Below are 288,358 nucleotides of genomic sequence, written 5' to 3'. Positions count from 1 at the left end.
ATCACAAGTATCACTAAAGGAAACAGAGCTGTTCCCTGAGAATAGAATGAAATACAGAGGATGGAAAAGCTGCAGCTGGATGGACAGGTAGAGATGCTTCCAGTCATCCCACTCCCATGCTCTTGATACACCGTTCAAGTTCTCCATCCCAGAACAGAGCCACAGGATTGAAGCGAACACCTCAGTGCCTCCTCGAACCCCAGCACTGGGACAAGGATCACTGTTTTCCCTTTGTAATATTTTTCCCATTGGAGAGGACTGATTTATGTTTGCAGGCTTTCATGCAGAATCAGTTTAGCTTTAATCTTAGCTTTTTGTCACCTGTGTGTGTCCCTTCTCCCCTCCTGGCATCCTCCCTGCTCTGCTCTGGTTTCCCGCTCTGGGTGCTTGCACTGGCAGTGGAGCAGGATCCTGGAGGTCCTGTTGCCTGACAGCACGCGGGGAGCTAAATGTTGCTTCAGCTTGTCAGCAGATCCTGCAATGTGCCTGGGGAGAAGCGGTTTGCTTGGCACAGCCTCAGTGCTGGGTCCCTGGCAGGCTACGAGCGTGTGGGTGGGCAGCAGGAGGCAGAGACGCAGTCTGGAGGAGAGCAGGGCTGCAGCTAACAGCTACCATAGCATGCTGTTGCTTAGTGCCAGTGCTCATGGTTTTCAGAGGAAGCCTGTTATAGTCTTCCTGGCAAGTGCAGGAAAAACTCTTTGATGAGTCCTGGATTCCTTGTTCAGGACCTGAAATGTTTGGTAAAGCTGAAAAAGCCAGTGTGCACATGATACAGTACCACATCAGATATGCTGCTCTTCCTATGAATATAACAAGAAATGCCTCTGTGTTTCAGGGTAGATTTTAATATGGAATATTACGAGCAAGCCAAACAGATTACTATGGTTCACAGACAGAGCTATGACATTATGCAACTTAATATGTCACATATGGTTACAACATGCAAAATACACACCAGGACTGTGTAAGGAAGTGTTTTGTTTAGTAGTTGAGATTGCTAGTAATGTGTGAGTACTGCTGATGTATATTTAATCAGAGCAGTTGAGTGCTGGAGACTGTATTTCAGATCTGAAAGCTTGAGCTGATTTGCTATTCTGTACTGTTTGAGCAAGAAAGCTACAAGATCAACACAATTATTTTGTAAGCAAGAGCTGCAGATCTGTCCTATAGAAAAGCAAGTTTCATTAGCATTTTCATTGTCTTCCCCTTTGCACATTTAGGTAAGGAGTGGTAGAAGGTAAGAAGGTGCTTTTAAATGACATGGCAGATGCTTTTCCTGGAGGAGAGGTGAGTTCGCCTGAGTCCTGGCGATTTCCCAAAGCTTCTAAAGACAGAGATGACTCTCCAGAGCTGTACGTCCTGCTGTGCCTTTCATCTGCCTTCTGCACCTTGGGGTGAGAGCAGGACATGGTGGAGAGTCCTCAGCAAAGCTCTGGCTTCATTGTCTTCATCAATTCAGGACTGCAACCTACACCAGCCCAGATGCCTTTTATAAGGGCTAAGTTCAAAGCTCTGCTGCCCTCAGGTTAAGACCTTATTGCTTAAGCTTAAGGTATATAAAGGAGTTCTTAATGCAGCAAGACTTGGAAGCCAGGGTTCATTTTACATGTTTAAAATTATGCATAATTCAGTTGCAAGTCAGAGATGCATAAGCCTGAGGGCTCCTTCCAGTGTTTAATGCAATAGCTGACTCAGGCAAACTGTAGGGTTTGAGGAGATTTGTTGAGAGGGTTGCTGCATTTTCCTGTAGACTGCCCAGGGATCTAGCCAGTTCTTGAGAGGGACAACGTCTATGTTTTGTTTCAGGGCTGAAGCTTTGCTTGCTTGTTTTGTTTCTTTGCCAAATGTGAAGTGAGATGTCTAGGAGCAGGGTACATGGTATATACTTCATATACTTCAGCTTCCATACCAAGGTGAAGGAGCTCAGCTTTTGATTGAACAGGAGCAGGCCGATAAGACACAGTCCATATTTTTATCCTGACTGTCCACATGTATGAAACATTTTCATTATTTTCTATATAAGCACAGGACACCATCTTGCTTCTATACAAAATGCAAGGTTGTCGCTTGCTCTACAGTGTTACCTTTGCAGAACAAGTTTAAAATTCTGTGTATTCCTAACAACAAATCAAAACAGTAGAAATTTTAAATTACAAAATAAAATCTCCTGAGAAGCTGCAGCTATGAATATCCAGAGGACATTCCCCCCAGGCTATGATGGTAGGAAGGGCAGCCCACCTATGCCTGAGCCTGCCACCAGCTGGCTTACAAAACCCTGGAGTAGAGGACAGAAGAGATCCTGCATAACTTGTCACTGTTTGCTAGATCAGCCAGTTCTGTCTGAAGAGGTGAAGGATCAAGAAGGAAGAAGACTAATGATTTTTCTGGGGGAGAAGGGGAGCGGGGAAGGAAAGGGCAGAAAAGAGCGGTTGGACAGTGAGAGAGGGCACTGGCAAGGTCGCTGCTAAAGCCAGCAGTGCATTTGCATCTGCTCATCCTCTGCGGCAAAGCGTCGGTGAACATGGGCTAACCGGACGCTTTGGGGGGTGTTGGCAAATCCTGTGTGAGACAATGTTTGTGAAAATTTGCACATTGTAGACATCAAAAATCCCCTAGACAAGGGCTCTGGCGTCCTAACACACTGTGAGCTCATGGCACGTCAATACCCACCACGGTTCAGGGCTTAACACTGTATTTATTGTGGTGTTGCGTATACTTAGAGGAAAGGCTGCTGCAAACAGCACCATAAAATTAAAGACAGAAAATAGCAATATTGAGTTTTTAATGGCAGTTGTGGTGTGCTGCAGCTCTAATGAATGGTTTAGTTTTGTAGTGTGATTAATTTGCTGGCACAGAGGAGGTTTTTTTTAATCTTAGAGGACATAGAATTGGAAGGGGGGAGGGAGTGGAAAACAGGCATTTTAAGCCTAGAAATTTAATTGCAAGATGGTGCCTGAATTATAAATTGATAAATAGAACTGCTTTGCGAGATAAGCATTACAAATGACGTTGGTTTCTGGCAGACAGGATCATCATGCTATTGTGAAAAAGATACTGCTGTGGGCTTTACTTTGTAATTTATATCGACATGAATTTATTTCACATAACTCCTTTGGCTACTTCTTGTCCTGTAACATGGCTGAAACCTTGCTATGGGCACATGACTTTGTGGAAAGGATGGAAATGCCCAGACTCTCCCTGAAATACACTGTTGTGAGAGTCAGGTTTATGATGATTTTTCTCCAGTTGCCTTAAACCAAGTATTGAATTCATGCTCCTGCACTCTGTCTGTTCTCTATAGTCTAGCACAAGTCCTTGCAGGGTTTAGGCAGGCTTATGTCCTGCTAGAATAAGGCAAGGCAATTCCCGTTTATCAGGATGTAGCTGAATTAGCTCATAATAATTAAAATCATAAATGGCAGCACTCATCTAATTTCTTTATTGCTCTTCAGTGTTTGATTTTCCAAGCACCTGGGGTTTTTTTGGCTGGTCTTTTCTGCTCTCTCAGATGTTCAGTAATTAGCCAGAGAGACATATAAAACATTTTCACATCACAGAACAAGGCAGAGTTTACAAGTACCACTAAAAGACTAAGAAAGGATTCCCACAGTGATAATGGATGAAATGTTTGTAGGAGCCATTTATCCACTGAAGTTGACCTTTTCTCTGTTTGAAGATTTTAAGTGATTTTTTTTATCACAACTTCTGAATCATGTTTAAAGTGGACAGATTTTAACTCACAGCTGTGCTACTCTTCCTGCTCTCTTGCAGTAGTCCTGTTGGTCCCTGGTAAGGCAGGTAACTTCCATGTGCAGGGTCTTTGGGGTTTTCTGCTCTTGTGTAGACATCCCTCAGGCTGCTTCATCCCCCCATGGTAATGTCACACAGTGCAACACCAAACCATGCAGAGGTACCAGCTCTGGCACAGAAGCCATGTAGCTGTACTCATGGGATGCTGTAACTCCATGGCAAGTCTGTGCAACATTGCACAAGCATAGCTGAATTGCTTTCAGGCTTGGTTCATGCAAAGCCCACATGGTGCCACCTTGTACAGTGATGTGATTTTGACTTGGGGGTCCCCCAGGGCCTTTTTGCTGTCATCCCACCCCTGAGGTTGGTGTGCCCTTATGGGTGGAATAGCTCCACAGACGTGAGCGCTGCACCCCATGCAACTGAATGTATGATTCTTAGGGACCAAAAAGGGGATTATTGCATGTGCAGGCCTAAGACAAATGCTGATTGGTCCTTGCTAACTTTGGCAGACCAGGCACACTCAAACATAGAAACTTAGAATCAAGACTGCATCAACTTTCTGGTACCACCTGGATTTAATCCACTTCTGAAATCTTGTTTTCTATTTTAAATGTTATTTTCAATGGAAAATTACAGCAATATCCTCAGGGGCTTGCACCTACCATATAAATCCCATATTGTATATATTTGTAATCTATTGTAAACAGGAATTGTGTGTTAAAGAAAACAGATACAACTACAAGCCAACAGAGACAAAACAGTTGGATTTCTAGCTTTGTCTCCTTGGATTACCAGGGATGCCTGAATCTGCCTGTAATTCCTTGTCATGACAACACCAAAACCACAGTACCACTAAAAATACTCTGCTCTAAATCAGAGCAGTCCTGATGCGGGTTGCAAGACTGCAGGAGGAGCAGAGACCAGGGAACAGAACTGCTTGCCCTCTTACTAGATGTATTTCCTTAAGGAAAGGGTAGGTAGTTGACCTGGGTACTAGAGGCATTTTTGCATCAAAGACTTTGGATTGCAACACATGTGAACAAAGCATATTGTCTGATTCACGATACATAATCTTAATCCCACCTTTAGGAGGCAGCAAGAGGAAAAGGTGTTTGATCTGAGATCAAAGCAGAGAAGCGCAAGAGGGGTTCACATGAACTACCCCAATTTCTGCCCAACCTGAGACAAAATTTTAGCTGAGGCCCGATCAGATTGAGTTGATTTCTCTTTCTGTCCTGCTTAGTTACAGCCTGGTATGTATATATATGTATTTCACCACTGAAAAGTGAATAATGAAACTAAGGTAATGATAATAATGTTCCACTCGTATATAAAAACTTGTGCAAAAAGACTTGAAAATATCTTGTAAGTAAACTCAGGTGTAATCTTCCTATTGTAATCACAGTCCTTTTTCTATCCTGCATCTCCAGCAGATTATGTAAAATTATCGTAGGGGACATAATTTATTGCAATATTCAGTAATCAGATAAGTGGTGTATTCACAGGAAGGAAGACATTATAGCATTCAGCCCTCTGTTTAGCTCAAAAATAGCTCAGATGTTACCAAAAAAAAAAAAAAAAAGAAAAAAAAAACAACCTGATTGCAGGCACTTACTGATGGTGGGTTCCGGAGCCTTTTTCAGTGATATGCAGTGCACTGCTAGACGATATAAAAGCCATTTGATACTTAACAAAAGAAAACCGCAATGGCTCAAACAGGCCAAATACACCCAAGTGACCACAGCACAGAGCTGGATCAATGACTCATAGGCAATTATAGCTGGCATTAATTTCAGTTGGCAAGAAACTAAACTAGGAATTTCAGTTCTTGAGAGAAAACCTTCCCAAGGTTTGTCAGCCTACCCATGAGTCAGACATTTCCGTATTGTTCCCTTAAACGAATTTTTAGCTGATGTCCTTTTTAACTGGCTTAGAGACTCATGAAGGGGAAAGCATGCCTGTGCACTTACTGTAGTTCAGAAGTGTGGGCATTAGTGTAAGGCAGAGGACAGGTGAAGCATGTACAGGGCAAACACTGGTCAGATCTTGCTGGGTATAGCAGGGGCAGCATGCCAAGATGGTGAAGGAAAATGCTGATACTGCTGCCTCCCAAAGTGCCTGCCCAGCAGCCCTGCATGAAAACCCTTAAAGCTCGCAGCCCAAGCCTTTACCCAGCCACAGGCATAATCCTCACCTTCCTTCAGACCTAGCTCACCTTTGTTATAGCCTTCGCTGATTCCAAACCTGAGGTTTAGCGCAGGAGCACCTCCTGATCCCACACTAATGCCTAGTTCCAACAAAAACGGGATCTTTAAAACCAGTGTTACCATTAAATCTAGGTTTGTAAACTGGTTTTAAGTTCTAGTGACAGAGGCGTTTGAGATTAAGCATTGGACCAGGAGCAAAGGGGAACTAGATTTGGTGCTGGTGCCTCTAAAGGCTTTCTCCTTAAAGTTTGGCTTGACTGAAAATGATATTGGGGTTCAGGCTGGAATCCATGCCAGAAAGATGGGAGAAGAGTGGTATAATTGGACTTGGTACATTAGTGATCATCTTTTTAGGTTTAATGTGGGAATGGCACAATAAAAGAAGGGTTAAGTGTGGGGCTCTGACTAGAAGGGGCAGATGTATGTGGTACAGTGATGGCTGGGTTTAAAGCTGACTCCAGTAAGCACCTATGAGTTCATAGGATGGAGACAACACAGGTCCAAAGGGATAGAGCTGATGTTAGACTTCCTCGCCTCATCTTTAACCCCCAGCTGCAACTGGAATTTTGCTCTAAATCCAGAAATGCATACTAGCACTAGATCTAAAAATAGAGAGTAACTTCATTTTGGCCTGAATGATAAACGTCATCTGGCAGCTTTTTTGGACTCCAATGAAATCCTAACTCATCAGCTCGTGATTGCATTAAAAATATTTCCATGAATTCTGCAATCCAGCAGTATTTCCATAGGACAGGCTGCATAAGTGAATGTTTTCACATTGCTTAAGTCTTTACAAATTAGTTCCTTGAAGGAAGGGACCAGGTGTCTTAAGACTCTCCTGCACTGGATGAATCAGTCATTTAAACACTTCAATTTTGGTTGTACTATTGCTGCTGTAGCTTTCTTTATTCCCTGTCCCATTAATGACTTATCCATGACCTGAAATTGGGCATAAAAATATAATAATCTTATTACTGAATGTATGGTTTCAGCTTGTTCTTTGTTCAAGGAGTACTTAAAAGTAATAAATGAGAGTAAAGGTGCAAGGAGACACTAGATTTTCTGCAGAGCAAAACATTCTAGAAAAGATTTTTGGAAACATGTTTAGTCAAGAGTTTTTGCATCTCTGGTGATTGCCAAAACCCAGGACCTAGGCATGGCCATACCAAGTCCATATTAAAGATTCAACCTGTGATCTGCTGATATATAGGCAAAAAGTTTACAAAAGAGGAAGCATACAGAAAAACTGCCACTTTCTGTTCTGTTATGTGGGTTGTTTCTTACACTGGTGCCCTCCATCTGGCCTAAACATGCTTTGGGGGACCTGGAAAACTAGCAGTTGGGTTTTTTCCTACAGGAATTGCAATAACCAGTCACTATGCAGCCTTCCTAAACCCAGGTCTTGTATATTTGAAACTATTGCACTTTGGCAAAAAACGATCTTAGAACAAATTGTGCAGTGCCTCTGCTCCACTCGGTTCACCAAGAGAGCAAAACTGAGGCTACATGGCCTCCCTCCGCTCCCTGTATCCCTCACGGAGCAATGCAGTTAGAATTGAAGGAGACAATTATATTTAAATGGGATGGATTTTTTATTATTATCATTATTTTCACTTGTAAGAAGTCATTAAGTGAAACTGAACTGAACAGGCAGAAAAACAGTGGTCAAGGCAGGGTGGAAAGTTTCTTAAGACATTAAGGAAGCCACTGGATTTTCTGATGAAGGGCTATTCCTGACTTGTCTGTCAAACATTAAAAATTAATATTAAAATGGGTATTTGCCTCACCAGGTTGGGCTGAGGAGTGGGAACCAGCATCTTGATGAGTTTTCAGCTGGGCCTGTTTTTCTGTAACCAGCAATGTGCCAGTGGTGTTAGCAGAACTGTGTTGGGATGTCTTCAGGGCTCTCTCTGGATTTGCATCCCTGATGTGGTGTTGGCATATGAGCTAGTTCAGTGGGAGAACTAGATTCATGCAAAGGCTTTCTGCCTTTTGTGATGAGAGCTCCTTCATGCCCGTGCTCGTCACTGGCAACTCCATTTGTCTGTCCTAGTGAACAAGGTCAGCAATAAATCTTGATTTGTTGGCAGATTAAGCAGACAGGACTGCCTGCTTTGGAATACCTGCTCTCACTTCCTCCCTTTCCTCCCATCACGAAAAGCATCCTCATAGAGAAGTGTTGAAACACATTACCAAGCCCAACTTACAGAATAGTCCACTGCATCATTTTCCCTTGTCATCAGTGGAGAAGCTTTTGTGAGCATTGAATGGACTGATTTTAATCCCATACTAATAAGGGACAAAGCCGCAAGCAAGAATCTCACAGATGCAATGATATATACAGCCAAAAGCAAAATAAAAACTCTTTCCTATGGTATTAAATGGCTGCAAAATCTAGATAGATAAGCTCTCACCTACACTTGTCTAACAAGTAGCAAGAACACCTTACTCTTCAAGCTTAGTTATTGAAACCTTTGATGTTCAAATATTACAAGCTTTGCAAGGAACCCCACCATCTTATCCCATCAGTTTCTTAACCTGGATATAACAGAAGATAGAAAGGATAAGGAAAGAGCACCAACAAGAAGGCTTGCAGAATAAACATTTTCATCATTGAACAAAAAGACAGAAGCAGCTCTCTTTTAACGAGTGTCCATTATGATATTATGAAAATACAGAAAGGCACAGATGAAGCAACTGATGTTTAAAGCACTCTGGAAAGCCAGTAGAGCAATATGTCATGGCAAACGGAGAGATCTCATTTACCGTGCACCTCTGGCCCTCTCGGACCAGTCAAATGCTTCTCCTCTCAAATCTGAAAATTTTACTCTTCTCGGAATTTCACACTGCTCTCAGACTTTGATCCATGGTTGCCAAGCACTTGCCATGTTTCCCTTGAAGGGCTTGGGGAGGAACCTGCCATTCTGCTCCCTTTGGAGCTATCACTGCAAACTCTGAAGACCAGGGTCTTTCAGCAAAAGATGCCTTATTCAAAAGCAAAGGACTGCAACAGAAAACAGTCTTAAGGCAATAAATAGGCTACATATGTCAGGTTCTCTGGGTCCCATCTGTTTACTCTTCTTGATTCATGTGGGAAGCTCTTTTGAGCAGGTACTGTCTCATTTGATATTTCAAATAATATGTCATTTGACATGTAAAGTACTTAACAAAGTGTATCTCAGGCCTAGCTGTGGTGTCTGCTCTCCATGCTGGATCGAAGAAGGTAGTGTATTGACAATAAGAAATACAGACATTTCTGTTTACAACAGCATTAGGGAAATAGCTATACATCAAAGTCGCTCCTTAAGTATTCATTGACTTTGGTTCTAGAAATATTCATAAAATTGGCTTACAGTGGCACATTGACCAGTCTTGAAGAAATTTATTCTTTGTGAATTGTGGGAGTCTAGCTAACAGGGAACAACAGTTGCAGTATCATGGAACAGTGTTGCTGCTGGTCACAGTGGAAAGAGCCTGGCACTTACTGCTGATTTAGAAGACATCTTTTTCCAGATAAATTAATAAAAGTGATTATACACAGCATATGATGTTATGCAGGTTGAACATAGCAGAATCCAAACAAGCGTGGAGATGTTCAAAGACTGCATCTGAGAGCAGCTGAAGGACTAACTGCAGTTATTATCACTGGCATCTTATAAAGTCAGAGCTCAGAGCTGTGAAGAGGAGTTAGTCATTGGAAGGAAACCTAAATAGTTGCTCTGTCCCTAGTTCCCCAAGGACTCTTTTTTCTCTTGTACTCATCAGTAGCTGTGACAGATTTCTTTCTCTTGTCACCTCCTTTGCATCTTCATATAAAAAAACTTAAACCATGGGAGCACTCCCATATACCAGAGTGCAGATCCTGTGCCGTGAGAAGACAGCACTCGGTTTAGCTCAGGAGGGCTGGTCCCCCCAGCTCATTGCAGTCCCTCACAGAAATGGCGAAATCACCCCATCTGTGCTACCCTTAAAAATCTTATCTAGAGGGATATGCCAGTTACGCCTTCTGTTCCAGCGGCTTCAGGTAGCGCTTTCCAATTATCAGTTCATGAAGAGCTTCATGCATGAGGATCAGAACAGGTCCATCCCACCAGCATGTTGTCAGATTGCACTCACACATGGCAGAACCAGGATCAAATAGTTGGTATCTGTGGATGCCTCTACTAATCAAGGAACATGTCCTAATGCTTTGCTACAGCCACTTTGGAAATGGGACCATCATGTTTTAGCTACTAACTAAGAAGCATGCATTTTCTTGCTGTTTGGTCTTCATCTCTCCTGCTAGAATTCACCACAGAGTTTGCAAAAAGGTAACAAATTCATCCACCCTGGAAAACAGCTTTGCTTTTATGTCTTTATTTAGAAGTCAGTTGCCTAACAAGAAAATTGCTCTGTTTCCACTGCAACTTGCTTGCAGTCTACTGGTAACATTGCCCTTTGACATTAAAAATTTTATTAATGGAGGTGCATTTTGTAGCTGAATAATGCATTATTCTGTGATTTTGTACTTACTTAGAACTTCTCTCTCTGCAGGCAGAGGGGAACAGGGGAGTCCTTTCCAACCAGCATGTTTTGTATTATCCTTGATATCTCTGACTTCTGCATGCAGAAGTTTGAGCTTCTGAGAAGAAAGCGTTGTTTCCAACATGGTTCAGTGTTGGCATTCATCATCTTATTCTTAAGAGATAATCATTTCTGTCACTGAGTTACTGCCTCAGGTGGACACTCCAGAATCACAGTGCTTTGAACACAGGGCTGGAAGGGACTCCCTGGAATCACTGCTTTGTGCCCCCCTGCTATGGCAGGCAACTGTGCCAGACTTCTTGCTGAGCAAACTCCGTATGAGAAGCAGCTAGGATGTTTTTCCCCAGCTTTTGTTTTTCTAGGCCAGTTTAGCCCAGATCCTTCAGATCCCCAATCAAAATGTCTCTACTTGTTATCCTTACAGGTTTTATTCCAACTAGGTTTGAATTCTCTTAGACATTTCAAAGCGCCCAGGGATGTGGACTGTACCATAGATGAGGCAGCAGCAATTGCCTATGCAGGAGCATTAATACTTTCCTATCTCTCTTAGAAACGCCTTTTCTGATGCATATTAATTGGCTTCTGCTTTGTCAGGTCCTTTATCAGCATATACTTCTGCCTTCTACTCCACCCAAGGGACACCAGCTCCCAGTGCCCCACAAGACCTCCAGAAAGCTTTGGACAGCCTGCTACACTGGGGGAAAATCCACCCTGTCAAATTAGAGTGAATGATGATATCTTAGGATGCGTAATTCACGCATTTTGCTTATAGTCACAGGTTGCTAACATGAACTAAAGTTATACTGACAGTTCAGCTGCAGAGTTGAGCTGTGGGAGCAGGTTAGGACTTCCTAACTGCAGGCAGCATTAGGGCTGACCCCAAAATCTGAGAGCACAGACAGTGGTACTCAGAGAAAGGTTAATCTGATGATTACATGCTTGCAGCAGCAATATTAGCAAAGCTAGCATGAAGCCCCCTCCTGCAATGAAAGGCACTCTTCTTTAGTGCCTACAGAGGTTTTGGAAACACAGCTGGTCCTTTCTTGGAAGCAAAGTCCTGTATGGTACCATCAGCTTGCCAGAACCCCATGCCAGAGGCACTTGCTGTTCCCTGTTGTGTACCACTGCAAGGTTCCCCAACTCTCCTTTGTGATTTGCTACCACTTTTCCATTGTTTTAATCTCTAGCTACAAATTTCCGTGTTTTTATAAGATTTAAAGCACAAACATAGCAACTCTGAGTTCCTTTCCAGTGGAAAGTGGAGTCTTTAATAGCTTGTGTATCTCCTATCTGTGTATCTCCTATCTGCTGTCTTCTGCTGTATTTCACCTTTACCAGTCATGATAGAAGTTCACACTAGATTAAATGCTTTAAGATGTTTTTCACAGCTTTTATTTGCAGTTGAAGAAGTTGTCCAAGTAGCTAGACGGATAGATAGGTATTTGCGCAACTATGTATATTTCAGCTCTTCTGGTGAATAAATTACAGCAATTGTTGGCCTGCAAGTGATAAATGTTGTCTGAATTTTAATAGGCTGAATATTCATAGGAGGTGAACATTTTAGCTGTTTGCAGAATGAATACAAATGCAAAAATTAAAGTCCCAGATCCATGTCTACTAGAAATCTCTGGCACAAAGCAAGAGAGATTTGAAGTGACAACACTTTACCACTTCACAGAAGATGAAAAGTGATGACTTAATTATAATATTTAAAACAACAACAATTAATGCTTTGATCAGATTTCTTTCAGAATTTTAAATTAACGTGTACATGTGGGACATGGACAGTTCACTGCTGGTCACCCACACAATATCCTCATCCTTGCTGTAGCTCCTCCTGGGAATTTAATGCTGATGAAGCCACTGAATGCTTCTAAGTTGTTGTAATCTTTCATAGTAAGTTTAAACCTGCCAGAGAAAATGGGAATTTAAGGCAAGAACTAAGAAAGAACATCTTCTATTGTTTGCCTTTGATTCTTAAGTTTTTTTTCCTACCCCAGATAGGTTTGTTACTGCTGTGTTTGATTGAACTCAGCACAATGGCATTGCTGCCTTGAAATTATTTTGGAGGAAAGAATGGAACACGTAGGGTATTTATTGAAAGACTGGGTTGAATATTTTTGTCCTGAGACTCCCTCTGGAGTTGTTTCATTTTTGTTGTAGTGCATGATTTTGGTGGTGAGAAGCACTGTGTTTCAAATTTCATTAGTGCATTTAATGCAATAAGTCAGCTCTCCTAAGACTACAGGGGATATACGAATTGTCATAAATGATGTGGCAATTTTTGCCCCAAAGACAATGAAATGCAGAGAGATACTGGAGCCAAGAGGAAAAGACTGGAGCTGTGGCTGGATCCAAAGATACATCGGTTCAGAGTCTGGGTTGGATGGTGTGTTGTTAGAGTCCTTTCCTTTGGGTCCACTGAGTTTCAGTTGGAAACTTGCTGTTGATTTTAAAGGTCTCCACTATCTCCATGTCTTGAGCACCTGAGTTTTCCTAGCTGTCCTGGCTAAAGGATGACAAGCATGGAGCATTTTTGGTGTTGCCTGCACTGCTTTGTCTTTGTGCCACCTAAAAGCCATGAACAGCATAATCTTTCAAATAACTGTGCAAGCAGATCTCCATTCTGTACTGCCTACAAATGCCTAGCACATCTCAAACTGCCAACAGTTAATCTGCCAGAGTGCCAAGATTATTTGTTATTGTCTGGACTGACATCCTCTCATCTCAGTGCTATTTCTTGACATACTTGAGGACAGGAACTCTCTTTGCACTCTGCATTGGCACAGTTCCTGGTGAAACGGCCATCTGGCATGGTGCTCCTCAGCGTGTCAGTGGTGCAGATGGGAAGTAATGTTGGATCATTGCTCTGAATGTTTGTCTCATTGCTGTAAAGATATTTAATGGAAGAAAAAATGGGTTCCCCTTCAAGACTCGGCTGCCTGTCTGCACAGAGGCAAGAAAAGCCTGCCCTCCTCCTGCCACGTTCCTCTTTGGTATCTTGGAGGCTAACACAAGAGCTGGCTGGGTTACTCACCCTGTTTCTGAAGGTAGGGGAGTCACAGCTTGCAAGAGGATGGCAGGACCCTGCCAAGGAGGCAGTGAGAGGGGCTGGTGGCAGGGACTGGCTGTCAGGCTTGCAGGCAGTGAGGCCAGCGCTGTGGTGCCTGGTAGCCCCAAATTCATCCAAAGTCTCTTCTAAAGGTTGGAGAGCTGCCAGATGAGCATGTAGGGAACTCCTGGGTGGAGGTTTAGTCTTTTCTTTCTCTGTTATACCCATGTGCAGTATTAGGATTATGTGGCACTTTCATTTAGGATGGTTATTTTGGGTTGCCTTGGTCTCAGGCAATGACGCAGGCTGAGAAAGGCAGGGTAATGTTATTCTCTCCCAAAGCCTGAGAGCTGAGAGAGGCAACCTGAGGCAGCCAAAGGCTGAGAGCTCTGTTTCTTGCTGGTGAAAACACTGACCACTCACACAAGTGACGTACAGCCACATGTTTTTTTCATGTGATTAAAAAGAGAAAAAGTGGGGTTGTGGACAGTAGCGGGCAAAGCTTTAAGCTTTTCTTTTTTTAGGGCTTTTACAGATCCTTACTGCCTTTACTTTTACAGATCCTTACTGCCTCCATCCACTGGATGGAGGCAACAATACCTTTTGGGTGGTTGGTTGTAACTACTGAATTAAAGGTATAAACTATTCTGGTGAAGAAAGGGAATGTTCTCTGCTCATGTCCTTGTGACTTAGTTTAGCAGAGATACACACAGTACAACAACCTAGGGAAATGTTTCTCTCCAGAGCATGTTTGTTCTTCAGCTGAGGCTGGAAAGCAATAAATCAAAGCAACTCCAGCAGATGGCAACTATTCAAATTTCTGCTTCCTTTCCTGCATATAATGCAGGATGAAGTGCTCTTACATTTCTCCTTGCAGAAGCTAGTAGAGTGAAACACAAAATCTAGCTATTAGAGCCTGGATTCTGGGGTGGCAATGAGAGCACCTTGCTTCTCGTCTCAGTTCTGACAAAGATGAGTTATGTGACCCTGGGAAAGTCATTTAACTACTCCATGAACTGTGAAGATATAACCACCTCAGTGCATAAGGCACAAATGGGTAAAAGCCTCACTGTGTCAGCACCTAGCAGTGGTAGAAGCCAAATAAAGTCTTTAGAGGTATTGGGCATTGGCTTTGTAGCATCACAAATATTTTGATTTTTGAGCAGCTCAGTCTATCTAAATAATAAATGTAAAATCACTGACTGATCAGACTTTATAAAACTGTCCATCCAGGCTTCATGCTGTAGAGAGGGTCACTACTCATAAGTAGGAAACTCCTTTCTCTGACTCTCGTATGTGTTTAGGGTATCTGCATTCAACCTGCATTGCATGCAGCAGGCCAAGCCCTCTTCCTCTGCCTCTGTCCACAGGGTATCCCACCAGAAACACACTGCTGCACAAGGGTCTGTTCACTGGCCCTGGTCGAAAACCACTAGCAAGTCATTAGAGTTGACTTGCTTTGAGTTGAGTTACTCTGTACCACTTCCACACCGTGACACATCCATGCATGTGTGTCGCTGCCTCTTATGCACACCGCTCATGTGTGCTTTGAACGAACAATATCAGTCATAGCAGGTAGGGAGTTTTCTGGAGGATCTGCTCATTTTCTCTGCTTTATTACATCTTCCCTATGGCACCATATGTCTGAGCTTGCAGCATTAGAGGAGAATGCACAGGCATTCCTCTGAAGTCCATGGGTGCACCAGTTGACTGTGACTGGAGAGCAACTTGCTTAACATCGGGACCTCAAAAGTAAGCAATCCTGCTTCTTCAGAATGCCTGTGAGTGAATTTGGTTGCTCTCATTTTGTTAAACCCCTTTGCTGTTGCTGTTCCCTAACAAATGGTTGATAAGGGAAGTGGTTTGGTCTTCATTAATTCACTTCACGTTCCTGCAAAGAGGAAAACCACTTGTAAAGGAATTTTAAGCCTAATCTAGGTGTGGCAGTGCGCCTATAGCAACCTGGGCTGTGGCAGAGGGAAGCATTCATTCATAGCAGGTGTATTGTAACTCTAGCTAATCCTTCCTTGATTAGGGATGGACTAGATATTCTTATGAAATAATCCTTTCCAACTCTATTTTTTCCACAGTGCAGCAGTAGAGTAGCTATTTAATTGCTTTGCTTAATTCTGCAGAAAATTTTGATGTCTTCATGTGGTATGAAATCCTGCAGGACTGAGTGAACCATATCGGTATGCAGGAAAATGAGGTTCCTTAGCCCTGAAGGATCATGTTTGATCAAGGTCCTGGAATGCTTTTTTCATTATTATTTTTGCAGTATCATTTAAGGCAAGCTGGGAAGATCATTTTATGAACTATTAGTTGGGTCATTTATTCTTTTGCCTTTAGAATATGAATACCTTCACCCTATACTAATAAAAACTTTCCCTCAGGGACATAAATAACTACATGCTAAATGATGGTAACTTAATTTTGAAAATGTGTAAATTGGCCACAGAGTTTCCAGAACTGAATTGCATTACTGCATGCTTTCACACAGGTCAATGTAGTTAATTTTGTAGCAGGGCTCAGAAATGGCAGGATTAGCAACACTCCCGGGCAGCAAGATGTGGTTAAACTGACTTCTTAGGTGACCTCCATGGGGCCAGGTCAACATGTCTGACTTCCAGAGCTATATTCTGCTCACATAACCATAACTCCAGAAAACTGGTGTTAACTTTGCTTGCACAGGAAAAAATGTCCCATTTCTTTTCTTTAATGATAAAAACCAAGGGCAATTTTCCGCTCAAACTTTTTGCTAAGTTTGAAAGGAGGCTGTGATAGCCTTCCCTGGGTAAAGATGGCCCCAAAATATTTGAATTGTGGCCACTCGGTTCCCCCATGTGTTTCCTACATATTGAGGCCCTAGTAAGGAAACTGCATAGAAGTGGGGAAAAACAAAAAAAAAAACCTAAAAGATGTTATCTCAGAAGCTGCATGCAAGAAAAGTGGGGATAAATGAAAAAGAGAGACCTCCAGACACTTGCTTTGTTAAATATCTGAGTAGAGAGTGCTCCAGAAGGCCTTTATTTTGTGTCCTGCCCCTTGTCCAGCCCACTGGGCTTAGTGCAGTCCCAGCACCCATCTCAGAAGCTCTGTCTCTCAGCAATGGAGTTTTCCAGGCATTGGCTCCTTTAACTTTTAGCCCAGAGGGAACTTTGCCTCCACTACTCAAAACCATTGAAGCACAAATGTCATGTTCAGTGAAACAAATCCATCCTCCTCATGGCACTTTGGTGTTTGCTCCCTTTGGTTGTAAGGTTTCTAGATGTCTTGCCAGCACTCTGCCCCCAGCTATCCCACTTCTCCTTGCCTCTCAGAACAGTGCTGATGATTATTTTATTCAGGTATTTACATAAATATGACACACTGAGGATTTGAACTTGGTGCCTTCAATTTCGATTTGTCTTGTTTGGAGGATAATTGCAAAGCTCCTGTTCAGATATCTGCTGAGATTACTGTTTGTGGGCACAGAAGCAGTTTTCTGAACACTGACATTAGTCTTTATTGTTATTTGCTAACCTCCTCCAAACATTAAGATGCACTGGCTGGAGTTAGAGAAGAAAAGTGGTTTGTAAAAGGACTATCAAGCAGCACAGGAAGATCTGAGATATCCAGTCCATGTGTCCCCTGGGCAAGGCAGCCTTGAAGAGCCAAGAAAAAACAGCCCTAACCCTGGACTTAGCACACACAGAGCCTAAATCAGTGTCCTGAATATTGCACCAATAAAAGAAACATTTCCTGCACTATTTCCTTCTTGATTTTTTTTTAGCTTGCACATTCCCTTTCAGTTTCCATGTTTCCTTATGATCATTAGTGAGATGGCATCTGGTGGGGTGTCGGGTGGAAGGAGCAACACGCATTGATCATGGGCCCGCCACAATAATATCCTTCTGTCCCCTCCTTCATCAACAGTGCCCTGGGACCACACCATCATCCTATCCCTCCAGGGACCTTCCTTCTAGCCAAGATGGGGCAAAGAGGGGACAGCTGCCAGTCTTGTGGTCATTGCCTGGCTCCTGCTCTGGATACAGGGGGCTAGTGTAGGACTATGAGCAAGGTGACAGAGCCATGTGAGTCTGATGGCTACTCCCTCATTTCATCCCTAAAACCACTTCAAATAACTTTAAGAATCAAATTTTAAAGATCTTGTCACACTAGCCTGTCTGGAATTAAATACACATTAGTTCTCCCCTACCCTCATCCCCATTTGATCTTTATGGCTATCTTGCTAGCCTAAGGCCTTCATCCTGATCCATTGTGACAGGTCAGAACAATTTGTGCTATTTAAGGTAGCAGCGATGGGCCCTTCTGTCACCCTTGTCATTTAATTTGGTCCTGAAACCATTGGCTCAGATGATTAAATCAGCTCTGGAGTTATGAATAGTTGAGATTGGCAGTTAAACATGTCATTTTTACCGTGTGTGTTGATGTCACGCTCGTGTACCTTGATGGACCAGTCAGAAATAACCTGGTGTTCCTCTGGGCCATAGAAGGTGGCAGTAAAACCTCGCATCTTAAAGAGTTCCTCCAGAGCTCTGTTGATAGAAACATCCCCATGTTTCACGGGAAGGAAAGCCAGCAGGGGTGGCTGGCCTGTTTCTCATGCCTGCATGCTCTCCTCATGAGGAAATATCCCTGCAGGGAGAATAGGAATGTTTGTGTTAACTGTGCCATCCTGGCATGTGCCTCCTGGGACAATACAAACTGGCTGGAGGGTGATGAAATCTGAATGGGACCAAACAACATTGCCAACAAATGCTCTTTATGTGAAGACCAAGAATTTCGAAGTGCACAAGACATTGGGGGTGTTTAAGATTTTGATTATCTAATTCAAGGTATCTGATGTGTTTTAATAAAGGAGGTCAAGTCTTTCTAAGGAGGCAGAGGATAAAAGCCAAACCAGAACAGGGGCCCTAGAAATAGTTGTCTCAAAAATCACAATTATTTCTTGAGTCATCACTCTTTTTTTACTGCTTTTTTGCCCTGTTCAATTCTGTGTGTATGTGTGTATATATATTAAATTATGTTAAATCTCAGCAATTTCATTAGCAAGAAACACCTGGTTTGGCCCCAGAGGGGAATGTAGGGAGGTAAGGGTATTCACTTCTGAGCTGTGAGAGGCTGACTTTCCCACTCTGATTCAGCAAGCTGGTTGAATACTGAAAAAGCATTTTGCAGTTTCTCTAATTTATGCTACCACCTCACTAGATGTAGGCAACTGAGACGGAGGCTCTGCTTCAGTTGAGTATTTTATGTCATGTCACAGTGTGACATCACTTTTTTGCTCTAAGATAATGGGTGCAGAGGTGAATATTGGCTCACTAGTTAAGCACTTAGGAAGGCTTTGATAATGTGTCTGGGAAGTGGCCATGTGGGAGGGCTCTTCTTCTGTCAAGATTACTGGCAGCTGCCAACCCACTGGGCTTCGGGGCGGCAGAGCGCTTGCCTCACAGCATGGCATAAATACATGTTGTTAACTGAGTCATAGCAGGGGCTGGGAGAAATCTTGGGTCTCGTGCTCAGTGTGTGAGACCCAACAGACCAGTGGTGGGGAAGCCATGAGAACCTCTCATGAGCCCACAGGGCTTTGCCTGTAGGCAAGGATTTCAGAGTATGGTCATGTCATAGTGGTGGACTCATCATTATAGGGAAGGAGCTCTGCCTCCTGGCACCACAAGGGCAGAGAAGGTTTTATGTAGTTAAGACCCACCTTCCCACCCACCAGACTGCCTGTATGCACTTTTATTTGTAGCAGGGATGGATTTAACTGTGAAGTCAAGCCTGGTGACTCTGTTAAATATGAACATAGAAATTAGGAGGAGAACCTCAAAGTAGGTGAGACACAGGTGGGGAAGAACAGAAAACACCCATCGCAACATCAGACCAGGAATTCGAGCTATCTGAGGTAGACAGGCTACACGTCTCCATGATGGCAGACCTGTTTTGGGCCCTCACTGTGAAAGAGTGGCTAGAAGTGGTAGGGAGCTGGTCAGGTTACTGGCTCCTGGCTCCTGTTAGCAGATATCCATGGCAGGCCCCAGAATTTGTTGGTTGCTAGACTGAAGGTGAGCTGCCAAGAAATTGTGGGTCAGAATCAGGACCCCTCCCTGCTTCATGGATGATGAGGTGGGGAACAGCTGAGTGGGAGCTGCAGGTGACTGACACAAGTCCTGCAGTAGCAAAAATTGCCACCTCATCATTGGAGTAGGTTATCCGGAGAGGTCATGCCATCTCCATCCTTGGAGGCTTTCAGGACCTGACCAGCTAAAGCCCTGAGCCACCTGCTGTGGTCCTATGTTTGACACTGCTTAGGGCAGGAGACTGGACTGGATGACCTCTGGTGGTCCCTTCCTACCTCCCAGGATCCCACAATGCTCTGGCCTGAGCAGGCAATACTTGCTGTGCTTCCTGAGCTATAGACAACAGTTCCTTCACCAGCTCAGCTACCAAAGTTTCAGTGTAATTGCATCTTGTCTACTTTGGCAGTCTTCTTAAATATATGGGATGAAATACATGTCAATTCTCTGTGATTGATCCTGATGTTTCTTCACATTTTCATAAAGATATTTCCACTTCAGATGCAAAAGGGAAAAAAAAATTAATGCGTATTTTCAATAGAGATACAGATGTGGTATCTTAACATTTCAAAGGGGCAGATTCACAGTAGAAACAGAAGGGGCAATATTGCAAAAAAAAACCCCAAACCACAAAACACAAGACAGAGAGATTTTATCTATTCAGTATTTTCAACTCTTCTATTGTTGTCAATGTCTAGCAAAAGAAAATTCACTTACTACTACCCAGAAATACCAAAAAATAATGTTCTAGTACTTGAGAAAGAGAGGTTCCTTGTATCAATTTAATCCAAATAAGAATATAAAATTTAATCATCTCTCTCAAAAGTAATGCTGCAATCTGGGGTGGCACAGATTAATAATCTGCACCTGAAATGGAATAATCTGCAACATAGCCCATATCCCGACCCTGAAACAATCTTTTTCAGTTATTTCTTCAATCAGTTGAATGTTTTTCTGGCTTAGGAAAGTTCTGTGACAGCAAAATACCAGCACAGTGAGGGAGAGAGCATCTTGAGCACACTGCCGGAAGTTAATTTGATTATGTTTTTATTGTTTGTTTTAGGAGCTGCAAGAAAAATGTAGCATAACAAAAATGGAAATATGTTTGCATTTTATCTACTCCAGGATGTTGATTTGCACCTAAGACAGTCCTGTGGTATGAAATGCCCATGCAGAGTGAGCCCAAAATGCCCTTTGTCACCAGTCTTGGAGGTAAAGATGAGTGACAGGACACAGGGCATTGGGGTTTTGGAAGTGTCAGTTAGCTGCTCCCTCCGTGCTTTGAGACAGCTGACTGCCAGATGAAGCCGAGAAAAAAAAAATTCTATCCCCCACCCCCTGACATTGTGCCTTTTTAAGCTGTTTTTTATACTTAAATTAGTTATCGGGCTGTGAGGATGTGCTTCAGAGATGTGTAGGAAGGGGTGGTGATGCCTGGGTGTACTGTGGGACTGGCTGCACTGAACACCCCGTACAGGGTTGCTGATGTTTGCAGAGGGCTGAAGCCAGTGACCCTCCAGTCTCGTGGGCCCCTGGTTCCTACCAGCAGGAGTAACGCGAGTCCTGACTTAACATTTTTCTGCACACATCTAGCCCTGGAGACCAATGGGGTTGGAGCAGGGGCAGGAGGGTGCACGCTGGGTAACAAGGAGCGGTCCTGTCTTTGGTGGGTGGCTGTAAGCAGGGGTTTTTCATTCTAGACTTCTTAACTTCATCTTTTCTGCCTTGCTTTTTATATATTTTTGAGAAAACAAGAACCTCTTACGCTGCCTCTCACTTCTCGTTAATTTTCTCAAGCTCTTACCTCTCCTAGAAAGGATTTTTTCACTACCAGCATCTGAGGGGGAAAAGAAAGCAAAGACTTAGAAATTAGCTTATTATGGGAGATTTTTTTCCTCCTTCAGCTAGCAAATTTTGCAAATGCTGTATTTCTGCTGGACAGTTTTCAGTCCTCTAAGGTCCATGTGTATTTTTCCTGAGATGACATCTACCTCCAGAGAGAGTCTGTGGCTGCTAAAGAGTAGCCAGCTGTCACTGAAGCCCAAGGATAGGACCATACATATCAAGATACATAACTTATGGAAAACAGGAGTGATTCACTTAGATTTAAACAGCTGTAAGAATCATAGGCTTCAGAAAGCTTTGCATGCCCTTTTGATTAATTTCTTTTACAGCAGCATGATGATTACCCCACAGCAATTTAAGCTGTTCTGTCGGTAGCAGATCCAAGAAAGCCTGCTTTGCTACAGATTTGGCTCTTTTGTGTCCTGTGTTTTTCCCTGCATGTCTTGGCAGAGTTGTGAAAATGTTGCTGGGGCAATGGGCTGTGCTGGCCATGTGTAGGATGGATCCTCTCCATCCTTCACTGGATGTGATCCAGTGCCCCTCTCCCCTCCACCCATCCATGTTTTTGCAGGCTTTGAGGCTTCTCCTCCTCCTTGAGATGTGGTTGAAATTTTGTCCTTTGGATTAAAAATAATTATGTGGGCACCCACAGACAGATAAGACCATTTCATACCTCCTTTTCTTAGGAAAGCAGGATAAGAGAATGTGTTACTGGCCAGCAGCATTTAGCATTTGCATTAAAAAATGAGAACAGCTCTGGGCTGTCAGGAAAGGAATGTAACATATGCACAGAGTCTGAAATGTAATTACAGGATACACTCTTCTGCTCGGATTTGTTAATAAAATGCATGACATTGTATTTTATTATAAAATGGGATTGCACAATCAGGGAGCATGACAAAAGACACCCATCAGGTCTGCTAATGCACTGTGTGCAAGGACATGTTTTTACTGCTTTACCTCTGAGTGCCTCTGTGAGGTCCTCATTTTCTCTGATACGCCCCTTTTTAACCCAAATGTGTATAAGTTATGATATCCAGAAAGAGTAAGCAACCAAAAATGCTTATCATGGCAAAATCAATTATCTATCCATTTTCATTCGAAAATGACAGCACAAACCATTTGCAGAGGAGGGCACCTCCTCTCTCATCATTTCATTACTCTAAAGCAAGAAATACTAAAACTTTTACTGTAACAGACAAACTAAAATATTTCCCCCTAGCATCACTCAGGGGAACAGAAAAGAAATTTCACCTGAAACCTTCCCTGCTTTCCTGCAGGTGAGCTGTCTTTCAAATTTTTAGCTAGAATGGTTGAAATTTATCGCATTTAAAAGCTTTTTAAAAAAACATATTTTAAAGGAAATTGTCAAGACATTTGAACAACAGGCGTTACAGCCAGAATGCTGTACCTGCCTGAACTAAACCTGAGGCTCAATCTCTGTCTGCCACACTTCAGGGCCAGTTGATGCAGGCCGAGTTCAGATGACTGACAGATTGGTGGTTGGGGTGTAATGGGAATGGTGGCATGCTGATAGCAGCTTCCTAATGGTAATTATGTTTTACCTTTCACGTCTTCTTTTGACAAGTTATGAATTATTTGTATGTGGCTATTTTCAAACAGGAATAATTTAATTTGGATTTCACAAGTCTAAATATGGGGTGATCTTAAACCTTTTTATAGAAATGTGCATTGCCATTTTGATGTCTCCCTGGTTTCAGCTTCATGCAAAACCAAGAGGTTATTCCCATGCCTGTTTATGTCTAGTGTAGCCTAAAGGAGAGTGCTTCCAAATATTCCAGCATGAAGGATTTGTCACTCCTGTAATGTTATGGGTAAAAGGGCTGGTCTCGGAGGTCTCTTCGGATACTTCTCTGGTTTTTTGCAGGCTGTGGAAGAGCTGAGCCTCCTGCATTCCCACAGTGGGGGCAGCCCTGCCAACCTGGGACTGGCAGGGCATCCAAGCTGTCTCTGGCCGTGCCACACTGGCTCAGAGCAGCTGCTCTGGCTGCTCTGGCTGCCGGGGGCTGCCCTCACCTTTCCTAGCTACAGCACAGACAAACAAAACTCGGACACAGGAGTTTTCCCTTTAGTTCAGAGTGTCTGTTTAGAAAAGTGGCTACTTTAGAAAAGCCCTTTTTTTAATATAAAAAAGGCATTTCTCTCTACCTCCTTTAGCCTCTAACACCAGCCTTGTTCTGGCAGCATTGTGGCTGGTCACAATGCTGAGCAGCAACTCCGAAACTTGGGTGCAAGCGAGAGGGTTTCACTGAAATGGAAGTAGAAAGAAGCTGTTTGTTTTCAGGCACTTGACATCAAGGTAAAGGAAGTAAAATACTTAATTTGCAGAACTGTTGGTGTACAAACAGCCCAGGACTTTGGGCATACATCCAGGGGCATTTGAAATCAACATTTAACTCCCGTTGATGCCTTAGAAAAAAGAGCTCAGAATATGGTAAACTTACAAGATCAACTTTTCAGAAGAAATGCCTTTGCATATATTTTTTCCTCTCTAATTTGTCACTTACACTGTGGGCCATGATGAAAGTTAAAGAAGCTGTTATTCTCATGGTACCCTCTGGTTTGGAAAACAAAATTAAGGTGATTTCTTTGAAAATGACAATGGGAAGGTGGGAAGGTGCAAACAGGGATCACATTTCAGTGTGTAGCAGTGGAGCCTGAAAGCATAGAAAGAATGGTCTGAGATCCCAGCATCGCAACAGTTATTACACAGACCCGATGAAAAAAGACTTTCTGTGTGTCTTAATTTCTTGCACAAAAGCCACAGGACTACTTGATAAGCAGACGTGCTTGCTAAGGAATAGCCTCACTACTTGAAGTTTCTTAAGGGCATCATTAGAAAATGTGTTTATCTTGATTCTCAAGGGAAATACCAGAATGGTATTGTCCAAAATCACTGCCTAAGCAGTGATGATTTTTTAACTGTTTTAGCACAGCTTGAGAAACAGCATATTTCATGCAATGCTAGGAGCTGATTGTTGCTGTAGTGGGGACACAGAGGAACTTAAAAGTCATTTGTGTTAAATTAAAAAACACAAAGCACTTAAAAGTAGTGAATTGGCTAGCCTGTATGTTTATTATCTCTGGCCTCAAGCAATAAAAAAGTCTGCTCTACTTCTGTGCTCTAGCTGCTCCTTCAGTGGACCAAAAGGGCAGTAATGCTGCTGTTTTCCTGTAATCACCTCCTTTACAGCCCCAGAGAGGCAGGCAGCACACAGACCAGCCAGGTAGCAACATGGTTAGTCCACAAAATGAACACCAGCCATGTACCCACATGCTGCCATACAGCCATGTACCACTGCCTCAAAGAGCCTGTCCAGCTGGGACTTTTGGGTGTCTGCAGTCTAGCTCTCTCCACTGCAGATACCTTCTGAAACTGGGTGTGCTGTCTTTACAATAGTGCCATGCAAGGATTCTCTCTTTAGGTCATGGACATGCTGGAGAACTCTCAGGAGATATAGTTGCGATGAGATCTCTATACAGTGACCCCCAGCCTTCGAGCAGCTCCATCAGTTTAAATCCTTGTGCGAAACATTCAAGTGACACTTGAGCCTGCAGATGCTTGGAGGCGTCTTCCATTAAGAAAAAAGAAATCTTGTAGCTTGTTTTGTTTGTGGGTGTTTAATCATTGTTTTGATAAGTTTCTGTTAGTCAGCAGGCTGGTCCTGCAATAAGCTGATTTATTAGCTTTTGTAAAGGATACTTAACAACTTAATGTGCCAGTTTGCACCAGTTTCTCTCAGGCTTTGATTGTGCCATCCACTTGTATTGTTCTGCCAGCCGTACTTGTGGTACAGCCCTCTAATCAGGAGCATAAAAGGAGTGGCTGCACTACATTTCCGCAGTATATGTCATTCCACAGCTACTGCATTGCTGTCCTCCAAATCCTGGACTTCATTCTTCCCCATGCCAAGTCAGATAGAAAACTCGGGAAAGGAAAAGGTCAGCCATACAGAAAATGTGGCATTTATAAAAATAGGCAGCTTGTAAGAGGATTTGCTATTTAAGACAGACAAAATTAGAGTAGCCTTGCCCCTCCAGGCTCAAGTGAGGGTGACTTTGCCAGAGGAGCTAGGGGGTGGAGGTAGGGACAGCGAGCCTGGGCATGGCAGAGCCAGTCCACATTCCCTGTATTGTAAGGGTTTCTACCACTGGCTTGCAGCCCATCCCATGTCTTGTACCAGTAACACTGAGAGACTCACTGGAGAGGTTAGCAGCTCCATGTAACCTAGCTAAATAAAATGACCCTCTTTTAACTCCGGCCGGTGAAGGAAGGATCACAACAGAGCAAATTACTGAGTACATTTCATGGAAGCACTTGGTGCTCCAGAGCCCTGTCGAGAGCAGCATTCAGCATGTGACTGGAAAAGTGTAGGCGTGTGTGTGAGACAGAAAAAAGATTGTGGGGGACCAGTGGAAGAAGATACTGCTTTTCTTCCAATTATTATTATTTTTGATCCATCTGGTGTTTAAACCAGCCTTGCCAAGTCATAAGAAAAAGGTCTGCTCTTCAGCAGTACTGCTGTGAGTCCCAGTCGATTTATGTTCACAGACCATTAGGGAAATAGCTGGGGAGGAAACAGCCCTTTCAGGACTAGGAAAAGCCTCACCACTTTCCACTTCTTATGCTGTATAAAAAGCCTTCCACTCTGACTTCACTGCTACCTAAAAGGAACTGAGAATATTCTTAAAGTACTTTATTATTGCAAATGGTCAGATCTCAGTGGGGCCAGAAAAATCTAAAAAGTCCTTACGTAGGTAAAATACATGTTCTAAATATAATAGAGATAATTAAGCAAATTAAGCGTATTTCTAGTGTTTATTTTTTGCCATATTAAAATTTTGTCTAAGCTGACATACATTTATCGGCCTATCCCAGGAACACATTTTGTTATACAGTGTGGAAATTCAGGTTGAAACAAATGGTGATCTTTTATATAAATCCATAAGGTGAAATTTAATTTTCTAAAAAATAATTGCCTGTTTCTGAAGACTATTATAGCCATTATCTGGGGACAGTTTTTACTTTAAAGACTTTGTCCAAAGATTTTTTCAGAATTTTATAAGCAATCATTACTGAAGAACTGTATCAAATCTGTGGGGAGGTATAAGTTAAGTCCATGATACAGTAAGAAGTGGAAACGTCCATCTTTAAAGACTGAACATTTCGAAACTTCTAATTTGCCCATCTGAGGACAGTCAGCTTCAGAAGAGGTTTTGGCTTTTTATCCCACCTTTGAATAAAGACTTTTCACATTTTTTTAGATTCTAGGAATTGTTAGAATAAATTAGAAAAGAGGAATGACGTGAATGGGTCAGTCGTTACTGCGCTGCTCTTTCCCCAGCGGTAAGGCTTTCATTTTTCTGTCTCCTAGTGAGTGTTTTTAATATCCTCAGCCACTACGTCTAAGTTTATATTAATGTGAGATTTCAGGGTGTTTGTCTGTGAACATGATTTCATTATTCCTTCATTAAAGCTTCCAGGTAGAAAATGTAATTTGGAGCATTTCACTTAACAGGAATATAATTTCAGGTTTTCCACAGCTGGTTTTAAAACCTGAAGTTATACAACATTTCCATTAAATCACAGAAATTAGAAATGCAAAGCAATGTTTCATTCTTTTTTCTGCCGTTACAAACCAAAAGTGCAATTTTCTGCAGCAAATACTGTTAGGCAACCGAAACCCATTCCTTCTGTACAAATGCCAGAAGACCCTAAATGTGTAGAGATGCACATTATGGGGAATGGGGGATAATTGTACTGACCAAAGAGGGCTCCCTTCTGCTTTCCTGTTACTCCCACTGAAATAACTTGGGGGAGATGGAGGGGAGGTTTGGACACTGTCATGTCCTCAGGAGGACCAGCCTGAAGCACTGGAGCCTTGACCTGCTGGTGCCATGCGGTGCTTTTGGCGCTGCTATGGAAAGAAAGCTTTCTATAGGCGGGACTACTTTCTCTAATCAACTGTAACATGCTGCACATCCGTAACCGTTGGACATGAGAGCTTTATGTACCTGAGAGACAGCAGGAGGGAAAAAATGACATGAAACCCAAGTCAGCCCATGCTGAGCACTTCTGTCACTTTGTAACACTTGTCATTTCAAGCCTGTGAGCGGTCCCATTGAGTCAGACTTTGTAGCATGACAGGGGGATACCTGTTTAGAGGAATAGAGGGATGCTTTCTTTAATCCTAAAATGGTCCTGGTAAAGAAGGGCACTTAAGATTGGTTTGAAGCACATATGTAATCTTACATTTATTTGGCAAGCAATCTATAAAGATGTCATAACTCCAGCTGAACCTAAGTCTAGGCTTAGTTTTAAAGCATCCGCTAGTTGTACCAGGTGCAGATATGCCATTTTTTCCCACTAACTTTGTTACTTCTCTCAGGATGAAGAATCTGCACCCTCTGTTGTGTTACAATAGCATGTTTGAAATCTCCCCCTTCTTTATTACCCCTTGGAAAAACAAATATTTAAAACTAATCATTGGTCCTTTCAAACAGCTGACAAGCTCTTTTGGCTCACCAGATGTTTGCTCTCTTTGTGGAGCCTTTCTCAGGCATCCACTAGTAGCCACTACCAGACAGGACCCTGGGCTTGTCAGAGCTCTGGCTGGGCCACCTGTTGTTCTGGTTTTTTTTATGAAGTAAATATTACATTTGAAGGTCAAAGCAGCATGGATATTTAGGTTTTGCAAGTTTTGCTAAAAATCACAAGGTTTAAGTGAAACAGCTTCATTTCTGAGCACTTAAAATAGTGAATCTGTCATTCTCGAAAACCTATATTGGCAAAATGGGAAATTGCCTTCTATTTATCTTAAAGTAAAAACAGTTTTGAAATATAAGCTAGGAAAAAGCTACTGCAAAACAACCCATTTTCTACCCAAGCCCTTTGGTTAGCTTTCTCAAACCTGGTTTGCTATTTAATTTTGATATGCAGTCACTTTTCTTCCAAGCAGAACAGGCAGTGCAACATCCAGATATTATGAGAAGAGTTTACTGGAAGAAGGCATTGCATGAGAAATGTTGCACATGTGCTATGATATGTCTGTGGTATAACTTTGTTGACTACCAGAGCCTGGATTAGCATTCAGGCTTCTGGATGTTTAGCCACACTGAGACTGCCAAACTTGGGTAGAATTCTGTCCATGACAAGTTTTTAGCTTTCACCAAGGGTTTCTCAAATCGCCTTTGGTGTGAGAAGCCAGGGTGGGAAGACCAGGGTGGCATTTTTAATTGAGCTCTATATACTGCTATGAACATGAATAAAGGGAAAAAATGGTGGGGGAGTTATTTTTCCCATAGGCAGATCCATCTGCAGGAATGGGGAATACTTTGAAGAGGAGGTAGGGGGAAGGATTGAAGAGTAAAAGAAAAATTTTGCACAGTCTGGTGAGAGACACCAGCCACCCCTGCTATATTTTGTGCTTGTGGTTACACAACATCTAAATAAAACCCTTCATGTGATGATGGGGAGTGACTTTACAGAAGCATACAGATTTCTTTAGGCCAGATCAGCTCCTCTTTCTCCTTTGCACAGGAGAGCACAAATCATGTCTTTCATTTAAGAAAAATAATATGGGAAATTACGTTGCTAAGGCTAAGATTTATGGCTGTGGCACAGATGGAGGATTGTCATGGTTTTAGCTGGGATAGAGTTAATTTTCTTCACTCTAGCTGGTATAGTGCTGTGCTTTGAAATTAGCATGGAAAAAAAAAACCTGTTGAGATAACACACAGATGTTTGGGCTGTTGCTGGGTAGCGCTCATACTAGTCAAGGACATGTCTAGCCTCCCATGCTCTGCTGGGTGCACAAGAAGCCAGGAGGGGAGGGGGCACAGCTAAGAGAGCGGATTCAAACTGACCGAAGGGATATTCCATATCATGTAACGTCATGCGCAGTATGTTACCTGGGAGGGGCTGGCTGGGGGAGGAGGGAGCAATCGCGGCTCGGGGACAGGCAGCGTTGGTCGGCGGGTGGGGAGCGGTTGTATCGTTTGTGTTTCCGTGGTTTTTTTCCCTGTTTTCCCTTTCCCTTCCCTTTCCCTTTTTATTATATTAACATTATTGTCATTATTATCATAATCATTTATCATTATCATTTTATTGTAATCATTAAACTGTGCTTATCTCAACCCACAAGTTCTTTTGCTCGTCCGATTCTCTTCCCCATCCCACAGGGGTGGGGGGAGTGAGCGAGCGGCTGCGTGGTGTTCAGTTGCCAGCTGAGGCTGAACCACGACAAGGATGTTGTGTCCACTCAAATCAAAGGGAAAATGGTGACTGCCCTGATACAGCCAGACTTTTAGGTTCTAGGGTTTAGAACAGACTTGGGTCCACTGGGGCTACATAAACAGTTTGTTTCCATAGAAACCATACACTGAGCTCTTCTTCCTAGTTCCCCGTTAAGTAAGGACATGAATGGCCCCTCTGAACAGTGAGCTTTGAGCATGAGAGCCAGGTTATTATGTCAGGTTGCCTTTGCATTGGGAGACTTGTAGTGACCCTCCATTCCCGGTGCAACAGAGCTGTTAGGCACACTCTTCCCTTGCAAAAAAACAACCCACCCCATGCTTGTGCAACAGAAAGCAAATGAGAATAAGCCTTGGTCCCCAAAAGGCCGGTTATGACCATGATCACTAAATTACTCTTCCAGAAGGAACAGAATGGCTGTTCCAGATAGACCCAGAGCAAAAGCTGAGACAATGCAACGATGTGTTTCATGTACACACATAACAGTGTGATGCCTTTGAGGGTGCTCTGTGATCCAGCAGATCTCAGCCTAAGTCAAAACCTCCAGACACAGGGCCAAACACCACCTCATCTCCAGACACCCCTGGTCCCTAAAGGGCCTGGCGTGGGGAGGGCCAAAGAAGGTGCTCTGTTGGATGCAGCATCTCCCACCGGGCAGGCAATGAGCACCACCCACATCTCCTCCAGCCGTGGGATTGCTGCATGGGCAAACTTGGACATGGTTTGGGTTTTTCTCTGACCTTTCAGAGTCACCATTTTCTGTTGGGGGAAGAAGAGCAAATAGCTTGCTCCCCTGATGCTTGCTGTGTGCAGTCCTTGAGAAGGTACACAGGAAGGCTTCCCCCTGACACCCCCCGCCCAACTGTGCACGGCTGTGCTGTTCGATCAGACCAAAGTGTGGACACTGTTTTGGAGCATCTTGGCAGAAGCACCTGCCATTACGTCTAATGACTTTAACTTAGTGGCTTATGTGGGCCCTGACAGGGGATGCCAGGAACTCCAAGTCCTCCAAGACTGAAGCTGTGGTTAGAGCTATCACAGGAGAACAGTTGGTTAAAAACGTAGAGGGCCACCCGCATCTGCTGCGTCGTTTGAATATGGAGCACTAACTTCATGTTGGAGTCCTTTTATACTGAACATCGTTTGCTGTCCCCGCTTCTTCGCAGTTCATTTACTTGACTTGCAGGCATTGCTTTGCATGCTGGCTCCCCTTGAAGCAAGGTGATGGAAACATTCTCAAGCACACTGTAATGGGAGACTTGTTTCAGTTGTCTGACCTAAATCTGAATTTACTTGCAGATGGGCTATTTGGATTTAGGGTTTCCACAGGACCCAATGCAGAAAGAGCATCTCACATCCAAATTTCAGGCTATATCTGATCTCCCACAGAATTCAGATTGATAGGAGAAGTTTGGAGGAAGAAAGGTTAAAAAATTGAAGCCATTAGGAGCAGGGGGAATTAAAAACTTGGGCTGACTGGCGTGGAAAAAAGATACGTGTAAAGAACCAGACTGACATTCAGAAGGAAAATAAATGTTTCCTGACTCTATGACAGCTGGCTTTTCCCTGTGACTTCAAGCAAGTATTTTTAAATGCCTCATGCATCTGTTTTCCCCATCCATAAAACCAGGTAATTGTTCCCAATTTGCTGCACCCAGTTACGGAAAGATTTGTCAAAATGATACACATGCCAGCTTACTGCTCTCCTCTCTGGTGTTATGTGCATCTTCCCACTGCCCAACTGGATGTTGGCATTGAAAGTTTCATTCTGGAGAGGAGATGTATGGTGAGATCTCAGCATGCCACGTCTTTTGTCTGGAGGAATATGATCTTGATGATGGTTTCTTCCTTCTCACTTTAGGATCGTTGTGTTGGGGTGATTTTATATATTCTCTCCATCTTTCCCTTTCTTCGTTGGTCTGCATATCCACATTACATCCAAATTTACTGCCTGTGGTGTTTTTTCTGTGTGTTGCATATACGGTCTTTGCTCTCTTTGTAATCCCCTGAGCTGGTTATGCCCAATTCCCAAGGCTGCATTTCTCTGATGTCCAGTAATGGACCATTTACAAGCTGTTTATAGCCCTGGGACCTCTGATACCATCCTGTGCCTGCACTTATCAATATTGCATTATATTCCATGGTCATAGACTGTTCATTATATAAACAATAATTACATACTGTTGCTATTGTTACAAAATCAATATAATAGCTGTTGGATCACACAATCTTACAATGCTAAGTAGGTAGGTAATAGTTGCCTACCCGGTCATTAGATAATTGCCATTACAAGCAAAACCACATCTCCACATGGGCCACACAGGGTCTGATGGGTTTCTGAGGTCTGCTTCAAGGCTAAATAATACAACCTTGCTTTCTCCCACCCCTAGCTTTTTCCTATGATTCCTCTGTCTACAACGATATAGATGTGAAACATGGCTTAAAGGAGCTTTTAACACAGGCATCTGTAGGTATGCGGCATGGTCAGTGAGCACATCATCTCCACGAAAGGCACACATAAACAAAGTTGGAGGTCTGCAGGTCCTGCAGAGCCCTCAAGCCTCCAGGAGCTCTGAAGAATGACCTCATATCATGCAAACCAGGTATCTGTCTCTTACATACACAGGAGAGATTTTTCAGATAAGAACAAACCCTCAGCTTCCCCTTTCAGTTTGGTATCTGCCACTATTAAATGGACATTGGAGCTGAAATAGCCCTGTTGGAGCCAGAGGTGTCCCCATGGATGTGGGCAGATAGCCAGGCAGGATGAGCAAGCTCTCACTGCCACTGCCTGTGCCGTGTCTCTGCTCCACATAGGGCAGGCAGGGTTGGTAGCAAAGCACTTTTTATGACCACTAGACACACAGGAAAAAGTTTATTAGGTTACAGAATCCTTCCAGATTCCTATAATTTTGGGATATGCAAAGTTAAATGGCCATCAACAACTAGAGTAAAAATTTAACACATTGACACATCTAGCAGTTGCAGTAGTTTTTCCAATGCCAGGGAAAATATCTATGGGTTTGGGAACATCACCTGAGCAGGGAGCACCTTCTGTGCCCTGGGCCTCTGCTCTCACCATTCCTCACTTCTGGAGGAAAAGCAAAAACAGAGAGCAAGGGGTTGAGAAAATGCCTCCTGATCCCCCAGAAGAAGCACCCTTCTCCATTCTCACCCTGACTTGCTAGTCACTTAGGGCAGCAGCAACACTGTGGTTTTGAAATGGGCTTCCTTTGGGCTTCTGTGTGCCTGGAGCAATCCCAGCTAATAAAGATGCTCCCCGCCCCCTCAAGCATTGGCACTAGGCTGTTCTGGTTTTTTGGGTTTTTTTTTCCCTTGAGCTTTATTTGCATGTGTGTTTCAGAGAGGGCAAACACATCTATTTAATCTAGATGATTTAAGACTGACAGGTCGCATTACCAGGAACATGCTTAGTCTCATGTACCCTAGCAGCAAAGTGACATTTGTGTGAGGACCTTTGCCAGTGCATCATTACAAACGTTGCCCCAGGAGAAATGCAGAGGTGGAGGTCCCAGAGGAGAGGCTGTTTGCCTGACTGTGCCATGATCACTCCTCGGGACCTTTTAGCTGGAAAAATTTAAGTGCTGGAAAAGGCCTGGCTGCTCTACAGGGACAGAAAGAGTAGGTGAGAAGCAGGTCCTGCTTTGGGACCAAAGGGCTCTCTGATGGAGGAGCTAGAAGGTGACTTTAGTGGGGGAAAACCCATGCAAATCCATCTATCTGATGCCTCTGTAAAAAGGACATCCTTTCTTAGGAGGAACAGAGGGGAAAGGTGCAGGCAGCAGTGTGGCGAGAGATACTGTACCCTGTGTTGTGGGCTTAGTTTTGGAGGGACCAAAAATCTCCTTATAAGAAAAAGGTCTCTGCTTAGATTGAATCAATTGCAACTGAACAAGCAGCAGACAAGTGCTCCTGCAGAAAAAACATAACCTGTGGGTAATTAAGCTCCTCTGAAGGAGTGAAGGAGAGAAAGAGAAATTTATAAATGTTGACTTGGGTGAGAGATCAAAGGAACGTATGTTGCTGCAGCAAAAATAAACTGCATAATAGATTAAACTGTGAATTTATTGTCACAGTTTTAGGGAAAGTATGTTCAGTAACATTTGGTTATTAAAATGCCTGTGAGTATCAAGAAGTTTATCAAGGAATAGTGCAATCCAATAATCAGATGTAGCTAGGAAAAAAGATGACGTTGAAGGCATTTGAGCTAGGAATTGTTGCTAGAAAGGATTTCTGTTCTTAGTGCTTACGTAAAATGGATAAATAGCACTGGCTTCTGCCAGACATTGGGTAATTTTATTTCCTTTTCCAGATTCATTGTGGTACTGGCTTGTGGTGTGCAATGCCTCTATTTCTTCTGGACAGTAAATGGCTCTGATATAATATATATCTGATATATATAAAAAATATAATATATTATATATATCTGATATATAGCTCTGATATAATATAATGTCAAGTGTTTTGTCCTGTAAATAGAAGGTGACTGGGTTATGGTCACTACATTCATTCACTTTGTTCCCAGCTGATGTTTGAAGTTTCCAGAGTTGCAAGGAATCCCTGTCCTATTACAACCGAATTTAGAGACTAATAATTTTTTTTTTTGTTTTTCCCCCGGTTATTGGAATTGTCATTTCATTTTTGGTAGTTCCGGGTTGGAGGAGACTTTCTATTACAGTTAGTTCAAACACATCTTGAGTGTCTTTGTACATGTCCTGCAAAGATCTACAGAAATATTAATTTTTCTGCACACTAATAATAGGACTAATTAATTTCCTTTTCTAAACGTCATCTGCTGTTCTCCAGCACCCCAAGACGTGATTTCTTTTTAATATGAGGCAGGTGAGGGAACTTCCTTTGTTTCTTCTGGGACTGTGTGGTGCACCAAAGTGGAAGACATCTCTTGCTATTTAAGCTGGGTCACCTCCGCTCATACCCTGGACCTAGCCATGGGTAGGAATCAGGTCTACTATGTCTGCTACTTTACAAAAGTAATATAAACACCAGGGATCAATTAAAACAAACCCAGGTTTGGGGCTGGCTGTGGTGTGCAGGTAAGCCACCATCAGTGCTGGGTAAACTTCTGCAGGACTATCAACGCCCCAGGAAGAATGCTGCTGCTGGTCTCCACAATGCACACACTGGTTGGAGTTTCTCAGTAAACCAGCTCTTATTTTGCAGCCTAGGATTAAGGCACTGAAATAAAAATTTACATTCAGTAGAATCCACTGATGACTGTGAAGAATTACTGAGTCCAGTGTGTAATTTTAAAGTAAATTTCCTGGGTGTATTTCTCATTTTTGGTATGTATTAGTTGAGTACTTGGTAACTGGAGTATTTTCTATTTTCCACTGATATATTTTCAATGCAAAGAAAGTATATAAATATAATGTTATTAAATGCCTATCACAACAGTTGTCTTAATGCCAATAAGAAATTTAATTGGTCTTGTACAGCCTTCTACTAACCCATGATAAAAACTTATTTAAAAGAATTGGATACCATCTCCTTATAATTGTGAATGCCTTTTTCTTGGTAGGCAGAGCTGAGTATGTAATTTCTTTTCAGCAACGTTTAGAGGTAATGGGAACAACTTCCAATTAATTGCAGCTGTCTTGGCAAATCCGATCTTTCTAACCAAGCCAAGACTGTGCAATAGTCTCCACTAAAGCTTCTGCTGAAGAAAATTGCAGACAAAGCACAGAAATTTGTTCTTAATTGTGTGCTTGATTGGTTAAAGAGTTTGCGATGTTGTGCACCATTCCTATTATTTTAAGGAGGGAGACAAAAAAAACATGAAACTTGTGTATATTATAGTAGTTTCTAGGAAGCTTAGAATGATGATTTGAAAGGGGGAAATGCCCAGCCAAACATTAACACATCCCCACTGTGTTTCCAGTTCTTAATCTGTCATACATCAAATTGATCTGCAGTAACTGATGAGGTGTTAATTTTTCTAACGCAAATATGTCAGGAAACTGTGTAAGTGATTAAGGCAAAAGCTGTATGATTTTTTTTGCTATGTTGGAGGAGTGGATTAGATAATGATTCCAAACCATGAAATTGTTGCATTTTGACAGTCGCTTAGCAGTGCGCCTTGCCATCCTAGTTAAATACATACAGTAAATCATGTGGTGACACTACCAGCATTCAAAGAGCCTACAGAAGGTGCATGTGGGAGAAAGAAACTCTTCGTCTACCTTTCTGTACCCTTTGCAGCACATCTATTTTTAAAACCTCACAGAGGACTTTGCCCCTGCTCTCTTCAGAGCACATACACGTCAGTGCTGCTCGTCACTTCATTTTCCTCTGACTAGGGTAACTTGTAGAGGGAATTCAGGAAGTAAGCAGACAGCAGACATGACATTAGCGCTGTCAGGGTCTGATGGCAAACAGCTTTAAGCCATGCTCGGAAATGGAATCAGTTTTATTTCCTCCTCCCCCAGCTTGCCTTTTTCCTTTTTTTTTTTTTTTTCCTGTTTTGTTTTCAAGACTTTGTTATTCTGCTCAGCAGTGTGTTAGGGAAATTTCCAAAAGCAATACGGGCTAGAGAAAGCTGAGAGACAAGAGGCAGAACCACGCTGAAGCTGCTGAGATGATGCTGGGTTCAGCCCCATGAAGTGCAGCGGGTCTGGCCCAGGAAGGGCAGCTTTGGGCCAGCACTGACTCTGCAGCCTGAGCACACAGTGAGGAATAACAGAGTTTGTCCACCACTTTGTTATGCCAGTTTGACACCAGCACAGGTGCCATTGAAACTCACAGCTGAGCGGGAGTAACACCCGCGTGAGATGCTGGTGGTCCAGGGCTGAGGTGTGCAGCGTAAACAGGAGTTTATCCAGGATGAGCTAACAAACGATGATCGCAATTTAAGCTGGTGAGAGGACATGGGTCCTTCCAGCCATTGGAAATCAGAGGGTATTAAACTGGTGGGATTAAATGTCTCTAATTGGATGAAGAGAAATGAGCAAATGGCAGCCAAACAGGAAGGTCTGGGTACATTTTATTGTGTGCCAGGGCTGTTTTTCGGGACCCGTCTGAGCCGTACTTATAATTCCTGCTCCTCAGCTTATCAGCTTGTGGCTCCTCACTCCCACAGACACCCTGAGCATGTCCCTCCCTGGTCACAGCATGTCCCTTCTATTTCCCTTCTCTCCCAGCTGGCTCCCGATCAGACCCTCTGTGTGCCCCACAGCTGGGGCAGGGGGTGGTTTTTGTTCATGATCTCTGTGCAGACGGTGCCCAGTTGCTCTAAGTACCATGGCGAGTACACGAGCACAACCAGCAGCTTTAACACAGCCACTGACCAGAAAGCAAAGCCTTGTTATGGTTGTCTGGGTGGATAAAAAAGAATTTGGCACCCACTGCAATCCTTGTCTCTCTCACCATGTCTCATGTCCATTCCTCACAGAAGACTATTTCCCCTTCTGAGAAACTGCTCCATTTGGGGGGCTGTGGGAGGAAGCAGAGCCTGCTCCTCTTGCTTTCTTGCCCACCCATTTCATCCTAGCATGCAGAGATGGACAATGCGAGATCAAATGCCTTAGAGGGAACAGGAAGCTAAAAGTCTCCGTGTACAGCCTGGGCACTTTGTTAGGACATGTGAACTGCCTTCATCAAAACCAAGCAGTGAGAAGAAACCCAGGAGTTTTAAATGCTTTTCAAAGAAACTGTAATATACTGATTTTTAACTTGACCCAGACAGCCTGGGTACGTTTTGCCATGTAGCTGGAAGGGGAGATTCTGGCCAGCTGAGGCCAGGAGGGTGTGGTGTCTGCCCTTCAGGGTTAATTAATTCCTCTTTAATGCAGCAACAAAAACTTACATTTAGGCGTGCAAGGCCTGGGCTATAAAATCCCCCAGCTCCTTGGTGCAGCCCCAGCCTGTGCCTGCCTTCTCTGCTTTCCTAGATGAAGGCTGCACACCCCTGTCCTGCTCCACAGGGGCTATGCATCAAGTACTCCAGCTAAAGGGAGAAATACCTGTGTTTGCAGGTTGTGATGGTCCCAGGCAACTTCCCCTGGTCCCTGGGGTGTGAGCAGCCTGAGCTGGTTAGGGAGGGGAGATGAGGCTGGGTGGCTGCAGTGCTCTGCGGTGTGCAGGCACACATATTCCAGTGTGATGGCATACACGTGCCTCAGCATCAATGGCATATGACAAGAGTCTACCTGGAGACAGCCGCCCTTCGTACCTTTGCTCGTTTGTATCTATTTAGAGGCCAGAAAGCTCCACAAATGAGAGTGTGTGAAGTATTGCCATTAAGACATGCTTTCTTAATACCTAATTTTGCTGTTTGTGGGTTGCTTCCAGAGTATTTCTCTCCTTTCCTTGGCCACAGGAGTGTGGCCTTTTCTGTTGTTTTCATGCCTCACAACTCCTGGCTACCTGTCCAAATAGCGATTAACTTTAAACACTTGCTCAGCCATCCTTGATGCTGAGCTTGGCTTCTTTCTTCTATCTTAACAATCTTTTCTCCTTTGCCAAAAAGGTTATATACTTTCACACACTGTCAAGTATGTGCTCGTTTTCTCTTCCTTTCCTCTAAGCTCCTCAGCAAATGCTTTGTATTGCCATCAAGCCTAATGGTTCTTACAAGCTGGGGTTTTCCACATTTACTTTTGACAATCTCGCTGCCCCCCTGCCCTACCCCCACCCCACCCCCCTGCCCTTCTGCACTCAAAGCTGCAGGCTGCCAGGCTGTGGTGGGGAAAAACCATAAAAAGCTATTAATTTTATAGGCCCTGCATAGCTGGGTTTGCTGAGGTTGTACCAGTAAAAGCAAAGCAACCTGCAGTGCAGAAATGAACCCAGGTTCTCCATGCTAACAGCTATGCTGTGCCCAGACTTGGGAAACTTCCCCTGTGGCTTTCCTCTCCCTAATCTGCTGCTTGTGTAAGTGCACTGGATTCCTGCTCTAGGAATACAAAACTCAGTGTCCCAGTGCCATGAAGTGGCTACTCGCTGGGGTGCAGCAGCCACCGACACTGGCCTCTGGAGAGCTCAGCTCTGAAGGAGATTATCTGATTTTCTTGCTGTGGACAGAGGAAGACAGTAACTCAAACCTTTCGTCAGTGGCAAACAGTGAGGTAAAAACTTGTCAATGAGTCATGTTGAAAATCAATATTTCTTCTGTAGGCTAGAGGAAGGGATCATAAGGAAGATGGATGTCCACGGTATGTTGATCTGAGCATAATCTGTACTGTCCGGTTCCCCTGCATCCCGTGGGAATACATGTTTGCCTTATGCAGCAGAGCATGCAGGTGGGCCTCAGTGTTGGCATGCTCACCTGTGTGTTGGTGCTGTAGGTTAAAAGACACCTTTTAGGCACAAAGTAAACCAGGGACAGAATGATCAGCTCCTTCTTGAAGGAGAGCACGGGAAATGTGGTAAGTCAAATTAAGGCTATATTAAAGAAAAATGGAGGACATGGAGATGTCAGAACTGTGATTAGGCTGTGATTTACTTTCGCGTTAAGCTGACTGAACTGCAATCTGCTGGGTAAAAAAACTTTTCAAAAGGTATACAGGAAGGCAGATTTCAGGCAGACCAGTTCATTGAGCTATGTCACTATGTGGCTGCCCACAGAGAGAGAAACATGACTGAAGAAGAACACAGGAGCAACATCACTTGAATGAATCCTTCATCCAGGCTGGCTTGTCATGAGTGAGAAACTCCCAACCTCAGAGGTTTTGCAATGTTCTTGCCAGTACAATGTGTTTAAAATGGCAATTGTCCCCCACCTCTTTCCATTCATGTGTTCCATTTTGCTTTGCAGAGAGCAAACTTCAAACAGTAACTTGCGCTCATCACTCTAATGAGGTTCAGGATGATGCATTAATACTCTCATGCTGTCACATAACTATTCAAGATCAAATTTTAAGAAAAGAAATAGCATAAATATGGCCATAATATTGAAGATGTCTATTGTCCTTGTCCATGAACTACAGTGGCATGTGATGCATTAGTACCACAGGGAATGAGCACCACGGCCATTGTTATTTCTTTGCTGTATTACAAATATATAGGTCAGATTTTAATATGGAAGGTCTTGAAATTTCCTTTAGGAAAGTTTCTGTTTCAGACCAGTAGAGGGAGGAAGCAAGCCAAAATCATAAATTAGTGGTTTTCATGACAATTTATTGTGGAAAAAAATCCAATTTATCTCAGAGTGCAAGAACAGTTGTTCCATTTGCTGCTGGGTTCTTTGCTGCCCTTTGATGTCCTTTATTATTCCATTTATTAAAAAGCTAATGAATAGTAGGTATATGTTATGTTTTCCTATCCTGATGGGGAAAAGGATGATTTAATTTGAGAAGCAGGGTTTTAGTAGTCAGTAGCTGAAAACTACACTTTTATATTCAGCTACGTAAAAAGAAACTATTTGTACATAGGAAATACTTGCTGCAACTCAAACAAGTTAATCTTCTGGATGGGTGTGTAAGGTGTAATGTCACAAGACACCATTCAAAACTATTCAAAATAATAAGACATAATAATTACCAAAATAAGAAATATTCACATAAAAATTTTGGAAAGTGATTAGCCCATATTTCCTGAAGAAATTATTTCTGCCTTGAAATTATTGGTCTTATCTATAATACATTTGGTACGGTACAGGCAGGGAGAGGTAGAATAATTTGCACATTCAGACCTTGCAAGACAAGGAATGGGCAGTTAGGAGAACTACCAAAGTAATCACACTCAAAGAGTAATGAGGTTGTCTGAGCTCACCTTGTTGGTGCTGCTGTTTCAAATGTAGTCTCCCTGATACAGATTCAGATATCATTCTCATCACACAGGCTCTTCTCATTTTCTTGTAGAGAAGGATGTGACTGACATCTCCAATCTGGAGATTTTTCTCTCTTTCCTCTGGTGTCTGTAGAATGCACTGCAAAGTGTCTGTGTCTGATTGCATTTATTTTAAAATGTAAATCATATCAAACAGTAAGAAAAAGTTGAAGAGAGCAGCATGCTTTTATATTTTTTTTGTGTTCTAGAGTACTGAATGCTCCGGGGAAGATTAGGAGAATGGATTCCTCCATTGCAATCACACAGTCCACCAATATACTTAATATGTCATTTCTCTTTTGCTCTTCCCTGAGCCTCAGATTTGTCCTGGATTTGGGATACCAGCTGCCACGAGTGTGTGTACCTGGTCCTTTATAATTTTCTCTATAAGTAAGAAAGGATGTTTAGGTACTAGAGCTGACCAGAGAAGTTGGTGCATATGCCCTGCTCCTGAACTAGACTTTCTCAACAGATTGAAGAAATTTTATTATTCATGCAGCTAGGAAAAGCCTATGTATTTCTGTCTTGCTCCTTATCAAGAATTTATCCTTATACTTATCATCTTGCATTCAGAGAAACTCACTTCACAGATAAACCTGTGTCTGGGGGCTGCGGGGATCCTGAGTCTTCTCAGCTTATCCCTTTGCACTCTCCTTTCACTTCTCCCTTGGCAAAATATCCCCTTCCACTAAGTGAAGAGCCTTGATAATGCCTTGAAGGCTAGAAAGCTTTTCAGTTGTTTGGTACTTGATATGGAGATTTTTTAAAAAAATATATATATTTATGCATCCAGTAGAGGTAAGATTAAATTGCAAGAAAGGGCAATATAGCTGCAAGTGAAACAAATGAACCTCAGATATAAAAGATAAAGTAGTACAGCAACATTTTTTTTGAAAGAATTATAGCTTGCAGTAAAGCTATTTACATCAAGTACATCAACTGGGATTTGATATTAAAACTGTAACTGGATCTCTTCCCATTAATGTGGTTTAATGTGGAATAGCAAATGGTTTAGAAGTAATAAAGTCACTTAATACTTACGATGTACATTGGATCACCACTAATAGTTGCTGTAGAAACCTTATTGCGTCTTCTCTTCTACCACAGCAGTACATAATCATAGTGGGATTGTTTTTTCAAGGATTACATTCCATAGCACTTTCAAAGAAAAAGAAAAGTTAATGACCTTCACCTAAGGCAGTTTAATTAAAGGAGAGAGGATTCCTCACTTTTCTGCACCAGGTGTGGGAATAGGAGTGGGGCTGCATTTTAGATGCCAGGGCAGGACCACTCCAGCTTCACTCTTCAGGCATGAGGACATAAAGTTACAGAACCAGGAGCCCTGAAATAAAAGGGCTGAAGTTTCCAGTAAGAGCTGTGGGACATCTGCCGTTCCAGTAATCAAGCCATTGAGCAGTGATGGCTGTAACAGCTTAATTGCACATGTCAGTGGAGGCCTGATCTAAGTGGGTTTATCTATAGGGAGGATCCAGACAACGGCAACTTGTTACAGGGAATGTGATGGCAGGTGTGCAGCCCGCTGGTACCGACACATGGAAAACTCACCCGCCCAGGAATCAAGCCATTGATGGTCATTCTCATGACTAACTGTATTTAAAGTAAATAAATGTCTGTCTGCAACTTAATATTTGTTTTACACTTTGGGTCCAACACCTGCCCTCGAGGGCAACCGGCCTGTCAGCCTGGCTGAGCCCTGCCACACAGGTCATGGGCATCTTTCCTGTCATGGAACTGTCTCATCGGCAAACAGCCAAGGCATCAGAATAATCCCGCATGAGAATGACCAAAATAAAACAACTGAGGGCCTCCAAAGTGGACATCAGGAAAGAAAGCGTCATTTTATTGGAAAGACTGTTAGATTAAGACTTGGCTGCAGAGTTTTTTATTCTTGGTACCACAAACTGCCTGTGTACAAAAAGACTCACATTCTCTGTGCTAGACCCTATTTCAGTACAAACCATCTATAATTGTTTTAATGACTTCATTAATGATTCACACATATCTTGTATGCACTTTTTACTCAGCTTTTTTCATTACCCCATGGCCTACAGCAGAGATGTCATTGAGGAGAACAATAATAATTGGCACCCATAGGAAAATTAACAGTTTGAGCTGTGCAATTAGAGACCAGTCTCTCCCCTTAAATTCTTAATTAATAGATATGGGTATTTTAGGTTTTAAAATTGCCGTTACTGTATTTTTATACATTCACCAGGAACTTGCATAAGGAAATGAAGTTCGGTATATAAATATTTGTCTGGAGTGACACACCTTGTTAGTCTGAGAGCTGAGAGTTTCAGAGCTGAGCGGAGAAAGAGGGTGTATGACATCTGGTCCTCGGTCTACTGGAGGGCTGATATACTCCAGTTTCCAAACTGGAAAGGTAGTTCTCATAAGAATTATAAAAATGAGAAGCTCCTGAGGTCTAGCTTGCAATAAGATATTGTTAATTTGGGCAGAGCGGAAGGAGGTGAGGAACAGGCCTTGCAGGGCCGGTCCTCACCTTGCGGAAGAGTGCATCCATGCAGTGCCTGCAGCCCTCAGCGAGGACAAGCCAAGGTGAAAAAAGTGACATGGTCCTGTCAGACACAAGACCTTTAAAACAAGATGGAAAAGTAAAGCAGCTGATGTGAGGTCCTAAGGCACATATACAGAAAAGAAACTTGTGTGGATTTGGGACAATCCCTGGAGGACTTGATTTGCATAAAACCACACAGGCATTTTGGCAGCTTGTGACAGATATAATCCTGCTCCAGTACATCCCATGCTCTTTTGAGAGTAAGTTAAATAAGAAGAATTTTACTTTGTGTGTGAGAAAACACCAAGGAACAAACTGATTACAGAAAATCCAGGGAGGGGAATTAGAGCATTCATGGGGTAAGCTCTTTGAAACAAGCACAATGTATTTTCTATGGGCTTGTACAGAGCACAGTTCAAAGGGTACTGTGCATAATCAAGGCACGTGAGAGTTTGTACAAGAATATGTCAAACAATAATGTGATTAGATGTGTTAGCATCTGACACATTTGCTTTCATAATACTTTGACTCGGTTCTTTTCCGGAAAGGGGTGTTGGCAGGCAACCTTCTTTTAATTGCTTTAACTATTGCTGCTATACATTTGTCTCTAAGCTTTGTGTTTGGCAACAGAGAAACTACCTTGATGAAAGAGTCATCATGGAAATAATTTTTGCTTGCTAATTTTTATTTTAATGTCCATCTCTGCTAGATGCATTGTGGAGACGAGTTTCTCAGAGTATCTATTACTGCTACACCTGGGTAAATCTACCGGTCAGTGTATCTAATTAATATGGTTTGCTTCCCTGGCTCAGTATGCTCACAAACTAGACAGTAATTTGCAAAGAGCTTGCCCCACCGTCATGAGGCACTTTTGCTGTTCACAACATCCAGTTTTTCCTCAGCCATGTGGCACTGATTGTGAACAGAGGAGTATCTCAGAAGTAGGGACTCAGATATCAGATGGCTGCATAAAAATTTTGTAAATGTGTAAAAACTCATGTGGATTAAAACATACCTTTTTCCATGCAATGGTCTAATGGGAAGGGAAAAAAGTGAGCAAGCTCATCTTTTCTCTGCATCTCAAAAGTGGTTAAAGCCTATATCCCCCAAATAAAAGTTTGGAAAACTCTACACGGCTGGTTTGGTTGACCCCATTTCCATGCAGAAATAACTGTCAGGATCAGGCTTTGTTTAAAAAAAAAAAAAGTTCTGAAAACTTTATTCAGGGTTTACTAAAATATAAGAAGTTAATATAAAGTATTTAATTTTGACTAATCTTGCTTAAAGGAGTTCACTGGTTTTGTACTGCCTAGGATTTCTAAGACTGTTCATGAGGATTTGTTACATTATTGCTGTGATTTTGCTTGGGAAATATAAACAGGTAATTATATAATGTATACTCTTTGCATCCGAGGACAGTTTGTCTGTACAGAGTTATAATATGGGGGGAAAAAAGCTCTTGACACCATCACCTTCATTTGTCAGCTTCAGCCCAAGGCAATTGGGTTGACGACAGCTTCTAAAATTTCATTTTAAATAATTTTAAATAATGAAAAAACTCAATTTATTTGAATAAGAAAAGCATTTAATAGGTCTTTCTGTGAAAAACAACCTATTTGACTGTAGTCTGGCTCTAGGCATCAGAGGTGTTAAGTAAAAGTTATGTTTAGAAGCAAATGAACAATTTCTGACAATGCTAGAGAATTGAACCAGTAAAATCAAAAGAGAGTAACTCTAGGAGCAACTGCAGGCAAAGTAGGTTTAGGTGAGTTTATTTTAAGCCCAAAATTTCACAGCCACCTGTTGATTCTGATACAAATAATCCAAATGAGGCTGAAAGAAAATACCAATGAACACAAGAGAACAAGAGCTAAACCAACACTTGCTCCTGTTTGTTCAGTGCTTGAATCCGTCAAGTCGAAGCTGACTTAACATGAGCGTTTTCCTGTTCAGCTGGATACTTGCATCGTTCTTCTTATTCCTCCCCTGGGCACCATGCAGATCTTTCTCATTTTCTTAACTTGTAAAGAACAGAGCACTGCTGAACCATATGAAAGACGCTACCACACGCTCAGTGCCACTTTACCCAGGACATAAATGAAGCTCCAAAAAAAAAACTTCAGTGGACCACATCCCTCCTGCTGCTGCTTGTCCTTGGATTGATGAGCAAGAGGGAGTTACTGCACGAAAGGTGGGGCTAATTGGAGAAAAAGACATATTAAAAACAATGCTGGGGATGAAAGACACTTCCTTGTGTGTTTCAGCCACTGTCACAAAATGAAGTTCATTCTTCAGGGAAATTGAAGAACTCACCACACCTTTTAAGAATTTTCTTTTTACTTGCAGAAATGTAGTAATTGAATCTTGCCTTCACACATATGCATTCAGTGGCAGAGCAGTGAAACAGCCTTAATTTCTCTGCGTGCTGCATCTCTGAAGACACCTTCAAGCTTGCATTTGTGCACCCTGTATGAACGAGGTCTCTAGTAACAGCGGTACAATCAGCATCACATTCGCTTCTGAAACTTTTATTCCCATTCTGATTATTCCTCCCAGTAATCACAGGTAGTTCTTACCACCCTTTTTTTTTTTTTTTTTTCTCTACCATGTCTTTTGCTTGCTCATATTCCTGTTGTTACCCTTTAACTGACAGCAAGAAACCCCCCAAACCCCACAAAAACCAACACACACACAAAAAGACACCACCCCCACCCAACCCCTGGTTGCAACAAAGCATTTTTACTGCATCAGTTACAGTTTGTCGGTTGGTGTTTCCATCCCAGTTGTGAGACATTAGTATGTTTGTTTCTTTTCCAAGCATTAGCTCACTTAAGTTCTGCTGCTAGTTAAAGAGCAAAACTTCTTCAAGCTGTCTCCTTTACTGTATATGTATATAATCCGAATTCTGTCTTCTCTCAGCTTTTCTTTTTCTCCTTTCACACTTAACGTTTGTCAGAGCTCCTCCTCACACTGTGAGGCTTGCAGGGCAGGGAACCCGACTGTTGAAATCTCTGAAGAAAAGTCATGGCAAAATGCCATATCGCATTCTATGCTGTACATATTAAATACTATTAAAATGTTGTCCGTTCTTCTTTCCTCTTTGTTACGGGCTATATATTACTTAACTGGTTTAACTGAATTATCATAATACTCCATGTTTTGCATACACACTTTATAAAATAATTCATGCTTATGAAGTTCTTTGAGACCCTAAGGTAAAAGGTTACAAGGACTTCTAAGTTATTACCTTCAAATTATTGTTCGCTATATTTTGTGGAAACACTCTGAGGTCTTAACAGATCTGTTGAAAGCAAGAGAGACTTAATTACTTATTACTGTCTTTATTTTCTGCCCTGAGATAGCAATAGGCTGGAACAAATTCCTAATTGGTCCCTGTGGCTAAAAGAGTGACTTGTGTCTTTCCAGCAGGTACTGTCCACATTTGCATATCCAATTTACTTACTAAGAAGCCCTACCTCTGTTGAGAAGGTTGGGAGACTCAGAAAGCAAACTTCACCAAGTCCTCCTAGAGCAGTCTGGGGATTGTCAACAAAGCCCTTTATATAATCCAGTGTGATTGAGTGCATTGGCTAACACCCCCTCTCTGCATCCCACTATATTCTCTGAGGGATGCCAAACCAGTGCAAATTTTATTTTCCCCCCAAACCAATTTATTTGCAGGTTTTGCGACAATCGTATACCACACAAAAGAAGGCCAAAACCCCTGACCGTAAGAACTGGGCTCCAAAAATCTTCCTTATGGCCACTAGCCCCATTCCATGGATGCTGAGGGCAGAGGGAAGTTCATTGCAGGGTGGGACACTCCACCTGGGTTGCCCGCTGCCAGGCTAAGGCAGGCTCCCTTGGGCCCTGGCACTCCGTGCACAAGTGTGGCCAACTGGCTGCCCAGTGCAGCTTGGGGACAGGCTCAGGAGTCACCCCTCGGCCACCGCAGACCTGTAGCCACATGTGGCTTATGTCATGGCTGGATTTAGTGCTGAGCTTTCCAAGCAAAAGCCGCCTGCTTATTTCAGTCTACATTTGGATATTTTTTTTTCTCTATGGAAAAGTCTGTGTTGTGACAAGAGAAACTCACAACCAATAAAATACCTATTTTCTTGTCCTGCACCCCCTTATTACTAGATCTGCTATCTATGTTTTACAAAATTTTTTTCCATGCTACGGCTTATTTAGCATCATGTGGCAGAACAGTTGCTGTACTCAGAGGCATACTGGGGGCCTGACTTCTTCTTTGGTTCTTTCCATATCGAGGTTATTGTCACTGAAAGATTGCATGGCCAACAGTTTAACCTAACCTTCTTGTGAACGTAAGGAGGACTGGGAATTTCAGAGCTATAGGAAGTGAAATAAATATACAGATCATTCCCCTTTCCCTGACGACCACCCTTCTGCAATCGCCAGCTGCTGGGTGGGAAGAGGGTCGAGCATGTTTTTCTTACGGGGCAAAAATTTCCATGCTACCACTTGGGTCTCTGGCTGCAGAGCTTCTCTTCCTTAGACTTCTGTTTATTCTGCATCCTTATTTATATACTTATTTTAATTATCCAATGGCTGTGTCATGTGTGATTCCAGGGAAAGCCTGGCATATCTCAGTTTCACCCATGTATGCCTCATGATTTTGCCTATAGGGGCGAAAAAGGGATTTTAGGGTGGTTTTTTTGTTGTTGGTTTTTTTTTATTCTGCGAATAGCATCCATCAGAAAATACCTTCTAAGGATGCAAAGAGAAGTTGATTTCTTTTTAAGTGAGTCACCAAAACCGGTAGATGAAGACAAATAGGACATCCAACGGTTAGGGGATGCAGATGAATAGAGAAGTCCAGAATACTATCCACAAGGCCACTAAAGTATTTCTTCACTAGTGCATTGTTCTCTTTCCCCTCTCCTAGCTGCACTCTGTCAGTCGTTAATGGCTGGTTTAAGTGTGCCATAAGTTAATACCTTCCCCATGGAGTACTGTTGCAGAGTAAAAACATACTGATTGCCCTACTGGTGTGGAACAAAAGAGCCTCAAGTCCAACGCTTCATCGCCAGCGGAGGAGAATGTGAAATGTTACACAGAAAGGTATCAGCTCTCTGTGTAACTAATTGCACAATGCTGAGGCAAGGGCAAAACATTGCTCTTGAACTTAACTTAATACTAGCTTACTAGTTTGGGTGTGAGGAGCAGGGCATAGTTTTAGCTCTTTGATCTCACGGTTGTGTAATAATAAGCATTATTTCTACTTGATATTGATGGCTGATGTTAAAACATGCTCTTCTTTCAGTGATTCAGCCAGAAGTGTAAGATTATAGAGGGATTTCTATGCAGGCATTTTTTTCAATTATCAAAAATGCTCAGTGCGCGTACTGATTACTCTTCAAATACAGGCAATAAGTGATGGTTCCTTTTAGTCAGTTTCAGATTTGTTGCCATGTCACAGTTGCTGTTGAAAAATGTTACTGTTGAAAATGTCTGGTTCTTTTTCTTGCTTTTGTTTAAAGAAGTAACAAGTTTCTTCTGCTTGGGAAATACCCAGACACATATTTACCTATGGGTGTGTTTGGGAAATACAAAATAATATTTGATGCAGAATACTTTCTGAATTTTGGTTTTGTTTTGTTTTTTATATAAACTTTTGAAATTAACGTGGTGCCGCCTCACAGAGCAGCACCCATTTCACCAACAGAGGCAAGCGTAGGTTAGCATAGAAGTACACCTTTGAGAAACCAGTTTATTTGTAATACCATGAAATTTATGTAAACAAAAATATCCTCCTAGAAAATGTTTTCCTTGAAAACCTGCCAAGATTTACCGACCACATCTGTCTTGACAGAGCACTTCAGCTGGGATCAAATAAAACCCTACCTTGCGGTGATCAGCTGCAGCTATTTTAAAATGAAGTTAAACAAGCATGAAAAAGCAGGGATGAAAAACAACACCACGGGAAAAGTAATTAGCCTGACAGAGTACAACCCGCCGAGGCACAGGACCTACAAAAAGCGTGGTCAAACTGCGGCGGTGACTCACTGACGACCTGACCGACCGGCCAGGCCGCGCCGCGCCTGCCGTGTGACTGCCCGGTGCGCTGCATCCCTCCGGGCGTAACCCTTCTCCCTCCGCCCCAGCCGGCCTCTTCTGGCTCCCCCTTCGGAAGACACCCCCCAGCTGCCGTGTTGGGGGCGAGCACCGAGCCGCGGGGCACCGCCGGGCGGGGCGGGGCACAACACACCAAACGAGCGCGAGCCCGCGCGCCCCCCGCCGGCGCGCCCCCGCCTCCTGCCGGGTTCGCGTGTCGGCGCCAGCCCGCGCCGCGCCCCGCCCCGCCCTCCGCCCGGCCCCTCCTCGCCGATTGGCCGGCGGCGCTCGGGCAGGTGCTGGCGCGCGGCGGGGGCTGCTGCTGTTGTTGCCGGTGCCGCGGCTGCACCGGCGGCGCGTCCGGCGGGGCGGGGAGGGGAGGCAGCGACTGCGACGGCGGGGGACAGCGACTGCGACGGCGGGGGACAGCGACTGCGACGGCGGGCTCTCGCCGAGCGCCCGGTGCGGAGCGGGAGCACCTGTGCCTGGCGGCTCCGCGCAGGTGTCCGGCCCTCTCCCCGTCCCTGCATGAGCGACGGGGCGCAGCCGCCGCCGCCGGTGGCTCTGCCCGTACCCCCGGCGTGGGGAAGTTACTACCCGCCTGCCATTTTGGTGCAGCCCTCGCCTTCGGCCGAGGGTGAGTACGGCCGGGGCCGTGGCGCCGCTCCCCGCGGGCTGAGGCGGGGGCGGTGAGGGGTCACCCGTAGCGGAGCCGCCCGGCGCCGCCGAGGGGGGGCCTGCGGCAGGGCCGCGGCTGCGGGGCCGCCCGCCGCAGCGCCCCGTCGGGGACGGGTCGGAGGGGCCCTCGGCCGGCGCGGCGGTCCGGGGCGAGGCTTCTCCGCGGCGGCCCCGTGGGGCGGGGGGGTGGGGGTGGGGCACGGTGTGAGGCTTCTTTTCATCAGCGGCCGGGGTCTGAGTGGCTTCGTGGCGTTGTGCTGACAGCGCGGCTCCTCAAGCGCCGTCACTGCAGTGCTTTTCTTATTCTTCTTATTAATTATTATTGGAGTATTTAACTCTTTATCAACTTCCCCGCGATCACGGGTGGGGGGTCGTCCAGCCCCCTTTCCACGGGAGCATCCCGCCGCTCCACGCTCGCAGTCGATGCTTCACACAGAAGCAGCGTGCGTTTTCCTAGTATCAAGGTCAGTTTGTCGTAACTGCTGAGGAAAATACCATATGGCTCGGGCTGACTTTTCTTAGGGAATCTAATTAAGTAGGAGCGTGTGTTGTGCTGGGATTTGTGTTGTGTTTTAGGTGACCGTAACCAAATTAGATCGCTGAACGCCTTGGGGTGCCTGCATGTCCCTCCTCAAGTGTGTTTGCAGGGATGTTAACTGTATCGAGCAATCTATTTTGACAAATGGTGTTTTTTGTGTTACACCTACCATTTTAATATTTCCTGTGTTTCTGAAAATGTGAGTAGCTGTCCTACTGTGGAGCCTGGAGTTTGTTAGAACAGGAACAGCAACGATTTTGGCAACAAAGGCTTTTACTCGTTCCTCTGACAACCTTTGCCGGAAGGCTAGTGAGAGAAAGGAGGGAAAGTTAGTTTATTTCTCACGTTAACAGCCATTTTTCTGACTTTGAGGGACCTCAGAAGTCAGAGGGTTGTGGATGACTTGTCGTCAAGGTTTTATGGTTGCTTATTAATGGTGGTAGTGGTTCCCTGTGAACTGCATTGAGACCACTGACTCTGTCCCTGCAGTTAAGTGTCAGATAGTAGTGTTTGCTTGTTACTTAAAGCTTGAGAAAGTGAACAGAGCTGTTTAAAAAGCAGAAGGTGCTGTATGTTGTATGTAATCCCTCACGCTACTGCCTTACCCATTGTTACTCAGGTACCGGATTGTATCAGAGCATATCTACTCATGCAGTATGCCCAAGTGTCCAAAAATGTACTTGGCGATTCTGCATTTGTCAGAGAACTTAATACAACGCATACAGTACTTACAAACAGCAGAGTGTTATTTTTTGGCAGCTGTGATACATTAATTGCTAGTGAGAAATCCCAGAAGTCAATTCCACCCCGGGAGCCCCCACCGGGATGTGAGATACTTAAAGAGCACTGCCCCCTGTGACAGGACTTGCATCTTGAACCTGCTGCTGATGCAAGTGATGCAACACCGTCCTTTCAGACAGGTTAATGCTTTTTAACAAATTGTGTTCATCTGAACTAGTGCTGTCTAGGAGTATTACAAGATCAAGAAAGCTAAGCTAAAACTTTCATTTTCCTGAGCTGGTTTCCTGCTTTCACCCTAACCTGATGAATGCAGCTGAGTGTGCTACAACTCATTGCTAAACCAGGCTTTTGGATTATATAGGGTGTACCCAAGTGTATGAACATAAGAGGAATTAATCTTTCTCGCTTAGTAGTTGAAGTAAACAGAACACTTGAAGAATGTGTACTTAAACAAAGAAAAAATCCCTAAACTATGCATGGGTGATGCTGAAGAAAAGCTGTATATACCAAATGCGCTATTGTTCATAAGCAGTGCATCTGTATGAAAATGTGACTCCTTTGTATTGCTGCCAACATTAATATGCCCTATTGTTATCAGACTGGAAACTGCTGTTTGGCAGCATAAACCACCTTAACTTGCCCTTGGGAAAGTTGGACAAGTTGAAAGAAACTAGTTGAATATAGTTCCATGAAAACCACAGGGACAATTTTTCTCTTTGAGAAAACTTATTCATATGTCTGAGTGGACTAATCCAGCCTTCCCCTGGAATGCTTTGTTCACCTTCCTTTTGTATCCAGGTAGGTTATTTACTGGATAGATTCTTAGAGATAATAAAGGCTTCTGGCTTACCTGTGAACCACTGACAGCCAGAAAATAAATCAGCCCCAAGTTTCTTACATTATAACAGCATACTTTCAAAAGAAGCTTTTTGGACTTGAGGGAAGAGGAAAATAACTGCTGTATTTCAGTGTGGAGTGAAGCACACCATACTGTTGCTCAAATTACCAAAGAAACTTGGCCTTTATCTATGGCATAAAGAGGGAATTTTGTACAAGGGCTAAATACAGCGTAACTTTAAGATTTCAAGCAATGGTCTAGTTTTATGCATTTCTTCGTTATGAGATTGGGCAAAGATGCCTACCTCCAAACTTTATGTGAATTTGGAGAAACCAAAGAGGAAGACCCCTTATGGCTGGCATGCTAGTAACATCTGTTGGTCGTGTAGTAAAGACTAATAATTATGACCTGCTTGCTATTTAACTTTCAGTTGAAATGTGTTACCCTCTTTTTTTTTTTAAACATCATGTAGAAAAATGCCACGCTGCATTTCTTAAAACTGTATTTTCAGAAAATAAACATCATGTTTGACATTCTGTGTCCTGAAAATAAATAAATATAGTGGAAAGCAGTTTAATGAATCACCTAGCAGCTTTAGCGTAGATGAGCAGAGTATAAGGACAGCAGCGGTTTGACTGGTCAAAAGCTAATATCAGCATTATTGCAGTAACAACAAACTTTTAGATCTTATGGGTAATATTCTGGGAATAAAAGCACATTAGATTTCCAGGCCAATATGCATTAAACTTCAACAGCAGAGCAATTTTTTTTTAAAGAATGTTATACTAACAAAAACCTTGATTTTGCAGATTTTTACTGACCCATTAGACCCTGAGGTGGATAAAGGAAACAAGACCTCTTGTTACTTCCCATTATGTATAGGCTTCACTTACCAATTGATCAGCTGATGTTCATAAAAGGAAAACTAATATTGGTGTTTGGTATTTGGATTATTGCAGTTATTACTATCTACTGTTTGCTTTAAGATACAAAGCATTACCAGAGGAAATGAATTTTGCATTCTTCAGATCAAAGTACACCTCCAAATAAACTGTCGCCTATTGAAGTGGAGGAGTTAACTACTGTGGAGATTCATCTTGAGGATGAGACACTTTCAATGGCATTGTCTCAAGTTGACTCATGGTAATCAATTAAGTAGTTTCGCTGGTGCTGGCTGGCAGGCGGAAAGGGAGCCCTAGCCTGTCCTACTGCTGAAGACCCGTGCTCAAGTTCTGCTGTGCAGCAGTTCCAAAAAATCTTCTCTTTCTGTACTCTTCCTTGCAACATATGCTGCATATTGATGGAGAAGAATAAAAGGTTAAGTGACTTAATGCAGTCATAGTTTCTAGATCAAGTCTGTTTAAAGGGTGCTGAGGTAATTTACTGTAGAAAACAAGATGAAGTCTCTTCTTGCGATAGCAGTCTGAAGTGTAGAGCCTCTTTCAAAGGCTATTAAAGTCCATGGCATTCCCACTGGCTTTTATGAATCTCGAAGCCAGGCAACAGCCTGAAATCTTCGGAGTTTTTAATAACAAAACAATCCCTTCCACAGCACCCTCCATCATGCAGAATAATATGTGGCTCTGCTGGTGTAAACCAGCTTTCTGTTCTTGGAGGAAGACAGTACATAATCTGTTGTTTTCCTTCTGGAAAGGAGAGAAAGCAAAACATGTTTACAACTAGAAGAGTAAATTTTCTGTTCTGCTTTTGTGATGAGGAGTTTTATCTCCTCTGAAACTAATATGAGAAGAGCTTAGTTGCTTATTAGGCACTGCGTCTGATACAGAAGGTCATTTTAATGTGGTTTTCTTCTGTCTCTTTTGGACTGTATGAACAGGATGTTGTGTCACAGGCCAATTGAAATAGAAAAGTGCTGGTTTGTGCCATTATCATTAATTGCTACAGCATGGATGCTCAGCATATGATTTCAGTGCTGTCGACAGAGATGCAGCTAACACTGTCCTGAAATACCTTGAGTTGTAGAGTATACCTATTTTTCTAACCGTTCTTAATCTTGGAAGAAGTTGATTCCTCCTTTTCCTTAGAAGAGAACTGGTCCCACTGCCTCTAAGTGGTCATCCCCAGGTGTTTCTGGAAGTTATCTCAATGCTTGTGTCTAGCTGTCATAAGTGCTTTGACTTTTTTTTGATGGACTATGGTTTGAATTTAAGTTAAACCATAGTGCGTGAATTAGAGCAACATCAGGTTTTACAAACAGTTGAAAGAGCTTTGAGGAGGATTCTAAAAGGTATAATCTGGTGATGTTGGTTTTAACAATCTCAGTTGGACTTGATCTAAAAGATAGTGCTAAAAAGTCTGCATGTTAATCACTGCAAGCACAGAAGTCATGGGTTGAGTCCTAAATGAGAAAACAGTTCACCTTTAGAGGAAGACCAGCCTGATTATTCCACCTCCCATGCTTCTCTTCTAATATTCAATGATGAGCCTTCAGATTTCTGCTCCAAGGTAGTTTCACAGGTCAAAAAGAGGGGAATCAATGGATGAAAGACTGAACTCAGGTTCCACACATGATTAAGTGAACTGCATCTCCTCCATGGAAATATTTCATCTATGTAGTTGTGGTAGGTGAAGAATACCTAAGACTGTGCTTTTAGTTGCGGGGGAAGTTGGTGGCAATGTTGTATCAAGGTCCAGAGGCCTATTATAATGGATACTGGAAATCTAAAAATTGGGAGAAGTTAATACAGAGGACTAGGAGCAGGAATTTTCTTGGTAAAGCTGATGTTCTTCATGTAGGCTCATCAAAGGAATCTGCTGTTTCAGTGTACTGGTAATGCTTCTTTGGTCTTCAAGAGTGGGCCCTCATAAAGGGAACTGCTTTAAAAAGAAAAGTTAATAAGGAGTCCTAGCTAGTACGTAAAGATGGTTGCTTAACGTGGTTAAGTTGATCAAGTAAGTTTCTGTAGGACTCAAAAGGTGTCTGTGCTGGCTCCCTGATTCTCTAAACCTGTAAGAGGATGAGCTTCTCTGGTTCCCTAGTTTAAACTCAAGGAGCTGTGAAGCTGCTCCAGTTTGCATCCAGATACGAGTGAACCAGCAGTCAAAACCTGACAGTGAAGTTGGCCTTTGAACTCCAGAAAGTGCCTGACTGTGTCTTGTGCTTGAATGTAAATGTTGCTTGTTTGTATAAAGTTGGGATCCAGAACTTCAGGTTTGTGTTTGTTCACCAGGGCTCAGACTATCTCCATGCTGTGCAGTGTCAATATATATAAAAAAGGGTAGCCAAGCTCGGCTCCAAAGCAGAGCCTCTTCTAAGCACAGTGTAGAGCAGGTCCCAGTGTCAACAAACTAATCCATTAATTCCCCCACCTGACAGATTAACCCAGCTCCTCATTTGGTTTTCAGAGGCTTTCTACAGCTCTGGCTTTATTTTACTCTTGGTTTATGTCACTTAACAAATACTTATCTAAACAATTTGAAGACAACCTGCTTCTGAAACCCTTTTTTTCCATGCATGGGGCGCATGTTGTACGTCAGCCAACTAAAGCTCATCACTAAGTCTCAGTGAAATGGGACATGTATCTTTACAGATGTCACCCTCTACTGTTGTATCTCTTATGATTCTGGCTTGTTCTAGCATAAATCGGGGTTAGTAGCACTTTGCAGGTGTCAGAGTGAATGTGGAAGACAGAGTCTTCTGAAATTTTTAATTTTGTTCATTTACTTGCTAATCTGTAAAATTCAGTAATTTGCAGTGGGGTTTCCTGTCAGTGGTTTGAATTAGCAGTGATTTACTCTATTAAATTTGTTTTCACATCTGGCAGCACTAGAGAGTACTGCCTCATTGTGGCAACTGCTGTTGGAAGCATTTTTTTTAACCTCTAAAAATAGAATTTCTGTCTCTGTCCTAGTCCTGCAGAAAGATTCTCTCAGTCAAAGGTTAGCCCTTGGATCAAACTTAAGGATACGCTCGTGAGTGATATTTAGTAAGAGGGATGCAGGATATCAATTAGTGCAACATATGTTGTGGGGGAAAAAAATCCATTTTATAGTGTAGGATATTTTAAGTATGCCTGTGGTGTGTTTGCATATTGGTTAGATTTTTTGTGTTTTGGATGTTTTGGTAGCAGTCAAGCAATCCACTGAACTGTTTACTTTTGTAGTTTTTGTGGGTTGATCACAATATGGGTTTCAAGTTGTGATGAGATTCTTAATTTATCATAACCCTTTGCCAGTATTATTTAAACACAAAAATTAAGTTTACATACACATAAGTAAAATGTGTAGTGCTTCCAGAGCTGTTTGAGATTTTACAGAAGTTTCACCTTTTCTCTCAGTGGTTTTTTTTTTTTCCGCCAGATTAAAGGTATGAGTAACTTGGATGAGAAGCCTTACTGCCCCTTTTTGCAGTAGCAATACTTGGGCATCTTGAACTTATAAGAGTTATCTTGGTGGACCTGTATTTTCTTGGTTAGTGTATTGAATTTTATCTACAGGATACTTTTCTATAGCTATTTCTACAAATAGTGACTGCTGTGGCACTGGGGAAGGCATTTAACTTTAAAACATATACTTGTCACATGCTGCTTTGCAGCTCATAGGTAGTGGACCTTCTGTATCATTCAGTTTCTTCAGGCCATGCAAGACAATGTAATGTTGGCCTCTGAAATAGGGATCTGGACAGGAATATCCTGAGTTGTGTTCCCTTGTATCCTCTTCCACAAGGAGGGAGATAAATATCTGAGCCTTCCCAAGCTTAACATGAAATTGAACCTGGGTGCATGTATTAAGGCTGTTACACAGGTAAAGTGAGTGCTTCCTTCTCTGCCTGCCCCTTAAAATGAGATAGAAACTGCCATTGATTCTTCGAGGGAACAGAGAAGGATTTGCTGTTTCTTTCATATCCCTTCATTCTGTGTAGCTCATTTCAGGGCTGTGGATTGTGAGATGCTGAGACTGACGGGTGCCTTGGGAGAAGGATATGGCATGTGTAGTGCAACACAGGTGCGTGAGGACTGCAAAAATACATTCACCCTTGAGCTAATGCTGAATACAAACAAGGGAATGCAAATGCACTTTTTGTTCAGTATTTTCTTCATGCTGGCTCAAGCTTAGAAAGTACAGTGTGAAGACTGATTTGCCAGGTGTGTTCTGGTTTGCGTTTTGATGGGACGGTGGAAGAAGGGACATAACACTGTTCAATGGCTCGTGTTCTCTCTGTGCAGGGAGCCTGGGTACAGAGCAGTAAGCTCTGAACCCTGCTTTGCAAGTGGAGCATCCAAAGGGAAGCCCTTGCAGTCTAGTGCTTACAGATGTGCAAATTTCTGATTGCGTTGGGCTCTTTGGGATGGTTGTGTGCCCTAAGTGCACATGCTGGCTTTCTCCCTGATCTGTGATGATCTGCCTTGTTACAGTAATGAGCTGCATTTCATGCTTTAGGTTGAAGGCACATGAAAAAGACGCCAATCATCCAAGATGCAGCTGTGTGCCAGTGCATTACTGCTCCAATTTTGTCTTTTTCTCTGAGCTGTCTTCCTTGTTTCAGGAAGAGTAACAGTCAGTCTCTCACAGTCAGAATGCTGTCAGACCCATCATCTCGACTACGCATTCTTCCATAAGACAGTTGCTACTAAATAGAGAAAATAGAGCTGAGCATGATTTGCCTAGATTTGGCATAAACAATGGAAGATGAGACTGAAGTAAAATGAGAGTGTGCAGTAACTAGAGAGCCAATGGCACAGTGAAATACCTGATAACAGTATATGCCAGATGACCCAAGATCGTTAGCAGCTGTACGGCCAAATTCTGGATAACCCTTTTTCTCTAGGAGTTCACTGTTACCAGTGAGAAGATTATTCTGGTCACTGAATTTGGCTTTTTTATCACATTTTGAATTCCCACTGGGATTTATGCTTGTTTAACAGTTGTAGGCCTGATACGTAGGTATAAAATGGTAATGATTTATTATCAAGATTCTCATTATAATATGACTTTTTTAGAATCTGTCAAAGGTAGATGACAGAAACTAAGTCCCCCAGTAAAATCTTTAGTCTTTTCTGTAAAAATTACTCTTTTTTTTTGCAATTAAAAAAAAAGCTTGCTTTTTTTTTTAAGAAATAGTTAATATGCTGTGTTCTGCCTCTGGAAGAGTGCCATTCTTACATGAGAGATGCTATTCTCTTTTAAATAAACCATGACTTTAGTGGAGTTTTTCTACTTCTGCTATTTCATATTCAGTACTTAATATAGAAGCAAGAAGAATGTGGAACTCCTGTTTATTTCCTAAGTAGATTAAAATTTAAAACCACACAGTACTGACCTTTGACCTGTAAGATTTACAGCTTCCCCATTGTAGTATATCCTGGCACTCTTCTAGACAAGAAGTGCACACAATTATTGTAATAACTCGCATTAATAAGGAACATTTCTCACAACAGGAACCAAATGAACTTCTTGGTTCTTTTAAAAACCTGTTGCTTCACCCACCTCCCCCCGCCCCACCACCAGTGAAACAAACCTAACTTTGCTCAGGAAATTGCAAGCTGTTTGGTTTTCTAGAGAAATCTCACATAACATTAATACAAGGCTGAACAGAAGATAATTTTCTGCTTTGGTTACAGACCAGGAAATATGTTCAGTAAATCTCAGTTAAAATCTGTGCGGGTACAAAGAAAAACATCCTCTTTGAGGTCTTTGTCTTATATCTCAGTTAAAACATGGCACACCAGATAGAAGTCCTCATGTTGAAGTCATTTGGGCTGTGCTTAATTCTTCATCTGAAGAGGTGGCTTTGTATTTCTGATATTTTCCCTCTTGTTGTTTTGGGACATTGACTGGAAATAAACTAAAAGGGAAAAACATCCACAGTAGTGTTTGCAGCTTCTAGGCTATCTTGAAGTTTAAAAAAGGTTAAGAAGTTTGTAACCAGTGTTAATTATGCCTTATTTTAGACTTAATGATGTGCCAGCTGTAGTAGAAATTACTTTGGACGGTAATGTTCTTTAAATGTTTTCTTTTGGCTAAAGTCTGTTTTGTTCAAGTATGTTGACATAATTCAAAACACAGGAATCCCCGTTATGCTTTCAATACTCAGACCTTATTTTTGTCACCAAATAGTGTGTGACCTTATGGAATTTATATGTGATATATATTGTGACATTTACATAAAGAAAAAACTTAGTGTAATGACCTTTTGCTTGCAATGTGATCACTTCTTCCAGATGTTCAATAAACAAAACTTTTTTTAAAATACAAGGTGTGGTGAAGGAGCTCTCTTGTGGACAAAGTGCTTGTCTTCCTTTTTGGCTTAGAAAGATGACTATCGTGTTGTATAATTTAAAAGGGCAAAATGTTTACCAATAAGATTGTATAAAGAATATCTTAAAGTACTAAAAGATTTTGGCAAAAGTTGGTCAAATGCCAAAGTATAATGACAAGACAGATCGAGCAGTATTATTTATGTCCTGACAGGCTGCTGAAGGAAGTAAAGGTGAGTTGGTTGGTGACAGAATCAAAGATATAATTAGTAGCAGGTGTTTATTTCCTGATTTTTCTACCTGGAAAATACAAGAAGTGATGGAGTAGCAGGACAGAGTAGAAAAGCTCTGGCACTTCGTTTGGTGACTCTAAAGCTGACAGCATGTGAGGGAAGGTATTCTATATAAAATATTTCAGTTGCAGTAGCTGGGTTGAAGAAATTTGTGATATTGATTCCTCAAGTGTCACATTTCATTAATGCTGAGGAGCAGCATTTTAAAGCAAGAATGACAGTGTGTTGTGGGAACAGGTGAAATCTCGATTAAAAATTTGCTCAGAAATGGAAATAATTGTAGGATATTCTTGTTTGCAGTGCCAGGGTATTGGAGGGATCTCTTCCAGATACACACTGTATAGCCCACTGCCCCCTGAGCTGCCTTTTCTCCAGGCTGAGCAGTCTTAGTGCTCCCAGCATCACCTCTTGTGAAAGTCCTTTAATCATCTTTGTGGTCTTGATCTGGACTTGCTCCAGTAAGTCCATACCTTTCTTGCACTGGGGAGCTCAAACTGGACACAGCACTCCAGGTGCAGCCTTGCTAGTGCTGATTTCTTTGCTACAGCATTAAACTAAGATGTCTATGTTGTACAATACTCAGTGTGACCATTTGGATAATTAATTTTATAATGTGGCACTTTGTCAAGCAGAGAATCTGTTTTAAATGTTAGTTGGTACTTTAAAAAAAAAAAGTTTGTGGGCTTTCTCCCCACTCTCCTGTAATGCTGATCTGCTGACAGAGCAAGTCCAAACAGCTTACCTACCGTATGAGTGACTAGGGAATATACTACTTGCCCTCATTTCTTGTGTTGAGCTGTTGTCCGTTTTAAAATTCAGAAGCATTGCTTGCAGTTCTTAAAAAATTTCATTTGCTCATTGTTCTGTGGCGTTTTTGTGGCTGTTTTGGGGTTTTGGTGTTGTTTTTTTTAAGGTTGAATTCAATAAATGCTTTCAATGTGGAAGTTTTAATTAGATTTTAAAACAGACTGTAAGAAGTATTAAGATTAGAGTATTACTCAAACCATACCCAATCATGTATTATAAGCCCAGGCTTTCCTGTTACAGTGTGTTAATTTGAGCAAAAGTTTTCTAGGGAATGATATTCATTGCAATGTCTCTGAAAGCTTAAATTTTGTGTTCTATTTGAGATTTAGCAAGGAAGTATTACTCATGAAGGCAAATATCTGAACAGCCTCATGTAAGTTATTTCAGTTGAGGCCAGAAGTTATTTGAGGCTGAGAAACTATTTTGGTTTTTTTTCTTTTTTCTTTTTTTCTTTTTGATGTAACTTCTTAACACTTCCTCTAGAGGATTTGCCACTGTTTATTTCCAAGATGCACAGTCCGGATCTACTGAAAAAAAGACATTTGAGCATTGTTTAGAAATACTTATAAACTGCTGTGATATCCCAGATCAGAGGTGATTTAGTAATGTGATGAAAAATTATTACCTGGGAAAAAAGCACGAGTGTCTTAGAAGTTAATGTAATATTGGAATGCAGACTGAGTGTCTTATAGGTAAATAAACCACATGAAAATCAAAAGTTAAAGTTGCTGGTGATTGTAAATAAATGTATACTTGAAATTAAGTCTTTGCTGAGCCCAAAATATCAGAAGTAGTGAGGATGCCCACTTACCCTCAGATCTAGGGGTAAATTTCCCCCTTCTAATATGCACTCACAATTGGCAGTGGCAACTGAATCAAAGGGATAATTTTCTTTACCAGTGGACCACAGTTCGTGAAAAAAAGAGTATTAATTTTGGCAAAGTTTAAAAAAAAACAACACAACATTTTGATGAAGTCCTGAAAGGAGAACTTCTTATGACTGTGTTAATTACAGTTGTTAACTTGATGATCAAGAAAAACTGGAATGGCATCTTTGATCTCCTAGTATCTTCATCGTCTTGTGTCTCAGACAACTGTAGCTCTACCGTGGAGGTGTGTTTACTGGCTCCAGCAATTGCTTAAAATAGTTTCCTTTCCTTTTAGTTTATATCCTGTGTTTTTCCCATGAAGTGTATGAGTGTGAAAAAAGATAATTGGAAAAGTCCTGCTTATTTCCCTCCAGATGTGGCTTTCCTGTAATGAAGCCCTTCCATGCTTTTAGAAAGTCAGAGGCCTTTGCGCTGAAGTGCTTTGCATGGGAAGAGCGGAACAGGTATCCCAAAGACTGAAGGGAACAATGTGTCCCAGGGCACTGCTTGTTCTGTCTTTGAGCTGTAATGTGTAAGCCCTACCTCACCATTTCTTATGCTTACCAGGGCCCAGTGAGGCTTTGGTACAAGGACTGTGAATGAAGGGACAGGGGAAAATCTTAACATTCTGGTGAAAATTTTGGGATGATCAATGCATGTGCTTGGGATGAAGGAAAATATTGCCAGTTGTTCCTCACCGTATTTTAGCCAACCTTTAATTTTAACATATATATTGGCCTTGCAAGTGGGGTTAGTGAAGACTACACATAGTCCTTTGTTTCTGTGGCACTTTTTTTATAAAAATCAGGGTAATTTTATTTAGAAGTAAATTTTTAAAGCCTTTATTAACTCATTGTTGATGTTCCTGTTCAGCTTCCTTAGTAGACCCAATGAGTCAAGCCAGAGCATACTGTTCCATTGTGACCTTTGTTAGCTGTATGATGAGCACGTGTCTCACTGGAGGGATCTTGTCCTCTTGATTTTACGTAAGCTTCTTTCCCATCTGCTTGTTTTTGAAGTGTTGTTTCCTTGAATGAGGAGTGCATTCCAAACTTCATTGATAGCCTAACCAAAACAGGAAAAAATAAGCAATACTCTGCTTCCATGTGTTGGTTTTTTTCCTGTTTGAAGAACTGTAACCAGATGATTGGAGGAAGGTAAATATTGTATTTAAACACCTCCCCACCCCATTCCCCCTGCCGCAAAACCCAAACAGAAACCAACCGTATCCCCCATCATCATCTAAGTAACAAATAAATTGTTATGTTTAAAAAACCAAGGTGATTTTCCCCCTTCCACCCCATGCTTCTATTTGCTATAATATTTGGAGCTCTTAATTTTATGCTGTAGCAGTGTTGCTTAGAGGTGTTTTTTTTGAGACAGAAACAGCTTGTGTTTTGCATAGTCTCATTTACTTGACACTCATCATAGATAAAGAGGCATTAATAGTTGCCTCTTCAGTATAATGTAAGAACTTTTGTGTGTTTGTAATTATTATATATGTTGCTAGGAGCTCTTAACAGAGCTGAAAAAAGCTGTGTGAAGTTTCTGAAACTATAACTTAACGTGGAGAGGGACACCTTTATGGTTGCCCAAATAATTACATAAATCAAATTACAGAAATCAACACTCAGAGCTGAATTTACTTAGAATTCAACAAAATTAATAAGTCACAAGAAAATAAGTTAGAACAAATTGATGATAATTCATTAATGAAATAAATGGACCAAGCTCTAGTTCAAACTTTATTGTCTTTTCAATTCACGTGTAACATTGACTACTACTGTTTCTCCTCCATTTTCATTCACAGAAATTTGTGCTGCTTTTGTGCTGGTAGCGATATCTAAACCTCTTCAGTCACTCTGGGAAATTTATTTCAAACTTATATGCTTTTTTTATGGTGTTTTAAAATAATTCCTGATTTCTTAGTTGGTAGTACAAAATATTTGAGTGTTACAAGAGAGTATGTTCTCTGTTCACAGTTGCAGGGTTTGTTTTGCAAACTCATGGCATAAAATCTTAAGAAATGTCAAAACCTGATTTCACCTTAGTTATTTTAATTTGTTTCTTCTTGAGTGCAACACTGAAGTCTTCCCTCATTATTATTTAATATCCCAAATAATCTTTTGGGTTTCTTTTGAAATACGGAGTGATTGCTTTTGGTGCATGGAACTTGAAAAATAATTCTGAAATGAATCATTCAGGTTGTGCCAGGGGAGGTTTAGATTGGACATTAGGAAAATTTATCTACTGGAAGAGTTGTCAAGCATTGGAACAGGCTGCCCAGGGAAGTGGTTGAGTCACCATCCCTGGAGGTATTGAAAAGATGTGCAGACATGCGAAGGCTTAGGGACATGGTTTAGCAGTGGACTTGGCAGTGTTAAGTTTACAGTTGGCCTTGATGACCTTAAGGGTCTTTTCAAGCCTAAATGATTCTATGATTTTCTTCTCGCTTCATGGGCAGAGATAGAACATACGTTTATGTTTCTATGCTGTTTATGGCACATCTGCCCAACAAAAATAAAGTTGTGCCTGTGATTTCAATGCACTTGGGAAAAATACCAGTGCTTTCAATTTATTTTGCATTTTTTTTCTGTTTCTGATTTCAGATATTCCTCATAGTTATTCATATCCAGGACAGAGTATATAATGGGGAGAAAACTGGATCTTTCTGGCTTGACTGATGAAGAAGCAGAGCATGTGCTCCAGGTGGTTCAGCGAGATTTCAGCCTTCGTAAGAAAGAAGAAGAAAGGCTGAGGTAAGAATAAAAACATTATCAAAAATACTGGTGTCTTTTGGATCATTACGAACTGGTTTGGGGGGAAACTGGAGAACATGGCTTTTTTTGTGGTGTTCTCTGCATTAATAATCGTTTCTGTCACAGAGGCAATAAACATCCAAAATCTTCCACGTGAATTCAATTACTGAGTAGTAATTCATTTTTGTGTTTAGCCTATCCTGGCCTAACCCACAGCAATGGTCTCTAAATCGTCTGTGGGTGTCGCCTGGATAGAGGCTAAGTAGTGGTTGACTTTAACATAAACAGAAGTTTAAGAGAATTTTTTGCTTGCTGTAGTCAGTTCCTTTTATTCAGAAACTTTGTCTATATGCAAATGTCTGAAGATGAAGTTCAACCAGCCTCTTTCCCCCAAAATAATCAATGGGACATGTTATCCATAGTATTGAGAAGTTAACTTTGCTCTCAGTAGTCTGTATACAATATGATTGCAAGCAGAAACAACCCAGAAGAAACCAAATGGAACTTGTTGCAAGGTAACTCCCTCAGCCCAGGAACTTCAGTAACGTGACAAGGGGACTACTGACAGAGACCTGAACTGGTAGATGCAGTATTTTTTCTTGTAGCTTCAACAATATTTCCTTGAATTATTATGTCTGACTTTTTTTATTACCTTCTTTGAATGCATCATTATTTACTGAAGAATAGTCTGACATCTCTATAGTTGGTAGATGCATATTCTCTTACTGTTCTACTAGTATCACAGGTACCTGGTTTCTTTAATCATTTAGCATCAAGCTGAAGTCAGCAGAGCAGGAAGATGACTGAAATAAGCACAACACTAGGCACACATATTGCATGCAATTGGAACTGAGAGGAATCCTGTCTCTGTCAGTTTTCTGTTGCTATTTTCTGAAACTACTGGGAACATTAGGAACAAGAAGGAAGGCTTGCGGCATAGGCCTAATTCAATTTTGGCATGCAGTGCAAGTTCTTGCCTGGGTTGGTAGTGCAAGCTTGCCACAGGGTGGAAAGACTGGATGAGGATGGCATGCAGATTTTTTTTCTTTGTTTTGCCATGGCTTGTACTCATAATTTTTGGTAGTCTTTCACAACAAAGCCAAGAAATTCTAGAAACAGGTTAAGGAGGGTGAGTGCAGGGGCTTTCTCTGGCTTTTATTACATTACTGTTTTTATCTTAATGGAGCAAATGTACCACAGTTAGCAGATGTTGGGGCATCTTGCCTGTTCTGTACAACTACATCCTACAGCGAGAGGAGGAGGGGGAAGAATGTAAGGCATGCCCACAGAAAATTGATCGGAAAACCTGGGTAGATAAACTTTTTGCTGGTGTTTGTGTTTTACCACTTTGCTGCTGAAGTTGTCCATCAGACTTGGTAATTGAATGATGACAAGTAGAAAACTGGTGTGAGAAGGGAGATGAAACACTGGAAAGGTAGGAGAAGCACACTGATTTAACTCAGCTTATATGAATATGTAAATTTTATTGTATAGTTCATGCCTTTTGCAAGTATTAAAGTATGTTAAAGTGCTGCAAATAATGAGCTGTACTAACAGAGTCAAAGTTCTGAAATGTAGGCTGATATTTAAGATATGAATTTAGGTAGTTTTAATGACCTTAAAGATTGCCATGAAGTTCAGAGCTTACTTCTGACTTAAAAGCTGTGACTCCTTTTCCTGCTCTGCCCCCCACTGGGCTAGTGTTCCCCACCCCCCGCCACCCCCACCCTGGGCTTAAAAGGAAGGATGTAGCAACACATCTTTTTGTCTTACTAGGTAATAGAAAATGTATTAAGTTTTTTTTGTTCCTGTAATTAGTTCCAGGTAGCAACGTTAGTCTTTGGATAGAATTGTTGAAGCTTTTGTGTGTGATACTTTCTTAAAATAGGGTTTCTGTATAATTCTTCATAGTATTATTTTTGGGTGGTTTTCCCCCACAAAGGTTTAAGTAGTTGTTTCCCAGATCTCTCTCTGGGATTAGTCCCATTGGTAGCAATTATTTCGAAAGATCAAGAGCTACTTAAGGGAGTATATATCAGATTTCCACTATATTAGGAGAACAATGAAAGATAAGAAAACTGTAGGTGGTTGATGGCTTCAATTTTGCTTTGCTAGTGGAAGCTGAAGAGTTAAGTAACGTACTACAAGAAACGAAGTTTATCTTTGCTCCTAATAAATGTTTTTGGGGCAGCAAAGTATAATGGCAGCTGTTTTAGAGCTAACATACCAATGTCTCTCACAATATTGCAGTTGTTACACGTTAATTTATTTTTCCATATTCTGTAAACAAAAGGACATAATGCATAATGAGTGTGTGGAGAAAAGCCACGTTGATCATATGCATTTTCTGCTGCAAAGCTGTTTTGAACCTCTGCTGTGAGAATTTTTAGCACTGGTTCTCTAATATAGATGTTTCTCCCAGCTTTATGCTAGTGTTATCAGACAGGCTGCTCTTGTACATCTTGTGAAAAAATTAGTTGGCTAAAAATAGTAAGATAACAATAAGATAACTATATGTAAATAGTCAGTGATTAATGTGGTTTATTTATATGCCTTACTGCTTCATATTGGTTCAGTGTGGGTTTTTTTTGCCATGGCTCTCAGCCTGATATCAGTTTAATAATATTTACTGTTCTTTGTTGCTTGTTCACTCATAATCTTTCTATTTTGATTATGTGTTCGTTCTATTCTTTGGCAGTACTGTTATGTTTTTATTTACCCCAATGCAATCATCCAGAGTCATTGAGGCTAAAATTATAACACAGACTTGTAAATAGATGTGCTTGATTTTCTGTGAATCAGTTGAAGTAGGCAAACCAGGTACATCTGGCATAATTAGGAAGGTGATTGGTTTGGGTTGCTTGGCATGCATGCTCAGGCCGAGGCTGCGGTAGTACAGCCTTGTGTACGTCAGCTCTGCCACAGAAGCTCTGCAGTCTGTCTCTGGGATACTGGGACACTAATTATCATAGCTGGCTTTTAGAGCAAATTGACTGGACACACTAATGGCTTGTTTTCTTATGAACAGAAGTATTTTCTTAATCTTGAATTTTAGACTTGGTGCATCTGCAGAATTGCAGCAATGGGGGAAACACTGGACTGTGGTGAGGGTTGAACTTTTAAAGTTCAAAGTTTAAAGTTTTTAATGTCTTCATCATATCTCTAGTTTGTGAATTTTGGTTTTTAGGGTTATAAAATTTTTTAAATAAATAGCAGAGAAGAGCTTACAAGGCCACGTGTGTGTTTGAGACAGGCCTCTTGAACAGATGTGTGAAAGAGTCTGCCTTTTATTTGTTTCCATTTACTGCCTTTGCATTCAGTTTTCCAGACTGTGTAAATGTGCCACTGTTTATTCTCCTTTGCTGTGGGCAAAATCAGTTGCTCCTTTGGTTTTGTTTTTACAGTTAATACTGTATTTTATAAACATGCGTGTCCATTTGTTTCAGGTCAAATGCTGAGAAGTTAGTGTTTTAATTCAGTGAAATTATAATTTTACAGATGATAAATTGATGGATCATCTTACTATGGTAGATATTCCCAACCTGTTATGTTTTGGCCATGTGGACAGGTTAAAAGATGGCTGTTCTGTTACTGAATTTAACATTCAGAGCAACTGCAAAAGGTGAAAAGTTAGAAGGGTGGGAAAGGGGACAGGCATAGAAGGGGCTCAGTGCTGATCAGCTGCCTGCAGAGCAGACGCTTTATCTGTCAGCAGCTACTTTACTTTAGGAAGCCATGGCCTAAGCAACTTAAGCAATCTTTCTATAACCATTGGCTAACAAGTTTCCACCACCATAGTGAATGCTGAATCAGCCATTTGTGTGGCGGCGTTCTTGTGATAAACCTCAGAAACTTGCATTGAGCAGGGGTGAAAAATGTTTCTTTGCAGGGGACATAATTCTCTTTTGTTTAAACCACTGCTCTTAATCGCCTGGGAAAATGTATTTACAAGGAAAAATTGCTGACATTCTGGTACCAGATGGACATGTGATCATAACACATTAATCACTTAATATAGTTATGTGAGGTCACTGAAACAGCACAAGGGAAGTGTTGAGAGTTGACTGTCACCTACGGGCAGAAATATCACCATGTCTTGCCTGACGCTGTCTTTTGTAGCTGGATTGGTGAATATCAGCTTTGTATTTATGCAGTCACATTTTCAGTTGTGGTAAAGACAAACTGCAGCGATTCATGATCAAATCTCCAGCAGTGCTTTATTTGCAGAAGAAATGAGAAGTGTGTGCTCACTGGAGGGCCTTCTCCGCTCCGGTTGTTCTAATTTTCTTTTAGCCAAAGAATTGGTAGGGGATTAGGATAGAGCCTTGTGTAGAAGACGAAACATTTTAAATTGAGAGAGTTGCTTTTGCCTGCTTTCTTTTCTGCTCTTTTTGCCTCATAACCCATTGCAGCATGAGTAGACTCCTGACGAGGCTTCTTAAGAAACAAATTCTCATACCTGAAAAAACACAGAAACCAGTTTGATGCTTTTTCTTGTCAGACTACAGTAGACTTCAGTGTATTTACAGTATCTCAGGCCTTGTAGTGGATGAATTCTGCATGAAAGCCAGATGTTGATTGGTTCACAGCCAACAAGTGAGTGGTTGTTTTTGCTGCAGAGTCAGTAAGGAAGCACTTTAAAATGCATTTAGAAATTGTTACTTGTCACTAGTTTCAAGAAATGTTGATCTGAGCGTGCTGCTTGCTGTCAAATAATGCTGTGTTTGGGGTTAGAGAAGGAATTAAGTAACCCAACAATGATATAACATCCCACTTCGTGTGCAGTGCAACAGTGTTTAGTTTAGAGTCCTCCTTTCTGTGATTTCCCCAAAACTCCCTGCTCTAACACAACAGGGTCTTGGTGCAAATTCAGTGTGTAGGTTCTGCTGACTCAACATTGGTCCCTGCTCCATCTATAAGCAGAGAAAGTGATTGCAGTTGACAGGAGGGTAGGATCTAGTTTATGCTTTACAAGAGAGAAATCAGGGCACTGGGAAGAATCTGGCATTAGAAGCAGAGAACTTTCAGCTGTCTAAGTTATAGCTTAGGGTCCAAATCTCTTCCACCTAATTGAGGAAAAAATGCCGGGGTACTTCCAAAGAGCAGCTTATGATTAAGTACCTCTAAAACAAGTTCTGTGCATCTTGCTTGTGCATGCTTGTGACTATAACGGGAACCTACTATGGCTATCCTTGTTGTTTAAATGCCATATAGTTGCTATAGGGAAAGCATGGACGTAACTTCTCAACAAGTTATTTGGCAAATGCAGGATCTGATTTCTAAAACTGTCATTCTTGAATTCTGTGCCAAGTGTTTTAATACAGGCAATTCCAGATTAGAGCTTTGGCTTTCTTAAAGCCAAGGAAATGCTGGTGAACCAAGCATGAAGAAATACGAGATTATGCTTGTGAAAAGGTGCAGAAAGAAAAACCCTGATTTTAGCGAATATTAGAGAAATTTGTATAGAAAGAAATGTCTCCAGCTAACGTTTTCAATATGGACAGGCTGTGGGAGATGTAGCTGAAGTACAGCCCGCATACACTGTGCCAAAGTTGCATTACGGAGATGTTATAAAACTTATTGCAGGCTTTTTTGTGGTAATTTGGGCTTCGTCGTGGATTATGGCTAATCAAATTAACAGCCATAATTTAGCTAAAAGGAGTGAGTGTGCCTAGTGGTAATGAATAGCTATAATGTAAAATCAATATTTAATCTCTTACATCTTGTGTATGAAGAGTTTAAGCTGTTAAATGTGACTTCTAAGAGTAATCTTCTCTCACCTCACTAGCCCTGCAGTGCAGGGAAAGGATGTCTTGCATATGGACTCCTGTCTGTACAATTTAGTCACACTGAAAATAGTTGCTGACAATGTTAAATATTAAGTCCCTTTTGCAGAGAAAGTGCTTCAACATTTTTCTGAAGAAACAAGTTACTAATCTTGTTAAATATGTTACTCTCTTTAGTTTATCAGAAACCTCTTTATTAAAGCTCAGTGTTAGTTCATGGGGAAAAATGTACAGATGTTCCTGGATTGATAGAGGGAATCTGCTGAGGGAAGAGATTACTCGGCAAATTGTGTTACATGTTTTAAGGACAGGGTATTTGATGCTCTTACTGAATGCCATCAGTTTCTGGATCTTGCCTTGGTCATGAGGGTGAATTACATGGACCTCTTGAGCTCTGTCCCTCATGGCCCTGTGAATTCAGAGTTGCTCGTTTTGTAGTGGTTGGTGAGATCTGGGCAAATACCACGTTGAAATTGGGCTCATCTGCTCTGTGTCTGTCATCTTTTTACTGCTGTACTGGACCAAAATCCAAGTATGTGACCAAAAATTATCATTTTCTAGTCTCATGTAAGCACTGCTGGGTTAATATTTAGCTGAAGAGGGAAAAACCCATCATCTAGCAAGTTATCACGGAAACATTCAGCCTTTTGGTAAAGAAAACTTGTTTTGTTACTAGGAAGATGGAGAGTTTTGACATCCTCGTGGACATTAAATTAAATGGGGTGCTGGAGAGCGGGAGAAGACATTTTCTTATGAGGTGCTTAGCCTTTTTTCTTTTTTTGAGCAACCGGGGGTTTGAGATGCATGAAGAGGATGGGTCGGTGTATGTATTGCACTATCTAAAGTAAAGATTAAGGTTTTTTGAAAGGGGAATGTTAAGTGTCTGATTCAGAATCTGATGCTTCCAGAGATGAAAACTGAAAGCAATAGTCCCTGCAGAGATGACTTTCCAGTAACCAGTTTAAGTTGCTGGGAAGAATGTGAAAGAGCACAAGTGTCAGATCCTGGGTCTTGCTCCAGAGCAGAAAGGTCTAGACGAGTTACCTGCACCTGGAAGTATGGTTTAAATGCAAAGCTGGAGAAGCCAAACAAATACTGTGCACTGAGACACCCACCTTCTGGATACTGTTAATTTCATGGGTTCATTTTTATGACATCTGTTGGCTGTTGCATTAGTGCTTGAAGTCAGTTAGGGATTGCTGCAATTAGAGAAGTGATTAAAAGGTCCATGGATACGCTGGATGAAATCTATGGCTTTCTTGGAGGAGTGTGTTTTTATAAAGCTTAGGTAATTTTACAGGTCAAGGTTTTGTACCAACTTAGTTGTTATCTATGCAAGCCTAAGTCTACCTTAAGTTCTGGTTTCTCTATTCAGGTGTCACTATAGTAGTACAATTTATATAATATTACATTGTATGTACATATTAATATTATAATATACACATTAATATGACATTGTATATTACTATATACAATAGTACTTTCCCAGGTTATGGTAAAAAGTGTAAACAAACATGAACAGAATGGCTGTTTAATGTAACTTATTCAGGGTTTATCCTTCATATTAGAGTTTAAAGTACAGGGATGCTCTAAATGCATTTCCATACAACATTCACTAAGTTGTAAACAATATGTGCCAAGTCTTACAGTTTTGGAAGAGGCGTATTTAAAATGGGTGGTGAGGTTTATGCCACAAGGGAATGGTTTTACTGTGAGTTTCTATAGCAACATGCTGTAGATGTGTCCTTGGCTGCATCAATCTGGATGGATCTGTCTGAAGCTGTATGGCTTCCTATCTTAAAACTTTTGGTTTTCAAGAAAATATGAGGTACTGCTCATCATCACGAAGTTTGTCAATCTGAAATATGACTTGTCATTTAGATTTGAAATTTAACTTGTTAATACTTTTTTTTCAGGAGCATATGCATTATGGAAGGTTAAAAGTACACATTTAAGAAACACTGGTCTGTGAAAAGACAAGACTTCTCTTACCTATAAGGCAGTAACCATTCTCTAAAAGTATTACAATATTTCAGAGATACTAGGTTTAAGGAAAGTAATATTGACTGGAAATTCGATTTGCTGATGTTTTTATTTCAAGAGGAAGTATCGTTGGTCAATCAAGGGGTAGTCTTTGCTTTCGCTTATTTAAACAATTTCCCTTCTCTGTGTTCTTCATAGACAATGAAGTCTATGGTCTTTTTTTGTGGCCAGTTCCTCTGCCCTCAGTTGAGAGTAGAACCAAGAACAGCTGTAAGTGGCAGCACAGGAGGGTGGCAGAGTGGAATAGGGCTGCCTGTGGTTGAGTTGCCTTTGTGCACTGAAATGAGTGTGCAGCTGTCTCCTAGTGGCAATGCTTCTGATTATAAAGAGGTGCATTTTTAATACTTGCTAATACTTTATTTCTGAAGCCTATAAATAACTGAAAGCATGTAAGAATCCACATGGCAAATAAATATTCACCACGTGGAAGGAGCACTTAGAGAAGGTATGGCTGCTGTATTAGAAGGAGAAAAACAAGTGTTTTGTTCACTGTGCTGATGCTTAGGGAGTGAGTCGCAGGATCTGCCTCAAACTACTGAATCGTCAGCGGTGAAAGTGAATCTTAACAACTTGCGTGGTGAGTTTGTATTCACCTAACACCTCATCCTTCAGGCTCTAGAACTCGTAATTTGCATGCGCAGTTTCCTACATAAAGCTGTGCCAGAGGAATGAGATGTGCTAAGTGGGATGCCAGTTCTTAGAAATCTGTCTTGAGTCTAGGAACTTGTGTCATGAGAAGTTCATGGAAAGATAGCTACTTTGTGAGCCAAGGTTTAATAAAACTTGTGCTGGATTCTTCACCATTCTGTCGCATTCTAAAATGAACCATTGCAAACTTTGATCTGCTTGCTTTCCAGAAATGTCACAATGTGTAACTAGAGGGGAGCTCAATTTTCAGTGTTTATAAGTGTTCTGTGTTTATGGTGAGGACTGCCATAAACAACTTTCGAAGGGAACGGAGCTGAGCTAAGAGGTGTATATTAGGCATAGCTGATCATTGTGTCCCAAATGGCAAAATTCTCAGCATTTTTCTTTCTAAATTAAATTGGAGAACGTTTTCAGCTAAAGGAAAAAGGGTTATACATGGGTGGGAGAATTCCAAAGATGTCAAAACACTATGTCAACACTTCTGAAGTGTTGTTTCAGAAAAGTCTTTGGAGATACCTTCTAACTGTAATACTTTAATCTAACACTTGTTGGTTGCATATGTGAAATAAATGGATATACTTTTGTTAATTCTGTGAAAATAATTTAAAAAACATAGTAGTGTAAATTACCATGTTAAGTTTTGCATTTGTAATACTTTAGGCATGCAAAAATTATCAGCGGTATCTCAGCTGAGGAATGCAAGTTAATATACCTCATGGTATTGCTGTAATGGGTGCTACCTAAGTATATGATCCTACCCTATGATAAATGTGAGCTAATTATAATTTACCCTTGAGGGGTGCAGTAAGGAGCTTCACATTTGCTTAGGGGAAGGAACTAACATGTGGCCAGTTACTAGAAAGTCATACTTTTCACTGTAATGGAACTTGGGGTAGGTTGTTAACCTACTGTTGCTTTCATTTGCAGTTGGTGTATATTTGGCTCTGTGCCTCCGGTTAGAGCGAGTCTTTGAACTGCACACCAGAGAAGACTGTAACAGCCCGTTACTTTATTTTTGATTGGAATGTATTATAATTGGTCAATATATTTGTTTATGCCTCTCTGTGGTACTTATTAAAATTTAGAATGGGTAAAATTCCACTATTATTGTTGACTGCTATCCAAATTCTATGAAGGAAAATATATAAATCTCTCTATAAAGCTGCTTTACAACAGGGTTAGTATCTTAGAGAATCACCGTAAGCCTTTATTAATGCAGTTCTTCAGTGTATTACAAAGTTGCAAACCTAATACAGCCTTATGGCAAATGAGGTGTGGTTCTTGATACAGTTTGGGTGATAGTTTGGCTAATAAATATTGGAGGGTATAGGCTGCAAATAGGGTAGTGTTTCTGCAGCACTTCCAGCTTGAAGGGATATTCTGAAATAATCTAGTGTTCTGTTAAGCATATTGGAAATGAAATAATTTGGAAATGGCACAGAAAATGTTTGCATCTCAATCAATAGAACTTTAAATCAAGAAGCAATTAAGAGAAGCCTGTTGGAGGTGACAGGGATTTAATAAAATTTTTCCACTGTTCAGAAACACTTTGGGTGAGGCTTAACAAAAGAGTCTCTAATACATCTCTTGGCTGCCGTAGCATTTGTCAGTGAGGGTGACTGATTATGTGCTGGTGGCACCTTCTCCTCTTTCCCCACTCAGTTTTCATCAGTGCATGATAGACTTTCCAGTTTTGCTCTGAGCATAACACTAGGAGGGAGGGGACCATTGTGTGGTGATAGACCTGTTATTAACAGGAGGGCAGTTTGTTAGTGTTGCCACTTAGTATTTTGACTCTGAGTTTTTTTCCCTTTTCTTTCCTGTTTAAGAAAGTAAAATAAATTTGTTTCTAGTAGGAATGTTGAAAATATGATTAAATAAGGTTTTATTATAAATGTTTCTAGGCTGTCAGTCATCCTGGAGGTAATGTTGTGACCATCTTCCATTACCTTGGTCACACAAAGGAATGAACCTGTCTTTTCAATTGATGTCACTTCAGTTGATGGCAAGATGTCACCTATGATTCTGTCTTTTGCAAACTTCATTTTAATAGATTGTGAACTAATATCAAAATAGTCAAATACTTGTATGATAGGTATGGAGTGTCTTTTGTTAGATAAGAGACTGTAATCTAATTAATGTTGTCACTAGTAAAGGAATGTTTTCCATGCCATAAGATACCATTTGAAGTTTCAATATGCCTCATAAATATTGCCTGTTGATTTATCTCTGTTGCGTTATTACAGGTAGCCACATTTAATGGGCAAGAGTGAAACGTGAATTTGCGTTTCACGTATAGTTAACTGGTCATCTAGATAAAGAAAAATTTAATTTTACTGTAGATTAATTAAGTTTACTGTGAATTTGTAATTTTTCCCTTAAATATTTTACACATTTCAATTTCTGAGAACAGTTAGCCAGTACGACCTGTGAACTGACAGTTTTGTTCTATGGTAGGTGGTGAATTCCTGCAAAATCAAGTGGCTTCAAGCTCAAAAATGAGCTCTTAAGCAATTTATGTATCAGTCCAGGACTGGTGAATTGTCTGTGTCTCAGCACTCAAAGTACAGTAGCCTGATCATTGTTTTTCCTTCCGCCATCTGGGCTGTCATTAATTTTTTTTCCTGTAAACTTTGATTAGTTATTATTTTATTATTTGATGTTATATATAATAGTAATAGTATACTGATGTTATATTATATAGCAGAGTACTAACCAGCACAACCACACTGGCAAAGTGTGCTTTCAGAGTGCCAGAGCAGGTGAGACATTAGGGGAAGACAGCCTTGGGAGTAAGAGGTTTATAACAAGTCAAACATGTACCTTCATGTTTGCCATTAATACAGGCTAGGCTTCTACCTCTCTGAAGATGCAAACCTGAGATTTGAAAAACTAGCTTAGAACCTTCAGGTAGCCCAGTTCCAGAGAGGCTGGACGCTTAGATTGAATTAACATTCATGTATTTGGAATAGTGTGAAACAGTGAGTCTTTTGGATGGCAGTTCTGTCATCTGTGACAGGTTTTCCTGGCTTAGATTACATCAGTTGTCCGTAAATAACTGCTGGAAGGTGTTTTTAATGTTCTGTGGTGTTTCTAAGGAGGACTAGCCTTTTAAATTCTTTATGGTTGCCAAACTCTTAATTTAGTTTCAGGATGGTATTTTTATCTTGTTGCATTCTGAATAAAAATGAGGACAGAAAATAAGTATTAGCAGCACAAGAGGGAATAATTTCTTATTTCCAATCAAACAAATTATTATTCTAGGCCTTAGCACAGTCTGTGATGACCAAAAACTGTTCTCCTGGCCAGCAGTTCTCTCAAATTTCATTTGACTTGAATCAATTGAGGAAGCGGCTCCAGGCACTCTAGAGCAAAGCCTTTCTGCCCTTGGGTAATGTAAAAAGATGCAGAATGCCATTTAATCAACTTAGGACTCAGTTTCATAAAAGAAAGGGCAGCAACTCCATCATCACCTGAAAAGAGCAATTCGCTTTGTGCACTTTTCAGGAGTACTCTGTTTTGACCTACATTTCCCTGGTTAAGCTGATAGCATTGGCACTTCTTAAGATAACGTAGATTGTTTTTAAAATTACGCGCACGCGCACCCCCATACCCCCAGTCCCATGCTTGTAATAGCTGTGTTAAGTAAGGTATGCCTCGGACGCAGCAGTGACTCCTGCTAGAAGTGGAGCCGGAACTGTTGAGATTCAGCAGTTAAGCAGTCTAGCAGACTATTGAGCAGGGAATTCCCAACAATAGGTTTCTACATTAGTGTTCTCCTATGCGAACAGTCCTGGCCAAACGACACCTACTTTGAATAAATTAGCAAAGAGGATGGTGTTGCAAAAGGAGAATGTAACTGTCTGATGTCATCCCTCTGAGCAGAATTGATGGTCTTAAGTATCTATGTTATCTTGGTATTGCAGGCATTGCTGCTGTAACATAAATTATTAACATTAGCATTAATTACCACTAATGGGATGAGTAAATCAGCAGTATGTAATTGCAGTGTATGTGAACAGGCAGGCATTTTGGAAACAGCTATGATTTTTTTTCATTCAGTGAAAAAAATCTAATACTGGTGTTTGCTGTTTGCTGCAGAGCAGTAATCTTGGAAATTTAGCAGATCATTTCAGGCATATCTTTGATGTCTCCACATTTAACTTGCTTAGTGTGGTGGTATTTTCCTTTGACTAGTTTGCTTTAGCATTTTACAATGCTTTGTCATGGTGACGGTTATCTGAGACAAGGGAGATTGGGAAAAGAGGGAGGAAGAAAGAATATCACAGAAGTTACTTATCTGGTGAAAACAAAGGCTGATATTCCCTTTATCATGCTTATGTTCTTATGATTTGGCTGCGTCTAGTATGGTTTATGAATATAACTCACTTGGCTTTGCATGGATAAAACTCCTCTTCCATATTACGGATTTCTTTCTTCACTTGCAAACAAATGCTTTTGTTTCAGGTAATGGTGGATAGCATGGAGGATTTGAAGTCAAGACTTGGTCTCTGTTTTTCTGAATAGTGAAAAACGGTGAAGCGCTACAACTCCAAGACACATATGTATTTAAGTCTTTGCATTTTGGGAATCTGGTCCTATATCCTGCCTAACGTAGCAAAACTTGCAGCCAAAACAGATTGCCATAGAGATGCTAATGGATATTAGCTTTCATGAAGCAGTCAGAAATTGGGTGACAGAAATCACAAACACTGTATCTTTTTACATGCTGCCAATCTTGGAAAAAGAAACATCACCCACAGATATTTGTGATTAGAAAATATGTCATGGGTTAGGATAGGTTATATTTGAATGTTGCCATGTTCTGAGTAAAAAATCACCACATACCTTATGTTTGAATACACTAAACTAAATTACAACTTCTGTATTTGGGAATGCAGAAGAGAAGTTTGAGGATATGAAGAGCTTCCCAGACCTCTCTCTTTCAATTTGAGCAATTTACTTAGGGGACAGATGAATTCTCATCCTTTTATTGCTGGTGAAGAGTCTGGTCTTCCCTGAAAACACATGAAACTTAATGAAGGGGCTTAGTAAATAATACCTTTTGGTTCTTTACATTTCTTAAGAGCTGGCCAGTAGAGCTCCTTAGGCATAGACCAAAAGCTATACAACAATCTGGAAAGCTGTTTATGAAGGGTCCATGTTATTTACCCTGTGTTTCTAATGAGTTTTACTGACTGATCTGAGGTAACTGATCTGAGTAACTGTCAGGTACCAATGTCGCACAGCCCCTTCCTGATAATGATAAACCTTTGGCTGCATAACAGATGTTACAGATTAATTTTCACCATTACTTCCATGTAAAATATTCTCTGTAGCAGAGATAAAAAGATAAATTACAAAGCTAGATTAAAAACAAGCCTGAAACAAGATTATACTGTGGTGATTTGTCAGTCATCTTTCATCGTGTGGAGTCATGTAGATTGTTCTCAAAATCAAGGTATTTTGGTACATTTCATAAATGTTTTAGAAGATTTTGATTTTAGGGAACTTTATTTCTCTAGGGAAAATTTCAGAGGAAGCTGTTTACATGTGAGTGCTGAATAGATCTATCTACTGATACATACGGTACATGTTGTAAGGGTCTTCCCTCTTTTTGAACTCCTCATTTGTTTCCAAGCATTTCACTGCTTTGCAAAGCTTTAAGTTATGCTAAATGTTCATTTTCCTATCTAGCCTGTGAACTATTATTTACTGACTCGCTTGGTTTGATCAATCACACACGATATGCTTCCTAGAAAAATACTTAAGGTTTGCTTTAATGGATAAGCAAATGTTTAGGAGATTGCACATATTGTCAGAGTTTTGGAGTTTGAGACAGTAAAACTATTTCTATGGCCGTAATAAACCACAGAGTGGTGTTTATTACAGAACCTTTGGGTTCTGTAATAATTCTCTGTTCTGTAATTATTCTCTGTTATTGATGTCAGAAAAGGCAGTGAAAATATTATTTTTAAACAAAGCTCACACTTAGCCCTGATGACAGGTATTTAAAAACCTCATGTCTCCTGGTAGGAATCATTTGCCAGGGTGTCCATTTGCCCTCTGCGTTTTGTGAAATTTGTTAGAATTACCCCCAAAACTGACTGGAATGGGAGCCTAGCACAGTGGCCCTCTGAGAGGGAATTTGTACAATGAGCATCCGGCATCAAAAGCAGAAAAAACTGGTGTTTCCTGAGGACCAGAACCCAGCTGCCATTGTCACTGCAGTGATCCTAGCTGTTGGTGCAGAGCGCTGTGGCTGTAGGAACTTTTCCTTGTGCTGGGGAAGGTCTCGGCTGTCACCAGGCTTGTGTCATGGTACTCTTAGTATCCTACCTCTTCCTTGGCTCATGAAACGTGGTTGGGAGGAGAAAAATTTCACTCATGTCACTGAAATAGTGTCTGTGTGTCTGCGTAGATGATGTGAGATGGGGTCTTGAAGCTTTTCTGCGTGATGCCAGAATAGACTCCCAAATCTCTGCCCTACCTTGGGGAGGAGAGGGAGGTGGCTTCATGGCCTTTGACTACGATTTAACAATGTGCAGCAGGTGTGACTGTATTTGGCCGAATGAGACCTTTTAATGTACACCTGGTTCACAAAGCTTAAATTTGAAGTCCCATATTTGCTGTTTCTTGGTGTTCTCTTATTAAATGCATTCTCTATCCCCTTAAAACTAACTTTGCAAACTTGACCACTGCTGCAAAAGTTGAGCTGAATTATTTCAATTTCATGCCTTACTGCCCTTTTAAAGTCCCTGCAGCGTTGGTGAGATGGGAAGTATTGCTTGTGCAGCCTTTTCTTCACTAGTAGGGTTGCAGGATTGTGAATAATAAGATTTTTTTTTTGTAAAATATTGCACAAGAAGTAATAGAATCATCTGTGTTTCAATTTAGTAGCATTTTGTCTTCAGGGCTTCTGAGGAATAAGAAGTTATACTGATTTTCATCAAACAAGTATGACTGTGAATACCCGTTGGGAGAGAGTCTGCAGCTTAAAAAAAAAAGAGGAGAGTTTGTTTCAGTTCAAGTTAGTGTTTCTGGAACCACCATCCCACAAATCCACCCCAGAGGTACTAACACTTCAAAAATTAAAACTTTAGGCATACTGAACATTTTATTTAAGCTGTTACTTACAGCTGTCTTAATGTGTTTAGTTTCTATGGGTTAGATGCAAATCAAGTACCGTTTCTGTGTCTGTTAGCTGAGATGAACCTTTCATATAAAAGGCTTTAGCTTTCATAACAGACCTAGATCTTTAATAGTTAAATAATTGAATTATAGCTATTTGTCTTTTGCCCATCCATTTACAATTGTACTTGAATGTTAATGATAAAGAACTAAATTTTCCCTTGAAAAGCAGATTTTAGTTGATTGCAAGCATGCGTATAGTGGACAATATTCAGATTTCCCCTACTTTAGTGGGTTTCTGCTAGCTAGCGTTGTTGGATAATCTGTCATTAGCTTTAGTTGCAAAAGGTGAATTTGTTATTAAAATGGTCACAGTGAAGTAGGCTTTGAAGGACTTTGCCTGCTAATGTTTGTCTTGTGCAAGAAACAAGTAAACAAAAAAAGACAAGACCCATATGACATTGCAGATTATACTGTAAATACTTCCGATAAGTTTCTTTTTTTTCTTAATTTCTGGACTCATCACTAGGTTTTGGTAAGCAAATACGTAAAATTTAGCTGTTTTTCATGAGTTTTTTTTGAATGCTGATTTATACTATACTGTGGTTGCTATTACTTGCAGCCCATAAGAAAATATTTGTTTGTACATCATGCAGTAAATTGCTGTAGAGAAAGTTGCAAATGGTGACTTACAGTTGAAAGTGTCTCAGAATTTATATTTTGTAGCAAATTCTCATTTGATCATACAAATTTTTACTATTTGATTAAATTTAGGCTATAAAAATTAATTATCCTTTATATAGGTTTGTGAAGTAGTAAGAAGGGGAGGAAATGCAATTCCTCCCCACCCCTCCTTTCCTATTTTTGTAGACCAAAGGAAAATATGCTCCTCCTTCCTTTCTCCTCCGTGTTTCCCTGGTATATAATGACGATACTACTGCATCCTCCTCTGTTTCATGCTTTGGGCAAATGTAATGTTTGTATCTCCAGTCCACTGTACCTCTTTGCTAACAAATTTAATAATAAATTTGTTTGTTATTTACTTACCAAACATAACAATGCAGTATAGTCATTGTACTGGCATCTGACACTGAGACAGTTGTTCAGTGTAGCTGTTGTCCCCTGTTAAATAAGAGAGTACTTACCTATCTAGGGGATAATACTGTAAAAGCTTTATTGCTCATCTAAAGTGAACTTTAGATGGCTGAAGTCTTTATCCTCACCAGCAAATGAATGTTTGAATAAGTTTATCTGCCTGTATAAACAAAATGGTTTAAAACTCAGTAGATAGTAGCTGAAAAGCCCCTCGCTGCTCTGGCTCGGGACAGCCATCTACTCAAATGTTCCTGAAGTGTTGCTGTGGTCAGTCTTCCAGCTGGACAGAAAGAGAAGGACCAACCTCCTGGGCCAAGACACTGTTCCAGGGACAAATCAAAGCTCCATTCACTCAATTTCATATTCCTGTACTTCTTGCCAGCTGATCTGGTCTCATTTCAGTAACTCTGAACTGAAGAGGGTGGAAGATCATAGATGATTTGGGTAAATGATTCCCAGTAATGAAGAGATGGGAGAGCCTGCTTGTCTCCCACCTGTCTCTGCCCAGTGGTGGGAGGGTGAGAACACTTGTAGAAGAGAGGCCTTTCTTGCATTGGCCGTCACGTGCTCTGACCTCCTTCCAAAGCTTTTCTTCTTCCATACAGACCAATGGATCAGTTGCATTGACCAGAAGATGAGGCTCATGACCTTTAAGCCCTCAGCATGCTTTTGGTTGCACCTCTTGCTTAGGGAATGTCTGCTCTGGGCAGTAAAGCTAGCACAGATTGCAGTCAGTAAGGCCATGCAGTAGTACCAGGTCCTACCAAGCCAACCTATGGTCTGATGCCTGAAAGGGGCATATCTGTTCCTGCAGGGCTTTTTAGCTCCCAGGCAGTACAAACAGGGACTAGATAATTTTTGGAGTAAAGCAGATCTGTTGTATGTCTTCCTGTGCTCCAGCACAGATGCAGTCCTAAGACAAAGACGCATTAAGTGCCTACAAGAAGGGGCCTTGCAACAGAAAACCAACTAGTTTTGTGTAAATGGTGCTTCACTGTAATTGTATGTAAGGGAGAAGTTAAATCATCCAGTATTGTCGACCCAGGTATTAAAATACAACCCACCTTCCAGTAAATAATTTCTCAAAGACCTCTGGTGAAAATGATGGCTGCAAAATTGCTTTTATTTGCTTTCTGGAAGGTAAGAGTTATTAATTTTCTTTTTTAAGTCCTAAGATAGCATTTCCTACCGTGTGTGTAGAAAGAGGAAAAAAAACCAAACCTGTTATCTGTCCTTAGGATTATCTGGAGCTGTACATTATCAGACTTGTCTTTAGGCAAGTAGAACTTTGCTTTTTAGGAATCTTTCTGGAATCTTTCAGAAACACTTGGGGAAAATAAAAAGTATAATGTAAATTTCTCATTTAGTATTTCTCATCTTGTTTTTGTAGAACTTGAAATGTGTCAGTTTTAAATAATCTGTTCCTGATCTAATAAAAGTGAACTTGGCTTGTCTGAATGTACAGACTAAAACATGGCTGATGTTTTAAAAAGTGATTATTGTAATCAGTATATACAGACTTGTGTTGATTTGCTTTAATATAATTAACTTTATGACAGCTGTAAGTTACTCGTTCAGCTGGAAGAACAGACCTTTACAGTGTATCAGGAAAGTATTTTAAAATTGTGAACTTACCAGAACTGAAGAAGTGCAGTGATAAATTAGTTCCAATATATTAAGCTGCCGCAGTGGCCTTTTTTTGAAATGTGAGGCATGCATACCTGCCAGGGATAAACGCAGGATCTTTCAGGTTATTTAAGTTCTGTAAAACCCCCTGTAATGGATTTATTAGTACTCAAGGGGCCACAGGTGACAGAGGCATTGGTTGGAAGGATTTCAGAAAGTTTTCTTTGTTTTGGGGAAATAAGCTTGATCTGAGTTGAGTGTGCTGTTTGTTTTTTTCCTCATCCCCTGCAACTGATTTTTAAACCAGATTTCTGATAGTGCCATTTCCTGCAAAAAGTGTTCTGGGAGAGTGTTGTAGTTACTGAAATACAGTATGTCACAGGACATATGCAACCTTCACACTACTGAAATGTTACTGTAATTGCTTTTATCTCCATGGAATGTTTCAGATTTCTGTTGCAGCATCCCTACTTTGTCCTCATCTCTGTTGATCTCACTTCTTCTGAAAAGTGAGGTTCATGCTGTATGTATGTTTAATTCTTACCTGTTGCTGATTGATCTGCGTGTATGGTCAGTCTGCCTCCCCACCACTTAAAAAAGCTGCAAGCATGCAAGTTTCGTGTGCCTTTTTGGTATGAGTCAAGAAGCAGAAGAGGGTTGAACCTGTCCAGGAGCTAGGTATACTTTTTTCACTATAGCTGAAGGGCAGCTCTAGTACAGCATAAATAGTGTTGCGTTTCATTGGCTCTGTTACTAGCTTCCATGTTTCTTGCACCAATCCAGAACTGGTTTTGTTTGTGGGGCAGAGGAACTAGTCTGCTTTTGTGAGACTGACCCTGCTTTGAAACTGGCAGCACTATCTGTTTCTGAATTGTGCTGCTTCTTGGAGATCTCCCATCTGGTTACTGACTCTTCATACAGGAGTTTGAAACTCGACAGTATTGCTTAGATGGAGGAGAAGCTGGGAGCCAGTTTAAGCACCCTGGGAAATAAAGCTGATCCTTTTCTAATACTCTTGCAAGCTTAGCTGAGTGCATACTTGACCTGAGGAAACCAACGTGGTTTATGGGTACAAAGACTGCAGCTGGGCAGAGACTTTTACTTAGGAAGAGATTAGTGGGGTATGGCGACCTCAGCTCCAGCCTCAGCCTTCCTGAGAGTGGGTGGGTTTTATTTTTAGCTTCATGAATTTGAGCTAGAATTTTGGCATTTCTTGAAATAAGCTTGTATATCTGATTTAAGAGGGGTTTGTTCTTGCTCTTTGTAGTATTAATAAAAGCCAAAGGTTTAATCCTGAAGACGCGAGCTCTCCGGAACCATGCACCCATGGAGATTTGTCAACTTTAATCCTGTATGTGACCTTCTCAGCAGAGCAGAAGAGGACTATTGTTGCTGCCCTGATAAATTTGCTGTTTACACGTTATAACAATGGGTCCAGTGATTTAAACTTGAGGTTTTTCTTTCTTATGTATTAAAGAATTATGTCAATAGGCTATCAGCTCTATTTTTATTTTAATGAAATAATATATTAACAAGTATTTTCTGTTTGCTTTGCCACCCTCCAAATTAAGGATATTTTGTTAAGAAAATAAATAAATAAATATTGGAATGGAGGCTCCTGGCAGAAAGAAAGCAAGCTTGTCAAGCCAGAACAGATTATTTGAGATAATGGGTAAAGAAGCAGAAATAAGTTCTTCTGTGCTAGGCTGCACTAGAGAAAACAAAGCAAGTCAGATTAGTGTTGCATACAGATTTATCCCTCTGGAACATCTTGTGTCTTAACTTTGACACACTTAATAGTGGTGCTAAGAGCTAGAAGAATTGGGACAAAAAATTGGGGTAATAATCATACAAAGGTGTGAAGGTTTTCTGTAGGGTTTTGGCAGGGGTGTGAGGGGGTGGTAAGACCAACTTCGAACTGAATATCACTTTATGGTGTCTCTTTTCCTGCCCTCTTTAGTTCCAGTCTATTTTGCTGTCATGATGACTTCTTACATTATCTCATTCAAGAATGTGTATTGAATAATGTTTTTTTCACTTTTAACCTTTCCTTTATCAACATGCACTCTTGTTTTCTAAATGATGAAACTGCTAAAAGAAGCTGGTCTTAGAATTATATCCTTTACGGTGTGTTGTAAAGGAGCCTGAAATTCTAAGATGCTGTATCTTTTGGGGAGTGTTTCTATGCATACATATTTCTGATCTGAATGAGATTTTTATCAGACTTCTTACAGATAGAGTTGGTCATTGCATTGAACTTGTCCTTTACTATCTGTTAATTGTGTTAACTTAAAAAAAGTGGTATGTGCATGTTAAAGATATATTCAAGCTTCATGTTATTTGTGCTTCTGTTTGCTATGTTGTTTGTTTGCATTTTTCATCTTGTTACTAAGAATTGAAGTTAGTGGCTGGCACATACTGATGGGTTCACTCCCAACTGGTTTCCAGCATTGTTTGTTCCAAAATATTGATAAAATCTTAACACTTCTAGGGGTACCTTATCTTCCATGTTTGACAGCCTCTGCCCTCAGCTAACAGCTGAGTTCTCTGGGCTTGACATGTAGCACTTAGCTGATGCCTGTGAACCTGAAGCATCCCGATCTTGCTTTCAGAACAGATATATTACAAGTGACAGGTTGTCCATAAGTATATATGTTCTTCCTTTAAAATCTGCTTGGGACAGATTTTCTGCAAAGCTGCTGTCCTTGGTATGAGTACCTGTATAAAACATAATTAGAATCCAGTGTTGGAATAGCAGCTGTTGCTGAACAATAGATGAAGGGCGTGAGTTTGGGATTATCTTTGAAGACTTCCACTAAATTTTGAATCTTTATTTTTTTTTTACGTTTGGGAAATGCTTTAAAGCCTGTCAAAATAATTTGTAATCTTTCTAGTAAACTGAAATGAGTGCTGCAGTAATTCACAGGAGGCAGATATGCAACAATTTATTTGATGGGCATTTAACCTTCATACACATCCAGTAGCACTATTATCTGAACTTTTTTTAAAAAAAAAATAAACATCAGCCTTGTTTCATGAAGGCCATAGGAACAATGAACATCTTGCTTATCTGAGTTTCATCAATCTTTCTTTTAATCAGGTTGTGAAGCCCTTTGAAGATGCAACAACAGCCCATATTGTGATATAGTTCCCAAGGCAGTTGCTTTGGGTGTAGCTGGCAGCCACCCGTGCACTGAGGGGGTTTCGTTTCCCATTGTTTTCAAGTATTGAACCTGTTACCTTCTTGGTTGTGGATAAGTCTGTTTCTAGATCTCAAGTCAAGCCTAGTTGTGTGTTCCCTCTGATCTCTCTGTCTCGTTTCACAGCATCCTTGGTCTCTTGCGTATAGGGTAGGAATACCCAGGTGAAGGTCCATTTGAGTACAGTGTCCTGCAGAAACCCTCTTCCCTTGTGTGTTGGACTAGCTGGGGCAATAATGGCCACACCACTCCCAGTGTCTGAAGAGTAGCTCTGGGAGCAGAAGCACATCACGGTGGCTTGTGCTCCTTCTTAGCAAGGCTGGCTAGACAAGAATAAGTTATCTTTTTTGGCCTTTTTTAATACATGAGAGTGAATGGATATCTTTCTAACTGAAAGTATCAGGAAGCAGATCTGTTGAGTATGAATGTGCCTTTTTTTCCCCTCCTAGATGTCATTTTACAGTGAGTAACTGTTCTTTTGGTCTGTCTGAAGCCGGTATGTATTATTCATATAGGCTAGATTGGTTTTAATAAAGATAATTCTCTTCAGATAACATAGGAAAAAAACCTCATTTATTAGGTTCAGGTTCTTCATGTTCCTGGGGCGCTGGCCATGAACAATAACTCTGATATTGTAGGTTTTCTTTTTGTCTTAGGTTAAATGGTTTGGATTTTTTTTTTTAAACTAAAGCCCTTCCATAATAAAAAATGGCTTTTGTCCATGTTGGCAAACATCCAGAGAGTTAGATGAAAGCAGTGTGAGGTAGCTGGCCAGCTTGAGAGGTCCAAGTTTCTTTCTCAGGCCCTTTTGGAAGACCTTTAGTTCAGGCTTAAACTACCTTTTTAAACTAATGAGTGTTGGGAACACTTCTCTTGTACACAAAGCTGATATCTTGGTGGTTGTATACATAGAGTGCTCTGCCCTATAACAGAGTTCCATCAGGCTTCTGATAGCAATGGCTTCTGACAACAGCAGAGAAAATAAGGAAAGCTTCATACTGGAATTATCTGATTCAGGAGTCAAAAATACCCTGACGGTCATCAAGACTACGTATATCAGTGGGAGATCTCAAGAGCATCTTGAAGCTGTAGCATAAGATAATGTAATTAAAAGCTGAATCCTAATTTAGAATTAATTTATAACACATTCTGTATGAACTCATGTATTTTATGACACTTGTTTAACTGTGCAAGCGTGATATCCTGTGATGGTACTTTTTTCAATGAAGCTGTTTTTAATCTGAAACAAAAATAAATTTCATTGATGAGAAAATGTTTCCCAACATTCTTTTCCATGCATGATGCTCAGTAAATGAAGCCAAGGATGCTGCCTAGTCCTGTCTCATTAACAGATTGATTCAGAGAGGTACTAAGTGTCCCTAGCTCTAATTCTCTTGCTGAGAGTCGAAAGCACACAGTGCCTGCACAGCAGATTAGGAGTATGACACCAGCTCAGTGAAGAGATGGATCCTGTAATGCTGCCATGTTCAGGAGGGGTGCAAAACTATGAGTTGTGTGTAATCTGTGGTTTCAGAATTTTTTTTGTCCAAAAAATCTGAAGCGTTATGATCAGAGAGAACTTGTAGAATAGTGTATCCTGGACAAATTGAGATGGATAGTAGAGCTGGTGGGTTTGAGCCTAAGCAACATGCTTTGGGTAGTAAAACCATATTAGTGATTCACTTCACATGAAGCCATCCACTAGAACTACTGTGGGGCTGTTGCAGAAGTTTTGACTGAATGCTTAGGGGCATTAGGGAGTATGCTTTCACATATTTGTTTCCAGATTTTTATTCCACAAAAAGTTAATAATTGATGACTTTAAATTTACAATGGGGAAAACCCAGTGATATTTAGAACTCCACACTTCAGATGGATACTTCTATTCTGATGCAGTTTAACATGAAAATTGATGCATTACAGTTACTGTATTAGATGATGCATTAGAGTGCTGTATTAAAGCCTTGTCTTTGCACTATCCTTTTCCAGTTCAGGGTCTCATTTTGAAAACAACCTAGCCTTTGCCTGCCCTTTAGTTTTTGATGGATGTTTCTTCTTGTTCTCTATTTTTGCCATAGGTAACAATTGTCTCATGAGAATTTAATATTCCATTGATATTACCTTATTAATTAACCTTGCTAGAGGCTTATTAACCACTCTGATTTATATTTAATATCAAAGCATAGTAAGGAAGTGGAGATTTGTTGCCTTATTACTGCTAAAAGTAATTCTGAAACATAAGTTCATCCATTTTAATTAAAGTATTGATCCAATAGTGATACTTCTTCAGAAATTTCCCAACCTTGTACATATTGAGCTGGTCTGTAAAGAGCACTGTATTGATGAGAACTACAGCTCAGCATTTAATAAGATTGCTGAAGTTTCAACAGCATGTGCAATATAGAGTGCAGTTTATTCTGAAAAAGATAAATTGCAATGGCACTTCCTTACTCAGTTGATGTTCACAGAATCATAGCATGGTTGAAGAGTTGGAAGGGCCCTCTGGAGGCCATCTTGTCCAACCCCCCTGCTCAAGCAGGACCACCTACAGTCCATGGCCCAGGACCATGTCCAGATGGCTTTTGAATATCTCCAGGGAGGGAAACTCTGCAACCTGTCTGAGCAACCTGTGCCAGTGCTCAGTTACACCCATGGTAAAGAGGTGTTTCCTGATGTTCAGGCAGAACCTCCTGTGTTTCAGTTTCTGCTCATCACCTCTGGTCCTATCACTGGGCACCACTGGAAAGAGCCTGGCTCCATCTGCTTTGCACCATCCCTTCAGGTATTTATATAACATTGATAAGATTCCCCCTGAGACTTTTCTTCTCCAGACTGAGCCATACCAGCTCCCACAGCCTTTCCTCATAGGAGAGATGCTCTGGTCCCTTAATCATCTTTAGTGGCCCTTTGCTGGACTCTTTCCAGTATGTCCATCTCTCTCTTGTACTGGGAATTTTCTTATAGTTATTCTGACCACTTTGTTCCTGACCTGAAACCATTTGTTTCAAGGTCTGATTGCCACTTTTTGTACATGATAGCTAATGGATGATATAACTTACCTATAGCAATGTCTCAGTCTCCTGTAGGGCTTTGCTTTCTTCCTTTCAGGAGAGGGGGATGCCAGCCCAGTCCCATTAGGGGTCAGAAGAACGACCCATATTGTGAATCTCTGGAAAGCCAGTCCCACTGACATGGTGCAGCTCCTGTGTGGGTGTGCAAGCAAGCTGACTTCAGGAGTAATGATATGGGGAGGCGGTCTGTGAGGAAAGATGCTGCTTTACTTAGTAAGTAATAGCGTTACTTATGAAAATGACTGAGGAAATGGGAAAGCTGCTAGACCTCGATTTACCCCTTTTTCCTTTTACTGAGGACTAATTTCAAAGGAAAATGTACTAAGTAGGGGGTGGGTGGGAGGAGAGTGTAGGACAGGGCAAACAGGCCTCAGTACTTTCCAGCATGTCTCCCAAGGTTATTTTATTTACGTTTTCATATTGTAAAGACAAAAGTCAGTCCATTTCTGAAAGTGCCTCTAGTAACAATAGCACTAGAAGTTGTGCTTTGAGAAGACAAGATGGAGCAAAACTGCAATCGATCTAAACTACTTGGCCCTTTTAAAATAAAACCTTAATGTTTGCACAGTTCCTTGGGGACTAGCTCTGTTGGCAGAGTTATGAGTGTGCTTTTGATTCAAGTGAATGCTTGTTTCTTTTGAATTGTGTATCTAAGGATAGGTGTGGAAGCGGTCTTGCACTGGTTCAGTTTGCTCTGGTATACTGTATGCTGTTACATGAGGATTAAATCAAGGTGCACCTTTGTAGGCACAGCACAGCCTTGTGAACTTGCAGTGAACTGATTGCAGAAGTAGGATTTAGTGAGTTTGGCTTTCTGAGCTACTCTGAGCTTTTCAATAATGGTACATCCTTGTTACCCTCTATTTGTGTTTTGTTCTGTACTTTTGAAATATTTATTAAGAAAGAATCAATAATAAAATATTTACTATAAAAAGATTCCTGCTACTGCATTCTGGAAAGTGTATGAAAAAAATGTGCTCATGTCCTTCCCATCAAAGCAGGATCAGTGGTTTTTATAAATCCGTCTGCTCCTGATCACTTCAAACGTGACATCGTAATCTTCAGCATATGACAAGGCAATCCTCTTCACAGCAACCAGTTGTAAAAAACATTCATATGATTCAGAGTATAAATATAAGTTGGATTTAGGCCTAATTGATTGTTGTTAATTATTATATTGTTAGCTGTTATAGGGAACAGAATTTTAAGGATGTTGTAAAGGTACCTTAGACATATGTTATTCTAACATTGGCAAGTCAGTCTATACTGGCTTTTTTAATTTATTGAACCCCAGCTTTTTAGCTCAAGTAGTTTGCTTCAACTGCATATAATCAATTTTCCCAAAATGTAAACGATCACTTATGTGAGGCTGACTTGCAGTAAGTCATCCTGAAATACTAACGCATAGTGTCTGAAAGACCTACTGCTGCAAAAGCTGTTATTAAAAGAAAATGAAAATGCATTCCTTGAGTTTGGATTGGGTAGAGTTGTTTGTTGGTTTGATGTGCTCATTTTGGCTGGGATAGAGTTAATTTTCTTCACAGCAGCTAGTATGGGGCTGTTTTGGATTTGTGCTGAAAACAGTGTTGCTAATACAGGGATGTTTTAGTTACTGCTGAGCAGTGTGTACATAGTCAAGGTCTTTTCTGCTCCTCACCCCACCCCACCAGCGAGTAGGCTGGGGGTGCACAAGGAGTTGGGAGGGGACACAGCCAGGACAGCTGACCCCAACCGACCAAAGGGATATCCCACACCATATGACATCATGCTCAGCGTATAGAGCTGGGGGAAGAAGGAAGGGGGTGTGATGGAGCCCTGCTTTCCTGGAGATGGCTAACCCCTGCCTGCCGATGTGAAGGAGTGAATGAATTCCTTGGTTTGCTTTGTTTGTGCACATGGCTTATGCTTTACATGTTAAACTGTCTTTATCTCAACCCACAAGTTTTTCTCATTCGTACTCTTCCGATTCTCTCTCCCATTCCACCAGGGGTGGGGGAGTGAGGGAGCAGCTGTGTGGTGCTGAGTTGCCCACCGGGACAGTCCTTTTTGGCACCCAACATGGGGCTCGGAGGGTTTGAGGTAACAACAGATTGGATTGGAATGTGTTAGACTGAATTTGTAGCTGTTATTGCTGTTCAGGCATTGCCACGCTCCTGTGCTTGCAATGAGGCTTCTTGCCTTACTGTATATTAGTCTAGTGCTTGTTTAGTGGCTGATTGGTGTACTGCTTATTGTCTTACTATGCTGTGCCTGGGAGCATTCTGGTAACAGCAATGGCCATGTGCCTGGGCTGGCAGGTGGCCAGGGCATCGCTGCTGTTTCTATGCTGCTGTGCTGGACAGGCTGGAACTCCAGTGTGAACTTGAGTCAAAGGGACCGTGACCTGTGGATGAGTCCATGTGAGAGCAGGATGCCCCAAAGCGTCTGTGGCCATGGGTAGACCCATGCCAGAGCAGGTACATTCTGAAGTGTCTGTGGCCATGGTTATATCTGTGCTGCAGCAGGTATATCTCTGAAGGGATCGTGGCCTAAGGATAAGTCCATGCTGGAGAAAGGACACCTTGAAGCATTTGTGGCTGTGGATAAGTCTGTGCTGCAGCGGGTACATCTTGAAGCATCGGTGGTTGTGAATGAGGCCATGCTGGAGCACCTCAAAGTGCATGGCCATCGATAAGACCACAACAGGGCAGGTAGTCCCCAGGAGGGACTGCAGCCATGGGTAAGGCCATGTTGGAGCAGGCTTACTTCTGAAGAGACTGTGGCTGTGAGTAAGGCCATGCTGGAGGAAGTATACCTTGAAGCATCTGTGGCTGTGGATAAGTCTATGCTGCAGCAGGTATACTCCTGAAGAGACTGTATTATGGCTTATAGGTAAGGCTCTTCTTAGAGCAGGTACGTCCCTAAAGGTCTGCAGTCTGTGCTTAAGTCCAGGTCGGAGCAGGGACAAGAGGAAGACTTCTTTGCAACATTTGGTTATTTCCTTTCTAATCAGATGTATTTCTATATTGCAGCTACTGGGTTTTTTTAACTTATGTTCATTATGTATGTATTCATCTATACATATGGACGTATGTATTTCTTGGCAGAAAAGCAGTTGTGTACCACTGAACGTCAAAGGAACTGGATTTCAGGAGTTCAGTCTTTCATGATTTAACAGAACTATGCCAGGCAAGTAGCAGGTTGGAGTTTATGTGGCAAGGCTGAGCCCTAGAGTTCACTGAAGAAGTAGCAGTAAGGAGGGTGAATAAACTAGAAGCTTTCAAATTCCATATTTGCATCAAAATGGAGAATGAAGTAATAGCAATAAGTATATGGTTACAAACCTTCAGTAAATAAGTAAACTATTAGAGTACAGAAAATGGTCTTACACGTTTTATCTAATTTAGCAAAACAATACCAAGCCTACATGTGTTTGTGTGTTTGGTTGGTTTTTCTACCCAATGGCTCACATTCTGTAATAATATAAGAAGTTTATTCTGGTTTTTAGAGGGGATGACTTAGCAAACTTAGCTTAGAGGAACACACATAAAATTATTTTGGGGGGAGGAAAAAAAGAAGTGCTTGAAATTTCCAGTAGTCTTTCTTAATTTAGCATGGACTTGCCCTGCATTGTGAAGTCAAGTCTGTATGTAATCCTGGAATTGTTGTTATAAGCACACCATTATGTTTAACTTGCATTCAATGGTACGACTAAGCAAGTTTTATCTTCATAGTTATGTCACTAACTGAACAGTGTCCCTGACTTTTTAAAACTTTTTATGTTTTGGACGAGATCTTGTGTCTCTTGTCTGAGACTGAGTAATTATGGTTGCTGAAAAGAAAACCTTTTCTTGTTTGCAGAGCAATTTCAACAGAGGAGGTGGTGGCACACTGTGCTACCTCCCTTGGTTTACTTTTGTCTTGTCTGGTGTTTTGAGTTGCAAGAAGGAATTTAATTAACCAAAAAATAAAAGGAGCAGCTAAAAGGGAGTGTGGCTGGCCTCAGGATGAATGATGTAGAAAGGTAGAGGCTCAAGTAAATGTGTCTCACCAGTTAAAGGAAAAAGTCTGAAAAGGTGAAAAAAAGAAAAGCATCAAAAAACAGAATGAAAGATCTGTTAGAAATAAAAAGACATCCTTAAAAAATGGAGAGCAGTATCCACTGAAGGAAACAGAAAAGAACGTAAACTCTGACACTTCAAAGATAAAACCACAAAAAAAAATTTCAAAGCCAAATTTATAAGTGCGTAACAGCTAATAATAATAATAAATACATAATAAGCCAGAAACAAGTTTACCAGTGAGTCAGCAAAGCTGATAATTAGGATGAAAAGGAGGCATTACTGGTGGATAATGTAACTGCATTTCCACTGGAGTTCATGTCTAAAGAAATCAAGTGTGTTTTCCCCCCTTTAAATGTTGGACTGAAGCTGGCAATATGTTGTCACTTCATTGTTATGGAAAAAGATTCCTGTGAATCAAAAGCAACTATGAAGACTTCTGAGGGACCTTGTGGTTTTAGTAATTAAATGCAGGTGAGATTAAACTTTAAGTACCAAGCAATGTATATTGTGAAGAGGAAAAAAATATTATCCTTTAAATGAGTAAATTAGCTGTTGCTGTTGAAGCAGGACTTAAGGATAATGTCGTAGGAATTGGTTTAGTACGCAGTAGTGCTGAACTATGGAATCTAAAAGGATGTTGACTATATAGTAGTAAAGGAATAAAGAGCAAATCAGAAAACATGGCTTGTGCGAATGTGTAAATCTGTACCGCATGCACTTCTCAACACTATGCGCTTTCCTAACATTATAGGAGTAGTAAATGTACAGCAAAGGTTGTCATGTTTGATCAAAGGGATGGAATATTTTCTGCCTGAGGACTAAAACTTTTCGGTTTAGGAAAGCAACCCAGCTGTATGGGGGTAGATCAAATAGGTTTTTAAAATCCTGAGTGGAGTAAAGAACATGAATAGACACTTTTGTTTTCACTGTCTTGCATTAATGATGTGAGTTAGAATACATAGTTGAATAGGGAGGAAACAGGTTGTCTAAAAAGAGCAAATGAATGAACAAACCAAACACACTCTTCCTTCAAAGTCCTTAATCTGATTGTACTGGCAGTGTACTCAAGATTGTCTACAGAAAAAAAGACTGAGATTGTAGGAAGAGGGAATATTCTTTATTACACCAAAAGAGACAGTTATTAAAAGCAGAGTCACCTGAAGAAAGCCCCGTTGTGTCCAATAAACATGTCTTTCCTCTTTACCTTCCCGTCTGCATTGGCTGTTCAAATAATCAATTTGTGGAAATTACCATAGATTAAATAATCATAAAAATTGTGTGTAGCTGAGTAGTTTAAAGGAAAAACATGTCTTTTGAATACAGATTTTTCTTGCATCTCTACATAGTTCTTCTAATGACTCCATGACAGCGTAGGCATTACAGATTGAAGTGTTTGTGTCAAAGGCCCAATCATTTCACTGTTGGTTTTTTTAATCTTTGTGGCGGCCATTGTGCCAGTAATGTACTTTACTATAATCTTACAGTTTGTAGACTTAAAAGGTAAAGTTTTACAAAGACTTAAACTAATTAGTCCTATTTCCAAATATGTGGCCTATTAATTGATGAAGTCTGCATGTTCTTAATATGCATAATTGTAAAATGTTGTACAACTTCGTACAGTGTATACCAAATTATCAGTTCTATATTTATGGCTACCTGTAGTCTGGTAAAAGCACAGATGCCTTTTGCTTTGTTTGCATCTTTTCCGTGAGAAAAGCCACAGGCTGATGTGAAGTCTAGTCTGTCTCCATTTGATACTGCTTTGTGTAACATGACTTCAGTATATTTCTAATTGGTCATTTCAGTTTTAAGTATCTTGATATTTACTGCAATATTGTTAGATTAATTAGTTGCTACAGAAGTTATCAGACAGTTAGTTGCTGGGGAGCTAAAGAAGAGAAGGAAACTGAAAGGCAGCCTAGTTGACATGCCTGCTAGAGAATATGAAGAGTCTATTTTGAAAGAGAATTAAAGGAGACCTAGTAGTAAGCATGTGGTGTATGTCACTCATCTAGCCTTTATACCAGACATAAAAACTGTTACTGTTTCAAACAGCAGAAGGATCTGCACTGTCCTTAATATATGTGAATAGCTTGCAGTTAAACCCATTTTCTTGTAAATAAGACTGAACCAGTTCATATTTATTTTCATTCTACTGTTCCTGAAACCTTCAATATATGCCCAATGGTCTTTCAAATAGGCTGGAAATAATAACACTCTCCACTGATAAATCTTATGAATATATAATTGCAGCAGTGGAATTTTAAGAATAATTGCAGCAGTGGAATTTTAAGAATAATTGCAGCAGTCTTGTTTAACGGACTGCTGATTTAAACAGATAGCCCACTGGCTTGCCAAGGTGTATTCATTAAATATGAATGCTGTTCAAAACAAGGACTGCAAATTTATTTTGTTTCTCCTTTTTTAGTTAAAATCTGACATATTTCCTAAAAGAAACTAGACCATTTCAATCCTCAATATGTCCCTTTTTCCTAGTGTTATGATGCCCTGTCATGTTTCAATTAAGTTAATCTTTCTACTTTTTCTGCTTATATGCGTAGGTTTGGTCTAGTTGTTGCTGGTATTTTGTTGGTCTTTTAGGCTGTTAATGTTTTGGTTCCTCCCCCCTTAATGTTTTCAGCTTTTTGACCTGTAATTATATGTGGGTTTCCTGGGTTTGAATTGTACTGTTCTTCTGCCTTACAAGAACAGCTTCTGACTTCTGAAATGTCATGCCTGAGCATTTCCTTCCTCCAATTGTTGCTTACCTCACTGAGAAATAAAGAAAATCTCAACTAGGAAATCACTTGACCCTTTTACTCAGTCGCAGATTATCATAGTTGCTCATGTTTCTCAGGTTGGAAAATTACACCAGCAGTAGCTCTCAGTTTACAAAATCCTTATGAAGCTATATAAGCAGTTGACAACAGTATTGTTCTGTTTGGAAAAATACATAGAATATTAAGTCAAATAAGCAGCCTTATAGTTCGAGAGAAGAAGTGTACAGATTTAACTCATTCTCTCCTTGCCCCACCATCCTCCAAGTGTGACCCACCATTTTAGTGTAACTTCATTTCCTCTAGCATTGGCTTTCTCTGTTCTGGACTGCTCACACCTTGAACACTGCATGGACTGTGCCTGAGAGTAGGGGCTGCTTGAGTGGCAGTTATTACTACCATATTACTAAGTTATTACTAAGATAGTGATGGGGATCTAATCATTCAGGAGGGTGACTCAGGAGGATATAACAAATAACATGCACTGCTTCAGGAGGGCTGGAAAGCAAAGGCCAGAACAGAGGGTGTTGAAGCAGTGTCTTGGTACACAGGCACTGTGTTGAGAGTGACTTTGTCAGTGACCTTGTGGTTTGAAATCTGTCCTTCCAATAAAATAGGATGGGCATAACCCCTTAAAGGGATTTTAGTGTCCATTATCACCTCTCGGGAAGAAGGGTGGCCGCCTCTGTGAGATGGGCACTGTCATGCTGGCTATACAGAACTGCCAAGCAGACATACAGTGTACCCAGCATCCTTATTTTCCTAGTGCACCATGTACAACCTCACCTCAGTAGTTACAAACCTGCTTTAATCTAATAGAAGCCTTTATATCCTATTAAGGTATCAGGAGATCAGTTATGCTTTTACATGCCCAACATCCAGATGGGCTCTTGTTTCATGATCTCAGGGTGCAGATGGCTTGAGATCATCTGTGGAGATGATTGTCTGGATATGAGGATGCTTTGACTAAGGCCGAAATGGATTCTAGCAGTCCCCTTAAAGTAATGACTCAATTGGAAAAGGCGGGCTTATTTCAGCTGATACTTTCAATTGAAACATGGAACCTTTAGTGTCTTCTTTATTTTTATTTGTTGGTTGCTTTCATTTCACTGTATTTCATTCTTATTTGGAGATCAGGCTAAGTGAACAGTGAGGCTGTTTAGAAGTTCCTCATGATTGCTGTGGCTTTCAATAAATTTTTAGAGTGGGGCCGGGATTTGAGTCGTTTGCAAAAGTGATCTTAACTGGGGCTTTCTCCCCCTGCCACCACCATTGGTATGCTTATTTTTTTCAGTAGTTAGTGCATTCCAGATGTCAGGGTTACGTGTGTGTTGTGTGTTACATGTCAAACAGCATGGTTTGGATTCACTTTTTACTGCGATGAACCCATGGAAGTCAGTGAGTTTGTAATGTGTGAAGTGTGAGAATAAGAAATTTCTCTGTGCCTCTTAATTAGTGCAGGAGTTGCTCTTATGAAGGCATGGAAAGGAACAGGTTACAGCTAGAAATGGTACTGATGGAGAAATGGGATGCCTGTGTTTGGAGAGGGTATGGCAGCCATGCTGGAACTGTCTGCAGTGTCCTCAGGAAGGTGAGCCTGCTCTTTCCTGCCCTAAGAGAAGCCAGTTCCTGGTACCTTCACAGACCTCTCTCTAGAGCTATATGGAGGGCTCTGGGGAAGAGACCACGAAGAGAAAGGTCTGGTGGCCTGAGAAGAGCATGCTGTCCCCATCAGCAGGTAGAGACAGCCTGGAAGCAGTCTTGTCCAGCAGAAAGCTTGCTGCTGCATTGTTTGTCATTAGCTGTTGCCTTTCGTGACAGTAGGATCCCAAATATAAGTACGAGCTCCAGAGACAGCATTTTCTTAAAACTCTTCCTGGAAATATGGAACCATATCTGCTGCTGTTCTGACAAAGATGGGAAAACAGACAACCCTTTTCCTCTCAGCTATACTATCAGAAATACCCCTCCCCAAAAAGGCTGGAGATAGAAATATTATTAAGGCTGAGGGAGTAAGAGGAGAAAGAAGTTGCTGGCTACAAACATGGTATTGCGATCTCTCCTTGTTATCCTTTCTTTTCCTCCCCATCTTCATCTTTGTGTGCTCCCTGGGGATCTCCTCTTTGCTCCCCTGCACTGTACTGTACTTGTAGACCACTGGAGGGGTCAGATCCCAGTGAACAAAACCTGAGACTACAAGTCCTGTTAACTACCAGTCAGCATCACCATCCTAAATTAAGAGCCACTTGGGTTCTGAGTTTATAGATTCTATTGATTCCCCCCAGATAAACTCCCAAAAGTTAGTGTGGTACTTGAAAAAGACAGGAAGCAATCAATGCACTATATTTAGTTTTAAAGATTGGAATTATAAATAGACATGACAGGTGGCTTTAAATGATTGATTAAATATAAATAATTGAGCAACTTTGTCCTCTTTAGAAAAAGGAGAGGAAATAAAGTGCACTAATGCTTGACTCAAATTTTAGTTTGAAAAGACACTGTCAGTACTAGGACAAGTTATTTTACTTGTGATTGTCCTTTATTCCAGGATCAAGAAAATTTGGCTAGACCTGGTTGGTGAATTCTGATGGTCTTTCACTGGAAGTCTATAAAGCTTTGAAATTCTTACTCGGGGAGCAGTGGGTGTTGGTACGGGTCTGATGGTATGGGGCAGTGTTCTCTCCTACCTCCCTGTCTCAAGAAATAAGAACCTTTCCGGCCTATGTTTCTGTCTATTCTCTCCTCAGCAATCTAACCATCAGGGTATTGCCAAGTATGATTTTTCAGGGCCAGCAATGGGAGACCTGTCCTCTAGATGTACTCTTTTCCCCCCCTTCAGTGGATAAGTTGAAATTTCTGACTTTCATTTCACACTGTGGCCAGAACATATTTGGGAATTTTCTCCAATGTGGAAATGCCTTTCCTTGCCCAGCATTACTACATGTTTGCACATCAGTAAAATAATTGCATTCAAGTGTTTGCTTGCCTGAGCTGCAATATGAATTTTAGGTTCTCCTGAATTGGGTTTAATGTTGTACTGGTTGTAGTGATCTAGTTTAGGATATCAGAAGGCATTGTTTTTGTGCAGTGCAAGGCCAAGAATTGTAATGATTTTTCAGTAAGTTCATTCAATGCCCATTTTTAAAGATTTCACCTTTGGGACTAAGAGGTATTATGTTGTGCTGAATTTCAATGAAATAAATGGGATACAAAAAGGAAAGGTATTTAACACTGTTTATAGTGCTGCAAGATTTGCTTCTTAAATATCTGAGTACTGAGGCCTTGGTCTACTTGATCACAAAATAACCAGTCACTGGTTGGGAGAAAAAAAGACATCTATAACTTTTTTTTTAAGAAGGAAGAAACCCGACAAAAGAATAAAGTTAATTACAGAAGAAATTTTTTGTTGTGATAATGACGTCTAGCTATTTCTGTATCATATAATTAAAATCTTAGGGTTTAAAACATTACAGGCATACTAACTAATGCTTTTAGAGGAAAGGAGAGAAATTAGTGGTCAAGGGGTGGGGTGGCTGCTGCTGGAGCATAGTCCAGCTCTCTTAGACACCTCAGAAGAGGAGCACATGGAAAGGAAGGACAAAGACCAGAAGCAGCATCCCTTTCTGCAGCTGATGCTCAGTGCTGAAGGCGAGTAGGCAGTGTGTTCCCTCCTTAACCTCTGCTTGCCAAGACTTGTCGAGTTTGTGTAGGCTTAACAGTAGGCTGCTTAAAACACTGATTTCAGTAGCGCCTCAAGTTGCTGACTTGCAGCAGTTTTGTTTAGAGGAAGCTGTCTTGGGTTAGATAGCTTATGCTTCTTTAAACAGAAGCTGTAAAGAGGATAGGGTTGAGTGAGGAATGAGAAATCTCCTCTCAGGATTTAGCTGATGCTGGTAGCTATAAGCCCCTTCCCTTACACTTCAAGGAGAGAAAAAAACCCAACCCAATCCTGTGACTTTCCTCTGAGGTGTCACCAATAGATGATCTCCATAAGGTTGGGATTTTCCCTAAGATCACCAAAGTATACGTAATGAATTTCTCTGGTAACCAGCATTCTCCGAGCAAATACTCCTAGCTTCTGTTGCAACTCTCACAAATTTATGTGTATTTCCAGTAAAACAAGTCATGTGAGTTGGATGGTTTAGCTCTGATGTGTTATGTAGTTGCCTGTGCTAAATGGGTCTTCCATTCTTCTGCTGGCCCCGTTTAGTTGGCCCAGCAATTAATGCATGGTCTTCCTACAGTGACAGTATTCAGAGAATTAGGTGGCACTGGGATAGCAAATGATCTTTGGCTCTTAGCCGATGGCACAAATTAGAGCAGTTTAAACTATGGGAATGAAAGAAAATTGCAAAGAGGGGGTAAGCACAAAGAGGGATGTATTCTTGGAATGTTTTAAGCATGTGTCCTGCAGGTTGTGAAATATCTAGAAGTATTCTGATGACAAAATACAGATGTGTATAGTAGAACATACAATGAAAAGCCCTTTTAGATAAGAGTATGCTTTTGTAAATTGATTTAGTACTGCAGCATGCAAAATGATGTTTACAAAAAAAAAAGAAAAAAGGCAACTGTTTCCACAGTATTTGTGGAAATTCATTAGTATCAATTTTGAAGAGTGGGTATTAGAATTTGCTTGAAAAATTCTGCCCAGGTTCCATTTGTTTTAAAAGTTAACAGGAAACATTTCTCCCAGGTTTGCAGTAGCTAATTCATTAATATTTTGTTATTTAATTAATGCACATTACTTGTTTTCTGCAACGTCCTGATATTTTCCATGGTCCTTATGAAAAGCAAAGCTTCTGGTTTGTTTCTTATTACTACTTTAGTTGAGTCAGTGCATTTGGACTGCTGTTGACTTGAAACACTTGGCTTTGATTTTTTTTTTTACTGTGCAGTGTGTACTGTAATGAACAATTTTTTTTCCAAGGCTGCAATTTTTACTGCATTTAGGGTCAGATGAGGCTAAGCAGGGAGGCAGTGTTCATTCGACAATGTCATGTTCAAAAAAAAAACAACCCTCCACCCACCATGGTACTTCCTATGCTGGAGCCAGGGCTCAATTTAAACATGATTTTGCAGTCTACAAAGTTTGTGGAAGGTTGCTAGTAACTAGTTTTTACTAGTCTTTTTTTGAGATTTGCAAGCTTGCTTTTTCCTTGGGATGAATACTTCTTCAAAGGGAACGTGCATCTTTTTGCATGTGGATGGATGCGTGGGGAAATCAAGCTCATCTGTGCTGTTTGGTTTGTGGCTGGTTGCTTGAGTCTTTATAACCATTTTGCTAGGAAAAGGGAGTGTGTGAATATACATGTAGTGCAATCTCTAGTACAACAAGTTTTGTGCTGCTTCGAGCAGCAATGACCCCTTTGCCTTGTGTTTGAGACCAACGTGGTTGGGAGAACAGAAGCACAGTACTGTAATGGAAGGCCAAGGTGAATGTCTTCTGAGGCTGACAGCCCTAGTTTTTGCTTCCATTTACTCCAGTTCATTCAGTACTATTGTAGATACACAATCAATCTCCCCTAAAAATCACACCAGAGTGTACAGAAACTGCTCTGTGAACAATGACAGCCTGCTTTGTGTCCTCTCCACTCCAGCAAGTCTAGGTCCCCACCTATCTCCCTATGGCTCCTGGGCAAGGAGCAGTGCCAGGGGAGCTGGCCTGGGGCTGTCTGGGTGCTGGGGTGTTCCCGCTGGCAGGCCTGCCAACCATTACCAAACCAGCTGCAGAATAGCTGAGCTTTTGCTTTTGACTGAACAAAACTAATGCCCTCTCTATTAGCGTCTAACCCTTTTAGTCACCTAATCGCAGAACTCAAGGCAATCTTGAGACTTTACCTCTTTGTTTGCTTGAAACTCACTAACAGGCTCAAACCACATTAAAAATACTGCAATCTGAGAAAACCATCTTGTAATAATTTAGTGAATGCAGGCAGATCCAAATTGTTTCTCATAGATAAGAGAGTTCAGATAGTCTTCGGCACAGCCAGTCTTGGGTTTATGCTGCCTCTGTTAAGAAGTGCCTCGTCAGCACACAGTGATGCTCTTAAGTTTCTTTGTATTTGCTCACATTTATCTTTCATATCCTGTGGCTCACCATTCATTCTGTTGGCAGAAATTTGCCTGTCCCCTTGAGTCTTCTCCTGATTTTACTAAGATAAAGAAGCTTTCTAAATTTTAAAATTAATTAGGAGCAAAGAGGTTAATTTCAGTGTTTCATCCATACAGAAGACATTTCATATGTATAGACGTTATTTATAGTTATAGTATATCATGTTGTTTTTTGAACAAGAAGCAGTGACGTTCTGTTTCCTTAGTTACTCCTTAGACACATCAGACAAACAATGTAATTCTTCTGCTTATCTATCTAGAGAAGTGTATGATCTTATATTATAAAGTAATAGATCATGTGTGACTGTTCCATACAGCATTCTGAGGCTCTAATGAGAAAAAAGAAAGTTAATTAAGCATGGTATTAAATCATGCTGTTTATTCTCCTGTTCTATTTAGCTGAAAGACCACTGTTAAATTTTCATGTTGGAAGTTACTTCTATTAAATTTCTGTGTATGGTCAAGATGGCTATGTAGGACTTCAAAACAAAATAATAAACTCCATGTTCTTTATTCATACTTTCTTGTAATAGGCATATAGTTCACCAAGGGGAAGTGCAAAGTCCTGTACCTGGGGAGGAACAACCCTATGCACCAATATATCTTGGGGGCAGCCCTGTTGGAAAGCAGCTTGGCAGAAAAGAGCCTGGGGACACCAAGTTGAACATGAGCCAGCAATGTGCCCTTGCTGCAAATAAAGCTAACGGTATCCTCGGCTGCATTAGGCAAAGCGTTGTCAGCAGGTCAAGGGAGGTGATCCCTCCCCTCTGCTTGGGGCACTGGTGAGGCCACACCTGGAGTTCTGGGTCCAGTTCTGGGCTCCCCAGGATGAGAGATGGACATACGGGAGGGAGTACAGCACAGGGCCACTAAAGATGATTAAGGGACCAGAGCATCTCTCCTATGAGAAAAGGCTGATAGAGGTTCAGCCTGGCAAAGAGAAGGTTCAGGGCAGGTCTTACCAATTTTATATAAATACCTGAAGGGAAGGTACAAAGAGGATGGAGCCAGGGTCTTTCCAGTGGTGCCCACTGACAGGACCAGAGGTGATGGGCACAAACCAAAACACAGGAGGTTCCCCCTGAACATCAGGAAACACTTTTTCACTGCAGGGGTAATGAAGCACTGTCACAGGTTGCCCAGAGAGGTGGTGGAGTCTCTGTCCTTGGAGACGGTGAAAAGCCATGGTCCTGGGCCACGGACTGTAGGTGGCCCTGCTTGAGCGGGGGGGTTTGACCAGATGACCTCCAGAGGTCCTTTTGAACTTCAACCATGCTGTGATTCTGTGATGCAAAAATGTTTCTGTAATTCCTGTGGTTGTGGTAATGCCTATAGTCAATAGCGTTTATTGCACAATATTGATAAAGTAGTAAGTAAGTAATGATAGAGCATAAGAAGAATTTGCAACTCAGTCTGAAAAATGCTGCGTTTTGAATTTGAGAGCCACTACTAAAAGTCAAGCAGCAGTGGTAAATAGCTATATGGACTTATGCTATAGATGAGTATAATGGAAAAGCACAAAATTAAAAGGTAATATCCTGCTGTAATACTGTTGCATGTACTGTGGTAATATAAAGGACACTAACATACAGATGTGTGTGTACGTATGTCATTTTTGCTCATTCTTGGTATTTAATTACATAAACCATTTTATAATTAGGAACACTGCTTCATTAAAATTAATCACAAAATATAGAAGTTTAGAAGAACACATAGATTTGTCACTGTTTAAGAATTAAACTAGTGACAATTAAGTTGCCAGTAATAAAGCTGTACAGTGGTTGAAAAAAATCTCATTTTAATTGGGCAGGATTGTACTTTGTGGTAATTAGTAAAATGAGGCAAATTTGCTCTTTAATCTTTTGAGCTGAAAAAGGCGGGATGCATACATCTGTATTACCTTACAGTGAGAGCAGCAGATATCACAAGAATATCAGCAGCAGAGGAACAGAATAACTGAAAGGTACTTTACAATGCATCAAATTATGTGGCGATGACTTTACAGAACTCTTCCTCCACAATTTTTTTTTACCAGCCTTTGCCATTTACATTATTGTTCCTGTGTTTAAAGAGCTAAATAATTTTAATACACTGATGGCAGAACATGAAACTTTTCACCTTGAGATCGCTAGTTCAAATTCAAATATAATTGGCAATGACAAAGTAGTTGTCCTCTGCTCAGTGGCCTGTCTTGCAGTGAGCTGTTGGTCCTAGCCTCGAGCTCTGTGGAAGTGTGCCCATGTAGCACATGACGTGGGAGTGATCAAGCTTGCTAGAGGGTAAGAGTTGAATGGGCATCTGGACACTTAATTATTCTCTGACTCCTATGAAGTATGGTTATTTTTGTAAATACATGGTCAGACAGCAGTCAAACCCAATCGCATTGCCTCTGAGCATTTTTTTTTTTTTGCCCTGAGTCTTTCTGAAGCTGAGATATGATATGAGCACAAGTTGAGATCTGTGCATGCTTGTTTAATGTAATGTATAAATGGATATAGTAAATGAGATATGTTTAGGAAGGATTAATTTTTCATGTGGTTTACTTGAACAGAGCTTCTCCAGTAACGTCAACTGTAAAGCTGCCCTGCCTCTTATTATTCATAAATAAAATACGATGTTCATTATTATGCATTACTCAAAAAAGACCAGTTGTTTGCATGGGACATGAGCTTTTTTCCTTTTAGAGTGTTAACGAAGACTTACTTTGCTTTTACCAACCCTTTCTTATAACTTACTTTGTGACTGAAATGTATTCTTGTAAATGCCTCTTGCATACCCTTGAATCTGACAAAAATGTTATTTGGCATGATTGAGGCTCACAGTAAAAATTCAGGGTTAAAATTGGCTTTAGGGCTACGACTAAAATCTTTTTTTAAAAAAGAAAAAAGAGAGCTTTTTAATGTTAGCCTTTTTGGGGCTCTTGTTTTTATTTCAAACTTTTGGTTGTTTTGGTTTTTTTTTCCTTAAAGCAAGTAGAAAGGTTCAGCTATGGAGCTTCTAGTACCTGTAGGGTTATTTGCTTTTCTTCTTTTTGTTATTATAGAGTAACACTGTTGTTATATGGTCATAACCTATACAAGGGTTCTCAAGTCTCAGTTGAGAAGTTGAGGAATTATTGTGGAATCTTTTAGCTGTTTCATCATTTGATAGATTTGGGGGTATTAATTGTGTTTGTTCTTTGGCCTGACAATGCTTCCCACATCTCGCTGCTGTAAAAAGTACCAGCTATCCTTCAGCTCTGTCTAGTTACCAAAAAAGCATCCTACCCTGTTCTCCCACCCAAATAGCTTTCAATTATAGTGGTGAACATGTTGACTCTTAAGTCTACTATATATTAAGAATGCAGTAAAATGTGGAAAATAAAACTCAAATAGCTGAACTACAGGGCTACCTTTCTGAGTCATTTTCCCCCCCACAGATAACTAAACTATGTCTTTGCCATCACAGTAGCCTTTAGAACCAGAGACATTTCTTCTTTTCTTGAAACCTTAGCCAAGTCGACAGCAACTGCCTTCATTTTCTTTTCTTAGTGGCTCTTTTAGCTGTCACTTTGGAGGATTTAGCTTTTTTCCAGTGCTGGTTCTATCTTTTCTTGCACGTCCTACAAGATCTGTTTCTTGATCTTTGATTCTATATGTCTTACTGTAGGGCTGCTGTCTCTTTAGTGGTAATGAGTTGTTCCATCTCTACTTTGGGCCTCTCTCTTTTTGGATCCAACTCAACCTCCAGCCCATCTTGCTTAAAAAAACGACCAAAAACCTTGTGGGACTCTACCTATTTGTAGCTAAAATAGTTTCCCTAAACTTTGCTTGCTCTGTCTCTTTTGCTACCTTTTTCATCGCAGAGGATTAACGCATCATCCAGCCCATCACTTGAACCTCAGTGTCATCCTTGACTGGTACTTGTAGAAGATGGGCTTTGGACTGTTTCAAAAAATACAGACACTTGATATCAGCTGGTTGTCACACCTAATTTTTCTTTTCTGTCTGCCTTCAGAACTGTAGGGCATGCCATGGTGATTGTATATATTATAATTTTATCCACCCAGTCTCAATACCTATTGCCTCACATGCTTCAAGCTTTCAGTTGCTTACTTAGCTTGTTGCTTCCTTCACTAACTTGCTTTTTTCAGAGTTACCCAAGTCAGATTCCTCCTTCTTTATTTTCAAAGTGTCCAGCAATGGCGCCCCTTATGATTAACCAAGATTGATTCCTGTTTTAACTCTGCCACTTATGCCAGACTTAATTTCTTAAACCTTCTCTATTGATAGCAAATGTGCTTCTCCTTTCCTCCCAAAGCAGCCTGGCCTGCTGTGCTGAATCAGAGGTGCTGGGGGTTTTGATTTGCTCGTGTTTCTAAAAGAGCTTGAAATTTGCAAAATTTTTGTTGTTGTTCTGCATTCCATGTCTCTTGTATTAATCCCCTTATTTTGGTCATTTCCAGATCAAGTCTTGCTTGCCTTGCCTTGTCTTATTTAGTTTTCCTTCCAGTGCCTGGTCGGATGTCTGGGAAATATGTGGGAAGCAGCTGGAGGATCACCCTTCCCCTCAGGGCCGACAGGCACAGCTATGACTTGTCCAATTCAGGACTGTGCTGATAGCCAGCCTTGTCAAGAGTCAACGTTTTCCTTTGGCTTCATTGGACTATTATGAATTTTTCACTTTGCTCTCTGCCCACCAGGTCTGTGGTAGGCACACAGTCTGAGTATTGATTCTTGGTGTTGGATAGGAATTTTCTATGACAAGTTTCCTGCAACAGGCATGAGTCCAGGATGCTGATTGCTTCTGTGTTCTTTGCGTGGCCGACCTGTTCTGTATTCTGTGCTTTCTGATAAAGGTCTAGAGGGTCGGTGCTTTTATTATATATAACTTGTCATCCATGCTGTGGGTATATTTTTGACTTGAGCTAAATGTCTTGTTTCATTACTGCTTATAATTTGGTGATTATGGCACTTACATGCTTATAAAACACTATTATCCCCTTACAGTAACTGTCAACACAATATTATTTATATTCCTTTAAAATCTTACTAACCATTTTAAAAGAATATTTTTTTCAATCATTAGATCCTTTCTTATAAACTGTAAAATTAATGTTCCTTTCACAGAAGCAAATATAAAAGTGCTGGTTTTGAGACAATACTGCTGCCCCATTTCTTCTTTTTTTTTCCCCTGTTCTTTAAGTAGCAGTTGCCAGTACCCTCCTGTATTGCAAATGTGAATGCACAAATCCTAGAGAGAAAAATGTCTTTCTCTTTGAAATTAATATAGATATCAGTATTTTTATTATTGTTGCTGATTCCAGATGCTCCAGGAGATCACAGTCCTCATTTGGCTTTGCCTTTATCCATGCAGAGAGAGAGAAGATTCTCATCCAACATTTTGATTATTCCAGCATGAAAAAAATAAACCATTATGGGCAAATTTGTAATATACAGAGCACTGAATGCAGGGATGTACATGCTTGTTTTGCTGATCAAATACTTGGCAGTTGTATTGGAACTGAATAAAAGAGTTAAGGGCACAAAATTAGGTAGAAATTAAGAGCATGGAGGATGGTTTTGCCTGTGCCATCAGGCTTGCAGAACACAAAGCAAGGACTAGAAATTATTTGTGTAGGGTGTTAATTTATTAAGGAAAAGGCATGTTGGAATAAAGAAGTTCAAATGAAATAGTTTAGTCCACGAAGAAACTCCTTATTGTGCACAAAAGCAATAGCTTCTAAATGGATATGCTTTAGTCTCTGATATTTTCAAGGGAGACTTTCAGCATTGCTCTGTAGAGAACAGTGCAAGAAAGATTAAATAGCAGAGACTTATTATTGTGGTGTGCTGAATTTTTATTTGATTAATCGGGGCTGAGCCTAGGCAGTTTCGAAAATGTGCCTCTTCCAAGGTAAGTCTGCTGCTGTCTCAGTTGAATCCTTCTAATTAAATAGGATTGTTTCATTATGTTAACTAGGTTATTTATGTGATGGTATTTGATCTTTGATCTACATTTGATCTACAAAGACAAAATGCACCAAAATACAAATTTCCAAATACAGCTATTCCAATGAATATTAAAGACTAGTCTGACAATTTCAATTCGCCTTTTATTTGGCTTTTCAGTGTGTAATGAAATGTTTTTTATTTATTTTCTCACTCCTGTAACATGCTCTAGTAGTAAATTATTCTTCACTTGTCTGGATTAAAGTAGGGATAGCTTTTATTACTACAAAGAGAACAGTGAACGAGTTGGAAAAAGTACCTCTAAACGAATTTGATTCTTCATCCATCTGCACACACATGATTATTAAGTTAACTGAACGAAGTGTTATGAACATTCACAAACTACTGTGAAATAATCTTTAGCGATAAGTCCAGGCATCCTAGAAGTCACGCGTATTTTGGAATCTGGACATATTCTAAAGGGTTCAGAATATAACCTTTAAAATACTCTGAATTAGCCTGTGCAGCAGTTATCTAAAGTTGGTCAGCTGTATCTTTTGTCACTTCAGAATATTGAATGCAAAACCTCTGAAATGAAAGAAAAATACATTGAAGTTATACAGTGCGACATTTGAAAAACAGGAAAATCTTGTGGCCAGTATAAGGAATACTGCGCTCATGCTAGTTTGCAATGTCTCTGCATTTGAAATATTGTGAAATGTAAGTAAGAAACTTTTTATGTTGCCATTTCAAAATAGTGGTTACTTTTCAAATGTAAATACAAATTTCATTTTTACTGTATTCAGTTGTTGTGAAGGGCTCCCAAGGGTTGGCATTACCATTCAGAGAGACAGTAAATTGGATAAAATTTACCCATCATTTCTTAGTTTACCTCAGTGTGAAACATTGCTTGTAGTAGTAAGACAATTTATTTTTCATATCTGCTCAATCTTTTTTCCTTGCTATACACACAGAGTCCTAATGCTTGGATGCTGGATGCTCAACTGCTAATTTTTGAAGTGAGAGGAAGGCTTTACTTTGGTGGCTAAGTGTGAAAGATAGAAAACTACCCAGGTGTAGAGCTCAGCATATGGCTGATGTACTGTTAAGGGAAAAGTCCTTCAGATACCTTAAATCTGTGAGTGTCTCTTGATTCCTTCCTTGCCTATGAAAAGACAGGAGAGAGGGCAGCTACATTTATTCCAGAATTCCATTTTCTTCACCTTGAAAAATTATAAACTTTCAGGATCTACCTGAGAAAAAAGAAATTGTGATGAGATGTATTTTGGATGTGCAATTTAATTCTGAAGAGATGCATTTTAAAGCAATGGACCTACTATTAAGGAATAATCATGCTTTTTTTCACAATACATTTGGAAAGTTGGGCCTAGAAGACCTCATCTGTATCTATATGCTGCAGCTACCACAGCTGTTATGAAAGGAGTTAATGTGAAAACATTTCTATTTTTAAATAGGAAAATACTATTGACAGGTGACAGTCTCCTTGTATCAGGATCCTCCTTAATTTCCCTGATCTGGTTGGTTTGTGTTTCCCCCTTTCCTCCCCCAACCTGCTTGCTGCTTCTTTTATTCCCTCCTCTGCCTATCACTTTCAGCCTTTTAAAACCATCCCATACTGTGGTCCTTCCATTTTAAAAAAAGGTTAAGGGACACAGAAGGAACCCTATGAAATCAGCTATTTTTTTTTCTAGGCTTAATTTTTATTCAGTAGATGTTCTTTCTTATCTGAGATCTAGAAATAAAGAATATCATTCTGGCTGCTGCTGACTATTCAGTTGGTGCGTGTATTACTGAAAAACAGTACCTAACCCTGGTCTAATGAACCCAGCTAAGACCTTATCCATGTAAAGCCAGTTGGAGGGATGATTTCAGGTGTTTTTCAATTTCTCAATGTTTGAAGTTTTTTTTGCAATAGTACTGAAAACACCATTGCCTTATATCCAGCTTTTGATACTTTCCTGGGAGAACTGATCCTTAAAGCACTACTGCTTCACCACCATCTTCATCCTGTGTTCGCACAGCTGATTCTCTCTGTATAAGTCTTCAACCTTGGATTTGTCCCTTACTGAATTTCACAGAGGTTTCTTTTCAGGCAAATTTCCAATAATCTCTATCATTTTGAGTTTCTTCTGGCTGCTTTTGTCATCTGCAAATAAGCATATTCTTTCTTCGACTTCATTAATTAAGACTGACTGGAACAGCTTGCAGTGCAACTTGATACGTCTTGCCATTTTGAGTGGTTTGTTGACAACTCTTCTGTCTATAGTTAGTCAGTTTTGCCTTTACACTTATGTCAGGACTATGCAGCACAGATTAATTTGTTTTTAATGTTTTTATAAAGGACATCTAAATACCTACCTTGAAAGATTTTCATTAGGAGGCTTTTTTGAAGAAGTTTTTTTGAAGATGACTGAAAAGCTCAGAGTTTGTTCTTGATGTAATAAAATCTTATAAAAACTGTTTTTTTCTGGCAGATGTAGTTAAGGTAAGTTACTTGAGGATAGCTGATCAGGTTACATTTTGCAGTAGGTTGATTGAACTTAAATAGGCTGTAGTAAAATAATGAAACTGTTGCCACAATTTCTTTTTTCTGTTCAAAGCAGAGTTGCCTGCTATTAAAGTGTGCTCTTTATAAAACTGACTGACTAATCTACATCGCCCTGTTCACTCAGATGGGTGGGATGCTGAATTATTTACTGAGGTAGTATGGGAGGCCCTATGAACTAAAGTAATTTTCCCCCCATCTTCCTCACTCTGACAAAAGCTCCTCAGTCCTTATGTCAGCTTTATCCAGCCTGGTTTGCACCAGTGTTATCACAGAAAAGATCTATAAACCTGTGACTGAAGCCCCACTGGAGTGTTCCTGAGTGAGCTTGGAGAAATCAGTTGGTTCCACACCTTTGGAGGTATTTGAATTCCTTACTTCCATTGATTTCCTTGAGTTAAATGTCTAAATGCCTTTGAAGGGCTAAGCCTGACAGTGCAGTTTGACTAGCTGAAGTTGATGTAAGGCGGTTCTCCACTGATGTGGGGGTCCCTGCCATTGCAGGCAGTGCTTATTGGTGATCACATCACCATGTTTGGTTAACTAAAATCTGACCTTCCAAAACAGAATTAGCATTCAGTGTCTCCTCATTTTCAGAGCACCTCTGAATACATTAAAGATGATGGGAGCCCAGATCATATGGGCTATGTAGTTCTCTAACACCAAAATTAGTAAGAATGATACTAAAGAACAGGCAGGTGCCAGGGTCACTTGTGTTATGTTAACTTGTAGTTAAATGAGATGCTGTTTTTAAATGTATTTAAAATGTATTTAAACCAACTTTGTTTCTTAAATTGTTCCATCAAATTTTAGCCACTTATGTTTTTAACTTGTATTTGTTTCTAGTATCTCCCAAGTGGTATCCAAGGTATCAGTCTATTCCCTTTATTAAAGGTAAGATTTGCTTACAAAGGGTGAACTCCATCCTTCCCACACAGTTTTTGTGCTTCTTTTTTCTTTCAAAAACACTTTAGGAATTTTTGGGTACAGGAGTTACCTTGCCTTAATCTACAATTGGCCTTCAAAATGTTTTGTTTTTTTTTTCTGGGGTGATGGTCAAATGTGTCTAATAGTAGATGACTTGTAATACCAGCCTGGAGAACCTTCGCTTTTCCTTCCTTCACAATGTTGGTAGTCAAAAAGCACAAAATCCTTCTGTCCTTTCCCCACCAAGCTGCATTGACAGTTACCTTCATCATGTAGAGTAAAGAATGAGTGTGCTTGGGTTACATCCTTGCATAACTTATGAAATTTGTATTTGATGCAAACTACTTCAAATCCCTTGAGAGGTCCTACAGAAGCAGCTTTCTTCAGAAGCTGCATTTGTCTACAGCTGTGAATTAAAGAGCTCTAGGTATTCTGCTATGAAACAGGTTGAAGACCTGGATGATTTCTTTGTAGTCCTTTTAACTCAGTCTTAGGAAAAAAATTTCTGTGTCTACTGATTTTTCAGATATTTGTGCCTTGATTGGATCCAGTATTGGTTGTAACTTTTACTGCAAGCCAAAAAGGTTGCCTTTTCAACAGGCGATTTCTTCCTATAACCATACTCTTAATTAATATGGCGTGATTTTGAAGTATCACCTTTATGAATGACACAGCAGCAGCAAACACAGATAACTTTGTTTCTTCAGTGTTTATTCAATAATATTTTAGTTTATTAAAATCTGGGAAAAGCTGGCTTGCCTGCAAGCACAATTCCACTCCTCTGTATGATTTAATTAATAGTTAATTATGTCAGGATCCCTACATAATAACATTATGCTGCCCCATTGTGTGTAAATGACTCCTTACAAACTGACACTTTAACACTGATAGCCTCAGGATATGAGAGTGGTTTTCTATATTTTCAGCAGCCTTGCTTTTTGCTAAGCTCGGAAGCCTATTTTCCCCTCTTACTGAAGATGATGGGTGTTTTGCTGGAGACTGCTGAGGGTTCAAGGAAAACAGTTTGATTCAATGTGTATAGTCCCAGTGTGGAAATGTGGAGATGGGTTTTTTTGAGTGTCAAGAGCTGGCTCCATGCTATTTGTGCAGGGATTTAGCTCATCTCTGTTCTAGCGCCTGTGCCTGTGACTGCATTATTTTCCTGTTTTCTACTAAGGCTTCGATAAACATCAAGATTTTCTATGTGTTTTTTTAACTTTTAGCATTTACTTAATCTTTAATTACAGTAGCATCTGGGTGCTTGAGTCTGTGTAACCTTTCATGCAACCCTAAGATTATATGATAGCCAGGTAAAATCACGGGTACAAATGGAGTCTAGAGACCAGAAGACAAGTGACTTGTCAGATGTCACACAGGAACTTTCTGTGGTGCAGGTCACTACCTCTGGTGTCCAAGTCTTAGGCCAAGCTGGCGGGTTGTCCTTTTTCTGCATAATCATTCTGAAACATCTATTTACAAGGTATTGTGTTCTCCGCAGTGTGAAAAAGAGTGCAAAAAAAGCAACTGAGAGATGTGTTACTAAAATAGTGATGCTGCTGTTTGGAATTCAGAAGTATTAATAATAAATTCCCTCAGTAAGCAGGCCAAAAAGTATTTTTTTCCACCACTGTAAGCATGTGTGTGTGTGCGTGCGTACAGAGGAGCTACAGCACAGATAGTTCACAGAAGCAGCCTATTTTGCCTGTCTGTGTTTCAGATCTATTTTTACGTACTGCTTTCTTTTCAAGGTCCTGAATAGCACCACTTGCTTGTGGAATTGTGTATATCCTGAACCTGAGAGTTATAGTGTATCTAAATTTGTACCCCTTCTAACGAAAGCATTGCAAATAAGCATCCTCTAGAGACCTGGCACATTATGGATGTATAATGAGACACAGCCAAGCTTAGAATGTAAAAATTGGTGGTAGAATTTCCTTTCGATTTTTGGTTCGTAGCATTGTTCCCTTTCATATTATCATGTAAAATATTTTAATCTAACTCCCACGATAGTGGGATAATTGGCATTTTGAAAATTAATGTTTACTATTTCAATTTGTTTTGTCTTCTGAATTTATTTGTGAGCTATGAAACATAAAAAGGAACATAGTGGTGTAAAGATTATTAAAGCTGAAAGAATTCCAAAATTGCTTCCTTTTAGAGCTTATGGCTGGTTTAGCTGCAGACTTTTTTTTTTCCTCTTTAGGATGAGTAGTCATTTTCAGATTCTTATAAGTTTGGGTAATGCAGCATTGTCTGGGTCAAGCCACATGGAAATGTGTTGTATGTGCACCCGCTTCCCCCAGCTGTCTTACTGACATTAAAAAACGAAAAATCAGAAAACATTTTGTCAAACTTCAAGTAATAATTTAAAACCCCCTTTAATTATCTTTGCAAACTTTTGTGCCAAAATAGGTCCAACAGTGCCCTTAAACATTTTTGTGTCCTTGCTTTTTATAGAGTTATAATGGGCGAAGACCCAAGTTATGTTGAACATTTACATTAATAATTTAAAAAACATTATTTTAATACTTTCTAACTCTAGCAACATTATTTGTTTAAAATCTTTCCCAAAAACCGTTTAACACTACTGGGTGTCTTTCAGGTTTTGTTGTAAATGGACCAGCACTTGAGATGTATGAAATATTCATATTAATGTGGTAGGGAGGATAAGAATCTAATTTTGATGTTACTAGAAAGTTAAGTACTATCAGGGATTTAACTTAATTCTGAGATCAATAGTTGCTGTGATAATAAAGGGGAATTTATCACTCTATTTGTTGTGTGGTAGCTTTCCCTTAAAGACCATAGCACCACATCAGCAAGGGTGGGGGTACAATCAGCTTGATTTAGAGGAAGAAAAAAAAAAAACCAACCCCAAAACAATTAAATGCAAGTCTGGAGTGAATGTAGGGTGGACACACTGGTTAGAATAAAGGTAATGAATATTTCTTCTTACTTTGTGTATGTCCTGTATATAGATATATTCAGTGAGAGTGTATTTGTACCACATCTTTTCAGAAGTGTGTGGTACAAGGGAAAAGGTGATCTAGCAAACGAATACAGCAAAGTCAAAAGGGGCAGAATTCCCTAAAGGAGACGGGCATCAGAAATTTCACTCTTTTGTTTTTTACAGGTGCAGAGGTAAAGACAGGAGCTGGTTTTGTTCGTTAAGGTTGAAAATGTCTTGCGCTGAAGTGCAGCGATTAACCGGATGGGTGGGAGGGTAGTTCAGGCCTGTGAATAGCAAGGCCCTTCATCCTCCCTCAGTGTCCTTCCCTGTGAGCTACAGAGAAGATGAGCGAGTGAATGAGGTATTTGTTTGTTAGGGTCTGTTGGTTGGTCTGCGTGGTCCAGCTGCTGCCTATGCTTTAAGCAGGTGCTTAAAACTGAAAGCAGCTACTTCTAATTCAATGATCTTTGAGTCATTTGCATGCATGGATTTGTATGTATATACAAATGTATGTATATTATGTAAAGAATTATTCCATATTGGAGTTGTTGCAGGCATCTTGCTAATTAGGGTGCTACAGCTGGTAGCTGAGTAAGGCTTATTTTGCAGTAGCAGTGACATCGTGGCAGCCCAAGCATAGGCATCTACAAGGCACCTGTGGTCACTGGTGTTGAGGAATTAAGCACTGTGATTTGTCAAGACAGAGCTGATACCCAGCCGCCCAAGTATTTTAAATACAAATGTGAATAATCTTCAGTGTCTCCTATAGTGCTTTTTGTAAGGTTGTGAAGCTGTGGGCATTTCACTCTTAAGCTTAGGAAAGCGTGGGCTGTGATGAGAATGACATGACCATACTGATTTCTTGCTGCTTCCTGCCTTTTCCTACAGTTACAGCAAGTACTTAGGCTGGGTCCTGGACCGTTTTCAGAATGGTGCCCAAATTAAATAATGGGGAAAGTTTAAAAAAAAAAAAAAAGGGGGCAAACAAAACCAAAACCCCAACAACTCCAAAAGAACCCCACCCCAAACCCACTATCCTTTGTACCTTTGTCATATGTTTCAGCTACCATAACATAGGGGGAGACACCAAAATTGGAAGAGTACATCTCATGTTTGGGACGTACCTCCAGATTGAAAATGATGTAAACAGATATGGGCTCCAGGGCAGCAGTGTTCATTTTTTCTGTCTTAATTCTTGTTTGCTTGTTTTTTTCCCTGTGCATTCCCATGTGATTTAGGGCTGTGCAGGCATGAAACGAGCATTGAATCACCACAGCTTTATGTGTTCTTCCTTTCCTTCCCAAGATTTTTGAACCACTTCTAAGATTCCTGTTACAGAAAAAGTAGCTGCTCTTTTCCTGGGTACATAGTGTACTTGGAACTATCTAGCATCAATATACATTATTCAGACTGTATATAATGGCAAGCAACCAGTGAATACGTAACCATAAGATCAAAGAGACTTGGAAAACAGCAGAAAAGGATCTGATCCCTCATAAAATTTAGAGATGAGGACACAAGCAGAAGTTGAAATAAACTCTTTTCATTAGGGGAAAAAAAACACTGGGGACGCAGGATCGCGACTGCTTGCCAGATACTTCTAGGCTTTAAAGTACTTGCAGGGCTTGTGTTCTGCGCACCTATTTCATTCCTAGTGCACCTTCCTTGGGGAAGATAATGTCTGTGAGATGGGACAATGTGACCCAGAAACAAGGCAGCTCTGGTCTTGGGAGAGCTGGGAGAACATTGTGAGCTCTGTGCCCAAGTACCTGTGTGAGTCTTGGCAAGTTAATTGTCCTCTTTGTTTCTCAGTGCTTTGCCTAACTAGGCAGAGCAGGCAGGATCCGTTACTGGCACAGTTAATATTTCTCACTGTACATTTGTATAGTGCCTAGTACAACATATCACTAGGCGTAAGAGGCCTCAGTGACAGAAATAATGCATGTTGTAAGCTGTGCAAAACACACTGGATGCTGAAAATCCTCAGGAAAAAGCAAATTCAAACTATGTTAGCCCACCAGATGTCTTCAGCAATCAGCAGAGTTGGGCGGTTTACATTTTAATGCAGTGTCCTGTTTGGTGAGATGCCTCATGACTGTTTGCTAGCTAGTAGGTAGCACTTGGTACACTGCATCAAGGTGGGAATGAGGGCTTACTCTCTTCTATTTTTCTGAGTATGAGACAGCGTGCTATGGATTCTTGGTCAGATCTTGGTTCTGCTTTTCAATACCATCTTGGATGTCTGAGTAGCAGTAATGCCCAATGTGCCATGGGGATGAAGCCTGCTGGCAGACCTTGGGAGGGAACCCAGCACTGTGTCCTTTGTCCAGAGTCCAGCTGGATGTCACTCCTAGCCTAAGAAAGGGGAGCCAACCCTGGCAGCCATGGAAGCATTAGCCAAGGAGCTTGGCTGTAAGCACGGGGCTCTTGCTTGGGCCACCACAGTGGTAGCTCTGCTGGGGTGCCAGCTTAGGCTGCCTCATTGCTTATTTGGCCTCTTGCTTGGGTTTTTGGGCAGAATTTAAGCTGTTAACCCACAATCCAGGTTGCGCACTCAGCTCTTTGTAGGGGAAAGACTGTTACTGTGTGCATGGCTCTTGCTGAGCAAAACCAGCTCCTGTTTCACGCTTTCCCCTCCCCTTACAGCTAGTCAGCTGAAACAGCCAAACCACAAAGGCTGCTTAAGCTGCTTTTGCAACCTTGTGATCCATCACTCAAACAGGCCAAGGCTACAGGGCAGTTGCTGAACAACAGCTGATCCATTGGGGAGCACAGAGAGTCTTCACATGCTAGGAGCAGAAGCTCTTGGCCAGTAGTCTCAGCCTTTTCTCCTCCTCCTGCCTGTTCCAGAACCTGCTTGGCCTTGGGGGATTGGAGGAGTCAGGAGCAGCAGTGTCCAGCTGCTCTGCACCTGCTTCCTTGCCTTCCCTGCCTGGGACCAGTCTGGGGAGTTTTCATCTATCTCAATGATAACTTGCTCTTCCTTTTCTTATGAGTATTCCTTATGAGTACTTGAAGGAAAGAATGGAGTTCAACTTTGCTTTGAATGCTGAGCTACAGCCTGTGCTTGTATGTCTAGGGCTGATAAAACAAGGCAGAAACATTAGTTGAGGATGTATCACAGTCTAATTAAAAAACCCCTGATACACTAGACTCCCCATATTGAACAAGTTTTTTAAAGCCAAGAGAAAGTGCATTATTTGGTAACAGGTATGAATATTGTATGGGATAGTAGGCAGTTTCAAACAGGCCTTTCTGGACAGATTGGAGTGTGACACAGCTTTGTGAATCAGAAAATCAACAATTAAAGTATAAAAAAGAATTATTAAACTTCAATTTCAAAACTTTGATCTTTTGACTGTTGCTCCCTAAATGGCAAAGGTTTATGGTTGTTAATTGTTGTGGAGGGGGGCAATGGCATAACTAAACAAATGTTTTAAAGAATGTGCAACATTTTCTATGATTAAAGATTCTAATTCTGTTCTGTCAGGTAAATATTTCAGATGTGTGTTTTTCATGGGGTTTTTGATTACCCAGGAGAATGGAATTGTAGTTAAGCAATATTAAAAAATGCATATTATGTACCTAATAGGCCAGCATTGTTGAATATACATAATTACATTTCCATAGCTTTTTTTCTTGGATTCAGGGTGTTAATAACTTCTGAATAATTAAGTATTTTGGATCTTTTCTATTGAAGGGAGCAAAAGATTTGTTAATGGCAAGTGAAGAAATCAAACTGCAGTTGTAGAAGGGTCTTTGACTTCCTTTTTACAACTGAATTAATTCTTGTATTACTAGGACCTGTATGTTACCTTGCCTTTGTTTTCCACTTTCTGGGGCGGTCAGCACTGTTGGTAGATATTTCGGGAATATTCAGAGGGAGATCTCCCAAGATGTGTAGGTGTTACATTGATTTAGGAAAACAATTTAAGATTAATCACACATAGAAATTTGGACCTAGTCATATGGAAAAGTCCATATGACATCACTTAAGTATCTTTTTTGCTTACATTGACTGCATGAAAGTGTTTCATCCTCCAAGCCAGCTCCCTTTACACTGTTATTAAAAGAATGGCAACATAGGGCTAAGTTTTCATTGCAGACTATGCTGTTTAAACACAACAAAAATGCCGAAGTCTAATAATAATCTAAGCTATATGAGAACATTACATTCAATATTATGGAAACTGCCATTCCCCCTCCGCCCCCCTGGGTAAAACTTTTAAGACGTGAAACATCTGAAATTTAAATTGCCATGTTTGCCTTAAGATAACATTTGCATGAAGTCCAGCACACTTTCAGTAAAACTTACATGGACTAATGACAGTGATAATGCTAGCAGTTTTTGTGGAATGTAAAGGTATTTATCTAATGTAGTAGTCAGTATGCTAACTCTGTCATCTTTTTTCTGCTATATTGTTTAGCAAAGGTAAGCAGGTTAATACTGCATGCTGAAAAGTTCAGTTTTTAATGATGCAGGGGATAGAAGATTTCCATGAAAAATCAAAGCTGCTTGGTAGGTAGATGCCAGTGAATGGTATTCCATGTTGAACTGTTGAGCTCTCTTCCCAGTTTATGCGCATGTACATGTCTCCTTCCCTGGAGACATTCAAAACCCACCTGGATGCGGTCCTGTGCCCCCTGCTCTAGGTGTGCCTGCTCAAGCAGGGGGATTGGACAACATGATCTCCAGAGGTCCCTTCCAACCCCTGCCATTCCGTGATTCTGTGATAATGTGTTTGTAAAGGATGAAAATCCTGAAGTGTTAGTGATAAAGCAAAACACAACAACAGTGTTCTAATTGCCCAAAGCTCTACTACTAAGCAAGTCAATGCAGAATCAGCCTTTCCATATTAATAGAAAGTGGTGGAGTAGGACGCATATAAACTACCACTAAGCACAACAAAAGATCAGGAAAATTAAAATGTTACTGTCTTTACTATTTATATATTAAGGAGTTTTGCCGCCTTGCTTTTGATCCAGAAGAGTTTAATTAGGTTTTCTATTTTACGATTGATTCAGCCAGTGTATGTGTTTGCCTTTAAAGTCATTTTAGGTTCTGTCTTGCTGCTGATGTAGTTTTTAATCTTAATGAGATGTGGCTGAGTGGGATGTCTCCTGCCTTACTCAAGAAGTGTCTTATTCAGGCTGTGTCACTTTAGCATTGGAGAACCCGAGCGACCTTTTACTATTTATTCCCTTAATGGCCAAGGTGAAGAAGGAAAGTGCTGCTCTCCCCATTTCATAGATGGAGACTATGGAGACTAAGGTTAAGAAAGGTGATGTGATTGAAGCCCAAATGTGTTCAGGAAGGACTTTCTGAAGATGACTGGGTGACCTCTTCAACACTGAAAAAAGATAGAGCTGTCACGCAAGAGAGGATCCCTTGTGCACATCTGGAAGGAACACGCATCAGAAAACGTAGCCCAGACACCCTGCGGGAGCAGGACTAAGTATCCTGCACTGAGCCGTCTCAGGATTGACAGTATTGTAGGTATCACCTTGAACACTGCCCCAGTTGGGCCTCTCTTCTAATGTTTTTCCATTCTGGGTCTCTAAACTCATTGCTGTCTTACTTGATCCTGGAGAAAAATGCATGCCATCATAGAATATGATTAAATGCACTTCTACCTCTCTAAGCAGCATTCTAGTATATGAATTTAATGGGATTGTCAGGGAAGCCCTACATTTTGTTATCAAGTCAGATAAATTTCCACACTTTTATGTCTTCTCAGATGTAGCTTAAGATATTTTTTGGACTCACTGACTGATTATATAAATAGAATCATTTTAATGGTCCTTCAAATAAGCAATAGCTAAGGATTTATCTCTCTGAGATTTATATTCCTTGCCCAGATGCTGTTGATTCTTTACTAATTTGCATGCAAGTGACAAGTGCTATTTGTGCTTGTCAGCCACAAATAACCAGCGAACAAGGGTTAGAGTGTATTTTTATTAAAAGATTATACCTTTAAGAAAAGCACATTTTCTCAGAAAAAAATGATGCTTGTGTATGCTTGTGATATAAATAATAAAAGAACACTGCAAAACTCTGGCTGGGAGATGATTAATGCAAGCCCTAAGGCTTATTTCTATATGTTAAAAGTAAAAACATAGTGTTTCTTGAAAATACATTATTTTGTCTTGGTAGTGGTGGTGAGACTATCCACAAAGTGGTTGTTGGTAATAAAATGAGACTTCATTTTTTGCCGAAGCAATTTGAAATGAAAGAAGTTTGAAGCTCATCAGAAGTGCTTTATATAATTGAATTTGAGAGATTCTGTTTATTCCTGTATGACAACAACATCCATATATTCGGAGTTCATGGAGCTGTATGTTTATCTCACGGCATGACCAAATTAATCTTGTTAAGTGTTGCGAAGTCATTCAGCAAATGACTGCAAGTTTAAGCATTGCAAAAGCAATATGTAATTTCAAAAGTAATTTTGTATACTCATAATATCTGGATATTATGAGTAATCTCTGCACTTGTGAGTGATTTGCTACAGCTTACGCTGTTTTAAAGGTGGTGGAAAAAATGTCTGAATGCTTACCAAATGAAGGCATGCTGGTTTGTGGTTTTGTTTTGTTTTTTTTACTGACATTCTTACTGTGATTATTTAGTATATACTGTATTTTCAGTGATGGTGTGAAGCCTAGAGATATATATCCTGTAGCCGAGATATGTTTTTCTGGGATATGAAAAATAATATATATACGGTTGTTCTAAAGCAAAAAAAAAAAACCAACTGAAATACCCACAATAAGTTCAAATCTCTGCTATTATTTAAGCAGTAATATTTTACCCTTCTAAGAGGTGGTATTTATTCTGTTGTATTAAAATAAATTCCCCTTTTGTTGGGGTGTGATGTGTGTAGAAATCCATCCAGTGGAAAAAAAATGCAGTTATTTATAATTAATTTCTGCCTCTGTTGGCAGAACAGTTAGTGTCCACATGGTATCATGTGTCCTTTACATACAGAGTAGAACTATATATGTTGTGTAATCCTGTTCACTGTCCCTGTGAAACAGGTGACTGCTGTCTGGGTCTTGTGTTTTTATCTCACTTTATTCACCAGCGGACAATAGGAAAAGATGCACCTGATGTAGCCGTTGAACATCATGAACCATGCAATTCTGAAGTAAAATATAAAATTGCGTATTTTTGTAACTTGCATTGACGTTTCTATCACTTTAGGTTTCTGATAAGATTTGTTTTTCCCTCAAGCTTTTCTCTGTATTCAGGATGGCTAGAATTTTATACGTACTGGTGTGTGCTTTGAACATACTATGTCAATGCTACAGATACACTTTGTTTCTTTCATCACTTTTGGATGAAAGCAGAAAAAGAGTATCTTGAAATCAGCCAGATTATTCTTCAGAGTAAAATTTAAATGAATCTGTGGCTTTCTAGCATATCCGTTTCCTGTTTTTCACTTCAGAAAGGTCTAAATGTCATATAGGCATTTGTTTCTGGAAACTTTAATAGACGTAAACTGCCCTGTATTCTAAAACTAGAAAACTGTTGGTAAAAACTACTAGCTGTCCTACTCTGTCCTATATATCAACACAGATGAAATATTGAGTTTCTCATGACTCAGAAGTGAAAATAAGTGAAGTAGGGAAAATTTTTCTGTAATCTTTCAACCCTCTTGGTTTACTTTCTAACTAGAACTCAAATATTTGAAGTGGGTTTGAGCCAGTTTGGATCAGAATGAAAACGCATGCAAAAATTCTGTAAATTTAAACTACCATGTCTTGTTCTTAATTAGTCCTTTCAGGTTCTCTAACTCCCTGGGGAAATACTAGTTTATCCTGCTGAGTATTTTTAAAATTAATTAGGCCTTTATGATTTGACCTTCTTTGTTGAAATTCAGTTAACTGAAGCTGTCATGAGTAATTATAGATGTAGATATGTAAGAAGCAAGGGAAAAGTGTTTAATCTTTGCCACTTAATTGTTGGATGCTTTACCTCTATCAGAAGCAAAAGATACTTGGTTTTGATTTACATTGTGTACTTCGCTGTATGGAAAACTCAGGCAGCATTAAGACTGTTAAAGCAAGTTTTATTCAAGCTCTGGAGACGAGAGAATATGGGGAAGCATGACTTTCAAAGAATCAAAGAGATTTTCTTTTCCTCCCAAATGTTAAAGCCTATTTCCATGCTGGTGTGACGAATAATCCCGCCAAAGCTGTTCTCTTTGTTGCAATGTCAGACCAGGATGAAAATAAGACTCCTTCTTGGGAAATTCTGGTGCAAAGTAAATGAAAGTAACATTTCCTCAGCTAGCTAGCTAAGGAAATGTCTTCTAAGATAGAGTGTAAATAGATTGCAACTTTCTATTGAAGATCTCCTCTACTTCTGGTGCTGTGCCATTCTGTATTTTAATTATTTTTAATAAGAATTTTCATTTTTTGCCAGAAACATCTTGCCACTCATACGGTGCTTCAGTCCATGCACAACCTAACTTACTGCAAGGCTATTTATTTTTGTATTAAATTATAATTTGTGGGGTACTGTAATTGTGCTACTTCTTTCAGAATTGTCTGTTCTAAACACGGTGCAAATTATGCCTTTGTTTATTCACTTACTCATAAATACCTGGTCAGGGCAGAACAAGAGATGATCCCTTCCCTAAAGATGTTTTGAGATGTTGCATGAATGTAGTAACATAACGTGGATGCATCTTTGTTTCTGGTTTTAATTAGTTAAGATACTACAGTCTTTCCTGAAAATCTGATCAGTTTGAATGAGTAGGAACTAATGGCTTTAGAGACATCTTGAGCTATTTTTTGTAACTTTTTTCAGATTGAAGGTAGCTGTGAGGACTCTATCACTGTAAGATGGATACCACATTACTGACTTAAATTGTAGTGTTTCAGGGTTATGTATTTTCACCTGGCATTCATTTCTGCAGCAGATTTCAATTTCTTATGGGTGGTCTTACCCATTTTCTTAACCATAAACTGCTTTCTGTTTAGAGGAAAGCTTTTGTGTGTACCTTCTCTTTCAAGCAGAGTATTCTGTGACCTCTTCTCATACACATCTGTGTCTTGTGGTTTCAGTTTGGATAAAATTGCTTCAGAATAATTCTATTTGTGTGATCTATTCAGGGAATATTTTCATTCTGTGCTCAACAGATGATCAAATGTGTGAGTCAGTGGGGTGTACAGTACAAAGCAATATCCTTAGAGTACATAAAAACAGGACACAGGCTAATTTCATGGTTGGTGTAGTAGAATAGCAGAAGTAATGAAGTCTAGTTATAGAAAGATTTGTTGGATTTCAAAATGCTTTACATAGTTGTTCATTTTGTAAAAAGTATCACATTAATTTTTGGTAGACCATCTCATGTCCATGTCTGTCTTCCTTAGTAAAGATTAGCCTTGTTGTTAAGCTGGTGGATGTGTGTGTGGTGTATGCTTGAGTCAGAGGTTAAACTTTTCTAATTCCAACCTCATTAAAATGTTTATCATGTACTACTAGCCTTTGAATGGATAATAAATGGACTCAAACTATGGTTCATTTTCCTTTCCATTGTGGACTTCAAGTGGGATGGGGAAGAAAGAGAGGGTGGCATGTGGCAAGGTTTGTGTGTTATGAACCAGGTTGTAACACTTACAGAAAGCAGATAGTTTCCCCAATCAAACTTAATTCACTAAATCTCATAAGACATACCATACAAGCTGCTACTTTACAGTTTCTTAAATGTAAAGCTTGTTTTGGCTGACACTTAGTAAAGTGTGAAAGGCAGTTGCATGAACTCCTCAGAAAAGGATGAATGGTCCCTAACCGTCACGTGAAAAGGTGGGTCAAAGTGTACTGGATTAGAAAACATGAGCATGTGTGGTCTTCCCATGTCCCCTTACATTCTCCCCATTTGAACACTTCTGAGGTACTGCGAAAGATGTGGGAGCTGTCCTTCAGTAGGTGTACGGCGCCTATAGCTGTTAGTCTGAATGCTTGTTGAACAGCAGCTCCGTACACAGAGAAAGCTCACTTAGACAGGTGAAATAAATATAGTACGCACCAAAGAATGAGTCTGAAATACTTTGTAGTTATTATACTTCAAAGGTCCTGCAGGCTAACACATTCAGGCTGACAAATACTACATAGACTGAATAAGTAAAAAGATCCTTGGAAGAAGAGAGGACCTAAACAACTGGTGTTAGGATATCAATTAATGGGTTTAAATTTAAGCAGGGGTACACATTGGGAAGCACCCTTAAACAACACTGAGGGCAGTCACACCTTGCAGTGCTTACCCACAAAGACAGCAGGATCTCAATTTCTAAAAGTGTTTAAGAATAAGGAAATACTCCTCATTATATAGGAGGTATACAGATGTACGTGATTCTGCCTTGGGGCAAGATACAAACTAAATTATCTCACTTAGACCCTTCCCTGCCCAATTTACCATAACTCTTCATGTATAACCTAAGGTGACTGGCCACCTGACATGCATGTCCTCAAAAAGCAGAAATTTTGCTGTCTCAGTGTGTCATGTGAAGCACCAAGACAGACATCCCAGCTGCCTCGATCTTTGCTTCTGTTGCTCAGAGCGCTTTTTAGTCACTTGTTCTTTAGTAGGACAAAAGACAGGAGGTAGGACACTGAAGATGGCTGAGAGAATTAATATTAAAAAGTTGTTTGAAATTCCATGTTTTGAATTTTGAGTAAAATCAATCTTTTAATTTAAAAAATAAAAATTTTAAAAAAGGGTGACTACAAGGTGACCAGATACTGTATGGCCATATTACTTCGGAGAAAACAGTACAGAATTTTGACCGTAACTACATATTTTTATAATTAATATCCTCTTGTCTATCAGCCACAAAAGCTTAGAGTTTAGTTTCATGAAATACAAAGATCTATGAGCACTTAAGGAAGCATTTAATTTTGTCCCTTTTGTTTTGCATTATCTTTTCATTCTTAATGCACCTGCAGCAACTAAGGTTGCAGGTAATTGCAGCCAGGGCTCCAGGTAGTAAAATGTTTTTATATTGAAAACTAGCCAGATGATGCTTTGAGGTCTCCAGTACCAAATGAATGGCAATGTTTCCTCATCTAACCTCTGTGAGAAACAGAACCATGCCCCGAACTTTTCTTTAACCTGTGAAGTACAAGCAGTATTTCACTGTATTCTGAAATACACTGATAAGATACAAAGTCATGGTTGTATCATGATATGTTATAACTTCGTAATATCAGTGATCATTAGGCATGGAGACTGTTAGCAGCCCGTGGACTGGCCTTTCCCATGCAGATAGTCCATGTAGTCCAGGCCAAAAACTAATGATGGTTGTTGTCAAATGGCTGTTTATAAGAGCTTTCAGCAGTGCACGCTCACTAAATATCTCCCCTGTATCACAATACAGACTTTTTTAAAGTTCAGGATTGTTCTGGTATTTAAAGTATCCACTATTTTATATAAAAAAGGTAAGAAAAAAAGAAAAATTCCCAGTGGCCCAAATCACCGTCCTGCCCTGTGTATTGCTCTAAAGGAACTGAATTTTCTTAACACATTCTAAATTATCCCCATTGCACATGTCAGGAATTGGGAGAGAAAGGAGTTGTGCTTTTTCTAAATCAGGAGTGATTCTTGTGTTGAGGAAACCTAGAGAAACTCGCCCTCATGCTCTAGTGGGCCTAATCTGGACGTTTGGTTAGCCTATGCCCTGACCCTTCTTAGGATGCATGTCTAGATGCAGCCAGAGTGGTCTTCCCATGTGCAGGTGTTCTTGTTCATGGGCTTTTTTCTGTGTTTGTTTTTAAAAAAGAAGACAAAGACATTACTTCGATTTCTGCTATGAACTTTTTTCCCTCTGGAATTTAATAAACTCAGGATTTCTAGGTGATAAGACGTATGGAGCCCTTAGGCTTGGCATCTGAACAGCTACTGCTACTTTTTTTTCAGTACAACACAGCTTTCATTGTTTCTTTTCATAATAAAGATGCCAATAGTGAACCAAATTATTTTATGCACATTGATCTTGGTGCTGTGTATCTATTCTTCTTTCCCCTGCCTTTTTTGGTCTTATATATTTTGAAATTTTTTGACACTGTTAGAATTATGCAGTTAATCATGTTACAATATATGATAAAAGTCTATAGTAGATGTAAATACTAAATCTATTTCAGAATATGATAGTTTGTTCTTTCTGATAAAATGATATTAAAATCTCTCATAGAACGCCAACCTAAATTCAGTGTTAAGGCACCCTTACTGAGTTGTTTTACTGTACTGAGCAAAAGAGGACGTTACAGAAAACAGAGGAAATAATACTTTTTTTTTTTTGTATGTTCTGTGGGTCAGCCTGTATGTTTCACTGACTTTTATACACATAGTGTTTGCCAGGATTTTACACTATTTCACATTTTATCCATATAAAGAAATACAGGATTTACCCAGTTTATCCATTTAAAGAAAAAAAAAAACCAAACCAAAATGAGGATTGGCCCAATGTATTCAAACTGAGAGGCATGCAAAGCATATGATTACTAATACTAGTTTTAATTGCAATGGATACTTTTATTACAGTGATGCTAAAGCTTTGCCTAGGATTGCATTTACTACAGGGTTCAAAGGGCTCTAAGAGACACGTTGTGTGAACTTTCTTGCTGGGTTCTGATACAGCATGCTCATGGGTCTTGATTCTGACTGTACTTGTCTAAAGGAGGACAGTCCATCTGCTTACTCTGCTGCAGCAGAGGTGATAGTTTATAGATTCATGGCACACATTAAGGAAACTTGATCACACATACAGTAACTTGGAGATCTCTGTAAAAGTCTCAGTCCAAATAGCAAATGTCCAAATCCTGTTCTGTCTCCTTAGAGCTTTTAAATTGATTGTTTTTCACTGCTGATTTTGCTGGATATGAGGAAAAATTTCTTCACCAAAAGGGTTGTCAAGCATTGGAACTTACTGCCCAGGGAAGTGATTGAGTCATCATCCTGGAGGTATTTAAAAAAGGTGTGGACGTGGTGCTTAGGGACAGGTCTTGGCAGGGTTAGGTTTATGGTTGGACTTGATGATCTTAAGGGTCTTTTCCAACCTAAATGATTCTATGATAATATCAGGCAAGGGGAGTGCTGTCCTGGCAAGGCATAACTTAAAGCAGGACAGTGCATGTGGATGCTTGAGGTGAAGCCACGCTTGAGCCAGCCATGATTTCACTGCTCAGAAAGGAGAAAAGTCATAACTTCCTTGGAATGGACACTTTCCCACATGCTACCCTAATAATTAAAGACAAAGGTGTTATAACAGGTATTTAATATAAATACGTATTCATAGAAAAAGTTTTCATATTTATTGAATAGGTCTCTATGAAAAAAAAAAATTACAGTCTTAAGTTTACAGCTTCTGCTTCTGAAAATTTTGGCAGCAGTGTGCTGCCGGTAACTGCACTTGCCCATCTGGCTAGCTTCCCTTGCAAAGGGTAAGAAGGTGTTGCTGCTTTCTCCTAAAAAAAATTATCATAGAATCAGTGTCCTGAGGTGGAAGGGACCTGCAAGGATCATTGAGTCCAACTCCTGTCCCTGCACAGGACAACCCCAAAATTTACACTGTATCCCTGTGGGAGTTGTCCAAGTGTTTCTTGAATAATATCAGGCTTGGCGCTGTGACTGCCTCCCTGGGGAGCCTGTGCCAGTGCTCCACCACCCTCTGGGTGAAGAACCTTTTCCTAATATCCAACCTAAACCTCCCCTGGCACATCTTCCTGCCATTCCCTCGGGTCCTGTCATTGGTCACCAGAGAGAAGAGATCAGCGCCTGCCCCTCCTCCTCCCCTTGTGAGGAACCTGTAGTGTTGTGTTAGTTCCTGCATCCTTCTGAGCTGTGCTGCTGTTGGCATATACTCATACAGAATGTGCACCCCACTGTTACTCAGCTAAAGCCTGTAGTGCCATCTACTTGATACTGTGACAGATCCTAAATTTAGGAGCTAAAGCAGATTCTAGTCACAGACAGAAGAATTGCTAGGATAAGGATCTTGGCAGATTCATTGCAGGTTTGTGTTCTGGGCTGTAAGCCTTGCATTTGATGCCTTTACATTTGGCAGATGACATTTACAGAAGCACTGAAAATCAGAGTAGTGTGACTGATCATCCAACCTGAGGCTTTGGGGGAAGATGGCAGGACAATTTGAAAGAAAGCCGTATGCTGCTACTGTGACTTCAGCTCTGCACACCTCTCTCCTGTGGAGTCATTACTTTAGTTTCACCTGGTGAAAGCAAATTAAGCTGTTTTTTTCTCAAATCTCCAGCACTCTTCCCTTTAGTAGGTGTATTATAAGTTGGTATGACTCTTCATGCCAGCTGGCAAGTTACTCTCAGCAAAATTAACCTCAGTGTAATTTATTTGAATCATAGTCTTATGGTATTAAAAAACAACACAAATAACAAAAAAAAAAACAACCAGCCAAACAAAAGAATAAACAAAAAACCCACAAAAATTTCCCAACACCCAAATAGGTTTGGGTTTTTTGGTGGTTTTTGGTTTGTTTTTTTCCTGCATGAGGGTATTTTTTGCCATCTTAAGCCACGTTAATTTCAAATGGCTGGTAGTAGTTACAAATCTAGTGGCATCACCCCACGCTTGGGTGATATCTGGTGATGAATGCTGCCAGGACACTGCAACAGAGCAGTCTCGTGATGTGTTCCAAATGGCTGGTTAGGCAAGTTGTGCTCCACTTTTTTCATGAGCCTGTTAGTAGCTCTGCTTTTGCAAAGGTGCTTACAGCCTGCTGATGAGAGTAGGAGTTATGGGTGGTCTATACTTAATTTGACCTGTCTGTTCTATAGAGCATGTAAATAGTATCTGGGTTAATTTTGTATATATTAAGTTACTGGTTACTTAAAATAGTAAACTTTTTAAAAAAACGTTGAGTTAAATAAATAAACTTCTTCTTCCTACTTGGAGATACTCTAAAGAATCTTGTGAGTTACAAACCATAGTTTGGGGCACAGTCTCAAAGATTGCAAGTTGTGTTTTTCTGAGTACCACATCCTTGTAGTATTTGAATATTTGATACTTTAAAGGAAGGGGAGTACAGTCTTTCCTTCTTCTCCATTTATAATTTATTTCTTTATAAAGAGAGTTTCACTTAGGAAAGCTGGTGCGAGTAAAAGTCTGACCAATGCATCAAAACAGCTGAGCCATTGTAAGAGTGTAGGAACTGACCAAGTGAATTTTGCCCCTTGATTTGCGAAGGGTTAGTAGAGTGTTGCTCCTCATGTCACGCAAAAGGTCTTAGCTCAAGCTGGCTGTCTTTTGCTGTTTCTGGATAAACCCCCTCTTGTGCTCAGGAAGCTTGCAAGTTCGAAATTCAGGAAAATCCACAACAGGTTGTGTCAAGCTTTGATTTGGCCTATGTAGTGCTTTAGTGTTTTTCAGTCAGATGTGGTTTTCTCACTGGGAGACAGACACTGGCAGGGAGATGGCAGCTATTCTTGCAAGACATCAAGAAACCAGGACCTGCTGGGGAACGCCTTTCCCCTCACTTCTAGGGCTCTGTGTCAGAAGCTGAGCGGGAGGGCCTGTGTCTCAGTGGGTTTCTTATGCTTTTTCTGGCTGGGATGAACCTTCAGCTGGCTAAAGGAGATCTGAAGAACTTCAGAGTGGGATATTATGTGACTGGTTCTTTTCTTTTTTCTTTGATATTAAGGATTTTTCAGACATAGACCTTTATTACAAAGGGACAGGACAGAAGTGGGTGGTAAGAGATCGGTTGTACTGGTCACAGCCTGGAAATGATTTGGGAAATGCTTTCCTTGCTTCTGGGACAGTAGGTGGAGCTGTTTATTACACGCTTGAAACCTGCTGTCTTTAAGAATGAAAAATTCAAAAATGTGGTTGAGAAACAGTTTTCATTTGCACTGATGGAGTCCTATGTCCTAGCATCCCTAAGATGCTAATTCCTTAAAGATCTGTCAGTTTAGAAAGGGAATGTGAGTAAACTGGTTCTGTAAAAATACTACAGCTTCTGTTGGAGGCTGCTTTATTTGCCCAGTCTTTTTTCTGGCATTCATGTAATTTTCCATACCGATCAAATGGAGCAGTTCTGTCCTGCTGTACTGCATGTGACTCTTCTGGTTTTCTGCTTTCTTTTTGTAAGATTATACAGACATTTGCAATTAAAACATCTGTATTTCTAATATGATTCATTTTGTTATCGTAGAAGAATTTTACATTGGTTCTGTCATGGGGAAGGGTGGTTAATTTACCTTTTTTGTTCGCTTTACCATTATATATGAATTTTTGATTAGAGTCCTTCTGAGGAGGATATGGAAACCAACATTCTTCTCAGTACCTCCCTTTTGCAAAAGTGATGGAAATTGATACTTCCTGCACAGAACAGAGATCCAAGTAACAACAAAACTACCTTTAGGCTGGCTTGCCAAGTGTTCCTTGGCATATAGGGGCTCAGTTTGATTGACATGAGATGGAGGAGCTTATGCTCAGGAAGGATAGACGAGTTTGTATTTTAATCTTGCTTTTCAGGTCTTTGTCTGAATGAAGATCAGGTAGATCCAAGGAGATAATCCCCTTACAGAGGGTTGTCTGAGAGTTTTCTCTGAGAACTTGCATCACTTGAAAAGGCCCCCGGCTACTTCCCTGTGTAATGAGCTGCTGTGTGTACCGTAGGCCCGTTGGAGGCCTTCTAGGAGAGCTTTCTCCATCCCTTCTGGTGGTGAAATCTCCTATAGCATTACAGTAAATCTGTCCAAAATGTAATGGATTGGCTTAATGGAAACTGATATTATAACTGAGTTTACATTTAATACTTTGACAATTAAATTAAACATTTATGTTGCCTGCTTGCAGGCTCAAAAAGCAGAGTAAACGTTACTGAATTAAGTCATAGAATGCTTAGTAGTAATAGATATTCTTGCTGTTTTCTTTTGCTATTGAAAGCCGGTAGGATGGTAATTGCAGTATCTCTTGCCAATCTGTGCTTAATGATAACCTTTGATATAAATGAACTTCTTTCATATAACAGCCTTCTTTCCAGTGTTGGCAGGTGAGAAAATTCATAAACTGAGCATATAATTTAATTTTCTGCAGCGGGTAATGTAGCAGAACATTACGGTATACAATCAAAAGCACAAGCAAAGTATTACTTGCAGTCTTTATTTTCATGGTGTTGTACAGGACCTCAGTTAATAAGGTTTATTTGTGAAATAATCAGGTTTACAGGAGAAATAATAAGCAATAAACAGCCGTACGTCATTTGCAGAACCCCTGGGTTCTTGCTAAGCTAATTGTATACTCCGTAAAACTATTCTTGGAAACCAGAGGGATCTGCTTTTACAGAATTGCATAACTAAAGGCTGAAGTCAGGAATCTGAAGCTTGAAAAAAAGAAACCAACCAGCAGCAGCATCTCATTTTAAAAAATCCGTAACTGCCTAATGACTTCTAAAGTGAATTACTCAGTAATGAAAAAATAGCAGTGCATTGTTCATTATTGCTATTATTCATCATATAATCTGCTCTGGAAGACTTCAAGATGTTCCATGAATACAGGATCATGTTTTATTCCAGTCATTTGAAAGCTCCTGTGTAGGTGATGGTGCCCTTCTGTAAGTCAGTGATAGTAGATTACTTATTTCTGAAATACTTCTGGCATTTTATTGGAATGTGATTATTTTCATATAAGAAGAATTTCATGCAGGCATTATCACTTTGATTTTGAAAATGTGAACAAAATGTTTGGCCACAGCTTCAGTAGTTTATACTTACAAGGAAAACAAATCAAGCTGATGTATGGTGAAAGCTTTGGAAAACATGGTTAGAACCAAACTATTTCAATGTTTGCTGAATTTGCAGAAAAACTGAAATGATGCTTTGGAGGCATATACTATCCCATTTGTATCAATTCAGATGGCAATAAGGACCCTGTTAGTATTAACTGGTTTTTGGTCATCAAAACGCGTAGGGAAGGAGAGGAAGTATATTTGAAATGAAAGTGAAGCTTCCTCGTGAAATGCCTAGCAGTTCAATTTTGATGACTTCCTTTGGTTTTCTGTAACATGGGTGACAGAACTTGCCAGTGAATCAGGACAGCTGAAGCACTCCTTAAATGTGGAGGAAGAGTAATTAAAAAAATAAAACCAACCACAAACAAAAAAAAAACCACCAACCCCCCCCCAACAAACAAAAAAAAACCCAAATAAAATTTTGTGGAGACATATCAGGAGGAGGAAGCTTTCTAGAGAGTCTTTGACTGAATGTGTTATCTAAAGAGGAGGATGGAAAAAGAGCACTCCAGGAATATATTGTCAGTTAGTGACAGCAAAATAAATTCTTTGCATTGGATGTTTTTTGGGGAGAGTTTAAAGGAGTTTTCATATCAGTCTCTCACTGTGTGAGGGCTGCCTTAATTGGAAGTGTCAAGAATAAGTTTTAGACTAAATCAGTGAAAAGAAGAGAAATTAGTCTCCAGGACCAGATGGCAATTGCTCACAGGTTCCACAGGAACTAAAAAATGAAACCTTAGAACTATGATATGAAAACTGTCTCCTAAATTGTGCTTGGTACCAGGAAAATGGACAAATTTCGTATGTGATGCTGGTTTCTAAAAGGGGGTGCAGGAATGGGGAAACTGCACACCTGGAAGGCTGACTTCTATACTGGATGAATGACAAAGCTGATAAAGAAAATTGTAATACTCACACCAGGAATACTGGGGAGGAATCAACGTGATTTTGGAGAGCAAAGTCACACCCCGCAAATTGAGCAGAGGGCCTTGAAGGAGCCAAGAAGCATGTAAATTAGGGTGATCTGTGACATTCGTCAAGTTTTCCAAACACCTTGTTGAGAATACTCATTCAGCAGTGTGACTTAAGCTAGCTGAGCTGCAAGTGACCTGATCTTTGTGTTTTGTTTGACCTGTCTTTTCCAGAAATACCTGTAAGTCATTTGACCTATTTGGTATAATCATGTGAATTCTGCCACACAGAGGAGTTTCAGAATTTTACGTTGTAATTTGGCAAACACAGTGTGATAAGCGATGTGCACCAGTAAGCCCTGCTTTCCTATTACTCCATTGTTTCTGTGCTGAATTCGTAGCTGTTAACTCATGCCTAATGGTGCTAATGTCCCATCAGCTCATGGTTAGGCAAGGGCTGGTTGAGTATTTTAACGTCTGTTTAACCATGAAGATGGTTTTTCTCACTCTCCATCATTTTGGACATCTAATTAAACAGGAAGCTAATGAAACTCTTCTGTTTTCTGCTGCTTGGAAAAGCTCTTCCCGTCATGTCTTGCCTTGATTATTACTACAATTCAGTTGCCGCACCTTTACTACACCTCTTTACCAGCACTGAACAGACTTGGCTGTTACACCAAGGCTTATAGGGCATGCAGTCTGTTTTACTAAAGCAAGTAACTTCCCAGACTCCTGTTCTCATTAAATACCTCCTTGCCCCATCCCTTTGCCTGCTCTTCTCTCTAGGCTTTAGCTCCAGGATAAATGGTAATCTGAGTCAACTGCAACTTAAAAACCAGCTGGAATCTCTGATTGCGTCACCTTTTTTCCCTTCTACCTATGAAGCAAGGGTCACATACCGCTGTTGAGCTTTCCTATTGCTTCTAGTCACTGTGCTGGGCTCTGTGGATTCTAGCTTGGCCTTCTACCTACACTGTTAGCAAGATTTTTCTCATTGCACGCAAGACTTTTCTCATTGCACACAACATTTGAGCGGTTTTGTTAAATAAATTAGTTTGTCTCATAGCCTACGTGTATTTCAATGCAGGCTGGGCAGGCTGGAGCAGCAGGGTCTTGCTGACACCACCAGGGTCCCTCAGACTGCTGTCAGTGCTCCTGAACAGGCTCTAGGGTCTGTGGTTGCTGCTGCTGGAATGTCATTCAGCTTTGCTGATGCTGCTAAGCAGCTTTGAGCTGTGGCAAGAATTGGCACTAAACATGTTCGAAGTGAACCTGCTTTGCTAGGCTAATGAAAACACAACGTAGTCGTTTTGAAGCATTCCGAAATGATCTGCCATGTGCACAGGCACATTTACCTTGTTGCTTAAGTCTAGAATATTATTCCACCTGTGTTTACCAGACGGCTTATAAGTTGCCTGAAGTTGCATGCAACTTTTGTCCCCTTCGTTGTGCTTTGTTTTTAAGTGTATCTATGTGATAAGTGATTTAATTGATAATTGGTAAAATAGCATGAAAAGCATCTGCGATAAGTGCTATAGAAATGTGAGGTATTTGTTTTCTCTGGCACAGTAGTGAGCTTTGACTATGATTTTTTTTTTTCAGTTGTAGTCCCTGTAGTGTACACGCATCTGATGGGCATTTGGAAATGCTTTTTCTGTCCCTTAATGTTGTGAAGTAATGAGTTATGTTTCCAGCAAGGCTATTACTGCTTTTTTTTTTAATCAAAGGTGAGGTTGAGATAATTCAAATTGAGGTGCTACCTAAAGTTTGTGACTTCCATTTTTCTGAATGATCTGCACTACTAGTAGAAAATCTAAGTTGTGCTTGAGCTATTCTGCTTCCAAAGCTGTGTGCCTAATGTCTGTATTGCTGTAGTTTGAGACGATTGTCCTTTCTTTCTTCTCCTTAACATTTAGGGGAGCTTGTTCCACTGAGTATTAAAATCATGTTTTGATCCAGTAATCTCTGAAACCTTTTATTCTAAGAAGAAAGCATGTTTTGTTTTCTTAATTTTAAGAAAAGCAACAAACATACCTGCCAGCCTTAAGGTTCTTGTAAACGTTTCGGTGGTGAGAATGCAGTCTGTCATAGGAAATGTGTTAATGAAATCAGCATACATTAAGCACTGTTGCATTTTAGTATGAGCCTTAGTGTCTTAGGCTCAGCCTCACCTGAAAGAGTTTTGGATGCAGCTGGAGACTTTCATTGACTTCAGCAAGGTTTTGCGAAGATGTAAAATTCTTCTTAGTGTGCACCTGCCTGAAAAATCCAGGCCCAGTTTGTGTGATTCATGTTGTTCTTGCATTTGGGAAGGTAATTTCAGCTATTCCTGAAGACTATTAAAGCATTTTTATCCAGCTTCTTTATCCAAATGTTGTTAGCTATTTTTGTTTACTAAAGGTTGAAAGGGTTCATGATTGGATCACAAACAGGAGTTTATAAAAGTAGAAGATTATTTCTTAAGGGCTACAGAGAGCCACAAAATGAAGCTACAGTAGTTTAGAGTTTTAAAAAGAGTTTTAATGACAATATTTTCTTCTACAGAACCTTAAATGTGCATGGGAAAAGTTTAACTTCGATTTTTGAGGGAGGTTTCTTAGGCATGTCTGAATGATTTGAACAAAAGAACGTATGATGAGGTTTTTCGTGGTTCAGAAGATAATCTTGCCATCATTTCCAGCAAAATATTTTGATGTGTTATGGAGTTCCATTGATTTTTCTGTAAGCTGCAGTGTTTCATGTGTATTTTTATTGTTTTGAAGCGTATTTGAGTTCTCTTGTTAAAAACATGTTTTTCGCTATTTATGTTAGCCATTAATTAATAAAATAAGAGATTATCATAGATTTGGAATCACCTTACACTTAAAGTATGTGTTCAACTTGATAATGCCATTATCTCTAGCAACAAATAGAAAATTAAAAGGCATCCATTATATGTATCTCGTAGCACTTTTCACTTGTAGGTGTGATTGTTTTTACAAAGGAATGGCATAAATGTTGTCATCTCTGTTCAGCACATGAGGAAGGAACAAAACCAGTGCTCTGGAGGATTGTATTATTAATAAATGCAGAATAGTGTTCTGATTTCAAGAAATCCATTAGTGTGTTAAAATATTTAAAAACCAGTAAGCATAACATTTATAGTTTATATCAAACTCCAGGTACCAGAGTAAGTTTCTAGTCTTGACTCATTTTGCTGTTTGCTCTGCCTGGCTCCATAGGATTAATTTCTTTTGATTTCCAAAAGCTTCTGAAAAAAATCCCATTTAAAAAAAATGAAGAAAATGTCAAGATGTTATCAGGAGGTTAGAAATAAAGAGTTGTTATAGATTAGAAACTGCAGCTTAAATTAAGGAGTAGGAACAAATGGTGAATTTTTAGCTTTGGCTAGAGGCATGTGAGGCTTCATGTTAAAGGACTTCTTTTCTTTAGCTTATTAAACGATGGTTTGGAAGTGAGTGGCAAGATGTTCAGAAGCAACAGAAGGATTTAGATTAGGTGAAGTCAAAGGTGCCTGCAAGGATGTAGATAAAGGTTTTACTTCAAGCTCTGACTGGCTGGGGATTCCCCCCCCCCCCTTTTTATGTTTTTTTTTAAATCTTAATCTTTTTGCTCCGTTGAGAAATGCGCTGGGCAATGCTGCCTGGAGGAACCTAGCCAGGTGTGCTGTACTGAGTTTGAAAACTCACAGGAAATAGGTAGGGAGATGGCTCAACAAAAAACTGTATTCATGCAAAGTAAGTACTGGAGGATGCAAGAATTAGAATGCAACATTGATGGTCTCATAATTCCACTGTGCAAATTGAAGGTGCCTTCTTGCCTAAAATAGTAATTGCTTCTGATCAGAAAAAGAGCTAATAGATACTTCTGAGAGCTTTCATTAGCAGCTTCCTTGTTAAAAGAAACATGAGAGTGAAAGAGCTTGCCTTAAAAAAGAGACAAGAGAGGATGCAATGAAAGCACAGAAGATACTATGTGGTATAGAATTAAGTGCATTTGCAGTTCCTTTTGATTCCAAATGTACCATCCTCAAATTTCCACTAAATAAATCCAATTATTTTTGCATGCTTAGGCTAGGGAATTAATTTCCAAATAATACTGGGGTTCAGATTCGACAGGATTTTTGAACAGACAAACAAAATTCCACATCAAAACTCCTCAAGACAATAGCGACTTTCACTTTTTAAAGAATAAGACTGTTTCTACAGGCAGGAGCAGGGAGGAAAGTTACAAATAAACCTTCTTTGTTCCAGTAACTCCTCCCCATTTGGTCAGACACATAAACCAAGTGTGACATGGACCATGGTCCATCTTGGAGTTTACTTTCTAAGGTCGAAGTCTATCACTTCACAACTCTTAGTCACTCAACTGAAATATGGAGGTGGGGGAGGAAGCAATACAAAGAATACATGTACCCTGATCAGAGTGAGGGAGAATGAAAGTATGTGTAAGCTTCAAAGTCTGTGGCTGACAGCCCAGGATGCAGCCTTGACAAGCTATTGCAAAGCTGATAGCAGGTTTTGATTATGTGCATTTCAAAAGGATAAGATGGGTGAAATTTAATTCTGAGATGGTGTTTTTAAGTGAAGGCTGAATGAAGAAGCTGTTGAGACAAATTGTTAGCTGTTGTTTAAACGGTTCGCTAAAAATAAGTTAGAAAAATTCAGTTTTAAGAAGTTTAGAAGTCTTTCAAGCTCGATATGTGTGAAAATCCTAATCCTGAGAGCTGTTTAGGTAACAAAAGGAAGGGAGAAAATTACAACAGTACTGGATAACGACAGCAAGAGCACAAGGTACAGTAAGTAGTCTGTCTGTATGTCCCCTGCTTTAGAAGAATGGGTTTGGGCTGGCATGGAAAAGGTATGGTTTATCACAGAAGCAAATTGATTTTATTTTTTTTTATGAACAATAAATTGCTATGCTAGGGAATCTGACACCTTTGCAATATGATGATGAATTCTTTGGTCTCTGGCAGACAATTAACAATATCAGGTACTCTAGAGTCGATAAAAAGCAATGCACTGTGATACTAAGACGACCGATAGAAAGCCTTAAGGGTGGCAGATGATTTTTAATTAACTCAGGTTGAGAATTTTGCTGGAAAAGATAGTTAAAGGATTAAATTAACAATTTTGGGAGGTCCAAAATTAACTTCTGTTCCAGAAAAAAAAAAGCAAGCCAGAATTTTGCTGCTACTTAATGATGTGAAATGTGGGATAATTGTTAGGAATCAGGTTTAAAATTCATGTGAGTGAAAGACGTAACAGAGACAGTATGTGTTGAGCAATATTTGAGTGAATGAGCATTTTGCAATGGTGAAATTTATTTCCAGAGGGAATACTGTAATGACACTGTCATGGTTCCTTTTTTATTAGCAACAACTGGAAATGTGAAATGAAATGGGAATTGTTGCTGTGTAGTTTGGCCTGGTGTAAGATGAATTAAACGTTACTGGGCGTGCATCTCCAAAGCAATATTGATGCTCTCAGAAATGCATCAGTTGCCATGACTTCCTTTCTGGATGTGCCAGCACAAAGCCCCGTGTGAGAACAGGTGTGTGTGTAGACAGTGCTTGCAGCCATTGTGGGATGGATTTGCTGCATTAGCAGAAGGTAGGAAAACAGGAAGGGGAGACAAACGGGAGAGGATTAATAGCAACTAGCCATAACATAGAGAAATAACAGTTAAAACAGCTTTTCCCTTCGACTTCCACTTGTTCTTGTGAGTGGTGAGACAGCAGGAGGCTGCATGCCTTGGCCTTTGGCAAGGCACAGCGTCCCTTTGATCTCTCAGAAGAACATTTTTTGAGACCAGTAATGTACTGCTGTGAAATTTTCCTCACATCAGATCTGGTGGAGGGACCATTCTTCTGAGTGACAATTCAACATGCTGCCCTGTCCCTCCTCGCTAAGGCTGTATGCTGTCACAAGGATTTGTAATGCAAAGCAATAGGGGAGTAAAAGGTTATTTAGCCAAATACCTGTTTCTAAAGGCAAATTTGATTCTTTGCTGTGACTCGGTCCTCTTGCTGAAACAAAGAATGAAACTTGGTTTGGACACTTGCTTTTGTACTGTTTTAATTAATGGTAGGGGTGTTTTGGGATGGGAAGATGTTTCTTTTGGCAGTGTTACGGCATATATACTGTTAGTTGGTGACCCACAAACATGCAGGTCAATGAAGGAAAGTAAAAGACACTGCAAGGCAGTTAGTCAAGTGAAATGTTAGTGTTCTGGGAAGAGTATCCTGGGTAAAATGTTGAACCTTAAATAGTGTTTTTTAACATAAACACATGTCCAAGCCAGAAGAAGATATCCCCCTGTGCTAGAGGGTAGTATTTTCACTGACTTGAAGGGGACTTGCATAGCTTCAGCTTCTGAATTATGTAATTACCCTTAAGGATACACTTTCAATGGCTTGGTAGAATAGTACACACCAGGATAGTTGGCACTGATATTCCAGAGACTTCTTAGAAATACACAGCCTGCTAATTAAAATAAATGCCATCACCCTTACCTTCTTTCATTTCTTCCAAGTAGCAGATCATTGTGCTCGCCATATCTAATGTACTGTGTAATACCAAGGTACTAGAGTAGGTGCTGACACCACTCATGTTAGGTCACCTGCTTTCAGACCAAAGTGTTGTGGGTTATGCTAAATTCCTTGAATTATGCTCTTACTTTGGTGAAGGGCAGAGCCCCTATCAATCCTCAATATGAGGACTGGGGCCTTAATTAAATTTAGGTCACATGTTTTTGTTTTTATTGATTTTTTTTTTTTTTTTCTTAGTAGGGTAAACCAGGAAAAGAAAATCTGAGTCACTTGTGCTCTACTGAACAAATCACAAGACTTCCTTGGATAAAATACTTGCATGCTCTCAGGTGTTTGGTTGGGAATTTGGTTATTATAATTGGATACACACAAATGTAACACGCATATAATGCATATTTTAAAATTCTTATTGAGTTTACGTAGCTTACTGCTTTTCTTACTGCTTCTGTATTTCTTTGATCTTCTACAAACTTCCCTTTATGTTCTTCTGATTAAATAATAAATCTGGGGATTTCTACCCTGTTGTAAATAAATATTTTATCATTAAGGATTTTGAAGAAGTTGAAGTCACTGAAGACTTTTGAAAAGAATCTGAAGAAACTTCTCAGCTACAGACAGTAGAGGCAATTTAAAGAAAATTGTTTACTTCAGCACAGCTTTTTTTTTTTACTTGGATATTTGTAGCGTACTTTTAAGATAGAAAATAAGTTCAGATATTCTGGATAAAATACACTGTGTTGAATATAACCTATTATAATGGGGTGTGACAAAAGCCCATGGAAGGGACCCACACTGGAGCAGTTCATGAAGAACTGTAGCCCATGGGAAGGACCCACACTGGAGAAGGTTGTGGAGGGCTGTCTCCTGTGGGAGAGACCCCACGCTGGAGCAGGGGAAGAGTGTGAGAGGTCCTCCCCTGGAGGAGGAGGGAGCAGCAGGGACAATGTGTGATAAACTGACCGCGACCCCTATTCCCCATCCCTCTGTGCCAATGGTAGAAGGTAGAGAAAACTGGGAGAAGGGAGGGATGGAAGGAAGGTGTTTTTAAGATTTTGTTTTATTTCTCATTATCGTACACTGATTTGATTGGTAATAAATGAAATTAATTTTCCCCAAGTTGAGTCTCTTTTGCCCATGATGGTAATTGCTGAGTGATCTCTCCCTGCCCTCATATCGACCAATGAGCCTTTCATTATATTTCCTCTCCCCTGTCCAGCTGAGGAGGGGAGTGATAGAGCAGCTTTGGTGAGCACCTGGTGTCCAGCCAGGGTCAACCCACCACAGAGGTATGCAAAGAGAGAAGAAAGAGGGAGAGAGAAAGAAATTTAAGGAACCTGATTTTCAAGAAGGGCTAAGCCATCACTAGAAACCAAGCTCCTTTAAAGCACCTGTCATTCTGCATACCATAACCAAGGAGCTGAAAATCTGATCTTAATTATCCAGCTCAGGTTATATGCAGTGCGTACAAAGGTATGATTTGATATTCACTTATATCTGTACACCTGTAAGCATTCATCTTGACACATAGGTATGGTAATGAGTAAATAACAAGGATTTGAATAAGAGTTGTTTATTTTAATATTAATGAAGAAAATAACGCTCCTGTAAGAGTTAGGCACTTGTATTTTATTTGGTGAGCTTTTTCTTTAGACCTACATTCAGAATGCAATTTGGAAAAACTTGTACTGAAGAGAAAGTGCAGATGACCAAACCTAATGATGATACTGGGTTTTTTTGTTGCTTTGCTTGCTTGTGTTCTGGGGTTTAGCTGGACACTGTAGAACACAACAAATCTCTGAAGCTGCTGCTTGCTTTTATAGTATCACTATATTTATTGAGGGTTATTTGAGCTTAGTCTATTTATTTTCTAGCTACTGGGTGTAACTGATGGCAATCTGTCCCATGTGAGCCTTCAGATTCATACAGGAATGGTAATGGTGAGATCAATGAGTCATCCCTTTTCTTTTGAAGCTTAATCTGAAGCAGCAGAGTTTGCGTGCTGTTTGTTTACAAGGCTGTTCCAAGGCTCTCAGCTACCCTAGGATACATCTGCATTTACCGCATCATTCCTGGAGTTGTATTCTGTTTGCAAAGCATTTGTTTGTCATCAGAAATATCAGTTTTCTCAGGACAGGGCCTGCAAGGTACCTTTTGACAATGGCAATAACCTGGTGACATGTTGCAGAGGCAAAACCAAAGAGGGTACGTAAGCCTACTGACATTGGAGATTTTCCTTTTCTTAGCACCTGTGGCACACGGATGAGGCAGATCACCGATCTGTTTGTACTTTTCAGCCAAGCTACTCTAGGTGAAGGACATCATTTACCTTATAGCTTGGGCCTCTGTTATTATTTACATGACATAAGATTAAAACTTCTCTCCACCCATGCATCCTTTTGTTTTTTTTTCCTCTATAATCACAGAATCACAGGTTGGAAGGGACCTCAGGGATCATATGTCTCATTGTCTGTGGTGTTGAAGAATCTCACTAACTCAGGGATCTGGCTTACTTTTCACCCAGGTGACTTGGGTGCTGATTGTAAGGGGATGCAGCATCACAGTGCTTAACAAAACCAAGTCAGCCAACTGTTTTTCTGGGTTGTGAGGGCTAGTTTTACAGGCAGTGCCTAATATCCTGCATGTCTGGTCATGTTGCCTTAAGTCATCATGGTTTATGTCTACACGCAAGACATGCTGTAGTGGCTCTAATCTAATTGTATCCTAATTAAGGGCTTGACAAAGCTGTGCTTCATTCAGCTGCTTCCCTGTTACACATCATCATGCAAAACATTGCTCCCTGCAGCCTCAGATCTTTTGGTCTCTCTGGCCTTTGGTTTGTGTAATTGTAGAAGTAGTACCAGGTTGTTTAGCCTCAAGTTGGCATTTAGAGGTCAAGTTAGGCTTATTTCCCATTTTTAGTAACTTCTTGATTAGAGTCAGAATTTCTGGTGATTCTGGGTGTGAAAATTTCTGGTGAGATGGTCCTGGTATTAGAGGAAGAGCAGCTCTGAATATGTCCATAGTTAACCCATTTTTGTTCCTTAATTCCTCTTTACTTCATACTTCCATTACGAATCTAGCATTGGTCCCTATTTTAAATCCAGTAAGCTCCGCAGGGTATCTCTTGGTGTGTCATCCAAATGCTACTCCAGAACTAATAAGATCAGGATTTACTGATGAAGACTAGGCATCAAATACATGTTCTTCCCTCTTGGTCATCATTATATGTTCTATTTTGAGAGTCCTGGTCTTATACAGTGTCCTGTTGTTAGGCAAGCTAGTATGTTATTCCTGTAGTACTAACTTTTTTTTTTATATGACTATATATATGTGTGCGTATGAACGTGCCATAAAGCTATTGCATTCCCTTTCTGCATTTAGTGATGCTGAATCTTGAGAGACCAATCCACACAGACTATGAATTTCTGTAAAGCCTTTTTAGCAGATATCTGGCTTCCTTGATCTGTCTCGGCAGACAAGTAACACTGAGTAACATGAATAATGATCTTTGTTTATTTTTGAAGGCCTTCTGTGGCCCTCATGGAGACTTTCAGTTGGCAGAACATACCTTCTCCATTGTCAATGAAATGGAAGATGAAAAGAAATAGGAGAGCTCTGAAAAAATCTGCAGAAGGGTGGGAGAGCAGAAAGCTTGGTAGAGTAACTTCTTTCGTGGTGTAACTTCTTCACCTAAGTTTAGGTGCTGGAGTTGATGGCATGATTAACACGATGTCTGGTCTTTAACTTCCAATGCTAGAACATGAGCCTTGAGGTCTGAGCTGGTATTTCTGCAAAGTTAGAGACAGATTCAGCTTTTTAAGTGAGCTGGGAAGCTTAACTGTATGTTGTAGAGTGGTTTAAGTACTTCTTGGACAGAGACTCTGGGGCGGCACTGTTCAGAAAATGAACTGAATTGCAATCAAGGGGATTTTTAAAATTTCACTATTTCATGCAAGTTGGAAATACTTCAGGTGAAAGAGTCTTCATCACTGATTGTGTGTTTTACAACCTGCGTGTTCTTTGCCCATTTAGCAGAAAGAGAATTGCTTTGTTTAATTGCTTGCTGATTTCAAATAATGGTTTTTATAGATCAACATCTCTTCTTAAGCTTGCCTCTGTTTTTTGAAGTAAAGCTTTCCTTTGATAAACTATTGATTGTACCCTGAGCTTTTGTTTTCTCTGCTTTTGTATTTACGTAGATGTAACCAGTTTACTGAATTCCTCTAAAGCTTTTCAGTTTTTTTGCTCAAGGAGAGTCCTTGATTTTAAGTATCAGTGCATTCCAATTTGTGTTTCAGAGCTCTCGAAATATTATATATAATTAGCTTTTTGCTTTAGGCAAGAACTGTGCAATTGTTTTTCTCAGTGAAAATAATTGTCTGTCAATCAAGATTTTTAGGGGATTTTTGTGTTTTGCTGCAAGCGCTAAAATACTTCCTTTTTATGTTTGCCATGCATATACTGCTGTAGTAACTGAAATTTGCATCCTTGGCCTAGAACAGTGGTTTGAAAGATTTCTGGGAGCACAGTACAGAGTTGGGTAAAAAATTATATAGTCCCATATGTGAAGAAAACCATCATCTTGCTATCTCAATGTTTGCCTGCATTTTTCTTGCTCTTGACTGAATATAAGTGGCTGCTGATTTGCCAGCCATCTAACTCTTGATTGCATGCTTCCTTTGCCCCTGCTTCTGGGGATAACTACTTGACTTTTGGTTGTTGTGGCCTACTTTTGACCCTCTGTCATATTTTGGGAACTGGCTTTCACTTGCACCTTTTCCAGGATGCTATAGCCAGAAAATATATAAAAGTGTAAAAGCTGTAAAAAGTATGACACACTATAGAAATGAACAAACTAAAAAAAATGAATTGCGATTGCTTTGTTTTCTGTGGAAAGGAAAGGGAAAAAAATCTGAAGTGTTTATAGGGCTGGAGGGGAAGATACTCCGTTCTGATGCTGTAAGGGAGCACCAAGACAGCATCCTTGTATTCATCCAACTTGGAACCAAAGTGCAAGTGTCCTTACTCGAACAACTGTGTGTGTGTGTTTGTTTGTTTGGGGCATCCACATCACAGGAAGAGTCTGTATTCTGTGGCTGGGTGTCGCACTATATGCCCTAACCTCACTTTTTAATAAAAGAGGCTTCGTTTCTTGTGCTTTACTAAGCTTTGACCCTCCTGCACCCAAATAGCACGGTTCGGAGACAGGCACATTTGAGGTGGAAAGCACCTCCACAGTTAGGGAATATTATGGAAAACAGTTACCCCTTTTCCGTTTTCTAAGCAGTAAAATCTTGGTTAAACACACATTCTAAGGACTGTTTTCAAGGAGATCTCCACTTGCATTTCTCTTACCCTCTGAGCATCAAGTTGGTCACTCCTTAGTCTTTTCGCATACTGGCAACTAAATGTATAAAACTAAAGTGAGCAATTTATTCATTAAAAAGAAATATTTATTTTGTCAGCACTAGATTTTTTAGTCATTAATATTAATTATATTGTTATTGTTCCCATTGGGGAACTTCCTTCACTTGAAGTTTAATTAGATACATTTTATATTTGTTATAAATCAATATATATTTCAGTTACACAGATACTCCCTTGTGACCACTTAATTACGTGAGTTGTAGTCCTGCATTTATGGAGATGCCAATGCTTTTGTATTCTAGCTATTTTGAAAGATTAGTGTTTCATATTCTCCTTTTTTTTAGCTGTTGAGAATAAATGTTTGGTTTTGAGAATAAATTATTGCTTTTAAACCAACAGTTCTCCTTTTGATGTATTTAACTTGTAAGTCACTGACAGTCACACATCAGAAGCAGATTTGATCTGTAATTCAGGTGATGGTAGATCAGTGCAACTCTACAGAGGTGTTTAGAAGAGGACTATCTGCTGGCAGTCCTCTGCCCGCAGACTGTCAGTCCAGCAGCTGAGCCCAGAAGGTAAATCCAAGCTACATTTACCAAAAGTGGCTTGGTAGAGCTTTGGTTTCATTTGGAATTGTGGTGAGGAAAGGAGGATTTGACTGAAGCACAGAATCTGCAAGGAGCAGAAAAGTCTGAGGAAAGGACTGTTATTTCCCTGAGAGAATCCCTAGGTTGCTTTGTACCCATTTTCTACTACTGAATAAAAGATGGCAGCCTGACCATCTTCTGGTAGCATTTTGGGCTGTAGCTACAAAAGGTGTAGCTTTTGGCTCCTGTTTCATTACCCCATCCATCTTACTCTGTACCACAGTGGGTGGTGGGATTCATGGAGTGACGCTGGCATGAACTGATGCAGTGCTATGGAGAATTAGATTAGTTATGTTCAAACACATTTCAAATTAATGGGTGCAAATTATGATCCTATTAGCAGTGCTTTGTAAAGGAAATTTTAAGTATAGTAATCCAGGATATGTCTTGAAACACATCAAGCAGGTGTATGATACTCTAATGCTGTTTCAAAGAATACTGTCAAAAGCCCATGCACGAGTCTCGTGCACCACTGAATTTTTGTTTTTAAAAGAGAAAGAATTCCTAATCAGAAAATACTTCTTGCTTCTTGTATATCCTTATAAGTTACCATCGTGCATCTCTGTTAACTGTCAGGAAGGTAGATATAGAAACATATAAAAGCTGCAGTGAGGCATGGCTATGCATGTTGCAGGTATCGGAATGGTTTTCCAAACTCAGTAGACAGTGCTGTTATAGACTTGTTAATGAAAATTACCTATTCCAGGTACCTGTGTTGAGAGAGACTCCTCTAGTTGTCTATGACTGCATTTATGTTAGCATTTCAGTTTAGAGCAGTTGTACAGTTTTGGAGCAAACCCACTCATCCTCATTTATCACACCATGGTTTCTGTCACAGGTTGGTTCTGGTGTACACGAGCTAGATTCCTTCTGGAAGAAACTAAGCTCAAGCTTATGTCCAGGTGTTCACCAAATGTGCCCCATTTGGTTATAAACTTCCCCCACTGAACAGATACATCTCTGAACCAAAGAATCATGTCTTGAGACAGGTTCAGGCTGTGTGCAAGATGGGAATATTTGGTCTGAGGAATCAGACTGACTTCCCTGAAGCAAACCTGCTGAACCATGTACTGTGTAGGTGTAGGCCTTCAGCACTGTCTAGTTCAGTCTATTGGTCTGCTCTTGGTGTGCTGAATTATCTGCAAGTTCAGACATATCCAGAGGGTCTGTGCAAAGTACATGAACCAAGTCTGGGGTCTGACTGTGCCATAATCTCTACACAAGGGAGATCTCTTCCATCTGCTGTTTTTGGAGAGAGAAAATGCATGAGGGAGTGAATAACAGAAAGGCATCTGGTACCTGAATGGCAGTATCCACAAAAGAATGGAATAATACTATTTGCAACTCTTTTGTTAGGAAAAAGTCAGAATAAAACTTGACATTTTAGAAATTCAAACCACATTATTTTTAAAATTGTGAAAAATGTTGAAGAACCATTCTGTCTTTTCCAAATATTTACTACCTAATTACCTTTCTGAAAATATTTCTGAATTCTAGTTGTTGGATTAGATGTATTTCCAGTTTTCAAAAGCTTCTGGGTTTCTTCAATTGCTACACCATTACGGAAAACATCTTACTAAGGTACATTCGCTGTACTTCAGATTGATAGATAACTAATTGGGAAGAAGCAGAGAGCACACATGGACTGAGAGGAGGAATGAAAAATGCATGTTTCTGATGTTCCCCTGCATCCTTTCTCCTCTCTGGGGAAGTTCATGGTATATAGCCTTCTGTGTCCTGCATACTGTCAAGGACCGAGGAATAATTACTGGGATACATAGAGCTGTGGGAGCATCTGCACAAGAGGACTTCAATTATCACTAGTTCCATAATATTCCACTAGTCTGGTAACCTGGCTGTGTTTCCTTTTCTGTAGCTGAATTGTCTTTTCAAGGACAATGCTTGGTACTACATTCCCATGGGGATGGGGTATGGAGAGTACTAGGTGGGTGAGATTCCCAGCCTTTATTTGCAAGGGATATTGAATAATGCAGTTTATGTGTACGCATGCATGCACACACACATACACAGAGAGGGCTAAATAGCTGCACTTGTAGTCACAGGTACAAAATAAAGACCATTATTTTCTAAATAAATTCTAAATTATTAGCTTTTTATATTTTTTGTGGTTGCACACTGATTTCCTTTCATTCCATTACTGTATATTCCGTTATATGTTAAACTATCACTATGTTATTAAATTTGCAGAAACATTCCCATAACAAAAGCTTCTGGATTAAGTCAAGAACGTTAACTGTGAGATATCGGAAGTATTGTAACAGCGCTACGTGAAGACTGTGTCTTTGTTAAATACTGGTTTTACTATAGTAATAGCACTTGCCAGTGCTTTTTAAAGGACTGCCTTAAGTATGTGTGTTTGAACAGGGAGGTGGAGTTGCTGTTGATATTTTCCTGCCCTTTTGCAGAGATTTATCTGGTTTTTTAGTAAGGGACAAGATACTACTTCCAGAAGGTGTTGATATGAAAGACACTGGGGTAACGTATCATGTTAAATATAAAATGCATTCTGTGAAAACAGGTTCTTTTGTCTGCCAAAATACTGTCTTGTGTACAACAGAGGTATGTGGTATTTTTAAATTTACAAGTCTCTGTCTTTAAGCAAACAAAACCTACATGGATATTGCAAACAATTTCTATACTTAAGAAAATAATTGTTTATAGGCTTAAATTTACTAAAAGGATCAATCTGCTATTTCTTGGGCCAGATTATGTTGATAGTTTGGAATTGCAGGGATTTTATTTTTTTTTTTGGTCCCCTTAGGCAGTATAAGCCTGGTGTGCTTCCTAGGTCCGTATAGGAGTTTCACCTGAAACAACCCCGTTACCAGGATGGCCTAGAGCATTTGGTAATGCTTTCTGCTTTCCTTGTGTGGCACATTAGGGCTCCTGTGGTTGCAGGAAGTGGAGAAATACTCAGTGGACAATGATGTGGGAGGACACAGTGCAGATTTGTCTGTGTTGTGTTCCCCATGCTTGTGGAGGATGTGGCTCTCCCAGCGTTCCCGTCTCACCTGGGTTCTGCAGCAGCAGCCACTCTCCTGGGAAGGCAATGGTCAGGACAGGCAAATATTGAAAGCCGGCCTCACTCATCTTGTCTGTATGCAAAGTGGTATGAACGTCTTTGCGCTGGTTTTTCTAACAGCGCGCACACAATCCTCTGATGCTATGACTTGTCAGGCTGTGAAACCACCTTCCTTAGCAAGCTCTGCTGTTCATTCTGCTGCCTGCTCTTGTTTATTCTGCTCCGTATTCTGCAGGAAGGGCCAAGGAAGACTCCTCTAGTTTTCTCATGGTAAAGGAAGTAAATAATAGTGACTCAGTAACAACACTGACTCTAGTGCAAATTGATGGAAGTCCAACCAGGAAGAGGGAAGGATGACTCATAGTGAATATTTCAGAGATTTTCAGAGCCAATGTCTGAGTTATCCTCCTGCTGTACACTAGCCAGGCTATGAATTGTGGTTTGTAAGGTCAAGCCAGACGGCACTGTGAAAGGAGCACTGGGAGAACAACTGTTTAAGGTAGTAGGGGTGTTTCTACTCTTAAAGGAAACTTTTTCAAGTTGATACAGGCAACAAATTGGATTCCTAAGAAAGGTAGACTCACAGATGCCACCTGTGATGCAAAGAATATATTGCACCTAAGTGTGATGGAAGATTATGTACATTTTTAAAAATACTTTAATTAAATATTTTTGGCCTGTTTGAATTGAACAATACTTTATTTCTAAGAATGATTGTTTCTATTTATCATTCTTCAGGTATAACCAAAAGGGACAAAAAAGGTCATTAACTTCAGATGACCTAGTACTGAAGGTCAAGACCTGATGGGAGAAATGTGAAATTCTTCAATGAGAGAGGCATGGGGAGAGGCACAGAGTGTGACAAATGGGAGGAGGGAGGGCAGATAAATGCTGCAAGTGTGCCAGCGTTTGAGGAGTACTTTGCTTTCCTCTGCTGTTCATGAATACAGAGTGAAATACTCAGAGGAAGATTGTCAATATGGCCAGGAATTCAGTTTTCATCCCTTTAAAATTAGGTGCACCTGAGAATTAAACTAGGTTTTTTCACTTGGTACAACAAGGAGAAAAAAGACAGGATTAAATATGTGACAAAACACACTATTCTGAGTTGCAAAGTGGCAAATAGAGATTGACTGATACAGAAGTAACATGCTAGAGAGACTTTTGGAACTACACTTTGGCTGCTTCGTACGTAGGATAACCCTTAGTAAATGGTAGGGACAAGAAAGCTGTTAGGCTGTAGAGTTTATTGGGTCAAATAAACTACTTGTAATAACTAGTTGTCAATGCTGTTGATTCAGTGCAATTCTATAGACTTCTTTATTTCTGGAAATTATTTGGAAAGGACATTGAAAGATAAAATTCTACTGATTTTAGCTAAAAAAGAGGCAAGAAACATTGACATATTAGTTGTAGGCAGTGAGAAATATGCTTCAGGGAGAGCGAAATGACATTTATTGAGAGGAAATGAGATAGAAGGGTATGTAGCAAATGTTTATATAACTATAAATCACTATCACATGTGGGAAGGAAAATAATCAGGAAAGCCATATAAGAAAGGTGGTAAAACTGTAAGGATATTTTCACAGAATCATAGAATCGTTAAGGTTGGAAAAGACCCTTAAGATCATTGAGTCCAACCGTTAACCTATCACTGCCAAGTCCACCACTAAACCATATCCTCAAGCACCATGTCTACCCTTCTTTTAAATACCTCCAGGGATGGATACTCCACCACCTCCCTGGCAGCCTGTTCCAATGCCTGACAACCCTTTCGGTGAAGAAGTTTTTCTTAATATCTAACCTAAACTTTCCCTGGCGCAGCTTGAGGCCATTTCCTCTCATCCTATCGCTTGTTACTAGGGAGAAGAGACCAACCCCTGCCTCGCTACAACCTCCTTTCAGGTAGTTGTAGAGACTGATAATGCCTCCCCTCAGCCTCCTCTTCTCCAGGCTAAACGACCCCAGTTCCCTCAGCTGCTCCTCATAAGACTTCTTCTCTAGACCCTTCACCAGCTTCGTTGTCCTTCTCTGGACACGCTCCAGCACCTCAATGTCTTGTACTGAGGGACCCAAAATTGAACACGGTACTCGAGGTGCGGCCTCACCAGTGCCGAGTACAGGGACACGATCACCTCCCTGCTCCTGCTGGCCACACTAGTCCTGACACAAGCCAAGATGCTGTTGGCCTTCTTGGCCACCTGGGCACACTGCTGGCTCACGTTCAAGCGCCTGTCGACCAACACCCCCAGGTCCTTTTCCACCAGGCAGCTCTCCAGCCACTCCTCCCCAAGCCTGTAGCGTTGCATGGGGTTCTTGTGACCCAAGTGCAGGACCTGGCAGTGAGCCTTGTTGAATCTCATACCGTTGGCTCCAGTCCATCGATGCAGCCTGTCCAGGTCCCTCTGTAGGGCCTTCCTGCCCTCCAGCAGATGGACACTTCCACCCAGCTTGGTGTCATCTGCAAACTTACTGAGGATGCACTCAATCCCCTCATCCAGATCATCAGTGAGGATATTGAACAGGACCAGCCCCAACACTGAGCCCTGGGGAACACCACTTGTTGCTGTGTTGTTAGATGTTTGGTAGGGTAGTACAACGAAGTATTACATGCTTGTAATCTAAGAGGAAGGTATCACAAAAAGCTAACATAAATATTAATAGAAGCTTACCGTTTTGTAGTCACATTGCAGGGCTATGACATATATAAGTGAAATTATAAAGTGGATGAATGCTGGCTGGACGCATAGACTCAGATAGTAATGGTCTGTGGTTCGGGATGGAAGTACTAGAAAGGAAGAAAACTTTTTACCTGATCATCACTTGCAGTTGATGTTCAACATGGAAGCACACCTTTTGGCCCTTCTCAATCAATCAGTTAAACCTAGGATTTAACCAGGAGGTCTTGCACCTGCAGCAGAAGTGCTTGTCCCCGATACTGGTGTATTTCACCTCAGAACACCCTACCTGGCTGCAGAGCAGTCTCTAACTGAGATAGGAGGGCAGATAAAAGAGTGAGGAAAAAACTCTATTAAAACCCAGATTTATTTTCACGTGTTCCATGTGGCAGTATTAGAATGGGAGGGCAAAGGAGTCTGTACTCACAGCACTGCTTCTTGGAAAAGATCGTTTCAGCTTTCCTGCAGAGGTTTCTAATGTCCCCAGAGCTCCCCAAAATATCTGCTTTGTAATTCAAGATGTGCTTCTCCCTCGCTCCTCCACTTCCCCAAAGATTTCAAAGCCTATCAGTTAAATGTGGTGCATGGTCTCTGTTCCTGTGATATCCAATATGACAAAAGAAAATGGGGTTTAAATACAGTCTCTTGGCAATTTACAGGTTTATAAAGTGAGAAGGAATTTAAAATAATACCAGTATATTATTTGTTTCATTTATCTACACTCTGACATGTCAGTCATTTCCAACTGATGATAGAGGCTGATTGACAGTCTCTGTGCCAGCAACAGAAAAGGAAACTTCGCTGAAGAGCCACTAGCACAGTGTCTATAGAGTAACACAGCACAAATCATTCATTTTATGAAATGGCTTCACCTGAGCATGAAAATGTTAACAGATTGGGTTAGAGCCAGGTATGACAAGCAAGGTACTGGTCTGGGGCAAGTGAACCACAACTTATCTTGGTGCTGACTGAATTTATTCTCTCTCTAGCAAACGCAGAGCCTGATATGCTTTTTTTAGACAAAGCTAAGTGTTGAGTATGCTGGCATTTTTCTGGATTTATCAATGGTTTAACTGGTTCAGTTGTGATTAATACAAAGCTTCCCCAGGTTGGCCTTCACGACATCTATATTATGGTACTTAATAAGAAATATGGAGGTGTCGATGCAATTCTTTTCCTATTATCAGAAGTGTTTGCAAATGTAAAAAAAAACAAACAAAACAAACCAACCCCACAACAACAGTGTTTCTGCTCTACTGGATTTCTTTGTTTTTAGAAAGAGATTGTCCCCAGAATCTGTGATACTTTTTTAATGCAGGTAACTGATTATTTTTTACAGTGCTGTCTCCGGTTGTAGAGGATAACTGTATTTTCTAAAAGTAGGGTATACACTTGTCTTTTAGTGTTAATTTATTCAGCCCAATGAATATCAGTCCAGGCAGATGGGTTATGTCAGTAGGGAAATATGGAGTCCATTTGGTCTCCACATTGTTGTTGCAAAGGCTTGTTTAAAATAAATACTGAAATAGGTTTTTTTTCTTGTACCTCACTTAACCTTAACTAAACCTAAAACTATCCTAAACTCCTAAATACTTTGCTGTCCTATGAGACCTCTGATGGCATTGAAGTTGCGTGCGGTCAGCTCACCTTTTGTATGTCTGTTTCTGTTACTGATTCCTTAACAGGGCTCACACTGTTGGTAGCCATGTGGTAAGTGCTACGGACATAGCATTCGGTCTGAATATACAGTAGTCACATTTAGACGTCATCATAGGCCTTCTGCGTTTAAGTGACAAAAGGGAAGACTTTGACAACAATTGTAAAGAATTTAATGGGACAAGATCGTCAGTTAGCAGCACCATCACTGTTTGCTCCTACTTTTGAAAAGAGAGAAAGGAAAAAAAGTGAGATTTGATAGGAATACCCACTAATTTTAAAGGAATTTAATTTTATAGAAATTAAAAACTGAAGAGAAAAGGCCTTTAACAGATACTAGTAAGCTCTTAGATAAAAGAAACTGCACTTGGCGTAATTGGGCTGTGAAATATTAATCTTCCTGATTTTTGATATAAGTGACTTATAACTATTTATGAGCCTCTCAGGCTTGAATGCTGAGGTGTCCCATCCCCCTGCCTCCTGCCGAATACCTGTGTTTTGCTTTGTGGTTTTTTTGATGTTAATTTTTTTTTGCCATTTATGGTGCACTCCCTGCTGTTTAATCCTCCCTGGAAGTCAGCCGCTGCTGCTGGATCGAGATATTTCTGCACAGATTGAAGTGATGTGTGTTCCTTGAAGGGTCCCCACCTGCAAGTAGTGTGTTTGCATGTGTACTAGCATAGCTTTTTGACAGCACCAGCAACATGTAGAATACTAATAGACATACTAAGTGTTAAACATAGCATGAGGAATAATTGTGAGCCTAGAAAAAACAGACATCATATTAAGGTAATTAATTAACTTGGCATTTGCTGTAAAGGGGCACAGTACTATCCTGTGCTCTACTTTTTTAAAGAGAGACAAGCAGAGTTTCACCAGGGACAATTTAGTAAAGACATAAGAGAAGCTAAAGGTGCATGTGGTGATGGTGTAGCACTGCCTGGGACTAGAGAGTTGTGTTAGATGCCCATCCTGATGGAGAAGAATAAACTGCCTGAGAAGAAGAGGCAGGTAAAAGAAATGAGCACTGAAGCTTTAGAGAGTAAATAATGATGGAGGCATATGCCAGCTGGGAGAATTTGGTTCTTACTGTATATAGCAGGGGAAAAGATATATGACCCAGTCAGGGTATAGCTTCATCACTATTTGCACTATGCCACACATTGTGGCATAGAGAGCATGGAGAGGATGAAATGGTAAGTAGCTCTCCTTGGCAGTTCTGGCTAGTTAACTCCTGGGTAGGGATCAGAGAGGGGCTGTAAACCTTCCACTGTTTTCCCTAAATTTAGCAGCATTGCACTAACCTGGTTGGTCTGCTTCTGGGGGGAGCTGGGGTGGAGGGGGTGGTCAGGAGGAGAGGGGAAACAAGGGCAGAGTGGGAACCACTTCTAGTAATCACAATATGGGACCTTGAACATCAAATTGAAAATGTGAATGGGACAGAAATTTCAGTCAGAGTCAGCCTGTGACTCCTTATTGTGCTAGTAACCGAGGAATAAGATGCTGTCAGGTCCCGCATGGGTGAAAGGAGCTTTAACCCCACCCCAGCATCTGATGTACATCTGGCAGGTCTAAGTAGAGCAGAGACAGGAATACTGTGTATACTTTGGCCTCTGAATAGGAAAAGCCCTTTGTCTTCCAGCATTAAATCTTAGAGAGCATTGGTGGAACTTTTATTTTCAGCTGATCTCTGTATCCCAAGGAAACTCCCATCCTAACAGACCAGTCTTGGGCTGACTATGGGAGTGGAAAAATGTAAGGTGCAGCTGGTGAAAATAGCTTCTGTGAAAGGCTGGGAACGGGCACACCAGGACTTGTTCACCTGCTCGCCAGACTACATAGATATCCAGATCTCGTGCTAAGTGAAATGTCACAGTAGCTTGTACATGTAGGTAAGTATGAAGGGTGCCTGGCCAGAAGAGTGTCTGAAGGCATTCTCTTCTGTGGAGGGAAAAAATGTCTTAAGGCTCTTAACAGTGGTCAAACTAAGGTTAAAACCAGTCTTAAGACAAATTGGTGATCTTCATGGACTACTCTGAATCTATTCTCAGTGGTGAGAATAGTGCAAACAAATGCAGAGAAGCGAGACAACCAGTTACACAGCTGAGCAGAATGCTGCTCCCCTAAGAAAAGCATTTTGCAGCATATGCTGCCTGCTCACTAGTCTGTGAAGGACAAAAGGCTCCAATGCCAGGTGGATAAAGGTAGATTATCTTATGAAGTAGATGTAATTTGAATTAAGAGGACTGGAAACAGAAGCCTTCATCTGTAGTGCTGAAGGAGAAAGGTTTTACCTATCTTTGATAACTTGTGGTCGAAGTGCTGTTCCTCTGTTCAGCAGGAGGGAGTGATGTGAAGGAAACAGGAGTTACCAAAAAACTCCTAGCATCATTGTCCCTTCCTTTCTCCTCTTTTCCTGTGCAGGCAACTAGAATAGATTTAACTGCTTCTCTCTGTTGGGGAAGATAAAAGGTGGCTAAACAGTAGGAAAATTTGTATTTGGCCATCACACAAGACAGCAGCAGAGCAAGTGGGAACCTCACCAGCTGGACTTTGCCTTTAAACTGGCAGGTGCCAGTCTGAAATGGAGGCTGGTGTGAGGTGACCGTAAGCTGGCTACAGCCCGATATTTGGAGGCATTCCCTCAGAAAAGAGCAGAGGCCGGGTTTTGGGGAGCCTGGCAGACAGACTTGCTTATACAGACTTGGTCTTGGAGCTTGGCATGCTGCTTTGTAGCTGACTAATACATGTTGCAATCCTTTCCAAAGGACTGTCTGCTGCTGCCAGTGGTAGTGGTCCCACCGCTTTCCCATAAATGCCTCTGTGTGAGGCTGCTTTTATAGGGTAATTGGACAGTGTTCCCAAAACTGGACTCTTGAACAAAACCTATTGGGCACACCCTCACCTCATCTTCCACCTCCCAGAGGAATGTGCTAACCATCGGTGGTGTACTGCTGTCTGTGGAATACCTAAATATTTCCTAAGGCAAGGTGCCCTGGCCTCGTGAGTGCCTTGGCTGCTTTGGTTATGTTTCTGTCTGCTCTGTGCTCCAGTGAATATTTGTAAATAACTTAATGGTAATCTTGCCAAATAAGAACAATGCCTGAGGAGGCCATTCAACCTGATGTCTGTTGGTGGTAGTGAGGATGTTAAGTCTCCTTTGCATAGAGCAGAGACCTAAATTAGACTTCCACGTTCCAGGCAACTGTTTCAACTGCTGATCTATTACAGAAAAAAAGGCCTGGTATCTCTGCTACCCAAATCACTGGGTGAATCAAGCCAACTGTCAGGTTTCCACCAGGAACTGTTCTCCATGTTATATGGAAAGCAGGTAGGTTTCCTTAGCTTTTTTGTTGTCAGATAGCCTTCAGTCCTGCTGTTTTATTAACTCCCTTCCACTGCTGCCCCCATGGAGAGGCTTGGAGTTTGATCATCCTAGTCCTATATATGTAGCAGTGACTTTTTAAAATGTGTTTCTCAAACACATCATAGGCTTCCTTCCAGCTTTTTTTAAACCTCACAGTATTATCTTACTGTGGCAGGTTGCCAACATGTATATTGCTGTTGACTTTGCAGTTTGAGGTTATAGCTCCACCTGCCCCCAGCCCTTGAGTGTGCAGTAATGCATCTTGGGGGGAAGCGTACAGGGCCATCTAGGATTTGTATTTGTTTCACTTATTAAAATATAGAATAATTACAGCCATTGAGCTTTGTGAATGTCAAACTGTAGCTCAGAGAAACAAGCATCCTTATCACACTGCCAGTTAAAGTAAGAACCAACTTATAAAAGAGAATAGGGAAAAAAGAAGAAAAGCTTTTCTCAGACAAGCTTGTACTTCTGTATTCAGGAGATGCAATTATATACAATAACCAATTGTTTTAAAGAAATTTATTAGGGGAGGAGGCATTGTTCTGGCCATGTTTGAACTGCCAGCCTGTTTTTGAAGCTGAGGCTATTGCAATTGCACAGGGAAGATGCCTCAGTCCTGCTGGATCCCACCAGAACAGGCCTGTCCACAGCACAAATGGAGCATTCATCATTACAGTCAAGCACCGAATACATCTTATCCTACTTGCTAGTAAGTAGGAACTCAATTAGCTGTATGCCGTACAAGTGACTTGAAAGAGAATTTTATCTCGATAAGGCAATCAGGTCTTGTGGTTAAAAAAGAAGGTTGAGGTTCATTTGCTTTGAATATTAGTTGTAAATGTGTTGCTTATAACAATACAGCAGTGGAGAGGATTATATGGTCACTAAATGAAAGATGCTGTAAAGGTGTTCTGTATATATTTATGTATTTAGATCAAACAAGTTTATTTTTGCCATTGCAAGTTTTACTGTTACTGCTATTGTACAGCAGATAAACTGAAACATGTAAAAAGCTGGAGACTTTGGACAAATCACTCTGTAAATCAGTGGCAGTGAAGAGCAAGGAAAACAATCCTGTAGCTTCAGTTTGCCAGGTGGTGTTGTACATTTACAAGTCTGAAGCAGTGTTACTTGTAGAAACAAAAGGGTTGCCAATTCATGGAGTCTAAAGATGACTTACCAGACAAGGTTTTTCAGAGAGGCTGTTGCCCAGGTATTGAGGAGGAGCCATGCAGTGAGACGTGCTGCATGTCTGCACAACTTGCCAGCCACATTTCAGCAGTGTCTTCCCTTGCAACGTGCTGCGCAGGACCTGTCTTCAGCATAACATGATACCTGACCTACCATATCATTTGTAAAACACTGTACAAAACAGCAAAGCAGAATATCGTACTTCTTGCAAATTCAGTTAAAATCCTCTAAGACACTAAAAATGAATAAATCATGATGATGAAAGCTGTTTAAAAAGAAGGGCAACAAAAAATGTAGTGGGTGAAGAGGGGAAGGTGACTATTCACCCTCAGAATATAATAGCAAAACCTACATCTAAAGCATTATGCTAGAAAGTATTCCTGACCTGACTTTGTGTAGGGTTACATACCAGGAGTCTATCACCCAAAACATTGAGTAAAATTAATTACATATTTATTATGCAGACTCTTGCAGATTAATTAATACAGGCCTCTGGAAAAAATCTAAGTATGCACCTATGTATTTTGGAACTTGTAGTTTAATAAAATGTTCTTTGACAGAATTAGTCTTGGTGGCAGGCATGTTGGTTATCTACTGAGTATTCTTTGCTCCTTTTGTATTCATAGGCAATCAGTGAAATGCAGCCACTCGAAAGAGGAAATTAAATCCAATCTTAGATTAATTCAAACAGCAGGAGTTCTCTTCTCCGCAGATCCTTATTACTGTGTTACACATAACCATAATAGCTGAGCACTATCAGTTGTGGCTTAAGTGATGTGAATAAATGCTGTCGTTTGTGGTTCCCGCTCTTCCATCCTTTTTTGTGCACAGTCTTTTTTTTCCTTGTTTTATTTGTACACATATTATATGTATACCTATAAATACTTCCCCAAGAATGGAAGGTACTATAATGCTGGGGGAAGTAAGCGCACATGAGTGCACACACATTCTTGCTTTTTCTCTGTCCCATCCCCCTCATCTGTGTTTTGTTGAGGGAAACAGTGTTGCATGAGGGGGAAGGGGGAATGCTTGCAATGGCTGTGTGGTTCAACCTGTCTTTTAGAAAAAGTCAGCTCCCGCACAGGTGACTGCCATCCTTTTGGAAGTGAGCTTCACTGCATGAGAGGATCACTGTTGTTGACTGTGCTCCTTTCCTTAGACCACTGTTACAATCTTCTTGCACCAAGCTATTTGAACATCTGAAGGTAAAGTCTGGGACTTTCAAACTCAGGATGCCTTGAACTTCAACTTGTACCTCCTGAATTCCAGCACTACAAACTTTCTCAGTATATTGAGTTTGGAGCTCAGATTAATCATCCTGCTTACAGTAATCATCCAGCTGAAGCCATGTGCAAGTGAGGTATTCTCAGTATTGCTGGGAGTAAACCAGAGCCTACCTTTCCCTTTGACTGTGTCATTTTCCTCAAACCAGGCAGATTCCGTTGGCTACCAGTGTTGTGCAGCACTTCACCTTCACAGGGAAACCCATGTTTTACTTCCAAGGAAAGTGTGTGGAAAGTAGCCTTTTGGCTTCAACTGACAAGTCCTGTTGACAGTCCCTTTTGCCATTTGACTCCTCACAGAAACCAGAATAGCCTTTGGCAGGTAGTGCGTGAGGGCCTTAATTTGTTACAGCCGTCGAGGGATGTGCATTGCTATCTTTTCTGTTCTGCCTGGTTTCCTGTGGAAATGAGGCTGTTTCTGTCATGCTCTCTCTGCCAGCCTGCCCAACCATATCTATTGACTTTTTGAATCCGTTGGCCAATTTTAGTCCTATTTAGCAGTGAGGCAGATGCCTCAGTGATATTAAGTAATGAATGTTGACAGCCAGATAGAGGAGTGAGATGTAATTAATGCCTGTACTGATGAAAAGGCTTCAGTGTGTGCTCAGCTTTTTCTAGGTATCAGGCTTTATTAGCTCTGTTATGAATGAAACTGCCTGTTTTTATATTGTGTGAGCATTATTGTAGTGCTTTAATAGGTGGCTTTGCTTCTGTGGTTTATCTTGCTATCGTGCATAAGAGCCCTAATGAGGATTCAAAATGCCATTAAGCATGCCAGTGTTGAGTGTGCAGGCTGATACTACCAAATACCAGTGTTACTAATTCTGGGAGATAATAAAGCTGTGTTGAAGACAAAAATCTCTTCTTTCACTGCTCTTCCTGACCTCAACTCCTTAGCTGTTCTCATCCTACGGTGAGGCCAGCAACTGCTGCCTGGGGTCTCCAGCCTAAAGCAGGGTTTGCAGCATCTTGGGTTGCTGATGCTTCTTCTCCGTGAAGGATTTCTTCCTTGTATCATGTAGCCCTCACCTTCACCAGCTTCTCTTTTGGGACCCGAGATTCTTGCCTGACCTCCAGTGCAGAAGCTTTGCTCTGTCTCACTTCATTGGTACAGAGCAGAATGTGGGCTGTGGATGGACGAGTGACATGGGGAACAGCTCACTTATTCTCCTGTTCCCCTAGAAAAATTGTCCATGCGGTACCATGGTAGGAGGGAGGAATGCGGATAACACAAACTAGTCCAACCATCCCATTTAATCTGTGGGATAGTTCTATCAGTTTACATGAGAAGGCAGTTTGACTTGCATAGTTCAGGCATTTCCTCTTTTGCATTATAATCTCATAACCTTTTTCACCTTTACATTCTGTAAAAATGTGGAAAAATTAAGTTTTGCCATCTGGACAAAAATCATAAAGAGATTTTACTCACTTGAAACTCTGAAGAGTATTTACTTGGGTTTGAGCAGCTGGTCTAAGATAGCCAAACAGCAAACAGGGGACAAACAGCAGAAACATACATCGTTTTGAAGTTTTAAATTTATAAAAGGTGTGTATCTGGAATATGGTTAAATATGATGTATGTGCAAGTTCAAAAATTATATGCTGTAGATCACTGCCTTAATTGCCTTTTAAACTTGACATTTAGGACTGACCTGTCAGACTTTCATAAAATAGGCTGGTTTTATTTTGAGTTATGAATCTGAGTCAGAAATAGCAAATAAGATGATGTCTAGTCCAGTAATGTGAGTCTCTCTAACATTCCAGGCTTGGCTCATAACGGTGCTTATAGATGATCTTGGTCGAGTTCCTGAAAAAGTATGCAATCAGTATATTCTTTTTTTTAAGCATTAATTTAAGTGTAAGTCAGAACATGTCATGGCTCTGTCTTATTGCAACTTAGGCTATCTCTTGTGGTACCTTTAAATTTTGTTTAGACTTTTATGTTACTCTAGTCTTATAAGTGGTTCTTATCAGCAATTGGAAACCGCAAGGTAGCCACCACTAATTCTGAGAAATTGAAAGAATGAATGTATGTACATGCACACTATTCTATAAGCTTTTATTTAACATGTTTTTCATGAATCCTAATATTTTTTTTTTCACTTAATGTATATCCTAGTCGTATATGCCAGAAACTGTGTGATGAGTTTGCAGACTTGTCTGCTTACATAACTGTTCCTTCTGGATGTTTTTTATTACCCATATCCTAGGATATATTGCCTAATAGGTGAAATATCAAAAGCACAGTAAAATGGGAGATAGCAAATTACTGAATAACACACACGCACATTTTATTTTATTTTATTTTATTTTATTTTATTTTATTTTATTTTATTTTATTTTATTTTATTTTATTTTATTTTATTTTATTTTATTTTATTTTTATTTTTATTTTTATTTTTATTTTTATTTTATTTTTATTTTATTTTATTTTTATTTTATTTTTATTTTATTTTATTTTATTTTATTTTATTTACAAATGAGCTTTTCTGCAGGAATACAGAAAACTTTAGGGGATCTGCAACCAATTCCATGAACAGTTGGCTCAGTATTGGTCCTAACTAGTAAAGCAACCAGATCTTTCTGAAATGAAGTATGTGATTAACCTTCCTTGACAAATTGCAGCTATTATGAATAATATAACTCCATGGATCAGAGCAAAACAAACTTAGCACTTCAGTTTTCAAAACTGTTGATCAGCAGGATTTTTTATTCCTGTGCACCAAGCTTTTTGCCTTTCATAGGCTGGTTTTTGATTTGTAAAGTGTTCTGAATGCAGCCCTGAATTCTCAAAGGACACTGTGGCTTTGCACAGCTGGAGTACCTGGAGCAGTGGCCTGGCTCCCCTGAGGACACTCTCGCTGGAGCTGAGTGATGGGAGACTGTTTGCCCTGGTTCATGACTCAGAGAGTTTAAATGATCAGCTACGGGTGACTCCAGGGAATATAGGAGCTTGTGCTTCCCAATTATGGATTTAGAATATGCATTTCTGACATTTATTTCACATCTGCAAAAGTTATTCGAAGAGTATAACATGAAGATGTGGAAAGAGGAGAAAGGCAAAGAGATTTCCCACTGAAATTCTGTTCATATTTTTGTTCTTTTGCTTTTTGTTCCAGTGAAATGAAGCAGAAGTTGGATGAAGAGGGTAACAAGTGCAGCATCCTTTCCAAGCAGCAGAAGTTCAATGAGCACTGCTGTATTCGCTGCTGCTCCCCTTTCACGTTCCTTATCAACAGCAAGCGACAGTGCCAAGACTGCAAGTACAACATCTGCAAGAGCTGCAGTTCTTACCAGAAGAAGGAGAAGGCCTGGATTTGCAGCGTCTGCCAGCAAGCAAGGTAAGGGCCTGTTGTTCAGCAACCTACGTAAAGCAGCTGTGGCCTGACCTGAGCTTTTTCCCTGTATTTGTCAGTATTTAACGCTGGCAGGATAGGACATGAAGTACCTGTTTATGTAGGGGTTGATTTGTTCCTGAGGTATGACGTGCCTGTTTTTTGTGGAGGTTAATTTGTTCCGAGAGTGTTTGGTTACCTGTTGCATTTTCCAGGCTTGCTTAGCTGGATTGATGGATCAGCAAGCAGTAATTGGACTTAGCTTGAGCAGGGCTGGGATCTCCTGAAATGCCTGGGTTACTAATGGAACCTGAGCACAGATGGTGGTAAGGCAGTTAATCATTTTGCAGCAAATCCCACTGATGGGTGGGGAGTGGAAGGAAGAATATTTGTGAATAAATCATCCAGCTGTGACTGTGTTTTGGAGTGCTTTTCTAGATGCCAGCTTATTGGTGGGGATGCCTTGGGCTTACTTTGGCAAATAATAAGACAAAATTGCAGTGCAACCTGTTATAATTCTTAATGTCTGTTAAGAAAATGCTGCCAGGCTTCTATTTGCAGAGGGTATTGGGGGTTTACTATCTCATCCTCTCAAGGCTAACAGAGCTGCAACATTTAAAGATAGCACCAGAAAAACAAAGCAAAATCAAGCAAATACATAACAGCAGGAAAGGGGCCATTCCTTCTTGTCTACATTGCAGGCCAGGTTCCAAAAGCAGCCTTAGCTGTGGAGACATAGCACTGAGCAAGGCCTTTTTACTTAGACAAGAAGAGTGAATGAAATAACTTGATTCCTCATAGTTTAATTCTGTATGTTCCTCATAGTTTAATTCTGAATGTTGGTGACTAAAGCAGCTGAGCAAATGTGATAAAGATGGCTGTATGTTCTTTGTCTTTCCCTTTAGTGGAGAACACAGGACAAAGACAGGAGCCGGGTCCCTTTCCAATTCTGTATTATATTCCTGTGCTCACAAAAGAGTCATTGCTCCCACTTGTTTCCCATTAAGACCTATTTTAAATTTAAGCTTTCACATAGTATCTGTGAATGGAGCGTGTGCCCTTTGACATTCAGCCTTAAAATGATAGGGATCCCAGATAGATGATGCTGTGTTTCCAATGCCAGCCCTTGAACCCAAAGGAGACTGTATTCTCCAGGTCACCTGCTCCTTCTTTGCCTTTTACCTTGGAAAACCTACACGTACAACCCTTTCCCCAAGGGAAGAGGCAGAATGATGACAGGAGTATCTTTTCCAGCAACACAGAGAGCTGTGGAGACAGTGCTTTTTTCTACTATAGTTATTCGACCGTTTTGTATTACACCTCTTTCTTCCACTTCTCCTGAGTTGACCCATACAGGCAGCAGAACAGGCAGCCAGGTTCGTGGATGCTGATGAACTGCACTTAAAATAGTTTTTGCTGAGTCCACAAAAAAGTATCAGAAGAATTTAATTTTGGAAGAAACATCTGTAGCTGTATTACAAAAACGCTATTTCTGACCCTTGAAGTCAGTGCTTTTCCCACAATCCTGTGCAGCCCTCAGAGTCACCCACCTGTAACTCAGTTATAAACATTTTCTTTGAGACCTGAGACACAGCTTGAGTTATTTTTCAGTGAATAAATTAACTAACGCTGCTGCTGATAATTTTATGGTCTGGTTTATTTATTGGAGTGTGTGACTTACAAATCGCTATAGGGGAATGTAGGGGAAGCAGGGGCTGACATTCCTCGGGGGCTGCTTGAGGTGTTTTGGTTTGGTGAGGGCTTTTTTTGGTTTTGGGGGTGGTGGTGGGTATTTTTGGTTTTAACTATCAGTTAGTATTTCTTCTAGGGAAAAACATAGGGGGAAACACCACCAGTGTGTTTTGAGTTCCTGTGGCTTTCTCAGTGACTTATCCCTCAGATGGAGCATGGAGTGTATTCTCCTGCCCCTCCCCAGCTCCTCCTTTTATGTCTTTTTATTTTTGCCTTTAATAAGAAGGCACAAGCAGTGGAGGTGGTTCTCTGTTTAGCGGCTGCTTGTCTGCGTATCTTACTGCACAACAGATAGTGAGCTAGAAATATCTGAGAGGACTGCATTTTCAGGTTCTTTTTTTTTTTTTTTTTCTTCCCCCTCCCTATCGTTTTTGCTTAATTCTGCAAGAGTTAGTGTTGTAATTCTCTGCAGAAAGAGTTTGGTCAAACTGGAAAAGTACAAACATATACAGTTCAGACTTCCCATAATGATGTTTGTGCTCTTCAGCAGTGCTCGAATAATCCTGAGTTTTATTTCTAGTATGTACTTAGAATATGTCAACCAGTTCTCTGATGTCAGCAGCAGTTTCTTGCTGTACAAAAGGCTATAAAGCATTCTCAGCATAAATTTTTGTAAAGATGGTTCACCTTATAAATTAGAGCTTGAGATTCTAGATTAGGTGAATTACGAAGATACATTTTGTTTATATGCACATGTGAAAATTCTAAAAAGTTCCAGTATGATGTGGGAATCAGAACCAATGACTCGGAGATGGTTAAAATTTTTTTTGGAAAGCAGTACATTGCATAAAAATCATTTGAGTTTGATGGAGTATTTAAAACCCTTCTGTGAGCTGTACCTTTTTCTTTAGACTACCTTATTGCCCATTATCTTCCTCTAAAAGAGGGACATTAGCTTTTGCAGGTTGTAAATAGTCTCCTGGTAGATTCCTGCACTGAGATCTTGACACTAAAGAAAACCTGTCACGTTGAGTTAGTCTCTCAAGGCATGACCCTAGTGGAGATACCTGTTCTGTGGAAGCTGGTTTTCATCTTCCAACGCAGAGATCTACATTAATGTTTAGCAGAGAGCAAATACACAGGTCAGCATTTGAAACACAGAACATTTGTAGGAAGTTGGGCCAAAAAGTTAGTCTCTGCTTCCTCCAAAAGCAGTAAAGTCATCAATTAGGCAATAAAAATTGTGGTGTTTGACCTCCTTCAAAGTATGTCTCCTGTTACCATGCATCTTTTTAAAGCTACAGGATTCAGCTCAGTATAGAATCTCAATGCTCAGAAATGTCTTTACAGCAATGTCTGTGTAGATCTTGTGAGAAACTGGAGAACCTTCCTTCAATTTCCTAATTTTCCAGATTTAGTGCACATTCTACTAACGCGTTTTGGTTTAGATTTATCTTGGATGCTGTTACTAGCATTCTAGGGTTTTTTCCTCTCATATACATATCTTCTTAATTTCTAAATATGTTATGATAAAATAGTATATTATTAATTTCAAGTTTTAAATTTGTGTATAGTCCATTTCAGATTCTTACAAAGCTTTGTACAATGTCTCCTTGTTAGACGCCCATAAGACAATGTGTTTGAGCAACTTGCTGAGGTCTGTACCTCTTAAGTCCTCTTGACGAGCTAGATTCTAGGCACAGTTTCTTTACCCTCTGGATTAACACTTTTGGTGCTAGACAGGGGGGTTCTTTGCTCATTTATTAGAACTAGGGTGTGCTTTCTATTTGTTTGACACCACTTTTCTTTTCAAACCCCCAAGGAGCCATATCCCAGCACACAATGGTAGTGTTACTCTGCTTTCTAGTTTAACACTTGTACTAAAAAAAATTAGTGTAAGCCATTAAAATGCGTATTTTTGAAGGTTTTCTAAGCCAGTCATATTTTACTTCTGGACTGTAGGAAGGGTGTATACAGACCCATCCAAAATAAGGCACAGAAACATGTGGCTGTCCACCTCAGCTTTGCATGAATATCATGCATGAATCCCTCTGCATTTTTGGTTCCCTTCTTCTGGTCTTGCCATCTGCATATCAAAGGGTCTCTGTCTCTGTTGTGAGTGGGAGCATGAACCACCTAATCCTTTCATGCCTTCACATCCATCTGCTGTGTGATTCTCTCACTTGTTCTCAAAACCTCGCTCAGATGATGACAGTTCATCACCTAGTAGCCTCTTGCTCAGCTCCCTTGAGCCAGGCTGTGAGTAAGGGGGCATCACCTGGTCTGCAGGAAGTCATAATTCTGCTTCATAACAGCTGCTATATTGTTGATGGTCCTTTGCCAATTACAGTTATTAAAAGACAGAGACCTAGGCACTGCTCCTTTTCTCCTTTATGACGTTAACTAATGAAAAACACAGCCATACTGCATACACTCACACTTCATGCAGAGTAGTGACTCAATATGAGCCGCTCAAAATGGGTCCCAAAAACTGTGCAAAAAGCACTGGTTGTTTGCATTACAGGCTTATTTGAATGTTTAAGAGAACCACTCCCTTTTTGGTTTTCATACTCCAAATTTGACTGTTGCTTTGAAATATAAAAAGCAAGAGAATACAAATTATCTCCATAGACTGTCAGTCCAGAATTATTTTTGAATATTCCCTACATTTTCTTTTGAGCTTATTGTGGTGCCCAGTTGAAAGTAGGGTTGTAACTAGACTCTAACAATTTACATCAGTAGCAAATGTAACTGTCTTACTGGAACTTGAAAATTAATTAGAATTAGATTAATTAGACATGCATTTGATTTTTTTTAAATGTACATTACAGTGAGAATTGAGGAAAATTTATTAAGGTCTAGTTTTCCTGCAGTGCCCAGTACATTTGCCTCTGACTACCATGTACTGGGATAAATGCTAATACAAAAATGGAGCAATGCTTATGATAACATGAAAATTGCAACAGAAAACAAAAATTTAGGCTCAGTGGGCAGACTTAACACCCTTCAAGTACACTGGAGCTTTGCCAGCCACAGGAACAGTCCTAAATAAAATTTTTATATTTCAGATGGTTTTGTTTGGAGGGGCCTGTTCACTGTAATATGCTTTAATGTCAGGAGCATATTTTTGTGGAAACATGGTCAAGTTGATGGCAGATCTAATTTCAGCCTGCCAAAGGATACATCCTTTCTGCTTAGCTGATGTAAGTTTTAGTGTAAAACTCTACAGTCTCTACGGGGTGGGGTTGGGGGATTGGAATTGGGGGCACACACATACCAACATTTGGCAAAACCTTGGGATGACACTTGAGAAAACGAAGTACTCCCAGTAAATAACTGAATCTTGTATTTGTTTGTTAATGCATTCATCTGTAACAAAACAGTTGGTTGCAGGACTTAGTTGTGGAAAGCTAGTGAAGGTATAATGCTGCTTAGCAATCTTGTTTTGCTTTCAGACAGGCTAAACCATCTGGTAAAAGGAAGCTGAAATACCCATTAGATAGTCTGCCTTAAAGAAAGCTAGGAGCTTTGTGTATACTTTTGTGTGAGTTGTGTATTTCTGCCATCAGAGGTCCTTGTCTGACATTAGAGAGAAGAACTACAGAACTTGGAAGCTGTGACTTCATCATGTAAATGCCAGGAAATGTGTTTTTTTTCTTTTGAGATAGAATTTGACAGGAACATTCATTTGCTGTGTGGCACAGCGAAAAAGATAAAGTTTTAGCTCTGGCAGATGCATGTTGTCTTCACTGGACCCACATTGGTCTTGTTTTGCTTTTTTAGAAGTCCTCTGAATGATCCCATTCATATTGTACGATTTACTAAGTTTAAGTAAATAGCAGTGAAAATTATTTTCCTCAGCTGTATGTGCTTGTACAAATTGATGCAATTCCTTCCAAAAATGCCTGCTGCTCAATTCCAATTGTATTCCTTCTTCTTCCATCATTATCTCTCTGTTTTGTATCCTGTCTCCTGATCTCCATCTCCTTACCACGCTTAAGAATCACAGTAGATCACAGACACCATCTCCTGTTGCTTACAGTACCCATGAAGAGCAAGGGCAATAGCTCGGATTTTGCACAAGAGCCAGGAACAGTCTTTGGTTTATTCAGTTGTTCCCAGCTGGAGGAGGAGAGAGAGAAATGTGCAAACTGGTTGCTTTGGCAGGTTGATCTCTGCTGGTTTTTTTGCTATCCTTATCCGTCTTAATTATTTCTGAAGTATGCACTGTGAAGAATTTTGATTCTGCTAGACAGAATAAAGCTGTACTTGCATAACACGCAGCAGACTGCAATGCTATGCTCAGCTTTAAGAAACATCTAAAAATAGAATTGAAGAGGAGAGTAGGAAAGAGGGGTCTATTAAAACAGCTAAATACAAGTGCTAATTAGGCGATTTTTTTTCTAGCTTTGAGTAGCCTTGGAAGTGAGCGTGTGGCTGAGCGCCTAGACGAATAATCTGTGTTTTAGGAGCTCTGGATTCTAGTTTTAGGTGCTCACCTGATTGTCAAGTGACCTTGGAGAAGTTTCCGTGTCCCAGGTTTCCCCATGTGCAGAACAGATTTAATGATGCTGAGCTCTTGGAGGTCAGTGGTTGAAAAGTTAAATGCTATGGCTGTAAAGTGCTAAGTATTATGCATGTACTGTTACTATAGAAGTTTTGCTGCAGTCAGCATGGCTAAAACCTTTGCTTCGTGTGTTGCAGTAGAACAGAAAAGTGCTTGGATTCTTGTAGGGAATGAATGAGGATAGAATATCACAGATTTATTTTCAGTGTTTATAAAGAAATGCTTGCCTGTGTTGGGACCCACCTACCTTTGGCAAGTCATAGAAAGAGAAATTACCAAACGTTTTCCCTGGCAGTAATAAATACTATGTAAATAGTGTGCAAAAATATTGGGACTGCTGAACTGGGAGGAGGGTAATATGAAGGGATGTAATGCAGTTTTTCCAGATAATAAGCAGCATACAAATTATAGATGGGACTTACTTAGCCTTTCTGTTTCGCAAAAGCTAAGGGACTTTCAGTGAAGGTGTCAAATTGAAAGCTAATAAAAAATACACAGGATTCTTCAAGTATGGGCACTTAAGTGGCAAGTGAGAACATCACCCCTTACAGTAGCTGAAATACAAAATCTTAAGTATCAAGCAGAGTTTAGGGGAGAGTTTGCCTTGTGTCAATTCTGTAACTGGGTCTTTACATGCTCTGCACCCTGCCAGTGACTGTTGTGGCAGGAGCAGACCTGGAGGGCTGTGGGCCATTGCAGCCCCTACGTTGGGTTGGCGGCAGTCAGGGAGGTTGTAGGGTTCACGGTGGTCAAACAAGGGAGAACAAGAGATGGCAATATCTGATTAGATGGCTCAAATTTACAAATATGTGTAGTAGTAAAGGATTGCAAACCAAGATTTTCCTCCAAGAATGAAGAAAAAGAAGTTATATCATGTCAAAAAACAGCCTGTCATTCTTACTCCTGGGTGGTTGACTCAATAATGTTTGTACCTCTCTTCATTTTTCAGTATAATGTCAAATTTATGCATCCCTTATTAAGACAGCAGTTGTGCCCAAAGCAAGTCTGCGCCAAGTAATTCTTGCTATCAGTAGTATTACTATTCTTATTTTTAAAATGTATCAGATGCTTAATCTGCTGTCTTTTTTCCTGGAGAATAAAGTGATTCTTTCCTTTCATACTGCCTTGCCAATGATTTGACGTTTTCACATGCTTGCAAGTTGAGAAAGTTGTTCATGGACGCATAAAGTCTAAGTAGGGTAATGGTTCCTGTGTGTTGTGATGGGGTTTTCTTGGCTGACAGAGAGGGTGAGGTCTGCCATTCTGCCAACACATCTCCTACAGAAGACTTCTCAGTAAGCTGAGGCAACCATTAGGACTGATGATTATAATAAACTCAACATGTCCAGGCAGTTCTGGAATCTAATAAACCCCTCTGTCCCATGTTTGGTCCTCTTTTTCTCTCCAGCTGGTGCTTCTGCCTGCTTTCGGGTGACCCTTAGGGTGTTTCTCTGATCCCCTGCAGAAGGTCACAAAGCTAGCTCTTTTGGGTTTTCTGAGAAGGGAGAGCATTTTGGCTCTCTTCTGTGTTAACATTAGCTGAAACGCAGGACACTGTGCTTCAGAGCAGGAGCTTTTCACTTAGGCTGAACTGTGACATTCAGGAGGAGATGTTTGCTGCCCAGGCATTTCAGCCCCCACTGTCTCCCTCCAAGCTCATGTGGCAGCATTGGATGATCTGTCAGCCTTGGAACGTGCTGGGGCATCCCTCAGCTCCGGCAAGCATCAGCCTTTCCTTGTTCTCTTCAGGACCACTGTATGTTTACTTTCCCAGCCGAGGCTGATTACTGATTCATGTTTTTCCCCTCTGGGTTGGGTTTCTAAAATCCTCTTAGCATAATGTTGTTTGGGAAATGTTTTTCAAAATATGTTAATCTGAAAAAGCTGTTAAACTTGTTTATTTTAAATAACATTGAATTAGTACCTGCAAAATTCCCCTTGGAAAAAAATGAAATTTTAAAACTAAATCTAATGATTTTTTATTTTTAATAGAAAAAACTTGTGTAAGCAGAGTTTTTTGCAACCACTCATGTAGATCAGGTGTTCCATTTTTGGGTCAAGCCACAGTACCTTTGTGTGTCATTGCATTAGAATTTCTTTTTCTGGTCTCTATTAAATGGCATTTATGGTGAATTATGTTTTAAGAGGGAAAATCACAATTCACTTGTTAAATCTTATTGTGCCTATTACTTTTCTCCCCATCATAAAATGCATGTAATGAAGCAAAAAGTCATGCTATTGCTAACACTCTTAAGGTAGCCTTTAAACAGAGCAGAGTGCATTTTTGCAAAGACATATCGTTGAACATTTGTTAATTATTAATAATGAAAGATTGCTAATTGGCTTGATGTATGTTTGTTTCAGCATTTGCTGAGTCTTCAGGGTTTCTCCTGCTGTATTGGTATAACTGCCAAGCATTGATGAGGTACAGAAATCAGTCACTTGCTCCAGCTGACGCTGACATTGCTGCCTCCAAGAGCGAAGTCAGCTTCTGACTTGTGCTCAGCCTGTCCCAAAGGGACATGCCGTGTGCACGCTCTTTGCTTTTTTCTAGTTGGGAAGTCTGACCTTGAAGGTGCTGTGTTCATAACGTTTGGTGGTGCCCACTGTGAATTTGAGGAACTGTGCATCAAGATGAGGGAGGTCTATGCAGTGAAGGAAGAGTCTTCTCCCGCCTTAGGAGTGCAGTGTAACTGCTAAGCACCACATAGGTTTAGCTCCCATACACTCCTCATAAGGAGAGAAGACTATTTATACCTGTACTGTATGTGTGTCTGTCTCTGTCATTATAAGCTATATATAAAAACTATTTCTACAGTCCACAAGTAATTCAGATTTTTTTTTGCCAAATTGTATTATTTTTATCCCACTTCCTATGGATCAAAGACCCTCTGTGCCTCCTCAGTGCTTTTTTCCTCCAACAGATTTATCCTGTTAACTGTGAACAGCTGCCCAATTGTGTGTGTGTACCCTTAGAAGCATTATAAATCCTGTGGTTAGCACAGGGGGTTTTTTCTTGGTGATAAAATTGGAAATCCTGCATGCTTGTAGCCACTAGCTGTCAATGGCAATAACAAATGTGTCTTTCCTCTAGCTAATCCACTTTGCAATCAGGAAAAGTACCCTCTTAAAAGGCTCTTGTGTTACCAAAGAAGTTAAAGTGAGAATTTAATTTGTCATTTTAAAAAAAAGCTTAACCACATCAATAAATAAGTCCCTCTATGATCTTATTCTTCAGACCCACCTTTCATAGATATAGGTGAAATAGAAATAGATAGTGAAGCAGTTACTGCTTAGTATCTTCAGTAAGAATCTATGAGATCATACATTTACGTATGCCATCAGGCAGTAACTCATCCTGCTTCTGTGACTTGGGGGAAAAGTAAAGCGGAGAAAGCAATTTCCCTCTCTTTCTGCCAAAGACAAGGTTTTCTAAATTTGTGTGCAGAATTAAGTATATGGCTTTCTTGTACTTTTTTGTACTGGCATATCTTTTCTGCACCTAGGTTTTTGTGAGGTCTTATTCCAGGTAAGCACTGCTGGAGTCTGGCTAGAGAGTTAATTATACTTCTTGCATCTTTAACCCCCTCAGCTTTCAAAATATGACCCTACACTTGTGGATCGTGAAATAAGTGGTAATGCCTGCCAGAGTTACCTGTGCTGGAAGAATGTTTCATGCGCTTTCCTGTCCTAAATCACACCTTCATCTTTTGCTATAGCTGTCCAGGCAAACATCTTGTTCATTTTAGCTTAGGAGCTAATAGACAATTCTTGTATTTATTTTGTATCCACAAATAAAATCATGTTAACGTAGGGGGAAAACCGCCTGTGACCTAAAGCTAAATGCATCTCTATTCGTTTCAGGTGGTTGTATCTTTTTTTTGCAGAAACAGCTTCAGAAATTAAGATCAAATTTTGACATAGTGCCTAAATAAAAGCTGCCTACAACCAAAACACTTTCGATTGCAGAAGCTGTGAACTATTTGTAAGTGCTGTTTGATCATAGCAAAAGAAAGCTTTCCATTCATTTTCCAATTAGGGTTGGATTTATAGTGTGCTTGGGAATTACTTTGATAAAATGTTTTCATCAGAAAGCTGCTGTAGTGAAAATGTACATTCTTTACAAGCACATGCTTGCTTTGACTAGAAAATGATGAGGCCCAACATGGAAATTCTGAAGAGGAGCCTGTGAGAGATCACAAATCACTTGCCTGAAACATGGGAGCTGAAATTGACACCTTTCCTCAGAATCTTACCAAATATGTCTTTTATTCTCCCTGTAGACCCCCAAAATACTTAAAACTCCTGTGTGTTTCTGTGAATGGCCATGGTATGGTTTTATGGTTTGACTTTTGTCTCTTGATTGTTGCATGCCAACAGGGAGTTGCTAATGCTTTTCTGAAGTAGTTTTGTTAGTCCTGTTGTTCAGGGGCTGTTCTGTGACCAAGTGGCCTTGCTTCCTCAGCTGAATGCTTTCACTTTTGTGAAGCAATCTTTGTAAGATAATGACGTATCCTTTGCTGCTGGATTTGTAATACTGCTGCCCTGATCCTTTTGATTTGACATTCAATTTGCTGTAAAGCTTGTTGTAATTCGGTGAGCGGTGTCTCTTGGCAATATGTTGGGAGTCAGATGTCAGTACTGGTTCTTTTAGGGTTCATCTCTCTTTCTGTCCATTGATGTGAAGACTGAGGGGTACTTTTCTGCGCTCCAGCTTGAGAGTGCTTTCCTTTTCTTTTCATGAAGCCCGCAAGAAATAATTAGTGGTGAATTAAAGAGTTTGTTCATTTAATTAAGAAATACTCTTTTCCATCATATGTCACACTTTGAGGTAGTATGTGAGGTTAATAGGGTAATGAACACATCATGGTTCGCATTGTCTTCAATTTGCTCATGACAGATTTGCTTTGTATTCATGGTTTTTTCCTGGCTGGTCAATGTAGTGGCTTGTAGAATAGAAAAGTGCCTGGATTATGGGAACTTGAATGAATGCTTGTATGATACAGGATATCAGTGTAAAGGATAGTAGAAACTGCATCAGTAGTTACATCTGTAATTTTGTCTCACTGATGTGTTTGCAGGGCTTCGTAACCTAGGGGACTTCTTAGATTTTCTGTATCTCAGGTAGTTGCAATTGTCAAAAGCACTTTAAGTATCTGGCAAGATAAGAAGTAAACTAATAGCTGTTAGAGGCAAAGAAGAAATTTATGACTTGTTTCTCCAATCCTGCAAACTCACCAGTAGCCAGACCTTTGTGATGGCAGTGCATATTTCTGATCAAAAATGCTTTGGGAAATTTTCCTGAGGGGGAAAAAAACAAACCCTGTAGAGTGTTGTACTGTGAAGAAGTGTCCACTGTGAACTACATTTTGAATGCCTCTATCCCCTATGCTTTGGAAATCCTGAGCCATTCATTTTTGGGAGGAAGTAATTCTGTTACATGTTTAGAACAACAAACATTGCAACTGGTGCCTTGAACCTTAGGCTCTGGGACCTGTATCAAAATGCCTTCTTGTGTTTTGCTTCTAGGATCAAAGAGCTGTTGGATGTAAGGGAATTTGAGATTAATATTTTAGAATATGTCTGTGTGAATGTTGCTCCCTGAAACTGTTTCTCCAAGTATAGAAACTAGACCGCTCACACAGAAAACATACTTAACAAGTGTCTCTCTTTCTCCTAAACATAGTGTGGCAATAGTGGTTATTTTTCTCATCAGGGAAATTGTAATTAGAGGTTGAATATTTTTGGGAAACACCAGCTTTCAAAGCAGTATTACACAGAGTTTGGGTAGCGAGGGTTGGTTTTGAAGTGTAGTGAAAGTGTAGGTCTCTGAGTCCGTTCTGTGCAGCACATTTAAATACCATTTATCCACTTTCAGATTTTTCCATTTGCTACCAAAGAAGGTGGATCTGGCAAGAGAAACAGCAACAAAATAGAGTGAAAGGAGATTGACAGGAAAAGGAGGAGGAGGAGGGTGGGGTGAATAGTGCAATTATAGTTTGAAAAATTAGTCATGTAACGTGTCATCGTAATTCCCAACTGGCAATTAAACAGCACATATCTGCATAACGGATTAGGAACACTGGAGGGTAACATTCAGGACCTTGAACAACACTTCCAGTATATAATTTGCAAATTGTTTGACAGACACCTGCCTCACGTGTTCCATACCCTACCATATTCCAGTGTTACTATAATTAGTCCAAGCAAAACCAGACCTCCAGCTCCATAGCTAGATGGTTATGACTACAATATGCCTGTTGCATGAGTAGATTAAAAAAAGAAAAACTGGAACAGTCAGCCAGAAAAATTACATGATTTATTCCTCCTCGTGTCAGGTGCTACAGCCACCTGCTCCCAGGGGCTGTAGCGGTTAGGGCTCCCCCAGGGCAGCAGGCACCCACCTGGTGATAAGGGAGGTCCAAGGTGAAACAGAGCAAGTGATTCACAGCAGGTTATACAGCGCTGGTGAAGGCAGCACTTTTGGAAGCTGAGCCAGCTTGAAAGCTGTTAGCAGGCATGGGACACAGCTACGCTTACATGTACGCCTGCTCCTTGGGATGGACTCTGGCAGCAAGATCACAGAATAATTCATGCTGGAAGGGAGCCCTGGAGGTCTCCAGCCTGGTCCCCTTCCCCAGGCAGGACCAGGAGGAGCAGGTTACTCAGGGCTTTTCCAGTTGGGTTTTGAAGGCCTTCAAGGATGCAAATCACTCAGCCTTTCAGGGCCCCTGTTCCAGTGTTTGACCACCTTCATGGTGAAAGTGTTTCCATGTATCTAATCAAGATTTCCAATGTCCTCACTTGCATCCTCAGCCTCCTGTCACTTCCTGGGCACCTCTGAGGAGAGTCTGGCACTTCCTTCCCTAAAACCTCCCATGAGGTGGTGGTGGGAAGCGGGCTGACCCTCGAACCATACACCCTGCACAATTTAGGTGACTGTCGATACCTAAAAGTTGAATACTCAAGTTTTTTTCATGGTTTTTCTTTGAGAAAAATGCTGAGGTCAATTCAAAACCCTTCACTTTAGCGAGCTCACTGTAGTGGTAATATCACTTTTGTGATACTACCACTGTAGTGGTAACTGTAAGCTGTTTTAGTGACAGCTTACTTTTCTTACTTACTTACTTAATTACTTACTTACTTAATGGGTGCCAAATAAACTACTCAGGTGATCAGCATTGACTAGCTACAGTAATAGCATCTAGAGTAATCTGGATGTGAAAGAAGTTGAAGGAGGGGTTTCAGGACAGAAATCCTCTTTGATCTGAGATAGCCAGGACTCCAGCCCTTCAGGCTCCTTTGAGTGCTTTATTTAAATCTGCTGACTTTCAAAGGAATACTTAGCATTGTGTTAGATGAAACATATATGCCAACTCATGAAGCCTTGTGCCGAGTTTGGCAGTGTCCATCCCACAGCTGCAATTGCTTAGATGCACCAGTTACTGATGCTAGAGAGTCCTGGGAGGAAATGACAGCCTTGAAATTCTGAAAGTTAGGACTTGGCTTACAGCTTTCCTTCAGATCATCTCTGTCTAAGGGCAGCTGTGTTAAACTTTACATGTCCTAGTTCCTTTTTGGTGAAATATAATAGGCAATGATGTCAATTCCTTTAGTTTCAGCATAGAGGTTCTAAGGGAAGGACCACCTGTAAATTCTGCCCAAATCCCAGGTACAACTGGTGAGTGCTGCCAGAAGGCAAATAGAGATCAGCACTACTTCTAAACTGTCTTGCTGCTTATAATTGGGTGCCTTCCAGTATGTGGTTTGGCCTTTACATGGGCTTTGTTAATTCTTGTCACACAAAGATTCTGCTTCTCTCAGTTCAAATATACTGCTCCGTTTTTTTGAAAGGCACATAAATACACTGTACATCCTTATACCCTTTCTGTACCACAGTGAAAATTGCTGTCCCAGCATTACTTAAGCTGAATAGTGTTAGTTGTCAGAATTATTTTTTAAAATAGAAAGTGAATGTGTACAATCTGATTGACAAAGCCAGGCAATGGCTCCTGAATTGTACGGAATCTTGTGAGCTGTCTGATATTTGCACTCTTTTCATTTAGGTTATCATCGTGGCTTCCAAAATTATTTGGACACTTCCATTTCAGCTGGTGCTGATCCTGTGCATTTCAGATGTCTTTGGAAGGTTTATGAAGGTTAGAACTTAAAATAAAACCATAGCTTTAATGTATATTTAAAGGTAGGAAATTAATGGATCCTGCTACAGAGGAAACAAGTGTTTCCTTCATGAATCCCCATGTCTTTTATAACATATATAATGCCTTATAGATAGGGGTTTTTTTTTATAGTACATGGAGGGAGTAATTTTTTTATTACTCTGTAGGTGACAGAATTAATCAGGTGAGGAAGTAGGAGGCAGAACTGGATTCTGCTTCCTACTCATAACTTGCTCATCATCTGGTGTTGAGAAGGTCACCCTGCCTTTCCTTTTTTTGCTCCAATATGAGAAAGACATAATCCCTACCTTGATAAAGTATGTTCATGTGGGCTTTGTATAATTATTTTTTTTATCTGAGGTTGTACAGACCTGGAGTGTCTGAATAAAAAACATGGATGTGACAGGCTCCATATGGGAAATCAGGGTCTTGGAAGGCTCCAGGCTCTGATATTTTGTGTCTTAATAAGGAACCACAAATATCCAGTTAACTAGGTAAACCGTTTTAAAGCTTTTCTGCTTCTGAATCCTCTGTAAGGATCAGTCCAGAGTCTCATCTCATCTATCAGAAGTAAGGTATCACCAGTCTACTTTTCTCTGGTAGCATTACTGTGTGTCCAGGTGTCCTCTGCAGCCTGCCTGTTCTTGGCCAGATTATGATTTTGAGGAAGGGCTTTCCAAGGCAGAGAGCATAAGTTATTCTGTTTTGCTGGAGGATGGAGTAACCCCACAGGTAGGTCCAAAGTTAGAAAGCCTTCAAGATGACTCAGAATTTGCTTCCCTGTGTACTATAACATGGTGAAATGGTGGGCTGGTGGGGAGACAGATCTGGGGTTTCTGCCATCAGATCCAAAATAAATAGATTTCTAGAAGCTGATCATTACTGCTGTTACTGCAGTGGTGTGTTTTTTCTATGGTCAAGGCAGTGCAACTGAACCTGAGAGACACCTGTGGGAAAAGCAACCTTTCCTGTCCAAACCTTTGTCAAGTGAAATTTAAGGAGAGCCCTCACAAATTTTCTTAGTTGAGACCATAGCAGATGGGAAATCTTGATCAGAAAAAAACAGCCCAAGCCAACAAAACAACAACAACAAAAACCCCAAACAACAAACAAAAAAAACCCCACCACAAACAAACCAAAATAAAAGCCTTGCATTTAGTGAAGGGAAACACTTCCTCCGTAGTATCTGGTTTTAGAGACTAGACTTCATTGTTTTAATAATTTTTTTAATAGTGAGACAAAAATATAAAAATGCGTCTTCTCCTACCTATCACAGAGATTGGGATTATCATACATCCTAATTAACAGACTCATTAAGATTTCTGTCTGAGGCTAGCTGATTTGGTTTAAATCGGACAACTGATATAATAAATTCTTCTGATGAGATTTTTCCCAAGTAACCTGGTCCATTGTGATGAGATTTCTTAAATCATAGCAAATTCTCTTCATGGACTCAGCAATGGGTGTACTAATACAAACAGCAGCACCTACTGTTCTTTCACTGGGGATCAGCAGATGAAGTTTTACAAAGATGCATCTGGGGGACCAGGGGCAGGAATAAGAGCTTAATATAAGTGACAATTGAGATTCTGTAAGTAATTTCCTTTTAGCAGGGATTGTAGAAATACAGTGAGCTAACATATATCCTAAGTGTTTTGTCCTGTATGTTACTGATTCCATTGTTATAACCTGTGGAAGATAAAATCATCATGTAGCAAACTGAATGATCCCCTTAATTTGTACGGTCTGGATCATTCTGCAGAGGTGCTCTGCATGCTGAGGAAATTGTTATTTAAACAGTATAGATGGTACCTCCAAAATGCCATTATTTGTTTTGCAAGAAAAAACTCAAGATCTGGTGGGAAAGAATTAGCTTCTTAAGAGAACGCTCTGAACTGGAACTCTGTGTTAGAATTTCCTCAGTAGTGGGAAGTTTCTGTTAAGCCAAGACAAAGTGTAACTGCCCTACCGTGCTCTTGTGAAGGTTTCCTCTAGCTAAAAACATCTTTCCTGTGTGGTAGTGAAGATTCTGGCAAACTAAAGAGAGTTGGGGTGGGGAACCAGGTGCTAAATAGCTTTATTTCTTCTCTGTGATGTGACTCTTCCTAATCCCATCAGAACAGCAACATATTGGTTGCTTGGCTTTTTTTCCTATTTGACATATATACGATGAGCAGAAAATCCTCCTCTTATTTAAAATGGCTAGCTTTTGCTAGTTCACCATCTTCCTAGATGGAGTAAAATGTTCTGTTGTACCAAAACCCAGGTAGCACATCTTTAGAGCCTCTGCACTGGCAGAGTGCCCTTTCCATTGCAGAAGGGCTTCCTCCTTTCAGATGCAAATCTCACAGGTCTGTTTGCTTTTAATTCTTGCTGAATAATTGTCTCCAGATGCTTCTACAGATTCATCTCCGATATGAACAGTGCCCTCAGAATAAACGTAGCAGTTACTGCCTCAGAGTCTGCAGAAAGTAAAATGAGACTGCCATTATCCTTGCTGTTGGGATTTATTAAGACTGCTGCTTTTATGGCTAATAATTAAAAAGCCTGCAGTGTCATAGGAAATTGCTGTGGGTCTAAAGTAAATTAATTCAAGTTGACATCAAGATTTAAATGAGCTCTGTTTTTTCCTATGACAGTGAGCTGTACCATTCCTCTCTCCTCCCCTCCGCTCCCCTCCCCTCTTTTTTCTGCAAGGTTAGTCTGTGTGGATTTGCAATAGAAAAATACTTTCTTCCAAGAGATAGTAAGTTCCTCCCATGAGGCTGAGTTGCCTGGCTTTCTACTATTACATCATTATCACAATTTTTGGTTATTTTCCTCTGCTTACTCCTGTTCTCATAAGTTTACATTGAAAGATTACGAAATACTTACGGCCTTTTAACTGATTTAGACAAAGCCTACATAAGAAGTCCTTTCAGGTTCTGTGTTTCATTTGATGCCAAGCATTTAGTTGTGTGTAAATGTCTAAATGGCACCATGTCTAAATGGCTTTTCTGTGTATTTACAACCTGTTTGGCCTTGTTGCAAGGACAGAAGAAATGCTAATTTGGAATATTTAAAAGTCCATAGTGGTGCTGTCAGAGGGAGGAAGAACCACCCTGAAACCAAACTGCCTTTCAGAGTCGGCAGGCATGTGTCAAATGGGATCATGTGGTCCTGGTTTAGTTTATGTAAATAAATATTCACTAACATCATCTGTTAAATGTTACTTGATGTTGTTATGCCAGTACCGTTTGTGCTTCCATAACTGAAGTTAAAATGAATTTAATATTTGAAGCAGAGCTTCACAAGAGGGATACTTCACAAGTGGAATACTCCATATTACTCCTAGGGTTAACAAAAACATTCAGGGGGTTGAAGTAAATATTCTGAAAATTTTATAAGTATCTTGATTAATTTGAATTTAATCTAATTTCAAAATAATTTCTGTCCATAATACAGCATAATGACAGAGAACAGGGCAGGCTGTTTGGACTTCCGATTTCACTAAATCACTGAAACCTTTTGGTATATTTGTAGAATTGACTCTTAGGCCATGATTTTTCTGCCATTCTCTATACCTGAAAGTTTCTTTCTCAGTAGGGAATTAAAACATAATGTTACACTGTTACAAACTCTTAAAATTCCTTTGCTGTCTCAAAATTACTTCCACTTACTCTTACGTTCAGCAGGACAGTCTTCTTTTAAAATACATATTATTCACTGATCTCTTAAAGGGGATAAATCCTAAGCCCTTTCTGGAGAAGACAGTGACTTGACACTATCCCTGCTGTGTTCAATATTGGTGTATTCATGTTGCATATTCATGTTGCATCCCCAAATGAACCACGGCCTTTGCTGCGTTGCAGTACAGTATGAGCGAGAATGAAAAACGTTCTTTAAAAATCTTGAAAATCTAACCTGAGATTGCAAACCTGGTAGAATTACAGTCTGTGGTTGTTACCTCTTTTAGTTGTTTGAGTAATTCTTCTTTGCAGTTACGTACCTTAATGTAGCTGTATCTGTTTGAGATGTAAGTTGAGCTTTTGGGTTGCGGAGTTTGGGACAGCTGGCACAAATTTACAAATTCTTTTTTTTACATGAGTTTAATGCTGCAGGCTCTTGACTGCAATGCTAGATTGAAAAAGGCTTAAAAATTAAAACCAAGTGTTGAAAATATAACATTATAATAAAAAAAATCCTACATTTTTGAGACAATTTCAGCAGTTCATTTCCCAGTAAAAATACTAGAAATTCCAGTTTGCAAATTCTAGTCCATGGACTGAGAAAACTAAAGGCAAATGAACAGGTAAGTAATTTCGTGCAAAGAAATACGTAACATACTCTCCAGAGTGATTGCTTGCTTTATGCTTTTGTGCTTACACTGGATACTTGCTATTTAAAACTTGAGCCATTTTCCTAGAGACCTTCCGCTTGTCTTTGGTGTCAAACATTTCCATGGTAACATTTCACTTTTCTGTTTTCCCTTTCACTTGGTTTACCTTGAAATAGAAGAGTTGGTTATTATTGAGAAGAGATACAGTTCAGGTCAATCATAGTGGTCTTGGATGTTTTTACCACATTATGTTTTATCAGCTAATACAGTAGATTTATTCTTTGCATCAGTAGTAATATAGTGGTCTTTCTTGCTTTTCAATTTCTTAAAAGTATTTTTAACATTCTGTAGAAGCTTGAGGGCTACAAAAAGAAAGTCACTGGGATTGGTTAAAGGCAACCCCATTCTCCAAGTATCTCAGTAACACAAAGATATTTAAAGAGCATATAAGCTGCAATGATGACCCATGAAATGTATGCATCGCAAGGATTAAGGTGACTGTGAAGGGGTAACTCAGACATGTACATTATAAATTTTTTTTTCAATCTGTGATTTCTTAATGGTTTGTCCATAGCACATCTGTCTTATTGTGGTCACATGGCTGGATTGAAAGAAGGACTGTATAGAGGTTGAAGCACTTGCTTCGTTTGTTTCAGAAGCTGGGAATAATGTGGCCAATAAGCCAAAAATTGCCCTGGAGACAAAGCCGACATTCCTGGACAGCAGTCACAGCTTCTGCGTTCCTTCCACAAAGGAAAAAAAAAGCAACAAACCAAAACCAGTCTTCCGCATGTGCTATTAGGCTGAGACCTATGTGCATCTTTAGCAAGGTCAGCATGTTTCAGCAAACCTTGCAGGTGTTTGGCTTTGGAAGCAGCATGAGAGGAAAACGGGATGCTTTGTCAGTTTGTTTCTCGGAGATCGGTCAACAGCAGATGATTCAGGCTCTCCTCCTGCCTTTGCAAGAGCATGTGCTTTAGTGATATTTACTGAGCGGGTTTTTATTTTGTGTAGAGTGTGTTAGCAGGGTCACACCACTCTGCTAAGTTTCTGTAAACTTCACTGTGGTTTCTCAAAAGCACGTACTTTTACCAAACATTGTGATTTTTTTCCCAGACAAACTGTCCCGTGTCTGTTTCAGAAGCTGTCCTCCACCGCATTCAAGAGCAAAGCTTCTCAAAGAAAAGATCACAAGATAAAAGTTTCCAAATATGTGAAAAGCATGTTGTTCTTTAGCCTCATCCTTAGAAATTGTGGAACAACTTTGATATTTTTTTCAAAATAGTTAATGTAAGGCAAATCCCCAGCACAACACACTTAATTCAGAGGAGTTCGTTTGTCAAAGTAATGAACAACAGATGGAGATGTGTCAGGTAATCTTAAGAGTAACAGTGAATTGTAAGACAGTTTACAGTCCTTATAAGCCAGTTTACAGTATACTTCAGACCTTACCTGCCCATCTCCTGACAGCCGTGTGATTAGCTAACTTAACAGGAACACACTTCCAACTGCTGATTAGTATTTTCATTTCTTACTGAGTATTCTCCTATGTGATGCTAATAAATCTTTTTCTGATCATTGTGCCCCTTTTGTGCTAAGAAGCTAATTGCATTACAGGGTATGTTTATCATTCCCTGCACTTAAATAGCTGGTTTCAGCCAAGGAGCCACCGTATAAGGGTGTCATATTGTGTTGCAGCCATGTTACTTTCTACTGTAAGTCTGCCAGTTTTTGCAGTGCAGTTTCATATACTGAAAAAGCATTCAGACCCCAGCAGGTGCTGTGAAACAGCAGGAAGAGCGAGCTTTGTTTCAGTTAAGAGCACTTCTTTCCCTTGTTTCATTCACATAGTGGGGATGAGAGATTTATTCAGGGTTGTAAGATGTCCTCTATGAAAACATCCATGTCTCTCATCTGTAAAGGAATGGGTCAAAATACTTTTTTTTTTTTTTTTTTAATGCTCGTGTGAAAGTTTTCTTTCCCATTGAAGGTGAGTTTATATACAGGTATAAAATATAGTCTCCTATCTCCAGCACTGGGCTGTGAGGCATGAAGACCTGGTGCTCCTTGTCTGGCCACAGCCTACTTGAAAGCTTGGAGGGCATTGCTGCAGTGGAGCCATCCACATGCTCTGGTTAGGAGCATCCATCAAGGCTTGGTAGATCAGCAAACGATTTTTGTCTTACAGATTGTTGCCCATGTTACCAGACTGCAGGCTTTTCTGTGTGTGTGTTTGTGTGGGTATCTTCTCATACTTGGTGTTTTTGTTGTTGTTGTTGTCAGGCATGGTAGGGCCTTAATACTGATGGACTTGCTGCAGAAATACTGTGTGATATGCAATAGTAAATTCTAGTGTTGGTTTTTTTCAGGTCTGGAGGGTGGCTTCCTTCCTTCCTCCCAGCCCCCTATGGAAATTTCCTTTAAAGCCTGAAAATCAAGTTATAACCTTAATTAATGCAGAGCTGGGGATTGTTTCAGCATGGATTATTTGACAGTGTGAGCATGGTTTCTCTTGTCATTGCAAGCCTGGCTGAACTCAAGATCCCTTTACTGCTCCTGATGATCAATTAAGTGTTAATCATGAAAGGGAAAAATCTAGTATTGGGAGAGATTGCCTTTTCTGACTTTAAAGGTGACATTGCAAACAGTGGACCATATTAAAGTTCTAATTAAAAGTATTGCCAACTTCTCTTTAAATTTTACTGTCTAGGTTATCAGTTGTAATCATCTTTTTCTAAGGAAGTTTAATCAAAGAGCACAAGATTGATACTACTCTGGTGTGAAAATAGAATTAACAGGATTTTTTTTTTACTGTCATGTTTATAGTGCCATTGTGTGTGTGTATATATACATATATATGAAACAGAGTTTTAAAAAAGAAATGGTTGCATACCATTCCAAAACCCTTTTCATAAATTATGGGAGCTAACATGTCAGCTTCATGTCAGCATTACTTAATGAAACATGTCCTGCATAAATGCATACTTACACTATTTCCAGGCCCGAGGGAGTGATTTTGATGCAATATATGTACAACATATGAGCACTTTAAATAATGATCAGACATGATGTCTGAGCTGTACTACTTCAATTTGAAGGCATGTTTGATTAATTTGGAGCCATTGGATTTAATAATTTAATTGCAAGGGAGACCTACAGTTTTACAGATGTATAAAGAAAAACCTTTAATTCAGGTTCTCAAAGGCCTCTTAAATATTGCACCTAGAAGAAGAAGTGATTTTCTTAAGCGCCTTGCATTGTTCTACCAGATCAAACACAGATGGGAACTGCAGCATTGTTAAAATCTGTTTTAAGTTGTTGCACGATTCCTTTACGTCTGATACTTCTCTTGGGAAAAGAAACCTCAGTTACCTAAACCTATTCTTTTTTTAAATACCAGTTGCTAAAATCTGCAGATTACGGGGGGAAAGAAAAACTTCATTTGAATTATCTGTAAACCATGGACACTTATCCACCATATTTCTGTCTTTCACTGTCTTTCCCGTTGGTTGCTCTGATTCTAATGGCAAGTTAGAAAGTTGCCTTTCTGTGCTGAGTTTACAAGCAAGACGGTTCCTTGTCTTGCTTAGGACAGGTTATCTTATGTAAGAGCCTTTTGTTTGCAGGAGCAAGTTTCCTATCTGTGGTTCTTATTTCCTATGAAAGGTTTTACAGTCTGCTGCCCTCATGGGTGTTGCACTTAATTTTATTGGAAGCGTACAGCAGAACAGCTATGGGTAGCTATTACACAGGACTTAGTGGAAAGTATTCAAATTTACAGCTTCCTGCATGTGTTCTCTTCTAGTAGAAGAACAGACAGTTGTGAACATCTTTTTAACAATTTCCTGTGATACTGGTCAAAACAGTTCTCCAGGTAGAAAGGAGTATACTGACCTATGTTAAAAAAGTGTTGGAATTAGTACTATGAAATCTTAATCCAAATTTTTCCTGTGTTGCTGTCAGATTAGGTTTGTGCCTAGAGTAACTGCATTTTTGTTTTGCTGGAAACTGTTATTCCAACAGAGCCCTGCGTACCCAGAGATCCTGAGGAAGTATCATTTTATGTAAGCAAGTATGCCTGCTCCCATGCTTACTCTCCTAATAAACTAGCCACAGTAGTCTGCTCTGTAGTGTAAGAGAACCAAAATTCAGTTGTTTGGGATTTTTTTGTGGTAAGTCTCTTACTTGCTTTCTGTGGTTACACAACAATATTGACCTGAAAGTGGCAAATTTTCAGGATGTGAACTATACTGAACTAAAATCCATGTGTAACTTAAGTACATGGTGGACTTCAGAGCATGCAGAAGAGAAACTACAACTTCAGTCTTCTTACTTTAATGCTGATCTGTGGTATGAACTTAAGCTGTTTCAGAAATCCTAATTTTTTAAAGCTTGCCACCTTACTAGCTGTTTTTCAATTTTTGCTTCAGTCACTACATAAATTTCCTGAGCTTGCTTTCTTTAACTCTAGTTTGACAATGTTGTGTTCTGAAATACCGCTGTGCTGTAAGGAATAAACGGGAAGCTGGGGTTGCCATAGCCACAGGTTTTAGTGTCTGACTGTTGAATCTTAAGACCAGTTCCTATACCAACACTGTCATCATAATAAAGTAGTCAGTATTTTAGCTTGTCAGGTGCATTATTTTTAAATATAGTCAGGTTTTTTGAGGGAAAAAAACCAAAGTCCTTCAGGTAGAGGGATCTTCTTTCTGCTGCTGTCAAACAAAGTTCACCTATGAATCCTGGGGATTTGCTTGTAGATGTTGGTCTCAGATAATGTCCAAACAAGAAATGAGAGCGCATAACTGTTTGGGTTGCTGTGGTAGTAGGAAGTCCCACATCCCTTCTCTGGTCTCCCCATACTAATTCTCAAACCCTTGAAACTGCTCTTTCAGAACTGTATTTCAGAACTGCAGGGGTTCTAAGTAATTATATAAGTATTGCTTTTAAGTTAATAGAACTAATTTCTCTAAAACCTTATCAGGTCCTTTGTATACATTTAGGAATTTTAATGTCTTTAATTTTAAAAAGTACAGTCAAGCATAGCTGCAGAACTTATATTCAGAAATACTGAGTATGGAGTGGGTGGCTACACACAGAGTAAATTTATTTTTTCCAGTAAAGTGAATCTTTTAAATCCTCTTGCTGATTTAAATCAGAAGAGGATTCTCATGAAAGAAGTTGCAACTGGTGATGCTTATTCTATTATTATTTTCTAATAGCACCCATGAACTAATAGGTATTACCCAAATATATGGAAAGACATCATTCTTCCTCAAAATACAGAGCAGCCTATGCATACAATTCTGTAAAATCTTTATAGAATAGAATAATATAATTATTAAGCTTGAAAAAGATCTTTAGGATCATCAAGTCCAACTGTCAACCCAACACTACCATGTCTCCTAAACCATGCCCCAAAGTGCCATGTCTACACATTTTTCAAACACCTCCAAGGACGGCGACTCCACCACTTCCCTGGGCAGCCTGTTCCAATGCCTGGCCACTCTTTTGGTGAAGAAGTTTTTCCTAATATCCAATCTAAACCTCCCCTGACACAACTTGAGGCCATTTCCTCTCATACTATTGCAAGTTACTTGGGAGAAGAGACCAACCCACCTCACTAAAACCTCCTTTCAGGTGGTTATAGAGAGGAATAAGGTCTCCCCTCAGCCTTCTTCAGGCTAAACAACCCCAATCTGTATCTCATCTGTATTGTTACATTTTGTATTGTATTGTATTCTATTCTATTCTATTCTATTATATTATCTGTAGCTCATTTCATTTAAGAAATTATACTCAATCATATGCATAATTGTTTTGTATAATTGAACTTCTGTGTCTTCCTGTATTATTGAAAAGGACTCCGTTCCCAGATAGTATTGGAAACGTGGATATGTGGAATTATGAAACTGTTTCTGCCATCTGCCTTCAAGTATTTTTTGTATTTGGATATCTGAGAAGTAGATAGAGAGAAATCCAGATTACAGACATCTAGAATTACTAGTTTCTCAATCAAGTCAGTCTAGGAATTGTGAAATTTTTACTAGTTCAGAAAAATAGTTTTCTTGCTTCTCTCTTGGGAAAAAGGGTAAGTGCTAAATATCTTTATTTACTACTGTAAATAAAGCTTAATTAAGCTTATTGCTTAAGGAAGTTACAATGCTTTTAACATTTGTAAATCAAGTATTTAAGGTATTTTCCTTCCTTCACTTGAAGTATGGTATTCTGCATTTTGGTTTCTGAATGTGAGTCTGTATCTTTCCTATAATAATAGTAGATTACAATATCTTTATAAATTGCATTGTTTCACTCATTTCACAAATTTCACTGGCTTTTGTGCCAGACATGATTGCATCTGTTAAAGTAGTAATCTCTGCTTTCTATAATGAAGTCAATTACATATTTGCCTTCAATTTGAGATAATTTCTGCATTTTGACTTTTAGTGGGAGTAAGGTGAATGAGTGCCATTCACATGCCAAAAGGTCAGAAGTGGTGGAATATGCACAGTAGCTATCAGAAGGACACAAGATATAAAGGTGAATTAGCACTGCTTATTAAGGAATTAATTACTTGTCACACTTAAGTCTTAAGACTAGCATTAAATTCTTTAATTTTGTGTGATCTGCTGGTGGCAGAAGCACACCAAGAAACTATGGTGAAGCATTTGTATACACCTGCACTGACTGTAGTTCGGTTGATTGCAAGCAAGCTATGCTGTTTGTATACTGAAGCACCGGCAAATCACAGAATCGCTGAGGTTGGAAGCAACCTGTTGGGTCATCTTGTCCAGACCCACTGCTCAAGCAGAGTCAGCCAGAGCAAGTTTTTCAGGAACATATCCTGTCAAGTTTTTAATATCTCCAAGGGTGGAGACTCTGTAATCTCTCTGGGCAACCTGTTCTACTATTTTACCACCCTTGAAGTGGAAAAACAAGTGTTTTCCTGCAACTAGATAGAATTTTGTGTTTTCATTTCTTTCCATTGTCTCTTGTCCTGTCACTGGGTATTGCTGAGCGGCTTCTGGTTCCCTCTTTCATTCTCTCCCATCAAATGTTTGTACACATTGATAAGAACTCCCAAAGCTTTTCTCCAGCACAGAGTCGCAGCTCTCCCAGCCTCTCCTCATCCCCTCATGTGTTTAAAAACATAACAAAGAATTGTATATGGTTTTGTTCTGAAATGAATGGAATAAAATATTGATGCACTTGGAATAAGTTGTCCTTGTATCAGAACACAGGTAATCGAATTCCTCCTCCTCTTCCATGAGGACAGCACATGTGGCTGTTCTTCCTGCAGAGGCCTCCACGTACCATGTCATGTGCTCATAAAGGTTTTCTGAAAACCACTTCAGGTACACATTGGTGGAAGCCTTGTTTTGCATTTGTGATGCCTGAAGTAACACTGGTGCTGCCTTTACAGACATAGACATAGGTCTTTTGGAAAACTTTACTGCATTTTAAAGTGACATTTAAGGGGTATGAAAACCTGTGCTTTAAAAAGACAAGTGCCCTGCAGCTTGGAGTGGTGTATGGAGAAGCCAGGATATTAATCAGTCATCAGCAATAGTCCATGTTTGGCAGTGCCAAGTTCTACACAGGAGAACCTGCCAGGTTGAGAGCTACTACAGACATCCTCTTGTGCTATTAACCCTTCTGCAGGGCCAGACCCTTTCTCCATTCCTAATGGCATCTGCCATTAGCTGCATTCGCTGACTGCACTTCTTGTCCAGGGTTTGCTCTGGTAAAGGCATAGATGCTGAGCGCCTTCAAAACTGCAGTAACCCTTGTCTTTAGTGGCAGAGGAGTAGCTGGTAATCAGGATGTGCTCTCCAGACCCTGTGTCTGAGGGCCTGGCTTCCTTCTCTTAGCAAAAGTTCTCCATGTTATTGTTTCTAAAAGTGCTGTGTGGCCTCGGTTACAGCAGCTCAGTACAGAGACGTTGCCATCATGCTTTGTTTTTAAAAACGACAGCAACAAAACAGAAGTACCCATTTAAAGTCACATCCACCATGGGAGATTCAGTCTAGTGGAGAGAACAATGGGCTGACAATCAAAGGGGGTCAGCCTCTATTTTTGGTTTGCTCTCCGACTGGCTGTGTGGCCTTGGGCAAATTGCTTTCACCTCTCTGTGCTTCTGCTTCCCCTCCTACTCCCTGCCTGTCTTTTTCATTTAGATGATTAGCTCCCCTAGGCAAGGAATGCCTCTTGTTTGTACAGTTCCCTGGGTTTAGTTTGAGGCCTTGGGGTCTACAGCCCTGTAACAATAGTGATTCACATCAGTTTTACCACTTATCTCTGATATACAGATCTGAGGAGTCTAATCTTCACAAAGGGATGGATGTTCCTGGCCCTTATGTTAATAATGTACAACAGGGAGCAATAACCACAAGGCTCTTCTCTTTTTGATGCGTCAGACCCATCACATCTCCAGGGCTTAGATCAGGACTCATACAAGTGTTGTTCAAAGTGCTGATTTTCCCAATCCTGACTTGCTAGAGGTCTCTGCATTCAGCCTTGAGAGAGTGCTCTTCTGAAAGTTTTTCAGCAATTGTGTTTGCCTTTTTGACACAGCTCTCACCAGAGCAGGCACTGTCAGTGCAATACATACGGCACAGCCTGTTGGGCTGTCATTTGCGTCTCCCTCCCTTCACAAGCACGAGCCCCTTCCCCTTTCCCATCCAGAAGTGTCCCAGCTGGGCTCTGTCATACGCTAACATGGCACTCATGGTCTAGCTTGCGTTCTTTGCTGTTACTTCCTGGTATGTTGTCAGCAGTTTGTGTCTAGTGGCAACATGATGTTGTTAAGGGGTTTCTTCTTTGCATGCTGTGTGAAATTGCTGGCAGCCGTGATTTTATTATGGATCTTGTCGTGATCTCCCTTAAAGCTTCAGTTTCCACAGTGATGGAAAGCTCAGGCTTCCCTTTTAAAAATAGTTGTGATGCTTGGCTATTTAGAACAGAAAATATGAATCTTAAAGGCTAGAATACTGAAGCAATAAATAAAAATGCATCAGTTTGTTCTATTTCTCAAACTCTGAGTTTTTAAAAGGCTGTGACTGACAGTACTAATTACATAATGTAGGAAAGAAATGATAACCTGCTGCCACCCACTGTCCATGCCATTTTAGTGATAGTGAACACCCACCTCCCAGACTGGAGGATACACTCCCATGATGGATCCGTATCTCATCTCTTGTCGTAGCAACAATGCAGGCTGGAACGTGTTCTTCTTCCAAAGCGTAGTATGAGTGCGATGATTTCACCAAACACATGTACAAAATGGGCAAGTATTATAATAGGATGTGTCAGTGGGTTCTTAATTTGCACAGGAATTAGCATATATAAACCACATGGGGATGAAAATTCTCCCAGAGAGAAACTTCTCTGAGCTATTATTACTACAGTGTAGTCCTTACTATATCACTGTGAATACTATTAACAGAACAATGCTTTTTTAAAAAAACTAATTGTAAATAATGTTGTTTTAAAATGGTGAGTGAGGGAGAACTTGGTTCATATCACTTAGAGCTGATAATTAAAGTCAGCAAGGACAAGAGGCTGTAGTAATTTAAGAGTTAGAATTCTTTAAAGACAAAAAATCTGCCGTCTGTTAGCAGTATACGTATGAGAGCAAGCATTTCAGCTGCTGTTGTTTAATGCAAAAGGTGCCATTTGCAGTCACGTGCTGGGAGCTAACTGTGAGAGTACATGCAGAGGATGCCTAGGATCCAGCCCCAGGAAAGTGGCATGCAGGGCCAGGGGCAAGTGCCAGTGCTGCACACTGAACGTCAGCTCAGCTGCTGGAGCTGCCAGGGAGCTGCAGGAGGGGACACCGGATGAGTAGCCCTCGTGCACAAAGCGTGAGGCTCAGCAGGTCTTTTACACTTCTGTTGCATGATGGCTGGATGGGCTTTACGCAGATCTGAAAAACATTGGATTTTTCTATTTCTAGCATGTGCGCTGTGTAGATTTGCAGTGGTTTGTACATGCAAAATAGTTTTTCACCTGTATGGTCACTTAAGTTACTCTCCAGCAGTGGGCTGTAAGCTGTCTAAGTGCCTGCAAGGGTTAACGTTTTAGTTGTTTGTTCACCATCAGAGGAGAGAAAATATTAAAGAATACAGTGGGAAAAATGGCATCTGTAAAAGCAAACAAAATTTAAACAGTGGCAAATGAGTGTTGAGGAGGGGTAGTAGAGCAAGACTGATTTTGCAGTTCTGCAAGATCTCAGGCCGAAGATGATGTATCACACAATATTGCTGTTTGTCTCAAAATGTACACCACATTACAGGAGCTACAACAGGGGTGTGTTGATGTTGCTATTGGAAACTTAATATTTTGCATTCCCTAACCTTGGTTATTTTAGCCAACGGTCTGTGTTTGATCTCACATTGCATCTCAGAGCCTTAAAATATTTGGTGTGCCTATCCTCACAAGACCCCAGTGAAAGAGGGACATACAGCACGCATTAGCTGAAGAGAGAAGCAGCTTCCCAAGCATTTTCTCTCCTTGCTTACTCTCACACCCCCTCCTTCGCTTACACTAGCACTTGAGAAATTCTCTTGTTATTCTACTGCAGGCTGTTCCACCGTGAGCGCGCTGCATTTGCTGGGGAGAGAAGCGCTGCTGAGAGGAGCTGCATACATTGCGCCTTCCCTTCAGCAGAATCCTGCTGCCCACCTGCATAAGAGTTCAGTTGCGAGAGCCAGGAATTGGGGGGATTTCTGTTCCCCCTGCCCTGTGCCTTCCATCTGAAAACCTTACAGTTCTTCACTAAATAATGAAGAACACATATGTCATGAATAAAATATTAGCATAAAGTGGAAAATATACTTTAGGGGTGTTTATCTTGACAGGAGTATGAAACAGATCAGGAATAGAACACAGTAACTACTCCAGGTAAATCTCCTTATTGCTTTATTTCTTATCATTTGTAATGATGGTACCCATATCTTTGTCATGCATGATATTACAATGAGATGACTTAATTCCTTGTGCTGTGCATCACTGCCCTTGCAATGCAGTTCTTTCAGTTCATAACATTAGTGTGTGATTTGATCATAGGGTTGGGAGTTCCTTTCAATATTGGATGCTGAGAAGCAGTGAGCATGACAAAAATTTTAAGTTTCAGTTTTTTGAACTTGTGACAAATGTATCTCTGCACAATATTTATATGGATTAGTTAGGGCGAGCTTTGTTTTTCCTAAAGATATTTTGATTCATCCTTAGTTTTATAATGACTTTAAAAGATGTTTTGAACTAGTTTAGTCTCAAAATGCAGACTTAAAAAATGAAATTGGGCAATGGAGAGACTTGCATGAATAAAATAGTTTTACTTGTTAAATTTGTGAGTAAATACAAATGTTTACTCAATGTTTACTGGCACTGCTGAAATCCCAAGCAATGCAGCGCTGCGTGGCTGCATATGAAAATGGACACAACCGTAGCAGTAGTTTTCCTTGGACAGACAGATATGCTGAGAGCTCACTGATGCAAAACAAACTACTGATTGATTTAACTATCTGCTTTGATGATCAATAGTGTTCTTTATAACCGAGATAGGACACATTTCCTTCAGCATTGCATATATTTTTTTTGTCTTGACTGTTTTGACAAAGATTCTGTAGTGCTCCTACAGATGTTCTCTCTTAATGCCTTTTAACTGTATTCCAGGAAAGCAGCATTAACATTAAACACTGTTTTCTATGCTGCAGTCATAACATGGGATTTACAAGCATCAGTGTGAAGTCTTACCAGATGCATCACAGCATCTGTGTTGTGATGAAGGAGCAGTGATAATGTTATCCCAGTAATGTAGGGGGAATCACAACTTCTGAAGTGAGCAGAAGCTGAAACTATTACACTGCATATACTTAGGCATAGGTAATGGGAGGATAATTCTCTCTTCTGTGTTCTGTCTTGCCACCTGCAGCAGATTCAAAATCTTGGATATTTATTTTTGTTGTAGGATGAAAAGCAAAAAAAAGAAGTTAGGCATGCTCCAGTAACCGACTGTTTTGGGTCATTGTGAAACATATTTCTGCTTTTCTATAAACACAGCTTTAAAGGATGTAATGTCTCTGTTGCAAGTATAATCAACTAAAACCGATACAGGACATGCCATTAGAGACTGTGCCTTGAGCTCGTTGTTGCTGAGTTGTTCTCATCTTTTCTGTCTGTGCTATGGAGATGATCTTCTGTCTGTGCCCATCAATCTCTTTGTACTGTTCATAGAAAATAGGGCTCTGTGAATAACTGGTAGGTAGTTGTAATTCTGGAGGCAAAAGACAGCGTAGCTCTGGCTGTCGGTAGAAAAAGTAGCTGCAAAGATCTCTTGGTATTAAAGAGACCTTATCCCTGGGATTTTTGTGGAGTTTCCTCCCTTGATATCCGGTTTGGGAAAACAATTCTGGCCTCATTCCCTCCTTTGCCAGGAGGCTAATGAGAAATTTCTCCCATCCCTGCTAATGCTTCTGCAATTAGAAGGGAAGGCCCTTGTAATGGAAAAATATGCATGAGCTGCTAGAGAGACTACAAAACCAGCTGTATCTTTGCATGTCCAGGTTAGCAGCGGACAGGCTGTTCAAAGGGACGTGAGGTCCGCTTGTTTGTCCATATTAATTTTCAGCTGCTGGGTGGGAGCCGCAGGCAAGGTATGGGATTTTGGAACAACCTGCCAGCCAGCAACTCCTTCCTCACCCTCTTCCCCAAGTTTTTAGTAAAATAATACTTAGCACGCCCACCAGAGCATTGCTCTGACTTTTGTGGCTCACACAATATGTGGTTGGGTATCGAAAGTCTCTCTCTCAAACAAGAAACTAAATACAAGGTTGCAGCAGCAGGTAAAACTAAAAATGTTGTCTTTGTTGCACTTTTACGAGTACCTTTGCGGGTGCAGGGCAACATGCACACCAGATTTCAGATATTTTAACTGCACTTGTTGACGTGCTTTCTGAGTATCTGAGTTGTCAGGAGAACGTTAGATGCTATAACGAACAAAAGGGGGTGCCCAGTGCTATGGGGAGGAGGCAAAGATAAAGCAGCATAATATGGAAAACGAAGGGGCCAGATTCAATTTTTGGTAAGTTACAAGCATGGATTTACCCTCGAAACGCCTTGGAAGTTCCCTGTGGTGTAGGGCATTGGCAGGGCTCTTTGGGGCCCAGCTCTGCCATGTGCTGAGCACTCCTTTCCACACACTCCTTTCTTCCCCTCTCAGTGTCTGTGTGGCCGTTCAGTGGCTTTTATGTGCCTGTCCTTCACGTTCAGTCGCATGCAAAGCATAACAGCCCTGTGGTCAGTAGCCAGGTCCGTCAGGTCTCTGTTGCCATGCTCTTCTCCACCACCTTCTGAGGGGTGGTAGAACCTGGCCTCTGTTTCCCGATAAAGCTTTCCTTGCTAAGCCTTCACCCTTGGGGAGCCTTAAAGATCTTGGCAGGTTTCTGGCTATAATTTCTGAAGAAGGCCAGTGAGGAGAGAGAAAGACTACAGGGTCTTCAGTTCCAAGTGCTGACATTTCCCTGCAGAGGGGAATCTGGCCTTCTGGCCCTGCTCCTACTCTGCCTTCAACAGGAGGAAGGTGAAGTCTGTAATTACAGACTCTCAGAAGTTACTCATTACAATTAGTTTCCCAATAGCAGTCTCTGTTATCAGTGATCATCATAATATTATCAGGGAACTAAAAAAACTAAAGGTGGGTTTGTGGCTTGTGCATTGATTTAGGAAAAAATTCATTTGAGTCTAAAGAAATCTTAAAATTGACACAAAATTACCCCATCCTGGAATTATACTTCAAAGGCAGTTACTGATATGAATAATCTTTGAATACTGGTAAAATAGCAAATGACAGAGGTGCTTTTTTAAAGATACTGAATTAGAAGTGATGTTTGAACAGATTGCTGTTATCTGGAAAGAAATACCAGAAATATTTTGGGGTTTTCTTATGCCCTCCCATTCAGGAAAGTACTGAATAACCAAAAGCCTTGGTACGTAAAATTGTAGAAGGCCATATCCCAGTGTGTGCCTTTATAAACTGATGGATTCTTGTCAAAAACAAAATATTTATATGATGGCAAAAAAAAAAAAAAATTTTCTATTCTACTTTCAGTGGGGTTCTCCAGTATGTCTCCAACTGATAAAACAAGTTAAAAAATACAATAATAACTTTTTACATATATTAAAAGATGCTCATTTTCCATTCATCCAAAAAGCAGACTATTTTGTGTGTGTTCATACAGTGAAGTACAACTCATGCCTACTTTTACCTCTTCTTATATATATATACACACACATATATATATGAATGAGAAAAAGACACAGAATTGCAGTCATTCTGATGGTGCAAAATGTAGAACAACCCATCCAGCTGGCTAGATATGAAATCTTATTTCATGTATTATAGCCTTTTCCCAGTAGTTGACAAGATGAAAACATGTTAATTAATTTCATTTATAAGAGCTGGATAATAAATTTGAAGAAATGGAGAATAAGCAGTTTCTCAGCACTCACTGAAGAACGATGCCAAGAATATAATGAGCTTTGTTGCATTGCTCCAGTTAAGTTTATTAATGATACAGAACACGAAGGTCCCTCCTGCACAGATCTTGGGTGCGATATAACTTACTGATTGGTCACAAACTCATTTTGACAATGCCTTGATGTATTGCAATACCATTTCACAATATAAGAAGAGCTGATCATAAACAGAGAGTCAAAAATACTTCTGTCATTTTACTGAATACTGTTAGGATGAGGTTGATGACAGCCAGAAATGTGCCATTGTATCTGACATTCCTATTAATGGCTTCATTATATACCATCACAGTCCATAGCAAAACTCCACCACGTTCAGAAGTGCAAATGTTTACCATTTGCACAGTGAAGTGCCTGTTGAGGGCTGTATTCCAACTGCAACATGTGGCTAGGTAGATGAAAAGGTATAAAAATACATAATGGAATGACATGAAAATGGATTTTCATTTTGCAGTCTCAATGACCCTGCTGACATTACCTTCACTTTAGCAGAATAACTAGGCTGAATATTTTTAGGCACTATGTTTCTAGTCACTCCAGTACCTCTAATGATCTTTCCTTTGGTAAATGGAGGGATTTTGGTTTTGCTTGTTTGTTTTTTCCAGGCAGTTTTGGGGTGAACAGGAAATAACAATGAGCTGTTAATTTCCTGTGGACACTGAAAAAATTAATTCTGTAGGAGTTAATGATTTTTATCACAAGCATAGTTCAGAAGTCTCTGTTGCTATACAAGGCTCCTGAGCAGGAAACAAGTACCATAGAATTGCATGTCCTCAGTATTAAGGAAAACAAGGATTCATTACAATAAAAATGTACAGTTCTTTCAATTACTAAGGCAGAGTAAAAAAATCTGGGCAAAATATGGCACTAATTAACATCAGTCTTGAATTTTTCCAATATCCTCTGACCATGAAACATGTGTAAAGCAGTAGCAGTTCTGTTCAAGGAAAAAATATCTCTTTCCAATTATAAAGATTTGTGGATATTCAGTTTTCATTTTTTAATTAAAGAGCCCAGCTAGATTAAAATCACAATTAACATAAAGCATTAAAAAATATTAGGAAGCAACTTGGTAGAGCTGATAACAGGCTGCTAAACAGGGTCTGTTAATTTTGTGATTGTAAAGTCTTGCTTGCATCCACTTTAGCCCCCTGTGTCCTGATTTCCCCACTTGTAAAACTGGGTAACAGTAATCTCCACCATTGCAATGTGGGTTGGGCTTCCCTGGAAGAAATCATTGTTCAGAATTAGAGATAATGCTGCCTTTTCATGCCTGATGCTGCCTGCATGTAATTCAGGCTACTTTCCTGACACAAGCTTCATCCAACTCATTAAATTGACCCTAGCTTATTCCTGCCGAGGTTCTGGTTGGTAATATCCAAAGTGTCAAATATTACTGCTTCATCCTACTTTAAATGCAGCCTATGTTTTCCTGCCCCTTCCCCCAACCCCTGGTTTATCAACACAGAAATTTTGCCTTTAAATTTGTATGAACTGTTTTAACAAGCACAAAAAAAAAAAAGATTAACTGCATTTTATTAGATTTATCTTTTTAATGAAAGCAGCTACATATGTCTGATTACAATTATTGAATTCTCCAACCTCCACTTTGGCCTACAAAATTTTAAATATTCTAATGATAAATTATTATTCTCTCAGAAAAATAATAAATACCCTTGAAGTCTGTCACTTGTTAATTGTCTACAACTTAACTAAATGAAGTTTACATTTGAGATACGGACAGCTGAAATTATTACAGTGCTGGGATTTGGTCAATGTGCCAACTCTGCAGAAAACTACCAAAAAAAATTTTAAATACTTTTTAAAAAAAAAAAAAAAAAAGGCAGACTAAATCCTGCAGCTGCCTCTTGGTGCTCAGGTCCTACCCTGCCCTCGAACTGTTGGGAACAAACTAACCTCTGCAGTGGATCTGCTTTTTTATGCTTTTTAGCCTAATCTAAAAATCTCTCATTCCCTTAAGATGTAAAAGGCAACCGGTCACACCTTGGCAAGTGGCTGTTGCCTTTTGACACAGTGTCTTGCTCCTTCCTCGCTGACATTCAGCGCTGCCTTGGGGAGCTCGCTGTCGTGGCCCTGGCCGTGTTCCTCCATGGGGCTGGCCCCAGCCTGGTTGGGCTTTCCAGGCTTCCCCTCTCTCGGAGACTAGGACCAACCACCACCACATCAACAAACTCATCCTACAGCACCGTTGCCAGTTAATAGTCTTCAGGCTGTGAAACACTACTGTCTCTAGACTATGGGCTTGTTGGAGTCCAAGTATCTCATGCAAGCGTGGTTCTTTTTATTACCTGTGCAGCTCTCTCTATGAACTTCTGGCTGCTTCGAGCTTTGTGGCAAAAAAATCCTTCCACATGCTAAGTGTGTTCTTCATCAAAAGTCTTCAGGCTGACACGTGTGGGTTTTTGGCAAAATGGCAAAATTTACCATTCTGTTTCACAGATAATTGTAGTGGATTTATCTGTAGCTTTTTCAGAGGATAAAGTTTGCCCATTCTACCATCTCAGTGACATGCATAACTTTCCTTTTTAGTAGTTCTCATTATCCATCAGTGCAAGGTAAGAGCTGGTCCACTTCTCACTGTCTCTCTCTATAGGCCTGTTGTGACTTGGATTGCTTTAGACACCTGGATAAGATCTCTTCAGTTTCTAAATACATTTCTGATTTATATCAACTCTATGTATGAAGGTATTATTTGTGTGCATGTATATGCACATTTTATTCATTTACATTCATATAAACATATTTAGATCTTTTCATAATATTGGCTATGCATAGTTATCTGTTCTGATTATTTTGTCCAGAACTATGAAAACCGAACAATGTTTTAAATGATGGCATACCAGTTACACGTGGGACTGATTTTATATTTCCATTTGTTCTCTTCAACTTTTTTGCAATTCTGTTACCCACTGACCAGAGTTTTTTCATAGAGTATTGAATGTGATGGTTTTGTTTGGGGAGTTGGTTTGGTTTGGGTTTTTTTGTAATTTGGACACATTTAATTCAGAGCTTGGTGGTCTGTATGAGCAATTCAAAATTACTTCTTTCAGTGTGCCATTTTCCCCTTTGCAGCCACAAAGCTCAGCTCCCCTCACACTCACCCTTCTGTTCATTTCTGATCAGTCACCCTGAAGAATACGGTCTGCTCTGGCCAACACCTGAATGGAGCTGCTCAGATACGACATTGTACAATACGACAAGACACTAATGTTTCTTGGTGCTGGCTGTTACCAAGTTACCCTGCAGATGACAGTCTCCAGTTGCCTCCTGAATGGTTAATCCACAAGTTGCTGCTGCTGTCCATCCTTAGGGTCCCATCTAGTTCCTACTAAGGTCACTTAGTCAAAGTGATCGTAGTCATGTTCATGCAGGCTGTTGGGGTATTTGAAAAATGGTCTGATCTCTTAATGGAAGCAAACTGCCCTAGAATGCAACTGACTGTGTGAAAGAATTGAGTTTGAGTCCTCCTAAAGCTGAATTTTTAGCTTCTGTAGAGGGTAATGCAAACTCACCAAACTCTTCATCCAGGGACTAAAAGAAGGTGTGTGATTTTGCTGGGTCCTGAAAAGAGATTAAAAATAATAGGTCTGAAGTAGTCAGGGCTTACAAGTAGGGTTTGAATTTCAAAGGGAAGGCTCAGCAGCTACTGTCCATTAATCTCCCAGGAAGCCTGTCTGGAGCAAATGATGGGAAATGTGTCTGACACACCTGTAGCCAAATGCTATAAGTGTCTGAAAAGTCAGTGACTACTGGAAAGGCTTTTGTTTCCCTGAAAAACCACAAGGAATTTGTTGTGACACTATTTTATCATGGCTTATAGTTTACTTACCTTCTGCTCAAAGATTCTAAAAAAATAAAAGGTGGGGGGCGGGGAGAGTGGCAGGGGGCAGAGAGAGTGAGTGTTTGGAAATGTTAAAATGCAGATCTTCAACTGCAAAGTTAAAAGAAACCTGAGGAGGCTATAGTAGGAAATTCTGTTGTTACTTCACTTACCTACAAAACACATTTTTGAGAACAACTGAGCAGTATGTACCTTTCATGAAGCAGAAGTCACAGCTGTGCTTTTGAAGTGAAAACCTAATTGCAGAAAACTGGACAACTGAGAGAACCTTCAGAATGCAAGGAGATTTGGAAAGGCATTTGCCCTTTGCTTCCTCACTTTTCTGATAGCATAGGAGTAACGTGGTAAAAATAGGGCATCAGAAGAAATGGTAGAAGAGGAAAGGTTCAATAAGAAAGAACTGAACCAACACAGAAACCCTAAAGCACTTGACAATAATAACAAATTATTCTTTTTCAATACTTGAAATATATTTTTTTTGCGTTTTAAAAATTAGTAGCTAAAAAAGCTTTCCTAATTGAATCGAAATATAAGGTGACCATTTTGGAATCCCAGTAAGGAAGAAAACTTAATAATTTCAAATAAAAAGTAGAATTTGTCCAAAGGAAAGTTTATTTAGAGGTTGTTTCTAAATTTCCCATGCCGGTATATACTTTTCTATAGATTTTTGCATTATTAATGCCTATAGGCATTTCAACTCAGGGTATGAACTCATCATACTGACAAAGATGAGTGAGTGTGATCTGATGCATTAATCTGAAGGTCTCTGGAATGTGGTTTGTGGATTCACAATTTTTTTTCTTGAGGTTGAGAAGAACCAGTATCCCAGTTTTGATAAGGGAAATAGCCTATTACATGTGTTGGTGTTCTTCTGTGACTTTCTGTAGTATTATGTCAGTGTGCTATGATTATAGTACTTTTCCTTGGTGATAGCTCAGGAGAGAGAAAGTTGGGGGGTTTTTGGGTAACACTTTGCTAGAGGAAGGGATTTCAAAAATTGCTTTAGCAACAGCTTCCAATTTTGCTGGATGCAGAGGCTAGTGAACTCTACAGCATAATTCAGAGAAGGAAGAGTTAGTTACTGATAAAAGTTATGTTTGTTCTGTGAAACAGTTTACAAGCACATATGCTTTCTGGAAACATAGGTTAATACCCTTTAAATATGCCTGAGAATAAATCATTCTAAAGAGAGACAGAAGCGATTAAACATGAGGAATGAAGGAAGTGTGAAGTGAAGCAAACAAAGCCTCAAGCTAGTCCTGTGCTTTGTATCATGAACATTGCTTCAAATGCACTTAAGTTGCATGAAGTTTCGAAGTGATCTTGAACAGACCCTTGTGGTGTTTCACAGCACTCTTATGAGGTGTTCGCGTAATTCAGAAGAAATCCTGACCTGCTACGTAGCGCTTGTGAGATCAGAGGACCCATTTGTAACTCCTGAACAGATCCAGTGTGGGAATAGTCTAACATGTTGATTGAGTTTAAAACACGTATGGGAACTGGTGAGGTATTTCTGTCTGCTTTCCTGCTCAGTTTCCAAGATTTAGCTTTCTACAGATATTGTGGAGCTAATGATCCTACTTGATCCACAGAGTTACGGTAACTCAACCAGACTGGAAGTGTTACGGGAGCAGTAAGACAGCTCAGGCCAATTGTGTAGCAAACAAGCAGGTTCTGGGAGAAAGCTGAGGCTGAGATTTTTGTGCTACTAATAATGTTGGCTACAAAACCAAATCATGAAACAAGATTTCAAGAGAAGTTGGAGTGAATACAGATTCTGTTTCAGATATTTGTGTGGCCTCTGTATCACATTATTCTATAACCTTTTATGTAATTCATGTAAGAAGAAAGAAGTGGTGGTGGTGGTGTTTTAATTAGCCCCAGTTAGAAGAGAGGGCATGGTCTAGAAATTCCATCTGCTGGGTCAGACTCTAAGCCTGGGGGTGTTTTTTGGCAGGGAGGAGTGTTGCTGTTTTTAATATCACATTAGGGATGGACACTAAGATTTGCAGTTCATAAGCAAATGTGATTCTGTCATTAGGCCAGAGAAAAGTGTTATTTTTAGTTTTCTTACAATAATGCTTCTAATGAGCTTTGCATACTTGTTGCCTTTTCAATATCATTCAAGCTGCTGTTATAGCTTTTGCCCTACTTCGGCTGTCATCTTTTCTTAATGAAAAGAAACGTAGCATCTCTTTTGGGGAAGAGTGTCTTAGAAAACTTATCAGTTTAGACTCATTAAATAACAAATTAATCACAAACGTTTTATGAAAAAGAATCTCTATCTAAATGTATGAAGCCAGATGAGAACAATATTTTGGTAAACAGTCTATCGGATCTTAGGTTTCCGTTCTGTTATCTGGAGTACAATGAAGAGATTAAGAAAGCCTAAATTAGAGGAGGTGTTTAGCTAGACAAAATGGAGTTAAACAGACTTTTAGCAATGACCAAGAGATCCCTATCGGCTAAAAGTGCTCATGAAGTTTATAAAAAAAGTTACCTTTTGGGGGAAAGGTTAAGGCATCCATTTAGTGTCGTCTCATACTAGAAAATACTAAATCTACCAGTATTTTACTGGTGTAACATATAGTTCATTAGAATTCTTGCATTCAAAGCATTGTTATTCCTGGGGTTTTCCCATGGAGGAGTTCATGCAAAGTAAGCTAGGAAAATGGGTGCACGTAAAAGCCTCCCTTCCTTCCTGACTTCTGATGGAGAATCAAGGTCAGTGAAAGTAGCACCATCCATTCCTGAAGCGGTTCCCATCCAGAGGCAAAGTAGGTGCCACAGTTTTTATGTATGTCAGTGACTCACGGTGCTGCTGCTTCGTAGGGCTTGTTCTGTTCCATGTTGGACGATGGTAATGTCAGCCCACTGCTCACCTGGGTCATCTTTTAATTTGAACTATTTATCATTTGTTCCCTATCCCTTGTCACTCAATGTGTTTATCACTTGACTCTAAATGGTTTTGAATTTGAAGTAACTTGGTTTTGTCAGACATGAGAAATGCAAGGCAAGTGGACCGACAGCTGATGTGTATTGAAATCCTGAGGGTTTATGGTGACTTTATTCCTTTGATGTGACCAGTGAGTGACCATTTCACTTGCATGCTCCATGCTCAAGTGATTTTAACTACCACTGAAACACTGTTCTCTGTGCCTAGCACTCTTTTATCCCATCTGTAAAATGGAGGTAAGATCTTGGACACTTGTACAGCAAGCTTCTGGATCTGCAGATAGATTAAAAAGTGCTGCAAAAGCCTTGGGCATTGTCAGTATTAGTGTTCTCCTGGCGTAGAGACTGGGTGATGTTCTGGGATGTCAAACAGCCCCTAAATCCTGGTGCCAGACTCCAGGACTTCAGCCCATTTAGCTGTTGCACTGTTAGGAGGAATAATAGTGATTTAGGTTTGTGCAACCTCGGGGGTCTGTGCAAAGTACTGGCCTGGATTTCGGTTGATGTTTGTGCTAGCCCATGTCTGGCTGATGGAGAAAGATGCTCCATAGTGTCAGGTGATGCATGTGTGGCTTTGAGGAGCTATGCTTCCAGACAGCCTTAGTCATGCAGAAAACTTCTCCATTTCTCCAGGGGAATAAGCAGTACCACTAGAAGAATGAGCCCCATTTGACAAGACTTTAGCAATCAGTGTGTTTCCATTTCTCTGAGGGAAAAAAAAAGTGCAAAAAAAAAAAAAAAAATTAACTTCGTTTCTTTCCCAGCTGTTTCATGTCACTTTTTGTCTCTGGCTCAGTTTGTCTCTGGAAGCATCCTCTAAATAGTATTGCAGGCAGTGAGATAGGAATCGTACATTGTCAATAGTTTTCAGTTCATTTGCTTCTTGCGTCACTGGGGAACACAAGTCATATGAATGGCCTCACGCAACAGTGTCTGTACTTTCATAATCACTGTTATTCACTTTTTATTCTGAGTCATTTGATAAAGACTCTGACTCATTAGTGGATTTGCTTGTCTGCCCCCTCCTTCCCCTGTTACGCCAGCAGTAATACAGAGCTGGTGAATGACTTGGCCAGGCTCCCGCAGAGGTGACACGTTGTTTGTGAGACAGAGGGTCACATGTGGGTACAGGCTTCTCTGCGTCTTCCCTCTGTTAGCACCTGCTGGGACACTTCTTTTGGCAAATGCTGGATGACTGGGTAATAGATGGAAGAAGGGGTAATAGATGGGAGGAATGTGGGTTTCCTTCTACCTGTGTAGTGGTGACCCATGGCGCCGCTGCAGTCGGCAGCATGTTGTCCTGTTTGGCACAGATGTGTAGATGTGACAGATGTCTCCATATCCCTTTCAGCTTCATATCCACACACTTATAAGTCTACTACATTAGCAGAGTTACAACGAATGTTCTTGTGCATGTCAATGCACAAGTCAAGAAACTGAGATGAGATTAGTCCTAACAGGGCAAGTTTCCCCCTGTGCTGATGTTGCTAATCTCATAGAAAACCCTCTTCCACTCTAAGTATCAGTCAATAGAGTTACAGGAGATTTAGGGTCCAGTTCCCCTGAATTTGGACCTTTTTGTGCATCATTTTTGGAGGACACTGGTGAATATAAACTTAAATGTTTATTACCTTTCAACATTTCTGTCTTTTAAATATTTCTGTTGGATTTAAGTGTGAGTCCTGGACAACACCGTCCATTTGGTACCAGTTGTGTTGATGCTGCTGAAGCACTATGTATGTCTTGGAGGCTAAAAAAGCATGCAGTTGATTTATCTGCTACTTTTCCTAGAAATTAGACAGTGAGTGTACCTGTGCTGTACTCCACACTGCTCAGTATCACAGTGTTTGTAACCCAGAATCTCTTCTCTCTCATGACTTTATGGGAACTCTGGCTCCTGATGTCCCGTAGTACAAAATATACCTCTATGCTCTCTATGTGAAAGCGTTCATATTTTTTGTTTTTGTAGTAACAGTCCTCCACAAACAACAATAGCAATGTTAAAGTACTACAGCCGAAAGCTTGCTGGACAAGCTGAGCTACTAGCTTTTATATCTGAAAGAACACATGCTTAAGTTATGGCCTCTCGATGGGCAGCGTGAGCAAAGTTAAAACAAAGAACCTGTTGTTTGTGTCGTCTCCCCCTGGTACTCAACGTCTGGAGAGTGTTTGTTAAGGGGAAGAAAATATCTGCTGAAGCACTTCTGTTTTATCCTGGTGGAATTTGCAGACTGGCTGGCATCTTTCCCTGGTTTGGGCCAGGTGGTGTGTTGGCAGCACTGAGGGTGCCTGATCATCAGTGATTCCAGGGGCTGTGCATCAGCCGTGTCTAGTGGGTGAGTTTTCTGAAGTCAGAGATGCCACTGCATCTGCAAGCCTTGGGCTAGTTTGCTTCTAGCACAGAGGTGCCCAGGTACATGGTCAGCAGCCTGTTCTGTGTTGGGCTGGCTGGTAACTGCAGTGAACAGGGTCCTCAGGGGAACTCAGGTCTAGTGGTTGTAAAAGAGAAATGGAGCAAAAGAGAAGAATAAGCAAGCCTGAAGCTAAAAGGGAGAAGAAACAGTGCACCTGAGACCAAGAGAGAACAAGTGTCATCGCTTTGGTACAAAGGCAACTTCATTTGAAAAAGAAAAGTAATCTTAAAACGCTCCAGTGTTCATGTTGCCTATCTCATCCCCAGGTTGAAAATTAGTGTCACTGTTAGTGAAGACTTTGTAAATGGATATTTCTCACAGTAAATAAACACGCTGTGCTAAATGATAAAGAATTCATTAGATCTTGTTGTTCTGAAAGCTAAGGACAGCCATCACCCATATTTCTGGGTTACTGATATTACTATAAAGAGTAATAATAGCCCTGTACCTCCATTGCTGGTCTAAGTGCCTTTCTGAGTAGTTGCTGCCACCCGACATAGATTTCAACATGTTTTTTGGAGAAAGTTCCTCTCTGGGACTTGCATTACTGCAGCCTTTGGAATTTGTGATTTGGTGTTTACTTTTCCCTTCCTGTGCAACAGTTTTTTGTGTGTTATTATTAATCAAAGACTCCAATAAAAGTCTAAGTGAATTTTACACCTCCGGCAGCATCTTCTCACAGCTACTGAGGCAGGGGAATATCATGCAGTTCCAGGAATCCAGTTCTGATCATAAATACTCCAAGATAAATCTGAAATAGTGTCAGTGATAACAAAGACATTAATGTAGAATAAAGAGGATAAATATGTATGTATATGTAACTTTTTTTTTATTGGAGCATTTCTTCATCCCAACATTCCATGGTACTTTCTAATGAAGAAAAGTACCTGCTTGTTTTGGACATAAATCCTAAGGATTCTAGAAGCCAGCTATATCCAAAAATAAAACTGATCCATCTACTTCAATTAGCCAAGCTTTGTGAATAGCAAGACATGAACAAATTTGATATTGGAAATATCTTTTAATCAAAACACTTTAAGGACATTCTTTTTCTTCTGTAGAAATCTTGTAGGTTCGTTTCTGAATGTGTCTTGTCCCTTATACAACAGAGATTTGTACCTGTTGTAAGAAGTATTTTCAGGACAAATGCTTTGAAAATTTTCTTCAGTAGTGCAGTTGTCCTACTTCAAATTCATTGTTTCATTTTTGCCTAGATATAATTTCCGTAAACTGGCAAACTCTTAAATTCTGATAGCAAAGGAGTAGAGAAAGACTACATAACATCAAGTTGTCAGGTATACTTCTCTCACAAAACTTTGATTAATCCTTCTTTTTTTCCTTATATCTGGTACTGAATTAGTCTGAAAAAGCATTCTAGGGTTAACTCAAATATGCAAGTAGTAGGCACGTGCAATCTTGTGGTCATGTTTCTTAATCCTAAGGTACATGTTAAGCATAAAACCCTTTAATGTTACCTTTTACATATATTTGAAGTCTTTTGGTGTCTGGGGCAGAGGGCTGTCTCTAACACAGAACGTTTCTAGTTTTACATACTGCATATTTATGCCTCATTAAGCTTCCTTGGGCCTGCTTATAAACAAGAATGCCAGTTTGTATCTTAAGGTCCAGCCACTGTACCTTTGGTTTATCTATTAAAACCAAAAGTTTATTGAACCACAAGTGCCTGACAAATTATACAAGTGAGTCAGCTGAGAATTTAGAAATTAATTTCAGAAGCTGCTGCTACAAACCACTTCCTATCAAGTATCATGAAATAATAATGGTCCTAATGCTATTCTGAACTGTCTGGCTGAACTTTGACATTTAACGAACTAAGGCAATCATTAACCTATCTGCCACTGTGATACTCCTCTCTGCCTTCTCATTTAACTAAATAGACATGCACATTGTTTCCCACAATAGTTCTCCTCCTGCAAGTATTCATAGGGTACATATATGTAAAGAGCTTCTCAAAGATGCTAATTCTATGTAACTTTCTGAAATACTTTAATCCACATAAATCTGCAGGTTATATAATGTTTCGAATGTGTTATTGTTGGCAGATTCAGTGCTGTACCAAGTGCAGTCCATCCACCTTTCACTCAAAGTTTTCGGTGGCTTTTTACCCTTTCAGCTCTCCTGACCATTTTAACTTGGCACACTGTTGGACTACACTTATATAAAATCTATTTTGTTCTTTGCTACCTGCACTAGATATTTTTTTTTCCTGCATTTCTCAAGATCCCTACCAACATGCTGAAAGTCGGGGGCATTCTGTTCCAGCAGGCACATTAGGCAGTCTGATGTGGGCAGTGGGCGGCTGGTTTCCTTGGCCACCACCCTCGGTTAACTGTCATGCCAGCATACCAAGTGTCAACAGCAAGCTGCTCATTATTCTCTGAGACCTTAAGTCTTAGGTGGAAAAATTTAGGCGGGTCCTTAAGTGGAGGAAACTTTTTGGAATCAGGTAATCTTTGCATTTTTAAATTTGCTTTGAAATTTGATAGGTAAGCAGAGTATCAGTAAATGCAAAGCGAGAGCCAGGCAGACACAGAAGAATCAGCTGTTGAAGCCAAGGTGGGAGGCGGCATTTAATTATACTAGGGTTTGCTAGGCTTGGGTGTTGGTGGGCTGAAGTGTTGATGTGAATTTGGCATAGTGGGTGTAACGCACAGAAATAAGACTTCAAATTGGGATTTTTCTTTGAGGGAGGATTTGGGATTTTTGGACACCCCTTTCTGAGCTTAACTGCAAAAGAATTAGATCAAGGATGGTGAGGGTATGGAGGAAGAAGTGGAGCACAAGTGAACCTCAACCTCTTTCCTAGCACCTCTGACACTTCGTCTCTGGAAGCTGTATTACACTTTTACAACAATACCTGCCAATCAGTGACAGCGTGTTAGTCTTACTGACAGGACTGGAACTAGGTCCAAGCAGAAGCATCAACCATTGTGAGCTGGGCCTTTAAGGAAACCCCAGGTCTTCAAGTGTGTTTTTTCACCCCTTGAGACAGACTTTTAGATCTTGTATAGTGAACCCATTTTCCTTATCACCCAAAGAAAGCTAAGGTTTTCACATAGTACCAGAGCTTTTAGAACAGGCAGGCAGAGGCATGCAAAATTTCCAGACTCAGGTGATTGTTAGTGACACTCGCTGTGTTTTCTCCCTAGGGGAAGGGATGTTTGTTATATTCCCATCTTTTGCAATAGCTCTAATACATCACAGTAGCTTGTGGTGACACTGACGAATAGTAAAAATGTACAGCTTGGTTTGCCCTAAATCTCTTAGAGCAGGGATTAACAAGCAAAAGCAAGCTAGTTTGGGTTGCATCTATCGCTCTTCCCTATGTTTATACCTCAAATACTGCCTTGGGGCCTTCTATCTTCTACCCACCACAATACCACAGCTCTTGCTGTGTTTGTAACCCATTTGGCTGGCAGACTCAGCAAGAGCTGTTGAGCATATTGGACTCAAGTCTAGACTTGATGGCCAAAATGGACAGCCTGCCTGTTTACATGGACCATCTGATCACTGTATAGTAACCATACGCTGGCCAGCCACTGCCTATCACCTGCTGGGCATGCGAAAAATCTGTGAACTAGTCCAAGAGGTGCAGTTGCGCTGGCCAGCAGATGCACTAGCCTGTGCCTGCCTGAAGTGCTACCCTGTGCTGCTTGGGCTATTGCCCTAAGAGGAATATTAGGAGAGGGCAAAGGGAAACGTTACAAGGAAAGAGAAACTCTGCACTCGGTAATTGTGTAGTCTCTTTAATTGCTCAAGATTTGTGAGTGTTCTGTATCAAATCCTACTGTGACCATGTGAATTTGAAAGTTTCAATATAAATATCATGCCCCTTGGGGGAAGTCTTTCTTCCTGAAAGAGACACAAATGAATTAGCAGCCAAATACTCATGCTTAACTGTCCTGAGTTAGTGTTTCAAAATCAAATGTCATCTCTCACTAGGAATTTACAATATTTTCAAAATACAAACTTGAACCGTTACTATGAAGAGAATAATTAATCTTCTTGTTACTTGTGTATTCTCTGCGGTTTTTAATGTGCTCATCAGTGCCGTGTGAGCACTCTCATGCCTCTCTGTGGCATTTTAATGGCAATTCTCACCAAAGCCATTGCAAATCTTCAGCTGACACTCCTTTTCTTTTAAAGGCAGCTATTTAAGATACACCTGCTTTTGTTGAAGAAATGATGAAAAATTGCTCCAGCAGGGATGGTTTGTCTCATACCCACCTGTGCCACTGAAATCCTCTGTATTCACAAGCCAGCAACAGCTGTGATGGCAGCTGTCTTTACTGAAAACAAAAACCATGAGTTTTGAGAGAAGAGGAAAAACAGTGGCTGTTTTTCTATTTATATTTTTGTATGCGTCAGAGTGGTGTGGGATTAGACAGGGAAGACAGCAAGAAGGAAGAGTTGAAGGGCATTGGGGAAAGTGTAGATGTCAGTATTGACCATGATGATGATGATCAGAAACTCTTTTGGTTTGGATGTTTATACCAAAGTGCTTTATGCATCTCTCTTAGGTGCATTGATTCATAGTTCTGGGATTGCCACCCCACACCCCCATCATCTGTAAAGGGAAGAGAGGTTGCCGAATGCACTTCAAAAACACCTGAAAGAATTATTCCTTTTGCGTTCTTTCATATAAGGCACATGCTACCTATGATACATACAGGAGAGGGGAGGCTGCTTTTCCCTAACACCATGGCTCTGTGGCCATAGCTCACAAAGGGAAGTGGTACCCAGATCTTGCACCTGAAGACTCAAAGAGAGGCAGGAGCATCCATGGAGGTGGCTGCTACTCCCGCAGTGAAATGCTGCCTAAGCCCAGGCAGGGCTTGGGGAAGGCCTCAGGGGAGAGTCGTAGCTGCAAGCAGAAAGTTAATTTCACTGAAGTAAAGGCCAGCTGAGCATCTTACATGACTTCGTCTTTTTCTTTCCTTTCAGCCCAAACTAGCTGTTTGCAGGCAGTGTGAGTCCCTGCGTCCAGCTATATGGCTGAAGAGAACTGATGAACTATCAGTTTTCTGGCTGTGGGAAAAATTAATTTCTCCAATGGGGAGAAATAGGGCAAAAGGGCCCAAAAGACCTATTTGTGAAGGAAAGGCTTATGGATAGTGTATAGCAAACCCCAGAAAAGATTGCATCTACTGCTGTGACTTTGTCTAAGAGTCCCTGAAAGTGGGCTTGGTACGAGGGAAAAAAATGCAGTCACGCTTCTTGTCTTTTTGTTGCTTAATCATCACAGTCTTTTCTCTTTTGCCATTTATTTTCTTGGCCTAAAAAAATTAATCTGTCAAAATCTGTGTGATCCTAGGGATACTTGGTGTAAATGCTTTGGTGGTTCAAGTCAGAGACCGTAGTAACAAATGTGGTCGTTCACTTGAGAGAATATAGTGGCTGTGCAAGTATCTTTTATGGTTATTTAGTGTGTTGACACCACCAGTTTGTTTCATGTGTCACTAGAAAAAAAGGTGAAAATCCTAGAATTTGAGGGGTTTTTAGAGCAGCAAACTGAATATCCTGAAACTTGGTGAGCTTGAATTTGATCTGTGTTGAAAGCCATATTGCATAGCTGGCTTACACATGGTAGTGTTCTCCCAGTGCTTTTTGGGAATAAATAATTTGCACATACCGAGGCCTGTTGCTATTAAGTTGAAACATAAGGTACAAAAGATAGTAAGAAAAAAAAAACCTAGGTGTTCCTTGACACCTGGTTTCACCTGCTAGGCTGCACATTGGAGTCCACCCAGGAAATCACAAGTGACATTTACACCGAAATGTCGTATTTACCCAACCAGAGTCAAATATAACGTGAACTACTCACACCCATGGCTGGTTTTGAAGAAACAGCTGGATGCAGCCTCTGTTCAGCTACATTAAAAAAAGAAGAAAAAAAAGTGTGTGTCCCACTATAGTAGCTGGCACTGCACTCAATTTTTTATTTCTTTTTTCTTCTTAGTCTATTCCCAGATCACTAATTAGAATCAACAAATTGGCTGTAGAATACAACAAGATATTGTGCAGTCTGCCAAAAGAAGTGGCTGGCATCCGTACAAATTAGGTTATGATGTGTTTGAAGACTTAATGTTGAAAAAAGCTTTCAATATTCTCTTCATCTTCCCTGTCCTCCTACTGAAGTGACTCAGTTCCAATGGCAGCAACATATTGCTCCTTTGCTATCAGAGGTTTGGTTAACAGAAATAAGCTTCTTCATGAAAAACATGGTCCTCTACCAATTAAGTTTCATCATTGTGCTAAGTGACCAGTAAGTGGGAACCCAAAGTGATGGGTAATTTGGACATAACCCAGCTGAAGTGGTGTGTTAATAGTTGCAGGAGTTTGGCTTGGCAAGCAGAGGAGTCTTGAGTACAAGGCTTCTGTAGCTCCGAAGCAGTCTAAGTAGACCTACTGAAGTCCTGTGGTTCTGTGCAGCAAACGCTCGCGTGTTGTGCCGTGTGGCTGTATGCCCCCTCCCTGTGCCTTGTAGCATAGATATGGGTGCCTGAAAAAGATTGTTTAGAGTGGAGGTGGATATGCCAATCTCTTTCTGTGCTGGACGGCCCAATATGACAGTGTCTGTACCACCATTTGCTTTTTCTTGGTGGCCTTGCTATCCTCATAGCCCCATGTATTGACCAGTGGCTTACAGTGACTGATTTATTCTGAATTTGTATGATAATTTGAAGGTTAAATTGGAGTCCTGAAGTTAATTTCCTGAGTATGTTTTTACTGATATAGGCAGAGGATGCATTTGGCTGTCAAGGATATGCAGCAATTTGTGCATGTAGTATTTTCTAATAGGATCAAAGACTGTTATGAAAAGTTTTACCCAAAATAACCTGCTGCAGGTGGATTCAGAGGTGACACTGGCTCTGTGAGAGATGTCAGGAAGCAATTCCTTTTTCTTGTGCAATCTCCTACTTTGTGGAACTTTCCCCTTAGCCTAGATTTCAATAGCTTTCAATAAGACCAAACTTGGAGTGATGGTCCTGTTTGTAAAACACAGGGAATATAACTAAAAGCATTCAGCTAGGCTGACCCGACTCCTGCTGCTGTGATGTCTCCATAAATGTGGAGCATTTTTTATTATACTGGCCAAAAATATTTCTAAAAGATGTTGCCCTGTTGATAATTCAGCTCTTGAGCAATGATGGTCTTTTCTGAATGAGGCAGCCTGAGAAACCAGGAAGAAGCCCATAGGTGTGGGCGTGTTTCTGTGTCATGCTAAATCCTCTGAGAAAAAAGTCTGCATTTGGGCCATGGGGAGTGCAGGCTTGCACAAAGGGATTTGTACAGCAGGGGTTGACTGAGATACATGATGTGTGTTTGTGCCTTTTTGGCTGTAAAGTGTGAATGTCTTATTTCTCTGATACATTTCTGAGCAAAGCGGTGTAGCGGTTGTAGTAGAAGCACTGCTAAATAGACTCAATGCAGATGATCACTTTTCAAGATTTGCATCTGTTGTCATGTATTCAGCTATTTCTAATTCTTGCTGTATATCGTAACAAAACAATCTTCAAAATCCTTGGCTACAGGCTGTTTCCAAGTTCAGATATGCTGCTTGTCTAGTGGATTTGGAAGAGGACTGCATGCATTGTCACACTGCCTTATTTGACCCTTTGATCTCGCTTACAGTTCTTCATGCGTAAAGATTTTGAGAGTGCTGGTTTCCTTTTCTCTTTGACACAAGTAGTTCATCTAAAATATTTAATCTGAACAAATTACAGGTGTGAAAACAGAGCTTTGAGGCAAATGTTTAATGCCTCAGAGGGGAGGAGGGGTCAGCTTGAGTTGAAAACACAGGCTTTAGAGTCAAGATATCTGAATTCCTTTCTCAACATGCTAGATTTCCAAAGTAACTAGAAGCAAGTCTTTTGGTGCCTCGGTTTTTCACCTGTAAAATGGATTTAAAGGATATTTGGCCACTTCTTTTATTTACTTGCTGAGATTTTAGTCAGCTTCCTTTCAAAGACCTTAATTGCGTTAGGATAATGGTATTATTGTCAATGAGCTAGTAAGTTTGAAATAACTGTGATAAATGGTATATACTTACTGATTTTAAGGAATGGTAAAAATCCATATAAAAATGAAGTATGAAATAGGATATATACAAAATATTTTTATTAGCTTCTTTATCTACTGTAGAATTATGGCACTTTGTCCCTTAAAAATTTAATCTGTCAGAAAATCAGGATTAGATTGTGTCACAGGATTGGTAGTTGGCTGTGATCTGAAAAATATTTCTGTTACTATTTATTAAAGAAGTTTGTGTTTTTAACTCTGTTTCTAGACATTTTCTGGAAAATCTCTTTTCACTACCTGTGATTTTATTTTAGATATACTCAAAAAATAATCCCATTGTTGCAGCTTGCTGAGTATTTAATATTATCATCTCAGGTTGTCTTATTTAACTAATACTGTAGATGGATTAGATGTATAAAACCCAAATATTATAAAGCAGCAGTACTAACCTGTCATTATTCAGGGTATGATTCATCCTAGGAGACACATGTCCATGAATGTAGATCCTTTTTTTATTTTCCTTAATATGCTGAAAGTAAGTAGATATCCTTAATGCTTTCTGTTGGTACAACCTCGTACTTTTGGGGACTGGGAGGGAAGATTTTTTTCCCCATCTTGAAACTCAAGTTTTTTTTTTTTCTGATTAATGTTTGTTTTCCCTTCTTCCCTGGTGTTTCTGCTCCTGGGGTCTCTATTCCTTTTCAAAAATGAACTTCTGAAGAAAATTAGAGTATTTTTTAAATGAAAGTTCATCATAACTAAAAAAAAAGTTGAGGGTAAACACCCTGGAGTAGTCAGTGTACATTTTTTTTGTTTCATATCAAGAGAGAATAGCTTTTATCATTCTACTTTCCATTACGCAATTACCAGATTTAATGTATCCGCCTGACTCCATATAGACTAATCTGTCTTCTTGGAGACTAATCTGTTCTGTGTCTCAATTACGTGATTTGTCTAATGTTTTTCTGGGTCTGAAATAATTTTTACTTATTTTGGTTGAAGATATGTTTGTGCTATCCATAACACCACCCTTAAAAAATGGTCATTAAATTTTTTTCCCATGCTTATGTATGTAATGGAAATTACTTTAGCACCTGCGTTATCTTTGTAACAGGGCAAATACAGAATTGCACAGACTATGTGGTAATATTTTAGCATTATATGTAATAGACTTTTTTCATATCCCTGGATCTGCTGGACAAGGACTGGCAATTTCTTGTAGTCTGACCTTGTAGACGAAGGTCAGTACGTTAATGGAGCAGCACATGCACCGAGGACATTGTTAACGCACTGCTTTCTACTCCCTGCCTGCCTCAGTATTCTCCAAATTTGTCTTCAGCAATACAAGCAAATAATTTATCCCACTTTCATGTTTTTGTAAGGAAAATGAAGAACACAAAAAAGAATGGCAAGAAAGAGGGGCAGAGGCAGCATGAGAGTTACCTAGAGCCCGCTGACAAAAGTACTGTGTATGTGCAGAGGGAAAGAACATTTTAATTTGCTCTTTAAGACATCTACCTTAGATGCACAAGATAGAGAGACACATTTTCCCCTCTCTGTCTCCGATCCACTAAGGCTCAGTAGTCATTTGGCAGCCTGCACCACAAGCTGTATTAGGAGCCTGCTCAGCTGGAAATCCTAGTAGCTGGAATTACTTCCCCAAAATGTTATCAAGTTTTTCTTCTTTATGGAAGGAGTTCTGCTTGAGAAGAGACCTACATTCCCTCCCCTTTGGTGAGAGGTGAGAGTACTACCTTAAAATATTAGACATGGACCTGTTGGAGCAGGGCCAGAGGAGGGCCACAAAAATGATCCGAGGGCTGGAGCACCTCTCCTATGAGGACAGGATGAGAGAGTTGGGGTTGTTCAGCCTGGAGCAGAGAAGGCGCCAAGGAGACCTTATTGTGGCCTTCCAGTACTTAAAGGGGGCTAAGAAAGACGAGGACAGATTTTTTAGCAGGGCCTGTTGCAACAGGACAAGGGGTAATGGTTTTAAACTTAAAAGGGGGTAGATTCAGACTAGATAAAAGGAAGACATTTTTTATGATGAGGGTGGTGAAACACTGGAACAGATTGCCCGGAGAGGTGGTAGGTGCCCCATCCCTAGATGTGTTCAAGATCAGGCTGGATGGGGTTTTGAGCAACCTGATCTAGTTGAAGATGTCCCTGCTCATTGCTGCGGTGTTGGACTAGATGACATTTAAACGTCCCTTCCAACCCAAACTATTCTATGATGATTCTATGATAAGCAACGTCTCAAAAATGACAAACAGCTCCTGTTGGCCCCACCTCTCCCTGTGGTCACCACACACAGGAGCGATGCCTGAATAAAGATGCCTTCTGGTATTGCAATGGGACCTTCTCTGCCACTGTCAGAGTGACATACAAGAGTGTATGCAGTGGGTCTGCATGAATCCCTTTATTCCCTTAGGGCCCAAGCAGCATGGTTGGAGAAATGTTAGATAGAACTTGATTTCTTTATTCTTGAAAAATTGCCTCTGTGGGTCTGCCTTAACCAAACATGTAATGCTGTGGCAGTGAAACCTCATGCAATTACTGCAGGAAGAGGCATCTTGGTCAAGTAACATCCATCTTCATCCAAGTTTAACGGGAACTTGAAAATCCTCAGTATGGATTTCTTCTGTGAGTGAAGTGAGGGCTCTTCTCGAATTAGCATTGTGGACGTAGCTGCGAAGGGCTGCAATGTTTGCACTCCACTCACTGTCAGCAGTTGAAAGCTAGCGCTGAGGGTCTCAAAGACCCATTGCACACTATCCTCTCTGTGTGCATGACCAGGTCGCTTTGCAGCTCTCCCTGGTTTTGCTCCTCCTGTTCATACACTGTTTCTTCCAGTTCCTCCCATTTTTCTTGACTGCTCTTGGTCAAACTTGCTGATATTGCGCATGCATGCATCTTATCTCAGCTGGGTGGCCCTGTGAGGATACGCTCTCCCTTTTGCAGATGAGAATAAGCTTGTCCCAGAGAAGACAGGAGGATTGTGTGGCTTTGAAGCTTTCAGTTTGTTAGAGAAGTGAATCCTCCTCTGTGCAGCAGATCAATTTTACCCAACAGCTCTGCCCAGGACCAGTTTTGAGAAACAGCTGTATTTCTCTGACAGTCTGGCTAATCTGTGCTTGCAGGACTGTTTTGTTTTTATTATTGTGATACAAGTGTTTACAAAAATAGAGGGGTTTTTTTTTCTATTTTTCATTTTTCAAATAGCTGAAAATCCATATGAAAAGTACATTTGTATGTGTGCCCAGATGTAGAGCCCCCGTTAGTGAGGCCAGCTGGGATTAAAGTCTCATTTGTATAATTTGTAAAGGCTTTGGAATTTTTCCTACAGTTTTCAGCTGTAAGCTGGAATTTAGCTTTTGTCAGACGGCTGGACAGCTTGTACAATAAAGCTTCTGACTAAAAATATTTCCTGTGCAATAGGGAAAACCCCACCAGGGAAAAATGTGCATTTTAAATGCAGTGACTACAAAGTTGGTTTGAAAAAACAAATTACTAAAAAAAGAAGGGAAAAAAAAAAAGGATGTCCTGTGTATTTTAAAGGCTTAATCAAAGAGAGCTCCACTCACATGTAGCGCAGCATACAGAAGGCTCATTTTCTGAAAAAGCAGAAATAGGATGGTAAGAAACTTAAGAAGCGCACACTGTGTGCTCAGGATTGTCACTTGCACACAGCAGTAACGTTGCACAGCATCAGATACCCTCACCCAGTCCTTATTTGCCCTTGCTCTGTGCTGGGAAGAGCTGCTGAGGTGCTGTGGTTGACTGAGCTGACATGGGGCTGGCCAGCTATTTACCACCTTGCCCATTTTCAGCTGTCATTCAAAGAAGTCTTGCTTTAACTGCTGGATAAATGTCACAACGATGTCCAGGTAGTTTGCTGTCTGGGGAGTGCAGCGTCCGTCTCGCTCCTCCTCCTACCATGACGGATGGGTGGGTGGCAAGGAAATACTTTCCTTACACCTCCCAGCTAGGGACCTGCATGGGACTTGGATTTGTAGGTGTCATCCTCCTGCTAGATAACACTCCGGTGCCTCCAGCTGAACAACATGTTTCTTAAGCTGTTCTGTGGCTCGTGGAGTCGCAAAGCTACAAAAACGTGTCATCTCGGAAAGGGGGTGGTGGAGTCGCTGCGTGCACAGCTCCCAGAAGAAAACAGTGCAGCCTAGTTTAGCAGAAGTTGGGCTGATGGGTTGAGATAACCAGTATGAAACATGGGAACTGAAATGACATCTCTTCACTTCCCAGCAAAGATTTAAGGGTTTTGGCTTGTTTGAATTATTTTTTTTCCCCCCTTTCTTTTTTTTTTAAATAATCTTGAAATGAGCCAAACTTTCTCTTTGACTGTACGTGGTGATGATTCTTCTCGTCTTTACTGGCATTTCACAGCTGTTTGTTCACAGTTTTCTCACAATACAAGAATAGAAACAGACCTTAAAGCAGAGGATTGTTGTCTTTTGGGCATTCTTGAGCTCTATATTAAAAGCCCTGCATATTTTTTTAATCAGGATTACAGAATTAATTTGCATGGTTTATCCTCTGGTATTTTTTCCTGATGGAGCAGAGTTTTTGTCTCTTTTGTGAAAATTTATATGCTTCAAAGACCTTGCTTTTTGTTGTTGTTGTTCAGCTGTTTTTCAAGAATCTGTGAATTAAGAATGAAGTTACCAGAAACAAAAGCCTTCACTTAGGTAATTTGAATAACTAATTAAAGTGGTTTAATGTTCTGTTGTTTCATTTGGTATCTGCTATGATAATGGAAAACATTTCTCATGTGGGTGAACAGTGCGTTTATTTGTAGCCGTTTATGTTCAGTTGTATTTTGACTGCGAATGCTTCTGTTTCATTAACATGAATGCAAAGTTCAATGACCAAATGTTCCTGCGAGTGGTTTGATCTTGCTCTCTGCATTCTGCAGTTTATTTACATGAGGTTTCTGTATGAATCTTCCTTCACTTCAGTGGGTGGGTACAAAGGATAAATTCATAGTAATAGCACAGCAGGAAATGAATGCCTCTCCAAATGAGAATTTATGAATATCTCTTGCTGTTGTTGTTTCTTAAGAAAAACAGCAGGATGTATTCATTTTGAGGTACTGTCAGTGTGAATTTTTGTTCTTTTTGCCCGTCTTCTTTCAGAATCTGAAATAAAAATTACATTGATGTATTCTAGCAAGTAGAAACAAATATGACAGTAGAAGACAGTGTATCTGTGCTCAGTGTAGCTATAATAACTTGCTTTGATTCATGTTTGTGTTTTGCTTCAGCATGTTGTGCGCACGTGAGTGTCATTAAATTTACTAATGATGCAGTATCAATTAATTCTTATGGTTTGCCTGAAAAACTATCTAGTACCAAATGGCCAGAGTATGGAAATTCTTTTGTTTGAAAAAATATTGAGATACTGAAAATGTATTTTACTGCAAATCAAAATAGAAAAAGAAAAAACCAAAAAAACCCAAAATTTTACATTAAATGAAATTTCTGGGGAAAAGGGTATTCAGATAAAGTGACATAGTTACTTTTCCTTAAGGGGGAAAATTTTGTTATAGTGGTGATATTTTTATTTGTATATGTATGATTTTTATGTCTTAAAATAAATTCTATAGATAATATACAAATGTCATAAATGTATCCTGAAATTAAAAATATGCTCATGAAAAGCACTTTGAAGTGAACATGTGGAATGTTCCAATTCGGGAATATGTGAGTATTCCAGCTTCTACATAGGCATTTGGACTGGGACTTGTTTCAGTTTGGTTTCAAATATCCAATGGCTGTTTATTTCATTTTCATCTGGGTTGACAGGTAGTATTAATCAGCTGTGCAAAAGATAAGCATTTTAATGAAAGGCTTAAGAGGGAAATACTTGGCAGCGTGGTGGGGAAGTGATCTCCAGGCATTAAATGAAGTACCTTAGAAGGGTTGAGAAAAGAGGTTGCAAGTTCTTGGGCTCCATTTATGCCATTGAGGTGAGGACTACAGACCATTTTTGGCCACTGAATGATCCACAGTGACTGCAGTAACATCTGGGGCTTGTTACATACCAACCTAGACATGAAAGCAGGAGTAGAATTGAGAGAGATGGGCTTTTTGTGCAGGTGGGGTAGAATTGGTACAGACAGGACCATAAGGCTTCTTGAGAATGACAGGATTCAGGGTTTTCTCCTCCAGGAGAGTTATTTGCTATTTGATAAGGAGGTGTAACAGCTGAGGGCCTGGATTTCTCCCACAAGTGAAATTTTAGCCCATTGGTATATCTGCTAGCTAGTGGGGAGAGACACTTTAAACCTCATTTCTGAAAGTGGCATCCATGTAATTGTCCGTTTAAAGAAAATGTGAAGATAGCCTTGACTTAGTTCAACAGGATCCTTCTTTTTGAAGAGGTGGCAGTTTCTATGCTGCAAATCTCAGCAAGGCTTTGACAGATGTGTGACTCACAGCACTGCATAGCGCACATTCAATATTACCATGGCATATCTGGTGCTCTTGGTAGGATCTCATCCATTGGGTCCGCATTGTGCTAAATCATATCCTGACAGCTACTTTTAGTTTTCTTGAAAGAGTACTGGTAAGGCCTCAGATGACCAGTTCTGGGATCTGTATTTAAATGAAGTCATAGACTACTTGGGTGTTTTATTCTGTCCAGGAAAAAAACAGTGGGCATGATCAGATGGTTAGAAAACATGATCCGGGATAAAGCAGGATTCTATAGCCTGTTAAAAAAAAAAAAAAAAAAAAAGCAAACATCTTAAATCGTCTTGTTTAAACAGAAACAGGGAAGATTCAGCTTAAATGTTAAGAAAACCTTTCAATATTTGGGTAGGAAAGCACTGGAGTGGATGGCTGGGGGAGCTCTGCAGCATCGGCAGCCATTAAGAACAGACTAGCTGTATATCTGCTGTGAGTGATATAGGTATTGCTCATCATGTGTGGGGGCAAGGGGAATACCTATGTGATCCCATTTCTTTCATGGCCTAAGGCTCTGCCAGAGTACCTTGAAAGCAGCAGTAACTTGTACTGCAAGCTCTCTGCAAGCTCCCCTGCAATGCAGCCTTTTAAACTTTTAGGTTCAGAAATCAGCTCTGAATAAAAAAGCATCAGTCAACTGATGCTCGCTTTACAAAGCAAAAGTGGAGAAAGAATATTCACTAATGGCTGTAAGACATGCCAAACATAAACACGTTGTTATGGCAAAAGCTTATTAGCTCTTGCTGAGATACTGTCAGGAGCTGTATTAGATATGGCTTCTCACCTCTTTTACTGGTAGATGCCTGAAGAGAGGTCCTGCCCCTTCTTAGGTCATTGCTTTAACTGCTGTTAACTCTCCACAGTTGTGATTTTGCCCCTGGTGTTTATAGTCAGCTGAATTACAGTGGAGAACTGGGTTTGAAAACCCTCTTCTTTTTAAAAATTTATTTTTATAACTGCTGCAAAATCCCTATTTCCACTTGAGATACCCTAAAAAAACACAACACGCTTCCTGGGGGCAGCAGGTCAGGTTAATATGCAAAATATGCATTCATCTGTGAGCCAGAGGTTCCTGACATACAGCCTCATAAGGAAAATACAGGAAAAAGTAGCTCAGTTAAATTCTGAGATGTTCTACTCTTATGTGTGTTTTCCTACTGGAGGATCAAACCATAACTTCAGTTATACATGGTGTTGTCTCAGTGTTTTCCTCACCTGCTGCAGGACACTTCTCTGTGGAGGACAGACCTGAAAATGATCCTCACCAAACTCACAGCCTTCATTCACAAACCAGAATGATGGACTTGTGCCCAACTTAAGCCAGAAGACTTTTTTAGCCTGCCCATTTTCATATGAGAAGATTAACTCGGGACAATGTGCAAAAACCACTGAACCTGAGCTATGTCCAACGTCCAGCCAACATGTGTTCAAATCTTACCCTTTGCAGAACTTGTAAAAGGGAGGTGTCTTGTTGCAGTAAGCCTCTGTCAAAGGCACCTCTTTAATTCTGGGGTAATTTAATTGGGAGACTATAAAATTCAGGGAAGACCCAAATAGCTTTATAGGAAAAGTAAGTCAAGTATGTAGATGACTGCCAAAAAGGAAGGAGGGTGTGGTGATGGAGGAGTATGCACATAGTGATGGGTAAGTGAAAATCTGTTGTTAGATGGTAGCATGGGTGAGTATAAATGGAAAAAGGGTGTAAATCTGAACCGAAGATGTTATGTCAGGTCTGGCATTTCTCAGGGAGGGTTTGAGGGCGTAAATGCTCTGGCTGGGTTACGGGAACCGTCAGTGGTGCATCAACTGAGTTTACAGGTATGTTCACCTCAGGTCTAGACCTCTTGTGCGTCATGGGCTTGACTTTGCCTGAACTCGTCGGTTCTGGAAGATCACAATATACCACTGAGCAAACCCAATCCATACCCACCAAGTTATTTGTCACTGCATATGGCCAATATTTAATCATTCCATGTAATGTTTGTCAGCAAATGTATGCAAACATTCATCTGCAGTCTAGATATGATCTCCAAGGAATGTTGCTTTGTTAGTAGAGAGGTTAAAATGGCAACTAAGCCTTCTTTTTTTTTCTTTTTTCTTTTTTTTTTTTTAAATAAAGCACCAGTTAAGCATGTTATTTTCTTAAGAGGGACACCTGTACCTTCTCCATTCTCATTTGCAGAAAGGCTGTTAGAGGCAGATGGTTTAGTCCTGATTTCTTACATACTAATTACTTTCCAATAATTAAATTATATGTTTAAAGATCAGCAATTTCATGGTTTGTTTTAATGTTGGTGAGATCAGTAAGCAACCACAGGGAGTGTGGGTCACAAATGCATCTGTGTGGCATGTAGCTGTAGACTCTATGTCAGAGAGCTTTGAGAAGGCCAAAAGTATGCTTAGATTTATGTTAGGTATAGCCAAATTTATGGAAGATGAGTCTGTCAAAGACTGTCTTTGGAGGGTGGTCTGTTGTAGTGTCAAACACAGACTCCAGAACTGACAAGTGCAGAGTGTGTCGAAGGCAGGGTCACTCCACAGTTGCACCTTTGCTGTCATCTCTTCCCTAGCATCTGCTGATGGCCAAAGAGGCTAGGTGATCCTTTATTTGAACTAGTATGGCCCATGATTTTATTTTTATGAGCCAGTAAAATGTTTTAAGGGAGGGTTATGATCACTCACTGTGGCCTGCTGCATAATGCTGCAAGTGATTCCTGTGCTTTGGCACATGCTGCAGTGAGCAATCCTTGGCATCTCCCTTTGGAAAGTCACCGACGCTTGGTTTAAAGGGCCCAGGTGGTAGACGCTTTAGTACTTCTCTCAACAGCCAGAATCAGGTAAACTTGTTACAAGTTTTGATCTTTCTTCCTTTCATAAAGTATATCTAGGTTTTCTGTACAAAACCTGCTCTGTCTTCCTCCCATATCTGACTTCTTGACTGCTGATTTCAAAAGCAAAGGAGACAGAGTAAGCGAATTCAAGGGTTGCACATAGAGCTGTCTTTTGGGAAAAAAAAGAAATTCCTTTTTTTTTCCTCTGTGCTAACCTTAGTTTATTATTTCCTGTATGTTGCTCCATGTTGGAATTCAAAGGCCAAAACTGGTGCAGTGAATTTCTCAGTGAATGGTTGGGAGGGTGCATATTTTTAGGAAATGCCTTACATAGTACAATACTGTAGGTTGAGCTCTCTGAATAATTAACATACTGTAGACTGCAGTGCAGTTACTGGGCCAGGTTCATTTCTGCTGGCACAGGAAATCATGGTTTCACTGTGAGAGACACAAAGTTGTTTTGTTCCACTTGTGGGAAAGACAGATGGTGTTTTCAGTGGGTTGGACAGTTTTCATTTTGGGGTAGGTGCTTTGACTTGAGACGGTCTCTCCTCTGCTATTACTTGGACTTTGCTGACCGGTGAGCATAGCATTCATCATGCAGTGCTGTAGCCTGTCCTGTGATGTACCTGCATGGGTTAGTGTGCCATGCTTTCACGTGTCATGGTGTAAGCTGGGTGCAGTCTTGTGCTGTGGATAATTGGAGGAAGAAGTTTTCTGGAGCAGCACTTCTTAAGTGATGGGTGATCTGCAGAATGCCATCAGAGGAAGATAAATAGAATTTCTACCTAAAGCTTGGCAAGGAAGTGTGGTGAAGAGTTAACAGTGGCCTTTTGGGCTAAATGTTTATGAGCAATTGTTCTTCGGGCATGAACAGCTGCCTTTCACAGGCAGGGGATATGTGCAATAAAATCAGAGAAATATAAGTCCCATATTGGAATGACATGAGCTTGGCCAAAGCTTCATGTACAAAAGTTCCTGTTCAGGGCTTCATAGGGGCTGAACTTTCTGAATTTAGGGTTTTATTAAGTCTGATATTTAGCAAACTGAGCATTGGCAAGATATTAATGTGTGCAGTGCTTGTGTGCTATAAGTAACGATTTATCCTGAAGGGGAATGAAGGTGAAGTCACATTCTTGAACCTGGGAGTATGTTTGATTTCAGTGAAACTGAAAGGAACTGCAATACTTTAATTCAACAATTTATAAGGAACCGTATGTTACAAGCTCTAAAACATCAGCCCAAGGGAAAAAGCAAATATTGCTGTTGGCAGAGGAAGAATATTTCAGGATGCTGAGTTCGAAGCACTTTTACTCTAAAACTGAGTAAATAAGAAGTGACAAGCTAAATCCTAATTGTTTCTCTGGGCATGAGGCTGAGGCCACTCGGTGCCTGGGAAATGGAAACAAGGGCCTTGAGCTTTGTATTCTGTGTAAGGCCAATATGGGGTGAGAGCCTTTGTCAGGGGGCCTGTGACAGACAGTGTGCCTGAGATGGCATAATCTGGATTAGCTGGAGTTTCCCAGAGAACTGATGTGTCATGTGGTGCCAAAGTAATCAGGGGATGATGGACGTGCAGCTCCCCAGGAGCGGCAGGGCTTCAAGGATGTCAGTCCTACAGCACCACTCACCAGCCTGTGGGGAAACATCATGGTTAAAGACAAGAATATTTAACTGCAGCATGCCTCTGCCTCCTGCCCAGCAGCATGGCTAAGGTAGTTGGCTTTGGAGGCGTCCTGTCTACTGGTGTTCCAGCTCTGGCATAGCTCAGCAGGCAGTCTTCCCCTGGCTCCCAACCCCTCCACCTCTTCACTCATGGCTTAGTCTCCAGGCAGTTCAAGGAGCCTTGGGAGTTTATCTAGCCAATTGCCAATTGTTGTGGTTTAGCCGGTAACTCAGCCCCACACAGCCACTCACTCACACCCCTACCGGCGGGATGGGGGACAGAATCAGAAGGGTAATGGTTGTGGGTTGCAATAAGAACAGTTGTTAATAATTAAAATAAAACTATAACAACAGCAACAATAATGCAGTGAAAAGGAAAACAGTGAGAGAGGCGTGAAACCCGGCCAGGGGGAAGGGGGAAATGAACAACCAAAACAACCTGCACGTGACGCAGCCGCTCACCGCCCGTCGACCTGACGCCTCCAGTCCCCGAGCTGCACCAGCACCCCCCATGCGCCAACTGCCCCGGTTAATGCACTGGTCATGGTGTCACATGGTATGGCATCAACATCCCATTGGCCAGTCGGGGTCAGCTGCCCTGGCTGTGGCCCCGCCCCTCCCAGCCTCTTGCCCACGTGGCAGAGCTTGGGAAGCTGGAAAGGTCCCTAACTACTAGAGGCACTACAATGAAGAGAATTAACTCTTTCTCAGACAAAACCAGCACATTCTCCACCCCTCATTCCATACCATTTACACCATGCCCAGGTCCCATACAATCCAATACAACCTTACCAACCACCACCCCTCCCCATCCATCCCATCCTTTGACATAATACACAGACATCATTCCCTTAGTTTATGGACCTTCCCTGTAAAATATCCATTAAAATGTCCATTGAGTTTGCCCAGTCCTTGACTCCGGGCTCATATCAGTCTTTCAGGGCAGGAGAGATGGTGTGTGTGGTGTTGGGTTGCTGCATACCAAGTCAGTCTTTGTTCCATCACTGCTGCACTTTGCTTGTTTCATCAAAGTTCATCTTCCATGGATTGGGAGATTTGTACTATGATATCACTGTTATGGCGTATAGCAACCACAGAAGAGATGACATACAATATTACATAGCAGTTTGCATTATGCCATTCGGTTCATTGGCTGTTTTCACCCAAGATCAAATCCTCTTGTGGGACACATCGGACTTCTCCATCCTCCCACATCAACCACCAAGTCCACCCACATCCTTGAGCAAAAGCAGTCCCACGAGTAGGTTTGCCTTTGCCTGAGGCAGGAAAAACCCAGGCCGTCTTCCCCAGCATATTTTTTACATGCACTACAGGGACTCTATCCCCTTCCACAGTACGTAGGATTTCTGACTGGGCAGGGCCAGCTGAACTGGCAGATCCCCTCATGTTAACTAACCAGATGGCTTTTGCTAAATGTGTATCCCAGTGTTTGAATGTTCCACCCCTCCATTGCTCTCAGTGTTGTTTTTAACAGTCCATCGTACCATTCAATTTTTCCAGAGGCTGGTGCATGATAGGGGATGTGGTACACCCACTTAATGCCGTGATTCTTGGCCCAGCTGTCTATGAGGTTATTTCGGAATTGAGTCCCATTGTCTGACTCAATCCTCTCTGGGGTGCCATGTCGCCACAGGACTTGTTTTTCAAGACCCAGGATAGTGTTCTGGGCAGTGGCATCAGGCACGGGATACATTTCCAGCCAGCCAGTGGTTGTTTCCACCATTGTCAGTGCATGGCACTGCCTTGGCAGGTTTGTGGGAGTGTGATATAGTCCATTTGCCAGGCCTCTCCATATTTATATTTCTGCCATCGTCCCCCATACCACAGAGGCTTTACCCGCTTCGCTTGCTTGATTGCAGCGCATGTGTCACATTTGTGGATAACCTGCGCAATAACATCCGTGGTCAAGTCCACCCCTTGATCATGAGCCCATCTGTATGTTGCATCTCTCCCTTGATGGCCTGAGGTGTCATGGGCCCACCGAGCTAGAAATAATTCACCCTTATGTTGCCAGTCCAGATCCACCTCAGCCACTTCAATCTTGGCAGCCTGATCTACCTGCTGGTTGTTCCGATGTTCTTCAGTGGCCCAATTCTTGGGGACGTGAGCATCCACATGACGTACTTTCACAACCAGGTCCTCTACCCGGGCAGCAATATCTTGCCACAATGTGACAGCCCAGATGGGTTTGCCTCTGCGCTGCCAGTTGCTCTGCTTCCACTGCTGTAGCCACCCCCACAGGGCATTTGCCACCATCCAGGAGTCAGTATAGAGATAGAGCACTGGCCACTTTTCCTGTTTAGCAATGTCTAAGGCCAGCTGGATGGCCTTTACCTCTGCAAACTGGCTCGATTCACCTTCTCCTTCAGCAGTTTCTGTGACTTGTCCTGTAGGAATCCATGCAGCAGCCTTCCATCTGCGGTGCTTTCCCACAAGGCGACAGGACCCATCAGTGAACAGGGCATACTGCTTTTCATCTTCTGACAGTTTGTTATAGAGTGGGGCTTCTTCAGCACGTATCACATCCTCCTCTGGTGATAATCCAAAATCTTTGCCTTCTGGCCAGTCCATGGTCACTTCCAAGATTCCTGGGTGACTGGGGTTTCGTACTCAAGCCCGCTGGGTGATCAGTGCAACCCATTTACTCCACATAGCATCAGTTGCATGGTGTGTAGAGGGGACGTTTCCTTTGAACATCCAGGCCAGCACTGGTGGTCGGGTGCCAGGAGCAACTGTGCTTCAGTACCAACCACTTCTGAAGCAGCTCGAACCCCTTCATATGCTGCCGATATCTCTTTTTCAGTCGGAGTATAGTGGGCTTCAGACCCTCTGTATCCACGACTCCAAAACCGTAGGGGTCGACCTTGGGTCTCCCCATGTGCTTTCTGCCAGAGGCTCCAGGTAGGGCCATTCTCCCCGGCTGCAGTGTAGAGCACATTTTTTACATCTTGTCCTGCCCAGACTGGCCCAAGGGCTACTGCATGAACTATCTCCTGTTTAATCTGTTCAAAGGCCTGTTGTTGCTCAGGGCCCCATTTGAAATCATTCTTCTTCTGGGTCACTTGATAGAGAGGGCTTACAATCAGACTGTAATCTGGAATATGTATTCTCCAAAAAGCCACAACACCTAAAAAAGCTCGTGTTTCCTTTTTGCTAGTTGGTGGAGACATGGCTGTTATTTTGTTGATCACATCCATTGGGATCTGACGACGACCATCTTGCCATTTGATTCCTAAGAACTGGATCTCTTGTGCGGGTCCCTTCACCTTACTTTGTTTTATGGCAAAACCAGCCTTCAGAAGGATTTGGACTGTTTTCTTTCCTTTCTCAAAAACTTCTTCCGCTGTGTTGCCCCACACGATGATGTCATCAATGTATTGAAGGTCTTCTGGAGCTTCTCCCTGTTCCAGTACAGTCTGAATCAGTCCATGGCAAATGGTAGGACTGTGTTTCCACCCCTGGGGCAGTCGATTCCAGGTGTACTGGGCGCCCCTCCATGTGAAAGCAAACTGTGGCCTGCACTCTGCTGCCAGAGGGATTGAGAAGAATGCATTAGCAATATCAATTGTGGCATACCACTTGGCCACCTTTGACAGAACCAGCACAAGATCTTAACTGACCTGAGGCTGGATGTCACTCTAGGGCATGGGCAGAGCAGGAGAAGCACAGGGTAACAATTTTTAAAGCCCTATTTTTCTTCTTCTTTTCCTCAGATAAAAAGTTTTTTTCAGCAACTGTTTTATTTTGTTTCTAGTGAGCTTGATTGGTTGTTAGCTGATCATCTGTTGTCTGAGAAATTGCTGCTGTGTTTCAGGGCTGAGTAGTGCTGATGCCCATTCAAGAATATTAAGCAGCTGTTTAATGAAGACCTTTTTTGTGATGGACATTACTTTAGTGGGTACTACTGGGTCCTTTTTATTTTTTCCTGTTTTACAAAGTAAGAACTATGGGGAACATCTCACAAGTAAGTTATAAAACCCTGAAAAACTGAGTTTATAATGAAAGTTACACCCATCCCGTAAGTGTGCTACTAGTAAACGCAGTGGTAATGCTGAACTAGTTGGGGGGAGGAAGTGAGTTTAACACATTTAAAAACAATAGATGAATATTTGAAGAAGCACCTTTTACTGTCAAAAGGAAGTATAAAAATTATATTTAAAGGTATTACTCTGTGATTATTACACTGTCATTAAATACCTAAGGGTCATAAGCTCAGATTTGCAATATCTTAACGTGCTCTGGAACATTGACAGAATCAGTGGGGCTGCAGGGAGGCAATAGATAGTGTCATTTAGCCTATAGTGTGATTCCCATTGTTCCAGTAGAAAGATGGCAAAGATCATGGATGAGGGGAAAGGAATCAGGCTCAAGAGGCTCAGCTGGCAGCTGGGGCTTTAGGGGACACCTCCACCTTGAGCGCACATAAGAAGCTCTAGCAAGGTGGTATCAAACTCATGTTTAACATTTCACAATACATATATGGATGTGAGCTCGGAAATAAAAAATTGCTTGGCATAACCTTTTGTATAAACAGTTGTTGATGTGCAGGTGAAGTTTGTGGCTCTGGTTTTGGAGTGAGATTGAGGGCTACAAGAGTTTACTGGCCTGGCTGTTGGCACAAAGTGACGGAAGATGCGCTGAGATAGGAGTGGGAAGCCAAAAAGTAGTCTTCACTTTCCAGTGCAAGTCAACAGCAAGAAAACTCCAAGCGCTTATGTATTCACTCTGACATTTAAATAACCTAAGTTTTGATTTCCAGCCACATCTCCTCACTTACTGAGCTGCAGTCTAGTTTCTGTAAGTGACAAGTTCTTCTTGTGGGAGAAAAGATCTCACAGAGTTCATGGAAAAATGTTGTTATAAATGCTTTCCTTGTAGTTCAACTTGTGTTATGAGTAGAGATTAAGGTCACTAACATTAAGTTGGTACTACCTTTTAGAGAAAATTCATTGCAGAAGCTTCATATTGCCTTTAGACCAAGTAAAACCTCACAACTTTTTAGAAGAAATAGAAATTAAAGTGCTAAATCAGTTACTAAACAACCTTCTCTGTTTTGAGTATTTAATACTTGACATCATGCATAAGTGGTGTCTTTCACATGATCTTCTTGTCATCATTGCTAATAATGAGAGAGATGGTTCATGTTCCCACTCCCCAGCACAGCTGGTGTACTTTTTTTTTCCTCAGGAGAAGGCTAAAGATTGAGTATTTGGGTGCAGCAGGAGAGAAGTGCACTGAAAACCGCTTGTAAAGATTTTAATGGGCTTATCCATTGCTCTTACGGTGCTACTTGATTAAAGCAAACACATTGCTGCACTAAAAATACTGGGGCTTTATAATATTTGTTCAAGTTTTAATTTTATTAAACAGAAACTGTCTGCCTAGCTTTCACAGTTTCTAGTAAGGCAGATTTTAAAAATCACAGTATTCTCCTCTGCCAAAAGCACATCAAAATGCTCAAACTCAACTCCATGGCAGTATTATATAACATAAATAATGTCCTTAGTGTTTAAGGCTACTTGGCAATAAAGACATAGCAGTTTTTATGGCACAGAGCATTCCTGCTTCTTTAAAATGCATACCACTAATATCCTTTAAGTGTGAACTTTCTTTTCATGGGGAGAACTTGCACACTTTCTGTTAGAGGTAATAAGGGAAATGTTTAATTTTAAGAATTGAATGCTAGCGCTGTCATGGTCTTTCATTATTCTGGACTCATGAACTGCTTTTGCAGAATACAGCTTTAAAATACAGGTCAACATTAAAGGATTTTGAGGCAAAAGGATAAGGCAAAAATGCTCTTAATTCTCTTTTGAGTGGGTCCTTTATTTTAGTATCTGTAAGAGAACTACTCTCTTCTCCAAATCCCTTCTCCCCAGGAGGAATCAACAGCGACATTGTGACTTATTTGAAAGTTAAGAGGCTGAAAAGCTTTAGAGGAGGCATTGTAATCTGCTATAAAATGTGTGCGGGACAAAGGCACAGATTTGGGGTTGTTGGTAGCTCTCCAATGCAGGAGAGAAGCATGAGATGATTAGATGACTCACAAAGTGTTAATCCTGCAGCAAAAAGGAAACTGAAAAAAAAATCCCAATCCCTGTGTTTACACCAGATTAGCTACTACAAAGAAGCAAGCATCTCTTTTTTCGTTGTTGCTTTGAGATGTATAATCTATCCTTTTGACTCTCCCAAAGTTCACATATGGAAAATACTATCATTACAAATATGAAGCCTGTCTCTAAAATTGTGTTAGTTGCAAAGCAATGTCTCACCACATTAAAAAACCAGTGCTGTTAGCGTTCTGTTTTTACAGAAACAATATTTATCAGATCCAGAAAAACATGGTTACATGTGGAAAAAGATGGGGAAGCAGGCTTGCAGTGGGTCCCATCTCTCGTTTTTCCCAAGTTGCCAGGTCAGCATTCATAAATTACTATCTTAACTCATACAGTTTGTACAATGAGACAGGTGACTTTCTCCTTTTGGTACCTTGTTACTGTGAATATTAAGAACTGGGTCTGGTTAGCTTCCAGGAAGATGACAAGTTTAGCATTTTGACCTAGTGGAGCTGAGGTGCTTGGTAGACATGCTAAGGTAGTTGGTAGGGATCTTGAAAACCCTAAAGCAGTGTACTTGAGGACAGTGCTGAGAGTCCACCAGCAGTGATAGTGCTATTTTGTGGACAGTGTGGAGAATACTGTGTTCACTGGGCAGAATAGCATCCTTCCTGGCCAATGCCTTCTGCTAAGCCGCTTCCAACCCAGTCATGCAGACTTAATTTTGTCTATCATAATGATTGTGACTCCGTGCTATTGACTGAAATCTTACAGCCCCAGCACCTATAGAAACTCAGCAGACAAAAGTGAATCAAATTCAGCAAGCAGAAGACATAGTGTTTGTTCCTTTCTGATGCCGTTTCCATGAGAGCAAATGGTTCCTGCCCACAAAGGCGGCAGGTTCTCAAAACGCCAAAGAATTGCAGGTTTGGGAGAGACATTTGCCTTCATTCACAGAGCCATCACATCACTGTGCCAGCAGCCAAGCCCTGGTCAGTGGGTCAGGACTTGGACAGGCATCATAACAGATTTCTCAGTGGCAGCATTATCAGAACTCAGAAATCCTGTACTTCACAGACAGGCCTAGGCATGCTTCCCGTTGCTCATGCTCTATCACCAGCCACTTGTGCTTCATCAGATGCCAGTCATCTGTGCACCATGTGAAAGGATATTTTCCAGGAAAAAAACAATTTTTGCCCTTGTCACATGTAAATGATACGGTGAATATTGGAGCTAGTCAGCCTCACGGGAACCACAGTTAGGCTTGGGATATTACTGTGCAAACAGTAAAGGGCTAATACTCTTACATTATCTGTAAACATCTCTCCTTCATCTAATTGCTGGCACAGCATACAGAAAACATATGCTTCTGTTACATTATGTGCTTTTTCTTCAGTTTTTGTCTTCACTAGAGCAACTAACGTAACTTTCAGAGTTCACAGTTTGAATATGATACGCTTTACTGATTTTTAGTTTTAATTTCCCACTGCTGGTGTTTGCTACTAAACACTCTCCAGTGGTGACAGAGAAGTGGACTATATCATGATGTTCTGCTTTATGTGAAGTGGATATTCCTTTTTTAGCAATATATTGAAACTCAAAATCAGGAGCAGGACTAGAAGCATTTAGTTGAAACCCTAGGCTGAGCATATTTGTTATCAAGTATCTCTCGACATTCAGTGCCAAGTAAGAACTACATTGCTAGTCTCTCAATAGGTGAGATTTTATTTGCTTATTAAATGGTGTGTGTTAAACAAAAATTGTCAGTTGTGACTTGCTTTGCACTTCATAAAGAAAACTCCAGAGTATCTGAAGGAAAATCTAAAGGTTACAGTGGGGATTTAATTTTGTTTTTCATCCACAACCCCAGATTTAAAAAACTGAATGAAATTATCTGACATCTGGAAGTGCTGAAAGTCCAGCACTCCTGATAGCAACATTTCTTTAGGGACACCGGACACTAACTGTAATCTTTTGTTTTCTAAAATCTTAGTGTTAAGAATCATCTCTTTGGAGCTTGTTACATAATTAAGCATAGGGCCTCTAGTTCCAAGACCCCAATTTTCATAATTATTACAAAGGGGACATTATGTTTTCAGTCTATATTAAAGACTCTTTTATATGAAATGTTTTCATGTCCCATAAAAATATCTTGGTTCCTGCAATGTAAGTGCAGTAAGTTAATGAAAGATAAACTACTGTGGCAATGTGCAAAGGAACAAATGAGCTCAAACAGGGAAGCAAGCACTCAGACTTATTTCTCCTTCATGGAGTCTTTTGGGTAAGTCAGCTTTAATTTATAGGTGGACCCCTAGGATCCCCCTCTCCAGCGACGCCTCTGGTAGGAAATGTACGGGTCTGCCGTGGGTTACCCTGCAGTAACCTGTGTTTGTGGTTGTATGGTGCAGGTTATCTACCACCCACTACTGAAGTAGCAGGTAGGGCAAAAGCCCTCTGCCATGTGGAAAGAATACAGAGCTTGACAATATCTTATGGCTTTATAAAAGTATGTGAGCTCTGGGGACAAATCTGTTAGGTTGAATTATGGACAACAGTGATGCTTACTGTTTAAAGTAGGAAACCAAACTGCAGTTGTGAGTCCTTCCCTCCAGAAAAGGTTGTCTGCCTACCCTTCCTTGCTCATTCTGCTTTGAGGTCCTTTAATTAGGCTTTGTCTTCTTTATTGGTTGCTCAAATGAAAGCAGTGATATATTTTTATGAAAATGTTATTTTTCGTCGTGCATTAATGGGCTAATGTTCATACATTATCTGTAAATCTGTGTAAATAAAGGCTATTTTAAAAACCTGCCTGTGCCTTTCCAAGACCTGTTTATATTTTTCAAAATGGCTGTAGTGTTAGCATTATAATGTAAAAGGGAAGAGTGTCTCGTTTGCGATGACAGTAGGAAAACCAAATAAAACCTTGAGTAATGTGAAGCAGTTATTTGTTCATAAGTTACCTTTTTCTTTTCCTCCCCTCAGTATACCAGCCACTTGCAAAGTACAAATACTAAAGGATTATGCAGAAATCAGTATGTTTATGCTCTGAGGCCTAAAAGATCCTTTTTTACATAAAAGGATGGTAAATAGTTTTCATTTATTTGTTGAAGAATCATTCCAAATATGTAGTTTATTTTTCTGTTTTAGGCTCCTAAGGACCCAATCTCTGGATTGGTACTATAATAATGTCAAAAGCCGCTTTAAGTGTTTCGGAAGTGCCAAAGTCCTGAAGAACTTATACAAGAAGCATAGACTGGAGAGTGGAGTTTGTCCTGATGTAACAGGTAAGAACAGTTGTGTTGATTTCTTATTAGTTTACCTACTTTAACACACAAGCTGAGACAATGGAAATTCTGAGATTATTTTTAAAAAGGGTTTTTTAAGGCTATTTTTTTTAAATAAATACTTCAGTGGAGATAAAAAAAAAGAGGTGAAGTGTCTTAAAGAGCTGTTTAAGAATTCAAAAAATGTTTAATCATATCTTCAGTTCGTAACGTAAATTGCAGTCTGTATTCTAGCCCATGTTCCAAAAAGTAACACAATTTTGAGTAGTTAATGAATGAGAAAATTTTACATTCAGCATTTGGCCTTGGAGCATATTTCCGTGGCGTTTGAAGCAAAATCTGGTTAATATGGGATACATTCAGTATCCAAGTTGACCAAAACTTAGGTTGTCCTCACTTAGAGTTTTGCATGCTTAAGGATCTGAAACTGGCCACATCTTATTTTTGTGCTGATGTTTGTTAATGATTAAAAGATGGCAATTAAGTATTGGCGTTGCCCTTTTAAATGAGAAGACACAATTCTCACTTAACTATGGTATCACAATGCATCACCCCATAAAAAGAGTAACTGGAGATATAAAATGAGTTAGAAGACGTGCCATTTGGTGTCAACTTTAGCAAACTACTGAAAACACAGCTAGCTGAATGTCTGACATTTCACTGGGTTTATTATACCAGATACTTTCCTAAAGTAATTCTTTTGAAATTTGTTCAAAGAGTGTAATTTTTTTCTATAGTCTTTACTTTGTCTGTTCCTGAAATTATATATGATGATAAGCGGACTGTAGTCCTGAGTGAAAATTTTAGATGTTTCTTGTGAATATTGGCATAAAAGCTTCTAGGGAGAAGCAACCTATGCATTAAATTCTGATCTATTATTCTTTTTGCTTTCTCTGGATCAAATTCATTTTTCTAGAGAAGATTCCTTAACAGTTGATAATAAATATGTATGAAGACAAGAAAACCCAAGTCAGTGAGGGCAGAAGTGGGACACCGGAATTAAAAACTGTGGGGATGGATCCTTCAGAACTGTACTATGATGGCCTTTACTTAAGCCGTAGTCTCACTGAATTTTGTCCTTGAATCGAAGTGTGAACAATGCAATGAGGAGTTGCAGTGGCATGTGCCCTCTCTGTGAGACCTTTCTAAGGAAGGCCTTTGAGTCTAAATGTCACTGCTAACTTTCTTCTACTTTCCATATGACTGTTAGGTAAACCTTTTGTTCCATTTGAAGATAAATGCTAGTATGCATGTCTGGGTTTTGGCTTATTTATACAGCATTGCCCTTTAAAATGCAGAATCTATTTCAACCCCAAATGTCATATTAAAGGCAAATTCCCTGTACTGAACTTCTACCATGTAAGTTTTATACCTAGTCGCTTCTTCCTCTCTCTCTTTTACTGCACAAATAGTTTTCTCCATCCAAAATGAATGAGAGGTTTTTCGTATAAAAGCAGTCATGTTTTGTACAAAAGCTGCTGCAGTCATGGTTTATACAAAAGGTAGGAGAAATTTTGTGGTTATCCCTCTTTGTGTGCAGTGCCACTGTACCTTGAGTGAATATTCTCATCTAATAATGCCTCTGCTGTTAATGGGTTCTTCCTGTACTAATGCACGGTACTGTCTTTTTTGAGCAGAAGGAGGTTTCTTTGAAGGAAGCTTTGAAAATGAAGGGAGCATTTGTGGCAGTGACTCTACATTCTACCGACAGACAGAAGGTATGCTGCTAAAAACTCGTTTGATTAAAACACAGTCCACTTTGAATTACTGGATAAAATAGCCTAGAGTGCTGGTAAGTCTTGTTCACAGATCCAACAATCTTTTAGCTGAAACATTTAGCAAGATACTAAAAATCCTTTCTGTACCATGCTGGGATATCTTGCTTCAGGATTACAGCTAATACGTGCTTATTCTAGTGTGATTTTTCTTTATGTTCAGTTTTTCTTTCTTCTCTCCCATTTCCTTTATAACGTTTATATTTTTTTTTTCCATTCTCTTTCTTATATTCTGTTGGTGTTTATAGGAAGTTTACAAATTTTCTTCCTATGATTTCCTCCTAACTCTTTTGCTGGATTCTAAAATAAGCAACATAAAAATACTGTGTTTTACAGTATTTAATATTTACATTTAAGAAGTAACATAGAGATTGAGACAAATTTCTCTGTCTTAATGTGTTTATTTTATGGTGCATAATTATGGATTGAGGAAATTAACTTTATCATGAACAACCTAAGTTTTTAATATATGTACAGATTATGAGTCTGAATTTTGGAGTTCACTATGCAAAATGTAGATTTATAAAGTACATGGTGGGTTTTCTTATTCTTTACCTAGGACACAGCATGATGGATACCCTTGCTGTGGCCTTACGTGTTGCAGAGGAAGCAGTGGAAGAAGCTATTTCTAAAGCAGAGACCTACAGTGACAGCCTGGTAACATTTTCAAAAAAAACATTGTATTAATTTAAGTCGAACAATAATGTTTCTTTTAATTTGGGTAGTGGTACAAAACCAAGTAGATACAAAAGCAAACACAGAGGTAGTGACTATCTCATGCTGTACCTAAAGAGTTGGGTATGGGTTTTATGAACTTGTATCAAAGATGCATGTTGCATTTCAGAAGGTGACATGCAATGTAAACACCTGTAATTTCTTCCCACAGTGCCAACAGGGCATATTATCCATTTCCTGATCTATGCAATTTCTGTGGAAAGGCTGTTTTTATATGATTTTAGCAACTACAGATATCCATTTTCATGCAGGACAAGCAGAACGAGGCTTGTTACTTGCAGGAACACAAGGAGGACCTCATAGAAGAGCTTGCCACAACCATTGTGCAGAAGGTATGACATGCTTTTTTTTCCCTAGCTTGTTTAATAGCCAAACACAATCCTTTAGTCCAATCAGCTTCGACTCTGCTAACAGCAAAAGGGAGGACACCAGTGTAGAAAGTAGAGTGAATGACAAGTTGGAACTTCAGCTATCACAGTATAGGCTTAATCAGCTACAGCTGAGAGAGAGATCAATTTACAAGTAAGCATAATCCAGTGCCTAAACTGATGGTCTACACCCTCAGACCTGAGAATTACCACTCCCTCAAGTCTGTGATATCCATGCTTGGAAGAGGTTGCCCCTGCTCGATGGAATTTTACATTTGTGCTTAGCTTCCCAAAACTCACAAAGTTTTCCAGCTTGAGGAAATGTGGCTCTTGACCATACCAACACTACTGAGCCCTGCATCTGCAACATATAGAATCAAAACATTGATCACTAAAATAGAACCCTGTTAATGATGCTGTGAGAGAAACACTCAAAAAATCACAGAACCCTCTGTGTGTCTGATTTATGTGGCTTTTTCTGGAAAGCTAATTCTTCCTGCAAAGCTCACAGTTGGCACTGACGCAGCACAGAAATGGAGGGCTGGTGGGAACAAACACCCCTTGGGTTTGTCTGGACAGTCTGGAGCAAGGCAAGATAAGCATGAACAGAGTGCTGCTGAGCTCCCGTGATCAGTAAAGCAACCACTCTGCTAAGTTAGTCTCCTTCCATGTCAACTAAGCTAATTGCCACATGTGTGTATGGGGTATGGCATTGTAACAACGTATGGATCACACACCAGAGGAGGAACATGTTTATAAGGCTATCAAGAAAAGACAGAAGAGCAGCCGCTCAATGGAAAATAATCTGCCTTCTTTTTTAATAGGGATGTTAGAAGATTAATTCTGCTTATTGGATCTTTGATAGTCCATAGCCTATTGCAGCCAAGCTTGAATTGCTACCACTTTTGTCAAAAGCTGCCTAACAAGATCTTTTTATGCCATAGAATAATATTCTCTAGATATTTTAAATTGGAGTCAGAAAAGTTGTGGAAATTAAGTATAGCAAGATATAATCTGTCAGTGTAGGGAGACGGGTAGTCTATATGATCTTCTCTCTCTCTTAAGATGGTGTAGATTTTCAAAAACAAAAATAGTGCCTAGACACCTAAGACCTCTTTGTTTTCAGCAGAAATGTGTCCAGAAGTCACAGGAGCCTTTGAAATTCCCCTCATATATTGTATTTTATGTTTCTTTGCAAAAATTCTTGTCTGAGAAAATACTTGACACTTAGATGCTGCTAACATTTAAAGTGTTACTGTAGGAACAGGTTTCCATGTTTATTTAATTCACCTCTGATGTTCCTACATGCATTGATTATGATTTATTGTATCGATGCTTATGTGCTTGCAAGTGTTATGACTTCAGATGAGAAGAAATGCGTGCAAGTTGTCAGAATCATCCTTGCATGAACTGGAGCAAAAGCAAAGGGAAACTCAAATGTTCTTCATAGGCAGTTTGCCTTGAGACAGGGTTAATGTAGTTTTTCTCCGTATGGCTCAGACAGTATTTTCCAAGCACCTTTTTATTCTCCTCTCCCTTACAGATTATAAAGAAGCAGAAAAGCAAAACTGAGCCGGCTGAGGCTGACTTTGAATGGCCTCCTTCCAGGAGCAGTGGCCTGGCATCTGTTGCTGTCTCAGATCAGAGTATGCTGACTTTTCCAGGGAGCCGCAGGGGGTCCTACACATTATGGGTGAGTGACAACTATTGATGTTTTCTGCTGCACAAAACTGCAAGATTGAAATAACAGATAAATATATTTACTGCCTGGAACAGTACATAGAGACTTGCAGAGAGCAAGCATTAAACCTGTGTTTGGACAAACTGTCCCTCAGTTGCATGCTTTACTAACACATCATGGTCATAGAATTACATCACAGACACTGTGTTGTATTAGTGAGTGTGTTGGGGAGGACTAAGTTTGTGATATGAGCAATCTTCCTGCTCGATTTGAATGTTGACAGGACTCAATGCCTTAGTGTTTATTCCTTAAAACAGTTTTTATGCTCACTTAGCTCTTATTTGGATTTTTGCTGAATGTTATGTTTTCTTTTGTACAATGTTAGATTTCTGTAATGTTTTTTCTCCGTAGTCATCTCAAAGAAAATAGCCACCACCAGCAACAAAAAAAGTAAATCCAACCGTAGAGCACCATTTATGTCTTACACTAAAGAGTATTTCCTCCTCCTTCTACTTGTTTCTCAGCACAGTGCCTTAAGCTCCTGCTATAAAGCTTAAGAAAATCTGACAAGCTGCATTAGTAACATTTTAAGAAGAGCAGCAAGGGAAAAGAAGTGAAAATAAGCTCTAGGCTTGGATAGGCTGTGTCATAGTTGGAGGGTGAGGACAATGACAGATAAGTTCCAGTGCATTTTGATACAGCAGTTTAAGCTGCTGCTCCCGAATGTCCTGCTACTGTGCCAGTAACCACATCTCTCCCCCACTGGGCAAAGCCACCAGAACTGAACGTGTGCTGTGCCTTAGTTCCCACCTGAGTCTGCTAGCTTACACTGCAAGTGAAGATAGATTTATTCCACAGTGTAAGGCTGTGGGCCAGAATCGCTGAGATAACAGATTCACATTCTCGTCCCCCACCCATTTCAAATTGAAGGAGCAATGCCTTTAAGCTGCTGCTGTTGACCCAGCGATCATAAGGCAGGGTGAACGTGTTTAAGTACTTTGCTTTGTAGCTCTAAGGCAGCTTGATTGTGGAACATAAGAGCCAGGAGAGGGAGAGTTAATTTTGTGTTTGAGTCAACTAGTTTTCTTTCTGGAGTTTAAGGACAGGACCTAGGGGAACAGCTGTTCAAATCCTCATTTATTACAGCAGAAACCTGTTGTTGTTCTGCATTTGGAGAGTTAAGCTTGAACTCAATAAATTTTGAAATTCTGTTCTGAAGTAACAAGTTTAAGCCCCAGATTTTCACCAGAGGGAGCCTCATTGGTTTGAGAAATAGTAGACTTCATCGAAAATACTGGAGTAGCAGAAATGTCACGCTAAGGTGAGAACAGCAGCAACATACAGCTTCAGAACTTCTGCTGCCATCAGTCAGTACTAGAGATACAGATGTGTACAGTGCTTTGTAAGGACTTTCTACCTCTTTAAAGGGTCTTTCATCACATTTGTCACTATTTGGTCCAATTGTCTTCCCACAGCATGTTAAGGAACACAAATGAATTTGGCCATCTGGTATGGGATTCTCCTACCCCTCCCATAAATTCAGTTTCTGTCTTTTGCTTTGCTAGGGTTGTTTTATTGTTTTCTTTTGTCCTTTGAAGTGTGCATGTCTTTATTTTTGCTTTGCTTTGAATAGAGGAGAATTTTCTTAGTATAACCAGAGACCCTTGGAAAGGTAGCGTAGATCTAGTTGCTCCCGTAGCTAATATAGTTGCAGTTATGTTAGTCTATTAGGCTAACAGAAATAAAGTCACAGAAGCTCTAACAAAGGGTCTACTGGAAAGCGTGCTGAAAGGCAATTTGTGCAGAGCAAATGCAGAGCAAGCTTGTCTTCTGTGTGGAAGATAATATGTGCAGTTTCGCTAGCACAATAAAGCCAGTAACATTCAGTTACTTAAGGCAGTTGCATGCTATAACACTGGCCTTTAGAAACACATGTTTATTATTGCATTGCATTTTACTACCAAAGTCACTTGCTTACAGTGTGGGGGGAAGCTATAATAATCCCAGATATAATTGTGCGGTTACACCTGCCAAGCAATTTTTATTTTAATCGCAGCTATTTGTGTGTAGCTCATCCATAGCAGCCAGAAACTTCCAGTGGGCTCTGGAAGCCCTGCATTACCTCTCTGCTCAGGCCTCTTTGTAGTATGAAGTAAATGCTGTGTGCAGAGGGCTTGAGCTATGTAAGCTGGAGACAACACAGTGCTGAGACCAACAGCATGAGACCTGCTTATTGGAGAAAAATCTATTGACCTTCACATTAAGGAACACACACACACACACACATACATGGTATCTCCCTGAAATACATTATTGTTTAACTGCAGTACTATGGTGTGGTAGTAGCTACAGGTATTGCCTTTTCTTTCTTTTCCTCCTAGATTTCTCTGACATCCCTTGCCCATGCTAAAAATAGTGATACAAGGCTGAATATTTTATTTCCCCATCTCATAAAAAGAGATGGATGGCACCATCTGTTTCTCATTACCAATAAGCAAAGGCTGTACAGTGTTGGGATAGGAGGAGCTTAGAGCAATGGGCGGATGCTTTTCTGCTCTCTCAGTCCATTTCCCTCCCATACATCACTGCCAGTGAGAGCAAACGACCAGTTGGCGTATTATACCCATTTAAACACTGATGGAGTGCAGGTATCCTGGTGTGTTCTAAATGCTGTATTAGTGGTCTTTATTCTACAGCTAAAAGATTGCATAAACAGAAGCTCATCCATAATTTATAATATATAAAACAGCTAGGGATGTAGGGAAAAGGAGGATATCATTAAATACACATTATGATGCACCTCGGGGAAAACAGTAATTTACTGGTTAAGCTAATTATAAGGTCCACAGTGTACTGACAGTTGTTTGGGTTTTGGGGTTTGTTTTTTTTTTCCTTTGATATGTTTTAAAGAGAAGGTTCCACAAGCCTGAGGTCCAACAGTGCTTTGGAAATCCGTGGAGGTTTTGCAGGTGCTCCATATCTTTGTAGGTTTGTCCCAAACAAATATTTGAAGAAAATCTTTTTGAGGAGGAATCCTGTTCAGCAGCCACACAACACAGTGGGAGAGCTGCTTCACATAAGGGAGGCGTAGCACTGTAAGAAGTTGATGCCAGCTGACATCTGTTCTTACCTGTCAACAGTTCTGTATCAGAAACATCATATTTATATCTAATTAATAAATATGTCACGTCATAGGGAAGATGGAGCTTTTAGCTTTTATACATGAGCTGGAATCAGAAGGTTGCACGGAGTGTGTTGCTAGGACCTACTTCCAATGAGGCAGGTGTGCATTTATCCAGAAGCCCATCAGCTGGATCCTGATGGGTTATTTACTGTCTTGTATCCTTCCAGAAGCAGCCAACCACAACAGAATCTTCTCTGCACAGACTGGGAAAGAACAGTACACTTTGAGATAGAAAATAATGGGTCTTTTTAAATTCATATTTATTATAAGAAGTCCCAACTTTCTCTAAGTACTTTGCAGGTTACAAATCTTACTGTCATCTGCTGAGTTTGCAGGTGTAACGTTGTAGTCTCACTGCAAAAGTGATCTGGAGTTACCTGGCCATATGACACTTCATGCATTTCAGATCAAAACGGCCCTGTCCATAAAAATCTGATTGATTTCCCTCCTTCCTCTGCAGCAGAAGGATAGGATACAACTACTTTTGCAATTCTGACGCAGCAATTAGTACCACTTTTTAAGGTTTCAGGTGGCTAAATAATCAGCACAAGGCTAAACGTGACAGCATTGTCCACATAAAGTTGTTTGTATGGTTTGAATTTGTTTGAGATGTATCTCTAGCAGAAGATTACTGATTCTTGGTTTCATAGTACTATTCATGCACTTGGCAAACATCCAAGAAGACCGTTTTGGATGTTAGATATGTGATCAAGCCCATACAGGGCTAAATTCAGCTGAATTACACTTACTGCCAGCAAGCCAGGATAGGTTTTAAGGCATGAAGGGAAATAGGGGAGAAAACAGAGAAGGATGGTCATTCTATAATGTTATTTTCCAAAGAATGTAGGTCATATGCTCTTTCAGCTTTTGTTTCAAAGATGCTATCTAAATAAATACACTGCTGGGTATCACAAAGCTTTAAGGTCTAAGTTAAAACCTGTGGTGCTCAGAGATAGGCTGCCTGACAAATCTTACTTTATTTTTAGCGAAATCAGGGTGTATATTGTCACAGCAAGAAGCAAATAAACACAGAACACTTAAGGCTTCCTCTGTCAAGTGGGTGTTTGAGTAGGAGATGCAGTGATTCACTCTGATGGGTGAGTGCACGGCTGAGCACAACGTTGTAGATGAGGGTCAGAATGGGACGTGAAATGTTGCATGGGGCACTGAGCAATATAGAAATTAATGAAAACAGTAATCATGTTCAGTAAAGAGTATTCTCTTGAAAAAAAAAGTGAGTTTATATGTGAGGCTGCAATTAGACTTGAGATAAAAATGCCCGTTCACCTCCTTCCCCTACCCCTTCAGACACATGCACTCTCCCAGAGGGGGTACAGTAGTAGCAACATAGAATCATGTTGCCCTACACCAGAACAGGGATCTGGCCTTTGTAGTGGCTCAGCTGCCTCGTCTGTAAATAATATAGTAACACTGCCAACACAGGATACTAGCTGAGCTCTCAGTATCTTCAAATGGAAGGTGTTACACAACTGGGAAGCATCTCCCCTCTTTGGTTTTTGTTATTTTTTCAAAGAGATGTAATAGAATATTTGGAGTTCATGAGGAGGAAAAAATAACAGGCCATGAGGGAACACGTGAGAAATAGTAACAGCTAAATGAGCAAGGGTACGTGTAAAGCCACTTCTTGGATTACAGTTGCATTCGTCTATCTGCCCTCTATTCCGGTCAAAGCACGGAACGATTGATTTACCACAAACTTCTATAGACTTGTTCAAATAAATCCATTGCATTGTTTGAACTATGCTATCTTATGCTCCTAGCACTTTCCTAAATTGTTAGCCCCATAAGTACAAGAAAAGGATGTTTATACTCATCTTCTGGAACCAATATTTAAATATCACTTATTACTAGCTTACAAATTCCTTGCAAATCCCTTGCATCCAAAGCAATAGCATTTTTACATGTGGGCCTGCATATTATTTAGGGGTGGGAGGAAAAGTCCCTCAAATGCTATGGATTATATTTCTGTGTGGTGATGTGTACTTGCATGCTCAGCAGCAAGGGGTTTGCTGGGGACTAACCTCCTGCCTGTCTCCCTTGCAACCCATCTCCAGATTCTCAGGGTCAGCTAATCCAAACCAAACCAAAATAAATGCACGCCCAAATGTGGGTCTACATGTTATTACACTGCTGTGCGATTCATACTGCTGACAGACCCATTCGTGATTAACTGAGTGTTATCTTTGTACTACTTTTAAAGGAACAGTGCTTTTAAGGGGCATTTTAAGGCTGGTAGAAGGATGGCAAACCCACCTAAAGTGCAGCTGGTCTACGTCTGTGTCACAGGTGAACAAGCAGCCAACTTGGGCAGACACTGGAAGCTCTCAGACTGTTGCAGGAGAGGGAGTAGTCATCCTTCTTTTCTCCCAGTCTGTTTTTCAAGGGTTTGCCCTGTTGGCTGGGATATCCTAACCAGGGGTGAGGTCAGGGCATGAAGAGGGGAGTTTTCTTTCAATTGAGTGTGAAAATCTCCCATTCATCTGCCTGTTCTTGCCCTTTTTCAGAAGTCATAGGGTTGTTAACAGATACTTTGCCACATACAAGATTAACTGAGGAACAGATGCTTCAAACCCTTGGTATTTAACTCCCACTGCTAAATGTCTGGACTGCATACATTTGAGCAGAGAGAAAATAACTTCCAGGGATAAATAAGCTGTGGCAGAATGGCACTGTACGCAAGCTCGTACTGTCTCCTTGCCGGTGTGGGAGTTCACTTACCAAAGGATGCATTTGCTGTTAATGCTTAGGGTTTGCTACTGTATTTGCTCAGGTGGGTGGGACCTGCTGGTTCTGTCTGTGCATTAATTGTATTCATAGAGCACAGATGAGAAGGCCAGGGTTTTTGCTGCATCGCTGGCAGGCATAGCCGTAGAATTTGCGGGTGAGGAGGGGGGTACGGTTAAGGTTGCGTCTAAGTCATTTGTGTTTGTGCTGTCAGTTCTAGGCTGCTTCCCTGAATAAACAAGGTAATCTTCAAAACTCAGAATAACAGCTGCCCCACAGGTCAGATCCTGCACAGCACAGGACTCTGCTGCCCAGATCCAGAGGTGCCCTCCCTGCCCTCAGCCCCGGTGTTGAGGTCCCAGTGCCTGCAAGGGCTCCTGCCATGGTGACACTGCAGCAGCTTTACCCTTGTGGCACCTGGGGTTCTCAGTCCCTCCTGAAACCAGGAGAGTTCTTGATCTACTCTACATAAATTCAGAATAAATTACAGTTTTAATAGTTAAACAAGACCGAAAAATAGGGTGAAATAGGAGGTAATTGAGGAGAAAAACATGCGTGATCCAGAATATCCTTTGTAGAGTTCAGTCAGTTGCTTTTGGGATCTATTTTGAATTACCACTTTGGCTTCTCTTTAGAAGAAAGAGGAATTACCCATACTCTTTCATCTTTTGAGGAAGAATGTAGAGCAAATTATGTATATTGTCTCTCTAAACAGTATGTGTACATTTAGGAGAGTTATGCAATGTAAAGAATCCATAGTTTATCAATATTCACAAGAGTGTTTTATGAAGAGTTTTTTATAAAGAGCTTTTTTTTATTTGTTCTGTTTTTATTTATTCAGTGTTCAGAAGCATGGACTGGCAAAATTGTTATAGACAGAAGATGGAATATTTGTATTTATTAAGTAATAGGAGATATTGTACGTGCTTACTTTTTATTCACTCCTTCCTTCTTTAATCTTCAGAAACCACATTGGTTGTGGTTGGTTTTTTTTGAAGGCTAGCAATGAAACAGGACCGTACATGCAAAAATTATTCCTGTTAGTGCTAGCCCAGTACAAGATGAAAGCTGAGTTCTCTCCATCCAGACATTGTCACTATGCAGCAGAAATCACCTGAAAAGGGGTTAAAAAAAAAGAGAATAATAATGTGTCTGGATTTTATTTTTTGAAACAAACATCTCACAGCAGATGCCAGTAGGCAGGATTTGGTGGGGAACTCATCTAACTAAAGTGTTTGGAAATGCCTGTCAATACTGTAACTATGTTTTGCAAGCTGTGCTGTTCCGCACAGCAATCCTGTATGCGGCACATGCCTCCGAGGAGTGTGTGCGGTGAACGTAGTAAATGGCCTGTTGGGTTGCAGTGCCATCTGCTGATGTACTAATTTATTGCAGAAACTAACAGTTCAGTACCTTAGTGTCTGACTGCAAACATACAGGGCAGCCTTGTAATTAATCACAGATAAATACACCTAAAATAGCACCTGGCTGGTTTGGTGGTTTTTTTTTTTTATTTGTGGGTTGTTTTTTTTTCTGCAGAACGAGAACTTCTGTTTAGAAAAGGTGCCAGTAGCTTTAGCTGGGAGGGAAGGGTCTTCTTGACCTGTCGTGTTGTTGTTAAATCGGGATCAAAGCTCCTACATTCCTGTCTCCTTTTGAAAATCATGTTCAGGCTGCATACTTTTTGGAAATACATTGGATTGCTGGTTCTGCCCTGAGATCTTGTTACCGTCCAAGTGTGTAGGCAATTGGTAAAGATTCAGGGCTGTGACTCCTCCATTTGGTCAGTAAATATCCCTTGTTCCAATGTGAACCTATCAGGGTAGGTTCCAAGAGCCTATTAGGATAGCTGGCCTTACCTCCAGGACTTCCCTGCATCCGTGCACTGGAGCACCAGCCCCCAGTTAGGCTTCTCAATCCTGTTCCCTTATGTTCAGTGTTTTGCTTCCTATGCAAATGTCTGCAAGGGAAAAATGTCCCCTGTGGATCTAAAGATGGGCAGTTATGTCTGTGATGAAGGGAGGCACAAATGCAGCACAGTAATGTGTACTTCTGCTGCCTGCCACAGGTAAGCGTGGCACTGAAGTCGGCAGCATGGGCAGGCGTGTACATAGGGTTGTAGCCCATGCTGTAGCTGTAGGGCTGTTGAATTAGTTGTGCCAGCCGAGTTGAAGTTGATGCAAACGCGCCAATCAAGGTTAGAGTTTTTGCTGTGTAACCTACACCAAATAACTAACTTTCTAGTTTAGTCTTAATTGCAAAAGCAACAAAAGGAGGTCTTGAGTCATTTGTTTTTCAGAGAGAGTCATCAGTCAGGCTGGTAATTGATTGGAGATATACTTGTGGACAAGCATTTGATTTTGTGCTCTGAAAAAATGGCCATGTTTTTGCCAGTGTAGACTGATTTGTTCTCATGCCAGGGTATGCTTCTGTCTTATTCTGACACCAGGCTTCGCTATTGACGCTCCTCGTTATCGGTGTTACCAGTGACTCGAACTGCTGTCAGGGATGAATATTTATACTTCTTTCCACCCAGACTTGTCTGAATAAAACACAATTCTACTATCTGTCCTTCCATCCCTATCCAAAGTTAGTTTAGGGAGCAATAAATAACCTAATCCTCTACCTTTATTTATTCTTCTTAACTGGAGCTTATTAGAACACTGACAGTTATTTATCATTTAAACCTCTCCAGATACAAGAACTACAGAGAACTACAAAAGCAGTAGTGAAGAGTGCTACTTCAACAGCCTCTTCCAGTAGCATCATTTCATCCTTTTTCAGGATCTGAATGCAGGGGTGCAGTCAAGCTATTTTAGCTTGGCATTACTTTTCTCTCCTTGAGCTTTCCAAGGCATTGAACCATCTTCCATGAGAAGAGGTGGTACTTCTAGCAGAGCAGTCTGAGGCAGATTTTATGAAAAATTCACATAAAGTGTAGGAAAACGATGACGATGGCCTTGAGCCAAGCTTTGGAGGCACCAAAAGCTCTTTCCCTTGCTGCATTTGGAGGGATTTTCCTGGGAATTAGCAGTAGTTCCTGCATAATACCAATTTCCCGCTTTCCACAGAAAGTTGGCAGAAACTGTGGATAGCTATTTCCCTCCGACCTAACCCAAAAGTTTCACACACAATTTAAAAGAATCAGCTTGGTTTAGGTAAAGCTGGTTTGGATAAGCTTATTTGAGATCTTAAGCCGCTATACCACATGGGACTGTGTCTACTTTATTTTCTGTGCTTCCTTATTTTTCAGTGCTTTTTGTCCATCATGCCCTTCATGCTCCTCTTCTCCTTTTCAAATCCTTCAAGCTGTTGTGTATCTTCTAGTCCTTCTGAAAGCTGTATCTGCGCTATAGTGTAGACGCACCTGAGCTAGCTTTAAATTGCACAGGCAGTGCTGGTAGCAGTGTTGCTGTGGCAGCGTGGGTCTGAGGGCAGGATTGCTGAGCTCCTTCAGCAGGTTTCACAGCCTGTGCCAAGTTCTGCGTTGCCAGGGCTAAGCTGCTGGACGGTCTCGAGTTAGTTGAGAGCTAAGTGCAGACACTGCTGTCGCTGTGATGCAGCCTTTACTGTGATGTTTATCAAACAGTGAGTAGGCAGGCGAGAAGCTGCCATTTAAACAAAACACCAGAAAAGTTGTCAAACCTACAGATTTTACGTAATAAGAAAGGACATGTTATTTCCCTTATGTGAGCCTCGGTTAGCATTAAACAGACTACTTTATTTTTTCCTTATTTTTTTTTCTCCTTCTTATGATTCAGTTCTTTAAGTAATAAGGGAAAATAGATATTAGTGATTAAGCTATAGGATATTGCTGCTTCTGGGTGCTTTGGCATCTCTTATCTCTCTGTGCTGCCATATACATGGAAAAAGAATGTGGCCTCAGGGATTATTCTTGGTACTGTGAAAACAGTGACAGCCACAGCTTGCTGCTTTCAGTATGTAACAACTTCAACACAAAGATGTCAGAGGATATGCCAGATGTGAGCTGGACCTAATTTATTGTAAGAATGGGAAGTTTGGTAGTTCTTGCTTTACAACGAAGTGAAGTGAGCCACAGCACAGTTAAAAATTGTCATAGTTCATGCTGCAAATTTGTGGCAGAATTGTTTATATTGTCCATACATCCTGGCAGGATAAAATCAAAGTTAATAAGCAAATTCCTATAGCAAAACAAGTTTTGTGCCTGTCTCTATTGTGTTAAATTATTAACCCTTTTACAGGGTTAAGGAGTTAAGTAGGGTTCAGATGATCTTGATCAGTTGAATATAGCTGGTTTGTGAAAGTGACTCATCTCAAAGTTTCCCTATAATCAAATTATACAGGACTATGAGATTGTTTTTAGTAATTTGTGTCACTGAATTTGAAAGGAAACGCTCCAGTGCATCACGTTAGGACCTGTGTCTTTGCATGGACAGGACTAACCAACTTATGTGGTCATTGCAGTTACAGAAAATATTTTATTCTAGGGCAATAATTCTGGCTTTTTCTCCAGAGTTCAGAAGCCAAACTAAACCTTGGTCCTTGGTTGTGTTTCTTTTTACTGAATCTGTTATGAAATCATACTGCTGAGCCAAGGATACAGGAAGATTTGCAGTTAATTAAATCTTCTCGCATGGTACATGGGTCCCACACAGGATTACAGATGAGAGGAGGTGCAGCCAGAAAAGTGGTGTAAGTGTTGCTTTCAAGCCAGCAGGACTCCCAGCAATGTTTATGCTGACCTGGGAATTGAAGGGACTTGAAAATAGCTGAAAGTCAGGTTATCCTTTTCCTCATCTGCACCAGTACAAAGCAGAGCTCTGATGCAGGCAAAGACTGGCCCTATTGAGATAAACATTTTTAGTTAATTATTTGTAATTTGAGCACCAGTTAAAATGTACAAAGTTTTGAGAGTGCTAACTTGGCTTGTGTAAAGAAGCTGAGCCACTTGAAAGCCTACTTCTTAATGAAACCCTGGCGTATACATGCAGTCTTTTACCGACTCTGTTGTGAAGGCCAAGGCAGAGGGTTTGAGTGGTAAGAAGTTATGGGGAAAGAAACTAATTGTCATTTGAAAAAGTGATCTCTTGCCGTTCAAGCTGCCCGAGTACATATTGTCATCAAAAGCAAAGTTATTAATAAAAAAAAGTGCTGCAGCAAACTAGGGTCAGCCAGATGTTAAAAATTTACTCGAGCCGCTGTAGTCTTGTTTATAGAGTTACATACATGATTTGATATGTAAAAGTGAGTTCTCCTGAAATCAGCAGGACACTGCCAGCTTTCACCATTATTTTTTTAAAAGCTGGCCAAATTTAAATGAGACTCCTGTAACTGGCCCCAGTGCCTAAGTCAAAACTAAAATGTCTGATGTATTTATGTAGATCCAAAGGAAGGCACCTTCCCCTCAGTAGTAGTTAGGGCTAATTAACAATCACAACAGTATTGTACCTCATTTTGACTTGAAAAGTGACCCTCCTAGGAACAAGTAGATGTGCAGTTGTAGGCCCTGTTGACTTCATTAGCAAGACTGCATAAAACTGCCCAGCATATTGTGTGATACAAATGTCCGAGCAAACAAAAGAATTCTGCATTAAAATCAGTTGTTTTGCACATCTATTTCTGGGGAACCGGCTGTTTGTTTTCCTTTTTTAAAATTTTAAACTTCTGCAAATTATTACAGCAGATGGCCTGTTGAGCCAACAATAGATCATCATGTCTCACCACAACGGGATCTCTTTCTGGCTAGCTTGAGCTGAAGCAGTTAGATACCTGTCCTCACCAAGCACATTCCTAACAACTTCTCACCTTAATTATTTCTTTCCATCTGGTCCGTGGTAGTATAAACAATGTCCTGCCTCCTCGCAGAGCATCAGAAAGGCACATAAATAAGCAATCTAGTGCTGAAATAATTCTTTTGAACACATTAAATTCCATTTCTGGAAGCAAGCAGATTCCACGCTTCTATGGGTAACTGAATACTCATACTGATTACAGTAAACATTTTGATAATTAAGTATTTCTATTTTTTAATTATGCTCTTTGATTTTTATTCCCACAGAGGTCTCAGTCTGCATTCTCTCTGGCTAGTGAAGATATGCCCAGTAAAGGACTAGACCCTGCATCATCTGTGACTGAGGCTCTTTGGAGGCAGCAGAAAGGACAATTCAGGAACCACAAGGAACGCAAGCTCTCTGCATTACCCAGCTGGAAAAGTGTGGACAGGCTAAATGAAACAAGTAAATATTTCTAGTACGAATATGATTCTTTTTTTGGTTCTCACTCATGTGTGGAATAAATGTGACTTAAAGCAAGGACCTTCTCCAGGAAATTTCTGCTGATCTCTGCTTGCAGGGGGTCATGTGTAAAAATGTCTATTTAGTGATGCTGCGTGTCGTGATTTCACTGGGCTGTGTCATTGCTTATCTTACCTTCCCTCCCCCCCCCTCCCCCCCCAAGAAAAGAGTCAAAATTTGGGCCTTTGGGGAGTTGATATTGAACTGTTAGGAAACATTAGGCATCTAATTTGGAGACATTTCAGAGCTTCTAAGACATAAGGGCCCAAGGGCCGTCCTTTGTCACCTGGTTATCTGTCCTCTAGTTCAAGGAGTTTGCAGCTGCCCATAGTTTCCTTCTGGTGCACAAGTTAACTGTTCATGAGGTTACATGGTGAAATAAACAGTGAAACAATTCACATTTAGGATTCACCCTTGCACCTTTATTTTCAACTCCAAAGAATTCACCAGTGCAGTGTTCTGTGCAGCCTGACTAACTGCTGCTTCCATACAAGTTTGAGGAAGCTGTTTGAGTAGGAATTTCACAGACCAGCAAGTTTCCCTAGATCTGTGTCTTCTCTCTTTCCATGGATTAGGTATGGATGTGAGTATGGATGGTGAGTAGCAACCTAAGTCAGCCCCATTCCTGAATCGGCACCCTGGGATTGAATGCAATTCCCTGCTTACTTCAGGATGACATAAGTACAGGTTGTCTTGAAGAAGGTGGTTTCTGCTCTTGAGGGGGTCGCATTTCCACTGCCTCTCTTGGTCTTTGAGGGTACAAGAGTGTAGCACCAGGCAACTGCTGCACGGAAGAGATGGTTAGTTTTCATCCCCACAGCTGCGCAAGGGGAAGGGCTGAACTGCTCACTGCAGCAGCAGCCCCTGGCTCTAGGTGACAGGAAACAGCAAAGCTAACATATCTGCTGCTGTTGTCCTCCCATGACAGAGTCTGCTTGTTCCTGCATCTTCTCTTGTAACGGCTGTAGAGCCCATCTGACCCCTGTAGCAGATTGGTCTGTGAAGCTAAACAAGCAGAAAACTTCTCTTTTGTAGGGTGAGTTTACTGGTGCCATAACTCCCACAGCTGGCTCACTAGGCACTGGCAAGCAGAAGCAGCGGAAATACGTGTTTGGGTGTGGGGGGACCAGGGATGGGGGCTGCCCATCAATTCAATTCGTTTATCTGTAATGCCAGTTGATGACCTGGGATACTGAAAATTAGACAGTATCAATACCCCTCCTCCCCCCAAAAAGAAAGTGGTAGTTAAGTAGTACTAAAATCTGACTTAAATAAGTATGCATTACTTTCAACTGCTCATTCAACCCCCTTTCGGAAGTGTTGTTTACCTGGGCATTTTAGTGGAATGTCTATTTTCAGGAAGGCAGTTAATTGTGTGCTTAAATTTAAGATCCCACTTCAATCCCATTGAATTCAACTGTTGAGCAATTTAGTACTTAACAATTGCTTAACCGTAGCAGAGCAAGGAATTGACCCAGTTTCCTTTTAGGTGCTCTACTCAGAAGGTTTGTTCTGCTTCTTTCATCTAAGAACCACATTTGCGATGAAATTAGGTTGCCTATTGAGCTTACAGTAAATACCTGATTGTGCTCATTTGTCTAAATAGGTTCTCACCTATGCAGTAGTAAGCAGCTCTGTATTAGGATACAGAAAACAAAAGAAATCTCAACCAAGAGTCTGGAGTGGTAAAATCAGTGGGCTTTTTAGTCATGTAGCCCAAAAGCAGTTCACAATTCATTTTGATTACAGTTTACACTAGTTTAAATGATGATTCAAGAGACCAATCACCAACTAGTGCTTTTTCCCCTTTACCAATAGTTTCACAATGAGACTTCTCAAGTCTGTTTTCATTTTCACATGAATAAATTATAGTGTATACCAAAAGAATTGTGTGTAAAATCCATTCTTTCAGGTAAGGTGCTTTGTTTTGGAAAATCAGGAAGGCAGCAGCTGACATTACTTGAAGTTGGGATAAAATTGAGCCAGCTTTCTGAATATAAAGTTTTCAGTGGCTTTCCTTTCCACTCTGCTTAGCCTCTAAGATATAATCAGTTACTATCCTGTCCTTTACTTCAGTTAATTGAGGATGTTCAGCAGGTTCTTACCAGTGAACAGAATAAGGGGATATGATTTGGGAGAGAAAAAAGTATACTGATGTGGCACTCCACTGCATTATGTTTGTGTAATGTGGCGCAGCTGAATTCAATTCCTGTTGGGGACTTGTATCTTGCAGAGCTGTTTGCTTTGTTTGAAGGAACAATGTTTTTAAAGAAAGGTCCTCTTCCTCTCAAGAAAATCCTAAACTTAGATTAGTGACCATAGTTGGAATAAGCGAACAAGCAGAAGTTCCTTATGCTTGATAGCTTGTATTCTTTTTTCCTCCAAAATCAGCTGTTACAATAATTATTAGTTCTCCCTATAAATCTGACTTCAGTTATACCCTCAGCTGGTCACTGCTACAAGAAAACTATTACTATATTGATTTCCTTTTAAGAAGGACTAAGAATTACTTCAGTGGTGTATTTTCTCAAGTTCTCTGAATTGGAGTGAAATTTAGGAAGTGAAAACAGGCCAAAAGGACTCAAATGAGTAACAAATACAAAAGCCATTCTAAATCTTGCATAGCTCCTAAGTTTAATAACCATTTAATTATTGGTTAGGTTTTTTTGTGGGGGTGTTTTGTTGGTGTTAGTGCACCACAGACCTTTGTTTTTTTAAACTGAGCACACCACCTTACTGCATACTTATGTTCTTTATGAACAATTCCAGGGACGAAGTCATCTTTTTGAGCTCCAAGTATTTGTAATGATGTAATGCAAGATGCTTGAGTATCATCTACAACACTATCCAGATTTTACTTCTTCCACTTTTAGTGATGTTCTGTTTACAGTTTTAGAAAACTAATAGTTTATAATAAGTATTTCTACAGTTTTCTGGCAATGGCAGATTTGAACCCAGAGAAGGAATCTGTAAGGCTGAAAAGTTCATTCAGTAGGCTGAGATTACTGTGTAAATATATGGCATTATATATTTATTCAAATGCTGTGGGAGGTAGAGTCACCACACATTCACATTTCCCATGAAGGGACTTTTCAAGTTTGGAAATAGAATGTAAATTTAGAAGAAATGCAATTCTATGAGTTATACAATACTTTTTACCGAATTTGTGGCTTTTTTTTTTCCTGTCGGAGTTGTAAAACATACTCTGAAAAAGTGTAAGAATACAAGAGCAGCAACAGTGACCATAAGCAACAGCCTAGGAAAGATTAGGAGGAAGCAAGTATTTTTCATGCTGTCTCTGAGTAGGCTCTGAACCTCCAGGACATTCAGCCTAATGACTACCTCTGCTAGAAGTATTTTTCTCTATTTAGTAAACCTCTGTGGATTTCTCTTCCGTGTCCAGACCCACCTCTGTTTTATCCCAGATTAATTTCTAGCATCCGTAACACCCTTAGGCAAGAAGTTCCACAGGTCTGATACGCACTGCATCCCACTTCTTTCTTCTGTTTGTTTTGAACCTTTATTTCACTAGTTTCACTCGATGTCCTCTAGTAGTTAGGTTGGAAGACACTCCCCTCTCTTTTAGTGTGCATCCTCAATCTTCTCCAGACAGCAGAGCTTTGGCTTACTTAATCATTCCTCGAAGGGAAGCTGTTTCAGAACCTTGTGCAACTTCTGTTGCTGTTCTCTGATCCTTTTTCCATCTTTCCTTTTCAAGATGGGGGAACAGAACCGCACACAGAATCAAAGACATTTGCAAAACACAAGATTTAGACAAGTCTGTGTCCTGATGTTCCCTCAGCCTTTCCTAATAATTCGTTTAGAAAAAAGCCTTGGTCCAACACATTTTAAATAGTCATCACCATGACTTTAAGTGGTGGCTTCTGATTAAAAGTACAGCAGCATGGCTCACAACATGAGAGAATTCATGTAGCAGCAACACTTGCAATTGTTCATTAGTTTTGTTGAACCCTCCAGTTTGTGGCCAGTCGATCGCAAACTGGCAAGTAAAATGAGCCTTATCACGTAGTGATAATTGTTCTTGTTTTGTTTTCATAGATCCACCTTCTGTTTTTCAAAGCACTGACGGAAACTGGGTAGCTTTGCAGAACGTCACTTTGCCTCGTCCTCGAATGCTCGCCAAACCAAAGAGTCAAGTATTCAAAGCTTTGGAGAATGAATCCAACATTGTGTCCGCCTATGACGAGATGGGCTCAGACAGCGAGGATGACTACGACTGGAATGTGGCCTTGAACAAGCTGCGCCGGAGACCTCGGCAATTACCAGACGATTTCTATTATACCAATTCCCAGTATGGTACTGAATGGGTTTATGGCAATGATCAGTACCAGGCAGTGACCTCTCCTTCCTCTGGCTTATACACCAATACTGAGACACTTTTCTCCGATTCTGAAACATCTTCAGTAAACTCTTCCCAGGAAGCCAAAGGACCTAGCAAACTTCTCTGGTTACAAAGCAGAACTCAAAGTGATATGCCCAGAATGGAAAAAAAACATTTCCATGGAGAACTGGATGTAAATTTCAATCCACAGGCAACCAGTTTGGAGTATTCGGACAGCAGTGAGACGGAAGAACTTAATTATGATTTGGAAAAGAGATCAAGAAGGTGGAGAAAGAACAAAGCAATTTCTGAAGAATTATGTGAAGGAAAAAATCGCACAAAAACCAACAAGATGAATTTAAGTCAGGTAATTGTGAGCTTACCAAATGTAATCTCAAAAAGAGCTGGCTAAAACTAATTAAGCTATACTGGCAATAACGTGCATCCTGAGTGGGGAGGTGGAGCGTTCTTGCAAGGTTTATCCTCCTCATGCCTCATAACTGAGAAGAAGCAAAGGTCAAGTGTTGCATATACCATGAGCAGGCTTTGCCTCTTTCTCAGAAATGCTGCTTCCATCTGATCAATGACATTGTTAATGCTGAAAAATACAGTGCTCTTAAGGAGAAAAAAAAAAAAAAAGTCAGGATTTGCCAACAGGTAACAAATGTTGACTAATCGCCTGGTCTGTTGCATTGGGTTTTTTTTTTTTTAACAGCTTTGTTCTTGGAATAAGAAATAACTCTTATGCCTAGGAATCTTGTGTGTGCTGCTTGCAAATGTCCTAATAAGGGATAAAGCTAATGAGCAGCAGAAATTCCGAAAGGACTGGTTTTGAAATATGGTCCAAGTGATGTCTGCCTTTAATTGGTCACTTGGTTATGAGTTCTGGTGTGTTAGGGTGTTTACAAATGACTTCCATATAAATAATTTGTCATTTGATTAAAAAAAGAAAACCAAAACAAATGTTAGCAGATTAAACTTGGAATAACTGATCATACAACCTGAAGACAGCAAAGCACTCCACCCACAAACGTTTCTTTAAAACAACAAGTATGGGATAACCAGAAAGAAAAGAAGTCCATCTGGAGTTTTTCCAGGCCTGGGACTGATATTATGTAAGGAATCCAGTTGTCCCCCAAAATTTTTTTTACAGTACAAGCACACTTCTATCTAATTACCCAGCTGGATAAGGAGAATACTGACCCCTTGCCCAGTTCTCTTTCCCGTGTACTACCACTCTTAAATCCTGTAGCTGCATCATTGCTGCGCTAGAGTAATGGTAAGCCTGAAGCAAGGAGCTAAGTCCTGTCTTCTCCCTGTGCCTCTGACTACAAGCAACCTGATCCTGTCTTTAAAGACATCTGAGCAATTTTAGGATGCCTGGAATTGTTTTTCTTTGCTTATGCTACTAGCCTATATTTCCCATAGAAAGACATCAATACATCTGATCATAAGTCAAGATTAGGATTCTAAGATTTCAGCAGGTTTTTCATGGCGGGTAAACTATTGTTAATTCCATATCTATTCCATCTGCTTTTAGGAGACAGGTGTGGGTGTTTTGTACTGACTCCATTATACTTATGCCCATTTATCATCTACAGTTGTTGAAGGGGAGATATGTATGGTAACGTGCTCTAACACATCAGCAGCCATTAATGACTTCTTAGAGCATTGGGCAGAATTACAGGAATTTCCAGGGACTGCACAAAGACCATATTTTGTGCACAGACTTCCACATTTCCCTTTCTGGCTTTATGTATTTGCGCACATTCTGTGTGTGTCCATATTCATATTGTGGCTTTCTAGTTATGACTGCTCTGCAGAATATAGAAGATTGGTGCTCACAGGGAAGGTCCTGGAGATGTTATAGAATCACAGACTCATTTAGGTTGGAAAAGACCCTTAAGATTATCGAGTCCAATGATAAACCTAACCCTGCCAAGTCCACCACTAAGCCGTGTCCCTAAGCACTACATCTACACGGCTTTTAAATACCTCCAGAGATGGTGAGTCAACCACTTCCCTGGGCAGCCTGTTTGAATGCTTGACAACCCTTTCGGTGAAGAAATGTTTCCTCATATCCAGTCTAAACATTCTCCATGTTCATCCAGTGGAAGTCAGAAAGGTAGGGTGCTTCCAGACATACGCGATGGCATCTTTCAGCAGCTTAGTGTGTGCTTCAAAGTGCAAGCTGGTGTGGGAAATGGTTGCTCTTTCCAACTCACAAGAGAGTTGCTTTGTCTCTTAAGTGGTGCTTCTACCTCTCTGTTGTGCTCAAAATGCAAGGTTTAGGATTCTGACCTGCTTTCCTCTTCAGTTTACCTTTTAGGCTAAAAGAGGCTGTTCTTGCTCTCCTGCTCCCTCAGCCATAGGGAGGCAGGCAGAGGCACACTGCCTCCAGATCATGCTATTGTTTTTAAAGCAATGAAATTCTCACTTAGAAGTTAATGTATGGGTGTGTTTGCATGCATTTAGTTTGTGTTTGGACACACGCGCACACCCCGGTGGCTGATTTGACAGCTGGTACCCACGTTTGGAGAACTGTTGCTCCAGCCTCTGGTACATAAGCAATGTTGGGAGCACGAATGGACTGGCTACTACAATTTATAGCAAGGCTGTTGCGCAGGTGAACAATTCCAGGAAGCAATTAAAACAATGATGAGCATAAGGGATACGATTTGAGGTGTGAAAATAAATTAGCCAGACATCATTTATATTGCTTAGAAGAATGAGATTAAAGGGATGTCAGGGTTTCATATAATCCCCAAAGTAATGTATTGATCTTGGTAAAATGGTTGAGGCTGCGGCAGAGCGCACCCTACCTGTAAATAGTTTGTAGAAAATTATAGTGTAGGTACATGGAGAACTGCAGAGAGTGTAAACTTAAGGAAGCTTCATTGTGGGGTCTTAAATCAGTCACAGATTTTCACATGCTGAGGTTGTACAGAATTTACAGAAACCATAAAAAATGCCTTTCTAAACCATGTTGCATCTGGGCATTAGACACTGAACAACTGACCATATGTAAATTGCAGTGAAGAAACATACTTTTTCCTGATTTTATTGCATTGTAATAATAACCTTATTTTACTGCATTATAATAACAACATGCAAATTTGTTAACCATTATGTTTTCATCAGCACTGCAGAACAGAATTTCGGTTTAGCAGTCTAAAAGTCAAGTTTTCTTTTTTAGTTTTCAAATAGTGCAGGTAGTTTTCTTGTTTGCTGCTCTTGAAGACTCATAGCAAAATGAAAACAGGCCCTTTCATCTCTTCCTGCTGCAAGTCTAGAAAATTGTAAGCAGTAACATTCTGGAACAATTGCAGTCATTTCATAACTCACAACTGAATTTCTATTAAAAATTAGGTATTTTTAAATCAAGGTCGAATACCTAGACTAGGATAATGCTGTGGCAGTTTTTTAAAACTGATTTTAGACTCAGCACTGGAATGTTGACTTTGTGACTGAGAGAGGATTCATTGTATGAAGTCTGGAGTGACTTAAAAAGGGAAACCCGAAAATGGGTATCAAGATGTACTGTATTTGGGGAGATTTTTTGCCACTTTATGATACATAAAAGAGCAGCCTGCTTCACTGGGTTGCCTGTAGAAATGCTGTAAGCATGGTCATGAAGCAAGTACAGAGGGACATAAAAATTGTCCTGATAAAACTGATGTCCTACTGTAATACATTTCTGATAACCAGATTGCTTACGGAAGAGTTATATTCCGGGAGAACCTGAACTGGGAAGTGCAACCTTGCTTTTAATGGTAATTATTTTTCAAATTGTAACTTTTTACAAGAAATTGCCACTCAAACCATGATTCTCTGTCTAATTATTATTAATAGTCATTATTAATACCATTGATATATTGGCTTTCATTATCTTTCTGAGAGGAGGAGATACTGCTTAGTGTAGCTGCAATTATTACATTTCTGATGGAAAGTGGAGCGGCTTAATTGCTTCAAGTGAAGAAAGTGCCCTCATTATGAGCTTGCTTCTTTGATCAAGAGACCCCTCCTTCCCTGCAGCCAGGTACAGCGTGAGCGCTGCCGGGCTGCCTGTCCCCATGGCATGGTGCTTGGGATGTATTTATTGAAAAGAGCTGCACTAAAATTACACGAGCTCTCGCTGAGAAACTGCCTGCAAACCTCACAATTTGTGTCTTCTCCTAAAAACTGTAGTTTTTGATTTTTGGTTTCCTATATGAATGGAGCTTTCTCTCAAGAGTTTATACTATAACATGGATTTGGTTCTGGGTCCTCCAAGCCAGTACTTTGCTTGCTTGCTTTATTTTGGGGTTTTTGTTTGCTAGGATTACATTGGGTTATCAGCCACTTGCATGCAAGGATTTGGGTAGTGTGTATGAAGAAAGGTGTATTTCCTGGTTCACTGTCTGCTAAAGGACTTACACCTGCATTAGAAACACTTGATTTTCTTCTAGTGAGACTGGGTTTGTGGCTGTGTTAGTCTGCCAGGCCCTCACTGAAGCTGTGTTTTCAGATAAAGTGGTGGCCCTTTATTCTTGTTTGCAGATGTTAGTATTACATGTTGCTGATAGATGCAGATGGCAATTTGCACCGTTATTTATATGAACACAAATATGTCATTAAACTTATTAGATAGACCCAAAGTGTGAACAGTAAAGAAAAATTAAGTTTAAGATAGCATCTATTAATTAAATAATAATAGTACCTTTCAATGTGTTTATTATTTTTTATTGTTGTCATGGCTTCTAATGCATTTTTAATGTTAATCCATGAAAGAGGTATTATCTCCTCACAAATAGTTCACTGCCACCATCTGAAAAGCTCAACACACAAGCCAAGCAGCCTACCAGTAACAGACGTCATAAAGTATAGCACTATAGGATATCATTAGCTCTGCATGTAAGCAGGAATTAACAACTCTTGCAAATATAGATACTCCACCTGCTCATTGTAAGGAGATTGGAAAGCAGAAGCGTGGATAATAGACATACCTGAATCCAGCTGTAGTAAAATCAGTACCCCCAAGGCAAGTCCTGCCCCAGGAAAGGATGTGTATTCATAACAAAAATTCAGCTAACGTGGAATAAAGCCCTAGGGATGCCAAGGCAGCTCATGGCTTTCACCTGTGCTGGCAAACGCAGCAAAAAGCTCTTTCAGTTTCCCAGCTAATGAGTTAGGAAAATTCTTTTATACATGTTAAAGCATAATCTAGAATTGAGAACGTTTCAATAACGGTATGATGTGTGGCTAAGGTAACATAGCAGCTTGCTGCTGCCAAAAGAGGAATAACTCCTTCCTGTCTGCCTTCCTGCCTTCACTCCACCTTCCTCCAGCATGGTCCAGTATGTCTCCCTTGTCAGCCCAAGCACACATTTGGACCTCTTTACAAAGCCTATGCAACTCATTACAACTGAGTACAGGACAGGAAGGTGCAGGATGACTCTCAGCAGGACTAGGGTGTTACATTAGCTCACCTTGTTTCATAAAACTACATCCTCAATTTTTTTATCCTGCTGAATGCTGGGCAATTTAGCAATGTTGTCCTGCCAGGCCTTCCTCCAAAATACATGGGAAGTCAGCTGGAGGGCTCTGCAGGATTTGACTGAGCTTTGGATAGAGACAGTAGGTGCTGCCATGTGTGATGCTAGGAAGACTGGTATTTTTTCAGGATCAAGAGTTGTGATTCTGCTGTTGTCACTGTGGACTTTTTAAATTAACTAGTGGTGCTTTCCACAAGGGTATGTGTGTATTGCTACTGTGATATAGCTGCCAAGCTGTTAGAGCCTAAGCAGTTCTATGTAGAAAGCCCCCAGAGGATTCATACATGTCTTGCTGCACGATGAAGTCTGTCAGTATTTCATGGTACAGCAATAAGGCGGAAACATGGGAAAACCTGCCCCTCTGGACTGCCAGCCTCCCTCACTGCTCCACTAGATTTTATATACATATTTGTCAGCTTATTTAAACAAGAATAGCAAACTTTTGTCTTTACAAGCTTGATCTGCTCAAATCTTTGCAGAGAATGGTATTTTCTTCTCTTCTTTACAGACTCAGCCTCAAGGTAAACCATACTTTTCCTGCCTAGGCACTGCTAGAGGAAGCCCACACCCCTGGTGCAGTAATCCTAAACCACATGTTTTGGTAGACAAGAGTAGGTTTTTGAAGGGATTTATTAAATAAGTGGAAGTAGCTCAAATAAAGAGGGATTCTAGCAATTAGCTCAAGCTTAATGAGATGTATCTCCACTGAACTGTATTCTCCTAAAATACAAGTGCACAGTTTAGCTGTGCTTTCTATCCTGTAAATCCCATAAATTATGATTGTTTCTCTCCTGGGTACAAATTGATGAACTGATTGATTCAGCAACAGTTCTCAGATTTTTTTATAGTAGTTCAGTGATATGTGAGTATTTTTCATTAGCAGATTGCTGGGATGAGGTTGTAATGAGTTGTTGAATGACATGCAGGATATGTCTGAAAAAATCTTATCATTTCAGAGGGTACCATTATGATAAATACAGATTTTTAATTTAAAAAGTAAAATGGCACAGTATTCTAAATGTATATAAAAGATTTTCATAGCATATTATAAAACTAAAGTGGAAACATACTCATGTTAAATCTTGTTTTCTTGATCTTATTCAGAACAGCTTGGGAGTTCATTTGGCAGAAAAGACTTTTTATTCTGCAAAAGCTTACTGTTTGGGAAAATAATAAATTTAAGCATAAGCCTGTGGTTCCCCTTCTATTGTAGCTAGTCATGTACTTTCAAATCCTGGTTTTCTAAAAGGGCCTTCTGCATCCTGAAGGAGAGCTAGAAAACAATAATTTAGTTTTGTAATTGGTTCACAGGTAACTGCAGACAGAAAAATTGTCCAGAAAGCTGTAAAAGTGCTAGACACTACAGTACAGTTTACTGTATGAGAGATGAGGACTGACATTACAAACATAACGTGTCAATCCATTAAGAGCAGTTTGGCAGTTAGGGTTTGTGAGGGAGTTGTCAGAGTTGACGTTTCCTGTGAGAACTGGAGGTAATTGATCCACCCATAAATACTGCTTCTGCAGCTGCAGAGAGTAGCTGTTCAAAGCAAATCTCCTGTTTATATATTTCCAAATGAATGGTAGAGAGAACACGGCTTTTGGTCTCTCTAGAAGTGTCTGGTTCTGTCACAGTAGGGGAGAGCATAAGGCAAATAGGAATAATTTCCTATCTGAGAATTGCTCCAAATCATCCTCTTAGGCCCCGCTGCAATGTGCCTACCGCTTCTGGGCCCCAGGCTGCATTCTTTATAGCTTCCTTCTGAGTGGTTTTGTCATGATTATGCTCCATTTCAAAGAATTCATCACTTCTAAAACCACCTTACTTTATGCACTTGGCTGAAGCACTAAAAGCGTCTAATTATTCTAAGCTCTCTTTTAGCAGTCAGCAGGGAGATAAGAGCATTTTCAGAAGGAAGTTAATGCTATAGGTGGAGTGGGTTGCTCTGGGAGGTGGACTGTAGAGCAAACCAGGGGAAATTGGGTCCTAATCAGGCAGCACCGATCCAGAAAATAAGCTGGTATTTATCTGGATGTTAATTTTTGGCATAAGCATCAGATATTTTCAGAATTCCTGCAAGAGCTCTCAAAACAAACCAAAAAAGGCCCCTTTCTGCATTATGAAATGTTGGGCAGGCACCCAGGCAAAAGGATTTTGCTTTTCTCCTGTTCACCCTCCAAAGTAAGGAACTTGTCATGGTCAAGTCTCTAACACCCACCATACTTAACTAAGCCTCTGAGGACTTCCCGCCTATAAGGATTAAAGAGTAAAAAAAGAAGGTGCTCCCAAAGATTAAACATGTTCCAAGGAGGTTGGCATATGGAAAATAATCATCGCTGTAGATAACGTAAATAATCACTGGGAAAGCTGAAAATCTTAAGCACCATCAAATAATAAAAGAGATTTTTTAAAATTTGTTTCCAGTAGTCTTTAAGAAAAACACAGAGAATGCTCAAGACCAGCAGTCAGCGAACTCGAACGTGGCTTTCAGCTGAAAGCTGGACACAACTGCCAGGTCACAAGTTTTTTCATTCCCACACTTCTCTTTCTTTACCTGCACCATGCCTGAGAGTGATGGCAGTGCAGTGCTGTGCTGGGAATGGGAAATTTGACGGTTGGACTTGACAGTCTTAGAGGTCTTTTCCAACCTTAATGATTCTATGATTTTAATAATAATGATTCTAAATGCCATTTGGGCTTTTATTTCATTAGTTGCACAGAGATACATAATAATTTTGATAGTTCCTTTTTACATAATATAAAAGTAAGCAGGAATTATAAACACAATCCAACAGGTGTGGGTTTACTGGCATTCCTCTGTAAAGACATGGTATTTTTTTATGAGCACACTTTCTGTCTAGCTTGTCTGCAGAGTAATCATACTATACTTTTCTAGGTAGCTATTAATTTTCCTTTCTGTAGCTATACAGTAATTATACTGTTCTAATTTTTTTTAGGATTTTGATGATTTATCAGAAACTGATATAAGCAGTGAGGATCAGCATCATAACATCAAGCCTGACCTTGTGGAAGAGGAGCTTAAATCCAGGTTATTTCAGCTTGCTGCTAAAATGAGTGACAAGGAAACAGATTCTGGTGAAGAACAAGAGTCAGAACCTACAACAGACCATGAAAACCAAAAGGAGAGTTTGTCCTCAGAGGAAAATGGCAGAAGTATTCAGGAAGAGTTAAAGAAGGTAAGCACTCATTGTAGAGCAGTGGGGCTAATATTGTAAAAGTTGCAATCCAGAAAGAGATACTTTTGGTTAGAAAATTAAACATAGTTGCTTAAAAAAATCCAAGGTTCTTTACACTGGGTCTGAGCCTGCAGACCTTGTGCAGGTAAAACTTCAGTTAAGGTGTGTGTTCCTTCCTGTGAGCCTACAGCATCAATTCAAAGCAGTGAACTTAGCTTGTGTAATAAACCTGTGACTGATTTTAATGGAATTATGTCAGTTTATACTGACTGAGAATTGGCTTCTGTGTTGTTATTTAAAAAGATATCCAGTTATCCTTTTTTCCTCCTTGCTAACCAGCTGGTTTAAGTGGGTTCTTTCAGTCCTTCTATTTGCTCCCATTTTGAGTATCAAGTAGTTCATTCTGATGTCATAGATTCTTCTTACGCCTCTCTATGGGAATATTTTGTGCTTCTTTAAAGCTTTCCTACCCTGTTACTCTACCAGCTAATAGGCCTCTGTGAGTAGTAACATATTCTAGTGAAACTGAAACCCAGTGTCAGTTCTGATAATGTATGAGTTCTTCAGTTCATGCCCTTAGAATGAGATGTCTGATTTCAATATCACTCCACAGGGCTCACCACCTGCATTCTTCCCTTTCTACCTCTGAACTTTTCTTCAGATCATGTGGTGTGCTCAAATTTTGGTGCTGTAGAAGTCCAGCACTGCCCCTTGCCAGTCAAGGACTCTTATCCCTTAGATCCACTTAGGCTCATTCTTGTTTGTTTTGTGTCTTGACTCACCTTTTGGGGTCTTGTCTGCACAGCAGCTCGGCTTTGACAGGCAGCGTGGACAACGATCTAAAGGAAATCTATTCTTCATCATTTGAAAGATGCTTTGTTCAAATGCTATAAAGCATTAATACACTGGGAAGTGGAAGCAGGGTCAAGTGACCCAGGTGGACAATAGGACGCTGTCCAAGTGTGCAGGAATGGCATCAGGAAAGCCAAGGCCCGCTTGGAGTTGAATCTGGTGAGGGACACAAAGGGAAATAAGAAAGGCTTCTACAGAAGTATCAGCAGCAAAAGGCAGATGAGGGAAAGCGGGGCGTACTACTGCAGTGACCTGGTGATACAGGACATGGAAAAGGCTGAGTTGTACAACATTGTTTTCACCTCAGTTTACAGGTAAGGTTTGCCCTCAAGAATCCCAGGCCCCTGAGACCTATGGGAGAGTCTGGAGCAGTGAAGACTTACCCTTGGTAGAGGAGGATCAGGTTAGCAAATATTTCAACAAACGGGACGTACACACGTGCATGGCACCCAATGGAGATGTATTTACAAGAGCTGAGGGATCTGGTCCATGTCATTGTAAGGCCACTCTTGTTCATCTTTGAAAGATCACCGTAACCTGAGGCATTGAGAGCACTGAATATTGTTTATTTTGACTTTAACAAGGCTTTTAACACTGCCTCACATAACATTCTGACAAACAAACTGAGCAAGTAAGGTCTGGATAAGTAGACAATAACATGTATTGAAAACTACCTCAATTGCTGGGCCAAAAGGGTTGTGATCAGAGGCTCAAAATCTAGCTGTAGGCCAGTCACTAGTGGTGTACCCCAGTGGTCAGTACTGGGACCAGTACTGTTTAACATCTTCAGTATTGACAGAGTCAATGAGTGTACGCTAAATTTGGAGGACCGGTTGATACATGAGATGGTTCTGTTGTCAATTCAGAGGATCTTGACGGGCTGGAGAAGTAGGCCAACAGAACCTCATGAAGTTCAAAAAAGGGTACGTCCAAATCAAAATTTGACTGGACACAGCCCTCGGCAAACTGATCTAGTTGACCCTGCTGTGAGCAGAACGGTTTGACTAGGCAATCTCTGGAGGTCCTTTTCAAGTGTATTCTGTTACTCTGATTCTGAGTTGTTTAGCCATAGACCACACAGCAGAGTAAGTACCTTCATTGTCATGTATGCAAATATCTCTGTGATGAACACACAACCTTCTAAGGAAATAAAATAAAAGCTTTATCACCACTGCTTGTTAGCAGCATTCAATTTAGCTTGTCTTTGGTTTACAAAGGCAAACCAGCAATATCAAATTATTCAACAGGATATATAGGCTGGCTAGCATATAACATGATGCAATTAAAGTCCAGAATTAAATAGGACTTTGTGAAATGCTTCTATATGGTGAACTGAGCACAGAAAATGGCAGACATATGTTTTGTGGTGTACTTATTCATGTGCATGTGTCTACAAAGTAATGCTAGTTGGTTTTTCCTCTAATTTTATTATTTCTTTAACATTTGTATGTCAGCTATTTACAACAATAATAAAGATTAATATTTTTTTCCTCAGTAAAATTTACTTAAGTTAAAAAAAAAAAAGAGACATACCATGTTCAGCAAAAGGGAATGCTTGTTGTTCCTAATTCTTTATTGGTTTTGGATGGAAAAAAAGTCTTAGTCATTCATGGTCGCAGTATATATTTTTTTCTGTCTATAATAAAGAAACCAAAATATCCTAGTACTATTCATGGCCATGACTTCAGTGGAATTGATAGCGGAACTTGCTCCAGCTGTAGAGAAAGAAGCAGGCTGCTTTCATTCTTATTCTTGACAGTTGTCCTTAAAGGTAATTTAAAATCTTCTGACGCGTGCCTTCTCTTTGGAAAGGTGGCTGACCAATATCTTACAATGAAATACTGAAGCTGACAGCGTATAATACCTCTTGTGGCTATGGTAACCTAAAATACAAAGACCTAGCTAAACTCATAAAGCATGCAATAACTTTAAGATGAGTAGATGGCATGTCTCAGTGGAGACAAGCATAGAAAATGTATTTTCAGGGAACCAGTAATTTTAGATGCCTTAAAAGTCAGATGCCCCAATATGCTGTCTCTAAGAAGCCTGATTTTTGGAGAACCAAGGCTTACAGATCTTTTAGACTGGCACTTATCATTCTCAGCCAAAGACCCAGACTTCGGACCTGGGCATCAAGTTTCAAATTAGCTATACGGAACCACTAATTCTGGGCTATTGAAATGACAGCTCGAATGCCTACAATTTGCTTTGAGCTCCTATACACAAATTCAAGTATGTATTTTAGCCATCTTGCTTATATTTTAGCCGTCTTGCTTTGTTAGCCTTTAGTTTTCTATTCTCAAGCTTATTCTGGAACACATCAGCAACCTTAAATCACAGGGAATTTCTGGTTACAGTACACCTAACCATAGAATAAGATTTTAAAAAACATATATTGTTTATTGAATCAGTGGAAATTAAGTACCTGGTGCTCATGAAAATCTGACTTTTGCACGTCTGCACCTTTCAAAATCTGGACTTCTGTTTTTAATGGAGGCTGGGAAGCTCATATAATCACCTGTTGAGCTGATGCTTTAAAAATGGTATTTAGTATATGCAGATCTGTAGCAATGGCAAGAATTGGCATGTCTTGAGTGGGGATTTAGCTGAAGTTGGTCTTTTGCGTGTTCTCGGTTCTCACCTCAAGCTAAGCTCTTGAGTTGTATGACTGCCTTAAAGATACAAGTTTGAAAATGCTAAACTTGGAGTTAATAATTTAGTTCATGTGGGATACTTGAGTATTGAGGTGGGTATTAATTAACACAGGTTAATTTTATGCCTTAGACTTAAATCCTCTTACACCTTCAGCACAATCATGTTTAACATTTCTAAGTTTGTCATTGCCTAAAATGGTCTTGTGGAGATTCACAGCTCTTTAAAACAAACATAATCCTACAGCAGGTTTGTTTTTATAGGCAACATTTTGTGCTTACTAAGCTACAGAAGTAGTTCATGGTTTTTCAAGGATATGCAGACCCCTGAAAAGCCTGCTCATCTCAGTAGTGCAGTGAAAGGCCATGGAGTCGTCTATGCTCAGGGTAGATTTAGCCTTCAGCCCCTCTAGGCTTCAGGTGTGAACAAACCAAAAATCACATTCTGCAACTGTTGTGTTAGTGAAGCTTCTTGTAATAGCACAGTGATTTGCACAGTTCTTTCTGCCTTGCGCTTTTTTTTTTTTTTTGCTCTACCCCCCAAACCCTAACTAAATACCTTAAAGAAAAAAGCAAAATGTAAATCCCCTTGGGAGTATCTTAATGACACTGATCCTGAGAATGGCAAGTGTGATAAATGGGTTGTGTTTAGCTCTTGCTTTCCCCTCTCCTCTCTTTTAATGCTTTCATGAAAATGAATAGGCCAGGTCTATATTTTATGGTATACCCCAGAATTATATTCTAGAAGGCAATTTCAGCAGTGCCTAATGAGACTGCATTTTGAATGCAGTCTATCACTGTGACCACTTAATCAGAAACTATAGAGTTACTGTTTAAAAAACAGGATAGCCCCTGCCACTTTTGCAAATAGCCCCACAGAGCATAAAAACTGAAATAGTTGTTAAAACCTTGTGTCTCTTTTTTTGTATCCTTCTACTTCGTAGTCCTCCTTGATATCCTTGTACTCTTCCCTGAGATATGCAAATGAGCAAGTGAGTTAAACTTCAGCAGTTGAGTTTCTCTCCTCTTTGGTTTAGCTTGATGCAACATGCTGTGTACTAAAGGGATTTCTTTTAATCACTTTGTGCATTTGCTTCCGCCCAGAGAATCTTACAACCAAGGCTTAGTAACTTTGTTTAAATCCTTCTGTTTTCTGTTGACATTATTACATGACTAGGCACTCAATAGCTCTTTTCTGAATGAAAACCTGTAAGTAACTTTGTGAAATAGCACAGTGGGATCATGTTCCCCAAGTGAAACCTCCCAAGTTCCTTGACAGTATGAATAACGGCATAAACATTCTTTCTATAAAACACTTATGCCTTCATTCTCTGGAAACATTTTATTCATCTTGGGTTTTATAAAGCTTTATGTTGGGGAAAGTATGTACTACCAGCATCATCTTCATGTATATTTGTGCCAGAGGCCTATATTTTTTGTTTCAAGAGAGTACATCTTGCATTTTTCACCACGTAAATTAGCACTTTTTGACTACTGGTATAATGAGATTGACACTTCTTAGAAAATCTGCCCGGCACCTCTGTTTAGTGACAAGAATAGCCAGTAGCTGTGGATGTGGGTGCATGTTACCACAGCAGAAGAGACAGCCAGCTCCCTGCTGTGGTGTATGCTGGTGTCTATGCCTGGGACTGGCCACGGAGAAGGTGGCCAGGGCTCAGTGAGGGAAGTCAGGCAAGGGAGGGTTCATGGGACTTGTTCGCTGGAGAGAAATATGCTCATGACCTTGATGGAGCTGGAGAACGGCATTGGGTACGCACGTGGTAGTGAATCCCTCCTGTGTATCACAGCCTGTTAAAGTGTCACGGTAGGAATGGCTGTGATGTTATAACAGCAGTGCTATAATAAGAAAAGAGATCCTCTGTCTCCTGGTGGCTGAGGCTTCTGTTAATCATTTGTGCTGGTATGTGCACTGTCCTCACAGAAGATGATGTAGTAGTTTTTGTGACTGTTATCTTGCAACTTCGTGAACTGAAGATGTTGCTGAGGAACTCCTGGGTATTTTGGCTGGTGTGTTGGTTCAGGCAGGGATTAATAGGAAACTGCCATCCAGCTTCGTTTGCCTGAAGACTTTAGAAATGACCGAGTAAAAGTTTCTGAAGGAGCTAGAACCCCATGGCTCACTTCGCAAGAAAATGTAATAGTGTAAGTAGCTTTACTATGTTGCTACTACGCTAATAAAACTGGACAGTGTAATACAACGGCATCTTCCTGGGTTACCAACTCAGAAGATATTTGTGAGTCTGTTGTTTCACACTTCTGTATGCAAGGTGCTTGGAATAATTCTTGTGTTTTGGTGGATCACAGCTTTTATTACAATGTTAATTATCTGGGCAGTCTTCCAGAGTCCAGGATTGAAACTGAATATGGGCAGCATTGTAGAAAGTGATCTTTAAGGTTTACGAACTGCAGAAAATCTATGCATGGGATTTTGAATGACAGTGGAGAAAAAAGATTTTGCTTAAGGAAGGTGAAACAGTGGCTTTTTCTTCTAAAAGAGGTATGAGACTTTAATCTTCACATTGGGCTAATGGATCTAAAGTTTGACATTCTCAATTCAACGGAAGTCAAGTATATATTCAGTTTTAAACTGAGGATTAAGTAGTTTGCTGGACAAAAATCCCATTCAGGAGATTTCTCCCATGTATTTAGTATTTTTTATTGGTCTTTAGTATAGAAAATTAAGTTGGTCCTAAGTTTGTTTCGTCAAAATCTGAGTCTTCAGTTTCAGGCAAAATAGTTTCTTCAAGACCATAAACATTTATTTTTAAAAAGTTTTCAAAAGTGGGCAGTGATGTTTGTGTTCCTCCAGTTATGACACTTCCTGGGGTCAATACAGTTGTGTAAGTATGGATATAGGTAGATCCCACCCACCCTAGGGTATCCCACAGGGCCTTAACTGCTAGTCCAGAGGAAACATGCATCTCCCTGGTCCATGTCATATCTGACAGCATTGTTTGAGAATCCTCAGATACTTCAACCTGTTTCAAATTGCACCTCTTCTGCCTGTGTTAAAGCAACTGAATCAAAGCCCTGTTGAATCTGCCTGGAGAAGTGCAGAATAGGTGAGATCTCAGCTGGCTCCACATGTGGAATGCAGCACCTTTGTAAACAAGATTCTCCTAGTCTCAGGTTTGATACTTATGTGCATGTACACCCAAGCCAGCTCTGTCCAGCGTGCGTGTAATATGAATCCCCTTCAGTTGTATGATCACCAAAGATTTATTTACTTAGGAAGAAAATGTGAAAGCCATTTTACAGATACAGTTATAGAAAATCAGTGAAGATTAGTGTAAGCATTTGGAAAAAAATGGGGGGAAAATAGTCTGTAACAAAAAGGTTACTATTTTCTTGTCTTCTTTTGTAAGCAGCCCAGAGACTTGGCAGTGACAGATGAGCTCTTTCAGATCTAGCTGGAAGAGTTTCAAGCAAACACTGCTCCTCAGCTGGATGGTACTTCTGTCACAGCACAGCCAACAGGGTAACTGTGGTTGTGTCATTACTTCAAGGCAAAAGCAGTCAGTTTAGTTTAAATAGACCTAAGTAAATTAGGGGGATTAAGGTAGGCCTACCAACTTGACACTGGAGAGTGGTAGTATGAAGGATTTTGTTCATTTTGGGACAGTGAAGTCCAGGAGAGGGACAGCAGCAAAGGTGTTTCAGACATGAGCATCTGACTGTGGCATAAGTGAGGTACAGACCCTTTGGTAACTAGAAACACACACAGTGGTGAAACTGCAATTGTGTAGACCCAAAAATTGAAGATAGCTGACCTTTCTTTAATACTGCTGCAAAAGTCTTTTTCTATTGCTACTGAGAGTTTGTTTTGTGATGGTGGAAATCAGGATTTCCCATCTGTTTCATCTCATAAAAAAGATGTGTCATTTGCAATATCTGTCTTAATGAGATCTGTTATTCTAAATCCCACAAACAAAAATAAATTAGGCATTGGTCTATTTTAAATATTTTAGCAATAAATGTAAAAATCTAAATCTTATGGTATATTTGCTATTTTCTTTATTCTTGCAGTTCATCCTAAAGCTCTCTCTAAGTTTGAACCTATATAAACGTTAACCTCTGTAGCTGTTAACGTAACTTTTCTGCCTTTTTATTTAACTGCTTCCCCACTATCTAGGAAAAACAAAAGGCTTTTGATCTTCATTTAAAGTTGCAGTTTTTATCCACTGTATTGCAGCAGGTGAGAATGCTTTGTTTTATCTGTGTCGTCTTACATCTCTTACATAGTAAGAGATGCTGTAAAGTGATATTGAGGGTTTCCACATTTCTCAAGCAAAATTCTCAACCTCAAAATGTTTTCAAGGAAATATCAGCTCTGAAGAATCATACTTTTTGGCCAAAATCAATAATCATTGCAGAAAAGTATTTAATAATCACAGCTAGCCCTGAGTTATGATGGGAGTGATGAGCATGAAGTAGACACGTGGAATAGGCTGGTTCTCTTATTTGGCTTTGTGCTGAGAATTTGGTTTTATTGGTAAAGAACAGAAGACAAAGATAAGGTGTGTAATCTTCCTGTTCTGATGTGCTCACCTATATTCATAAATTTGGAAGGAAAAAAATTAAATTCTATTTGAGCAATGAGATTTTTAGCAATTTCTGACCATAGTGGTCTTCAAAAACCTTTCTAAGCTCCCAATTTAAAAAACAAACAAAACCCTTAATTCATTGTAGATGTTGTACACAGTGAGTAGGCACTTTCTCACATTGCTGCTAGTGTCTATCGCTTATCATTTTTCTAGATGGAAAGAGGTTTCATATTCTGTACTATTTGAGTCTCAGCTTATGAGAACCAGATATTAAAAGAGATTTTCATTTTATTCCTTGAGAAAATATATACTTATCTCATATTTTAATATACATGCTATTTTTAGTATGTCATGTATAGTGATAAGCAAATTAGTTCTGTAGCATTCTCTCAGTCATAAAATAAGAATCACTTTTTTTGTGTCAAAAGTTGATGCTTAATTCAGCAAAACACTCCTCCTCTCAACTTTTTATTTTTTCCTTACTCTCAGAGTTAAATTTTGTGCTATGAATTTTAATCACCTTTTAATCATCTTGGTTTTCTTTAGTAAAAATCCCAAGGACGATTTTAAAGAAAAAATGTTTTCCCATTTGTGCAATGTCACCAGCCTGTGTCCATTATAGGTACTCTTACAGAATCCTGTGCAGATTTTAAGGTTTCAGTATTTCCATTTCCAACTTGCACCATAATATTTCACCTCTTGGAAAATCACTTCCTTTCTCATTATTGTAGTCAACTTGTCTCTAGAAATGAGGCATTACAAATTGTTATGAATAACACCTGTAACCATCTTAGGACAGTGGATTGAATTTGTTAGTAAAATTCTAATATTCAGAATTACCTAGCACAATCAAAAAGAGAGACTGTATTTCTTTGTTATTCTTTGGACAATGTCAGTAGAATAATAGCGCTCTCTGTAAGCTAATTTAGCTTTCTTTTTCTAAATGAGTGCCCATAAATGAAAGCATTGATATTAAGGTCAAGGCAGGAAGTCTTAAACTTGCACAGAAGAGTAATTCCTTAATACCATGGTTTGTCATAGTATACTTGTCTTCCATCAAATATCAAGGCAAATTTTAGCTTGCTTTCCCAGTCTTGTGGTAATGAGTGGTTAGGGCTCACTTTTAGGCCAAAAGATCTTTTGAAGGTCAGGACTGACGACTGCCATTGATGGTTGGGCATTGATGGCTCCATTCCTCCCACACTGTGACTTGGCCAGTGTCCCAAATATCGCTTGCCTGTGAAGGAGATGGGCTTTTGCTGGGCTTTTCAGGGCCTTCTGAAAGCTGTACAACGAAGTCCCATGGGGTGGGGAGATGAGGAGGCAGGTTTGGGTTTTGGTTATGTTTTCATCAAGTTTGGATTTAGTCAGGTTACTCTGAAAAGATGAATCAGTCAGTGGCAAAGCAAAACTTGTCTTCTGCCCAGCCCACCTTAAGTGCCTACAAAAAAATGAGGGTATTGTTGGAGAAACAGGCATGCGACTGGGGGTGTGATAGAAAAGCTTGGGACCAGAGCTAAAAATGATTGCACTACAAGTCATTGCAGACACGGTCAATTGTGCCAGGGCTGCAAGTTTCCCTTGCTCTATTTCTTGATCTAACTATTGATGTTAACTGTTCTCTATTGAATTGCAAGTCACTGCCTCGCATGCCAGTTTCATAGAGCCTAGCAATGGCATAACATCATAACAGCAAAAAGAGAAAATGGTAATGGCAGAGTATACATCATGGAGAAGAGATCAGTTCAAGTGATGGAGAACTTAACTGCTTTAGGAGCATTAAAACTAAAAGCAATAATGTTCATGCAGAGGAAACTTGATGTGGAGATGTCATAGGCTGCTGAGATGCATGCAAGGACTTAACACTCACCTATTCTTGACAGTTTGGACTCTTACGTTACTTCAGTTTTATCACCCTGCTGTACTTCCGTTACCTTGTGCAAGGATGCAAATACTGTTCCATAAAGCACCTTCCAGTGCAGCATCCTTAAGTAAAAAAAACAAAGGCAACATCTGTAGCATCAGCAGGGTAAGGAAAGAGACAGCAGAAGAGGGGGAAATGGCTACCTGCCAGCAAGAGCTAGCTTAGACCACTGAAACCATATCTTCAGCAAGACAGGAATCCTTTCCATCTGTCCAACCACACATAGAAATGACAGTAAAGAAGTTTTATGAGATGCTTTTTGTTATATTCAGTACACACAGGCACACGTAAATGTATACGTGTTCACATACACTCACTTTTTTAGTATTTCATTGGTTTGCAAACTCTTCCACAAAGAACTCGGGAAATTGAGCATCTCCTTTTGACTGTGTCTTTGACGCATTTGTGAGCATAGACATTAATTATCATAAAAAGGATAAATGCATGTTTTCTTCATTCCATTTACCCCTTAATCTCATATTCAGTAAAAAATGAGATTCTTATAACCAGTACAAACATTCAAATTTGGATCAGCTGCATCAGTTTCATTTGGGAGGAGTGGTGTTAATCCAGAAGTAGGGAAGCACAGTTGAAATCAGAATGCATCCCGGTGTTTTAAGAAGAATGGTTGCACTTAGTGTTTCTGTGCTAGATATTTGTAATAGAGATTGCTTTCTGCATCTATCACATCTATATTAGTTCTTTGACTATCTTGACAAGACAGGTGGGAGAGACTTCATCATGGCATGATAGCTGTCTCTTTGAATCACTTCCAGGTGTTAACAATGACCATTCCTGCAAGGGCAAGATAAATTAGACAAGAGCTCTTTATAGCAGTTTGCAATGTCCAGCTACCAGGATGATCTTGGTGCATGTGTGTCTGTGAATTTTAGGTGATTTTTATAGAACCTCATAACTCCTGAGTTTGATGTGGGTGGTCAGGGAGGGGAGAGGGCTGTGAAGCACTAAAACTCCAGGACTCCCCACGTGTTGATTTTATATCTCCCTTAGGCACACATTAATCTCTTCTTACTTCTCTGTAAAATGCAGCCCAGGGCAAAGCTGATCTCTAAACATCCTTTAGCAGAAAATCTTCAAAAAGTTTAGATTTAAATACATGGAAATATTGCTTGTGCTCTTAGGTTTTGGGAGATCAACTCTTCAGATGTGCTCTAAGGAAAGTCACTTTTGCTTGCCATTCATTTCTTCACAGTATTTAAACTCTAGTGCGGTATCCTTGTTATACTATTAAAGCAAATGTTTCACAAGCTTAAAGAAAAGCTTTAATATTGTGACTCCTGTGTCTAGCTATATACCTGCAGGCTAGGACCAAGGTATGTTCACTGACGCAAACACTTTATGAACATCCATCTAGCTGCCTTACACAATATTTAATGTGAAGCAAACCTTTGGTTTTAAAAGTCAAACAGCGTCTGCCACTATAAGAACTTACCTCAAAATTCTAGAAAAGCTGAAAATCACATCTCTTCTTTGTTGAACTTTTCTTCCCCTACTGAGGGGGGGAGTTTCTTCCGGTACTGAGAAGGTAGGGTATTTTACTCAAAATCTTGATTTCCTAAAGCTTCCTATCACAGAATACTTTACTAGGAAAACAAAAACCAAAAACCCTGTGTTGCAGTAATTGGACTGTAATAAAGGCCAATATGGATTGTCATATTCTGCTATAAGAATACCTTTTTTCTAATTTAATTTAATCTTTTTTGGAAGTCCATCATTAGCTACAAAGGGTAATAAAAAAATTAAGAAATCGTGAACACTGAAGTGAGGCTACAGTTCTTGAAATGGAGAACATACATCAGTGAAGATGATGAAGAAAATGTAGTGTCTGGCCTTTATCCTTTTTTGTTTGGTACTCATAGACTAGAATAAGAATTGGGTACTTGTAAAAGCAAATAATAAAACAAAGTAACATTGATTTCCTCTTCTGTCTTATAAAATTATTGATCTGTTTTTAACCTAATTGGCACTTGTGAAAATAAATGGAAAAAACAGTAGGCTCTTTATGGGGTTCAAGTATTTGTTCTCAGTAAGAGTGTCCTAGGCCTACTTGTTTGGGACTGTGTTGGCTATCCTAACAAGCTAAAGATCTGTGTGCTGTAGCATACTGTATTTGCTTTGTTCTTCTCTTTAATCTCATGTATCCAATTATTTTTTGTAATTTGGAGAAGTAACAGTGCTAAAGATGCCTTAATGTATTGATGTACAACAATTGACTGCATACTGCTAAAAAAGTCGTTTTTCAGTAAAAGTCTTATCTAACATAAAAATGAACAGCTAATTACAGGAAAAGGATAATAAAAGATGTTTTCCAGTTAAACCCACCAGTTCATGTGAAGCAAAGGAACATTTTTTCTCCGATATCCTGCCTAGGAGGCCAGCTGACATCGATTAATACAATGTTTGCATAACATACAGACATTTTTAATCAGTTATACTTTTCTGTACTATAGAATTTACTATATAGAATCCAAAGGCCGTCTGTTTTCTCAGTTTTGATCCTCAGATATTGTTTGTGGAGAAATTTACAGATGGGTGGGCCCCTAATTTACATGCCTAAATATTTGCAGGTTTTAGGAATGAATTACATTTAGGTCTAAACTTCCCACACTTTCTTTTAGGCAAAGCAACACTAAAGGTATTGCACATAAATTCAGTGACAGTATTTGTATTGGTTTCAACAAGCTTTGGCTCAATCTCCAGGCTGTAGAATTTGGATGTTGAGCTTGAGGGTACGTCAGGTGAAATTTTATTGCCATCAAAGGAGTTATCCTGAAGCCTGAAGCTCTGTGAGAATCATCAAAATCAGCGTATTTAATTACAAATTGCAAATCACAAATAAGTAACACTGATAAAAAGGCTTGCAGTTGTTTAAAAAAAAAAAAAATAAAACTATGCTTTTCCATGTTATTTGATATAATTTATTTAATAAATATTAAAAAAAGGTAAATTTAAATTTTAAAAAAATCAGGATACAAGTGTTCACACACTTGTAGCTGAACCTTTGGTTTTTGGGGCTATCATATAAATCATAGCAAACATCTTTATAAACTGCCATCCTGATAGGGCTGCTGATTATTGCTCTCCCCTGTTTGCAGCTGCAATGCAATGGCTCCTGTGGATACGGAGACAGATGATTCCTCATCCATTTGCCAGTACCCAAAAAGGAAGGCTGTGTTTTAAAATGCTATTGCAAAAATAGGCTTATCTAGCTCACTCGGATTTTAAATCTGGATATTTGTGTGATAAGGTTTGGACCATCCCTCCAGTAAAAATCATGTTGTGGAAGAAGTGTGTGTGTATTTTATTTTGTATGTTGTATCAGTGCACATATGTGAGAAAGGGATGGAGAAAAAGAGAAGCAGGTTCCAATTTCATCACACAGTTCTTGTGTCTGTTCACAGCAGTTAGCCAGGTATATTGTTTTAGCACGGCTAAATGTACATCTATTAGCAAGGTGATTTTACATATTATCTCTCTGTGCTAATTTAATGCTGTTGTTTTCTCTGTCTACTCTTGTAACAAAACAGAAGTACTCTGCTGTCTCTCTCTGCAACATATCTACAGAGGTCCTGAAAGTCATCAATGCCACTGAAGAGCTGATAGCAGAATCCACTGGTCCCTGCGATTTCCCAGCTGACATTCAGGACAGAGGAAGAGGGACGTTCCCACTGGGGACAGACCCCATCAAACTCGATGAGCAGCTCACCACACTGGAAGAAAACGTAAGAATATGAATCAGATGTGGAAGTGGCATGTTTGTGAGTGAGTGCACCTATGTGTGTGTGCCAACTGGAAAGGGAAAGTGCGTCGGCAGCATCAGTGGATGTTCAGAATTAATTTTGGGTTATTGAACAAATACACAAAACAGAATAAAAATCCTATTTCAAAGGGGTACTCAGCTGTGTTGGGTTTTTTTTTTTTAATGTGTGCTTTGAAACATTTGGGGGAGGGGGTGAGTTGGCTGTGTTGGGTTTTACAACTAATTTTAGAATCCCTGCTTCAAAAATTAACTTAAGCCATCCAAACCTCTGTGGCTGCACAGCTGTGCCATGCCTTGCTGACACCACATGTCTCCAAGTCCCAGCACAGCCTCATTATTGTAAGGACAGGTAAGGGAAAGCATGTCCCCAGTCACACAGAGGAAAATTGGAGGAGCTGTTCCTCCACCCACACTTCCCCAGCATACCGTGCTGAGCACCCAGGGAGCCAGAGTTGCCTGCTCCACTCATAAAAAGAGCAGTCTGGAGAAGCTGAATTAAACAAACCTTTCTGCTTGGCTACATCCAAATCACCTGTCCTTTTTCATGAGTACCTGTCAACTGCAAGGAAATGTGTAATGCTGAATCACAGAGGGAAGTCACTACTCACTGGAAATTTTTATGCATCCACTTAATGGAGTCGGTATTCTTGTAACTTCTGATTTTCCTCTTCTTCCCACATTTAACTGATTACATTTCAGTGATTTTTCCCTTCATTAGGAGCTCTTAAAGATCTCGCAGCAATCTGGGCTGTCCCATTGTAACATCCTGATCAATTCAAGAAAATAGATCCTGGTTTTCTTTAGCCCAGGAAAACTTTCAGACAGAATCTCTTCTTGGGGGATAAAATCAGTTTCCTCCACAGAAACATACTTCCACAGCAGCCGCAGGCTAGGGATGGAGGAGGAGATAATCCATGGCAATAACAGCCAGTCCTGGGCCTGTCCTACTCCAGAGCCCTCCCACTAGTCCCACAACTCCCCTGTACCTCTCACCACACCTTTTTTGAGCTCAAATCTCCCAGCCCTACTTTGGTTTGAAGGTTCCCAAGCTAGATCCTACCCCTCCTAACATCATCTACTCCACAACCTTTTCCATCTCAGAGCTTTCCCCCTGCCCACACCAACAAGATGCCCTCCAACCCGCCCCAGAGCACCGTCGCTCCCCCCCAACCAGCTCACAATCATAACCGGACCTCCAAACTTCTCCTTCCCACCTCTCTTCAGCCTTCCCAGGCATCCGGCTGTGTGTGCTCCTCCTTGCTTCCACACACTGTGCTGGTTGCAGGCATCTTCTGCCCTCCCTCATGGGGCACCGCAGCCACCCGCGCCTGCCCTGCCATGGAGTTCTCCACATGGAGGCCATGCTCCCAGCTCCTCTTTGGTAGGGGAACTCAAAACAAACAAGCAAAATAGGCTTGGGAGTCCTCCCCAGCAGAGCTGGGAGGACAGGACAGTAGGATGCGTCCAGGAGATGCTGGATGTGTGACAGCTCAGATATGGCCCTCCGCAGAATAGTAAAGGCTTCCCAGAGCAGTTGCTGCTCTGGTGCCTGGAGAAGGGTATAACTTGAGTTTGTGGCGAGCAAAGTGCCTTCCTCGTGCCACCCACCATGGTATCCATTTCATTCTTACATGACAGATGCACCCCCACAACAACTTCTAGTTGAGTTTGATAAATTTTTTTCAGACTGATAGAAGTAGGTAGATGGAGATTTTGTCCCCTATGAAATACTGAAGCATCCTAGCTCCACACACCACAGAATGTCAGGGTGAATACAGAACAAAAATCCAAGTCCAGGCTGGACCACATCTTTAGAAAAACTAAGAAATACCTTTGGAGGACCCAGAGCAATTTGGGGAGAGTTCCTTCCACAGTTTTCTGTGGAGAACTGTGTTGTAAACTATCTGGGGTGTGTTTTTTTTACCCAATTACACTCTGACAATCTCTCCCATCTTTGTGGAGCTTTGGCATATGTGGTGCCATGGCCCCTTGTCATTAAATCAGGCCAAGCATTTCTTACTAAGCAGAGGCTGGGCACTGAGGCAGAGCATTTCCTGCTGTGGCATTGTCCTCCTTGTAGCATATATAGAGGTTTAGCTTCTCTCAATTCCCTGTATAATTCATAAGGTATCCAGCTGAGCCTTGCAGTGTCCCCACGCTACATCTTTCTCTGCCCCACACAGGATTTGGAGTAGATGGCAGAGCTTCATGGTTTCAAGATTTCACCACCACACTCCATAGCAGAGTTAAAGAGCCTTTAGAAATCCAGGAATCCATAACTTTTCCCAGTGCAGATGGGAGCGTATCTGCATGCAGCACATCCTCTTTGCAGCAATTTTGGAAGAGGATCTGGGTATATATAGGCGCTTTGTTCATTTGTGCTTTCTGTAGCATTTTGGGGACTGCGCATGCATCAGTGGGGGGAATGTGGAGCCACTTTAACCGGCACAAGGTCAGGTGGGGTTTTGTGGAAGCCGTGCATACCTAAATGGTAGTAAAATAAGTCTTCACAATCTGAATATGCATGTATGCAGAAGGGCATAATATAATGGAGACCTGCAAGTACCCTTTTGCTGCTTGGAAGCATGATTGTTCAGGTAAAGAGAATATTCTTCAGAAAAATATTTTATTTAGATCTAGATGGAAAATGTTCAATAAAATTAAAATTTAGCAAATGTAGGAGCTAATTCAGTTACAAAAACATTGATGACCTTCCCTTCCCACGTTTTTCTATCAGTCCTATTTTCTTTAGATTTTTTTTTCCCCCCCTTGAAAAGTACAACTTATTGTGCAGAGAATTATGGCACAGCATTTAAATGCATCCTTTCTTTAAGTTTCTACAGATGTTTCTGTTCATATTGTTCATTTTTCTTCTTTCTCTGAGCTTTTAGACATAACAGGGAAATAAAAAAAAAAGATCGCCTTTTAATCTGAAGTGGCTGTGGTATGTCGCACCAAAGATGTATCATTTAAATGAATGGAAGGAATAATTAAACCCCACAAAAGCAGGAACATTTCTATTTAAATCAGCATGATAACTTTATGGCCCGCCTGTGTCTCCAAATACTTCAGCAAAGATGTTAAATAAGATCGCTTATTTGTTCTAGGTATATTTTTCAAAGATTTCATGCCTGCAGTTAGTCTGTGGTCTTACAAGATGCAGATCATACAAGATGTAGTGAGTTTGTTTCTTAGCAAAGTCATATACGTGAAAAAAATGTATATACATTTATGCTTTGTAATAACATGCAAAGGAAAAAAAACCCTATTGCAAGCAATGAAGAAACTAAAATAAAAAATAATGGAAAGTAAACACTTAAATCTTAATCTAGTCATTCTCTACCACTTTTGATCCATAAAGTCACAGCATGGCCAGAAATTATTTGACTGAATGATCTAGGAATTGCGGGCAGGTGACCTGAGTGGAAAAGAGGTATGAAGTGAAGGTATCTGCTCAAGGATCTGGTTCAGATCCTGTTTTCTTGCCTCTTAAACCATGAAGTCGGCCACAGAATATGTTTAATTCATGTTAGCTTTCTAGCACCCTCGTCTTTACTGCTATTAGAGTGAGGCTGCCAATGGGGCAAATCAGAATATATATTTCATTTCCACTGGGCTGTTACCAGCCTCACGGAAACAGTCTCTTGGCTGTCTACTAAGTAGGCAAAAGGTGCAGTATTTTTGCATGGGTCTGCACAGTTTTAAGCACAGATGTCAAAAGCTAATGCTTGAAAATTACCCTTTTTTATAAACCAGAGACCTCCATCTGGCCATGTACCTTAGATTTCTTTGTGAAATAAAAGAAACAATTAGAACACAATGTATTTTATTAGTTATTGCTCCAAGGAGCTGAATGGGAAATGAAACCTTTACCTGCAGTTATCAGAGATATCGTAGGTGGGTCAAAATATTAAAAGTTATTTGATTTTAGGGAATATCTCTAAATGACAAAGTCTGTTATTCTCTCTTATGTGGCCCAGCTAAGTCTATTGACCCTCCACAGATTCACTCCAAAGGGCCAGGAGGCGAGAAGATTTTGGCTGCTGTATATTTGGGTGAGAGCAGGATGGGATGGAAAACTCTGTTACACATGTAAGCGCAGCTACTCGATAAGAAGTTAATAACCATACATTGCTGAACAGTTATTCTTACAGAGTTTTGATTACCAGAAGTTATTAGGCGTGTTTCAGTAATCACAGTTTTATATGAGGTGTGATCTGTTGGCTTCCCCTTGTAGACTTCAGGGTTTTTGCTTTGCAATTAAATATCAAAAATAAAAAAGTAAACTTTTCAGGGTTTTTTTTTTTTTGTTTTGTTTGTTTGTTTTTCTGGTGAATCTGGAACAAATGTGTTTTGGAATATCATTGTAGCACCTATGAAATTTGGAGTTCAGCCACCTCACACCTCGCTCCTCTCTGTGAATGTGTGTTTTCAGATTAATCCCCCATTGCTTTCCTCTGCCAATTAAGTCTTCCTGTAGTGGGTTAGCAAGGAGGGAAGCTCAAAAGCATCGTGGAAGATGCAGTCTGCTCAAACCTCTGTGCCCACAAAACAGAAATCCCTGACACCTCTCCCTGCCTTGGCCCTGCAGGTGTACTTGACAGCTGGCACGGTGTATGGGCTGGAGGGGCAGCTGACCAACCTGGAGGATGCCGCACGCAAGATCAACAGTGTTACTGCAGAATCTGAGCTGGCCGATCTGGAGGATCAGGTGGCCACAGCAGCCGCCCAGGTTCATCACGCGGAGCTTCAGGTGAGGAGAGCGGCTCCTCCCTACCTGCAGGTTTCACACTGCCTTGCCTAGCACTTACCTTTTGTCCATGCACACTTACTTTCAATATCCTTTTGTACCGTAGTGGATTGATGATCCAAGGATGCTGAGTGCATCACAGGAGCTGGGCAAAGCTTAACTGAGATGCATAACTCAGACCTGCCAGATACACTGTATTTGCTTGTTTCTTCCCCCAGCTTGTTTTCAGACATGGGAGCGTAACAGCCTGTTACTGCAATACTGGTACTGAACCTGCTCCTTGCTGCCAGGCGGCTCACATGGTACACTCTGTGTCTGATCAGCAAATTGTAAAGCACTTTGTAGAAGCCAGTGTGAGTACTGTTCTCCCAAAAAAGGCCAAGGGCAGCCAGCCGCTGAGCCAAGCACAGAGCCTAGCACTTGCAAGCCTGCCTCGGGATTTAGTTGCACACATCCCAGCCAAAAGGCGATTGCTCTTGTGGGCTGTGAACTAGTGTCTCTCTAGTGGGCTCCAGAAAGTCTGGGGCTCAGAAGAGAACATTGTGACCTGGTGCTAAAAGCTGAATGAGGTAACGCTGCCAGACCTCAAGGGGATAACACTGCTAGCAGCTCACTGCCAATGATTTCACTGACCAGTCTGTACAAAGCAAGGCACTCTGACCTGCCTGTGCTAGGCTTTAATGGGAAGTACCTGTTTTTCACTCAGCAGCAGCATGCTCAATTTAGGACTGAGCAAAGATCTGAGAGTCTGACGTCTCTCTGATGTCAGAAGTGCACTGCTGCGCTAGATGGTGAACTGGCAGTGACATTTTGTTAGCTTTGGTCATTATTTTACGGTAAATATGTTAATGGGAGTGATACTTGAGGAGGAGAGAGGCCTAAGATAGGCAAGGAGGGTGAGAAAGAGGCTAACTGAAGGTCTTCTGTAGAGAACAGCTTCAGGGGTCATCATGAATCAGGAGTCGGATTATATGTCTGACTTCTCTGACACTTCTTTCCCTTGTAGCAACATACGTTTCTGCTAGTCTCAACATCAGCCTACTTTCCCCCAGATGTTTCCTTTCTTGGACTTTTGTTCCTCCTAGCAATTTGTTTGCCACTGAGTATTTTTTATATAGTGTATACCTGCATTTATGCATGTTAGTGCTTAACATATATATACACTTAAATTATAAATATTTAAGGTCAAATGTTTAGATTTTGTGAAAGAGGATGTAGTTTGCATGTGCATGAAATTAATTTTGAACTAGAAAATATGTCTCACAAAGTCATTCTTTGAATGTAGTCTTGAAAAACACAGCTTGAATGAATTTGGGTTTATGCAGCTAAAGGTAACTGGGAGATTGCAGATGGGGGTTTTCTCTCCTCCTTTCTTTTTTTCCTCAAAAGGAGTAAAATGCCTCTTCCTTGGAGTAGGACATGGTAGTTTGGATTGTTCTTTTGCTGCATCTTTACTAACAAAGTCCCTTTTAGCGTCAGGACTAAAGAATACAGAAAAGTGTCAGAATTGCGAAGAAGTTAGTTAGCCATCTGTTTATATTTTTTGGTTAAAGAGAATTTGACTGGGGGAGGGATGTATTTTAGTAGTGGCATCCACAGTAATTTTAAAACTTCTTTTTCCCCCTCCCCATCTGTCTATCTCTCTCTTTTATTTTCTTTGAAGATTTCAGATATTGAGAGCAGAATATCAGCTCTCACTGTTGCAGGCTTGAATGTGGCTCCATGTGTTCGCCTGACAAGGAAACGGGATCAAAAGCAAGCAAACCAGGTGCCAGAACATTATGTAGTATTCAAAAATGCATTGGGGAAATCTTGCCTCTTTATGTAGTGGAGTTGAGTAACGCGTATGTGTTATTTACAGATGCATACAATAGACACATCAAGACAGCAGAGGAGAAAACTTCCAGCTCCACCAATAAAAGGTGCGCTTCAGTTGTTTACATACATTATAGAGAGAGAGTCTGTCCTTATGAGGTTCAATATAATGTGCAGTTCAGCAAAGTAGGGGGAAGATTAAGTTATAAAATGAACAGAGAAAGCCTAAATATGTCCACCCTCCTCATTTCCCATTCTACTTGCATTACATAAAATACCCATTTGTCACATTAAAAAGCATCACCACTTTCTCTTTCCATGGAAGTTGTGACAGTGGCAAATTAATAGGAGCGGAAGCAGAAGGCTGGGAGAAGCAAATGAGAAATGCTGAATACTTGTCCTGCAGCTGGGATGCTGCTACTCTGGCATGCCTGGGGTTAGGCTGTGAGACTCAAACAGTCGCAGTGTTTAATTACAACAGCCAGTTGCCACCGTCCACAATCCTGTTGCTTTTCTTAAAGCCATATGATGTGTCTCAGCGATGTTGCTGGTATGTTAGGGTATGGCTGTGAATTAGCTTTATAAAATAAAGTGGTTTTTTCTTTCATGTTTTCCCTTTTTTTTAAACCCTGCAGTGCATTAGCTCTGACAATTTTAGGGCCTGCTTCACCTTGCATTGCTCTTGTTTGACACTTGTGTAATTCCACTGATTGACATGGCCTCAAACTTTAATAAATTTGGAGTATCACAGCCTGCTGTTTTTCATTTAAATTAAAGCCAGCTTTCCTCATACGTCTTAGGGGAAGTTTTCTCCCTCTGGAAGCTGTGACTCTTCAGGAGTATCGTTACATCTTCTTCAATGTGCTATGTGAAAGATCTCCCTCTTTGTATTTTTCCCAGGTGAAAAAATAGATGGTTCTCCAGTTACCACTGTCAGAACGTTTAACAGAAACTTCATGCTTCAAGGATCTCTAACACAAAGAGCTAAAGAGAGGAAAAGCACTGCCAAGGACTTAATGGTAAACTCATAACAAATGTTTTTAAAGCTGCTGTTAAAAGCAGTAAATAGAGAGATAGCGATATCTGTGTAGGCAGCTATATTTCAGTATCTCCACAAAACTTCTTTTAATAGTTTGAAGAAAAAGAATAGAGACCACTGAGGCAGCTCTGAACAAATACAACCAGTGTCATTGCAAGCTGTATGACTATATGCCACAGTATAGCAGCTGTGCAGTCCTGAATGTCGGCCTGTGAGAATGTATTCTGGCTGTCAGGTCTCTGGGAATGTGCTACCCTTATTTAAAAGAAAAAAAAAAAGAATTAGTGGTCCCCTGCGATTCAGACTTCTGAACCAGCCCCTCACAGAGCCACCTGCGCACTGTAACTCAGCAGGTGAGAGTCACCTTGAATCTCACTAATTCTTGAGAAATGTTCAAAGGCTACCTAAGTGGCATTCAAGGCCACGCATTGGCTCTGCAGGGTTTGAACAAATAGGCTTCACCATACAGCTGTCAATCATTTCTTCTAGAGCAGCTGTAGAAGGGTAAGGAAAAAAGCTGACTCTCCTGAAGGAATCTGCCACTAGATATGTGGAAAATAGGCAGGGAGGGGAGAAGGGGAAGGACCTGGCCCCCTAGAAGCTTCAGCAAGCTTGCTTTCTGTTTTGCTCATGTTTATTTTTTTTCCTGTCCCTCTCTGTTCTAGGAACCTGCTATAGGATCTGCTGTGATGTACTAAACTTACACTTCCCTACTGCCAATAACACACTGCCTAAGGCTGTACACTAGAGTGCCTTTACTTAACAGCCATTGTGTATGTCCAGCTGAAAATGGACCCTCAAGAACCCACAATGCCTCAGTTATAGGGCTTCGTTTGGATACCTCACTGAGAAAGCTGTCCAAGTCTTCAGCATTGTGGTCTGCTAAAGGAAACTCTGCCTTAAAGTTCTCATAAGACTCTAGAAAGGATGCTGAGTTTCAAAAGCAAGGCTCCACATTTTAAGATGCACTTTTGCTCCCCATTGATTGTACTAAAGTATGTCGTCTTTAAACTGCAGTATGTTTTTGTAGATGCAATCATAATTATAGGCCAATATTTCATATAAAAAGAAAGAACAAAGCAGACCCGTGATCCATATTTGCTGGCCTCTTACTATTCACCTAGGCATCCATCTTGTCAAGCAATAAGAACAACTCTGTGCAGCATCTGCTGCTTTTCAGCTGCGTGGTGGGCGTGGAGAATCAGTGTACCTAGCTCTGCTCCCAGTGAGTCAGTGGAACTTTTGTCCAGGTTTGTAGAAGGCGATGTGATGCGCAAAGACTCCTCTGTTCACTGAGGGTACACTTGGCAGAGTTTAATGTTCTAGCCCCAGAGCTAGGGCTTTTGCTCTTGGCAGCAGGGGAAACACAGATGTCATGTTGAACTGTGAATTGGTGGCAGCACATATGGACAACGTGTCTGTTGAGTTACGATCCTGGCGTCTGGAAATACCTGAACACTGCTGTGAAACCCATACCTTCGTATGTTTCATTCTTCTTGGTAGCATTGTCTGCTTGGTGGTGTCCAACCATGCTGTAGTTCAGAATAAATTCTGACTAAATCTTTAAGACTGGAAAAAGAAAGTAAAAGCATTGTGGATGAGACCTCTGCTGACTGGCTGGTGGTAGTAGGATGGCTGCAACCTTCTGCAGTTTCCTCATTCTGAGGCGGGGGAAAATGTAGCCCGGATGGCTCTTCCTTTACTAGTCTGTAGCCAATGTGGAGTAGCTGGGGCCCGTCACTGGTGCCATATGCACCCCACTACCATTGGGCCCCTCTGAATTGGACTGTGAATAGTTAAATTTCTCTCATTTCTTGAGACCTTTGAAAGGTGAGCCAAACTGGAAGGCCCTTGAGCAGATGTCCAGGAGGGAAGATGCTGCTTACAGGGTGTGCCTCGCACCTTTTTTAGGGAGGACCATGCCAATTTGTGGTACTTTTTGCTCTGAGAAATACAAAGGGGAGGTAGTTAGAGGAGGTGATAGGCCAGTGAATCCCTTATCTTCCACACAAAGTGCAGAGCAGGTACCCAAATGCAGACTGGGTTGATGTGAAATGTGCTGTGAAGGAGGGTATGGGCTGGCAAGTTCCCCCTCAGCGTTAAGGAGCGGTGAGCTCTCCCGAGAGCAGCGGGTGCCAGGGACCGGGGAGAGCTGCTGCTTTCCCTGTGCTCCCAGCGAACACCCGCTGGCAGAGTGCTGCACGTTACCTACCATGCGGCAGGAAAGCAGTCCTCTGGGACACCAGGCCGTGAAGCGTCTGTGGTTGTGCAAATATGAGCAAAACTGGGCAAATTTCCTGGCTAGGCTGGATTTAGGGGGGCAGGTGGGGAAGGTAAGGAATGGCTGGATGGGACGGTTGGAAAAACAGTGCCAGTTGCAAATCTGCCACCCGCATTTGACATCACGCTTGTCAGTAAACTAATGTCCAGCTGCATGTAAGGAACCCTCGGAATAACTACAACCATCTTCCCACCTTGAATACGTAAGTGTCACTCCATTCCTTCAAGGAATTTCCATTTGCCCAAGATCTGACCCGATGTGTTGATTCTGTGTGAAATTACGCCACCTTCTACTCTCACACAATACTAGTTCTCTGGAATTGGTTTGCACAGATGTGAGAGCAGAATTTGGCCCACTCTGTTTAATATATAAATATATATATAAAATGAATAGATTTTATTTATATATGCAATCCAGTAAAGGAGATTAAACAGAGTAGGATGCCTAGTAATTTTTTTTGTTATCCCGTCTCCTCCCCATTCCTCAACTGTTCTCGTGTATGTGTACAATACATTCCCAGGTTCTGGTTTATGCAGGTATGCGTGTTATGAAGTGTCATTAATGGTGGTTGGTCTACATATTTGTCTAATAAATAATAACTAATATTGTGTATGTAATATCAATACAGAAATGACTAATTTTAATAGAATAACTCTTTGGCTTTTGTTCTGTTAGTGTGATTTAAACAAGCCAACGAAGTTTGGAATAGGTTGTTTTCCTTAAGAGGCATGAAAAGCAAATATCGTGTTACAATGTTAAAATATTCAGTCTTCTTTGACAGAAAAATGTGTACTGTGTAGGCATTGCAAAAAAAAAAAAAAAAAAGAAAAAAAAATCCCACCTGCTATGAGGCATTTGAATTTTTACAAATGTTTATTGTGCCAAATACGTGCAAAGATATAATTTACTGTTTTAAAAAATCATAAAAGCATATGTTATAGCACACAAAGAATTATTTTGTCATCAAGTGATTTCAATCTTTAGTGTTAATATTTATATTTAGATTAATTTTTATAAATGAAAATATTTTAATGGGTAAAATGAAGACTATATGATCTATTTGATTAAGTCTGAGTGAATATTAAGCTTGCCTTGTTGTTGTTATCTGCATACTCACCAAGAATTATTGTCAAGAGAAATTATGAAAGAGTAAAAGCAATTTATGAAAAGAATGCCTTTTCAAGGACTTGATTCATAAAAAACCCCAAAAGTTCTTCTCTGTTGTTTGGATTTATGTGCATCTCGGCCAGGAAGCGTGCAGAACATGCTGCCGCCGCACAGAGCTCAGGTACAGCCTGTCCACAAATGACCCGTCCCCGGTTAAATCCAGGAGACTTGCAACTCCCCAGAATTACCTTGGTTAGCTGAGGGGAGGGATATGCGTTAACGCAGTCGATTCAGGCTTTTTTCCGCTGGGGCTGGGGTGGGAGGAACCCTGTTAGGAATATCTGATGGTTAGTCTTCTCCGAACTGTTGAGTGTGTTGGGTGAAATACCATCTCAAACAGAATTTCTCAGGCAGGATTTCTATAACTCTCGCTGGGATGGCTACAAAATGGCAAATCGAGCAAGAGCCCTGCTGATCATTAGCCCAGTATTTCCGAATTCACGTGCGATGAATGCTGATCAAAATATTTCTTTATCAGCATATTTTCTCCACCATGAGGGCATTCATTTAAACTAGCACATTTTAAGTAATACTTTGGGTCTTATATGTTGTATTATAAATAGGAGTAACTACCTTTTTATAAAAATAATCCACTCCTTGCTGACAGACCATTCGCAAAGAGAAAAAAAGGGTTAAGTTATCTGCAGTTATTAATTCAACTGCTATTAAATTTTAGTAGTAATTCTAACAAAGCACAACTAGAAATGCAAGTTCACTCTAATTTGTCTTTTGCAGAATGATTCATGGCCTGGATTTAACCGTCAGTCATTAGCTAAATTATAAACTGTCTTTTCTGGATATAAGCCATCGATTAAACTGCATTCAAATATTATTGCTAGTAATAGTTATTAATCAAGATTAAACATATTATAAATAACACTTCTTAGAAAATGAATATAACAAAGTTAATTACCGTGGCAAGCATGAGTATTGAGCCACAACCCCAGGCTTATTGATGCGGAGTAACATAGTAGATGGTACATTGCTTGTGATCCTCAAAGAGTGACTTTAGCTTGATCAGATCATGCACTTAACACACAACTGCATTGTTTTAAAGGGAATCGGCTAGTTTAGGCCCTTGCCCCTTTTGGATAATGGTGCATGATTACTTGCAGTAGGCACAAAACTATTCTGAAGAGTTTAATTAGCCAATTTTATTTTTATTTCAGCAGGGAGAAAATACTT

At 40.4% G+C, this 288,358-nt stretch overlaps 1 protein-coding gene across 4 annotated transcripts; it reads left to right on the top strand.

Moving 5' to 3' along the window:
* Positions 1 to 49,431: 49,431 nt before the first annotated feature.
* MYRIP (myosin VIIA and Rab interacting protein) lies at positions 49,432 to 285,327 on the top strand. Of its 4 annotated transcripts, XM_075083487.1 has the most exons (19): positions 49,530 to 49,796; positions 63,750 to 63,899; positions 161,388 to 161,609; positions 232,375 to 232,511; positions 234,149 to 234,229; positions 234,846 to 234,943; positions 235,273 to 235,353; positions 236,933 to 237,082; positions 249,040 to 249,217; positions 253,334 to 253,983; positions 262,109 to 262,348; positions 263,508 to 263,603; positions 270,005 to 270,067; positions 275,889 to 276,083; positions 280,713 to 280,874; positions 282,535 to 282,639; positions 282,733 to 282,793; positions 283,587 to 283,705; positions 284,391 to 285,326. In XM_075083487.1, the coding sequence occupies exons 2-19, from the start codon at positions 63,790 to 63,792 to the stop codon at positions 284,421 to 284,423; spliced, it is 2,781 nt and encodes a 926-aa protein (XP_074939588.1). In that variant the 5' UTR covers positions 49,530 to 49,796; positions 63,750 to 63,789; the 3' UTR covers positions 284,424 to 285,326. The 4 variants fall into 4 exon arrangements, with proteins under 4 accessions (XP_074939584.1, XP_074939585.1, XP_074939588.1 ...); XM_075083483.1 differs by lacking the exons at positions 263,508 to 263,603; positions 270,005 to 270,067 and having other exon boundaries at positions 49,432 to 49,796; XM_075083484.1 differs by lacking the exons at positions 263,508 to 263,603; positions 270,005 to 270,067; positions 282,535 to 282,639 and having other exon boundaries at positions 49,432 to 49,796; positions 284,391 to 285,327.
* The last annotated feature ends 3,031 nt before the right edge of the window (positions 285,328 to 288,358 follow it).

The sequence above is a fragment of the Phalacrocorax aristotelis genome, chromosome 2 (assembly GCF_949628215.1).
Source record: "Phalacrocorax aristotelis chromosome 2, bGulAri2.1, whole genome shotgun sequence".
Taxonomy (NCBI): Eukaryota; Metazoa; Chordata; class Aves; order Suliformes; family Phalacrocoracidae; genus Phalacrocorax; species Phalacrocorax aristotelis.
The sequence above is the reverse complement of the archived record's forward strand: the minus strand, read 5'-3'. Positions and strand labels throughout refer to the sequence as shown.

Bases quoted from the DNA above. Each gene is read 5' to 3' on its own strand.
- MYRIP (XM_075083487.1), top strand. From the start codon at position 63,790: ATGGGGAGAAAACTGGATCTTTCTGGCTTGACTGATGAAGAAGCAGAG. The intron at 249,218-253,333 runs GTAAATATTTCT...TTGTTTTCATAG, and splicing joins GGACAGGCTAAATGAAACAA to ATCCACCTTCTGTTTTTCAA. The intron at 276,084-280,712 runs GTAAGAATATGA...TTGGCCCTGCAG, and splicing joins TCACCACACTGGAAGAAAAC to GTGTACTTGACAGCTGGCAC.